The sequence below is a fragment of the Myotis myotis genome, unplaced genomic scaffold (assembly GCF_014108235.1).
Source record: "Myotis myotis isolate mMyoMyo1 unplaced genomic scaffold, mMyoMyo1.p scaffold_m19_p_5, whole genome shotgun sequence".
NCBI lineage: Eukaryota > Metazoa > Chordata > Mammalia > Chiroptera > Vespertilionidae > Myotis > Myotis myotis.
Window position 1 is genome coordinate 81,210,751 of NW_023416357.1, and position 285,878 is coordinate 81,496,628.

The 285,878-nt window shown below is 50.6% G+C and overlaps 3 protein-coding genes across 4 annotated transcripts; 1 reads left to right on the forward strand and 2 right to left on the reverse strand.

The window, feature by feature from the left end:
* Window positions 1-4,141: 4,141 nt before the first annotated feature.
* IFT22 (intraflagellar transport 22) lies at window positions 4,142-10,623 on the reverse strand. Its single transcript, XM_036310854.1, has 5 exons — window positions 10,486-10,623; window positions 6,680-6,756; window positions 6,464-6,553; window positions 5,962-6,164; window positions 4,142-5,069 (listed from the first exon to the last, which is right to left on the reverse strand). Exons 1-5 carry the CDS (start codon window positions 10,522-10,524, stop codon window positions 4,921-4,923), a joined length of 558 nt encoding a protein of 185 aa, XP_036166747.1. The 5' UTR covers window positions 10,525-10,623; the 3' UTR covers window positions 4,142-4,920.
* Window positions 10,624-45,926: 35,303 nt separating this feature from the next.
* On the forward strand, window positions 45,927-213,371 carry COL26A1 (collagen type XXVI alpha 1 chain). 2 transcript variants are annotated; one of them, XM_036310093.1, is made up of 13 exons: window positions 45,927-46,255; window positions 92,254-92,376; window positions 114,472-114,575; window positions 189,428-189,489; window positions 197,355-197,508; window positions 199,702-199,800; window positions 200,367-200,519; window positions 202,392-202,475; window positions 204,268-204,320; window positions 208,283-208,318; window positions 209,545-209,592; window positions 211,136-211,220; window positions 211,905-213,371. In XM_036310093.1, the coding sequence occupies exons 1-13, from the start codon at window positions 46,098-46,100 to the stop codon at window positions 212,063-212,065; spliced, it is 1,320 nt and encodes a 439-aa protein (XP_036165986.1). In that variant the 5' UTR covers window positions 45,927-46,097; the 3' UTR covers window positions 212,066-213,371. The 2 variants fall into 2 exon arrangements, with proteins under 2 accessions (XP_036165986.1, XP_036165987.1); XM_036310094.1 differs by having other exon boundaries at window positions 114,478-114,575.
* Window positions 213,372-248,478: 35,107 nt separating this feature from the next.
* MYL10 (myosin light chain 10) lies at window positions 248,479-256,630 on the reverse strand. The gene is given in 7 exon segments (XM_036310383.1): window positions 248,479-248,676; window positions 248,974-249,022; window positions 251,341-251,419; window positions 254,649-254,736; window positions 255,620-255,709; window positions 256,242-256,334; window positions 256,556-256,630. Coding segments are annotated over 7 exon segments (573 nt in total). The 3' UTR covers window positions 248,479-248,577.
* Between the last annotated feature and the right edge of the window lie 29,248 nt (window positions 256,631-285,878).

Sequence of the window (285,878 nt, forward strand, 5' to 3'; positions counted from 1 at the left end):
TTTGATACTAAAGAACCCAATTGCTTCTGCTTGCTGCAGCCTGCCTAGTCTATGGGGTGGGGTTGGGTCAAGGGAAGAGGGTGGTGAGAGGAACTCAAAGGAGCCTAGAGCCTCTGGAAGTCTGGTGGCTGGTGGCAGCCACTCAGGATGGGGCCCAGCATTGGCTTTGCCAGACTGGCCGTCAGGCTGCTGCCTTGTGGCCTTCCTGAGCCAAGTCAAAGGTGATCATGCTGCTTGAGGCCTGAGGAGATTCTGCATATTCTGGGGACTCCAACACTGTGGCCATGAACAGGAGAGGGGAGGCATACTTTTAAAGGCTATCAAAAAGCCTAGGTAGGAATGAACTGTAGAGAGCAGAAAGATAGATGAGGTGTTGCACACATCAAAGCATTAAACACTTTCCCTTTGAAGTGGGAATACTTGGAAGACACACAATTTCTATTGGCTTTTAACTTAGGTAGGAAGAATGGCCTGTATCATAAATGTAGAAAATTTAAATGATAAAGCAGTTAAGAAGTCATATCAAAAATATGTTATCTATTCTTAACATTCAAAAGCAGAATTTCCTCCCTCTTCATTTATTTAATTTCTCTGGTTTTGGTGTTTAAAATGTGAAACCATTCATTTCCTGCTCAAGGAGAGAGTACATTTGTTGAGAAAGCATCAGCCAAGGCCAGAATATGTAATTCTCATTAATCAAGTAAGGGAGGCTGAAGTCAAGATTGAGAAGAGCCATAGTTCGAGTTATTTTCTTTCTTTTTAAAATAATTTTTAAATTATTCTGCTGAATATTTTATTTTTTTAATTATTTATTTTTATTTCAGAGAGGGAGAGAAAGAAACATCAATGATGAGAGAGACTCACTGATCGGCTGCCTCCTGTGTGCGGCCCCCCTCCCCCCCCCCCCCCCCCGACTGGGGACTGAGCCTGCAACCTGGGCATGTGCCCTTGACCAGAGTCGAACCTGGGACCCTTCAGTCCATTGGCCTCAGTGGATAGAGCCAAACCGGCTAGGGCCAGAATAATTTTCTTAAGGTACAAATGCAATTACCCTTTCAATAGGTGTCAGGGATACTGTTTTTGTATTAACTCGTGTATGTGTCCTCAGTTACTACAAAGCTCTATTCTTTGTCATAACAATTTAGCTTACTCTACTGACATGAGATATCCTGCTGACATAACCTACCTGCTGACATAACTGTCTCTGGTGTTCCCCAGAAAGCATAACAATCTCTAGGAGCCTTCCTGAACAATTTTGAGATATGAGCATTCAAGCTGCAATGTAAGTGAGTAAGTCATGCTTGGCTTAACTACAGGTAGAATTCCAGAATACTACTTGGCCATTTGATTGGTTCCAAGAAATATGATGCTCATCCTATTGGCAATATACTTGGCAAACCACTTTCTCCTTCGAAAATGGTTATTTGCCTTGCTGTTGTTGCTGTGGTTGTGTTGCTTTACTAGGTTTAGTCTCAGAGGGTGACACTCAGCCATATCCACTTGTGGACTCTGCCCAGATGGTGGAAAGAACAGGGGTCCAGTCCTGTCCCCAATTCACTGGATCATCTTGGACTAGTTGTCATGTTCTTCCCCTAACCTGCTGCTCCTTCTCCACCAATGCCTCAGTGAATGGCATCTGTTGTAGGCTGAATCATGGCCCCAAAAGATATCTGGTCCTAATCCCTGGAACCTGTAAATGTTACTCTTCTTGGAAAAAGCATCTTTATAGATGCGATTAGGACCTGGGTTATCTGAGTGGACCCTAACTGCAATTACAAACGTCCTTATAAGGGAGTGAAAGAGGGAGATTTGAGTCAGATACACAGAGAAGGCAATGTGAAGAGGGAGATTAGAAGAGTCTGGCCTTGAAAATTGTAATGATGCTGCCACAAACCAAGGAGTGACAGCAGCTGCCTCTATACTTGTCCTCCTTTCAGTCCAGCCCTCGTGCTGCCATCAGAGGGGTTTTTCTAAAACAGATCTGACCACATGGATCTGTAGTGAAAATCTTTCAATGGCATCCTTTTTTAAAGAAAGAATAGTTTATTGATTTTTAGAGAGGAAGGGAGAGGGAGAGAGAGAAACATCGATATGAGAGCACAACATTGATCAGCTGCCTCCTGCACACCCCCTACCAGGGATTAAGCCTGCAACCAGGCATGTGCCCTTGACCTGGAATATACCCAGCAACCTCCTGGTGCACAGGACGACGTCCAACCAACTGAGCCCCACTGACCAGGGCTCAATGGCATTTTACGATACCTGTACGATGAAACCCTGACTCCTGAGAGGCCCTCCAACATCGCCTCCCTGAATTCTCCTGACACTCCCCTCCCCTGCACACTCATACCCATTCACCTCCATTTCCCTCACCCACACTCTCACTCACTAACCCCCCACACATAATCTCACTGCTCCACACATTCACTTGAGTCATGTTAAACTGAATTTTCTACATAACTAGGCTATTTTATACATCTGTGGTCTTCATATGCATTGTTACATCTGTAATACAAAGAAAGAAATCCTATCTCAACCATATGCTAACACATGCGTGGCAAAAATCATTATTCAGTTAGAAAATAGTTCTGTAAGCCCGGCCAGTGTGGCTCAGTCATCGAGCGTCTACCTATGAACCAGGAGGTCATGGTTCAACTCCCATTCAGGACACGTGACAGGCTTGTGAGCTCAATCCCCAGTAGGGGGCATGCAGGAGGCAGCCGATCAATGATTCTCTCTCATTATTGGTTTCTCTCTCTCTCTCCCTCTCCTTTCCTCTCTGAAATCAATAAAAAATATATCATAAAAAAATAGTTCTGTGAAATCATAAATCAAAACTAGGATGCCAAGGCCAGCAATCTTATTTTATCCTTCCCTTGAAAGGACTGACGGTTGAAATCACCTCCCTAAAATTCCACGTTTAAACATATGTATATCCCAAATAATGTTTTTCAATACCATTAAAAATGTCCATCAATAAAAATATATGTCAACATAAGTGGTTATTTAAACTATCTAATATAACATGCCAATATAAGTGGTTATGTGAATTATGCAAATCCCCATGATAAAAGTGAAAAAAGCAAGTTATAGAAAAATTATAATTTGCCACTGTGTCCATTGATAAAACAATTTTTTGTAAGCACACAGACTGCTTCTGACAGAATATGGAAGATAAGGGTGGGGGCTTTTGGAGAAGGGGAACAGAGGGGGAGGGAAGACAGGGAGACTTCTTCATTGAATGTCGTCTTGTAACTTGTGCATGTGTGGCCTATTAAAATAGAAAACAGCCCTCGCCAGTTTGTTCAGTGGTTGGAGCGTCCACCCTCAAACTGAAGGGTCGCGGTTTCCATTCTGGTCAAGAGCACATACTTTGGTTGCAGGCTGGATCCCTGCCCTGGTCGGTCGGGCATCGGGGAACGTGCAGGAGGCAACCAATCGACGTGTCTTTCTCACGTTGATGTTTCTCTCTCTCTTACCCGCTCTTCCACTCTCTCTAAAATAAATAAATAAATAAATAAATAAATAAATAAATAAATAAATAAATAAATAAATAAAAGTGTGAGGATTAACAACAAAGTCGAAAACAGCCTTCGGCAGTATGGCTCAGTTGGTTGAGCGTCATCCCGTGCACCAAAAGGCCACTGGTTCAATTCCCGGTCAGGGCATATGCCCAGGTCATGGGTTCCATTCCCTGTTGGGTATGTGCTGGAGGCAACCGATTGATGTTGATGTTTCTCTCTTTTTTAAAAATGTTTTTTATTGATTTCAGAGAAGAAGGGAGAGGGAGGGAGAGACAGATAGAAACACCAATGATGAGAGAGAATCATTGATCAGCTGTCTTCTGCACACCCCACACTGGGGATCGAACCTGCAACCTGGGCATGTGCCCTGACCGGGAATGGAACCGTGACCTCCTGGTTCATAGGCTGATGCTCAACCACTGAGCCATGCTAGCTGGATGATGTTTCTCTCTCATATTGATGTTTTTCTCTCTCCCTTCCTCTCTAAAAATCAATAAAAACATTCTAAAAAAAATAACACATTTTTCTCAATTCAAAGATTTATAAGGGTTGTACCTGGCCATTAACAGCAATGAAAGCTGTTGGGTTAATTTTTCTATTGAGCTCTGGGATAATCATTATAGATCAGATAAAAATAATTTATTTTTCTTTTTAAGCTTGTATTTACAGTAAGCTGAGCATGGAGAATGAATTGGACAGGTCAGCAATGCCAAGAGATAAAATGATCCTGCCATACATATACAAAGAAAGCTGGGATGGGTGGAGGACACAGATGGCTCTCAGAAATGTGCACGGCCAGCCCCAGCGGGAATGAGGCCAACTCAGCCTGGGGACTACTGGTTCCATGGGGAGAGCCCATGCTACAAGCCTTACCAAGTCTTGCACTTGGTGAGAGATGGCCAGTAGGGTGGCCATTGACATCTTGACAGAGGTCAGGGAGGGAACCCAAGGAGCTGCCCTTAGTACAGCTGCCCCACCCCAACAAGGGCACAAGCACTGTGCAGACACTCTAATACCACGTTAGGGAGAACGTAGAGGAAGTGGATTGTAATCTTGAATAAATTAAATATTTATTAGAGACTGAACTAACCTGAAAACCTTTAAATCGCAAGAGATGGAGATACAGTGGATTCTTATTATATTCTATAAAGTCACCACGAACACTGGAATAGTAAATACGAAAGCATTGCTCCTGGGGAAATAGAGGGTTAGGTTAAGACAGAGAACAGATGGAATGATCCAGCTCCTTGGGTGACTGGTACTTTCGGGCAGGTGAGGAACGTTTCGTATAGAGCCGCAGGGAGAAGAAAGTGTCAGTGGCCCGCTAAGATTTCAGATCTGCAGGGGAAAGAAGCTGGCCTCGCTCGGGGTGTGGAAGAGTCCACGTGAAGGCTAGTTAGGTGATAATTGACATCTCCTCCCGGTCTCTGCTCTCAGACACTGAGTTGATGATGCTTTTCAAATACTTTATGAATTCCATCCGGATCTCTTCAGGCTCATCCTCAAGGTTCGAGTGCACCAGCTTCAGCTTGTTCAAGGGCGGTGCTTGAAAAGGAAAATAAGGTAATTAGGCACGAACTTCTGCTGAGGGCCATTTCTTGTTCCAAATGATCTGAGTCTTACAGAAGCCAACTGTTTGACTTTCTAAAGTCCAAAAATGAAGTGTCTTGCTTGACCTAATTTAACACAAGAAGGCTTCACCACTCTGCCACCTGACAATAGGACGACAACACTACAAGCCACTGCCAGGCCTCTTTGTTCTGATACCAGAAAGGAAGACATTGCTGAATACTGTCAGTCACCTCCTATGATCACACTGTCACTTCTGTAATGGTAGGAGTCACATGCAAATTGGAGTTTTTCTTGAGAAAAGGCAAGTCAGGAAAAAGTGACAGGTGAGTGTCTACAGCCAGGTGTTTCCCCTCTTGTTATCTACCTGCTTTTATTTATTTAAAAAAAATATTTTTATTGATTTCAGAGAGGAAGGGAGAGGGAGAGAGAGAGACTGGAAAACATCAATGATGAGAGAGAATCATTGATTGGCTGCCTCATGCACGCCCCACACTGGGGATCGAGTCCACAACCCAGGCATGTGCCCTGACTGGGAATCGAACCGTGACCTCCTGGTTCATAGGCTGATGCTCAACCACTGAGCTATGCCAGCTGGGCTCTACCTGCTTTTAAAGTGTCTATATCCTGGCCTGGTTGGTATGGCAGATCTTCCAATCTGGTAATTCTGATTTACATGGTGAGAAAAACAAATGCCTAGGACAGCGGTCGCCAACCTTTTGGAACTCACGGACCACCGCTGGTTGGCAACTGCTGGCCTAGGTGCTCACTAACAGCACATCGCTGCTGCTTTCAAAGACACAGAGCAATATACAAACGCCCAGAACACTGAAGACAAAAGCAGAAAGGAGAATTGCAGTCTTCTTACATAAAGACAGGTTTCCTTTATCACTTCCAGAACCTGGTTTGTGGTGTGCAATTAACAGACACTGAGTATCCTGTAAGAACTGCTGCTGAACAAAACAGGAATACCACATCTCGATTTCCTTCAGGTGGCTTGGGATGTCAGCATTGAAGATGATCACCACTCCGTGAGAGTCCTTCATCAGGGCTGGCCAGCAAGACTCGAACCTGCAAGGCAGCAAAGGATTACAGTGAATGTTAGGTAGTTCTGGTTTCTAAGAATGGATTTTAAAAATAATATCAATTACTATTGGTAATTGATGGATGACTTCCTTACTACTGATAATTGGTAGATGACTTCTCATTGTATTAAAACCTAATCACTAAAGTTTTAAGAGCAATGCATGTCACCAAACAAGTTTCCCAAGCCCCTAATACAGGCTAGGAAGTGTGCTAGGCCAAGGGGCCTGGCTAGCAGATGATTTTTGAATCATTTCATGAAGCAAACCCTCTTAAAGGAGACGTACTTTGGATCGCCGCCACAATCCCATAGCTCAAATTCGCACGCGGTGCCTTTGTTGTTGCTGGTAACGTGTGGGTTCTCAAACTCCAGGATCCTATAAGCAGAAACAGCAGCAGCGTCTCTACTTCGGAAATATTATACTTTTGGAATGCCACCAGCACCCCACGTAGAGGGAGGGTGGGACAGGGTCTCTCTGGGACACAGATTCTTCAGGGCTCACCTCACTCCTTGAGTTGGGTTGTATTCAGTGATGTCAGAAGATTCTGTCAGGAAGTTGGCCAAAACGGTTTTTCCACTCTGTGAAAAAGAAGATAATAAAAAAAATCTTTTCTGAAGATCGAAAAGTCAACTATAAATGAGCCCTCCAATAGCGGGCTTGGAACCAGGTGAAATGGCGTGTAGGCCACAGCCACTCTGGGATCGCCAGGGCAGAGGGCTCTCGCTAACTTGCTATGCGTGGTGGGCACAGTGCTCTGGGACCCAGGGAGCAGGGGATTCCAGTACTGTCTCCGCCACTGGGTGACTTTACCCACATGGATTTCCCCAGCTGGTTCTCAGTGAGCTTTTCTAAGAACAGAAACAAAATCATTAATGTGAACTTTTCCTCACTTGCTCCTCCCCACATCTTCAAGAAAAACCACAGTCTGCCAGGGCTCATTACGGAGCCACAAAGGCCAAGAAAGGGGAAGGGGGCTCCTCAAGGTCACTGAGAAGTTCCAAGTCAGAGCTGGGCCACACTCTCATACAGGACTGTTTCTAGTTCTAGATAATACATTCTTATCTAAAAAGGAAAAAAAAAAGTACTAACAGCCCTCCTAGCCCCTCCTCCCATCTCATACCTTCATAACAATGATGATGTTTTTCAGATCTTTTCTATACATTTACATCATTCATTTAACAAACACTGTATATTCCTGAATATAAAATAATTTTTTTCTCCACCCAAACTATTCCTTAGAAGAAGGGGAATCTCTTACATTTCAGTCCTTATAAAAATTTCTCAAATTATGCTCTGCACTTCAATTACTTTATTTTGAACACCAACTGCTTGATTAGAATGGTCTCAATCGATGTCAGTTTGGGAGGCTTGTAGACGTCATTGAATAAAATCAGGGAAAAAAAATAAATGAAAAGGAGGGGAGGGGCTTAACATTGCTTTAGTCATTTTCCCTGAGGATATGGCTTCACAAATTATCAGTTAACAATAACACAGTAATTGGATATCATGAATATTTATCTACAGCAGTGGTTCCCAACCTTTTTTTGGCCATGCCCCACCTAAGCATCTCTAAAATTCTGATGCCCCTGCTGTGACGTATAGCTCTTATTATTCAAAAAGTGAGCACCTGTTCATGTGGAGGAAGCCTAAAAGGCCATTAACTTGGTCTAAACAAGCTTCCAAAGAACATGGCAGCCATGAAAGAGAAAAATAAAAGAAAGGACAGTTGAAGTACTGAGGAAGAAATCACTAAGAAACTGTTAAAAAAATAATAATATGAAGGGATATGAAAAAATAGCAAAGTTTCAAAACATATAATAGAGAACCGAAATGCATAAATATGTCACAATATATATTTATATACTGTATATGAGGCCCTTAGAACCATAAGAAATGCAAAAAATTCACTGTTAATAACTCATTCTCAAATTGCCCCCCTTAAATATCAAAATGCCCCCGCTGCGGGGTGTGTGCCCCACTTTGGGAACCACTGATCTACAGGATGAATGAATAAAGCTAATGGCCTGATGTTATAGGAACAGTTCTTCGAGCTGGAATACACTTCCAGGAACACAGGTTCATACAGATTCAAAAAGTGCTATGTCCTAACCTGCTTAGGTGGTGTGCTTTGTTAAGTGATCCAAAAAGTGGCTCTAGTCATAAAGACGACTTGGGTGTCAAAGATGCAGGTAAGGGGCTTGAAGAAAACTGCCATGAAATGCAAGAATGGAATAAAACAGTATTTCTAAATTAACATATAGCTTAATGTACCTTTAAATGTGTATATAGTTACACTGATACATTAAACATCATTAAAGTATATTTGTATATTTCATCTATGCTCTTAAAGTTTATATATAAAGTTTATAGTTGGCTGAACCAATTTCTTAAGGGGGTGGGTTCTTATGGGAAAATGAAGAAATTGCCTGTTAGGTCCATAAGGTGTTTTTAAGTGTCTACCTTGTTTCAGGAGCTGTTGATAAATTAGAAAAAGATCAGCCCTGGCCAGTATGGCTCAGTTGGTTGAAGCATCGTTCTGAACACCAGAAGGTGGTAGGTTTGATTCCTGGTTATGGCACAAACCGAGATTGTGGTTTGATCCCTGGTCAGGGTGCATTCGGGAGGCAATCAATTGATGTTTCTCTCTCATATCAATGTTTCTCTCTCATATCGATGTCTTTCTCTCATATCGATGTTTCTCTTTCTCTCTCTTTACAAAAAGCTGAGGTAGTGATAAGTACTAGGATAAAAATAATAAAGCAGGGTGATATGATAGAGACTTTGAATTGGATGGTCGCGGAAAGCCTACATGAAGTTTAAATTGAGGTTTGAATGACAATGAGTCAACTGAGACTTCCTAGCAGGGAAAATAGCCAGTTCAGAGGCACCAGGGCAGATGCAGCATGTTAAAGGAACAGGAAGTTAGAAAGTTTGAAGAGTAGCGAGGGAAAGAGAGATGTATATGCAGACATATATTCCGTTGTGGAAGCTGGGTGATGGAGTTCATAGTTCTTTCTCCCTTGTATATATTTGAGAATTTCCATTAAAAATATATCTGTGCTTGTTTTGCTTTTCATAATTCTCTGCATACTGTTATTACTTGTCTATTTCACTTAATAATTTATGTCCTGGAGAGTTCTCCATGTCAGTACACACAGACTTGCCTTGTTTTGTTTAACTGCTGCAGACTTCCAGAGTAAGAATGTACCTTCGTTTATTTAGACATTCTTTTACTGATGGCACCTAGGATGTTTCCAGCTTTTCAGTATTGAACATGACTCATGGGGAACATGGACAAGAATCCAGCTACTGTAGATTCTGAGAAATGTAAATGCAGCTCTAAAAGGCACATTTTAAATTTTAATAATTTTATCACCAAAAAAGCTGTTATCAATTTATAGCTCCATCAACAGAATCCTCGAGTACTCATTTCCCTGCAAGCATCTGAGTCCTGGGTGTTATCAATCTTCTAAACTTTTCTCATCCAATCTGATGGGTAAATGAATGTCATCTTTTTGTTTTAACTTGTGTTCTTGTGACTGTGAAGTTGGGCATCTTCTCACACCTATTAGTCAGTTGTATTTCTTGTGTGCAGAGCTTTTGCTCAGTTTTCTATTGAGTTCTCTTTTCTTTACTGATATTTAAACTTTCCTTGTGAACTATCTATCAATCCTTTCTTTGGATTTATTTTGCAAATACTTTCCCTAACCTTTAGCTTCTCTGTCATTTCTTTTAAGGCTTCTTCATTTTTGTGTTGTACATAAGAAGACATTCCCTTATCTGAAGATTTAAAACGTATCTATTCATCTACTACAGTGTTTTCCAAGTGTCCTTCCTGAGCCAACCGCATCAATAAAATGCAAATTCCCATTCATTTACTACTTCCACAGTGTTTTTTTACACGTTTAGCTTTAGTCCATCTGAATTTTATTTTTGTGTATGGTGTGAAGTACACACATAGATTTAATCTCCACCATCACCATCATCCGTATATTAATAGCTAATTGTTCCAAGACCAGGTAATCGCCCAATCGTTCCTCCTCCTAGTTTCCTCGTCCCACAGTCATATTCATTAGGGACAACCTCGAATGCAAAGTGAGATCTAGGTTCTGGTTCCATAACGCCACTCACTAGCTTGGGCCTTCAGGCCTCAATGAAACAGGGTCAGTGTCTGGAGACGCAGAGTTCCTGGTGAGGCCAGCGACGCACACACACCAGGTGGGCGCGGTGGGACCCGGTCCCACTTCTTGGGGGGGCGCTACCGGCGTACCCCCGCCTCCGCTCGCCGCCCCCGGCCCCGGCCTCACCTCGCAGGGCCCCACGAAAAGGATCTTGGCCTTCAGCATCCCGGCCCGCCGACAGCAGGCCCACCGGAGCCCACTCCAGCGCTGTCTGAGACCGCACTGATGTCAGACCGGAGCGGAAGTCGCCGCGCTGATTGGCTGTCTTCGTTTCCATGGAGACGGGAGCGGCCCGCGGGGGCCGACGGGAGTGGGCGGGTTCCGGGCGCCGGGGTCTGGGCGCTGGAAAGCTCCGGGTCGGATGCGGTGTCCCGGGCAGCGGGGCGTGGGCTTCAGGCTGAAAGTCGGCGCACGAGGCACAGGGAGAGGGAGGAGGGAAACAAAAGCCCGGAGCCAGACGCTCTTTTGAGCGGGGAGAACCGTAGAGCTCGCGAGTCTGGCCTCTGTCTCTGTATTTGCGGATCCTCGATCTTGTATTCCTCGCTGTAACTCCGACCGCTCAGGCAAGGCGGAGCTGGGCAGGAACAGGCCCTCTGACGCCGGTATCACTCGGGCGTGAAAGTGGCCGCACTGAGAACGGATTTAAGAAATCCCCGGCACAGTCTGGAAGAGGTCAAGGAAACGAGCTTCTGGTTTCTGTAAAGGGGTCATCGCTCAGCCTCATTTGGGGGATCCGGAAGAAACCATGAGGCTAACGGCCTGGCGTGTTCATTGTCAGCGCCGGTGTCTGGACGCATCGCTCCTAAAGCTAGTCATTAGGTCCGTTTTAGATGACAGACCCAGTCCAGAACTTCGGGTGAGGCCATGAAAGTAAGCGTCTGTGTGCCAAGAGTGCCGATAGGAGATATGCTAATCCAAAAAAAGTGCTGACGTGATAAAAAGAAACGAACACCAAAAACAACTAAAATAAACCCAATCTTTACTTTTGGTAGGATAGACAGTCTCTGTATTACAAAGAGCTGCTGAGTGAACTGTAAGGAAGAGTCTGCTTCAGTATCAAGATGCCATGAACGGATTGATTGGTTCAATCAATAACTTGAATGCCTACTTTATAGCAGGCACTCTTCCAGGTACTAGGAGTGTTTCTGTACCTCTTGAACCTACCATTCCAGTAGAGTAGATGGATATTACGTAAACAAGTAAATTAATAACATTCTCTCAGGTAGAGACAATTTTAGATAGTGGTAAGTGTTATGAATAAAAATAAACCACTGAAGAGTTAGAGTGTGAAAGCCAATTTTGGATGGAATGGTTAAGGCAAGATTTTTAAAAAAAACACATTTAACTTTAAAAAATATATATTGTATTGATTTTTTTACAGGGAGGGGAGGAAGGGAGGAGAATAGAGAGCCAGAAACATCGATGAGAGAGAAACATGCATCAGCTGCCTCCTGCACACCCCTCACTGGGCAACCAAGGTACATGCCCTTGACCAGAATGGAACCTGGGACCCTTCAGTCGACAGGCTGACACTCTATCCACTGAGCCAAACCAAGTAGGGCTAAGGCAAGATCTTGGTGCAGAGGTGACATTAAAGCAGAACACTGAATGAAGAGAGGGCTCAGACAAATGATGTGAGAGATCTGAAGGAATAGCTTTTCAAGCAGAACAGGGAAGGCAAAAATACTGAGGTGGAAATGAACTTGGCATCTTCCAAAGTCAGCCCAGAGGGCCCATGCGGTGGTGCAGGAAGAATAAGGGAGAGTGCGGTAGGGGATGCTGTTGGAGAGATCATGTAAGACTTTGGGAATTTGTTCTAAGGTGATGGGAAGCCTGTGCCAGGATTGTATTTGGCCGTGTGTAACAAACGTCAACACAGTGCTTTAACCAAGTGATGGATTCACTTTTTCTCAATTAACAAGGAATCAAAGATGGGCATACAAGAACTGATGCAGCTGCTCATGGAACAAGATCCCGTCTCCCTGTCCTGACACCTCTGGCACGGATGCTCTACCTTTGTTTGTTGGTTTGCTTATTTGTTTTTTAGGCAAGAACAAAAGAGAACAAATGTCAAAGGATGTGTGGCACAAGAGTCTTCCCTTTTCTCAGGAAAACAGCAGCTTAGAGTCCCCATCCAGTGATTTCACCTTATGTCTCATTGGTTAGAACTAAATCACATGGCTTCCCTAAGTGCAAGGGAATCTGGGGGGTGGGAGGGTGGGGTAGGGAAGCACATTGATTTTCTTAACAATGAGGGCAGAGGTGGTAAGGGGAAAGCTGACACTGGCTAGGAAACTGGCTAGCCCAAAAATCATTATGGAGGGTTCCTGAGCAGGGAATTGACATGATCTGATTTATGTTTTAAGTATCTTCCATCATTAAAACGTTTGCTCTTTTTTTCACTATGGGCAGTTCACACAAGCCAAAAATATTAAACAGTTGGTTTTAGTGTGGTGTATAAATTTGCTGTATATCAAACTAACTTTTACATGCTTTCAACCTAAACCTCAAATCACATAATTAATAATTTTCCTGTTTTATTTATGAACTAATTGTGATTCTTTTATTAATAAAAGCTAATGGAAAAGAATCCTTTATTAATCTAATGACTAGACCTACATTTAATTTTCCTGAAGTATATGAGCATTTCCTGTAGTACCAGAGTATTAAAAGATATGAAATATTTTATTGATAAAACTATCCATTAAAAGGAATACTTTTTAGGATGTTGTCATTTTGGTGTGAATCATGTAACTGTTGATAATATACACTGTTTGTTATACAATTAGTGTTTCAAGAGATTTACTTAATTGCCTTTTTGCCCACGTACATTATGTAATCTATTTGCCGTTGTTTTAAAAAAGTGACATTAGCCAAAACCGGTTTGGCTCAGTGGATGGAGCGTTGGCCTGTGGACTGAAGGGTCCCAGGTTCGATTCCGGTCAAGGGCATGTACCTGGGTTGCGGGCACATCCCCAGTGGGAGATGTGCTGGAGGCAGCTGATCGATGTTTCTCTCTCATCGATGTTTCTAGCTCTCTATCTCTCTCCCTTCCTTTCTGTAAAAAATCAATAAAATATATTTAAAAAAAATAAAAAAGTGACATTAAAAGAATAATTTATGTAGAGAAACATTAGTGGATGTTCTTGTCTCCCCACCTGTACTTATGGGTGTTAGTTCAACTGCTTTGCTAGTTACAAAGCCATGTTATCAGAGTAAAAGTGTACTTGTAAACTGTATGGCAACTAAAAATTAGGAATAAAACAATTTTATTATTTTAAAAAAGTGATCACAGGCTGCTGTGTGGAGCAAAGGGGGCAACAGTGGACATATAGGTACCAATTAGGAAGGTATTCATGTAGCTTAAGAGAGGGATGATGGTGGCAACAGTGGAGGCTGGACTGGGGACACAGTTTGAAGGCAGAGCCAGCAGGAGTTGCTGATGGGTTAGATGTTAGGTGTAAAGGAAAGAGAAGTTAAGAATGACTTCCAGGGCATTCACTTACATGGTTGTGTGAATGAGAGTATGCCGTTGCTTCCCATTACCAGACTTGGGAAGCCTAGGGGAGGAGCAGTGTTAGGGGGCAGGAGATTAAGAGTTCTGTGTTTATTATGTCAGTTTTGAAATGCCTGTTAGTTGTTGAGGGACAAATGGAGCATGAGATTCTGTATCTTATGGGAGAGGTCAAGACTACAGATATAAATCTGGAAGAGATATCAATCAGCATATGGAGTGCCGTTAAGGCCATGGACTAGGTAGAAACAAGTAGGGAGTAAGTGTAAGCAGAGAAGATAAGTGTAGACAGAGAGTGCCCTGACTGCTTTTGCTTAAGGGGCACTCTGCTATTTAGATGATAATCCAGCCCAGAAGACAAAAAAAAAAAAAAAAAAAAAAAATCCAGAGAAGTGAGAGGAAAAGTAGGAGCAATGCATCATGCAAGTCAAGCGAGGACAGTGTCACAAGAGAGGGAGTGATCCCTGGATACCAAGTGAGGTCAGGTAAAGTGACAACTGAGAACCAATCATTGAATGTGGTAAGATGGACATTATTAATCACTTTTTAAAAAGTTTTCACTTAATATCTTTAAACATATGTTCACACATAGATGCCGTCTTATAATAATGGCTAAATATGATCATGTATTTGCTTTCTTTTGGTGCAATCTTTTTCCTTTTTCCTTTGGCTTCTTTACTTCATCCATGACCTCTCCCCTTCCCTTTTTTTTAACTTGAAGTTTTTGTTCCAGTGAAGAGACAGATAATGAGTAAACCCCCAACAGGAAATTCATGCTAACAATCTTGGATGCATCCTTCAATATTTTTCTTTTTTAAAAAATATTTATTGTTGAAAGTATTACATATGCCCCCTTTTTTCTCCCATTGACCCTTTCCAGCCTGCCCCTGCCCACTCCCCTCTCTCACCCCAGGACTTCACCACTCTATTGTCTGTATAACATTTTTCTTCATACCTCTTATAGATCCCCATTCTACATAGCTCTATATACAAACAGACCTGTAACAGTTGCCAAAACGTGACTCTTCTGATTTTGGCTGAGGCTTTAAAGGCTCACAAAACATGGTAAGTGCCTTCCAGATTCTAGTCCATTTCTATAGGACTTAGCACATCACCTGGAACTTATCAAAGAGCCATGAATTTGAAGAGGGAGAGGGAGACTTTATTTGGAGAGTATGCCGTTTGCTCACCTTGGGTCAAGTGAGAGATGAGGCTTCAGAGAACCTTCGGCCCCTGGAATTTGGGCAGCATGAGGATAGGCTTGAGAAGCCATAGGGAGATCTGGTCTAAAGCAAGAGGGTAGGGAAAGAAAGAGGGTGCACTGGGAGTCACTAAGGACACAAAAGATTTTCCAAGAGACCTGAGGTGGGAGTGGGTGGACTTTGAGCCATTTTGGATTTTGCCTGTGAGAACCCCCTGGAGGAGGTGAACTTCCCAGAGAAGGTGGATTACTGGATACCAAAGCTTAGGGAGGTCATTGCAAGCCTTTATCGGGGGCAGTGCATTATAAGGAAGCAGTAGTCAGAGCCTGTGTCATGAAGGTTCCAGGAACCCTTAAAACTTCCCTAATGATATACAAATCAGCGTGGGGCATCTGCTATGGCCAGAGGACACCAGTGCTGGATTATATCTGCAGCTGTTAAATAAAACCTACTCTCTCTCCTACCTCACCCCAATCTCAACTGTGGAATAGCCTGAAGTAGCCTGGAATGAGACTTGGGGGAGCAGGAGTAGACAAGACTAGCAAAGAGGAAAGAAGATGGCCATGTGCCATGTGCCTTTCTCCTTCAGTCCTACCAGCCTGAAGATTGCCTGGGGCTGAAGGTAGGGATGGGGTAGAGGGTGGTGGTGGCTTTAACTTTGAATAAAACACAGAGTTTTGATTACTACAGTGGACAGGACATACTATATAATTAAAGGGTAATATGCAAATCGACCAAACGGCTGAACGACCGGTTGGTCAGTCGCTATGATGCGCACTGACCACCAGGGGGCAGACACTCAACACAGGAGCTACCCCCTGGTGGTCAGTGCGCTCCTGCAGGGGGAGCGCTGGGCTGACAGCTGGTGAGTGCAGCAGCAGCAGCGCTAAGGATGTGCGACTGACGGCTTAGGCCTGCTCCCCGCAGGCGCCTTGACTGGGACCAGGGTTAGAACCTGTGACCCAGGTACACTCTTGACCTGAATCGAACCTGAGACCTTTTGGTGAGTGGGCAAGGTTGGGAATTAATTTGACTAAACTAACAAAACCTGTAACAGTGGCAATAAGGTTTGGAGCTTAATAGTCTAGGGATGGTAAAGCAGCTCAAAAATAGCCTCAGGCAGCAGGGAGTGGAAAATGGCTCTTTCCACCTTTTATTCTCTGCTATCATTAGCTTTAATATTTGTTCTCATGTTTGTTACCTCTTAGTCAAAAGGTAGCTGCTGTGCCTCCAGACATTATGCCTGCAATTAAGGGAAGAAAAAGGGGGAAGAACAAACACTTTACTAGTTGAGTCTGTCCTTTAAAAAAAAAATCAACATTATCCTATATAATAAAGAGCTAATATGCAAATGGTCTTCACACCCTTGCGCCCTCGTGCCCTTGCGCCGGGGCCGGGGGACCTGAGGCTGCACCCCCCCTACCCTGGCACTGGGCTGGGGGATCTGAGGCTACTCTGGGGGACCTAAGGCCGTGCCCCCCGCCCCACCCGGCGGGACTTGATGGGGGACCTGAGGCTGTGCCCCTTGCCCTGAGTGGCTTGATGGGGATGGGGCCGGCCGGGTCTGGGTCTCTTGCGATTTTGAGGCACACGTGGGTGGGCGGGGACTTGACTCTGGGTTCCGTGGTGGGCCCCAGACTCTGACATGAGGGAGATTTTCATATATATTTTACTAATTTTCTTTCATCTCTGACACTTCTATTATAGAGAAAGGGCAAATAACAATATTAAAATATTTCCTTTAAATAATTCCCTTTTAATGTGCACAAATTCTGTGCACAGGGCCACTAGTTAAGTTATAAATGTCTATGCCCTAACCGGTTTGGCTCAGTGGATAGAGCGTTGGCCTGGGAACTGAAGGGTCACAGGTTCGATTCTGGCCAAGGGCATGTACCTTAGTTGCGGTCACATCCCCAGTAGGAGGTGTGCAGGAGGCAGCTGATCGATGTTTCTCTCTCATCGATGTTTCTAACTCTCTATCCCTTCTCCCTTCCTCTCTGTAAAAAATCAATAAAATATATTTTAAAAAAAGTTATAAATGACTAAATTTAAACATAAACATATATCATAGTATACCTATTTTAACTGTTCTTTGAATTTTGAAAATGTATAGACTCATATCATTACTATTTTACTCAAGATACAGAATATTTCCATGACCCAATCAGTTCTCTCACATTTCTTTCCACTCAACTTCCTCCTAACCCTGCCCTTAGGAAATCTCTTATACATTTTGTCACTATAGGTTAGTTTTGCCTGATCTAGGATTTCATATAAGTGGAATCAGACAATACATACTTTTTTGTATCTGGCTCCTTTCACTCAGTATAATATTTTTGATATTTATCCATGTTGTGTGTATCAATAGTTCATTCCTTTTTATTGCTGAGTAGTATTCCACATATAAATATACCATCGTTTGTTGATCCATTCTCTTGTTGGTTGACATTTGGGTTGGGCTATTTCTAGTTTGGGGCTATTATAAACACAGCTGCTAGAAATAAAGCTTTGTGTGGACATAAGTTTTCATTTCTGTTGGGTAAGTAGATACTTAGGAATGACATTGTGGGGCCATATTATTTCTCTCTCTCCTGGTTCCTGCTTTCCTATTTTATTCACTTGGTTATGCAGTTGACCCTTGAGCAACATGGGTTTGAATTGGGTCCACTTATATGCGTTCCCCCCACCCTCCCACCCCCAATAAATACATGTGCTATTTTCAATCAGCAGTTGGGAGTTTGAGGATGTGGAGGGTTCCAAAATCAGCAGTACTGTGTGCATTGATAATACTTGAAAGCTCTGTGTAAATCGGCTACTGCCTATCTATCCAGTCTATTTCCCATCCATATCTACTGTGGATTCTTCCCCCATCTCCTCCTTGTCTCTCTAGGCGTCCGTGCTGTTTCTCAGGCTGTTCTCCAACTCTTCTGGGCCCTTTGGATGTAGGGGACCTGAGCATCCATGATTTTTAGCATTGGCAGGGGGTCCTAGAACTAATCCCCTGCGGATGCCAAGGGTAGATAGGTTTTGGGAAAATCAAAAGTTATATGTAGATTTTCAACCAAGTAGGAGTGGGCACTTCTAACCCCTGCATTGTTTAGGGGTCAACTGTAATCTGTTGTTTATTTTGATGCTTAAATTATCCTTGATTTGGCCATTGGGGGAAACTTTTAAGTTGGTTTTTGTGTCTTTTTGAAATCTCTCTGTCCTTCTGTGAGCTCTTTCTTACTTTCTGGCACTATTAAATGTTCCCAGGTGGTTATTTTATTAATATTACTTCATAACTATCAAATATTATACACATTCCTTTGTATGTATTTAAAAAATTAAAAGTTTCAAAAGTCCAGGGAACTCAAAAAAGTTGTTCCTTTTCACATCTGGAAAAATTTGAGGGAATTTTGTCTCCACCCTCTTTTTGACATGAAGCATCTACTTAGATTTCTGGCTGGGCCTTTGGGAGAACCCATGCTGGTTGCTTGGGTGGTCACTGGGTTCCGAGATGGACCTGCACAGTACCTGCCCCAGAGAGCTTCCCCTCTAGATGGAAGACCAACCTATAAAGTGCTTTTCACCTTGTCAAGTGCCTTCCCATAAAAAATCTTACTTTAATTTACACTGGGAGCGATTACTAAAAGGCAAGCGATGTGTACAAGCTCTAAACGGATGTCAGGGAGGAGGCAGGAACCATGGCTTTACAAACAGCTTCAGTTCTTTCTTTGTGAAACGATGCCACATCTCTGTGCCCAGAAATGGCTTTGCCCCAGATGTGAGATCCAGAGCCCGGCTTCCTCGGGCCCTGTGTGTACTTTATCGCAATGGGAGGTGCTACATCCTTAACAACCCGTGACTTCTGGAAGGGTCTGATTCATGTTTGTGTCCACTGGACCTAGTTCAAAGCCTGGTGTAGGATAGGTGCTCAATAAATGCCAGTTCCTTCTCTCTTTCCCCCAGCACATACACACAGACACACATGCATGTTCATTTGCTCTGTAAATATTTAAGTTAATGAATGTTCCCTTAGACTTGCCATGGGCCTTTCGTTTTTGTTTCCAGGTGAGAGAAATAAAAAATGTGAACTGGTTTACATTTCTTGGATAAAAAAACCACGATATAAATTTGGGGTTATTATTATTGTAGATTATTGAAATACTTTGCTTTATGACTTTAATTTTAATTAGGAGAGGCTGACTTCAGACAGCTTAGTACCCAGGCTTCGGTCCTGAAGGGAGCAATATGACATTGGCAGGGGCCAGGACTGGGTGACCTAAGAGTAATTTTTCTCCTGATTGTGTGACTCCATGCAATAAAATCTCTCACTTAAAAAAACTTAAAAGAAATATGTTTGACATATTTCAAATCCTTTCTATAAATTGTTGAAAAGATTTAATATAACCGCCAGTCATAAAATCTTTAATTTGAGTTGACCTTCCATGGTCTCAATTCTTACACATGCAGTTTTTATTACTAAAGAATCAATGATGGATTTCCTATTATTCAAGGGAATAAAAATGCCCTTCAATCACCTCCTCATACAACGCAGAGATTTGAACACACTTAGTTCAACACTCAAAAAGAGGAATGACCACAAAATGATTTGCAACCTGGAAATATTTTGTCCTCTATTAGTATATCCTTTATTTAAAACAGGAAAGAAAGAAAAAAGCTTTAGCCAGGGATGAAGTCAGCAAGTTTGGTTTAGGGCAAAATCAATAAAGTAAAATTATTTTTCATCAATTTCCATTAGAAAGCCTGAGCTATGCTCTCAATATAACAAAATATTTCCCAGTGGATTGAAGATAAAACTTTTGGCAAAAAACAATGAAACAGGGATGTGGCTAACGAGGACCTTTTGTCTTCGTTTGGCAGTGTCCTGCACGCAGGCTTTGGGGAGACGGTTGTGCAGCAGGAGGAGTGCTGCTGATTTTGGAGTAAGGCAGAATTTAAAATTAGCTGAGTGATCTTTAAAAAGCTACTTAAACTCTTGTGCTCAGTGGAAGCCAGCATCGAAGATGGCCCCAATGACTTTGACCTCTTGGTATGGATGCGTTTGTGTCGTTCCCTCTCACACTGAGTAGGGCTGACCCGTGCAACCAATAGAAAATTGAGTGACATGTGACTTCGGAGGCTGGGTCATAAAAAGACATTTAGCTTCTGCCCTCCACTCTTTTTGATCAGGTACTCTGGGGCAAGCCAGCTGCCATGTCTTGAGTACTCAAGCAGTCCTGTAGAGAGCTCCATGTGGTGAGAAACAGGTCTCCTGCTTACCAACTGGCATCAACCTGGGAGACATGTGAGTGAGCCATACTGGGGGCCGTCCTCCAGCTCCAGTCGAGCATTCAGATGAATGCAGCCCCTGCCAACAACTTGACTACACCCTCAAGAGAGATCCTGAGCCAGAACCACCCAACTAAGCGACTCCAAATTCCTGACCCATAGAAACTGTAAGAGATAATAAATGTTTATCGTTGCTTTAAGTTGCTAAGTCTTAGGGAAATTTGTTATGTAGCAATAGATAATCAACACAAAGCCTTAGTTTCCCACCTACTGAAAGGGGGGCTTCTAAACAATCCTATAGGGTTGTTAGGAGGACTGAATAAGATGAGACACACAAGCAATTTAGCCCAATTTCCAGCACATTAGGGGTTGATATCTGGTCGCTATCATCACTTATAACACTCTCAGGCCTTTATAATGCTTTTGTGATGCTTCTGACTTACTCTCTCTACAGCCCAATCACAAGAGTTTTCCTATCACACTGATTGTACCTTTGTGAATTAGCCTTTGTTGTCTTCCTTTGCCTTTCTCCTTTCTCTCTCTCTCTCTCTCTCTCTCTCTCTCTCTCTCTCTCTCTCTCTCTCTTTCTCTCCCTTAATCCCTCCCTCCTTCTTCCCTCCCTTCCTTTCTTTTTCCTTCCTTCCTTCCTCCTTTCCTTCCTCTCTCCCTCCCCCTCCCATTTCTTTTGAAAGAAGAATTTATGTCATATGTTTAATCTATCATAAATAAATTAATGCCTCTGACAAACACATGATATATTTCTGCTAAAAAAAAATCTTATATATACCTATTTTACTCTTGCTAAAGTTAGCTAGTTTCCTGCTTCTTCAACTTAGTTTGCTCCAAATTCTGTGTATTTGCTTGAAACGAAGGACACTGTATATTAAACAGACAGCTGCAAGCTCCAAGTGCGCTCATTAAGAAGTCTTTTACACGCCGTCTACCCTGCGTTTATGTTCAAGGGCATATCAGATCCTGTAGGCATGGGAAACGGTGGCTGACAACACCTAGGCCTGACTGTGATATGCTTGTGGATTTCTTGGAACTTCTGCATTATGGAGTCTGCATCATGGAGTGTCTTTATACATCCATGGAAAAGAGTTACTTTTCTAATGCAATTTCTAATTTGGTGCATTACCTTTTCTTGGGCCAGGCTTTTTTTTTTTTTTTTTTTTAAATATATTTTATTGATTTTTTGCAGAAAGGAAGGGAGAGAGATAGAGAGTTAGAAACATCGATGAGAGAGAAACAGCGATCAAGCTGCCTCCTGCACATCTCCTACAGGGGATGTGCCGCAACCCAGGTACATGCCCTTGACCGGAATCGAACCCGGGACCTTTCAGTCCGCAGGCCGACGCTCTATCCACCGAGCCAAACCAGTTTAGGCTTGGGCCAGGCTTTAATCTGAAATTTAACCAAGATGATTCCAGAGCCTTTTTTTCTGAATAAATACCACCCTTATATAAAGCTGTTTTAAAGTGTAGGCTTTATGGTATTTTCAGGTATGGTAAATCCACCAGATCAGGAGATGACTGTCATTGAAAAGATAGTTTGTTACTCACAGTTCCCAGAAGGAGGTGCACATCACCCCCTGAGGTGGGGGTGACAGGGTGGGTGGCGTGCAGGGGGAGGGGGCACATGGGGAAGCACCAGAGTTGGTCACAAGGCAGAGGGATCAATGGAAAAATGTGGGCAAGAGACTTTATTGTGGTTTCCTCAGGAAGAAATGGGGAAGGGAGAGTAAGTTTAGGATTGGCTGGTTTGAGTAATTGCAGTGGGTTCAGGTCCTGGAGTGATTAGGACAAGGGGAGAGAGGTCCCGAGGTTGAGACAGATGAAGGAGATGATTGGGATTGGGACTCAAGACCTGTTTATTTGCATATGAATGGTGTGCACAGCAGGCTATGAGTTTATTGTCTCTTGGAATAATCCTTGAAGGACAGTCTCTCCAGAGTTAGCAGGGCCCCAGATATCAAAGCAGCAGAAACACGGTTAATATAAAAGCCCATCACTTGATATTAGTTAACATATTAGAACATGTACCTTTTGACTTTTAAGAAATGTGATTATTTTTATAGACTTTGTTTTGGGATTATTATTATTATGGATTGCAGGTTGTGTTGTTGTTTTAATGCCATGCATTTAAGCCTTTTGCTAATAAACTGTACTTGGAGGCATAATTATTGTGCAATGAAGTGCGGGAAAACTCAGCTCCTCTTTCGGAGCTGCCTGGCACCCTGCACGGGAAGGGGAGCTATGAACAGCTGTTTCCTCGTGGGGGCGCCTCTGCTCCAGGCCAGGCGCAGAAAGTAGAAAAATGTCCTGGCAGAATAATGCAGGCGTCACTGCCTCCCCAGGACAGGAGGAACAGTTTTTCCTCCTGTGACACCAGATTGCACTGTGTCCTGAAATAATTATTTACTGATTGATTGATTTTTTAAAATATATTTTTATTAAGTTCAGAGAGGAAGGGAGAGGGAGAGAGAGATAGAAATATCATTGATGAGGGAGAATCATTGATTGGCTGCCTCCTGCACGCCCCCCACTGGGGATTGAGCAGGGCAAGTGCCCTTGACTGGAATCGAACCTGGGACCCTTTAGGCTGCAGGCCAACCCTCTAGCCACTGAGCCAAACCAGCTTGGGCCTGAAATAATTATTATTTGACTTAGAGACGTGTGCTTGCTTGTGAATAATCAGGGAGGGAATCAGCTGCAGCCCTGGCTGGTAGGGAAACTGGAGGAGACCCCCCTTAGCCTTCCTCAGCTTCCCCCTCAGGCCAGCCAGGGCCTCAGTAGCCTGTGGACAAAGTCTACGGCTCTGGTGACTGCAACACCCATGAGGGGAGAAAAGGGCAAGGTCTCCTCTCCCTGTGGGGAGGATGGGAGATTCCATGGCAGGGGGGATCCCTGGACCCTTGGAAGGCTGGATGATGGAGGGGAATGGAGGAGAGAAAACCCAGAAGACCTTAGGACAAGTAAGATACCCTGATAGCTGCTCAATACCTTTATTCCAAAAACTCAAGTGTTTTTTATTTTATTTTTTTAAAATATATTTTTTATTTTTTTTAAAATATATTTTTTATTGATTTCAGAAAGGAAGGGAGAGGGAGAGAGATAGAAACATCAATGATGAGAGAGAATCATTGATCAGCTTCCTCCTGCACGCCCCTTACTGGGGACCGAGCCCACAACCTGGGTCATGTGCCCTTGACCAGAATCGAACCTGGGACCCTTCAGTCTGCAGGCCGACGCTCTAGCTACTGAGCCAAACCAGCTAGGGCTTTTTTTTATTCTTTCTTTTTTAATAGTTATATCTGTTTGGATATCAGTGTTACTCATTCTGTTTACTGATATCCAAACAGGAATTTTTTTTTTTTTAAATATATTTTATTGAGTTTTTACAGAGAGGAAAGGAGAGAGATAGAGAGTTAGAAACATCGATGAGAGAGAAACATCGACCAGCTGCCTCCTGCACACTCCCCACTGGGGATGTGTCCGCAACCCAGGTACATGCCCTTGACCGGAATCGAACCTGGGACCTTTCAGTCCGCAGGCTGACGCTCTATCCACTGAGCCAAACCGGTTTCGGCCCAGCTAGGGCTTTTTTATTTTTAAAATAGATTTTTATTGATTTCAGAGAGGGAGGAAGAGGAAGAGAGAGATAGAAACATCAATGATGAGAGAAAATCATTAATTGGCTGCCTCCTGGACGCCCCACACTGGGGATCGAGCCTGCAACCTGGGCATGTGCCCTGACCGGGAATTAAACTTCGACCTCCTGGTTCAAAGGTCGATGCTCAACCACTGAGCCACACCATATAGGCATATTTGTGTGTGTTTTAAAAACAGATAACAGATTCAAGTGGTTCAAAATAAGAATGTTAGAAAAAGATTAATCTGGAAGAAGTCTTTCTCCCACTCTATTCCCATCCACCACATTTCCTACCACCTCCCCCAGATAGATTATCGCTTTTATTAGTTTTTTATGTCTTGCATTGTTTCCTCATATAAGCAAATATTAATATATGATGTTACTTTTCTCGTTATTGCACAAAAGGCATTATAGTCTATATATACTGGGGATCTTTCCATATTCATACAGGGAGAGCTTTTATCTCTCTTTTTTTTTTTTTTACTGCTGCATAGTATTTCACAATGTGGATGTACCATACTTTAATAAGATCCATTTTGATGTGCGCTTGGTGGTTTCCAGCATGATACTGTTGCAAACCATGCTGCAATTAAGACTGTACATATCTCATTTCTGGTGTGTGCTGGTGTACAGGTAGCATAAATTCCCAGGAATGGGGTTGCTGGGAAAAAGGGTATATGCACTTTTGACTTGAATAAATAGAACTAAGTTGCCCTCTCTCAAGGCTGTGTCATTTTGTACTTTCACAAGCAATGGATGAAAGCCCCTGTTTCTCTACAGTGTCATCAGCAGACTGTAGTACAGAATTAACTTTCAAAGTCTCCAAACTAATGATGCTTATGACTTGGGGCAGGGATATTTATGTTAAAGATACCAGCTAACTTCTATAATGTGTTTCTTCTCTTACTTACCATCTGGTAATTCATATGCAACCAGCCCAGTGAGTACAGGTATGCAGACACAGACTGGTGACCAGTTGGCCGCAAAAGAAAAGTATCCTGGGAGGGGAGAAATAGACTTGATCATGGATGGGGTTGGACTAAATGTCCTAGGATGTTCTTTCCACCCTAATTGTCTGGTTTGATAATATGTCTCATCTATTAATCTCATTTTCTTCTTCCCTCCTGATAAAACTTACACTTTAGAGTCATGTTCTAAAGCATCTAGCAATTGTTTTTCACTAACGGCAGACTTTGAGGTCCAAGTATTTGGCAACATTTCATGGACCAGTCTGTGACTGTGTATGTTTCCTTTTCCTTGTGTGACAGCCACACTGAAGGGAGACATGTTTGGGTGTGGAGTAGAGCTGGGTGATCTTGGCAGCCCTTGTAGGAGACTTGTTTTGGGAAACAATTCCTTTCTCACCCAAAGCAGCCCAGTGATCTGAGCAGACCCATTCATTGGCTTTAATCTTGTCTGAAGTCCCCTCGGAATCAACCCCAAAACAAACACAGGGTGTTTCCTCCATCACTTCCCTTCAAAACACTTTGCTACCATTATCTAATCAATCTTACAGCAGGTTGTGGAAAGGAAGAGGGTTTTCCTCATGTCACGGTGTCTGCAAGTCAGGACAGCACAAGGCAATGTGACAAAGAGCAGGAGGCGGATTTCCTGTGGCTTTCCTCCTGTTGATTGCCTGTGGGAGAGCCCTCCTCTAGTGTGGCCCCCACCTTCTCTCTGGATATTTTGGTGGACATTTGTGACTGGTAATCTAAGAGCTGAAGGCCCTTGTCCATAGCCATTGGCAACTCAGGCTTTTTGAACTCTGTCTAAATACTAGCAATGTGCCTTGGCTAAGTGTAAATCTTGTTTGAGCCTCTGTAAAATAGGAATAGTAAGCTGTATGCAATGGGATTACTGGAAAGATAAAATGAGAAAATGGACATGAAGATGCTTGACACATTAATTTGTTCAGGTAAAACCAACCAACCAGCCAACCAACAGACTAACCAACCAAATACACCAAACATCATTATCATCTTCATCACCATCAATAACAACAAATCAATAACATCAATAACAACAAAATTTTATGGCTCTGCGGTTGAGTGTTGACCCATGAAATGGGAGGTCATGGTTGGATTCCATGTCAGGGCACATGCCCAAGTTGCAGGCTCGATCCCCAGTAGGGTGCGTGCAGGAGGCAGCCGACCAATGATTCTCATCATTGATGTTTCTATCTCCCTCTCCCTTCCTTTCTAAACTCAATAAAAACATATTTTTTAAAAATGGTTAGATCCAATCAGTTCAGTGGCATCTGAAAACCATCACAATAAATCAGACTGGAGCATTGCTGTCGCTGGCTGTCGTTGGGTGGGTAGCTGTGCAAGGCAGTGATGTAACTGCAGCTAGACCATCTGAGTTCAAAGCTGGGCTCCATAACTTCCCAGGTGGGTGACCTTGAGCTAGTTGCTTTGTGCCTTAGTTATCTTGCCTGTAAAGTGGCCATAATAATAGCACCTGCTTTGTAGTACTGTTGTGAGAGTAAATGTGCTAGCTCATCCAAGGAACTCAGCTCAGTTCCTAACACCTGGGCAGGACTCCATCCCTGTCAGATTTTATAACTGTGCAAACCTGGCCCTACTTCAGTGTAGTTCTGTTTCATAGGCCTGTCATTCTACATAGGCATGAAAAGTTGCAAAGACAGGCATTGCAGACATTACAAATTAGAAGCCAGGAAGTGGCTTGATAGTGTTGTGTAGTGCCATCAAAGGTAAAACCGCCTAGCTAAATACCTGCCCTGCAAAGAGCAAGTGTGTTCGTATAGGGTTAGCATGTCAGGAGAAGATTCCTCTCTATGCCCCTCACAAGCTTTTGGTCCATGGTCCCACTCTAGTGTGAAGGCTGGACAGGACACTGGGCTGCAGACTGGCAGAGCCAATTATAAACCAAAGGCGTGCTTGCGTTTACTTTGATGGCAGGAGAACCCTATCCACAGAATGGATAGACGTGAGGCCCCTTGGGAAATGGGACATTGAGGATCAACATCACATCCATTCTGTCATTAGTTGTCAGCCAGTTATAAGGAAAGGCTGGAGAGGTTTGGCAAGTTCTTTTTGAAAAGAGATCTCTTTGGCCCTAACTGGTTTGGCTCAGTGGATAGAGCGTCGATCTGCAGACTGAAAGGTCCCAGGTTCGATTCCGGTCAAGGGCATGTACCTTGGTTGTGGGCACATCCCCAGTAGAAGGTGTGCAGGAGGCAGCTGGTCGATGTTTCTCTCTCATCGATGTTTCTAACTCTATCTCTCTCCCTTCCTCTCTGTAAAAAAATCATTAAAATATATTTTAAAAAAAAAGAAAAAAAAAAAGAGATCTCTCAGAAACCAAGATGGCGGCATAGGTTAACGCCGGAGATCGCTGCCTCAAACAACCACTTCAGAGATATAACTAAAGGACAGAACGGACATCACCCAGAACCACGGGAAGGCTGGCTGAGTGGAAATTCTACAGCTAGGAGGAAAGAGAATATCATACCCAGACTCAGAGGAGGCGCAGTGCTGAAGTGAAATACTCAGATCCCCGGGGACCGGCCCCGCCCAAGCCCTGCACAGAACCATTTGCCGGATAGCCTCAGGCAAACGCTAGATTAGCACCGCCCTAGAGATCCAGCACAGAAGCCCTCCCACTACAGACACAGCAGACTCTCATAGCCAGTTAGCCTGGAGGTCAAATCACCCCGGTATTGCCGACATCAATCAAGGCTTAAAGGCAACAAGACTGCGGACAAAGACCACTAGGGGGTGCACCAAGAAAGCATAAAAAATGCGGAGACAAAGAAACAGGACAAAACTGTCAATGGAGGATATTGAGTTCAGAACCACACTTTTAAGGTCTCTTAAGAACTGTCTAGAAGCTGCCGATAAACTTAGTAAGGCCCTCGAAAAGACTGGTGAGACCGCCGATAAATGTAGTGAGATCCTCAAGAAATCTAATGAGACCCTCGATGTTGTGATAAAGAACCAACTAGAAATTAAGCATACACTGACTGAAATAAAGAATATTATACAGACTCCCGACAGCAGACCAGAGGAGCGCAAGAATCAAGTCAAAGATTCGAAATGCGAAGAAGCAAAAAACACCCAACTGGAAAAGCAAAATGAAAAAAGAATCCGAAAATATGAAGATAGTGTAAGGAGCCTCTGGGACAGCTTCAAGCGCACCAACATCAGAATTATAGGGGTGCCAGAGGATGAGAGAGAGCAAGATATTGAAAACCTATTTAAAGAAATAATGGCAGAAAACTTCCCCCACCTGGTGAAAGAAATAGACCTACAGGTCCAGGAAGCGCAAAGAACCCCAAACAAAAGGAATCCAAAGAGGACCACACCAAGACACATCATAATTAAAATGCCAAGAGCAAAAGACAAAGAGAGAATCTTAAAAGCAGCAAGAGAAAGAAACCCAGTTACCTACAAGGGAATACCCATACGACTGTCAGCTGATTTCTCAACAGAAACTTTGCAGGCCAGAAGGGAATGGCAAGAAATATTCAAAGTGATGAATACCAAGAACCTACAACCAAGATTACTTTATCCAGCAAAGCTATCATTCAGAACGGAAGGTCAGATAAAGAGCTTCACAGATAAGGAAAAGCTAAAGGAGTTCATCACCACCAAACCAGTATTATATGAAATGCTGAAAGGTATACTTTAAGAAGAGGAAGAAGAAAAAAAAAAGGTAAAGATACAAATTATGAACAACAAATATGCATCTATCAACAAGTGAATCTAAGAATCAAGTGAATAAATAATCTGGTGATCATAATAGAATCAGGGACATAGAAAGGGAATGGACTGACTATTCTTGGGGGGGAAAGGGGTGTGGGAGATTCGGGAAGAGACTGGACAAAAATCGTGCACCTATGGAAGAGGACAGTGGGTGGGGAGTGAGGGCGGAGGGTGGGGCAGGAGCTGGGAGGAGGGGAGTTATGGGGGGAAAAAAAAGAGGAACAAATGTAATAATCTGAACAATAAAGATTTAATTAAAAAAAAAAAAAAGAGATCTCTTTGACCTAACTGAAGTCTCTCAAAATGGTGAAGAGGATTAGTCAAATTATTTGTGACAAAGACCATGAAAATAAGAGAATTTAATTTGAAAATTAGGAGCATGTGAAAACTAAAAGGCACAGTTCTGGCCAGATGACTTGAGGCGATTCTTAGCATTCATATGGGATATGTTATGAAGTCAAGGAGAGGCTGGAAAGCTGGAGACAGGAATGTTTTGGCCACTAAGCTGTAGTGGATGGAGAACGTGCGGCAGTACAGGAGAGTGGGGAGAACCATGTGCATTCATGGTGATGAAATCAGCTAACATTTGTTGAGTCCTTACTTGGTGCTACATCCAACTTGAAGCACTTCGCACATATTAACTCATTAAAAATGCTCAGGCACTATTATTACCTTCTGTATGAGACAGAAGGTAGAACCAAGACACAGAGACGAAGCTGTTTGAGGCCATCCAGGATTTGAATGAAGATTGCCAGGTGTGAAGCCAGGACCCAAATCCCCGGCACTGCTCTGGACTACTACTTAGTGCTGCCATCATCGTTATGTCACTTGGTGGCCTGGCAGTGAGTTTTAGCAACAAAGCAAGCTGGTGATCAGCTCAGAGGGAAGCCTCTAAACCAGCCGTGGGCAAACTACGGCCCGTGGGCCGGATCCAGCCCGTTTGAAATGAATAAAACTAAAAAAAAAAAAGACCGTACCCTTTTATGTAATGATGTTTACTTTGAATTTATATTAGTTCACACAAACACTCCATCCATGCTTTTGTTCCGGCCCTCCGGTCCAGTTTAAGAACCCATTGTGGCCCTCGAGTCAAAAAGTTTGCCCACCCCTGCTCTAAACCCCTTAATGGGGAAAGGTGCACACAGACTTCCTTCTCCTCCTTCCCTTCCTTCCTCTTCCTCTTCCCCCCTCCTCCTCCCTCCTCCCTCCTCCCTCCTCCCCTCTTCCCCCCATTCCCTCTTTCTCTTCCTCCTCCTCCTTTTCTCCTCCTCCTCCTCTTGCTCCTCCTTCTCCTTCTCCTCAGATATGTTTTTACTGATGAGAGAGAGAGAGAGAGAGAGAGAGAGAGAGAGAGAGAGAGAGAGAGAGAGACGTGAGAGAGAAATATCGATTGGTTGCCTCCTGTATGTGCAACCTAAGTGTGTGCTCCGACCAGGAATCCAACCTGCAATCTTGGTGTACAGAATGACATCTCAATCAACTGAGCCACCCGGCCAGGGTCCTTTCTTCTTCTTAATACAGACAATTTAAAATATATTTCCATAACCAGTTTTAATAATTCTCATCCATTTTCAGCCTCATTTTATCACTATCATCACTTTTTTATTCTGGAGTATTTTAAAGCAAGTCCCAGACATCATGTCATTTCACCAGTACATACATGTGTTTAACAGATAGGAGCTTTTTAAAAAGCATAACTACCATGTCATTATTACACCTAATAAAATGAGCAACAATTCCTTAATATCATCCAATATTCAGCCCATATTCAAATTTCCCTGATTGTCTTTAAGACGTTTTTACAATTGATTTGTTCAAACTAGGATCCAAACAAAGGCCATACATTGTATCTGGCTGTTATACTTTTAAAATCTCTCTCACTTTTTAAAATTGTCTTTTAATTTTGTAATAATTTTACATTTATAGAAAAGTTATGAAGCTAATACAGAGTCCCCATATACCCATCATCCAGTTTTCCCTGATGCTAACATCTTACACAACAATGGTGCATTTGTCAAAAGTAAGAATTAATATTGGTACACTACTATTAACTAAATTTCAGAGTTTATTTGTATTTCATCAGTTTTTCCACCAATGTCCTTTTTCTGTTCCAGGATCCAATCCAATGCGTGTGGTAAGTCTCTTTTAATTTGTAACAGTTCACCTTCTTTTTTCCCCTTCACGCCATTGATGTTTGGAGAAACCAGGTCAGCAGGCTGGAGAATGTCGTGCATTTGGGCTTGGCTGACTGCTTCCTTCTGGTGTTGTCGAACTTGTCTCACTCTCCTGTGTTTCCTACACATTCATGGTAGCTGTCGAGGCTTCATTGGACTGAGGTTCCAGTTCTTTTTTAGACACGAATTCTTCGTGAATGGCCCCATTACCTCAAATTGTGAGCACATCACGTCTGGAGGTCTCAGCTGCAGTGATTTTTGGACCTCACGTTATATATTTGTTCTGTCCATGATTGCACTTTTTCAAAACTCAGATTTTTTCCCCCTCTTTGGGTTAGTATTCTTTTGCAATAGATAGATTTTTGTTGCTGTTGTTAATCCTCACCTGAGGATATTTTTTCCATTGATTTTTAGACAGAGTGGAAGAGACGGGGCGCGACAGAGAGAAACATCAATGTGAAAGAGACACTTCAATTGATTGCCTCCTGCATGTGCCCGACTGGGGCAGGAGATCAAGTCTGAAACAGAGGAACGAGCCCTTGACCAGAATTGGACCTTCAGTGCATCTCCAAGTGATCATTCAATCTGCAGGCCAATGCTCCAACCACTGAGCAAAACTGGCTAAGGCAGACAGCTTTTTTTTTTTTTAGATGTCTCTTGAAGATGTTTACTAATCAACTCTCACTCATGGCAAAGTATGGATGCTAGTTATTCTACCCTTAAAATAAACAGACTCAAAGGTTCTCATCATTATCAATGATAAGAAGTTTGCAAAACAGGAACCTAATTGGAGTACCTTGGTCCTGTTCTTCAGAGAGACACTGCTGGGGGTTGAGCTGTGCTTGGAATGAGGGAGGTGAAATGGACTTTGCAGCTTTGCTCAGCTCATCTCCTGAAAGGCATGGCAGAGTGGAGAGCCAGCTTGGGGTGAAACAACAGCCATGGGACATGGGTCAGGACTCTGCCGCAAGAGCCAGGAATTGGCTGATGTTGGCAAATTCAGGGCCATCGGGATCAGCTATGCAGAATGTGTGCTGCATACATCCAGGGTGAATCACTCCCATACATTGCAAAGTGAAGGGCAGCCCCTACAGCTGTGCTGTCTACAACCCACACAAACAAGTGGCCGCCCTGGGAAGTTACAGGGCGCTCTGTGGCTCCCCAGTTTTATCTCCTATGAACTGGATGTACCAGTCAGGGTCTTGGCAGGAAACAGAATGGACCCCCACCTGATTCAAATGAAGAGGCTTCTATGAAGGGTGGGCAGCGTTAAGGGAGCAAATAAGGGATGGAGAAACACTGGAACTAATGCTGTTGGGGCCCACTGAGAGCTGGAGCATGGAAGGGGCCTCTGGCAGCAGCTGGAGCCGTGGAAGGACATGGTTATTACCAGAGACTCGGGTCCTAAACCAGGAGAGAGCAGGAAAGGAATTCATTTGGAGATGCATTGAAAGTGAGGCCTCTAGGACATCCAAGGAGATTTTGGGGGGAGATCACCAAAGGGATAAAGCTGGAGCTCAGGGACAAATCCATGCTGGCGGTGGAGACTACGAAGTCATGGAGCAGATCATGAGGGGCCCAGGAGGGAACCCAGACAGACTACTCCCCACTCAGCCTGCCCTGTGCTCCTTCCCATCTCCCTCACTCTCCGATGCCCCGCCCACAACATATATAGGATCATCGATTTATCCATTCATTTGACAAATATTTACTGAGGACCTAGGACATGCCAAGTACTTAATTGTAAGAATTTTTTTTATTTTTATTGCAGCAGTAGAATCATTTGAAAGAAAGGCCCTAACTAAACCAATAGATTAGCCCTGCCTGCACGGCTCAGTGGTTGAGCGTCGACCTGTTTCCCCATCCCCACACTCAGTTCATGGCACTCCTAGAAGTGGGCAGCATTTGTAGTGACTAAGATCCCGGACTCTGCAGTCAGACTGCCTGGATCCAAATCTCAGCTCTGCCATGACCTCTCTGTGCCTTAGTTTTCTCATCTGTAAAATGGAGCTAATAGTGGCACCCACCTCATGAGATTGTTGGGAAGAATAGCAGAACATATAGTTAAGGTGCTTGGGACAGTATCTGCATTCAATAAGCTGGGGCTGTGTGTGCCACCCATTATCACCATTATCGTCCCTCTGTCTCCAGGGTGGGGACCCAGATACCCACTCCCCACTCCTTGGTCCCACTAATCCAGCACTTCCCAGTGGAATATAATGTAAGCTTTAGATGAGATTCTGAATTTCCTAATAGCCACATTAAAAACATTTAAGAGAATTAAGGAAAATGGATGTTAATTTTATTTAGCCCAATATATAAAAATATAATTGTTTCAACACAAAACCAATATACACATTATTCATGAGCTACTATTTTTCTTTTTAAAAAAATACTTTTATTGACTTCAGAGAGGAAAGGAGAGGGCGAGAGAGATAGAAACATCAATGATGAGAGAGAAACATTGATCGGCTGCTTCCTGCACGACCCCTACTGGGAATCGAGCCCGCAACCTGGGCATGTGCCCTGACAGGGAATCGAACTGTAACCTCCTGGTTCATAGGTTGAGGCTCAACCACTGAGCCACACTGACTGGGCTTAGATATATTTTTTTTGAAATTTGGAACTATGTCTTCAAAACCTGGAGTGCATGCTACACATATATAACACATTTCTCTTTGGACCAGCTGCATCTCGAGAGCTCGATGGCCCCGAGTGCTGGTGGTGGCTCCCATACGGGATGGTGCGGGTCCAAATGGTCAGCAAGCTTTGTGGATTCTCGCTAATCTGCTCCCTCATCACCGTGTCTACTCATCTTTCAGTTTTGCTCTTAACACTTCTCTGTGAGAGCCTCTGAACTGGTTTTCTCAGGCCTGAATCGACCTTCTGCTCCGGTTTGTTTCCCTTTTGTGCCCAGAGAATGTTCCCAAAATGCAAACCTGATCATTTCTTGCCCTGCTGCAACCTCTTCAGGGGTGCTCCTCCCCCTGTGAACGGGCCACCTTTGGCCTATTAAGCCCTAATGATGTGTCCCTGCCAGTCCAGCCAGATAGCCTCATTTCGTGTTCTCCCCCAGATCCTGTCTGCTCGGCCGCCTTCGGTGCCATTCCCTACTCGGGCTGCTCCCCCTTCCGACACTCCCCTAATTTTCTCACTGGTGAAGTGCTACTCATCCCTAGGACTTAGGTTACATGGGTATCTTCTGAGACACCTGTAACCCCCAGAGGATGACCTAGCCGTTACTTCCCTCCTGCCACTTCCTAAACACCTCACGCATATTTCTGTTTCAGCAGGCGAGGCACTGCTTATTTCTGTGGGTTCACTTGTCTATCTTCCCAACCCCTTACGACAGGAACTGTGCCTCTTGCCTCTGGGTCCTGGGCACCGAGCTAGGCACACTCTCATCGCATCCCATGCCCGCAAGTCTGGCTTGCTCTGGGATTTATGTGTTTGAAAGGAAGCGGTGAGAGAGAGTTTTAGAAAGGTAGTTTGGGGCCAGGTGGTGAAGGGCTTTGGTTGTCAGGCCAAGGAGAGTTCAGATATATTCTGGAGACAGCAGGGAGCCATGTAATTGTCTAAGCTGGGGTCCTGTTGGAGCTGGGACAAAGGGTGAGGTCAAGAGGGCATTTTGGCCTGAGTGTCAGGCTCAAGGTGAGGTTAAATCCAAACCCTTGGCACCCTCTGCCAAGGCCTAAAGGGGAATGACAAGCTCAGCATTCAGAACCACCTTTCCTGAAAGCTACTTAGGGATGGTTTGGAGAGAGGAAGTGAGGAAGAGGCCTAACACACCTTGAGCTTCTATAGGCCAGGCCCTTTTCTCACTTTAAATGTAGGAATGGATGTAGGGATGAATTTTTCTAGTGACTCTAGGGGAGAACGTTCTTTCCACTGTACAGAGAGAAGGAAACTGAAGGTTTCTTAACTGAGGTTAAGAGAATTGCCCAAAGCACCCTATAGTAAGCATCTAAGCTGGGATCCTGTTGGACCTGAATGCTTGTTGGAGAGCCTGGAGGCTGCAGAGGAAAACCAGGGAGAGCCTTGGGCAGGACCAAGCTGGTGCTGCACCCGGAGCAGGACATCCGCACTAAAGTTGCTCGCTGGACTCTAAGGCTGCTTCCCCATGGCCAGATCCCTCAGGGTGGCCCTGTGAGAGCGCACACACCAGCCTGAAGGTGCCTTTGAGTGGCATCAGACAGTGGCACAGGCTTTGAAACAAAATGGGTTACTTACTTTGCCCCCCTCATCCCATAAGATCTTAATTAAATTGACAGGGTCTTCTGGTTACAACCAATGCCTTAGCTTTAATAATACCTTGATTTAAAAATCCTTGAAATAATTTTTGGCTCCTTTAGCATAAAAAGTTTCCCCCCAAAGCCTTTAATTCTGCAGTCCTCTATTTTTCCAATCAAAGGAAACTCCACAGGACTTTCATGGCCTTAATTAATGACTCTCTAATCAGAGTTCCACTCTGACTATTTATCTCCCCCTCTCTCATTTTTTTGCTGGTTTCTCAATGAAGGGCTTATCTAGCACTTGTTTCAACTTCAAACAGACACTTCATAATAGTAAATTGCAATAAGGTCTTATCAAGTGGAACACCTTCCATTCTCTTTCTTCTGGGCTTCAGTATCAAAGCCGCCCCTCAGGGAATATGGCTGCCTTCCTGTCTGGTTTTCAGCAAAACATGCCTCTGAGGAGCACAGGGAGGCAATTTAGATTATGTACAACAAAGACCTCCATGGTAAGTCCTTATAAGACAACTAGAGGCCTAATGCACAAAATTCGTGTGTGTGTGTGGGGGTCCCTCAGCCCAGCCTGTGCCCTCTCGCAGTCTGGGAGCCCTGGCTCCTTACCGCCTGCCTGCTCGCTGCTCCTTACCACTCGGCTGGCTGCTCCTTCGCACTGCCACCACCGCTGCACTCGCCAGCGTGAGCCCGGCTTCTGGATGAGAGGCCCTCCCCCTGTGGGAGCACACTGACCACCAGGGGACAGCTTCTGCGTTGAGCGTATGCCCCCTGGTGGTCAGTGTGCATCATAGCGATTGGTCATTCCCCCATTCAGTCGATTTGTATATTAGGCTTTTATTATATAGGATGGTGGGCTGATATTTACAAGGCCATCTGGAGATTTCTGGTTTGAAGGATGACACCTGACAATTCTACCTTAAGTGCTAAAGTTTAATAATTATGGGTAGAGATGTGAGCAGGGCAGGCACCAGCCCCTGTTGAAATGAATGGTAGGTTCATTTTTTGGACTGGTCATGTACAAGGCTCACCTGACATTTTCTTTTTTAAAATATATTTTATTGATTTTTTACAGAGAGAATGGGAGAGGGGTAGAGAGTTAGAAACATTGATGAGCTGCCTTCTGCACACCCCCTACTGGGGATGTGCCTGCAACCAAGATACATGCCCTTGAGCAGAATCGAACCTGGGACACTTCAGTCCGCAGGCCAATGCTTTATCCACTGAGCCAGACCGATTAGGGCCTGACATTTTCATTTGCTGTTCTCTTTTTGTCTTCATCACATACCCAGAAATAAAAAACACAATGTGTTTGTTACTCAGGGTCCAAAACTTTAATGGATGTGTTCCAGATGCCAGCCCTTGGAGAGCAGTTTGGGACTGGCTCTCCTCTTCCCTGGAGCTTGGGAGAATGAACCGAATTATTCACTGATTTACTCAGATTTCCAGCTAATATTTACTAAGCTTTGATTGAGGTGATCTTTATGTCCGGGGAGACAGAGATGAGTGGGAAATTACCTGTGGTCTCGGTGTGTGCAATGTGCAATGGGGGAGATGGCAAACGTGTTAAGCATGGCAAGGGGAAGTGGGTCCACACAGAAGATCTCTGGGAGTGCAGAGTGGGCACCCGTCCTGTGGGAGGGGCTGGTGAAGAGCTGGATCTTGTAGAAGGCTCACCAGGGGGACCCAGAATGAGGGTGGAAGAGTGTAGAGTCTCTTTTATTTTTTTTAAAAAAATATATTTTTATTGATTTCAGAGAGGAAAGGAGAGGAAGAGGGAGAGAGAGACAGAAAATCAATGATGAGAATCATTTCCTGGCTGCCTCCTACACTCTTCCTACTGGGGATTGAGCCACAGCCTGGGCATGTGCCCTGACCAGGAATCGAACTGTGACATCCTGGTTCATAGGTCAACACCCAAACACTGAGCCACGCTGGCTGGGCTGTGGAGTCTCTTTTATATAAGGGCACTGATCCCATTCACAAGGCTCCACCTTCATGACCTAGGCACCTTCCAAAGGCCATACCCCCTAATGTCATCACATTAGGGATTAGGATTTCAACAGGTGAGTTTTGGAGTGGGAGGGGACAGAAACATTCAGTCTCTAGCAAAGGGCATTCTAACAGAGGGAGCAGTCTGTGCGGTCATGGCGATGAGAAAGATCTCGGCCCATTGAGGGATTCCATTGCTCTGTGGCTAGAGCCTGGGAAGGGATGTAGGATAGGGGAAGGCTGACAGAGGCATTTGTGTTTGGGGGTTGGGGTGGGGGGAAATAGGCAGGAAAGACAGGCAGAGGACTTAAGTGCCAAGTCAAGGAGGTGAGGGTGGGCAGCCAGCAGAAGTCTGTTTCCAAGAGTGAAGGGGATCACACTGTGTCTGGGGGGAACTTTCTGGCAGCCACACAGAAGAAAGGGCAGAGGGAGGGGACACAGGAGGCCAGGGCACCTCTTGGGGAGTTAATATAAAGGCCCATAGAGGGCCTGACAAAGGCCAGGAACAGGCACCATGGCAGCAGTGTGAGAGCTGCAGGGGTGGAAGTGTGCAGGGAAAGGACCTAAGAGTATTCTAGAATATGCCCTAACCAGTTTGGCTCAGTGGATAGAGCATCAGCCTATGGACTGAAAGGTCCCAGGTTCGATTTCGGTCAGGGGCATGTACCTTGGTTGCAGGCACATCCCCAGTGGGGAGTGTGCAGGAGGCAGCTGCTCGATGTTTCTCTCTCAGGGGTCCTCAAACTGCGGCCCGCCGCCTGCCAGGTGTTTTTGCCGCGCCGCTGTGTGCATAGGAATTTGTTCATGGTTTTTTTTTAAACTATAGTCCGGCCCTCTAACGGTCTGAGGGACAGTGAACTGGCCCCCTGTTTAAAAAGTTTGAGGACCCCTGTCTCTCTCATCGATGTTTCTAGCTCTCTATCCCTCTCCCTTCCTCTCTGTAAAAAAATCAATAAAATATATTTTTAAAAAAATAGGATAGACCAGACTTTAGGCCCCATCAGCTATGGGGCAGGGGGGCTGGATTTCATTCTGAGTGGTGGGTGCATGGTGGAGAAACCCAGGTGGGGTGGGGGTTGGCCCATAGGGCTGTAGATGCCCTGCTCATCTCTGCAGAGGGGCAAGAGGATGCTGATATCCAGCCTGGGCTCTGTGTCCACCCAAAAAAATAGGGGCACCTTTCCCTAATTTGCACAAGCGTGGGAGGCAGTGACCCTAGAATGGAATTCAGCAGTCTGAAGGCCTCCAGGAGATGAAGATGTAGATGTTTGAGGGGTGGTCCATGGCAGCAGCCTAGGGCATTAGAGGAGGGGGGCATTCAGGGTGACAGGACCCAGCCGCGGCAGCAGCACTATCCTGATGGTGATCACCAGGGTCCAGGGCTGGCCCTGTCATGCCCGGCTTTTGCACACACCTTTGATTTTGGCCCCTGAGTCTGTAACCCTCATTCTACTCAGCTCTCTGACTTCGGACCTTGACTCCCTGATGCCACCTCTAGCCTGAGCCTGCCCGCAACTCCATGGGTTTTTGCATGAACCCTGGCCTTCCAGATAGAGCTGGAGGTGGGGATGACATAGAGTCACAGGTGGAGGGAGAAAGAAGGTGCCAGGGAACAGACTGCATCACCTGGACAGCTCCTTTGGGAGATGGCCTCTCTCCAGCTCTCATTTGTGCCTGCAGGTGCCATCCCAGCCATTCTGCTTCCCAGCCCTTTCAACACAGCACAGAATCCTGCCTTTGCCCCTTTGCCATGCGCCTACTCAAAGTACCACCAGACTTTCAGCCTCCACTCGCTCCTTTGGATCATCAGGGACAATGCCTATTTATTTATTTATTTATTTATTTATTTATTTATTTAAATCCTCACCCGAGGATATTTTTCTGTTGATTTTTAGAGAGAGTGGAAGAGAGAGGGAAAGACAGAGAAATATCGATGTGAGAGAAACACACTGATTCATTGCCTCGTGCACGTGCCCTGACCAGGGCCTGTAGGTGCCATTGATCAGAATCGAACCCGGGACCCTTCAAGTCACAGGCTGACGGTCTATCCACTGACCAAAACCGGCTAGGGATGCACCCTTCCTAAGGATCCTGTAAGTCCAACTGAGAGTGAAAATGAGGTCTAACCTGACTAGGCGCCCACAGGGCTTAGCATAGAGCCTCACCTGTGCAGTTTGGTTTGTCATGGATGAGGGCTGCTCAGTGAGAATGAAGCACAGGGCTGGGCAAGTGACCTAGGTCATGCAAAAATGCAGATGGATAAGCATCAAAAAGTCGACCTTGCCCTCATGAAGTCATTTTCTAACAGCTTCTGCAGGGCAAAGGGCCACTTTGCACCAAGCCACCAAACCACGCATATGTTCCTAGAATATTAGAAAAGACTAATTGATGCTTCAGTGACAACTTGACATCTCAAAACGAAGGCTGTCCACTGCTAGCTAGAGGGTGGAGCGGGTGGGGGAGTTGTCTTCTGAACTCAAGTATCCAAGCTGACAAGGGTCCAACCTAGGGAAGGTTTGCTGTGACAGGAACAAAAGGGGGTTGGAGAACCCACACTCCCTCTTTTCTCTTTGGCTCAGAAGCGGCACAGGTTCTTTCTGCTCATAGTCCATGGGCCAGAGCTAGTCCCATGGCTCTGCCCAGCAGCAAGGGAGGCTTCTGAGGGAGAGCTTCTCTGTGCCCAGAGTGGACAGAAGATTCAGATGGTGGTCAGCACCAGCAGAGTCTCCGATACTTATTCATGCCTATTTGGGGAAAATTTTACGTTGCTTAGACCCCTCTCTTGCCTCTAGGGCAGTGGTTCTCAACCTTCTGGCCCTTTAAATACAGTTCCTCATATTGTGACCCAACCATAAAATTATTTTCGTTGCTACTTCATAACTGTCATGTTGCTTCTGTTATGAATTGTCATGTAAATATCTGATATGCAGGATGTTCTTAGGCGACCCCTGTGAAAGGGTCGTCCGACCGCCAAAGGGGTCGCGACCCACAGGTTGAGAACCGCTGCTCTCGAACCGCAGTCTCAGGGCCACCAGTCGTGCTTTCTGCTTAATTACAATGTTTTTACCGGTTCTTACCCCTGTGGTGACGGGGAACTTGACCCTTGCTGCCACCCCACCATGCAGCTAAGTCCAACCTGACTATTACAAAGTTCTTCCTTATGTTCAGTTGACACCTTTCATCCGTTGACCCCCAATTCATCCTTGGGGCTTAATTCTTAATTCTTCTTTCCTGCATGGCTTGGGAAATGTGGATCACTTCCCCCTAATCGTTCCTTCTCTAAGTTCAACATCTCTCTTGTACCACAGCCCCTACCTGCCCTGGCTGCTCTCCTCTTCACTCACTGTTGGTTTATTTTACCATCAGCTCTAAAAGTAGGAGCTCCAAGTGCTGAATTGCAGAACTTGGCAGTAGAGAGGGTGTGAAGAGCTGGGTGGGGGAACCCTTGGGCAGATCCCCCACCACAAACACTCAACTTGGGACACTTTTAGGTGGGATGTCATGATATAGATCAGGGGTGGGCAAACTTTTTGACTCGAGGGCCACAATGGGTTCTTAAACTGGACCGGAGGGCCGGAACAAAAGCATGGATGGAGTGTTTGTGTGAACTAATATAAATTCAAAGTAAACATCATTATATAAAAGGGTACGGTCTTTTTTTTTTTTTTTTTAGTTTTATTCATTTTAAACGGGCCGGACCCAGCCCGCGGGCCGTAGTTTGCCCACGGCTGATAGAGATTCATTGTTTGAACTCCCTACCGCCTTCACGCCTGTGCCAGGATAAAGCTTGTAAGGTCAGCATTCCCCGGGGTGTTGCCCCTTTTTTGCTCTAAAGTTTTGGTCCCCTGCAATGGACTGAATATCGGTGTATCCCCCACCCCAAATGCATAGAGACCCTAACCCAGTGGTTCTCAACCTTGGCTGCACATTAGAATCACCTGGGAATCTTTTAAAAATCCTGATTTCTGGGCCTCATCCTCCGGAAATTCTGTTTCTTTGTTACTAATGTTGTGGCCCCACCCCATAACAAAGAAACAGAATTTCTGGAGGATGAGGCCCAGAAATCAGGATTTTTAAAAGATTCCCAGGTGATTCTAATGTGCAGCCAAGGTTGAGAACCACTGTCCTAACCCTTAAAGTAATGCATTAAGAGGTCAGGCCTTTGGGAAGTAATTAGGTCATGAGGGTGGAGTCCTCATAAATGTGATTAGTGCCCTTATAAAGAGACTCCAGTGAGCTCCCTCACCCCTTCCACCATGTGAGGACACAATGAAAACACAGCTGCTGTCCATGAACTGGGAAGCAGGCTGATAATCTGCCGGCGCCTTGATCTCGGACTTCCAGTCTCCAGAACTGTGAGAAATAAACTTCTGTTGTTTGTTATTCCCCAATCTATGGTGTTCTGTCATTGCAGCCTGAATAGACTAAGATATCCCCTTTCGTCACTTATCACCAAGTACTCTCATTAAGCTCCCAGGGAGGCATTTGGTTAGCTGTGGCTCCATTGCCAGCAAACTTTTTATCACCACATTTGAGGTGGGCTTTCAGCATTGGCAATTGGGCACACTCCATATTTTTTTTAGGTTTTGCTTTCAATACTTTAATACAACAACTTCTGTTTAAGATCACGGGCTATTCTTGTGGTAGCCATCTGTATTGCTGTCTTCTGAATGCCTATTTCACTGCCAAAGTTTGGGCAAAAGGTAGGCTTAGACTTGTAGGGATGCTGAGCAAAGAAGCGTTCCCTTTTCTAGGGCCTGGGTGGAATTTTGGGGGTGTCCCGGTAAAGAGGAAAATTCAGGGTCAGCATCTCCAAAATATCCATGTTTTGCCCACATATTACACTGGCCAAGCACAGAGTTTGGAGCAAAACAAAGCCCTTCTCTTGTGACTGTCCTGCTACCTTGAGTCAACTCCAGCCCATTTCTGTGCAGTCCTGGGATCGGAACAGCTGGGAACATGGGCTGCTAGAGAATCAGTATGAAAGCCACTCCGTTCCTACACTGCCTCCCTGAACTTCTGGGAGAACTTCAGAATCCACGTCCGACAGGGCAATCGGGAGAGGCAGATTTCTGTTTTAGATTAACAGGAAGATTTATCATGCCAGAAGGTCAATATTTACCTTGGCTCCAGCTTGATGAGTATTTACTTCTTTGTTCAGTGGCTCTCTCTGCTGACTTCAGCAGAAGCGAAGTTCTGCTTTTTGTCTGCTGAAGAGGATGCTGACTGATATTTTCTTATTGGAAAAGCCTGGATACATAGCTGCAGAGGAGCCCACTCCTCTGGTGGTGGTTGGGGGTAGGTTTGTCTTCTTCCACCAAGAAATCTGATCCCTCTTTGTATAAACAACTCTAGTTTTAAGATGCTTTTGAACTTACAGAAGGCAGAACAAAGGGCCCCAGAAAAATCACTTTTCCTCTCATCTCCTTGTCTGAAAAACCCAGATTATGAGAACACCTGCTTGAAGTAAGTAAGGGTCCAGTTGAAACACACCTGACCCTTAATTTATCCAGTTTGCATTTTATCCAGTTTGCATTTTATCCAGATTCCGGGGGTTATGTGATCACCCAAGGTTACCAAGGAATTGGAAAAGAAGGCACCAGCTCTACAACAGGCTTCCCATCTCCAAGACTTTAATTCTTTCTCGGGCTCTTGGGAACAATGGCTTCTGCCTCTACTAAGATTTTAGGGCGTGCGGGGGTGGGGGGGGGCACAGTTTGAAATATAGAGACAAATACTTGTGTAGAGTGCTGATGGGAGGCCCACCGGGGAGAGCAATATTTGAAAATGGGACAGACCCTCCCAGGGCACGCTGTGCTGGATTTTCAGGGTTGCTCAAACTTTCCCACGCCTGCTGCCCACCACGAGTGTGTCTTATATTGAAGAATAAGGTACATTGCACATTCTACTCAATAACATTTCAGTACACTATTCATTTTAAGATAAAGTTTTGTTTAAAATTTTTGACCATGGAGTAAGTAAGATGCCTCAGGTTATCCCAGGGCTCCAAGTCTTCGGAGAAAGCTCTGAGCACTTCCAGGTATGAACCTACTGGCTGGCCCCACTTTGGGGGTTTGAGAAGGGTGTGCTCTTTAATTTTATCCCTCACCACATACTAATAATTAAAGTACATTCCAAGTACTTTATGTGAATAACTCATTGAATTCTTTTTTTTTTTTTAAATATATTTTATTGATTTTTTACAGAGAGGAAGGGAGAGAGATAGAGAGTTAGAAACATCGATGAGAGAGAAACATCGATCAGCCGCCTCCTGCACATCTCCTACTGGGGATGTGCCTGCAACCCAGGTACATGCCCTTGACCGGAATCGAACCTAGGACCTTTCAGTCCGCAGGCCGACGCTCTATCCACTGAGCCAAACCGGTTTTGGCAACTCATTGAATTCTTTTAGCAAATCTATACATTAGGTGCTGTTATTATTATCATGATTTCACAGACGAGGATGCTCTGAGAGGTTAAATAACTTGTCCCAAGGTCACACAGCTGGTACTTGTTAGAGTTGGACTCTACTAACTGGTGTTCTGGGGTCGGGGGGAGTTTACAGTGTGATGTCACAAAATCTCCATTTTTCTTGGCTCCCATGGCCCCACTGGGGGTGCTGCAGCTGAAAATCTTGCCTACAGGAGTGACCACTTAATAAGGTTGGGTATATCCACTGTTGCCTTGGAGACTGGAGAGCAGGATGAAGGGAAAAGTGAATTGCAGGAGGCCCTAACTGGAAAGGTCTTCAGAGACAAGCCAATCCATTCTTCATTGTTTACTTGAGGTCACTCAGCAAGTTAGTGGGGGAGTCAGGAGCTGACTGGGGCTTCTTGGGTGATATCACATTTCTTGATTTTATGCATCTTTGTGCTTTTATCTCTCACCCATCTAAATGAAACCTCCTCTGGTTTGCAGACCATTTGTCCTTACTGCCTGCAGTCTGTGAAGGAGAAAAGGCCATTTTAATGCCCTCTGAAGAACAGTATAAGCACCTGAGGTTGAGAACCATGTTATTGCTTCTTTAACAGCCTTCACTGCACCCGACACAATGTTGGACACAGAAATTTCCTGGTACATGTTCATGGAAATGAACGTAGGGTCTTAGTATGAAGAGGAGGACCAAACTTGGACAATTACCTCAGTCCTGAAGTTTCTGGGATGTATTCATTCTTTTCCTAGAGCTTTTTGTCCTAAAAGAATCCTGTGATATATGGGGTAGTGTTCTCCCTTCTCCTCTGTGGTCCCTCTAGCTTGGGTGCAGCCCCTGGCACTGGAAAAATGAGTTTAAGATAAAAACGAAATTCTTGTTCCCTTACTGTAATGCTCACAGCATGAAGCCAATTCACAGCAACATGGAATTTTCTGGTCTTTAAGATCTCATTATGCAAGTAAAGGAGGGGAAGGAGGGAGACAGAATGCTTACAAATTCCTGGGGTAGGGGGATGACCTCATCATTTATTGTGTGTTGGCCAACTGCCCAAGGAGCACAGTTCAGATTCCTTCTGGGGGAGGCACTGAGAATCCCCTGATAACCCAAATTCTCCAAATCTTTTAGGCCTTGAGAGAGTCACGGAGAGCAAGAAGGAGGAAACGGTCCTAAGCCCAAGTTGTGTTTCTCATTAGGGGGTTGTCCACTCTGAGGTGGACTTTACCCATCCTGATTCCTAGATGGAGACTTGGGACGTCAGAAGTGTGGAAGTTCAATTTCAAAGGCCCCAGTAGGATGTGAGGGGACTGAGTGGAGAAGGATGGGTAGTCTGGGGAGAGGGTGAAGTGGCCTGCCTACAATATCCTGAGGTATGTACTCCAGGGATGCATTTGGGACATGTACATACGGGTACATATTGGGACATGCAAACCAGAGAGCAAAAGCCACTGGAGTGCTGCAGCCCATTAAGCACTTCATACCGGCTGGCTTTTCCCAGTCCTACAGGCATTTTAAGGACCAGATGCTCCACTGTTAGAGGGGCAGGGCCTCTATCAGGCCCTAGGATGCTTTTGGGAGAATTAGAAAAAGATTCCCAACTTGGGAAATGAGGCATAGGATGGATTTCAGGTTGCACCTGTCTCTTGGGCAAGGTCAAGTGCTATGCGGACCCTGCAGCCCAGAAAAAAAAACCGTGGGGCTCACGGCTCATGTATGAACTGGGCTTCAGCCTTTTCATCTGTAAAAGGTGAGACTGTATTACACCTTCCCAGATCCTTTCCAGATCGATGCCTCGTGCATCTGTGATCCCAGGGACAAATTGTCACCCAGACTGAAAGCTGCTCTTTCCCAGCTACTTCTCACCTTGCAGAGAGAGAGATGTGGGGGTGAAAGGGGAGGGGGAGTGTGTGTGTGTGTGTGTGTGTGTGGGGGGGGGGAACACTGGGTGTGCGATTGTTTGGTCCAAAGAGCCCTGGACAAGGAGCGTGTATTTTTCTGGCTTAGTTTTTGAGCCTCAGTTTTCACCTCTGAAAAATGGAGCGAACCTAATAGGAGAGCAATGTTGTGGGGACTTAAACAACTTTGCCAGGTGAAATCGCCAGGCAAGGAGTGGGTGCTTCACAAAATGTTTGCGGATCCGAAGAGGGTTTGGTTGGTTGGGAAGGTTCTAAAGAGTGTGTGTGCCCGGACCTAGGCGCAAGGTCTGGTTTTCAGGACGCACGGCTTCGGGGACCCCCAGCGGAGTTAGACCTTCAGCTCTGCGGCGACTGCCGCCTCCTCGGCCCCGGCCCGCCGAGGGTTAACGAGAAAGCCCCACGCCCCCTTTGACGGCGTAGAGCCCACCTCGCAGAATTTGAAAAGGCGGCCCTGGAGAGGCGTGGGCGCCCCCCGGACACTTTCAGCTCGGACCCGGGCTCGCCGGCTCGCTCGCTCTTCTCCGGGCGCGGGCGGCAGGTCTGGTCCCGCCGCGGGTGCGCTCCCCACGGTTCCCGCGCCGGGGGCTCCGGGTCCCCGCAGGCAGCCGCGCAAGATGAAGCTGGCTCTCTTTCTGCCCTGGGCGTGCTGCTGCCTCTGCGGGTCGGCGCTGGCCACCGGCTTCCTCTACCCCTTCCCGGCCGCAGCCCTGCAGCAGCACGGCTACCCCGAGCCGGGCGCCGGCTCCCCGGGCAGCGGCTACGGGGGCCGCCGGTGAGTGGCGAGGCCGGCGGGGCCTGGGGGCACGGGCCGTAGGAGGCTGGGAGTTCGGGGCGGTGGAGCACAGGGGGCTGGGGACTTCGGGGTGTCGGGGGCTGGGGACAAGGACGGTGGGGCGGCGGTGCCTGGGGGCTGAGGACGCGGGGTGGTCAGTGCCTGGGGCTGAGGACAGGAGGGGGGGCTGCAGGCGCGGGGCCCGCCCTCTCCTCCTTGCTCTCCCAGCCTTCTCGCCTGTGGCTGGCGGCTGCGAGCGGAGGTGGCGGAAACCCGCGGCGGGGCGAGGCGGGGGCCGGGCGGGCTGCGGTTGGGTGGCTGGGTCCCCGGACGCCCGCCGGCTCACGTGGCGCCGCCGCGCTCACCTGCACGGCCGCGGCTTTGTGTTGGGCAACACGTTCCCGGGTTGCCAATGCCGTGCGTCCGGGTCCCCGCCCTCCTGCCGGCTGCCCGGGGACGCCGGAGGGTCATTGTGTCCGGTCCTTGGGCGGGGTCCGTGGAGGAACCTCGGCCGCGGCTCCTCAGCCACCTGGAGACTCTACCCTGCTCCGCTGGGATGGATCCGCGGCGGGTCCAAGGAGCCGGTCACAGCCCGCGGCGCCCGGACCGCGGCGGCCTCCTCCTCCGCCGGCAGGTGGCGCCCCGGCCACTCCAGCGAAGCTTGGGGCAGCGTCTCCTCTCACCGCGATCGAATTCCCCAAGAAAACGCGGCAGCACGCAAGGAAAAGCTGCCAAAACGCCTCCTTCGCGCAAGTCACTCGAAATTAGCTTTTCCCCATTGAAGAATCATTACGATTCACCCGGCTGTAGCTCTCTAGAACACACAACCTGCATTCGTACCATCCATCTCTTTGAAGCTAAAACCACTCCAGCGTGAACTATTAGATGATTACCTTTCCTTTAACGGAGGAAATTGAGGCCAAGAGAGAGGTCCCATTGGCGACTCAGGACGGACCTCCTATATGCTTCCTCCAAATTCGTGCTTTCTGGCTCCCTCCTGCTTTGTTGCTATGGAGGAAGGCAAGAGACAGACCCCAAATCTTTTTCTGCTTGTACTAGTATTTACCAAACCTGGGAGGGCGACCAAGTTGAATTCTGGCAGTGCCTTATAGGAAGGAGACAGGGATATTTTGTGCTGGGAAGAACATACACTTAATGGCTGGATAAGGCGAGACTCAGAAAAGCTTATAAAAACGCTTCTGGAAAACTTTGCACGAAATTTTATTTCCCCTGTTCTGTTTGGAAATACTTACCCAAAGCTTCTATTCTCCAAACGCCCTCAGTAGTGTGGCCTCTGCACAATTCCATATGAGAATAGTCTGAAAAATAAGCTTTTCAAGTTGCAGAATGATAGGTATAGCATGATCTCATTTATGAAAAAAAACCCAAAACACTCTGATTTCTGTCTAGGTATATAAGTGCCTGGACAAAATACGTTTGTAAGAAACCATTTTCCATGGTTACCTATGTGGAGAGACCTGGAACTGGGGGTGGGAGGGGAGAGAGTAAAAGAAAACTTCCATTTTCCCCCTCTGCCTGTGTCTTGTTTGCATGTGTTGCAAGGAGCGGATATTCATGCATTACTTTTGTAATTAAAAAATGTGGGAAGGACCCTCCCCACCCCCCCAGCTCCTGCAGCTTGGAATATGCACTCTGAAAGGAGCTGAAGTGATGTCCATGAAGGCAGTGAATGACTGAAGATGGGGGTTCTGGTGTTTGGTGGGCTGGGACTTGGGGACCTTTGCAGAAACTTGGAAGGGATTGCTTTAGCAGAGACCCAAAAGGCCCTAGCCAGTTTGGCTCAGTGGAGTGAGCATCAGCCCAAGGACTAAAGAGTCATGGGTTCGATTCCAGTCAAGGGCACATCAGTATGTTTCTCTCTTTCTCTGTCTCTCCCCCTCCTTTCTACTCTCTCTAAAAATCAATGGAAAAATATCCTCGAGTGAGAATTAAAAAAAAAAAAAAGAATGAGAGAAACCCAAACAAATGTGGCAGTCTTCCAGAACTCTCTCCGTCAGATTGGGAGCAGGGAGAAAGCATAATTAGGTTCAGGGAGGATCTGGATGAATTTGTAGAAAGTAGGATACTAGGAGGTGTTAAGGAGGCTTGGGGCAGGTTCCAGATGCTTGAGATTGAGGCTTCAGAGCATGACTGAGCCCTTCCACACGAAGCCCAGTGGGCATTGCAGGCTTGAGCCACCAGTCACAGGTGGTCCATGCCCTTGAAATTCAAGAGCCCCAGAGGCAGACAGCTTGGGGACAGTGTTTGGCCTGGTGCCCTTCACAGCTCTGGCTTTGTACGTGTGTTTACAGTGGCTTGGTCTCAGTTGACAGGCAAAGCAACAGAGCTGTTTTTGACAGATAGCCTTCCTTTTATTTCATGATATTGTTCCTGTTGGTATCTGATTTTTGTACATTATCTCTCTCTCTCTCTCTCTCTCTCTCTCTCTCTCTCTCTCTCTCTCTCTCTCTCTGAATGTGCCTACCCTCCTGGCCAGGAGTCTGGGTCTGAAATGTGTTGGGAGCATCTTGCCTTTGCTCTGTTCATCTCCATCAGAAGCCCTTTGTTTAAGCTATTTTGGCAAAGAGGACCCCAGTTCCTCAGAGGACTGTTTCCAGTAGAATCTTGCAGAGCTGGCCCTGGCTGGTGTGGCTCAGTTGGTTGAATGTTGTCCTGTGCACCAGAAGGTTGCCAGTTTGATTCCCAGTCAGGGCGCATGCTCAGGTTGGGCTCTATCCCCTGTGGGGTGTGTGTGCAGGAGGCAGCCCATCGATATTCCACTCACATCAATGTTTCTCTTTCTCGCTCTCTAAAATGCAATAATAATAATAAAAAAAATCTTGCAGAGCTGTTCAGATGCCAAATAAAAGCTGAAGGGAAATACAACATTAATTGCCCGGAGGCCTGCACTAAGGACTGAGTCCCCCCAACTCCCTGCCCCAGTGCCCCAGTTCTTCCATTCTACCCTAGTAAAGACAATACACTTGTGACACTCTTTAAAGTATTCAAGTCTCACTCCTCCCCTCCCCCCTCCTACAGTTGTTTATTAAGGGTCTTGTCTGCTGTCTCCTCATCTCTATGTCTAACCTGAAAGGAGCCAAAACAGCAGCAGGCGATCAGGGCTCAGGACACAAGGAGTAAGACCAAAGCAGGGCCTGTATCCCTTTCGTGGAGCACATCTCCCAGCTGGAGGAGGGAGAAGTTTTAATTTGGATAAGAGAGAAAGTTTTAATATTACTTCTTAGAGAGTGCTCTTCTAACTAAGAGCTGTGGGACCTGCCAGATTTCAGCAGAGGAGGGAATGAATATGTCCAGAGAGAAGGTCTGTGGGCCAGGGGACAGAGGACAGTTTCTTTTTGCTTAGAGCTGGGTCTAGAAGGAGGCAGGGGATTGGGTGGTTGCTTCCCCTTGGCCCTGAAAAAGGCACTCATTCCACAGACCACTTACTCCTATACAGGGCCTAAGGCCCGAGGACAGATGGAAGTTACATACTGTAGGGCTAAATAGGCTGTGAATCAAGCGAATGATGGTTAAAGAAGTAGGTTCAGTAAGTTCCGTCCTCCAGAATATACCTTCACAATGGCCTGGAAGGCAGATGCAAATGAGGAAATCTTACTCCCTTAGAATTCTGCTCTGGAAGATGTCTGCAGAGGGAGGGCTGCCCTGGCCCATCTTCAGCCCTGGATTCCTCTCACACTGTGAGGGTGATGCACAGACGTACAGACTCCTTAACCTGCATGTCCAACTTCAGTCCCTACCCCTTAGACTAGAAGTGGGCATACGGTCTGTGGGGCCTGCCCTTGAAGGATGGCCTGGGAAAAATGGCCCTGGCTTTGGGTTTGGGAGCCCGAGCCCCCAGAGCTGGGTCTAGAGGAGGCAGGGGATTGGGTGGTTGCTTCCTTTTGGCCCCACAGACTCATCATTTCACAGGAGGAGCACAGCGAGAGCAGGCAAGAGCAGGGTCCTCCCAAGTGTAGGACCCAGGCAGAGCCGCTCTGTGGGCCTAAGGGCCACTGCTTCTCTTACCGCAGTGGGGTGGGTGCTTCTGGCTCTGCCCCTAATTAATAATGTGAACTGGCATGTGTTCCTTAACCTCCTTGAGCCCCAGTCTGTCTGATGAGTACCCCATGGATTCGGGGTATGAGGCTTGCTGGGAGGGCATGTGCACAAGGTGTGGAGAACAGAAAGGGGTACACAGATGCTGGGTTTGCAAAATGCAGATCTGGCCTCATTCCTTTTGGCCCTCACTCTTTAGCCTTCCTCACTGTGATCAGAAGAGTCCAAGCTGTTTAGCCACAAGTGCAGGCCCTTCTCCAGCTCACACAGCCACCTTTTGGCCCCCTTTGCTGCAGGCCACCCCTCCTCCTCCAGCCTGGCTCGCTGCAGGTCATCCAGGTGTGCTCTCGCTCCAAGTCACACCTTCCATGATGCTGATATAAATGAATAAGTAGCAATTTCTCTGAACCCTCACCAGGCGAGTGTTAGTTTCATCCTGTCCTTTATCTGCATGAACCTGCCATTCTCACCACACCTTTTGAGGCTGCCTACTCCTTCACTACCACTCCCCATCCCGCCATTATTTTGGACACCCAAAAGTTCAGGTGTGTGGCTCACCAATGCCCAGTGACCGCTGGACTGGATAGTCCTTTGTTGTGGGGTTGTCCTGTGCATTGCATAATGTTCAGCAGCAGCTAAATGCTGTAGCTCACCCCCACCTCCCAGCTGTGAAAACCAGAATGTCTCCAGACACTGTCAGGTGTCCCCTGAAGGACAAAATCACACCCATTAAGAAACATTGTTCTCTCTGAAGTCAAGCATTTTGATTTGGGGACACTTAAAGATATTTTATTTAAATTGTTTTCAATTGATATTTTCAAGCTTACACACAAGTAGAGAGTAAATAAACCCTTGCCCTAGCCGGTCTGGCTTGGTGGATAGAGCCTCGGCCTGTGGACTGAAGGGTCCCTGGTTCGATTCCAGTCAGGGACATGTGTCTGGGTTGCTGGCTTGATCTTCAAGGGGCGTGCAGGAGTCAGCCGATTAATGATTCTCCCTCATCACTGGTGTTTCCATCTCTCTTCCTCTCCCTTCCTCTCTGAAATCAATAAAAATATATTAAAATAAAATAAAATAAATCCTCATGGACCCTCACTGGGATTTGCCAACCATTACATTTTGCCACTTATTTTACCCCATCGCAAATACTTGTTGCCTGTGTGTGTGTGTGTGTAGTATTTTAAAGCACATTCCAGACTTTATGTTCATTTCACGGGTAATACTCATATACACCTGATCCCTTATCACCATGCCATTACCACATCTAACAAACTCACAGTCATCCCTTACTACTACTACCACCACCATTCCTACTATTCCTTTTTATTCCTTATTATTGGCTCTAAAATTCAATGCACGTTCATATTTCTTCAATTGTCAAAAAACACGCCATGTTTCTTTATTGTTAGTTTGTTCATATCTGGATCTAAATAAAGTCCACTTACTCGTTGTTGTATCTCCTAATGTAGAAGTGTCCTCACTCGTTAAAAAGAATGCCTTTTCCCCGTAACATTGACTTGTTGAAGAGGCCAGTTGTCCTATAGAAGGCCCATGTTCTAGATTTGTCTGATTGCTTCCAGGTGGTGTAATTTGATATTCTACTCCCTGTATCTCTTTTATAATGAAGATTAGATGTAAAGGTTTGATTAGATTTAATATCTCTTTTTTTGGGGGGCGGGGGCGGGAGCAAGAATGCTTCATACCTACATACAATTTATTACACAATCAAAATGTGCTATGAACTGAATGTGCTCCCCCCAAATTCATGTATTGAAGCCTAACCCCAGTGTGATGGCATTGGTGGTAGGGGCTTTGGAAGGCGATTAGGTCTAGATGAGGTCATGAGGATGGGCCCCCATGATGGAATTAGCGTCTTCATATGAAGAGGAAGAAAGACCAGAGGGTCCCACCCCCTCTCTTTTTTTCTCTCTGCCCCGTGAAGACACAGAAAGAAGGCAGTTGTCTCCAAGCCAGGAAAAGGGCCCTCACGAGGAACGGAATCTACCAGGACCTTGACCTTGGACTTCCCAGCCTCCAGATCTGAGAAATAAATGTCTGTGCTTAAGCCACCCAGCCTACCATATTTTGTTGTGGCAGCCCGAGGTGACTAATACAGGAGGACATGATGTCTTTTTCTGGAAAGCTGGGTGTTAAATATTCACCAGAGCACTGCTGTCTAGGTTTCCTTCTCCATCTCTCTCTTTTCCTTGCAATTTATTGCTTGAAGAACTACGCCTGATGGGGTTTTCCTTGTTCAGGAGTTTGTTGATTATATCCTCATGGTGCCTGTTAACCTGTTCTTCTCTCCTCCGTTATTTCCAGAAAACGAGAAATTGGATAGAGAGGCTTGATTGGATTTTGGTCTCTTCCCTTGCTCCTCCTCTTCCTTCTCATCTTCCTCTGATTATTATTGTTATTATTATTATTTTGTCAAAATTACCTACCTGTTTGGTTGTATAGTATTATTCAATCAAGAATCATCTCAGGAATCCCACAATGTCTGGTCATCAGAGCGTTCCCTCTTGCCATGCGTTGATGATCTTTGCCTACATCATTATTTCAGTAAGGGCTGCAAAATGGTCCTATTTTAATTCTGACATTTCTTTTTTCATTTAGTTACTGGAATACTTGTATAAATAATTTTATGATTATTTACTATTTGTAGGTAGCCATGTTTTGAATTAGTTCTTGGCTTATCTTTTCATTGTTTCTTTTTGCACATGTAAGGGTGTGCGTGCATAGATGTGTGAGTGTGTATGTGCCTCCTCCCTGTCCTATACAGAGGTGGCGTATTAGTTATGCTGTCCTGCCCTGGGCTCTTTCTTTTTGCTTTACAATGTGCTATGGAGATTGCTCTATATCAGGGCATTTCTACCTTCTGCACCCGTATTTTTTTCTCAGTTTAAAATACTGTGGCTAAAATACACGTAACAAAATTTGCCATCTTACTCATCTTTAAGTGTACAGTTAAGTGGTATTAAACACATTCATAGTGTTGTGCAACCGTCAGCACCTTCCACTCCACAACTTCTCATGTCTCCAGCATTCATTTGCCAGCTCCGCAGTTCTGGGGGCTGTGAATGACTAGTTTATTCAGCTCGCCCCCTACTGAGAGACGGTGTGTTGTTTTAGCCGTTTGTGTCACATACAGTGCCACATTGTATGCTATTGTGCATTATTCATTTCATATTTTTTCAAGTGAATCCGTAGGATACATTTTTTTTAAAAAGTGGGTGGAAAGGTAAATGCGTACATAATTCTGTTAGCGTCAAATCACCCCCTAGAGGAGTTCTACCATTTTACATCCCCATCGGCAGGTTTTCCTAGGAGCTACGTTTTTTTTTGTTTTTTTTTTTTTTTATTTTATTTTTTTATTGCTTAAAGTATTACAAAGGGTATTACATATGTGTCCATTTTATCCCCCCGCCCTAGACAGTCCCCTAGCCTCCCCTATCCCCCAATGTCTTATGTCCACTGGTTATGCTTATATGCATGCATACAAGTCCTTTAGTTGATCTCTTACCCCCCTACCTCCTGCCCCGCAACCCTCCCCGGCCTTCCTGCTGCAGTTTGACAATCTGTTTGAGGCAGCTCTGCCTCTGTATCTATTATTGTTCAAAAGTTTATAATGGTCTCTATTATCCATGAATGAGTGAGATCATGTGGTATTTTTCCTTCATTGACTGGCTTATTTCACTTAGCATAATGCTCTCCAGTTCCATCCATGACGTTGCAAATGGTAAGAGTTCCTTCCTTTTTAGAGCAGCATAGTATTCCATCGTGTAGATGTACCACAGTTTTCTAATCCATTCATCTACTGATGGGCACTTAGGCTGTTTCCAAATCTTAGCTATGGTGAATTGTGCTGCTATGAACATAGGGGTGCATATATCCTTTCTGATTGGTGTTTCTGGTTTCTTGGGATATATTCCTAGAAGTGGGATCACAGGGTCAAATGGGAGTTCCATTTTCAGTTTTTTAAGGAAACTCCATACTGTCTTCCATAGTGGCTGCACCAGTCTGCATTCCCACCAGCAGTGCACAAGTGTTCCTTTTTCTCCACATCCTCTCCAGCACTTGTCGTTTGTTGATTTGTTGATGATAGCCAGTCTGACAGGTGTGAGATGGTACCTCATTGTTGTTTTGATTTGCATCTCTCGGATGATTAGTGACTTTGAGCATGTTTTCATATGTCTCTTGGCTTTCTGAATGTCCTCTTTTGAAAGGTGTCTATTTAGGTCCTTTGCCCATTTTTTGATTGGATTGTTTATCTTCCTTTTGTTAAGTTGTATGAGTTCCCTATAAATTTTGGAGATTAGGCCCTTATCAGATATGACATTGGCAAATATGTTTTCCCACACAGTGGGTTTTCTCGTTGTTTTGTTGATGGTTTCTTTTGCTGTGCAGAAGCTTTTTATTTTGATGTAGTCCCATTTGTTCATTTTCTCTTTCGTTTCAAGTGTCCTAAGAGCTGTATCAGTGAAGAAATTGCTTCGGCATATGTCTGAGATTTTGTTGCCTTTGGATTCTTCTAGAATTTTTATGGTTTCCTGTCGTACATTTAAGTCCTTTATCCATTTTGAGTTTATTTTTGTGTATGGTGTAAGTTGGTGGTCTAGTTTCATTTTCTTGCATATATCTGTCCAATTTTCCCAACACCATTTATTGAAGAGACTATCTTGGCTCCATTGTATGTTCTTGCCTCCTTTGTCAAATATTAATTGAGCATATTGGTTCGGGCCGATTTCTGGGCTCTCTATTCTATTCCATTGATCTATATGCCTATTCTTGTGCCAGTACCAGGCAGTTTTGAGAACAGTGGCTTTGTAATACATCTTGATATCTGGTATTGAGATCCCACCGACTTTGGTCTTTTTCAGGATTGCTGCAGCTATTCGGGGTCTTTTTTTATTCCAGATGAATTTTTGGAGAGTTCGTTCTAGATCTCTGAAGTATGCCGTTGGTATTTTAATGGGAAGTGCGTTGAATTTATAGATTGCTTTGGGTAGTATGGACATTTTAATGATGTTGATTCTACCAATCCATGAACACGGTATGTTCTTCCATCTGTTTATGTCTTCCTCTATATCTTTTTTCAACGTCCTGTAGTTTTCTGAGTAGAGGTCTTTTACCTCTTTAGTTAAGTTTATTCCTAGGTAGCTTAGTTTTTTTGGTTCGATGGTTATATTTTTATTGATTTCAGAGAGGAAGAGAAAGGGAGAGAGAGATAGAAACATCAATGATGAGAGAGAATCATTGTTCGGCCTCCTCCTGCACATCCTCTACTGGGGATCGAGCCCGCAACCCAGGCATGTGCCCCTGACCGGAATCAAACCTGGGACCCTTGAGTCTATAGGCTGACGCTCTATACACTGAGCCAAACTGGCTAGGGCCCTAGGAGCTACATTTTGAAGAAGCCATTTAGCGATGCTGGGTCAAAATGGCCTTTCGGGGATGAGCATAGTCTTCCTTGGCCTATGCCTTGCAAGCTTGGGCCACTCCTAACATTTGCAGAGCCCGGGGCTGGGGTACAGATGAAGGACCACATCCTGTATTTCTAAATATTTAAAAGTCATAAATCAAGCTTATAAACTGTAAAATAGATTCTGTCATTGACCTTGACAGACATGCCCTCCTAATGACCCGGGGGTCCAGTCTCACAGTTGGAACTCCTGGCTTCCTTGACGTTTGTGCGGACTCAGTGACTCAGGGAGAGTCACCCTTCACTTTCCTTCCTGTCTCACCTTGCCCCTGGCTCGCACACATCGGGGACACTCAGGCCCCAGTTCAGGCTCCTCCCCTAACCCTAACAGCTGTCACTTGGCCTTACCTTACGCTCAGCTGTTGGGGGAGGGAATTCCAGGCCCCTGGGGACCTACACTTGGTCTCCAAGGGGACTGTGGGCTCTGGGGGGTTATGTCCCCTTGGCCCCACAGTCTCTGTGCCATGTGGGGAGGGGTGTGGCTGGAGGGGGGCCAGATGGGGTCTTTGAAAGCACAGCACCGAGAGTGGGGCTCCTCTTGCCCAGGTTTAAGGCAGTTCTGTGTAAATGTCACCTCTAGGGAGGTGTGGAGGGTCTCAGCATGGAGTGAGGACATGTGTACCTCACATCCTCCGAAGCTGGATGAGCTTTTCCCTGATGTCCTTAGTCATAGAGGCTTCAGTCCCCTGTGTGGCTGGTGGGAAGGGTTGCACATGTGAGGGCGTGCCCACTCGCACACCTTGGAGTTGCAGGGAGGGGTGCAAGGGTGCTTGTGAGGGTCTGCACTTGCTTTACTAGTGTCCCTGTGCCCAAGGGAGCACACGTGAAGCAGGACACAGATGACAGGTCAAGAGACAGAGGCGTCAGAAACAAGGGAAAAAGCTATGTAGTTTAGTACTTTAAAAAATATATATATTTTATTGATTTCAGAGAGGAAGGGAGAGTTAGAGAGACATCAATGATGAGAGAGAACCTTCGATCGGTTGCCTCCCACACCCCGCACACTGGGGATGGAGCCTGCAACCTGGGCATGTGCCCCTGACCGGAATCGAACCCGGGACCCTTCAGTCTGCAGGCCAGTGCTCTGTGCACTGAGCCAAATCAGCCAGGACTAGTTCAGTACTTTTAATGGCACTTTTCCCCAGCTTTTCAAACGAGAGGCCTGCATTTGTGCTCCACAAACTTCTTTGCCGGTCTTGCTCCCAGGCTTTGGGAGCAGCATCCCCTAAACAGCAGAGTGCTGACCTGACGGATCCCCGGGGAGATAAAAGAATGGGAGGTGCAGGCCTATCCATGACGCAGGAAGTCCAGGGCCCAGAGGTGTGTTTTAATGGCCTCCTAGGTGCTGTTTGGTGCAGCCGGGTTGAGGAAGCACCGCCTGGAGGACGGAGCAGCTTGGGATTCTTTCATCATGACCCACAGTAAGAAATACCTTTTATATGGTGACTGAGCACGCCTGCCGCGCATGCAGGCGTCCACATCTGAAACAGGTTTCACGAAATAATGCTTACTGTTACCATATGTGAGACTCTCTTCTTTATTGTATTCTATCTAGTTCATAAAAAAGTGCTTGCCAAGACTCAGAAAATTGATTCCACAGCCCTTCTGGGTTAAGACCTGCCGTGGGAGACCCCACTCCCTGGGGCAGCGCAGGGGTCTCTTCACCTCCCGCGCTTTCCAGTTCCCTCGCTGGGCCCTCCCGACTCTGTCTGACTCTGCACTCTCTTTCTTGTTGTGTCAGTGGAGCTAAGGTGCTCGGTGGGTCCCTTCCCCACCCCGAATGCCTCTCCCATACCTGGCTCCACCCTCCCCTGTGCAGCCTTCTTTCAGGAAGTCTTTGGACCCCTGCTCTGTCCACCTCCGTGAGCAGCTCCCTGTGCCTCTTGTGCCTGTGGTTGTTTGTGGTGTGGGCACTGAGAACTCACTTCCCCCTTCCCGCCCCCGCGGGTGGACCCATTTCTTCTACCTGTTGATGCCCAGCATGGCCCTGACCAGCCCACCTGGGGCATGAATGCATGAGCCTCACTGCCCACCACCCACGCCGGCCTCTTGGGAACATGCGCTTATCCAGGCCAGGCATCTAACCAGCCACCCACGCTTCACCTGACCCACAGTCGGCAGGCTGGAGCTGGGGACTCAAACGGGAGGGCAGGGCCACTGCCCTGCGGCCTGCTGTCTACGTGGCACTGGGGGTAGCGAGAGGACTGATAATTCAGACCCAGCCTCTGCCCTGATTAGCTCAGAGACTGGTTGGGGAAGGCAGACTTGTGAACAAGTGTGGAATTTGATGTGACATAGATGTGTATGAAGTGGGGCGGGTAAGCAATTACTTGTCCAGGACAGTTAGGGTATGTGTGAGTTCGGATGTCTTTGCCATCAGTTTTCTCCACTGTAAAATGGGGATGATCATAGTATCATCTGCAGTATCAACTTCATAAAGTTGTCCTAGGGCTTAAATGAATTAACCAAGTGCTTAGGAAAACATGTAGTCAACACTATTAGGGCTAGGGATGTGTAGAGTGCTAATGTGCCTTGCAAAGACTGGGAAGATAGGAGGTTTCACAACATGGAAGGTCACGGATGGTGTTCCAGACTCCATACTTTGGGAAGCGCTGGCCTAGTGGACTAGGCTATATGCCAAGGACTCCCACAGGAGGCATGTTTTAAGTAGGTCTTGTAGGATGAGCAGGGTGTTCTCAACAGTGACTGGGGAGTGCATTTTGGACAGACAGAATACCATAAGGGCTGGGAGGTATGACAGTGCCTGACATGTGGTTAGTGCAGTTGAGTTCAGAATGACTGGACCATGGCCCTGGCCAGGTAGCTCAGTTACAGCCTTGTCCTGATATGCCAAGGTTGTGGGTTCCATCTCCGGTCAGGGCACATACAAGAATCAACTAATGAATGCATAAATAAGTGGAACAACAAATCGAAGGTTCTAAAAAAAAAAAAAAATAATACTGGACCATGGGCTGCAGGCAGGCAGGGTGGGGGCAGGGCAGACTAGACTTGGGAGCCTGCAGGCAAAGCCCCTTTTCTGCCGCGCTAAGGAGCTTGGGCTTTATATTGAGTCAGGATTATAGTGGGCCAGTGCCAGCTTTGCTGGTCGGGGAGAGATGGGGCAAAGAAGAAGAGGCAGAGGGGGGAAGCGCGCTAACAGTGTCGGGAGACTTGAGGTGGGGCAGAGCAGTGGGGGTGGAGCAGCGGGGAGATGAGTGCTCAGTCTGTGCAGCTGGCAGCACCTGGCCCCGGTGGATGGGCAGGGCCAGGTTGCAGACTGGAAGCTTCTGTCCCTTCCCAGTGCTCGGGGGATGCTGGGGGCCAGCTGCTTTGCTCCTTGGAACACTGTAAAGACTGCAGTGTTTCTCAGCTTTGAAAAGGCAGAACAGCACGGTGTTCACGCACCCTGTGTTTTTGTAAAATGCTTGTTTTTCCCTTCATGGGTTTTGTAGCCTAATTTTATTTTTTCTTGTCCATAATTATTACTATAATGTAGCCTAATTTTAATATCTAGCCCCTGGCTTGCACATATCAGGTACTCTACCGCTGCGTATTGAATGAATGAATGAACAAATGCCTTGATCTCTCTCCTCTGGGAAACTGAGGTCATGGCCTCTGCTCCCATTCAGGTCTGTTGCTCTGAGGGGTCCTGGAGAGCGGTCCTTGTCTGTGCTTTGTCCCCAACAGGACAGCTCTGGGAGCCACGGTAAGAGGAGCCAGGGAGGCCACCAGCATTAGGGGTTTCTGTTTTTTCTTTTGAAGTAGGAAAGAGGGGAGTTTTCCTGAAAATCACACGGACTGGCCTTTTCATAAGGCCCCGCGGTTTTCTGAATCTCCTCTCCCTTCATCTCTCTCTCCTCTCCCCCACCCCAGCTTGTCTGTTATTTTAAAATCCATTCCCAGAGAAACAATTCCTATGGCAATAAGAACACCACTCCAGGCTTCTCTTGGCTTGCACTGGTCCGACACTTCATTGCCGCTTCGAGAGTGTGTGAGCTGGATCCCGACCAACTCTGCCTGGGGCAGGGGAATAGAGTAACAATAACTAACTGTTAGAGGATTTTCGGGGATCCTGCAGCCGATCCTATGGAAGTAGGCACTCGGCACACTGTTCTCTCCGAGGAGTCCGGGGTCCCAGCCTTTCTTGTCTGGTCTTCCTTTTCTTGCCTCCCAGCAGCCAGGGTCGATGTTTCTCTTTGGTGGCCTGTACGAGACCACCTTGAAAAGAGCTGGACCCCATCCAGGTTAATTCTGTAACACTCAGAGAGAGAGGTGTGGGCTCCCACCACCCGCGCCTCGCTGTCTGCCCCACCCCCACTGCCTCCAGGGTGATCTGCAAAGGTCAGAGCTGGCCAGGCTGCTGCTGACCTTTGCCAGCTCCTGCTTCCCAGGACAGAGGACATCCGACAGACATCCGGAGCTTGTTCGTCAGGTGTTAATGGGACTTATGAGAAGAAGGTTGTGAACCAGGTTCAAGAGTTTCCTTCATAAAGAGGGAGGGTGTGAAGAGCAGCTCTGGAACCAGGCTCCCTGGGTCTGGGTCCCTGCTCTGGTGGCCCTGACCGAGTCACCTGACCTCTCTGTGCCTCAGTGTCCCCATCTATAAAATGGGGTGATCAATGGGGTATTTACTTCATCAGGTCATTCTGGGGCTTAAACAAGTTACTGTTAATGAAGTGCTTAGAACAATACATAGTAAACACTGTGCAGCCTCATAAAATGAAAAAAGCTTTCCCAGAATGGGCAGTGTGCTGACGGGCCTTGCAAAGCTTGGGAAATGGGGCATTTCACAGCCATCTAAGGCCACCAGGTCCTTTTCCCGGGGTGTTTCATGAAAGTGGTGTTCTACGATGCGCTCTGGGAAGCTCTGGCTTAGTGGGTCAAGGTTAAACACCTCAGCAACTACAGGGCCTTTGCCCTGCAGGAGCTGGTCCAAAGCTCTCGCTCTCTCACCAGGGTCATTTCCAACCTCGCCCTGTAGTTGCCCACCTGGTGCTTTGGGGAAGCCAGAGAAATACAGAATCCGGGTTCCTGTTGATTTTTCAGAATCCCTGCTCAGGTTTTCAAGACTTCGAGTGAAGGGTGGGGGCAGTCCTATCTCCCAGTGGAACCACAGCCACTGGGGAGTGAGCACAAAGGTTCGCCCCAGAATTTGACTGGGGAGCAGGTTAGAGGGTCTGGAGGCCCTGAGATGCCCATAGAGCGGTCAGGGGCTGAGGAGTTCTGAGGAGTTTCCTGTCCTAGGCGGGTATGACAGCCAAGGGAACCCCAAGTACTTCTTCTGGCGTGCCTCCTGCAGCCAGCCTGTCAAGCCGGACTTCCCTTCATTGATTCGGTGCCTCACAGGTAACATGAAACTAATAGGATTGGGCTGAGATTAAATGAGGAAATGGGTTAAATATGCAGACTAATTATTACTCAGCCGTTTCTGCTCACTGGATGAAGGCCCTGCTTTATAGCTCCCTCACCCCACTTTTACCTTTCTGAACAAGATGGGGAGTGAGGTGCCAAACCCTTGTGGAAGGGTGTGTGTGTGGGGGTGTGTAAGTTGTTTGCACCCACTGCTAGTGACTAGCTTTGGTTTACAGCCCAAACAGTTGATGTCTTTGTCTGGTCCCATCCCTTCCTTGTTCTGGAAGGGCAGGGACTGCGTGGTATTAGCTGAGAAGCCCCCTAGCTCCCAGCAGAGGGTCTTGCTTGGAGCCATTATGAAAGGATCAGGCTTCCCTCTTCCCCAGGGTGTAGCCTCTGGAATCCCAGGGCCTGCCGCTGCCAATTCGGCCACCCTGCTGGCCCTTGGAGGCGCCAGGGCCTGCCTGCCACACACCCAGTCGCACTTGGAAAGCCTTTGAGAGAAGGTGGCAGTTTCTTTCCGATTTGGCTCCCTCTGTCTGTGCCCGGCCAGTTGCCTCTGGCATCTGACATTTTTGTCATTCCTGCTCCCTTGGAAGGCTTATCTAGGAAATCGGCACTTCCCTCTTCCTGCCTCTTTGTGATTGATTTGGCCACACGGCTGATTCTATGCGGATTCTCTGGCTCTCAGAGGTCTCAGCCTGCCCAGGCACCCCCCACCCCCCCATTTCTGGGGTGATGAAATTCTGGGCCTCTAAAGGGTTTGCCAGGCTTTTCCTTTCTTTTGTCCCACAGATGATGGTAATAATTAGCTCAGTCCCTGAAACTTCGTGCAAGAGCTCTGAACATGAAGATGAACAGGTGGGAGCGCCTCCTACCTCAGGGGCCTGGAGGGAGTTCTATCTCCTTGTCTCTCTGGGTTCTCTGCTCACCACCAAGGTTGTCTCTTAACCTCAAGCTGCTTCCTGCCTTGACCAGTCTTTGTTTTCTCTCGGGCTAGCTAACTTCTTTTTTTTTTTTTAAATTTTTTAAAATATATTTTATTGATTTTTTACAGAGAGGAAGGGAGAGGGATAGAGAGTTAGAAACATCGATGAGAGAGAAACATCGATCAGCTGCCTCCTGCACACCTGCTACTGTGGATGTGCCCGCAACCAAGGTACATGCCCTTGACCGGAATCGAACCCAGGACCCTTCAGTCTCCAGGCCGACACTCTATCCACTGAGCCAAACCGGCTAGGGCTCAGGCTAGCTAACTTCTGCTCAAAGCTCAGAGATCAGCTTAAACATCACACATGCAGGGAAACTTTTGCTGTCCCCTAAGGTAAGGTTAAGCCTCTTTGTTAAATGCCCTCAGAGCTTGCTCTCTGACTTAGAAGCTCATGATAACTGCAAGTCAATCCTATAATTAATTGATTAATAATTAGTTATCTACCCCAAGGCTGTAAGTTCTCTGAGGGCAGGGAGCCCACCTGTCTTATTTGGTGCTGTATCTCGAGGCTATTGCAGAGTGCCTGGATAACAGAGAGTATCTGGGAAAGGAATAACCCCTTTGTAAGCTGTATTAGTTTCGTATTGCTGCTGTAACAAATGTCCATACACTTTGTGACTTAAAACAACACAAATTGATTATCTTATAGTTCTCCAGGTCACACGTCCAAAATGGGTCTCACTGGGCCAAAAGGCGTTCAAAGGACTGATCCTTCTGGAGGTTCCAGGGGAGAATCCGTTTCCTTGCTTTTTCCAGCTTTTAGAAGCTGCTAGCATTCCTTGACTTATAGCTCCTTCCTCTATCTTCAAAAGGCACCCTCCAACCTCTCTTTCCAGCATTTCCTCTCTCTCTGACTCTGATCCTTCTGCCCACCATTTTATAAGGACCGTTGTGATTAGGTTGGGCCCAGGCAGACAATCCAGGATCATTTCCTCACTTCAGGATCCTTATTTGAACTTTAAAAAACACACCATTACTTAATCAAAGCTTCAAAATTCCTTTTCTCGTGCAAGAAAACATATTCACAGGTTCCAGGGAGTCTAGAAAGTGGATGGTGGTTTGGTCCCATTCATATTCATCTTTTCTTCTCTCTTCTCTTCCTCCGTGTCCACCCTGAAAAGGGGCAGACGTTGTGTGGGTCCAGGACATGGTTAAAGATGATGATATCTTCGCCTCACTTCTTGGTTTATAGATGAGACATTTTTTGGCATTAGAGGACCTTGGATTCACCTCCACCTCCTTTACCTCCCCCTCCCAGTTATTAAATCAAGAGCCTAATAATGGACTATGGTTTTTAGACCCTTTGTAAGGCCAGCCATTGTGAGCTGAGGCTAAGTTATTTGTGCCTGTGCCAAGCCAGCTCAGCCAGGTTCGGGGAGCCTGAGAGGGGGCAGTGAAGGATTGAGAAAAGACAGACAAGAGAGAAAAGCTGGGTCTGGGTGGGACGCTGTCCTCTCTGATGGAGAGCTAGCGACAGCGCCACAGCCTGTAAGCCAAGTCTTTATTTTATAGCCGGATTCCAGGAGGCAAAGTAAGGGTGTGGTCAAGATATTTACAGCATATTCGCGGGTTTCGAATCTACTCAATTACATGCATCTAATCAAGCTTTGTTTACTTGATGTACCTCCTGCAGTCTATATCACTCAGCCACGTGGGACCACAGGTTCAGACCATAGGTTCAAGCTTACAACTACAGTGGGGCCTTGACTTACGAGTTTAATTCGTTCCGTGACGAAGCTCGTAACTCAAATTACTCGTATGTCAAATCAAAAAGTCAACGAGTGAGACACGTGATGCTGGGCTGATGTGGTGTTCACTGTGACGTTCGCTGCACCAACTAGCGGTGGGGTATCTGAAGCTGGCTCGTAACCCGAATTTTAGCTCGCAACTCAAAGCAAAAAATCGGCCAAGAGAGGGCTCATATCTGGAAAAACTCATTAGTTGGGACACTTGTAAGTCAAGGCCCCACTGTATAGCCTTTGGCTACAATTGTTCTGGGAGGGCTTTGCCCTCTAAGCTAGGACTTGCACGTGGCTTTGCCATGAGAGAACTGTGCCCTCTCATTAGTCCGAGTCCTGAACCTGTCCAAACGCTGTAGGCACTCTACCATTATCACCCATGTGTCCCTTTCTCCTCCCACCATCAGCAATAACTTATTTCTCCTGAAAACAGCTCTGGACTAGACCATGAGCTGTCAGTTTCTGTTTGGTCTTTCTCTTTCTCCCCAGCATCTGTCTGAGGGGAGTCTGAATGCTGAGCTAAGGGTAGGGAGTGTGTGCTCCTTCGTCTCTCGCTCAGCTTTTCCTGTGCTGGGAAATGCAGTTGAAATGAAAACCAAGGGCCATCTTGACTAGCAGAGCCAAACACAGGAACCTGTGTCCCTCCACACTGGTGTCTCAGGTGGGTGGTGTCCCTATCCAAACCACAGATGGCCCAAAGCATTCCCGAGAGTGAGAACAGTGCTTCAGACTGGCATGACGTGCTCTATAGACTGATGCTAGTTGTATTTTAGTCCAGGTGTTAGCTGTCCATGAGGGGCTGACCATGTGAGCTGACTCTGGTCCTTCTGTGCCTGTTGGTGTGCATGTGGAGAAATCATAGGGACAGCTAGGATTGAGTCACGGTTGTGTTCTAAAGAATATAGAAAGACAAAATCATGAGTGCTTGGAATCTTGGGACACACCAGCAGGGAAGCTTCTGGGAGTCATGGATTGTCCTACTTGGTCATTTCTATCTGCCAATATAGAACCAGAATTAGATTCATGCTGGGTGGGCATCTGCCAGCTGTGTGTAGGTGGGTGGGTAAGTTTAAAAAGGCTCAGCCAAGTTAGGGTGTGGTGGGTGGGCCTGATAGCACAGATCTCATATGCAGAACATTGGAGTCAGGCAAATTTACATCAGAAACTTGGCTCCCCCTCTAGCTGTGGGCAAGTTACTGTTAACATGCATCTGTTTACACATCTGTAAGATGGGACTAATCAAAGCAAGTTCCCGTAGGAGCATTAGTGAGCCGTTTGAATCAATGCTGTGTGTTGCACTTGGAATTCAGTGTGAACAGTGGCCCCTGGTTTGGTCGTGCTGCATTCTGAATTGTGCGGCACCTGGCCGAGTGTCTGCCACTTCCCCCTGGTCCTGTCATGTCTTGCTTTATTCTTGTTTCATGCTCTTGTTCTGCAGCTAGGCTGCATGCCCCATTCTAGATGGCTTTGTCTGCCACGCAGGTATCCCAGGGCCGAACATAGATTGTGGGCTAAAACAATCCCTGCATTACAACAGGACCAACTGGGACACCAGTGTGTTTCCTTTCCAGTCTGAGAAGTCCAAGTCGCTCAGGAGCTCAGGAGCCTGGAGATGCATTTGAATCTGGAACAAACTAGGGAGTGAATAGGGCGCCCAGTGGACCCTGATGTGGTGGTGTGAGGGCCCAGGCAATTGCATGAGCAAGGGGTTTGGCAGGAAAGCCCAGCTTTCTGCCTGGTCATTGGCAGGGAGGTGGTAATGCTGGAAGTCGTCTGCTTGTTGGCCTGGAGCAGCTGCAAGCGGGGACAGCTGTCTCAGCTTTGGACATAGGATCTGCCCTGAGATTAATAACAGAGCCCATGGGGAACAGAGAGGGGCTTGGGTTACTGCACCAGGAAATTCGCCTGCCCTGCTGACAGTGGGTGGGTAGCCTGTAGGATGGATGGCTCCAGGGCCTGGGGGTGCCTGGGCAAGGCAGCTCACCACAGATGGAGCCAAATTCACCCCTTTAGGATGCAAGCCGACCCTCCCAAGAGCTGCTTTCTTTCCGCTGGACCTGAAATCAGCAGGAGCTGATCTCCAAGAGTTGGGAATGGAAACCAAATGTTGGTGTCAGGTAGAGAAAGCTGATGGAAGCCCGTGCCCAGCAGGCCTAGGAGCAGTGGGGGCTCAGGCTCCATGGCCAGCCCAGATGTTTAGGTGAAAGGGGCCTGACGCATTTTCTTAAAACAAAAGAAGGTTTCTTTAAAAAAAAAAAAAATTTAATTATAGATCATTTGGGACATATGGAAAAGTTAAGAGAAAGAATCGTTTATAATTTCATTTTGTAAGTTTTAAATTTTTTATTCTTTTTATTGTGTTAAAGTACACATAATGTAAAATTTACCATCTTAACCACTTTTAAGTGTACATTTCAGTGTATTAAATACATTCACATTGTTGTGCAACCATCACCACCATCCATCTCCAGACTCTTTTCATCTTTCAAAACAGAAAACTTTACCAGTATACCCATTAGAACTAATACCCCCTCCTCCTCCCATCCCCTGGCAACCACATTCTACTCTATGTCTCTCTAAATTTGACTACTCTAGGTACTTCATATAAGAGGAATCATATAATATTTTTTTCTTCAATTGTTAAGGCTGAATAATATTCCATTGTATGGATAGATCACATTTTGTTTATCCATTCATCTTTGTACCTTCTGGCTATTATGAATAATGCTGGCTATGAACATGGATGTACAAATATCTCTTTGAGTCCCTGCTTTCAATTCTTTTGGGTATATAGACCCAGAAATGGAATTGCTAGATCATTGGGTAATTCTATTTTTAAGTTTTTGAGGAACCACCATACTGTTTTTCATAGCGGCTGCACCATTTTACATTCCCATGAACAGTACATAAGCATTCCAGTTTCTCTACATCTTTGGCAACACTTATTTTCTGATTTTTCTTGGATAGTAGCCATCCTAATGGGTGTGAAGTGGTATCTCATTGTGGTTTTGATTTGTATTTTTCCAATGATTCTTAATGTTAAGCATTTTTTCATGTGTTTATGGGCCATTTGTATATCATCTTTGGAGAAATGTCTATTTAAGTCCTTTGCCCATTTTTCAAACAATTGATTTTTAGACAGAGAGAGGAAGGGAAAGGGAGAGAGAGAAACATCCATGTGAGCAAAACATTGATCAGCTACTTTCTGTACTCCCCCCCCCCCCCCCGCCCGGGCCAGAAAGCTGGGCATGTTCCCTGACCAGGAATCAAACTGGCCACCTTTACTAGTAGGTGCGTGGGACAATGTCCAAACAACTGAACCACAACGGCCAGGGCTCCTTTGCCCATTTTAAAATCAGATTTTGTTGTTGTTATTTTAAAAAAAATATATTTTTATTTATTTCAGAGAGGAAGGGAGAGGGAGAGAGAGATAGAAACATAAATGATGAGTGCGAATCATTGATTGGCTACCTTCTGCATGCCCTCCACTAGGGATTGAGCCTGCAACCCAGGCACGTGCCCTTAACTGGAATCGAACCTGGGACCCTTTAGTCCGCATGCCGACGCTCTATCCACTGAGCCAAACCAGCTAGGGCTTGTTGTTGTTATTGAGTTGTAAGTATTTGTTATATATTCTAGATTTTAACCCTTTATTAAATATACGGTTTGCAAATCTTTTCTCCCATTGTGTGGGTTGTCTTTTCACTCGGTTGTGTCTTTTGCTGCACCGAACTTTTAAGTTTGGATGCAGTCCAGTTTATCTATGTTTTCTTTTGTTGCCTGTGCTTTTGGCGTCATATCCAAGAAATCGTTTCGAATCCAATGTCATGAAGCTTTAAAAAATATGATTTTAGAGAGGGAAGGAAAGAGAGAGAAAGAGAGAGAGAGAGAGAGAGAGAGAGAGAGAGAGAGAGAGAGAGAGAGAGAGAGAGAAGAGAGATTGTTCCACTTATTTATGCAGTCGTTGGTTGATTCTTATATGTGCCCTGACTGGAGATGGAACCTACAGCCTTGGTGTATTGGGACAACGCTCTAACTAACTGAGCTGCCCGGCCCGGGCAGGAGGCATTTGCCCTATGTTTTCTTCCATGGTTTGCCGTAAGAGTTTTATTCTTTAGAACATATGTGTAGGTCTGTGATCCATTTAGAGTTAATTTTTGTATATGGTGTAAGGTAAGGGCTCAATTTTATCCTTTGACATATGGCGATCCAATTTTTTCAACACCATTTGTTGAAAAGAATATTCTTTTCCTGTAATTCCATTTTTGAGAGTCATATTTCCTTTTGGTCCTTGTGCTGTGCTTATCTATCGATCTATAATTTTTCAGAGTTGAGATCACATGGGATAGATTAAGGAGGAAGGTCAGTAGACAGTATTTAGTTTCGGAGTCCTGCCTTTTAACACATTTTCCCCAGAAACCTCAATGAAGTGGTCGTCATTCATTCTCTAGATATTCCAGGTGCCCACAGTTTAGGAGGGACTGTCAGTTGTTGAGTGTGCAGAAATGATTCAGAGGGGGTCACTGAACAATTATCACAGGAGGAGCCACAGAGATCTGATAGAGGGATATGGAATAGAGGTAGGAGCGGTGTGGTACCCAGGAAAGCTGGGGAGGCTTCCCAAAGCGGGTGATATTTGAGGTGGCACTTGAAGAAGAGACAGAGGAGGGGAAGGCTGACAACAGGGCGTGTGCAAAGGCTCAACAAGGAGGGGGGAGAGAGTCCTGTGTGGCTTGGACCAGGGTGCTGAAAACCAGAGACGGGCAGCAAGGATGGAGGTGTGAGCCACTTGATAGAAGGCCTGACCTGCCAGGTGGAGAAGCTGTGGTTCACCCTGGAGACCACAAGGAGCCTCTGGAGGCCTGGAAGGAGGGGAGGGACATGGGCCACCAGATGTGATGCACGGTCACAGGTGCAGACAACTGAGGACAAACGCAAGGGACAAATAAGTAAATGAACGAGGGAGTGCTGGACCCACTCTTCTTCAGAAACGGGGGCTCACCGTCCCCCACAGCAGGTCTGTAATTTCCAGGGGTCTTGGAGTGAGGTCCTTGTCTGTGGTTTGTTCCACCAGATCAGCTTTCCAGAAGCCACTTTAAAGAAGCCACGGAGGCCACCAGCTTTAGGGGTCTTTGCTTCTTGCTTTGAAGTGGGAGTGGGTGGAGAAAAGGAAGTTTTCCAGAAAATTCCTTGAGACAGCCTCAATGTAAATATCTGGGAAGGTCTCAGACTGGGAAGCACTTCTCCGAGGCTGGGGAGCTGAGGGCCTGCTGCAGGGGGCTGTGCTGCCCGCCAGACTATGCGGGGAGGGGCCTTGCGGGTGGGCCTCCCGCAGACGCAGACCCCGAGCTCTGCGTCCCTCTCTCCTCCCCATGTGGCTTCAGGGCTCTGTCAGGAGAGCACCCCCCCTCCTCAGGCCTCCTCTTTGGCCTGTGCCCTCTGCCCCCACCCTGCCCCTCAGGACCGATCTATTAATGAAAGCCTTCTGTGGGGAGGTCACGCAGCCTGGCTGTGGTAACAGAGGCCTCACGGGGGACTGGGCAGAGGAAGGAGAGAGGGGGAGGGGGTGGGGAGGGGCAGGGCCCCAGCCCTCAGAGCAGGAGCAGATGGTGAAGAAAAACATGGGCTTGTTTGTCTCTCTGGGGGTCCAGTGCTAGTACAGGATGGAAGTTTCTTTGGTCTCTGCAGTTTGCTTACACACAAGCACATATGGAAGTGTGTGCGGGTGTGGACAGCCCCCTTTGTGCTGGAAGTGCTGAGGCCTGAATGGGGTTCTGGTTATTGTTTGCCTTCCCCAGGGCCTGACTTGGGGGTGTGAATTCAGCCAGGGCCGTGCTGTGACCCACCCCGGCCCTGCATATGCTGGGTGTGTCAGTGAAGGGTCCTGGACAGTGATAGGGGGCTGGTGATGGCGGGACCCAGGAGATTTCAGGAGGAAAGAAGATGCTTCACCTTCCTTGTCAGTCCTTGCAGGTCTCCATCATGCTCTGTGGGAGGAGTGATCTCTGCATCTGGACCCAATTTTAGAGCATTTTACGTCCTGCAGGTTCCAGGTTGGGGCTAAACACTGACCTTTGGAGTTTCAGGCTGACCACGTGTGCTTGGGTTTGTTCCTCATTTTAGGGGCAGGTCTTGGTCCGCCCCCCCCCCCCCCCCCAATACACACAAGAAAAAGGCTGGGAGACCAAAAGGGCCTTGTGGGAGGTGATGTCGCTGGGGTGTGGCTGAGCCAGGACTGGAATTTGGTTTTCTGGCTTCATATCCTGCGTCACCTGCGTCCTTCAGCTTAAGATCTGTATTTGGATGGATGGAGTGGCAGGGTGTAATGGCACGCCGTGCACTGATAGGACGTGTGAGGTATATACGTACATGTACTCCTCTCAGTTACCGAGAGGAGGGCGCATGCCCAGCCGCACAGGACCACCCGGGAGGCACCAGGTTTAGTGGGGAGTTGGAGTGGGGGGTGGAAAAATAGCTTTTGTTGTGGCTTTGGGAGGAAGGAACAGGTGAGGGAGGGGAAGCAGGTTGGGATGGGCTAGTCTGCATCGTTTCAGTGGGCTCTGGGGTTGGAAGGCTGTCCCCAGTTGTCTGGTACCTGGTCCTGGGTCGTTAGGGCAGGGGGTAGTTCTCAGTGGGAGAGCTCCATCAAGAAGGCGGTTGGGGTGTGGACTCTGGCTGGATTGGTTGGTTTGTATTTGAAGAGCGTGCCCTGGGGGCAGGACTGGAGAGGGGGACCCAGTGAGGGAGCAGGAGGGCAAGGCAGGGTGACTCAGGTTGTCCGGAACACGGCGTGTTTGACATGTACATGTAGGGCAGGTGTTAGAGCGTCAGGTTTATAGAAACCAGAAACATAGCTATTACACAGGGTCCTGTGTGTGCCCATCTCTGAGTGTTGCCAGCTTAGAAGCAAGCGAAGATGCAGCTGTTGGGGGTTGGAGGAGCTGGTGAGGCAGGGGCACAGGTTATCGCTATGCAGTTAATTATTTAATTATTTGCTTAATATCTGTGTTCTCTGTTGGACTGTGAGTGTTCTGAGCAGCTTTGTCATGCTCACTCCCGTGCATGTTACATCCTAGATCCGTGGTCGGCAAACTGTGGCTCGCGAGCCACATGCAGCTCTTTGGCCCCTTGAGTGTGGCTCTTCCTAAGCCTTAGGGGTACCCTATTTAAGTTAATAATAATGTACCTACCTATATGGTTTAAGTTTAAAAAAATTGGCTCTCAAAAGAAATTTCAGTTGTTGTACTGTTGATATTTGGCTCTGTTGACTAATAAGTTTTCCGAACACTGTCCTAGATGCCTAACTACAATGGCAAACACTTAAATTGGTGGTTACTACAGTGGGGCCTTGACTTACGAGTGTCCCGACTAACGAGTTTTTTGAGATACGAGCCATCTCTCGGCCGATTTTTTGCTTTGAGTTGCGAGCTAAAATTCGGGTTACGAGCCAGCTTCAGATATCCCACTGCTAGTTGGTGCAGCGAACGCCACAACATCAGCCCAGCATCAAGTGTCTCACTCGTTCACTTTTTGATTTGACATACGAGTAATTTGAGTTACGAGCTCCGTCACCGAACGAATTAAACTCGTAAGTCAAGGCCCCACTGTATGTGCCAAGTGGTGTACTAAGTGTGTTAGGTACATTATTAACTCATTTATTCCTCACAAATGAGCCCATGGGTTAGGTGCTATTATTATCCCAAATTTATAGGGAAGCTGAGGCACAGGGAGGGTGAACAGTTTGTCCCCGGTCACACAGCTAATAGGCGCGGAGCCAGGATTTGAACCCAGGCTGTCCACATCTGTGCCCTTAATCATTGTGCTACCCTACCTCTTGGTGCTTGAGAGTGGAGGTTGAGTGATAAAGGACACACAGATGAGGAGGATGTGGTTCGTCCAGTTGGGGGAGCGCACCCATGTCTGCGCCCATACTGGGTTGTGGGGGTGCACTCTCGGAGTCAAGCTGAGCAGTGTGGGAGCACTGAGGCAGGTGGAGGGATTGGGGAGGAGAGCGGGTCTGAGAGGCACGAGGATATGAGCAGCTGGGGAAGGAAGTCATTAGGCGGAGGGGTGAGAGGTTGCTGTGGGTTTCAGGCAGAACTGAGACGGAGGTGGTGGGGGCGGAGACAGGAGGGGTTCTCCAGGTTGGTGGGAACAGCAGGAGCAGAGGTGCCCTGTGGGCGGGCAGTGGGGCTGGCGCTTTTAAGCCATGTGCACCCATTTCCTGTGTCCCACCCCTAGGTACCTCTTTGCACAGTTCCTTTTTGCATCAGTTGTTTTGAACCACATGCCTTTTGTATTAACTAGGGACCGCATTTCCAAAAACCGGGCTTGTGGTGACCTGGGAGCTCTGACAGGGTGATGAAGGTTTTGACCCAGTTCCCATTTGTCTGAACTGCGCTTCCCTCCCTAGGCCCACCTCCTGGCTGTGTGGGACCCCAAAGATACCCACGTCCTAATCCCCTGAGCCTGCGACTCTGTTACCTTATGTGATAAAGTCACTTTGCAGATGTTATTAAATAAAGGGTCTTTAGAAGAGGGAGGCAGGAGGGTCAGCACGAATAGATGAGACGATGGAAGCAAGAGGTTGGAGTGATGCGAGGAAGGGGCCTCCAGCCAAGGAATGCAGGCGGCTCCTTCAAGAAGTTGGGAAAGACAAGGAATCGGATCTCCCCTAGAGCCTTCGGAGGAAACTGGTCCTGCCAGCACCGTGACTTTGGCCCGGCGAGACTGATTTTGGACTTCTGACCCCCAGCACTGTAAGATAATAAATACCTGTCATTTCACCCCACTAAGTTGGAGTTACAGCAGCAATAGCTGTTGCTGGAACTTTCTGCCATAGTAAAGCAGGTTTCTGTCCATCAGCAGATGACTGGATGAAGACAATGTGGTAGCTACATGCAAGGAATGCTATTCAAGGAATATTATTCAGCCTTGAAAAAGGACATCCTGCCATGTGCGACAACATGGATGACCTGGAGGACGGAACACCAGGTAGAACTAGCCAGACATAGAAGGACAAATACTATATGATTCCACTTAGGTGAGGAATCTAAAATAGCCCAACTCCTAGGGCAGAGAGTGGAGTGGTGGTTGTCAGGGGCCGGGGGCCGGGGAACCGGGAGGTGCTAGTCAGAGGGTAGAGAGTCTTAGTTAGGCAAGACGAGTCAGCCCTAGAGATCTGCTGTACAGCAAGAGCCTGTGGCTCATCCTGGACACTTAAACGTTTGCTAAGAGATCTTACGTTAAGTGTTCTTATCACAAAAATTAATAACAACAAGTAGAGCGCAGGAGACGTTCGGAAGTGCTGTGCATGTTGGCAGCAAAGATTGTGGTGATGGCTCCACAGATGTAGACTTACCTCCAAACTCGCCCCGTTGTATCCATTACATACGTGCCGCTCTTTGTATGTCAAACCTCCCTCCACAAAGTGGCTGAGGGGGGAAAGCAGGTTTCCAGGCCTCACTGTCACATGGTTCCAAGTGTCCTGTTGTGAGGTCTCCTCTGGAGGGGGGAAAGCCTTATCCTGAGGAATTCTAACCGAAAGCAGCCGTCCCACCGCAGGGCTGATTAAAAGAAACCTTCCTAGCAGGAAAACTGCAAGTCATTAGTTTTCAGCGTTTTCATGTGTGACAATTGGGTGGCCTGGTTCAGAGCATTCTGCAGCCTGCGATGGATTTAATGTTCTGTTTTGATCCCACGGCGAAACCATAAACAAATAGAAGCCCATTGGCGGGGCCCCCTCCCTGGCAGCAGTGCCCCTTGGGGCCTTTCAAGGTTCAGGAAGCCTGTCCTCGGAGTTGCCCTCTGGGAACCGCCTGTCTGCAGGGGTGCCTGGGAGGAATGCTCCTTAGTCGGCGAGGCTGGAGGGAAAGGCTCTACAGAAACAAACCAGGAACTTGAAACGGGTCTCTCCACTGGATGCCAGGGGAGAGTTGTAATTCCTCTTCTGTGATTTTGTGCCTTCCTTGTGGCCAGACGAGAGGGGAAAGGTGAGGGCGGCCCAGCTAGAGGGACGCCTGCCTTCCATCACAGCAGGATGAAGGGGGTGAGGAATTGCAATCGATCAGGGCAGCTGGGGTTCTCTGGAGGCTGCAGCCTCCTGGCGGGGCCCCAGCCCTGAGGTCGCGGAGAAAGGAGCTGCTGGAGAAAACTTCCGGAACTTAGCTCTGTTCACATCCTGCCCTTGCTTTTTTAAAAACTGCTCTGATGGTTCCCCAGGTGTCAGGACGAGGCCGGGACCGCGAGGTGTGGCATTCAAGACCTTTTGTGGCCTGGCTCCTCCCAGCCCACTTTCTGTCCTCAGCCTCCCTTCCAGCCCCACAGAGCTGCTCCTCTGGCAGTTCCAGAGCTTCCAGGTGTCTGTGGAGGCCCATTCTCCTTATGAACGTTCCTCAGCCCCGACCTGGAGTCAGGCTGATGCTGGTTGTGGGGCGCACAGAGCTGAGCAGGACCTGGTGCTTTCCATCCCTGCCCTCAGCCAGCGGCGGGCCTGGAGGAAGCAGATTTCACAGATGCTGAGAGGGGCCTGTGAGGCCTGGACCAACCCGGCGGGAGTGAGAGGGGTAGGCAATGGCCAGGTGGGTGCTGAGGAGACGGCATGAAGCTGTGATGGGGACCAGGGGTCTAGTCCTGTCACCTGCCTCATTTCGGTGAGTTTTGGTGTCATCTGTGTCCTCCCCGCAGATTGCAGGCCTCCTTTTCAGCATTGTCAGCCAGTGACCATGTCAGGATCTGGCGTCTAGAAAGGGCTTAATAAATGTTAATTGAGCAAATGGCTTAGAATTGCCCCATCCAGGTGTGTGTGTTTTTTACCCCCTCTTCGCCCCCCAAAGCATCAGTTAAATACAGTGAAAGGCACAAACTTAACCAAACAGCTTGACGAGTTCCCCTGTGTGTGCACTCACATACCCACCCTTCAGATCTAGAGCGAGCCCAGGTGGTACACCCACAGGTGACCACTGTTCTGATTTCTCCTCCGCAGAGTAGCTCTGCCTGCTCTTGTAAACAGACTCGCTCAGGATAGACTGTTTTGTCTTCTTTCATCAACATTATGTCTGTGAGATTCACTTATGTTGCTGCAGGGGTCAAGTTTGTTCTTTTCTACTGTGTGAATTCAATACTTTGCTTATTCATTCTCCTTTTAATGGACATTTGGGTTGTGTCCTGGTATCCAGTTTATAGTCTATCCTATCTAATAAAAGAGAAACATGGTAATTGGCGTACGACCGCTACCCTTCCCATTGGCTAATCAGGGCGATATGCAAATTAACTGCCAGCCAAGATGGCGGCCGGCAGCCAGGCAGCTTAAACTGAACATGAGGCTTGCTTGCTTCAGTGATGGAGGACTGCAACGTTCCTCGCCTGCCTTGCCGGCCTCTGAGCTTGCACTTTAAAAAACATTGTAACAAATATAGAAGCTAAACAAAACCCCAGAAACCAGCTTTCAGCCAGCTGGGATCTCAGAGCTGGAGTTGATACAGAGTTTCGATGATAGAACCTAACCAAACCAGATACCTACTTTCAGCAGCTGAGGACTCAGAGCTGGAGCCAAGCCTCAGAGCTAAAGCTGGCCCAGAATAAAAAAAGAAAAGAAAAAAAGGAGCAGTTGGGAGCTTCAGTCTCAGCCTGAAAACAGCCCTCAGCCCCTCACCCAGACTGGCCAGGCACCCCAGTGGGGACCCCCACCCTGAAGGGTGTGTGACCAGCTGCAAACAGCCATCATCCCTTCATCCAGGCTGGCCAGGCACCCCAGTGGGGACCCCCACCCTGATCCAGGACACCCTTCAGGGCAAACCAGCCAGCCCCCACCCATGCACCAGGCCTCTATTCTATATAGTAAAAGGGTAATATGCCTCCCAGCACCAGGATCAGCAGAGCTGAGAGGCCTCCCGGCACTGGGATCAGCGTGACAGGGGGCAGTGCCCAAACCCCCTGATCGCCCTGTGGCTCTGTGTGTGACAGGGGGCGGGGCCACAACCTCCCTATCGGCCCTGCTCTGTTCGTGACGGGAAGGCACCCCAACCTCCTGATCGGCCCTGCTCTGTGCCTGATAGGGGGGAGCTCCCCATCCTCCTGATCGCCCTGTGGCTCTGTGTGTGACAGGGTGCAGCACCCCAACCCCCCCACCCCACGGGCCCTGCTCTGTGTGTGACGGGGTAGAGCCATAACCTCCCCATCGGCCCTGCCCTTAGTGTGAGAGTGGCGGCACCCCAACCCCCTGATCGGCCCTGCTCTGTGGGTGACAGGGGGCGGTGCGCCAACTCCCCTATCGGCCCTACTCTGTGAGTGACAGGGGGGAGCTCCTAAACCCCCTGATGGGCCCTGCTCTGTGCGTGACAGGGGGGAGCTCCCCAACCCCCTGATGGGCCCTGCTCTGTGCGTGACAGGGGGGAGCTCCCCAAGACCCTGATCAACCCTGCTCTGTGCATGACAGGGGGTGGCGCCGCAACCTCCCCATCAACCCTGCCTTGAGTGTGACAGGGGGCGGTGCCCCAGCCCCCCAATCGGCCCTACCCTGAGCGTGACTGAGGGTGGCATCACAACCTCCCAATCCGCCCTGCTCTGTGCATGACGGGGGGGGGGGGCGGCGCCCCAACTCCCCAATCAGCCCTGCTCTGAGCCCGACCAGGGGCTGCAGCTAGGGATTGGGCCTGCCCTCTGCCACCTGGGAGCAGGCCTAAGCCAGCAGGTCGTTATCTCCTGAGGGGTCCCAGACTGCGAGAGGGCACAGGCTGGGCTGAGGGACCCCCCCCCCCTCAGTGCACAAATTTTTGTGCACCGGGCCTCTAGTTGGTGAATAAGAGCTAGAGAACCTCAGTCTGAACCTGCCATTTTCAAATGAGATTGAGGCTCAGAGATTAAGGGTCACTTCAGAGTCACAGGTAGAGACAGTGTGAGACCCCCATTTCCTGACTCATAGGCCAGTGGTTTCCCCCCACAAGGGCAGAAATACAGACTCCAGAGCTTCCTCAGCAGCCAAACACAGCTGGTGCCTCTTTACTGGGCTTGGGGGTGCGGGGGGGGGGGGGGATAAATCCACACAGAGCCTGACGCCTGACCATTGAGGGCCCTGGGAAGTCAGTCACAGAGGCCTGGGCAGTCTCCATGGTGTCCGAGTTCTCACCTTCTGACCAACAATGACAGCAATAATCAGCGATAGCAGCTGCCTTTCTCCCTGCAGTTACTGTGAGCCAGACCCAGTGCAGGGCCTTATCTGCATTCTTTATCTTCTTATTCCTGCTTCCTTTCCATGGTGCCAGGGAAGTGGGTTCCCACTTTCCTCCCTAATTGTCGTCACTCCCCAAAGCAGGGGTAGAGTCCTCGGAGGGACCCTGCGGGGGGAGGGGGTGTGGACTTTGCTGATGTGAGGTCCTTATCATTAGATCATCATTGGGTGATGACCTATTGTCTGGCTGGGGCGGATTGGGGCAGATGTGAGAGGAGGGCGGTTCGTCCTGGGGAAGGTGGGCAAGGGCTGCTCTTCCAGGGGTGGAGCGTGCCCCTGGGTGTGGGCAGGGCCCAGTATGCTCAGTGGGGGCCGGAATTGGAATCTTCTCGATTAGAGATGACAGTGTGTGTGTAGAGCTAACAGAACACAATGGACATTCAGCTGGGTCATCCACCCAGTGCCTACTGACAGTCCTGGGAGGGGATGAATGAGTGAACGAGTGTGCCATTCACTAGCTGCCATTGCCACTGCGCTAGCACCCCAAAGGGTTTAATCATCTAATTCCCACAACAACCCGTTTGGTCTTGTTATCCTAATTTTGTATTTGGGGAGTGAGGCATAGAGAGGTTCAATCCCCAGTCCAAGGTGCCTCAGGTTATATCTGCTTTACAGGTGAGGAGAGCGGAGCGAGGAGGGCGAGGGAGGGACCTCTGGTCCTTGTCCCGCTCCTGTTCACTGTAACTGGCGACTGAGGGTGCCCTTGGGGTGACGCATGGTCACATACAGCCGGGAGCTGGACAGGCCCTCCCTGTGTGCCTGGCCAGTCACAGCCATAGTTCTTCCTCGTGCGCACCCGTGGATTGCACTGTGCAGCATTTCTTCTCTCACATGTTAGATATAATCTCTAAATGCGGGCAAGTAGTTGTATAAAGAATCCTATTTATGATGGACTTTCATTCTAATCTTCAAGATGCTTTCCTATGCAGAGTCCAGGTAGAGCCCGTGGTAAAATACATTAGAATTTGAATGTAAGCATCCTAAACTTGCTTCTTCCAGTACACAGATTATGTACATTCAGTTCTTCCACTGAACTCACTCATTCACAGACATTTTGCTTATCACCCACCTGATGCCAGGCACTGCTGCAGAGACACAAGCCAAGTGGGTTTCTGCTATCAGAGACCAGGGAGATAGACGGTGGTATGAGCCCACAGATGCCCTGGAGTGGGGGGTGCCATGCCTATAGTTGGGTGAGCCGAGTTTCGGGAACCAAAAGGAAAGGGTCAATCTTGTCTAAAGGGACAGCAAAGGTTTGAGAGAGGAAGGGCCAGGTGGGGAGAGTGGGAAGGGGCATTCGTGGAAGAGACTACGGGGGCCCAGAGGCCCAGTTGGGGGAGGAGGACAGCTCAGCCTGGGTAGGGGACGGCAGGGCCCACATTCGGGGGGGGGGGGGGGGCTCGGAGAGGGGCCACCGAAGGGCCGACAGGGCTCAATTATGGAGACCCTGGGGATGGCAGCTGGGATGGACTTTGTACTGTCCAGACCTCATTCCAAACCATCTCTGCACCTTCTTTCTTCATTCATTTGTTCATTCAACACATATTCGCCCTGTGCTACATTCAGGCCAAGGCCAGGGAGACAGGAGCCCAGTGGGTCTGCCTGCAGCCATAGTTCTAAGCAGCAGTTAGACCAGGTGGGTGGACAACAGCGCACATCTGCACAGGACGCTCCCTGCAGAGGCGGCTTGGCTTTGCTGGGAATTCTCACCGAACCCTGTCTTGGCGATGACCTTGCAGACCTTACCTGGAGAGGTTGTAGGGCTAAGGCTTTCCCTGACACCTCCAGCCCTGCGGGCCGTAGATACCTAGCCCTGATCATGGCATGAGGAGGCCGTTCCCTCAGCCAGACTGGTTTCCCAACTGTCTGACTTCTGGGCGAGAGGCAGCACTGCTCTGGCCCTTCTGCTGTATTGCTGCCCGTCCCGTGTTCCTGCACCATCTGCTGCGGGGGAGGCGGAGGCCCAGAGAAGGATGGGCCTGGTGGGAGGTCACAGAGCCATTCCCACCGTGGGACTTCCCACCAGAGCTCTGGGAGCTCTTGTTAGGAAGAGCCCTGGGACCACGGGTTTATCTCAGGGAAAATGCAGGTTCCATGGTGTCTGACCCTTTTCTCCACCTGCTCGGGGCTTAATGAGCTGCCAACAATTAGTCCTGGTAGCCAGGTGACCCTAAGAGGCAGGAAGGAAAGGAGGTGGTGATCCCAAAGGAAAGGCTTTGTAAACAGCACGATTGAATTCAGAATACAGTGTTCATTCCCCGAATCAGAGTTGCTTCAAGTTGCCTGCCCTCCTGAGAGGAACGGAGGAATTCCTCAGAGAAGCAGACAGCTGTGGGTTACGGGGTGCCACCACCATTCTTCTGGAGATGCATGCAGGTCCAAAAGGTGCCTGCTCACAGGGACCGGCCAGGATACAGTTGTGCGTGATCCTCTGGTGGGTATCGAATGCCAGGCTCCACAGCCAGTCCCTTTCAGCAGGCACATTCCTCAGATTCTTATCAGCTTTCCCCCTCAAGTGAGCACTGGGAACCAGCCATCCCGCTGATCGCAGGAGGATGGGAGGAAATTAGAAACAGAGGCGGCTTGGCTTTCCTCCCGACTCTGCCACCGGCTTGCTGTGCCACCTTGGCCCTTCCCTTCTCGGGCCTTGTTTTCTCACCTGGAAAGAGGGGGTTGGAGCAGCTAAAAGCCTTCATAATTCTCCATCCAAGTCCATTGTGTGATGCTTTCTAGAAAATATGCCTGAACAGAATTCTGTGTGCTTCACAGAACGGGCAGCTCTTCCAGCACACCCGCGGCAGCTCAGGAGAGGCGGCAGCTCAGGAGTGGTGGCCTTTCCCTGTGTCCCTCTCCTAAGCGGAAGAGTTCCACCCGCTGAAATGCTGCAGCTGAGACTCTTAGAGCCTGGCATTCTGAGCTCCAACGGGCTGAGCCCTCAGTGAGTTTGTGCCTCTCTGCCCAGCAGTCCACTGTGTCGCCTTTGCTATACCTAATTGTAATAATAACCATGACAGTAACTACCACTGGTGTTCTTTCACCAGTGACACACTGCTTACCCATTCATTGTAAGATCAGCACAAATAAATGTTTTTATCATTCCCAGTTTGTATGTTATTATTCCCATTTTATAGATGCGGCATCCGAGGCTCAGGCGTGGTAAAGCCCATTGGGTTAGGCCAGTGGTCGGCAAACTGGGGCTCGCGAGCCACTTGCGGCTCTTTGGCCCCTTGAGTGTGGCTCTTCCACAAAATACCGACTTCTGCGCATGGGCCACGAAGTTTCAATCGCACTGTACGTGCGCGCCCGCACGTGATATTTTGTGGTATTTTATGGAAGAGCCACACTCAAGGGGCCAAAGAGCGGCATGTGGCTCGCGAGCCACAGTTTGCCGACCACGGGGTTAGGCAGAGCAAAACTGGGCCCGGAGGCTGGCTCTCTTGCCCACCACGTTCTGTGCCTCACACAGTGGCCACACCGTGAGTCCTTGCATGAGGCAGGGGCTCGCTGACCCACAGTAGACGATGACTGACGCTACCTTGGCCCACATCATCCAGAGCCAGCAGGTTGGCGGGCGGCCGGCACTGGGCGTCACAAGGCGCGTGCTACGATGAAGCTTATGGAAGTGAAACACCTGTATCCCGAGGAGCCTAAAAACCCAAACTAATTGGCTGGTCAGGCCGGAGCAGTTTGCCTCTCACTGACCCAGGCACAGGCGATGAGACTGTCCATGAAGATGGTCGAGTGGAGAAAGCATTGCAGATGCCTTGTGGGTAAAGAGCACAGGCTCCTTTTGCTTTAAGAGAAGAGATTGAGCTAGTTCAGGGCTGGGATTATATTTCCATTATGAAGTACAGTCATTTATAGTTTAATAGTCACCCCCACGATCTGTCTAGAGCTTTGCAGTCCACAGATTATATTCGTAAAGTTGTTACTGCTCTTGAGACTTCTGGCAGCCCTTGGAAGTTGGGCTATTAGTTTGTAGATGAGGAAACTGAGGTTCTGAAGTTGAGACTTGTCCAGAGCTGTGCAGGCGATAAGTGGTACAAGTAGGACACAAGCTAGGCCTCCTGGCTTCACATTCTTATACCATGATTGTACTGTTTGCAGCAGGTTATTTTGATTAGAACACTTTCAGATGTGAGTTGTAACAACCCTACTGATGTGGGCTTAAACAACAACGTCATTTAATATCTATACTAATAAAAGAGTAATATGCTAATTAGACCAGACATCTTCTGGACATCTTCCGGACGTCCTTCTGGACAAAGTCACTGTGGCCAGGGCCAAGGCAGAGGTGGTTAGGGGCAATCAGGCTGGCAGGGGAGGGCAGTTAGGGGGCGATTAGGCTGGCGGGGGCGGGGCGGGAGGAGCAGTTAGGGGGCAATCAGGCCAACGGGAGGGAGCAGTTAGGGGATAATCAGGGTGGCAGGGGGGAGCAGTTAGGGGGCGATCAGGCCAGCAGGCAGAGATGGTTAGGGGTGATCAGGCTGGCAGGGGAATGGTTAGGGGCATCAGGCCAGCAGGCAGAGGTGGTTAAGGGCGATCAGGCAGGCAGGCAGGTGAGCAGTTAGGACCAAGTGACCGGATTGTGAAAGGGATGCGGGATCAGGCCTAAACCGGCAGTTGGACATCCCCCGAGGAGTTCCGGATTGGAGAGGGTGCAGGCCAGGCTGAAGGACCCCCTCCCACCCCCATGCATGAATTTCGTGCACCAGGCCTCTAGTTACTCATATTAAGAAATGGGTGGCTCCAGGGTTAGCTAATTTGACAGCATCAAATGCTCAAAGACCCTGCTTTTCACTCTGCCTTCTCCAGGCTGTCTCCTCTCATGGCTCTAACATGGTTGCCACAGCTCCAGGCATCACACCCTCACACAACTGTGCACAGAAATAAGAATGAGCTTCTTTTCTTGCAACTTCCCCTCCCCCATAGGGGATAATGTTTTCCAGAAGCTTCTCAGCTGACTTTCTCTTAGAACTGAGCGAACATGCCAAAAACTCGATCAATGCGATGATGATTTTGCTCACTTTTCTTGAATTTACTGATGCCCAGTGTCTGAAAACTAGGGTTTTGTTAGCCAGGGAGGAGGAGGAAGAGATAACTTGGGGACACATGTGTCATATACCAAAGTTAACTTTGCCCCTGCTTCTCTCATAGTCTGTTCTAAAGGACATAGCGTGCCTACTGCAGGGGGTCCTAGGCCCTCTGTTTGGTGCTATGTGAATTCCCTCACAGCCAACTTGACCACGGATGAGCATGTGACCCAAAGGAACTAGGCCTGGTGGGGCCTGGGGTGGATGGAGGAGCTGGGCCGATCAGAGTGTCTCTGTGTCTCAGGAAATAGAACTGGGAGAGAATGAGGTCACTCAAAGTGTGGTCTGTAAGGAAATAAGAAACTCGCACCAGCATGTTAACCAACCTCATGACTGAGCACACATTTTTCCTTTTGGGGGAAGTTACTTAGTCTGTCTGGCTTCTTCCGTAACACGGGCATGATGCTAGTTCTTACTTATAGGTTTTTATAAGGATTACAGGAGGGAGCTGTGTCAGAGGCTGGTCACAGTGCCTGGCACATCACCAGTGCTCCGTAAACATTAGTTACTCTTATTTCTGCTTTAGTTTCTGACTTCCATCAGGTGGATAGGGTCACTTTCCTGTTATATGGGCATAGCCCTGGGCCTGTTCCCACAGGATCCGGGGCAGTGTTGGTGTTGAGAGATGGTCTATTTGAGAAGGACCGTGAAGGATACACCTGCTAGGTCCTGTCCTGATCTTAGACACTCAGAAAGCTCTGGTTTCTACAGCGGTCACTCTGGCCAAATGCATCATGGTCCACAGTGGACACTGTAGACTGTTTTCAGGTCCAGAACAACTGTAAGGCTCCTTATTAGGCAAAAGTGCTGGTTGGTTCCAGTTCTGGTACTGGGTTCTGTGGAGCCAGTGTTTCTCAGCACCCGGTCTCCCCAGGAACGCTGATCCCATGGAAGGCATTTGGCACCATCCTCTCACAGCTTGTCGGCTCTGGCACACCTACTAATGGAAGTAGCTGTGGATCGAAATGCTCAAAACCACACCGTCTGTTTGGCCAAATCATATACTCCCATAGCTGCCCCCATGCGAATGGGAAATTCAATCTGTAAATGGCTGATGTTCCATGCAGGGTTCTTCTTTTTTTCTTTGTAATCCTCACTCGAGGATATGTTTCTCATTGATTTTGAGAGAGAGAGGAAGGGGAGAAGGGAAAGAGAGAGAGAGAGAGAGAAACATTGATATGAGAGAGAAACATCAATTGGTTGCCTCCTGTATGCGTCCTGACTGGGGATAGGACCTGCAACCTAGGTATGTGCCCTGACTGGGAATTGAACTTGCACCCTTTTGGTGCACAAGATGACACTCAACCAACTGAGCCACGTGGCCAGGGCCATGCAGGATTCTTTCCGGCCTCCCCTCAGGTGGGAGGCCTCAGGAGTTCCCGCTACGAGAGGTGCTGGAGGAGAAGTGCCGAGGATAATGAAGTGGAGGAGGCCCAGAGGCTGCCTGTGGCACAGCTGTGCTCACTGGGGGCATCGGCCCTCCATCTCCCGCGGACACGAATCCATACCTCGTTCTCCCCAGGGACCTCAGTGCTGGACCCTGGAGTCTATGTTGTCACCCTCCTGTTTTTACAGAAAGTTTGGGTCAGTTCTGTGGGGCTTTCAGATCAGCCCCCTTCCCTCTAAAATTCAGTGACCTTAAGTTTATTTAAATTCCTCTCCGGTATTGCCTCCAAATGGACAGTCCAGTAAAAAGGATTGTGAAGAAAAGCAGGCAAGTCCATCTGCTTATGCAAACACACCTACCAGTTCTTGTGCCCTAAAAACGGAGAAGGATTTAGTGTAACATACACTCAGTTATTTCTACATAAACAAAACTGTAACTTTGAATAGTGGTTTAGGTCCGTGGTCGGCAAACTGCGGCTCACGAGCTACATGCGGCGTTTTGGCCCCTTGAGTGCGGCTCTTTGTAAGCCTTAGGAGTACCCTAATTAAGTTAATAACAATGTGCCTACCTATATAGTTTAAGTTTAAAAAATTTGGCTCTCAAAAGAAATTTCAATCGTTGTACTGTTGGTATTTGGCTCTGTTGGCTAATGAGTTTGCCAACCACTGGTTTAGGTGGATGAGAGATGGAGAGAAACACCAGCCATCGAGACACACACGGTTGGGAGATTCGGACCCAGTTTGCCCAAATTGGAGACAGATGATGGAGAGAACCATCTGGGGGGCTGCGGCCATGAGTGCTTCATGGACTGTGCCCATTTATCCCAGCGGGGCTCAGCCCCCAGCCTATGTCCACCTCCCCCCCTCAGCCACCAGAGGGTCCTCTGGAACCCCATTGACCAGGTTCCCCTCTAGTGAAGAAAACCTTCCATCTTTTCTTTTCCAATAGGGTCTCCTAGCTCCTCACAGATCCATTGTGTATTCTTTTCTTTTTCCACTTTTTCAATTATGGTTGATGTTCAATATTATATTATTTCAGGTGTACAGCATAGGGACCAGACATTTGTATAACTTACACAGTGTCCCCCGATAAATCTCGTTCCTATCTGGCACCATGCATAGCTATTACAATTATTGTTGACTGTATTCCCTGTGCTGGTACTTTACGTCACTATGACTGTTTTGTAACCAGCAATTTGTACTTCTTCATCCCTTTGTGCATCTTCATCTTCCCACTACAACCATTGTGGTAGCTCAATGCACCTGTGGCCGGATCTCCTGGGAGCAGTCTCCTCCTTAGCTTCCAAAGGTTCTGACCTGCCTCTGGGCCCCTGGGACCACATGGGCAAGTCTCGTCTGGTTCCCCTGCATCTGGGGTGGAGAACTGGACTCCCAGAGCTGCCCTCTCCCACCACAGCCCCCAGCTTATTCCTGCTCAGTCTAACTGAAGGACCCATTGCCAATAGTCCTCACCTGCTGGAAATGGCAGATACGCATCCGAGGGCTCGGGGCCTTTCCCTCCACCTCCACAAACCTTGGGCTTCTGACCTGTCCTCTGCCCAGGGATACTCACCGCTCTGCAGGTCAGCCCTTCCTCTCTCACCTGCTCAGGGGACAGCGGCCACAGCCCTCTTGTTCCAGGGCACTGGATGTTAGCTTGTCTTTTTTCCTGTCAGGGCTCATGGCAGACACGAGATTGAGTCTCCAGGAAGCAGGGTCTGAGACAGTTCCAACATGGAAGATGTGCATTTGGGACGGTTCTTAGGAGTGATGCCTGTGGAAGGAAGGGGCCAGAGCAGGTGGGTGTAGAAGGAGCAGTTGAGCTGTGATGCAGGCCCAGTGACAGCTACCAATGACCTCCGGGGAGCTCTGCAGCTGGAATGGTCCTTCAGAGTCGTCCTGACAAGCAGGCACTGGCTGGGGTCTGCCCTGGGAAGCACCGGGCCATGGGCGAGGCAGCTCTGGGCAGCTGAGGCAGCACTGGCAAGGGACGCTGCGGATGGATGCCTGCTGACAGTGCTCTGGCAGCTGGGGCTGAAGGCCCTTCATTGAAGGGGATCTGGGTGGCACAACCCAGTGTCCACCACACGTGGCAGGCCAGTGTGGGGAGGGCGGGGAGCAGGGGTTTTCTCGACATGATTCTATTAAGACAGCCTAGATTGCCTTTGTGTTTTGGGGCTTGTCCGCTGGGTTTTGGGGATGCAGTGCCGGACTCCACATTCGCCTGGTCATGTTTCATCCAGTTAGATTTGGCTCCTTGCTCAGGGCTGGGGAGACCTACCTTGGATCCTGACTCTCTCCCAAGACCTAGGCCCCTGTGTCTGCCAGCTCCTGGTCTTCCACAGTTCCTTCAGGAAGGCAGCCTCCATCGCGGGCTGCTGCTTGGGCCTCTCTTGGTGGCATGGCTGCGAGTGGAGACCCAAGCACTCTGGGCCGGACTTCAAGTCAATATGGCAATATGGCCGAGTGGCTAAGGGGCCAGCCTTGGACATCTCACAAACCCTTTCCCGTGCCTCAGTTTCTTATCTGTAAAAGTGGAATAATGACAATCCTTACTGTCCAGGGTTGTGTGAAGATGAATGAAGGTCTGACTTGGAGATAAGACCCTATCTCCAAATATATTCTGAAGTACTTGGGGTTAGGGCTTTAACACATGGCTTTGGGGGCATACAACAACAGTATGTGAAACTGCGTTGCCAACCATAAGGCAGGTCTTGGGGTGCTGGATCTGACCGACTCCCCGAAGGAGAGTGTCTCTGTATGAACAGGAGTCGGGCTGGCTTTTGTGCCAGAGCTGTATGCTCTCCTCGAAAGGGGCTGTTAGCTGGGTCATCTGCCTACGTCTCTGGGGATCAGCCAAGGACCCATGGGATCTGCTTCATGGGTGTGACCTCAGTCATATGAGGCCCGCGTTATCGTCCATCAGTTTAGTCATTCGTCACAAACATAGGTTCTCCCAGAGATTCTTCAGCTTAGCTAGCAGGCAGATTCCCTGGAACTGACCTCTCTGGGGGTCAGGTAGGAGAGGGCCAGGTACTTAGAATGAGGGCCAGGTGGAGAGGGGCCTGAAACTGGACACCTCCAACATTGAGGTATGTGGCTGCAGCCACGGGTGCAGAATATGCTAGGACCCCAGGCCTGCACAGCAGAACCTCAAAAGCAGTTTTTTGGTGAGTGAGTGTGGGCGGGAGAAGGTCCTCCTGGAACATAGGGCCTGGGGTCAGATCAACACACCTTAAGGAGGTCTGCCCTGGGCCTGCTGTCCTCAGGAGCCCGGCTGTAGTCTTCTGGTATGAGAAGGGCTAGGGCAGAAGTATGCACCGGGCCTGGGGAGCATGAGGTGAGTGTACTTTCCTGGCCAGGGGGTCAGAGAGGGCTCTCAGGAGGGGTTGGAACCTGAATGGAGACTGGTAGGATAAGAATTGGCCGAATGAGAGAAGGTGGGATGGCATGCCTGAGAGGACAGTGTGACAGTGTAAATGACAAGATGGAGTGTGGTGGGAGGTGGAACCTGGGAGGTGGGTGGGAACTGTGGGGGATTGGGAGCTAAGCAAGTTTCAGGAAGGGAGGTAACAGGGCAGGGTTGTGTTTGCGGGAGCGCCCTCTGGTGGCAGGTAGAGGGAGACCAACAGTGCTGAGGCTGAGGGTAAAAGGTGAGCATGACTGACTGACTCAGGACCATGGGAAGAGGGTAGGGAAGGGTGCAGGAGGCAGACTTGTCTGACATGGGGGCTGATTGGCTGGCCATGGGGAGTGAGGGAGGAAGAAGGTGGAGTTCGGGGTTAGGGGACCTGGGGCTTAATGGTGCTGGTCACCAAGATGGAGCGAAGTAGGGTTGGATAGTGGTGGGCTCAGTACTGATCAGAGTGAAATGGTGTAACTTGAGGTGTCCCATGGGTTATGATGAAGTGTGACCCCTGTCCAGCAAGTGGAGCACATATGAGAGGAAGCATTGAGGTGACTCCCCGGGGTGGGACAGGGAATGGGGCAGATTGGAGAGGGAGGGCACTGTCAAACCCTGGGGCCTGGTTTAGGCTCAGAGCACAGGGTCCTAGAAGGGAAGCGTAAGATCAGGTCCCAAAGCAAAGCTCAGATAGGGAAACAGGGCTCAGGGCCTTTGTGCTGAGCCAGGCCTCTGGGGAGGGGGGCTGCTGCAGGGGCGTCTCCCTGGGTGGCAGGCAGCATCGGAAACAGGTTGGGTGGTTATGTTCAGAGGTGAGTATGGGCCAGGGATGTCCTCCTGAAAGCCTCTCCGTTCCATTGTGACATAATTTCCTGAAGCCACTTAGCACTTGTTTTCTCAAAGGACCCTAAATTAAGGATTTCACGGCTCAGCCAAGCCACGGAGCCAAACACTTAGTGAAAGCTGCTGTGGGAGCCCGTGAGCCTGGAGAGCAGGGCCAAGTCAGTCGCTCCTCCCATCTGGGAGTGGGCCTCCTCTCATAAGGGAGGGACCTGGCAGGGAGCAGATCTGTCTCCAAGACTGGGAGTGGGTTTCCCCTCCTGGACCCTCCATGAGAGCTCAGCTGTAGGTGAGGGGAGATGACAAAGAGATGTTGCTGAAATGATACCCAAAGATGAGGCTGCTGAGGGGGGCACCCTCACAGCCTAGGCAGCCAAGGACCAGCTCTGTCACTCTCAAATTCTGTGCTGCTGGACCATCCTTCCAGGAGGGTCATAAAAGGGATGGACATCTCCTGTCAAGCTGGCCTCTGGGTGGAGTGAACTGTAGCCTGTACAACCCTGTCACCTACCACTGACGGGTGTGGGGTGGCCATGGACGGTGGCATGTTGTCACCCCCCAAACGGAAGACATACACACAATGCTCAGGCTACGGGGGTCCTAAGTGGCAGCCAGATTTCCCAGAGCCTCAGGTGTCTGCAGATGAACAGGGTTTTGAATTCCATCCGAAAGCCCCAGAGCCTTCTTTCCTTGTCTCTGCCTGCCTTCTTGGTTGTTTTTGGCCAGGTTTTGAGTTGGGAAGCCATTTACAGCCCATTAAAAGATCAAATGTCTGGAGATGATGAATCGTGGCATTTGAAAATGTTTTAGAATTCACAGCTCATTTCTCTATACAAAGCCCTGACCCAGTGTGATTCAGAGATGGCTGGACAGTCTGTTCCAGACCGCTGGGGGCAGGTCTTGGGGGTGGAGTGCTGTCCTTGGATTGGACCATGGTTCATCCTGAAGAGACTCACACTGAGACGGGGCTGATGTTCCCTGGAAGAAATGAAGGAAGGGCCCCGGCCTGTGATGTCTCATTCATGTTCCAGACCCAGTTTCCCTGAGTAACAGGCAGAGGCAGGAGTCTAGGTTTGTAGGTGCTGGTCCCCTGGGCAGGTAGGCTGGGTCCCCTTCCCAGCTCAGGCTCGGGTTTCAGCTGTGGACAATGAGGTTTAATCTCCCAGTTCAGAGACCGAAATAGTTAAGGAGCTCGTTAACTCAAATTACTCTGTCAACTCAATGCAAAAAATCGGCCGAGAGACAGCTGGTATCTCAAAACACTCATTAGTCAGTCCGGACACTCGTAAGTCAAGGCCCCACTGTACTTCTTTTCCCAGCTGCAAAACAGGAAAGACAAGCCTTAGGCTCTTATAAACATGGTGGGTTTCAGGAGCCAGCTAATCAATACTTTTCAGTTTGTAGTGAGGCATGGTTTACATACCACTACCCTGGACGTGCTTGTCGAGAACTCACAACACCTTGAAAGGTAGCATTTTTCATTGAACTGAGGCTCAGGGAGGGCTTATCAACTTTGCTCAAGTCACACAGAAGGTTGGTGGTGGAACCAGGTTTTGAATGAAGTCTCCTGGTGCCTTTGGGGAGAGGGGCTGACTTTTGTCTACTTTCTCATTTTCTTCTCTTGTATTTTTGACTGTGCCAATATTGGTAGTATATATTTTCATAGAAAGTTGTCAAGATTTTGCTGTAAGATCATACATAATATCCTATATAATAAAAGCATAATATGCAAATCGACCGAATGGCTGAACAGCGGAATGACCATCTGGACTACCATCCGGATGACCATCTGGGACCATGCTATGACACCCACTGGTGCCAGGCCAGCCAAGGCGGGTGCAATGTGATTGGTTGGGGGCCGGCCATCGACCCATGATTGCCCCGCAGAGGGAGGCCCAGGCCACTGGCCGGCAGGGCAATCAATCGGGGGGCTCCAAGATTGCCCCAAAGAGGGAGGCCCAAGCCACTGACCAGTGGGCTGCGGTGGGTGGGGCCTCCCTCTGCGAGGGAATACTGGGTCCAGGTGCCAGCAGCCGGGGGAAGGAAGGCCTATTCTTGCATGAATTTGGTGTATTGGGCCTCTAGTTTACTTATAATTTCTAATCTCTTTTTGGAATGTTTTTTTCTTGTTCTTAATGTGTATGCCCTTTGTTTTTCATTAAGAATTGCCTATTTGAATTTTTTTAAAACTTGTTTTTGGTTTTGTTGATTCACTTTTTAAAGTAATCTATTTCATTAATTTCTGTTTGCATCTTTCTTAGTACCTTTCTTTTCCTTTCTACTTACACTGCCTTCTAATTGCTGTATTTTCTGTAGCTACTTAATCAGCTTTTTGTTGGGCTAATAGAATTTTCTGTTTTACTTTTTTGTGTGGTTGGTCAGTTTTGTGCCCTCTTTCTTGCCTTGCTAGTATTTATCGTCAAATTCAAGAATATGTTTAATTGTATACTTCTCTACTACACTGAAAGTTGCACAGCTTCTATATCCTTTCCTTTACACAAGACAAAAATGTCAGCAACTTTTGCTTCCTTCTGCCTCCTCTCTGCCATCTTCCATATTGCAATCATCTTGGATTTTAGATCTAGGCTGTTATTAAGTCTTATTATTGTTTCTTTGTTCATAATTGCTTCTCACATTTCATATGTTCATCTTATGCCCTTTATTTTATTTTGCTGCAATACATCCTTTAGTAATTCTTTCAGAAAAGGTGACTGGTAACTTTCTGATTTCTTGTGCACCTAACTATGTCTTTTTCTCATTGTTTCCTTTGCAGGAGAGTTTGCCTGGGTATAGAATTCTGGTTTTAAGTATTTCCTCAAGGAGCTTTGAAGTACTTGTGTCGCTATATTCTTGATCCCAATGTTGCTGATAAGAAATCTAATTTCAATTGATTGTAGGTAATCTGTTTTTCTTTTTATAGCATTTAGTAGTTTCTTTTCGTCCGGAGTGTCCTGAAATCCCACCACAATCTGTTTGTTTTTGTTCATCTTGCTTAGCATTCAGTGGGTCCTTTCACATTAAGACCACAAGTCTCTACTTATTCTCAGAAATTTTCTGTATTATTTCTTCAGCTATATACTTCCCTTTGTTCCCTCTGACCTCCCTTGTAGAGCTGCCTTCTAGGTCCCTCACCTCTGCCCCCACATTTTCTATCTTTTTTTCCCTTTGCAGTGCATCCTCGGAAAGTTCATGGCTTAAATTTCCAGCTCATCAGCTTACTCTTTACCTGTATCCATTCTGTTTCTCAAATTGTTGAGCCTTTTATTTTCATAGCCATACATTTCATTTCCAAGATGTCTATTTCTTTATTTCATCATGTTTTTTATGAGTGAAAAATTCTCTTGTCTCTTTGAGGACATTATGCTTTAAAAATTATTTCCATTTATTTGCTTTATTAATTGCTTTCCCCCCTGAGGTGTGATTTATTCTATGCTGAGTTGGTGCCTTTTTTTTCATGGTGTTAGCTTTTTTCCTCAAATAATTTGAAATTCCTGGTATTTGGGGTTTTCCATTAGTTGTCTCTGTTTCTTTGTTTCCTGCTCCGTTGCCTTTTGGAGGGTTGGTGGCATAAGTGAAGGATGGAGAGCGTGCAAGGATTCATTGATCTTGCGAGGGTCCCGGTTTCTCCAGGAGGTCATCAGCTTTTTAGGCATTCTGACCACACCTGTCTCAAACAGGTGAGTCCCATACCTGATTCTTGATACCAGCAGGGATGGGGATCTGGGTCCTGTCTGTCTGGCTCCTTCCGCTGTGGCCCTCTGACAAGAACCTCAGACCCCTGGGGGTCATTTCCCTGCGCAGAGTCCTTCAGTGGCTCCCCGCTGGCTTCATGCTAAGACCCACGTCTGTTCTGGTAGGTGCCATGCCTTTCTTTCTCGAGACTCCTCCCCTCCCTACAGCCTCGGGGCATGTCTGATTGCACTAGGTCCTTGTGAGACAGCTGCATCTCATGGTCTCTCACCTGGTGCCTCTGCTCACACTGCTCCCGCCTCTACTGATGCCGCTCTCATTCATCGTCCCCACGTGTCTGGTCAGCTGACTCGTATCGTTCAGAACTCAGGTTTCTTAAACTTGGGCTGGGTGCCCTGCTTTGTTCCCAGAACTCCCTTCCTCATGATGTGGCTGTACCTATGACCCGTGTTCCTGCAGGTTGTAATCATCTCCTCGTCTGTTTCCCGGGCGGGCAGGCAGGGGTACAGCTTTTTTCACTGATTCCACATGGAGTGTTGGATGACTCTGAGGATGCCAGGGTTTGGTAGCCAAAAGGGGTGGTATTCTTCCTTCCTCTTAGACCTGAACAGAGGGTCTCCATCTCAGTGTGCCTGTACCCAAGAGGACGAGCCCCCCAGGCTTGTGGAGGGGACTTTTGACCAGAAGCTGGCACCTCAGGAACAGTCAGTGCTGACGTGACTGTTGTTCTCCCCACAGGCACTGGTGCCATCACACGGTAACACGGACGGTGTCCTGCCAGGTGCAGAACGGCTCGGAGACAGTGGTCCAGCGCGTGTACCAGAGCTGCCGGTGGCCCGGGCCCTGTGCCAACCTTGTGAGGTAAAGGCCGCAGGGCTGGCTGGCTGGCACTGCCCTTCTTTTCTGTTCTCTTGGATGAATCCAACCCCAGCACAGCTGTGAGGGAGGCGGGTTGACACTCAGAAACAGGAGTCAGGCATGCATTTATGCAGCAACTTCTGTGCATGGGGGCTGGGGGGAGGTATGTGCGTGCAAAGATGAAAGGGATTTGCTCCCCACCCTGGCATAACCTCACACTCCAGTGGGTGTTTGATTAGCAGAAACTCCCAATGGTCAATGAGGGGGTGGGGATGGAAGGGGCGGGAGAGGGCCAGGAGAGGCTGAAGACAGAACCAGCTGCTGAGGGCCTCCAGACTAGAATATGGGTCTGTGATGCCCTTGAAAGTCCAGCCTGGCTCCAGCCCGTCTCTCTCATGAGCCCCACTGTGGACTGTAGCTTTCAGTGGCTCTCAACATTCACAGGGAGAGATTTTTTTTTTTAACTATTGTGTTTTAAAAAATATATTCTATTGATTTCAGAGAGGAAGGGAGAAGGAGAGAGAGAGAAACAGCAATGATGAGAGAGAATCATTGATCGGCTGCCTCTTGCACACCCCCGACTGGGGATCAAGCCTGCAACCCAGGCATGTGCCGTGACTGGGATTCAAACTGTGACCTCCTGGTTCATAGGTCGATGCTTAACCACTGAGGAACACCAGCTGGCTCTTGCTCTACTTTGACCATCACTGCAATCTCTAGGTCATGGGTATATCCTAGGTTTCTTTTCTTGTTTAAAATAGAAATATAATTGACATACAACATTATTTAAGTTTGAGGTGTACCACCAATGGGTTCAATACATTTCTGTACTGCAACACGATGGCTACAGTAGCGTCAGCTAACACCTTTGTCACCTAATGATCTAGACTTCTTGTCATGACAACATAAGAAAGAGAGGAAAGATGACTCGCTTTCATGAGGGCTGGTGCAAATTTGTCGGGATCCCTGTGGTATGTTTTAGTTTAGCTTGTGCACAGGCGTCCACCAAATGCATCATCTGAGGTGAAGATATGGTTGTGTTTGAATGGGTATTAGTCAACATCTCACTGGGCAAGAAAAAGGCAGTTCTCATCATCACATAATAAAGAAACTCTAGCTCCTCCTCGCTCCCTGTGTGCTCTCCTGTTTCCCTTTTCATTTCCGACTATCGAGGAAGGAGTTTTCCTCTTGGCCTGGGAACAGTTCCCTGCCCCCTCTTGCTGTGGTTTGTTCATATCTGCTCTGTGCATGTCACGTCTCCTTGCTGTCCTTACTGTTTTGCTAGCCTGCTATAGGGGTTGGGGCGTGTAGTGAGGTGGGCTTTGGAGTTGTAAAAAACCCCCCAATAAGTGGAGCCACTTTAAAATGGAACCGGAGCTGCCATGCCAGAGGAACTGCCTTGCACATCTGTGTCGCAAGCTTTGGGATGTTAAAACAGCGCAAACTCTGGGCCTGAGCAATCTTGTGCCCCGCCCCTTGGCGCCCCCCCCCCCCCCCACACAAACACACACAACTGTTAGCAAAAATAACAAGAAAGCAGCTATTATGACTACTGGATTGATGACCACTGGACTAAAAATTAAAAACATTGTTTAGAATTAACATCACTGTGTTATGTTATCTGCACCCAAAGAAGTGTCTCTTTTTTAAAAAAATGATGTAAAGGGCACTTTTTTCTTTCTTCTTCTGGCCATGTTTGGAAATAGAGCTTAAGCTCCATCCCAATTCCCTCATGTGGCCGTGACAAGGTGACCAGAAGGGAGGACATGGGGCCACAGCCTAGCTGTCAGAAAGGAGTGGCAGAGCCTGGATGGAGAAGGGCTGGGAGGGTTTCAGGGAGGAAGAAAAATGGCTGTGGAAGCCAAGTCAGAGTGGGCATGAGAGTGGCCCTGACCCCAGGGTGGGGGCAGCTTTTGGGCGTGAGCCTGTGGAGGCAGCCCTTGGAAGGAGGTGCCCTCTGGCTTGTCCTGGTTTAACCTGGCTGAGTGGGTGGGGAAGGGCTAGGCAGTGGGTGGGGATAGGAAGTGAGAGTGGAGGGGCTCTGGGTGACGTGTGATTGGATGCTGCGTGGGGAAGGGCTGCCCTCTGACCCATGTGCCTGTGTTATCTGGAGCCCGGGGCCTGCCTGGGTCTGTGGCCAAGGCAGGAGTGCTGCCCTCATCCCTGGCTGTTTGCTGCCCTCCTGCCTTCTCCTCAGTTTGGGTGTCTGAGTCTGGGCTGGACTCTAACCCATCCCTCTCCCCCAGTCTACTCGCTCACCATAACTGCACCAAGGAAGTGGCCTGGCACAGAGTCGAGCTTAATAAATGGTTGTTAATGGGCTGACCCGATCACCTGGACTCGGGGGTCCCCTCCGTGGAGTTGTGGGGATGTCAGGATGTCCTTCTGGCACACAGGGCTGTGCCACATGCCCGCCATTCAGAATGGGTGATAGCTGTGTCACACCTCTTCCTCCTAAAATGAGTTTAGCTTTGCCTGGGAAAACCCCCACCCAGAGGGCCCCTCCCAGCGTGTCTGGAATTTCTTGTTTGTTTGTTCAGTCTCTCACCATTCATTCGTTCGTTCGTTCGTTCGTTCGCTCATTCATTCATTCATTCATGTTTCCTTGGAAGCTTGGCTGCATGACAGGTCCTGGCTTAATGAGGGTGCAGCACTGTCTGTCTGTCTGTCTGTCTGTCCTTGAGGCGATAGCACATTCTTTAGGGACAAGTAAAGGATGACAGTTAAGTGGTGGCTGGGCCCTATCTGGTTTGGCTCAGTGGATAGAGCTCCGGCCTTGGACTGAAGGGCCTCAGTTTGATTCAGGTCAAGGGCACGTACCTCGGTTGCAGGCTCAATCCAGCCCCCCAATCGGGGCACATGCACGAGGCAACCAATCTCACATCCATGTTTCTCTCTCTCTCTCTCTCCCCCTCCCTTCCACTCTCTCTAAAATAATTAATGGAACAAATATCCTCGGGTGAGGATGAACAACAAAACGAAAACGATGTTGGCTGGGGTCTAGGGTGAGCCAGTCTGCTGTGGGAGGGTCCCTTCGTCCTGATGGCTGCTCAGGGAAGGCTGTTGTGAGGAGGTGACATCTGAGCTGAGGCAGGGCCTCACAGTAAAGGGAGGGAACAGCTGGAGATCCAGGACAGAGGTGGCCACGGAGAGAGAGGCCCCGGGGCTCAGACCCCTGCGTGGGGCTGGGTGATGATGGATGGTGGGGATATGTGAACTGGGAGGGCCCACTGTGCCTGTCACACAGGCCCGCTGCACTCAGATGAGGAGTTGGGGCTTGGCTGGTCTTCCTTTGGCTTCTGCAGTGCCTAGACCCAGAGCCTCCAGTTCAATAGAATGATCTCTCTACCCCTCCTGCTGGCTGTCTCTCTTCTCCCCAGGATGAGAACACCTTGGGCAGTGAGGGCCCAAAGCAGTGTGTAGAGGGCACCAAGGAAGGTGTGAGGGCCCCACCACCCTTCATACGTGTGCCTGGAAAGATCCTGCTAGCTTAGGGATCTTAGCTCTGGATTTTCTGAGGGGAGCAGGATCACTACACTTGGCCACCTGTGGAGCCGTGAAAGATGGAATGTACTTGGGCATGACCAGGAGCCTGCCTGCCTCTCCCCCACGCCGGGCCACAGAGCCGAGTTCTTAAGTCATACGGCCCTTCCACCCAGCAAAGGGGAGCCCCTGTTCTGGGCCCTGCCCTTTAGGGAGACCATTTTGGCCCTCCTCCAGCCATGCCCATCCTGACGGGGCAAGGAGTCCATGAGGCCAGGGGGATGTGCCCATTTCGACCCTGTGGCCTCTTCGAGACCTGGGTACCTGGGTACCTGGCTGAACAGCCCTGAGTGGCATCCGGGCCTGCACTGGCCTCTCCCCTGAATCTGGGGACTGTGCCTGTGGTGGGCACACCCCGAGCCCCAAGGGGCAGGTGAGGGGTGGCTGTTTGCAAGAATGGGGTGAGTGGATGGAGCTGGGACATGAGGGCTGACTCCACACACAGTGTGTGTGTTGATCTAGGGGTAGGAAGAGGAGGAGTGGGGGTTGGGTTCTCATTTGTTTTGATGGTAAAAATGATTATTGGACCCATCTCCTGAAGCTACTGGGGGTTCAATGCCTGTGCTACGGCGTTTCTAGGCCAGTGTCTGGCTTGTGATAAGCCCTGTAGTTGGCTGTGACTCTCTGAGAAGAGATTCAAATATCAAGTGAGAAGCAGTGGCTGGTGAGAGAACACCAGAGCTAGTTTGCCGGCTGAGCGCTTGGGGCACCGGCCTCAGTGTCCTCCTGCTGCCCGCCCCCACTCAGTGCGAAGTCTGGGCGAGGGCAGGAAGAAGGAGTTTCTGCATTTCTGCACAGTTAGATTTGGGGGTCAGAGTGGCCAAAATCCTTGGTGGGGCCTCTCTTTGCAGAGGGCTATGAAGTCATCTCATTACATTCTGATGACATTTTTATGACAAAGTGTGCAGGTGGGCGAAGGGAGGGTGTGGCTGTGAAAACGTGAGTGTAACAGGATCTGGGCAGAGTGAAGCCTATTTGGAATGCATGCGGGGACTGGCATGTGCGCCAGACCCCTCCCTGTGCCCTCACCTGCTCCCCCTGCTTTCCTTGCTTGATTCATTCACTCAACATTCCACAAAGATTTATTGAGAGTATACTATGCTCTGGGGGCGGGGTGAACAGGATAGAGAATTAGACCAAATCCTCTCATGGAATTTACATTCACCCAAATATGAAAACAAGAAGACATATCCCCTCCTAACGAGGACAGGAAATTACAGGAAGGTGGTGTGACTGAGCATGAAGTGGGGGCTGCTTTAGAGGAGGCAGGAGAGAGACTCTGAAGAGATGACATTGATGCTGAGCAGTGAGTGATGAGAAAGAACCTCCGTGTGAAGACAGTTAGTGCAAAGGCCCTGGAGCAGAGAGAAGGTCCGTGTCCAGGAGCAGAACAGGAGAGGAGGAGAGTATAGGCCAGTGATGGCGAACCTTTGGAGCTCGGCGTGTCAGCATTTTGAAAAACCCTAACTTAACTCTGGTGCCGTGTCACATATAGAAAATTTTTAAAAAATATATTTTATTGATTTTTTACAGAGAGGAAGGGAGAGGGATAGAGAGTTAGAAACATCACTGAGAGAGAAACATCGATCAGCTGCCTCCTGCACACCCCCTACTGGGGATGTGCCCACAAGCAAGGTACATGCCCTTGACCGGAATCGAACCTGGGACCCTTCAGTCTTCAGGCCGACGCTCCCACTGAGCCAAACCGGTGAGGGCTAGAAATTTTTTGATATTTGCAACCATAGTAAAACAAAGACTTGTGTTTTTGATATTTATTTTATATATTTAAATGCCATTTAACAAAGAAAAATCAACCAAAAAAATGAGTTCGTGTGTCCCTTCTGACACGCGTGTCATAGGTTCGCCATCACTGGTATAGGCAGAGCTTAAGTTTGACTTTTATTGAAAGCATATTGGGAAGCCATTGAGGGTGTTAAGTAGAGATGAGGAATGACCTGATCAGGGTGTTTGTGTTTAAATTAAACATTTTGAGATCATGGTAAACTCACATGTAGCTGTAAGAAATAACACAGGGAGATCCCGCGTCCTTTTTACCCTGTTCCTCTCAATGGCAACATCTTGCAAAACTATAGTACAGCCCCGTAACCGGGATCGACACTGATGCAGTCGAGATTTAGAGCATTTCCTTCCCCACATGTTGCCCCTTTATAGCCTCACCTACTTCCTCTGACCTCCCCGCTCCTTACCTCTGACAACCACTAATCTGCTCTCCACTTCTATAATGTTGCCATTTCAACAATGGAATCAGACAGTATATAACCTTTGGAATCACTCATCATAGTTTTCTGAAGACTCACCCAGGCTGCTGGGTGTATCAGTAGTTACTCCTGCCCTGGCCAGGAGGGTTAGACTTTGATTCCTGGTCAGGGCACATACCTAGGGTGTGGTTTTGATCTCTGGTCTGGACACATGCGGGACGCAACAGATCAATGTTTCTCTCTCACATTGATGTTTCTCTCTCTTTCTCTTTCCCTTCCTCTCTTTCTACTCGTAAAATCAATAAACAACAACAACGTCTTCTCAGGTGAGGATTAAAAAATGTCTGTTAAAAAAAAAGTCTGTTCCTGCATTTAAAAAAAGGTTATTCCTTTTTATTGCTGAGTAGCATTCCCCAGCATGGATGTGCCACCGTTAGTTTAATCATTCACCTGTCGAAAGACATCTGGGTTGTTTCCAGGTTGGGGCTCTTGTGAATAAAGCTGCGATAAACGTGCAGGGTTTTGTGTAAACATGTTTTCGTTTCTCTGGGTAAATGTCCAGGAGTGCAGTTGTTGGGTCATATGGTAGTTGCATGTTTAGTTTATTAAGAAACCGCCAAACTGTTTCCAGAGTGGCTGTACCCTTTTACATTCCCACCAGCAAAATCTGAGTGATCCGGTTTCTCTGTATCCCTGCCAGCCTTTGGTGTTGTCATTGTATTTGACTTTAGCCATTCTGCGCAGTCTATTTCATTGTGGTTTTAATTTGTGTTTCCCTAATGGCTAATAATGTTGAACATCTTTTCATGTGTTTATTTGCCAACTGTATATCTTCTTGATGAAATGTCTCTTCATGTCTTTTTCCCATTAAATGGGCCATCTTTTGTGCACTTAATTGGATTATTTGTGATTTTTACTGTTGAGTTTTGAGATTTCTTTATATATTCTAATATTAGCTCATTATTAGTTATTGGTTAGCAAATATTTTCTCCCACTCTGTGGCTTGCCTTTTCATCCTCTTGAGAGTCTTATGCAGAGAATACACACACACACACACACACACACACACACACACACACAAACACACATATATACACACACACACATTAATATGCATGTATTGTGCATTTTGTGTTTTCAATGTTTTGGTATTATTCATTCATGGCATGGAGGGAGGGGTGCAGGTGCGAGGTTGAGTAAAAAAGTCCGGAGTACCAGGAAGCTCTGAGGCCAGGGCCATAGTGTATTTCGTGGATTCTAAGATGCCATTGGTAGGAAGAAGTGCATTATCTTATAATTACTGAGAATGCTGCTAAGTAAACTATAGCACATCATCAACTGTAATATGAATCCCAATGTCAGAGATGTTAAATGTAATCATATGATCCTGGAACAGTCCTGGTACCCTAATCTAGAGGTGGGCTAAGGAGGAGAGTCCAGCTAAGGGGGTGAGAGGAGCAGCCAGAGCAGGAGGAGGTGAGTTTCCTGGGAGATGAGTTTTGGGAGGGAGGAAGGGGGAGGGGGAGTCTCCTAATACTTCTGGGAGTCTGGTGGGATGAAGGACAAGGAGTTACCATTGGATTTAGGAATGTGAAGTCACTGGGCACCCTGGCAAGTGCAGTTTTGGGGAGTGGAGGGGATGGAGGCTGAGATGGCATGGGTGGAGGAGAAAAATGAAAGGTGAGGAACTAGAGCCTGGGAGACTAGAAAACTCTTTAAAGAAGTTGCTGTGGAGGAAGCATGAAATGAAATGGGGCTCAGAAGCTATGGACAGCATGAGGTCAGTGGAGGTTTTTCTTTAATTTTTTAAAAATTTTTATTGATTTCAAAGAGGAAGGAAGAGGGAGAGATAGAAACATCCATGGTGAGAGAGAATCATGGATTGGCTGCCTCCTGCAAGTCCCCCAATGGGGATCGAGCCCACAATCCAGGAATGTGCCCTTGACCAGAATCGAACCTGGGACCCTTCAGTTCGCAGGCCGACGCTCTATCCCAGGGGTGGGCAAACTTTTTGACTCGAGGGCCACAATGGGTTCTTAAACTGGACCAGAGGGCCGGGACAAAAGCATGGATGGAGTGTTTGTGTGAACTAATATAAATTCAACGTAAACATCATTACATAAAAGGGTACGGTCTTTTTTTTTTTTTTAGTTTTATTCATTTCAAACGGGCCAGATTCGGCCCGCGGGCCATAGTTTGTCCACGGCTGCTCTATCCACTGAGCCAAACCAGCCAGGGCTGAGGCTGACTTTTTCACCAACCCCTGAGTGCCTGGAAACAGGACCATAAGCTCTCATCCCGTTACTCCCAGGGCCCAGTGAAGGGTCTGGTACATTAAGGTGCTTAACAATGCTCACTAAAGGAATGCGTCCATCTGTTTGATAAATGACAAAATTGTAATGCAGCTGTATCCCGTGTGGATTTTCCCAGTCTGTGATTTTTTTTTAATACTGGATTTTTGGAGAGAGAGAGTTAGAGGGAGAGAGAGAGACCGTGTCAAGTCAGCAGGTGGTGTGGAGAGAGGGTGAGGGGCTCTGTGGGGCCTGGCCTGGCCTCAGGTTTCTCAGCTCATATGCTTGGTCTGTTCAGTTGTTTTTTCGGTCCTTAGTGAGCACCCACGTGCCAAAAGCACTAGTGAGCAAAAGAACACGACCCTCCCTCCCAGAGCCTGTGGAGGGGGCATGTCAATCAAGGGCTCACAGACATGGGGAGGGGGTGGCCCTGTGAGACCAAGTCCCGGTCTCCCCGAGGGAAACATCAGAGCAGAGATCTGGGTGATGAGGAATGTCACCGGGAGGGGAGAGCCTGGGCCTGCGGAGTTCCCTGTGAGGGGCCCTCAGGCCCAACTGGGGGCCGAAGGAGGGCAGCGGGAACAAGCATGCTCCCCTCTGTGTGCCTTAGTTTCCCTTTCTGGGAAATGGGGGTAAACCCTGCCTTGCTCTATGCCTCGCTCGCTGCAGGGGGATGTCATACTGACGTGCCCTTCTGTCCTCCTGCCCTCCTGCCCTTTTGCCCTCCTGAGCCTGGTTCTGCTGTGGGAGGGGGTGGGCCAGGTCGCAGGGCCTGAGGGATTCAGAAGGACCAGCCCCAGGGCCTCCGGGGTTAAGTTTTCCTTACCGCTTCCCTGCCCTCGTCTGTCTCCAGGCTCTTTGATGGCGATAGAGGCAACCTTTTCCAGATGTGCTGAGCGGAGGGTTTTGCTGGAACTCTCCGGGGCTTCCTCTGCCTCCTTCAATCCCTTCCGCCAGCCGGCCCCCCGCCAGCCGGCCTCCCTCCTCCGGCTGGGTTGCCTGCCGCCTGCAAGGCCACATGAAGTCCTGGACTTTGAACTTTTCAAAAAACACGGCCTTCTTCCCTGCGCCTCCTCCCTGAGCCGGCCTGTGTGCGGGTCCAGAAGCTCCCAGGCTACCCACCCAGCAGTGAAAGTTTGCCTGGCTGTGGCCCCTCTCGGGCCTGGCCCCTCAAGTGGTCCCTGGTCCTGGTCCTAGTGGGAGGGGGACCCGAGCAGAACACACTCCCCACGGGGCTGCTGCGATTCCCGCCGGGCTTTTCGGAATGACTCGCATGGATCCCGAGGCGGCCAGGGGCTGGAGACCCCCGCCTCCTGCTCAGAACTGCGGTGGGACAGCCCCTTCCCCTCCCGCTGGCCCTCTGCTATTAATCAAGAGATTAATAATCTGCTGCCTCCCTCTCAGAAACCCCCACCCCCATTTCCTGTTGAGTCTCCAGCCTGTCTCGGTACCTCCCAGTCTGGTCCTCCTCGCGGTGGTCCCTGGTGAGGAAGTGGGGCCAGGGCAGGAGCACAGGCCTGCGAGTTGCAGTGCCCGAGCCGGGAGGGGGCACCTGCTCCGCCAGAGGTCTCTGGGCTGGCAGAGTCGTTCCCTGCCCTGGCGCCTCCCTGCCCACCGAGGCGCCTCCGGCTGCTTTGGGACGTTGCCTTTGGAGGCCAAAGAGCATGGCCTCTGCTTGCAGATGCCCATGATGGGCATCTCACCCCTCCTGGGATCCTTTGCTTCAAATGTCCTCTCATGTCTCGGTGAGCCCAGGGGCGCCTTCGGGGACACACAGGGACACCTGCACCCTTTCTGGGGCAGTCACTGAGCAGCTGTAGGACTTGTGCTGGGCCCCTTGTAAGACCTCATGGCCTCAGCCCCCCTAGCTCCCCAGAGGGTCTTGGGGGCCTGCAGAGGGCAAGGCCCTCCTCCAACCGCTCAGGGTTGGCAGTGGCGGGGGGGGGGGGGGGGCAGCTTCTGAGCATTGTTGAGTAGGGATGAGCCTGGTTTCATCAGACCTCTGCCTCTTTATAACCTGGAGCCTGACCCCGAGCTCCTCCTTGGCCTCAGTTTCCCCTGCAGAGTGAGCCATTCATCCCTGCCCTGCCCCCCTTTCTCAACCAGCAGCTGCCTGCCTCACCTCCCTGATTCCCTCTCTCCCTTCCCATCTGGCTGCAAGGTAGCCACAGGGGAGGGGTGTGTGTGTGTTTCTTGAAAGCAGACCTGCTCACGGCACTCCTCTGACCACGGTCCCCGGTTGGCCTCACCGTGGCGGGAGGTGCGGAATCACAGGGGGTCCACAAGGCGCTCTGCTGCAGGGTGGACAGTCTTCTTTATTAACCTACATAAAACAAGAGCAGAATTAAGCTGTGCTGATTTTCAGTATATGCACAGACAGTAAACAATACATGCACATACACATATATACAGGTACTGTGGGCTCAACAATAGTTGACTGACCTGGAGCATGCTCTGAAAGCTTGGAGAGCATTGGCCAGCACGGTGTTCACAGACCTAGTCCATAGCTTGGCCTGCGTTCGAGGTCTTCACAGGCTAGCCTTCGTGAGCTGCCTTGTCTGTGCTCTGGCTGTCCAAGCACTCTGCCCCAAATGCACCAAATTTTACCCCAGTGTCCTGGTTCTCCTGGTGCTGTCTGCCTCCTCGCCCCGAGGTCCCCTGAGTGTATCCCTGAGGTGGGAAGCTTTTCCTGGCCCCTCCTGGTAGAAGTGACCATGCCCTGCCCCCCATTCCTGTAGCCTTCCATGGATGGTCCCCAGCTAGACACCCTGCGTTCCTCCAGGGAGCCACCATGTCTTGGTTAGCATTGCGGTTCCCAGCCTGGGACTCCATCTGGCACACACTATTTATTGATTTTTTTTTCCACTCATTCCACCAATCTTTATTGAGTGCATATGATGTGCCCCACCCTGAGCTAGGGCTGGGGTGCAGCCAGCAGCTTAGTGGAGGAGATAGACATCAGACAAATGATTGCCTGATGAGTATATAATTAAAAGGGTGATGAGTGTTTGGAAGAGAAGTCAGGTTTCTATGACAGTGTAAATTGAGGGGATCCAGCCTGCAGGGGTGGGTGGAACTGAGAGAGGGCTGGTCCAGGAGGGCCTCTCTGAGAAGGTGGCACTTCTGGTGAGCCCTAGGGGCTGTGTTGGAGCTAATGGGTGTCTCGGGCAGAGTGAACAACAGATGACAAGCCCTGATATGGGAAGGAACTCTGTTGGGGTTCTAAGTGGGGTTGGAGAGGGGTGAATGGGGAAGCAGCCAAGGTGGACAGCGGCCAGATCTTAGGCCCATGTGGTCATACTACAGCATTCGGTTTTGTCCTAAGATTGAAGATAAACTAGGCAGGGCAATGGAGGAAATGTGTGCTTTGGAAACACCACTGCAGCATCTCGGTGGCGTCCGGAATACTGGAGGTGGGAGTGGACGCTGGGCACCAGTTAGGGGCCATTGCCACTGTCTAGGAAGGAGGTTATGGAGGCTGGACAGGGCAGGTGGGAGAAGAGCAGTGGGCTGGTGGGATCATCGTGGAGGAAGGACTCCCTGCCCTCAGTGATGGGAGTGGCCAGAGTGTGGTAGGGTCAAGATTTCTGTGGCTATTCGTTGAGTGAATAACAACCCTCAGGAGGACCTATGCCCTTGAATTTGCCAAATGACAGTGAGGAAGCCCCAGGACCCGCCAAGCAGAGGAAGCAAATCCAGAGAAGTCAGAAGTCCCTAGAACTGGCCTGTCTTGGGGGAAGAAAAACAGGGCTGGGGAGGTGGGAGACACCAGATGGAGATTCCAAATTGTATTGGAGACTCTCAGGTTGTTGCATCCCAGCTCAGACTTTACAGGGGCTCAGAGAAGGGGACTCACTCACAGATGGGCAGAGACGCACTGGAATCAACTAGAAACAAAGCAGCGGGAACGCCTGTGTTTGTCCGCCTGCCTGCGTCGCTCCTCTCGAGCCTCGAGCTGGCCGTTGTTAATTAGCTTGATCGTGGTAATCATTTCACAGTATATGTGATTACACAGCCTGGTGTCTCCCTGTCTGTGTCCCCATCTCAGCTGGGCCACAGAAACCAGAGAAGCCTCATCGGACCTCTCAGACTTGTCCAGGGAGCAGCGGATGGAGAGACAGGGGTCTGGGCATGTGCAGTCGACGGTGAGGAGTGGGTCGTGGTTGGCTCCTCTACTTCCTGATGGTGTAGTCTGAGTTGGGGCTTGGCTGCTCACCAGCGGCACAGCTTAGGGAAGGGCTCAGTGTCCTCGTCTGTGAGTGTGACAGGAATACTCTCACAGTGTTCTGTAACTGCCTTACATTCCCCTTGCTTTTCTGAGCTGATTTTGTCATTTGTAAAGGGGGGCATATCTAGCACTTTTTGTGGACCCGTGAGGGGCTGCCCCTCCTTCAGCCTGTTTCCACATTGCGTGGCCTTGGATGCCTGTTGGCCAGACAGCTCCAGGAGAACTGCTCTGTCACAGGAGTCAGACCCTCGGTCAGTCAGTGGATACATAGCGTTGCCCAACTACTGTGTGGCAGAGATACGGGCATCAATGAATAGTCACGTGTGGGAATACAGTTTGCAGCCTGAAGTAAATGCTAGGGAAGCAGGGCACAGGGAGCCAGATGGAAACGTGAAGCTGGTTGGAGCCATCAGGAGGGCTTCCTGGAGGAGAGGGCCTTAGAGGTGAGGGTGGAGGGGACTGGGCCTTAATTGGGAGAAAGAGAGGGAGAGGGAGCGAGAGATATTGAGAGAGAGAGATCGAGAGGGAGATGCACAGGTCTTTGAGGATAGCTGGAGAATCTGAGCAAGGGGCACATGGCGCACTGGGAGGTCTGGTGAAGGCCTGGCCACCACCCGGCATGGACACATAGCACCACGAAATCAGGAGGAACGGGATGGTAGGGAATCTCCCTTTGGGGGAGAATTCAAGCCTCGGGGCGATCTTGCTTCTCTCTCCAATATCCGGAGCTCATTAAATTCTTGGTGGTGGTGGTGGTGGGGGGCGCTTTTGGTTCTATGTGGCCCCCACCCAGGACCTGGTCCTTGGCCCTCCATGTTGCTGCCAAGGAGCGAGGCTGACACCACCACGTAGCTGGTGAGATGAAGCCCTGTGCAGGGTGCGGCCTCTTTGTGGACAAGCTGGGTTCTTCTCAGTGTCCTCAGCTGTGGAGGGCCTCGAGGCCATTACAGGCTAAATGCAGTCTGTAGACCCTGGGATTATGGCTGTTTGTCTTACTGTGGAGGTGGTCTTGGGGGCTGGTCTGATCTGAGAGGGATGCTCCCTGGGTGAGGGCTGGGGGACCACTCTGCCCTTGAATCAGCCCTGATCTCCTGCCTCACATAGGCCCTCAAGACGCTGTGTATGTGTGTGTGTGTGTATACTTTTGTTTATTTATTTATATTTGACTGACAAAAATTGTGCATATTTAAGGTATACAACGTGATGTTTTTATATACACACATTGTGAAATGATTAGCAAATCAAGCTAATTAACATATCTATCACCTCCCATAGTTACCATTTTTTTGTGTGTGGTGAGACCACTTGGCATCTGCTCTCTTAGCAAATTTCAAGTATATGATACATTATTAATCACAGTGGCCATGCTGTGCATTAAGTTTTCAGAACGTACTGCTCTTATAACTGAAAGTTTGATCAATATCCCCTCCCCTCAACCCCCCATTCTCCCAACTCCTAGCTTCTGGTAACCATAAGCTCTGCTTTTTGTGTGTGTTCCATATATGAGATCATGACGTATTTCTCTTTCTGTGTCTGGTTTATTTCACTTCGTATACAGCCCTCCAGATTTATCCACGTTGTCACAAATGGCAGGATTTCCTTCTTTTTATGGCTGAATAATATTCCTTTGTGTATATGTGTAGATAAATCACATTTTCCCCCATTTTAAATGAAATTTTAAAATTTAAATTTATTAGGGTCATATTTTCTTTATCCATTTGTCTGTTGATGGACATTTAGGTTTTTTTCCATGTCTTGACTACTGTGAATAATATTGCAAGGAACGCCGATTTGGTTTCCTTTGGATGTATACCTAGAGTGGGATTGCTGGATCATATAATAATTATATTTTTAACCTTTTAAGGAACCCACCATGTTATTTCCCATAGTGGCTGCACCAATTTACAATTTCACCAGCAGTGATCTTCTTTACTCAGTCCACCAATTCAAACACTGATCTCTTCTGGAAAGACCGTCACAGACACAACCCAAGTGATGTTTTACCAGTTGTCTTGTCATCCCTTAACTCAGTCAAGTTGACACATAAAACTAACCATCACAGCCCTGGCAGGGTGGCTCAGTTGGTTGGAGTGTTGTCCTGATGTACCAGGGTTTTGGGTTTGATCCCCAGTCCGGGCACATGCACGAGTTGACCAATGAATTCATGGGTGGGTGGAACAAATCAATAAATTTAAAGTAGTAGAAAAAAGCCCTAACCATCACAACAGGTAACATTTATTAGCATTTGCATCTCCTAGAAATGGTGTTAATCACTTAATGTAAACATGTATTAGTTTCCTTGGGCTGCTGTAACAAAATGCTATAAAATGGGTGGCCTAAGCATCAGACATTTATTTTTCACAGTTCTTGAGTCAGGGAAGTCCAAGATCAAGGTGCTGGCAGGTTCGGTTCCTGGTGAGGGCCCTCTTTCTGGCTTACAGACAGCTGCCTTCTGTGTCTGCTCATGGAGGAGAGAGAGAGAGCTCTGATCTCTCTTCTTCTTGTTATAAGGACATCAATCCCATCACAGGGGCCCACCCTCATGACCTCATCTAAACCTAATTCCTCCCAAAGGCCCCGCCTCTAAATACTAACACTTTGAGGGTTAGGGTTTCAACATATGAATTTGGGGTGGGGGTGGGGGAGCCACAAACATTCAGCCCATAACAGTATCATCTGTTTTTTATTTAGCATTTACATTTCATTCCTTTTTGAATGATTTAAAAGGCACAAAATTCAAAACCATAAGCATTATAGAGTATAGAGTAAGAACTAAGGCCTCCACCCATCCTGGAGGTGATCCCCCTTATCAGTTTCTTGAGCATTTTTCAAGAGATAAAGAATTCCAACTATATCCCTTATAAATATAGATATAAAAATTCAAAAAGAAATATTCAAAAATAGAATTTAGTGAGATATAAAAAGTATAATCCATCATGACCAAATGGGAATTACCCCAGGAATGCTTTGTTGGTTTAACATTTGAACATTAATTAATGTGATTCATCAAAATAACAGAATAAAGTACAAGAATGATATGATCATGTCAATAGATATAGAAAAATCATTTGATAAAATTCAGCACCCATTCACGACAGAAAAAAATTCCCTCAGCAAACTAGGTGTAGAAGGGAATGTCCTCAATCTAATAAAGATAACAAAACAGCTAATGTCATACTTAATTGCTGAAATATTGTACACATTCCCCTTGAGCATGGGAACAAGCATAGGATCACTTATCACTTCTATCTAATATTATACTGTAGGTAATAACACAAGGAGAAGATATAAAAGGCAAACAAATCAGAAACAAAGAGAATATAAAGAACTCTTTATTCACAGATGACATTACTGTGTACATAGAAAATCCAAAAGAATAGGCAAATATAGTACTAGAACTAATAAATGAACTTATTAAGGTCACTGGATACAAGTGTTCCCCCCCTTCCAAATTCATATGCTGAAATCTTAACCCCAACATAATGATATTTGGAGGTAGGGCCTTTGAGAGGTGATTAGGTCATGTGGGTGGAGCCCTCATGAAAGGAATTAGTGTTCTTATAAAGGAGACTCCACAGAGTTCCCTTGCCCCTCCTTACCTGTGAAGACACAGTGAGAATATAGTTGTTACGAATCAGGGGGTAAGCCCTCACTAGACATGGAATCTGCCAGCACTTTGATCTTGGGCTTCAGCTTCCAGAACTAAGAGAAATAAATTTGTGTTATCTATGAGCCACCCAGGCTAAAGCATATTATAGCACCTGGAATGGACTAAGATACAAGGCTAATACAAATAAATGAATAACTACATACTAGCAGAAGCAAGTGGAAAGTGAAATGTAAAAAATCTCATGCACAGTAAAACAAAAAAGCATTAAATAATGTTATGGGGTGAATGTTTGTATCCTCCCAAATTCATATGTTGAAGCTCCCAATGTGAATGTATTTGGAAATGGGGTCCCTAAGGAAGTAATTAAGGTTTAAATGAGATAATTTAGGGTGGGGCCCTGATCCAATACGATTAGTGCCCTTATAAGAAGAAATACCAGAATTCCCCCCCCCCGCCCCCCCACTGCCCCTTCCCAACACACACACACTGAGGAAAGGCCATGTAAGCACACAGTGAGAAAGTGTCTGCTAGCCAGGAAAGAGTCCTCACCAAAAGCTGAATTGGCTGGAATCTTGATCTTGAACTTCCCAGCTTCCAGAATATTGAGAAAATAAATTTTTGTTGTTTAAGCCATTCAGTTTAGGATACTTTATGATGGCAGCCTGAGCAGACTAAGACAAATACCTAGGAGTAAATTTAATGAAAGATGTGCACCCTGCTGAGAAAAATTAAAGAAGATATAAATAAATGTAAAGTTCTGCCATAGGTAGGAAGACTTGATATTATTAACATGTCAGTTCTCTAGAAATTGATCTGTAGAGTCCATGTAATCTTTATCAAAATCATGGTGGGATTTTTTTGGGCAGAAATTGATAAGCAAATTTTAAAAAATTACGGGAATGCAAAGGACCTAGATATCTATGACAATTTTGAAAGATAACAAAATTGGAAGATTACATTACTAGATTTTGAGACTTACTATAAAGCTACATTTATTAAGACAGCATGGTTTTGGTGCAAAGATAGAAAAACAGATCAATAGAACAGAATAGAGAGTCCGGAAACACAGTTAAATAATTATTTGGTTGTCAACAAAGCTAAAATAATTCAACAGGGGAAAAGAATGGTGCTAGGGCAATTGGACAGCCAAATGGGAAACAAGGAACCTTGACTCCTACCCAACAAATAATAAAATTTTAAAAATTGATAAAATAAAAAAGTTATTGTCATAAATACATCTTTAAGAAAATGAAAAGGCAAGCCACAGATTGGGAGAAAACATTTGTAATACATACATCTGTCAAAGGTGGGGCAAAAGTGGGTTTACAGTTATTCATATGGAAAATAATACAATAATTAATAAATAATAATACAAGAATAAACTGTGTTTTGTGTACTCACAACTGTAATCCTACTTTTGCCCCACTCTGTATATATCGTACAAGTCAATAAGAAAAAGAAACAAAACCCAAAGTGAAAGTGGGCAAAATTCTCAAACAGGCACTTCACATAAGATAAGCAAATGATGAACATGAAAAGGGGTTACTTTATTTAGTCATCAGGAATTGCAAATTAAAACCATAATGAAGGAGTACACACTAAAACGAAAATAAAATGACTGACAACATCAAATGTTAACAAAACTATGGAGCAACTGCGACTCATACACTGCTGATAGGTGCGTGGATTGGTTACTCCAAACAGGTCATGGAAACCTGTTTGTACCATCTACTAAAGTTAACATATATCCATCCTATATTTCATTAATTCTATTCCTAGGTATGTAATCTGGAGAAATAAAAACATCTGTTTACAAAGACTATATGAGAACGCTCATAGCGTCTTTGTCCATTATAGCTCAAGACTAGAAACAACCCAAATACCCATCAACAGGAGTATGGACAAATTATGGTATATTTATATAATGTAATATTGTCCTATATAATAAAAGGGTAATATGCGAATTGACCGGTCGCTATGACGCACACTGACCACCAGGGGGCAGACACTCAATGCAGGAGCTGCCCCCTAGTGGTCAGTGCGCTTCCACAGGGGGAGCTCTGCTCAGCCACAAGCCAGGCTGACGGCTGAGAGCTCAGGGGTGTTGGCAGGAGCCTCTCCCGCCTCAGCAGCATTAAGGATGTCTGACTGACAACAGGTGGACGTCCCTTAAGGGGTCCTGGACTGCAAGAGGGCACAGGCTGGGCTGAGGGACCCCCCGAGTGCATGAATTTTCATGCACTGGGCCTCTAGTTTAGCAATAAAAAGGAATAAAATACTGGTATACTTAACATGGATGAAACTCATACATAATGGATGAATGAAAGAAGGCAGACACAAATGAGTGCGTGGCTGTAAGGTTCCATTTATATGAGATTTTAGAACAGGCAAAAACTAATCTCTGGTGAGAGAAGTCCAAAGAGTGGTTTTGTGTGGGGGCTGGGTAATCAACATGAAGGGACATAAGGGGACTTTTGAGTTATAAGAATGTTGGTGTATCCATATATTAAAGTTCATTCAGCTAAACACTGGATTTATCTATTTTACTGTATGTAAATTATATTTTAATAACACAAGGAAAAATTCCATTATAATATGAGGCGTGAACTCAGTGCTTTCCTTCATAGCACTTACCACAGTGCATGCTCATATACTTGCGTATGATACATGATTAGTGCCACAGCCCTGACAGAGCGGAGCCCGGGCCTGCCTTCTTCATCCTTGCATTCCCAGTGCCTGGCACACAGCAGGCTCTTGGTATGTATCTGTGAGTGCACGGATGAGGGTTGGGTTAAAACCAGGCTCTGTACACGGTGTTGCAGGAGGGCTGAGGAGGGAGCCTGTCAACGCTGGCCAGGGAGGGGGTGCTTCACAGAGGAGGAGGGGACATTTGAGTTACATCCTGAAAGCTCCTGGGGATTTTTCTCAGGCAGAGTAAAGGCGGAAGAGCATTCACATGCAAAGGCCTGTGGACAGAAAGTGCAGCTTGTTGTGTGCTGGTGGTAGGAGCCTTGGCTGTGGTGATAGGAAGAGGGATGGTAGAAAAGTAGGCAGGGCCTTATTTACTGACCTAAAGAGTTGTTCTTCAGTCTATGGGAGCCATTTTAAGGGAGGGCAGTCACAAAACTTGATCTGCATTTTTAGAAAGATCTGGGTTTGCAAACTGGACCCCAGCAGAAGGGCTGGGAGTTCCTCATGGATGCAAAAGGATGAAGCTCCTTAGCTTCTTGCGCAGATCTAGGAAGAGGCCATCAACACTTGAGCCCGCCCTGAGCCTTCAGGTAAGACTGGAGGGGTCAGCCATGCTGAGCCCTGGCCCTCTGGGCTGGTGAAGCAGCGCCACCTACTGGTGAGCCCTGCTCCTGGACTTCACAGACCACCTGGTGGGACAGGCCAGAGCATGGCCTCAAAATGAGGGACAGAAAGATGAGCTCTCCCTTTGGTTCAGGGGCCCCAGATCAGTACCTTGTGCAGATGTAGGAAGGAGCGGACACACACTAATGTTACTAGGCTCTGCCAACTCTGCCTGCATTTGGGTTCTAGTTCCACCACCTGGGGAAAGTTATTTAACTTCTCTGCCTCAGTTTTCTCATCTGTAAAGTAGGAAAAGTAATCGAATCCATCTTTTAGGGTTGTTGTGAACAATACCTGGTACATGGTGGGCACTCAATCAAAGCTCTTGTTATATCTACAAATATTAGTATTTTTATCATCATCATCTTTCAAGGTATGGACTGCAGAACGCCTGGTGCATTTTGGAGGGCTCACAGGCTGGATGCCAAGGGGCAGCCTATGACACGGCCGTAGGGGAGCTGTGTGAGCTGGAGAAGGGCCTGCACACGTGGCTACGGTCAGACTCTCCTGACACAGTGGGGACTGCCGAAGGGTGTGGGCTGGGAGCGATGAGGTCAGGTCTGTGTTTTGCAAACCTAGCATCTGTGTACCCTTTCTGCTGTCAATGCCTCACACATATGCCCTCCCAGGGACCCCTACACACCACATTCTGATCTCCATGGGGTCCTCATCATTCAGACCAGGAAACGGGCTCAGGGAGGTTGAGGAACGTGTGCAAGTCCACGTTGTACACAAGGGGCAGAGCCCGAAGCCCAGGACTCCATCTATCCCAGGGTGCTGAGGGTCTGGGAGGGATCCTTTCATGGCACCAGCTGCATTGGGCAGGACATAAGCAATAAGCGGCTTGGCCCTTTCCTGCCCTACATGTCTGCCCCAAGTGGATTCTGAAGCTTTTCTGGTCTCTCTCAGCCAAAGCAATAATGTTATTCTAGGAATTAATTGAAAAAGTGGCATCTTAATTTTTTTTTGCTGCATAATTCATTTTGTACCTTCTTCCCCCCACCTTTTTACTGAGAAATAATTGATATCAGCACTGTATAAATGTAAGGTGCACAGCCTGATAGTTTGATGAACATATATTATGAAATGATTACCACAATAAAACTGGCATCTTTTACCTAAATGAAAGCTTCTCCCCCTCGCAGCTGGGCCTGCTTCAGGCTGGGAGGTCTGCAGCAGGAAGGGGTGTGAGAGTGTGAAAGCGTGTGTGTGTGTGTGTGTGTGTGTGTGTGTGTGTGTGCGCGCGCATGTGAGTGTATGCATATGACTGAACGTGTGAGTATGTGAGGTGTGAGTGAGCGTGTAAGTGAATGGGTGTATAAGGATGAAAATGTGTTTATAATGCGGACATTGTATTTATACTCCTTGGACCCAGGCTCATTAACCCACCTATGTCCTACCAGGCCACCTGCTTTAAGATGTGGTGACACTGTTTCTCTGCCACTCCCTCTCCCCACTGGCCTATTCCAGTTGTTTCCTGGGCATGAGTGCGGGGGAGGGGGAGAGGGAGGCAGGGAGCACCTAGAGTCTAAAGGCCTGGATTTACTCTCCAGGTCCCAGCGGTGGGCACCTCTCTGTGCAGACTTCTGGCTCCTCATCCAAGGCTCCTGCCCCTGGCTGCACGCAGCCACACCCTCTTTAGCTCTCCAGGGGGAAGCTGGTTTGCTGGAATGTTTATGAAACATGAGTGAAGATTTTTTTAAAAAAGATACATTAGTGTAACAGGATTTTTCAGATTTGGTGCAGTATTTCTGAAATTTAAGACGTGACTCGTGTGTTTTTCCTGTCATTGCATCTTGGAATGTCACGCCTGCTGCTACCAATTAATTCATAATTTTCCCATTCACCGATTGAGTTGCTCGGTGTCAGCAAATTCAGATTTTGTGAAGTCATGGAGTTATGCCTTCAAGAGGGAGTTGTGCCAACTCGATCAGGCAGCACAGTTGTAAGGATGCATGTAGAGTGACTAACAAGGCTGAATTGACCCCCCGCCCCTCCCCCCCTTGTGAAATTTGGCCAAATAAGTTATATTCACTATTCTTGGAGTTTCACAAAATCCCAAAATAAATTTGATACAAAATAAGTATCAAACTTACTTGTAAGAAAAAAATTGAAACTATAGGACTTTGAAATTTTATTCTGGAGGCCATAGCCATTTGTGGAGCATTGTATTGCTGCGGGAGCCCCACTACTGGATCGCAGGTTTTCATACCCTAGACTGTGGTTTTCTTGAAGGTGGGGACTCAGTTTTATCCATCTGTGACCACAGTACAGCAGGTAGTTGGCACTAAAAAAAGCATTCATTAGATGAACCAACAAAAGGAAGTAACGATTGGGGAAAAGGTTGGAGTCCAGTGACTTGCGGGTGGTTGGAAGTCGCACAGGTTCTAATGGTATTTTTCTTTTCCTTATTCATTATTTTGGTCATTTCCTTACCTCGAACTGCCATAACAGAGTGCCGTGGGCTGGGTGGCTTCAACTACAGACCTTTATTTTCTCAGGCGGCTGTCTGCTGTGTCCCCGCATGGCCTCTGCTCAGTGTGTGTGGGGGTAAGGGCTTCAACATGTGAGTTCTGGGGACACAGTTCCGTCCACAGCAGCCAGTGTGCAGGACAGTTTCCCACTATAGGTGGCCACACCTGGAGGCTTTCAGGAAGGCAGAACTGAAACACACTTGGCACAGAGAGGGATAGTCACTTCCCCACAGTCACACAGCTAGAAGCACAGAGCTGGGGCCACAGGGTCCACTGGCTGGGCAGCTCCCAGAGTCCTGGGCTGGGCTGGCTCTGCAGGAGTTGGGTCTGGGGGTGGGCAGTGGGTGCTCACACTGTCCTGACGCTGCCCTTGTGTTAGTTACAGGACTCTGATCAGACCCACATACAGAGTGTCCTACCGAACAGTGACAGCGCTGGAGTGGAAGTGCTGCCCTGGCTTTACTGGGAGCAACTGTGACGAGGGTGAGTGTGCTGGGACACGGGGGCAGGGGACTGGGCACTGGCCGGGCTGGGCTTCCAAGTCCTGTATGCTTCTCCCGCTGCCCTCCTCCTCTGAGCAGATTTCTGTTCCTTCACACTTTTTCCTTCCTTTTCCCAGCACTTTAGAACCAAATGCTCTGCACTGGTCAGACGGGGGTGAGGCTGCCCCCTGCCCATGGCACTGAGGTGGGGTCCCTGTGTGTGCTGGTGGCGGGGGGAGGGAGGAATGGAGGAGACCCAGGGGAAGGGATTTGACTCACAGCCTATTTCTTTCATTCTGGCTCTGACTCACCCAGCAACCAGGGCAGGCAGAGCTGGAAGTTTGGGCTCTGAGCAAATGCAGGTGAGGGCCCACAGCCTTGAAGCCAGGTCTGTTCTAGATGATGGCAGGTGGACCTGGTGGGTGGCAGCAAAGGGAGGGCCTCGCCCGCCGCCCCTGCCCCTCTGCCTGGCTGGTGCCCAGAGGGAGGAGGAGGATGGGGTTTGGAACCTGGCCTTCCTTCCCCAGGTGGGCTCAGCCTGGCTCTGGAGCCCAGTGGGGCCAGACACGCACTCAGGTAAACAAGGACACTCTGATTAAACAGGTAATCCCCAGGGCTCAGAGATAACCTCCCAAGAGCCAAGTGCAAAAACAAGACCTCTTTAGGTAAGGGTATGTCTCGGTAAAGGGTAATCCTTGCAGACTGAGTGGACAAAGCACAGAGGATGTGGGATGAGGCGTGCCTTTTTCTGGGAGCCTCAGGACCCAGGGGCCACCTTCCCAGCTGGCCTGTGCGGCTGAAGATTCCTGGGAGTGCGAGGGCCTGAGCTGAATTGGGGACTGGCTCCTGAAAGCCTTTGGAAAGATTTCACATCCCCGAAAATGAAACAATGACGACAGAAGGCGAAATGGAGATGGTGACTGTGATTTTGAGCACATTCCTGAGATGGCTGTGGGGGGTCCTGGGGCAGTTATTTCCATTCGTTCCCATGGCTGCCTCTCTGGGGAGCCTGCAGGCCAGAGGTGCTCTCCTCAGTGGGCTTTGCTTTGGTTCAGAAGTGGTTCCCCAGGAGAAGTGTGCTTTTCTCTCGCTGTGTCTGGCCTTCCTTCCAAGCACTCAGGTCTGTCTGCTCATACGACTCTGGATTTGTGACTGCATAGGGGCAGCTGGCCTCTCTCTGGGCCTGCTTCCTCCCTTCTCTGTCTCTCCAGGTCTTCCTTCCTATCAGCCTCCTCCCCTCCCGCCCTGGATGCTCCAGGAGTGCAGGCCAAAGGCTTGGAGATACTTTCTTTCATAGATATGCTCATATACAGTCAATCCCTGGCATTTGCAGATTCTGTATTGGTGAACTGGCCTACAGGCTAAAGTTTATTTGCAACCCCCAAATCAACACTAGCAGCATTTTTGTGGTCATTTGCAGATATGCACAGAGAGGCAAAAATTTTGAGTTGCTCAACTTGCATGCTCCCAGCTGAGGTTGAAGACGGTGAAATTCTGCCTTCTTGTTTCATCTCCCATACTGCACACAGGTGTCCTTTTCACGGTCTGTTTAATGCCACGTTTTTCACATTTTTATGCTTTTTTGGGGAGATCCTGTTGTTTAAAATTTTTCCAGGTACAATAGATAGTTTTCTATAGTATCATTTTCAGTGGCTGAACTAAAAATGGTATTTGGGTACACTCTTTATTAAACCCTAGTATAAGGTATTTAAGTAGTTTCTAATTTTACGTTATTAATAACATTGCTGTAAACATATTTTTAATCAAGTAAAATTTACATATACTGAAATGCACCAGTCCTAAGTGTACAATTTGATGAGTTTTGATAAATACATAAGCATTCTATCACTTCCCAGAAAGTTTCCGCCTCTAAGCAACCACTGTTCTAATTTCTATCATCATAGATCAGGTTTACCTATTCTTAAACTTCATTTAAGTGAAATCATGTGCTATGATTCCCTTTTATGTATGGTTTCTCTCAACATAATTTTTGAGATGTGTTTATGTTGTTATATGCGTATCAGGTTGTTCGTTTTTGTTACTGGGTATTATTCCATTGTATAAATAACCATAATTTTATTCATTCTCCTGGGGATAACCCTAACCCTAACCCTAGTTTTTGGCTTTATGATTAAAGCTTCTGTGACTGCAAAGAGGTGTCCTTTTCACCTGGACCAAATTTTCTTTGTGGGGAAGTTTTCGATAACAAATTTGTTATCAAATAAATTTGATAACAGATTTTATAAATATAGGTCTAAGTTTTGTCCCCATGGATATTTTTCCTACGTAATTCTATTCTCTCTCATATTCTGTCCACCACATGTGCCTCAGCCTCCCTGAACTCTGCTTTCTCTTCAGCTCAGGGCGAGTGCTGTGTTCTCCTTAGTCCCCGCTCCATGCACTCAGGTCTGGAGGTGCCTCCAGGAACCACCTTGTTGGTTCTTCTTCTCTCAGGAATCATTGTTTCACAGTGTTCAACGTCTGTGAACATTTGTTCTGTAAATTTTGTCCAATTTCTGAATTGTTTATGGTGAGAGGGTAAGTAAAGCATGAGTTGGTATGATTGGAAACAGAAATTGAATATTTTCCTTTATTGGATTTTTAGTTATACCTTTCTGTATTACTTCTTAGTTATTCTTCTAAAGATTATAGTCTGTTTTCTTATCATAGTAAATAGAGTAAATATGGGGATATTCCATATAAATTAGATATAATAATTCTATAAATTAGAAGAAACCATCTATAATAATAAAAAGGTAATATGCTAATTAGACTGGACAGCTAAACGACCTTCTGGACGTCCTTTGGGATGAAGCCACCATGGCAGGGGCCGAGGCAGAGGTGGTTAGGGACCATCAGGCAGGCAGAGTGGTTAGGGGCTATCAGGCAGGCAGGCAGGTGAGTGGTTAGAATCCAGCGGTCCCAGATTGCGAGGGGGATGTCCTGGATTGTGAGAGGGTGCAGGCCTTGCTGAGGGATTTCCTCACCACATGAATTTTGTGCACCAGGCCTCTAGTTAATAATACAATTCCATTTATCCACCACCACCATTCTTTGTGCTATTGTTGTCATATGTTTGAAATCAAAATGTGTTATAAAATTCAGAATTCAATATTATAATTTGTGCATTAACCAGACAGATAATCTTTTTAAAAAGTGAAAGGAGAAAAAAATAGTGTTTTATTTATCTCATAGTTACCATTTTTAGTGATCTTTAATTTCTTTTTAAAGCTCTGAGCTTCCACCTGGTATCCTTTCTCCTCAACCCCAAGAAGTTATTTCAGCATTTCTTTTTAAAATATTTTTATTGATTTCAGAGGGGAAGGGAGAGGGAGAGAGAAACATCAATGATGAGAGAGAATCATTGATCAGCTGCCTCCTGCATGCCCCCTAGTGAGGATCGAGCCTGTTCTGCCCTTGACCGGAATTGAACCCGGGACCTTTCAGTCCGCAGGCCGACACTACACCCACTGAGCCAGGGCTCGGGCTTCAGCTAGGGCTATTTCAGCATTTCTTGTAGTGCAGATCCACATGCAGTAAATTCTCTCAACTAAAACTTTTTTTTTTTTTTTTTTAGTAACCACTTTGCCTTAATTTTAATTAGTTAATGAATTAAATTGTGGTAAAACACACAGACCTAAAATTGACCATTTTAACCATTTTAAAGTGTATAAATCAGTGGTATTCACAATGTTTTGCAACCATCCCCACTATCTAGTTCCAGAACTTATTTTTATCACTTCAAAGGGAAACTCTATACCCATTAAGCAGTCATTCCTCATTCTCCCTTCCCTTAGCCCTTGGCAACCACAAATCTGCCTTCTGTCTCTATTGATTTGCCTATCCTGGATATTTCATATAAATAGAACCATAACACTATGTGGCCTTTTGTGTCTGGCTTCTTTTACTTAGCATAATGTTTTAAAGCTTCATCCAAGTTGTGGCATATATCTGAATAATGAATGAAATTCCATTATATGGATATACCACACTTTGTTTTTTCATTTACCCATTGATGGACACTTGGGTTTTTTCCATATTTCAGCTATTGTGAATAGTGCTGTTATAAACATTCATGTACAAGTTTTTGTTTGAACACCTGTTTTCGATTCTTTTTGATGTATACTTAGGTTTGGGGTTTCTGCATCATATGGTAATTCTATGTTTAACTTGCTGAGGAACTGTAAAACTGTTTTCATAGTGGCTATACCATTTTACAGTGTATAAGAGTTCCATTTTCTCCAATCATCATCTCCAAAACTTTATTTTCCATTAAGTTTTGAATAATATTTTCATTGAGTTCATAATTCTGGATTGATAATTTTTTTCTTTCAGTACTTGAAACAAATTGGTTGATCCATTGTCACTTGGCATTTATTGTTTCTGGTGAAAAGTCTGCTGTACCCATATTGTTGTTTCCCCTCTCTGAATGTGTTTCTTCGCCCACTCTGGTTATTTTCAAGTTGTTTTGTTTTGTTTTTGTGTTTTTGTTTTTTAAATCATTGTCTTTCAGCAGTTTGACTGTTATGTTACCAGGTGGGATTTTCATAATCCTGCTTGGGGTCCTTTGAGCAGTTGGACCCATAAGTCAATATATTGTTTTGTATTTGTTTTTACCAAATTAAAAAATTTTTGTTCATTGTTTTTTCAAATAGTTTTCTGTCCTATTCTCTTCTCTCAAGATTCCATTTGCCCACATGTTAGACTGCTTGATATTGTCATTGAGGTTCTATTTTATTACACCTCTGCTGTTCAGATTGGATAATTTCTATTGATCTGTCTTCAAAGTTCATTGACTTTCTTCTGATACCTGTGATCTTCTATCAAGGCCATTCAGTGCAATTTTCGTTTCAGTTATTGTACTTTTCAGTTCTAAAATTTCCATTTGATTTTTTGTTTATGTTTCCATAAGGTTTTCCCACCTGTTAAATCATTATGACCATGATTTATTTAATATCCTAGAATTTATATATAGCAGCAGCTTTTAAGTCCTTATCTTCTATCACCAACATTTGGGTCATCTTAGGGTTTCTATGTACTGACACTTTTCTCTTGACTTGGGTCATAATTACTTCTTTTCTTTCCTTCTTTCCTTCCTTCCTTCCTTCCTGTGTTAATAACTTTTGGTTATATACTGAACAATTTGATATGTTGTAGAGGTTTTGGTTTCCTTGAAGAGCATTAATTTTTGTTCTAGCAGGCAGTTAATGTACTGTAAATTTATTAAGGCTTGTTTTTAATACTTTATTGGGGCGCGTATGTAAACCCCTTAGACCTAGGAATAGTTTTTATTCTAAGGCATAGACTGTCTGTGGTTTCAGAGTCAAGGCCCTAGGTGTTAACTATACCTGCTAACTTGGAGAGACTTAAGCTCTAAACCATCTTCCTTCTGTTGGGTAGCAGCTTATGTCTTTGCTCAGCTTTAGTAGCCTTCCCACTATTGTTTTCTACTGAGCTCATTGGACTCTCGCTTACACATGTACATTTCAGGAGTCAGCCCTTGATTTCAGGGGAGTTTGTATATAGAGTTTGGGGCTCTCTGCTCTGTGTGCCTACTCCCTTATTAGACTTCTTTCCTCAATTTCCAGGTCCCCATGGCAGCCTTAAATCTAAACAACTGCAGCTTTTGACTTGAGTTCTGACCACTCCGCACTGTCTGACCTGAGGTGTACCCTCAGGGGAAAAGCCATATAATGTAGAATTCACTCAGTGCTATTCCCTTTTTGCAAGTATTGACTTCAGTTTATGCTGGGTTTTTGTTGGTTTCTAGTGTCTTCAAATAGCTGTTTATAATTTTTATCTAGAGTTTAGAATTTTTATCTAAAGAAGCTACTCCATCATTACTGGAACTGGAACTTTGTGAATGGTTGTTTAAAAATTTAATCTAGAGTTTAGAATTTTTATCTAAAGTAAAGTTAGTGTGATACAAGCTACTCCATCATTATTGGAGCTGGAACGTTGTGACACCTTTTTACTAAAATCTCTCCCCACCCCTTTATTAATTTCCTTAGGATAAATCGCTGCAGAATTATTAAGTCAAGGCTTTTGAATCATATTGCCAGTTTAGTCCCGAGAAAGGTTGCTGGCATGGACAGACTGAGAGGTTCTGGAGGGCAGAGAGTGCTGTCATCATCTGTTTCCCTTTGTGGCGCCCCAAAGAGTGTGTGGCACTTAGTTAGGGTTCTAAGTTCCTAGTTAGAGTTCAAGGCTGTTGACTCACTCTGCCTATGGAACATGATTTCCACCAGTGCTGATCAAAGGAATCGGCATTAAGCATGGTATACAGTACTATTACTTCACCACTGGATTTTATTTAAAAAGTAGTTCCTTAAGCCACATTCTACCAGTAGATGTCTCTCCAGTTAGTTCCATCATCATCTTCATCAACATCATAGCATCATGCCATTATTTCTTACCTTTGAAATGGCACTTTATACTTCAGAAAGGGCTTTCAGTCACATAGCTCTATATTACCATGGTATAGATGCTGTTACAGGCTGAACGCGTGTTCCCCCCTGTCATTCATATGTTGAAACCTGTTCCCCACAAAGTGATGATGTTAAGAGGAGAAACCTTTAGAAGGTGAGTAGTTCATGAGGGTGGAGACTTTATAAATGGGATTAGTGCCTCAATAAAAGAGAGCACCCTCCCCTCCTCTACCAGGTGAGGACACATGAAGACGACAGATGCCTATGAACTAGGAACTTGGCCAAGGTCAGCCAGGTGAGAAGTGGCCTGTGCAGAATTAGAACCTAAGTCTTTGCTCCCGATTGAATGCTTTTTACTCTAAGCGACCTGGGACCTGTGATGTCTTGAGAAATCTGATCCAAGTTGTCCTAGCATAAGGGAAAGGCAACTGGACTCTGGGCTGGCCCCTTCCTGCAGTAAGATGGCCTGCTCCATAGTGTATTAGAAGCCAGACCTAATGTTGCCTTGGTGTTGTGGAGAAGATCTGCCACAAAATCAGCAGGAGATGAAAAGTTTAAGTAGGGGATTTTTTCTTTCTTTCTTTTTTTCAGTTGGAGTCCTGGCCAAGACAGGAAATGAACCCTCTGGGCCCCCATATAGGCAAGGACAGGTCCAGGGCGAGGTGGCTTAGCTAGTGCATCCAAGCCTTGAGCTGATTGATTTAAGTCCAAGATGATGTTGACATTTCACCCCTGGCTCGAGCTTTGTGTATGAGTGTGTTTGTGTTTTGAATGGCTGAGGGTTCAAAGCCAGAAGGAGTTCTCCTGGGAGGAGGCTGCAGCCTCCTGGCTAATCTGCAGAGCTCAGCATTTTAGGGAAATGATTCTCAGTGAATCTCATGATATTTCCGAGACTTGCCTACTTAGGCTATCATTAAAGCGAGTAGTGCCGTTTATTCAAAGTAACTGAGTGCCTGGGAGATTCCAGTCACTGTGCTAGATGCTTGGGTCGCATTGATGAAAAGGAGACCCTAGGAGCTCCCAGCTGGTGTGTGTGTGTGTGTGTGTGTGTGTGTGTGTGTGTGTGTGTGTGTAGGGGCAGAGGAATGAGCAAATAACCCTAATGCTATGAAATAAGGGTGTTACTAAAGGTATGTTTGAGGTGCTGTGGGACCCGCAGAGGTAGGGACTCTGGGGGTCTTCCTTCATCAATGCCTGGCCTCTGGATCCAGCTTAGCTCATTTTCTCAGGACTCCACTCCACCGGGCATCCCCTCTCTTCTGTAGTTTCCACATTTCTAACCCACTGGTTCCTTCCCATCAGCACATACACATCAAGCATCACTCATTTTTAAGAAGATAATGTTATTGATTTTGCGTTGCCTTTAAGCCATGGCCCTCACTTGGGTTTCTTTTCTCAGACAAGTTTCTTGAAAGAACTGCCTGCCTTCCCCGACTCAACTTCCTTACTTCCCTGGTCTCCTCCAACCTGTGAGGCTGGACCTCTGCCCCATTTACCATGCATAGCTTCTCACGGACTGACCTCCGTGCAGGTTATAGCCTTGTCGTGTGTATTTCCATTTCCCCAGCCACTGGCAAAGAGCTGGAATGTGGCGTGCTTCTTAAATGAATGAATGAATGTATGAGGTTCGGCTGGCGGATGTATGACTATCTTCATTTTATAGTTGAGTCACTGAGGCATAAATGAATACTGATATTACTATGTGAGGCCCTGCAGAGTCAATGGGGGAGGTGGAGGCCAAGCGACAGGACGAGGAAGATGCCGTTGTTGCTACTGCTGTCTGTCTGGCTGAGCTGAAGCGGACTTCATAGGGCCTGACCACTCGGTCATTTTAAACATCTGCCTCCCTCCTGGCATCCATGGCAAACTTTGGGCCCTAGACTGCTGGGGAGGACGCGCTGAGGGCCTTTCCATTTGGCATCTGCTCTTGTTCTCAGCTTCCACAGACAGCATGGCCTTGCTGATGAGATTGTGGGCCCTTTGATACTTCATCCCAGCCTGGAGTGGTTCCAGCTGTTGGAATGGGTTTTGTTGTCAGACAAGCATCTTTCGGCACCTCCCGTCATGCTGTGTGGGGCTGTAAATATCCACAGATGTCACCTGCCTTTTCTTTTTCTGGTCAGAGCTTTCATGGGGGCCGGTCCCTGTCGCAGGCACACAGCTCGGCTGCTGGGCTGTCTGCACATCCAGAGGGCTCTCAGCACTCCCCATGGTGGCTTCGTCTCCCACAGGCATTTTACAGGGGGCAACAGGGGCCAGAGTGATGCCACGGGACATGATGGCTAAGCTCATGAATGTATGAGACTCTTCTGGGTCTGGATGAGAACACCCAGGGGAAACCTGGTCATTTCCCCATTGGCCACAGGGACCCTGCGTCTCCAGGGCAGAGACCCCAGGTGTAAGACAAGGTTCTCCTGTCACTCACTCCAGCATGCTGAACACGGGGCAGGAGATGAGATGGAGGAAAAGGCAGGCAGAGCCTGGGGAAGTCAGTCTCTCTTGCTCTAGTCAACCACTTCTTTGAGAGGTGAGTGGAAGCTAGCCCGGAGACAGGGAGCCAGACCATATGAGCCCTGGAATGTTGCAATTGCTGTGGGGGGGGTAAGATGTGTGTGTATGTGTGTGTGTGTGGGGTAAGATGTGTGTGTGGGAGTGGGGAGGGTGGGGGCTATGGATGGGAAAGAAGGAAGAGCCAGGCAAAGGGCAGCAAATGTGCATTCCACCTGTCTGAGTGGCTGGGGTCCCTGGATTTAGCTTCTGATGCTCTGGGGATAACATGTTTGTTCTCCAAGTGGCCAGTTAAATTCCAGGAGGAGGCTTCTCTTCAGAACACTCAGGAGGCAAATAGAGGACTTTAGAACATGGCCTGGATGTTGAGTGGAGAAGTAGAGGGTTACATTAGGAAAATAGGAGAAAACATAAAGAAAGAGGTAGTTATACTATTCAGCAGACCAGGGAGTTGGTTTTCTTCCTCCTCCTCCTCCCCATTTTGATCCTCTCTGGGGTTAAGGCCACACCCTGGGGCTCAAGGTCCCACTCTTTGGCTTTGAATGCTCAACCCATCGCACTATTGCAGGGAAGCATTTCCAGAACCCTGGCCCCTGAGTCTGGGGTCCTAGGCAGTGAGCACATCTCACCCACATTGTGGCCAGAAAAGGGGAAGGGCCTTGACCAGTGTCTTCAGCCATAAGCTCATCTGTCTATGCTGTCCCAATTTGGGCAGATCCACTGCCGGCACTCCACTGCAGCCCCATCCTTGGGGTCTATGCGGTTGACTGTTTGGGGCTTGCCTGTGTTTAGCAGAAACCTTGGCCTATTGTGATGGGTGGGCCCCATCCAGGAAGCACGTGTAACTTACAACTCCATCTTCTAGGTATTTTTGCTTTTCCTCCTGGGGCCCCAACAGCAGCATCAGCAACAGCTCCCTGTACTCATGCTCAACCACTAAGCCACACTGGCCGGGCTTCCCACCTCTTTGAGTACAAGGATAGGCCAAAATTGACAAGCAGAAGTGAGCTTATTCGATAATTTTTCTGTTAAAGACGGTTGCTATCCTGACCCTAAACTCAGTCTTTTCCAGAAAAGGGGAGGAGGTGGCTGGGGGTCCATCTTTCCCAAAGGCTGTCTTCTTACAATTAATCCCAGTGTCAGGCAGAGAAGGCCCAGCTCTCAGGACTTGGGCTTGAGAACTTCCAGTGGAAAGCAGGTGAGAAGAGGGGTGGTGGGGCTGACATCTCCTGGAACTGCAGAACCAGCTGCCCTTGCAAAGCACTACGTGCCAGAGCTGGGTGAATCTGGGCTCCAGATTCTGAGGGATGTTGGCCTTGAGCAGGAGGGCGATGGGCCTGGAGCAGGAGGGCGGTTTGTGCAGTGCCTTTGTGCAGTGCCTCATGGAAGGAGGTGGAGGGGATGCTGGAACCCTGCAGGGATGTCACCAAGTTCACTCTCCCCACCTCTGAAGGCTGTGTCTATGGGCGCCGAGGAGGCACCATGCAGCCCCACCAGGTTCTGTCTTGTGAGGGGTGGAGGAGCCGTCCTCCCTTAAGGAAGAATGGAGAGCCAACCTCTGGCTGCCCTAGTTCCCATGGGAAAGCTTGACCCAATTTATTTTTATGCGATGACAGCACCGTTTGTATTCACATGTCCTCAGTGACAGGCTCTCTTCCAATCCACTTGTCTTAGCATTGGCTGTTATAACGGAATCCCATAGACTGAGTGGCTTTAAAAAAACCCAGACATTTACTTTTCACAGTTCTGGAAGCTGCCAAGTTGAAGATCAAGATACGGGCAGATTCAGTTTTTGGGAGCGCTCTCTTCCTGATTACCTTCTCACCGTGTCCTCACATGGTGGGGGTGGGAGAGGGGGAGAGCACTTTCTGGTGTCTCTTCTTATAAGGACACTTATTCCAGCATGGGGTCCCCCTCGTGACCTCATCTAAATCTAATCGCCCCCAAAGACTCCATCTCCAAATACCAGGGGGTTAGGGTTTCCTTGTGAATTTTGGAGAAATGCACACTATTCAGTCCATTGCTCCCCTTCCCCCCGAATCTCGAACAGCTGGAGGTGGGAGGGGGACTCCTGGCTAGCTGGCTTCTCCTTTGCTCCTGTGGCCTGTCTTTGGTGTTCCACATTATACCAAGGGAACCTTGCAGTCTGAAGCCTCTGCCCACCTAGGTTTACTGGGGGCCTGGCCCCTGGTTGCAGCCACTGTCTGCCGCCCTGAGCTCCCTCTGACTCCCATGGTCTAACCAGTGGTCGGCAAACTGCGGCTCGCGAGCCACATGCGGCTCTTTGGCCCCTTGAGTGTGGCTCTTCCACAAAATACCGACTTCTGCGCATGGGCCACGAAGTTTCAACCGCACTGTACGTGCGCGCCCGCACGTGGTATTTTGTGGAAGAGCCACACTCAAGGGGCCAAAGAGCCGCACATGGCTCGCGAGCCGCAGTTTGCCGACCACGGCTCTAAGCAATCACTCTGGTGAGAGTCTGGGTTTCAGCAGCCCCTGTGATCCTGCCTCACACCTCAAACTCAAATCTACCCTTCACATAACCATTGGGGACATTGTGAGGGGCAGATTGGACCTTGCTGCTACCCTGCTGAAACCCCCATCACTCCCCTTCCTCCACAGGAAGACGTCCAGCTCCTTAGGCCTGTGTCTCTGCCTGGCGTCAGCTCTACATCGCCTCCTCTCACGCTTTAAGCAGAACTGAGCAGCTTCTAATAATCTAAACAAACACATCAGGCTGCTTCCCGCGTCTGTGCCTTTGCACTGGCTGTTCCCAGGCCACCAATGCTCTTCCCCATGTTGCCTGACTGTGGAGCCTCTCTGCCATCCCTTACACCCTGTGTGGCGGCCTCTTCCTCTGTTAGCCTTCCCCATCCCGTCACTACCGAGAGAGGCGTGAGCGCCCTCTGTGCTGCCTCCGCACGCCGCGCACGCACTCACGGCAGGTGGCACACTGGGTGATGGCTATGGAACTCCTCCTTAGGCCCCCTCCCCCCACTAACTTGTGAGCTCCCGGATGACAGGCCGTGAACCTGACTCCTCTGTGTCTTGTGCCCGGCAGAGGGCCCAGCACGTAGCAGGTGCTCAGTGAATGTTCATTAAAACACTAAAGTTTGGCTTTGGGGGTTCTGTGCAGGGAGAGAGCTCCTGCTTAGGACACCGGGCCTGGGCTCTGAGGATTCTGTTTTAACACAGCTGTGCAGGCATCCACCGCGGACACGGAGCCAGGCCCTTGCTCCGTGTCCTCGTCTGTAAAATGGGGGCAGATGAGACTCAGCCTGGTCTAAGGGGCCTTGGCCCAGGCCTTCTCCAGGGGATGGGGTTCCGGGGCCAGAACTATCCTGGACCAAACAGCTGACACCGAGCCTGGGCCTTTTCTTTCTCCCAACTTAAAAAAAAATTGTGGTAAAAAACAACAACACAGAAAACACCACACACCCCATAAAATTTACCATCTTATCCATTTTAAGTGTACAGTGCAGGAGTGTTAAGTATGCTCACTCTGTTGTGCAACCTTTTTTTTTTTATCTCGAAAACCTGAAATGCTATACCCAATAGACAACATTTCTCCATTTCCCACGCCTGCCATTTCACTTTCTGTTTCTGTGAATTTGACTACGTTAGAAACCTCATGTAAGTGGGATCATGTAATGTTTGTCTTCCTGTGACTGGCTTATTTCACTTAGCACTCAGGTTCATCTATGTTTTACCATACGAGAGAACTCCCTTCCTTTTTAAGACTGAATAATATTCCATTGCATGTATATGCCACAGTTTCTTTATCCATCCGTCTGTGGACATTTGGGTTGACTTCATCTCTTGACTATTGTGAACAGTGCTATTATGAACATGGGTGTGCAAATATTTCTTCAAGATTCTGCTTTCAATTATTTTGAATGTATACTTAGAAGTGGGATTGCTGGCTCATGTGGTAGTTCTATTTTTACATTTTTGAGGACTGCCATACTGTTTTCCACAGCAGCTGCACCAATTTACATTTCCACCAACAGTGCACAAGGATTCCAATTTCTCCACGTCTTTGTCAATACTTGCTATTCTCTTTCTTGATACAAGCCATCCTAATGGGTGTGAAGTGATATCTCATTGTGGTTTTGATTTGCATTTCCCTAATGATTAGTGATATTGAGCATCTTTTCATAAGCTCATTGGCCATATCATTTTTTTTTTTTTTTGCCATATCATCTTTAAAGAAATGTCTGTTTGCCCTGGCCTGTGTTGCTTAATTTTTAGAGCAGTGGTTCTCAACCTTCTGGCCCTTTAAATACAGTTCCTCTTGTTGTGACCCAACCATAAAATTATTTTCGTTGCTACTTCATAACTGTAATGTTGCTACTGTTATGAATCGTAATGTAAATATCTGATATGCAGGATGGTCTTAGGCGACCCCTGTGAAAGGGTCGTTGGACCGCCAAAGAGGTCGTGACCCACAGGTTCAGAACCGCTGTTTTAGAGTTTCGGCTCATGCACTGAGGGCTACAGGTTCAATGCCCAGTCAAGGGCACATATCTGGGGTGCAGATATACTCTGTTGATTGTGTCCTTTGATTCACAGAAGCTTTTAAGCTTGATGTAATTCCACTTGTCTATTTTTGTGTGTATGTGCTTTTGGTGTCATGTCCAAAAAATCATAGCCAGACTCAATGTCATGAAGTTTTTTCCTATGTTTTATTCTAAGAGTTTTAAAGTTTTGGTTCTTACGTTTAGGTCCTTAATCCATTTTGAGTTGCCTTTTGTATGTGATGTTAGGTAAGGGTTCAACTTCCTTCTTTTACATGTGGATATCCAGTTTTCACAACATCATTTGTTGAAAAAAATTGTCATTCCCCGCTCCTCAATCTTTTTAATGAAAAATTTCAAACATACAGAGAAGTTAAAAGAACTATACAGTGAACACCCCACCCCACAGCCACTATCTAGATTTTACCATTTACCATTTTACTATATTTGTTTTGTGAGCTATCTATCAATCTCTCAATCCCTTTCTCCATCTTATTTTTGGTGCATTTCAAAGTAAACTGCAGACATCAGCCCACCTCTTCCTAGGACTCCTACACACATTTGTACCCAGCAGGTATTCAATGCTGGGGGTCCTGGGCTTTCATGGGCATGAGCCATGTAGCCTCAGGACCACCCTGTGAGGAAGACATAGGCCAATGTTTTCATCCCTGAGTCCTCTCCATCCAGCCAGTACTCAAACAGTGGGTGTGAGATGAATGAGGATAAAGTGACCCTGCTGGGAGGGGGGGGGGGCGGTGACAGCTGTGACCTGAGCCCCATTTACTCACGGAACCCTAAACCCTGCACTCTCCACTCTACCACACGGCCTCTCTGCTTCTTCCTGCCAATAATTTACCCACTCACAGCACACCTGAGTGGGAAATCCACCCCGCCTTGCGACCTCCCTGCCACTCTGATTTGGAGATTTCCAGACACCACCCTGCACTGTCCAAATTAAGTCTGGAATCAGAGCTGTTAGCTTTTCTTCCCTAGAGGGAATCACTTATGTGCCTGGCTCGGTCTGCCCCTGGAAGGATGTATACACCCCACGGCCATCCTCACATTGCTGGGAGCTAAAAAGCTGAGGAGAGTGAAAGCTTAGCTGCCGGGCTGTGCCGAGAGCCCTCGGGAGAGTCCTGCCCTCCAGGCTCGGGCTCCTGGGTTCGACCCAGGAGGAAAGATGGCCTGAAGAGAGAGGAGAATCATTGCATATCCTTGAGTCAGCCTCTGGCTGTCCTCAGCTAGGGTGGCCCTTGATAACTTAGGTACTTACGTTCCAGACGGCGCTGAGGTGTGGTGGAAGGACAGGGGTTCATTTGGGTTAGTAATTATAGGATCAAATTCATACTTGTTTCCTCACCCAAAAAACACAGGTAGTCCTTGACCTACCTCACCTTTGGGGATTGTTTGGGAGAGTTCATGAAGTTCTATATGAGGAAAGCTCTGCAGAGTAAACCTGGAGGCAGATGTTATTTACTGTTATCCGTGACTCCAGTTCTTACTAAAAGAAATAAAGAGCATAGAGTCTTTTAATAGTGGAGCTTAATTAAATGATGTTAATCAAGTTGTAATGGGCAGTTGAAATCAATTTGTAATGCTTTTGTCTTTTGAGACCATTTGGACTTTACCAGACACTTGTTTTCAGGTAAGGAGCTGGCAGTGGCCACCTAAATTGGCCACCTAATACTGATTTCCCTTTTCTCACTGTGGGGTTGGAGTCTTAGTGGCTGTGAGGAGGCTGGAAGGCGCCTCATGGTCCCTGGCTTGCTGGTCTACCTGGGGAGCAGGTTAAACCCGGAGACCTCCAGGCGCTTCCAGACCTCTGGAATAAGAACCTCTGGGGTGGATCTAGGTAGGGTCTCTCGTGCAGGTGGGTCCCAGTCATGGGTCTGAGAAACACTACCTTAGCCCAGCCCTGTGGGCCAAGCTGGCCTCTCTGGGGCCCCTGATATTAGCTCTGAAGAGAAAGCCCTCAGGCATTTTGCTGCCTTAATTCAAAGAGAGAAAAAGCCACCCTACTTTCTGCCCAGGTATTAGTCAGTGTTCTCCCGAGGAGCAGAACCAATACGATACGTAGAGATATAGAAAGAGATTTATTGAGTTTTGGGCTCACACAATTTTGGAGGCTGAGAAGTCCCACCATCTGTGTATGCAGCTGGAGGCCAGGAAGCCAGTGGGGTAGTTCCATCCGAACCGGAACATCCAAGAACCAGGGGGGAACATTGGTACCCGAGGGCAGGAGAAGATGGATGTCTCAGCTCCATCAGGGAGCAAATTCAACCTTCCTCCACTTTCTTGTTTCATTCGGGCCCTCACAGGATTGAATGATGCTACCTGCATTGGGAAGGTGACCCTTACTCAGTCCACCAATCCAAATGCTGATCTCTTCCAGAAACACCCTCTCAGACACACCCAGAAATAATGTCTTACCAGCTGTCTGGGCAGCCCTTAGCCCAGCCAAGCTGACACGTAAAATTAACCATCACAGCCTCTGAGGAAGGGCCCCCACTCCTACTCACTGTGGCCCAAGAAGGCCAAGTCCGTCCATGGGGCCAAAGACATGTGAATCAAGAAAGTGGGGAGGCCAGAGAGCTGTCCCAGGCAGAGTTCCCAGGGACACAGCCTCTGGGAAGGGGATTGGGCAGGAAATTTATTGGAGGGTGCTCTCAGGATCAACACCTGCCATGGGAAGGGAAGCAGGATGGACGGAGCAGCCTCAGCCTGCCCTAGGGGAGCTCTGACTTGGAAAGGCCCTTGAGAACTGCCTTGAGCTGGGGGTCCATGTGGTTGGGCCTTTATACTTTCAAGTTGACCGGTGATTGGATGTGGACATCTGTCTTCTGCTGAGGCAACTCCTGAAGGGGCTGAGCAAGATGAGCTGTCAGCCTACAACCTTGACCTTTAGCTTTCACACTATAAAGCAGGCCACACCCTGCAACTTCACAGGGTGCGGTGAAGACACGCAGCACCCTCCCCATTGCCATCCGGTGGGCCAAGGAGAAGAGAAGGATCAGGACACGAGAGTGAGAGTTTCAGCTAAAGCACAGAGACAGTTTATTCTTGCAATTCAAAGCAAAATAGCAAAAAAGTCAGGAAGGGCCTCTTGGAAAAGTCTGAGAGCTAGGGCCCCCACCCTGCCCCGTGCTCCCTTCCCCATGAGTTAGGAGAGAATGGACTTCATGTTCCCACCACCTCCTGTAGCGCTGCCCACTTGGTGTCCTGTCTGCCTCCCACGTGGAAATTTGGAAGCTGGGCTGGCAGCAGCTGGGATGGAAGGTCAGGGCCCAGAGGTCTGGAAGGAGGCCTGCACCTGGGTTGGGAGGGCAAAGGGGCTGGGGGGCTCCTGTGGACCAGAGATGATTGCAGCAGAGCACGTCAGAGCAGGGTGCTCCCAGATCCTTCTCTCCTCTGCACTGGGAGCTTCTCTCGGATCAGATGTTTCTACCTGCAGAGAGCTGAGCCTGCAGCACGAACGCAATGCCTCTTCTGAGGTGGGGCAGTGTTTCAGAGGGGCTTCAGCCCAAGGAACCTCTTGTCCATGAATTCTGCCACTTTTCGAGCCCCATCTCCAGGGCAGGTGGCGGAGGGATAGCTGAGTTCCTGCCCCGGCCTTCGACTGCCAGGGTGACGCCTCAAAGCTGACAGTGGGATTTAGGCAGGGGCTGGATGGCCTGGGGCGTCGGCCGTGGTCCCGGGGTTCTCCCCTGGAGAGAGGCTGCTGCTTTCGTCTCATCTGTGTCCCATAGCCTGGCCTCGTGTCTGCATCACATGGTGCCTCTGCCTCTCTCCTGCTGCACGGACTCCGTTTCCCCAATCCTTCCCCAGACCAGACAGCCCACCATGGCCTCCGTCCTTGTCACTGCCCGGTTCTCCTGCCCCTGAGGTGCGTGGTGGATGAACTGTGCCTTCCCAACTCCATTTAAACATTTCCCCCCAATGACACGTGACTGGCCAAGGCCAGCTTGAGGTCCATGGGAGCCCAGAACATTCTCTCTGCACCATTTTAACAGAGTCATGGCCCCTGGGCCCTGACTGGGAGGAGGTTCAGGGAAGTTCTAGCTCTCTGTTGGGCCAGCATTGCCCCTCTTGCAGCCCTGTGCAGGGCATCCCGGGGTGTGTAAGGCATCAACCCTTCCTATGTAACCAGAAACCCATGGGCAGAGTGTGAGGGTTTATAAACAGCACAGACAGTCCCGAGGGCCCACACAGGACCACGTGGAGCGGGAGAATGCGCCAGGCCAGCCGGCTCAGGGCCAGAGTGCCTTGCAGCGCCACGGGGATAGTGGCTTCCCCGAGCTCAGAGGAAAGAAAGGGCGGACCACCTCCTCATTCCTGTTGTCATGGGACTGGCTGACTGCTTTGCTCCTGGTAGCTGAGTTTCTCACGGGGATCTGCGCTTGGCTGCTGTATCCCTTACACTCCCGGCACAGTCTGTTCCTGCTGGGGGATTCTGTGTCCCTTACCCACCTGGGGAGTGGAAAGACCCTGGCTTCAACCCAGACCAAGGGCTGGAATCCTGGCTCCACACACTCGCTCGGTGGGCTAGTTACTTCCTCTCTCTGAACCTCAGTTTCCTCATCTATAAAGTGGGCACAATGATGCCTGTCTTGCAGAATTGTTCATTCTATTGTATATCAACTGAGGTGATGTGGCACCGACTGTGGCATATAGTAGGCCCATAATACACACTTCTTTTACTATTATTATTCTCTCAATTTGCCCAGTACCAGGCACAATGGTATTAGAAATACATTTTGGTATCTTCCCCTTCAGAATACAGGTGCTTAGAACTGAAATGGATCTGAAAATCTTTGTTATGTCTCTGTGTGTGTGTGTGTGTGTGTGTGTGTGTGTGAGAGAGAGAGAGAGAGAGAGAGAGAGAGAGAGAGAGAGAGAGAGAGAGAGAAGACAGAGAGTTTCACTCTTTGCTTTCTGTTAATGTGACCAGGGTCTGAGTACAGCATGACTTTAGGTCCACAGATTCTCTGGGCACCAGTGACGCTAAGTAGTCTGACAGGTGGAGGTATTAGGAGGCCCTGGTCCTGCTGCCCGTGCTGGGAGCCCTGGGCTGAGTGGCAGGTGAGTGGCCTCACCTGTGGATGTACTATTAGGGTCTGGGGTCCACCCAAATTTTCCTTCGAGGCAGCAGATGCTGGGAAGGGAACTTGGGAGGCAGCAGGTGGTGTGGACAGAGCTTGGGGTTAGAGGCCAGAAGTCATGAATGTTTCTGGCCACCTGACCTTTGCAAGTCACCTGCTGCCAGTTTCTTCTCTGGAAATGCATTCCTAGAAGTCATTGTGCTGGGGAGGGGGTACCTTTGAGGTCTGCAAGCCTGGGCTTCATGGCTCAGTGCTCCCCTCGGTGGGGCTCCCCGCTGCCACAGAGCAAGGCCCTTGTAACTATGACGCTGAGCTCTGGTTATTGTAAACTTCCCGCAGAACGCAGAGGGAGGCATACCTTACCATGATGTCATGTCTAGACACCCAGGTCAGGTATAAATTATGGAGACAAAGTAACATGTTCAGTGGTTAAACTGTAAAACTTTAACGAGAGCATTCTGTGACTTGAACATGTGCTGGGGAAGACTGTTCTGGGAGGGAGGAGGAGAGGGCCTCACTTCCCTTTTCACTTCCTCTCTGGCCATCTGTAGGCGCAGGCCTGCCTGTGAGGCGAGGCCCTTAGGACTCTGCGGAGACTCTGGTCCCAGATGGTGGCTTCCTCCGAAGCAGCAAGTGTGCAGCTCTGTTTTCTGTCGATCTGGTTGCTGGAGGTCAGCCCTGCTGAGCTGGGTGGATGTCCTGCAAGTCACAGCCTTGCAGGGCCTCAGTTTCCTTATCTATAAAATGGGGGCGGGGGAAAGAATCTCCCGGCACAAACGTTTCCATCTCCTGATCCTCTGTGACCTGGCAGCGAGAATCAGTAGACACGCATGTTGAGCAGAAGGAATGCCTTTCTGAGTTTAAGACCTACCTCCTGGGGCCCTGGTGATGAGAAATTTGGCAAGACAGAGGAATGACTCTGTAGGCTGTAAAGTGCTGCGCAGACATGAGGGGGCCTGTCCTGGAAATCTGGGGTCTCCTCTGAAAAGGGCCGAAAACTATGCTGGTAGCCATTTAGGGGATATCTTTGTGGGAAAGGTGGACGCTCTTGTGTGGGTGTTGTTTTTTCCTGACACCAGATTTTTTGCTCCAACATCAGTTCTCAAATCCTTTGACACCACGTGGGTCTTCAACACTTCAGTTCAGTTCTGACACTAACTACCCAGAGTCAGTGCAGACCCCACAAGTTTAGGGCTCAGTCCCACAAGACTGCTCCCCGCTGCCGCCTGCCCTCCCGCCGCCTTCAGACACCAGCTGCCAACGAGCCCTTCAGGCGACTGCACTTCTGTCACCCTGCTGACTACAAATTCATGGGTTCCCACAACAGTTCCCTTCGAGTTTGATAGTTCTTCAGAATTTCTCCCAGAACTCGGGGGACATGTTCTGAGAACTGTGCTGGTAGGCGATGTTGTCATTATGCGAACATCCCGGAGTGCACTTACACCCATCTAGGTGGTGCAGCCTACCACACACCTCTGTGGTATAGCCTATTGCTCCTACAAGCCTGTACATAATGTGACTGTGCAGACCACAAAAGGTTAAATCAAGCACAAGAGAAAATGATGCAGTCAAGAGATGAGGAAAACACAGATGAATGAGGCTCTGCCTGCGCAAGGCATGCTGCTTTACAGCAGACTTTTTTTAATAAGTAGAAAGAATATACTCTAAAATAATGATAAAAAGCATAGTATGGTAAATATATAACATTAGAGGCCCGGTGCATGAATTTGTACATGGGTGGGGTCCCTCGGCCTGGCCAGTGATCAAGACCTATGGGGGGGGGGGACCGGCTGGGGCGGGGGGAGGGACTCTGGGAGGTTGGCTGGCCAGTGGGAGCGGGTGGGGGCTGCGGGAGGTTGACTGTGGGAGCGCACTGACTACCAGGGGCAGCTCCTGCGTTGAGCGTTTGCCCCCTGGTGGTCATTGCGCATCATAGCCACTAGTCAACCGGTTGTCCCAGTCATTCCAGTCATTCAGCCGTAATGGTCGCTTAGGATTTTATATATATAGATAGTCATTTATTGTCATTATTGAATATTATGTACTGTCCATAATACACTGTGCTATACTTTTATAGGACTAGCAACACAGTATATGCTGTGCACTGCGATGTTATGATGGCTATGATGTCACTTGGTGATAGGAATTTTCCGGTTCCATAGTAATATTATGGGACCACTGTCATATATGTGGCTCACTGCTGACCACAACATCATTATGCAGTGCACGACTGTACTTATGATTAGAGTTTTATTACAAAGGATACAACTCAGGAGCAGCCAAATGGGACAGACGCAGAGGGCAAGGTGTGGGGCGGGAGGGCAGAGCTCCTGTGCCCGCCAGACACAACACCACCTCCCAGCCCTTGCTGTGTCCACCAACCAGGAAGCTCTCAAGTCCCGTTGTTTAGGGTTTTTATATGGGGTTCCGTTAAATAGCCATTATTGATTAAATCATTTGGCCATTGGTGACTGAACTCAAATTCCATTCCTCTTCCCGCCACTAGGAGGTGGAGGTTGCGGGGGTGAGGCTGAACTCTAATCCAGTGGTTCTCAACCTTCCTAATGCCGCGGCCCTTTAATACAGTTCCTCATGTTGTGGTGACCCCCAACCATAAAATTATTTTTGTTGCTACTTCATAACTGTAATGTTGCTACTGTAAACAATATGTAATTATATATGTGTTTTCCGATGGTCTTAGGCAACCCCTGTGAAAGGGTCGTTTGACCCCCAAAGGGGTCGCGACCCACAGGTTGAGAACCGCTGCTCTAATCACTCATTTGGTTCCTCTGGCGCCTAGCCCCCACCTGAAGCTACCGAGGGGTCCACCTAGAGTCACCTCATTAGCATAAACTCAGGTACATTGGAAAGGGGCTTGCTATGAATAACAAAAGATGCTCTTATCATTTAGGAGATTCTAAAGGTTCTAGAAGCTCTGTGCCAGGAGCTGGGAACAAAAACCAAATATATATGTTTTATGTCACAGACACAAAGGCCTTTGGAGCTGAGGTTGCTGCTGAGTATGCTGAAGACTCCCTCCCTCCTTGGGGCCTTAGGTTTGAGGCCTTGGCGTCTGGCAATGACAGCCCATGTCGCCAGCAGCCATGGGGCATAACATAGGGGCCTGTTCCCAGACATTATGTACCTCACAGCGCGAGGGCTCTGGTCCAGGCGCACACATGGCCGAGGACAGCAGAGCATGTCAGCAGGGTGGCTGTGCTACGTGATGTCCATGCCTTTGCTGTGTAGGTGGGCCCCTTCAATCCTGATGGCATCGGTGCCGAGGACATCGACCTCTGCCATCCTAGTGCATATGGACCCGGGTCGTGGGGAGCCCAGCACAGGAAAACGCGCCCCCCGCCCCCAGGAGACTGCAGAGCAGCTGGGATGAGGACAGCCCTTCTCTCAGCCAACGGTTTCAAATCACATTTATGAAATGCCCACATGCTCTTAGAAATCCATAAACACTGGGGTCTGTGGTGCAAACCCTCACTTCTTCCAGCCGAGGTGCTGCAGGGACCCAGGGCCCTCAGGCTCTGTGCAGGAAGTGCATTTGGCCCTGAGTCCCCAGTTCCCACAAGAACCTCCTACATGGTCTTTGTGGCCAAACGTTGCTTGGAGTTTCCCTCAGGAGGGGCTGTATTTCCCGACGCGGGTTGGAATGTTCCAGAATCCCCACGCCTCACCCTCCTGTGAACAGTTATTTATTGCCCGGGCCTCTCATTCAGGGCTTCTCTCACACGCTGGGTTTTCTGTTCCTCTCAGTTGCCTACGTGTTTTCTTCCTAACTCGTCCGTGAGCTGCCAGAGGTTTGGCTCTTTCTCTGAGGCTTTTCGGTCTGTGGGGACCCTCCCTGCCCGGAGGAGGAAAGAAAGGGATTTGGGGCCTCAAGACTTGGAGTCAAATCTGGCCCCGCCCGCTCCTAGCTATGAAGTTTGGGACAAGCAAAGGATTTCCCTGAGCCTCACTTTGCCCATCAGTTAAATGGGAAAATGAAGGCTTCCCCTGCAGGGATGTTAGGAAGCTTATAGGCTTCTGCCAAGTGCCCCGCTCAGTGCCCAGCACCTGGCGAGCCCTCAGGAATGGGCCCGGGGGCTGGCACACAGCTGCAGAGCACCGAGTCTACAGCATCGCTTCCCTTTACCTTCCCAGCGATGCTCAGAGCCGCAGGGCCACCGTGCTCTCCTTTTACAGGTGAAAGGGGTGGGGTGAAGTGGTTAAGGGATTAGATCAGTGGTCGGCAAACTGCGGCTCGTGAGCCACATGCGGCTCTTTGGCCCCTTGAGTGTGGCTCTTCCACAAAATACCACGTGCGGGTGCACATGTATAGTGCGATTGAAACTTCGTGGCCCATGTGCAGAAGTCGGTATTGTGTGGAAGAGCCACACTCAAGGGGCCAAAGAGCCGCATGTGACTCTCGAGCCGCAGTTTGCCGACCACTGGATTAGATGAAGGCCGCATGGATAGTAAATGACGGATCCTGGGCCTGAAGCCAGGTCTTGCCCTTGCATTGCACTGCACTGCACTCACTAAGGAGGAGTAAGTGAATATGAGATTAAAAAGTACGGGGTTGTGCTGTTCCTGCACTGGGACTTGGGGCTGTGGGACAAGGCCTGGGCACGGTGAAGGGAAACACGTGGTCAGTTGGTTGGTCTGGGACTAAGTCTTCAGAGGCCTCATTCCGAGATCAAGAGTACGTGGGTATCAGGGTCTGTCAGTCACAGGGTGGACCCATGGAGCAGGGTGTGTTTTCATGCAGGGTACGCACTGCGAGCATTCGTGTTGTGCTTAGGATGTGTGCCTGCCCTTGGTGTGCAGAGTGTGGGGTGACTGTGCATATTTTCTGTGTATGCCTAACGTTAGTGTGAGTGCATGCATGTGTGAGGGATGCGTGTACTGCCTATGCCTGGTGTGTGTGTGTATGTGTGTGAGCATGGAGGGAGGTGTATGTTAGTGTGTGGTTTGTAAGGAATTGTGTGCCAGTACGGTCTATGGCATATGTGTGCTATGTGTGTAGTGAGTGAATTATGTGTGTAATGTTTGTTCATGTGTGTGCATTCGTGAGCAGTGTGTGAGGTGTATATATGTGTAGGATGTGCAGATGCGTAATGAGTATGTAGTAAGCCTGCAGTGATGTTCTCTTGGACTGGTTAGATTCCCCTGAGAAAGGTGTGCCTGGAGCTGCTTGGCCACCTGCATTCTCGAAGCTGAGTTGGGAGGGGGGCTGGCCGAGAGTGTCTGGACAGTCAGGACGTGAACTTGCACTTAGCCCACTGGTCTTCAGGCTGGCTCTCTCATGCTCAGGCCTTCCTGGCATCCTTCAGTCGTGAGGTCCTTTTTGTTTTTCTACAGATAGTAAGTCTCCAGTTTTCTGCCTGAGTGGGGAGGAGAACCTACAGACTTCCTTCTTCTTCTTTTTTTTTAATATATATTTTATTGATTTTTCACAGAGAGGAAGGGAGAGGGACAGAGAGCTAGAAACATCAGTGAGAGAGAAACATCGACCAGCTGCCTCCCGCACACCCCCTACTGGGGATGTGCCCACAACCAAGGTACATGCCCTTGACCGGAATCGAACCTGGGACCCTTCAGTCCACAGGCCGACGCTCTATCCACTGAGCCAAACCGGTTAGGGCCAGACTTCCTTCTTCTTAGGGAACTTGAACCTGTCCTGTTTTTAGCACCCCCATGTATCTTCACTCTCCTAAGTACCTGAGACGCTGTCATTTTGGAGAGGGGTGTCCACCATGTCAGTGAGCTTTGCTCAGCTCCCCCTCTGCTGACTTAGGACTAATTCTTGGGTCAGCAGAGCCAGCTGCCATTTGCCCATTTGTTTGGCAGTTTCCACACTCTGCTGCTGTTGAGTCTCTCCTATTTTCTTTATCCTTGTCCATTTATATCTTTTAAAAATGTTTTTATTGATGAGAGAGAGAGAGAGAGAGAGAGAGAGAGAGAGAGAGAGAGAGAGAGAGAGAATACATCAATGTGAGAAACATTAATCTGTTGCCTCTCGTACTCACCTTGACCAGAGATTGAACCTGAAACCTGGGTATGTTCTGTGACCGGGAATTGAACTGGTGACCTATTGGTGCACAGGACGATGCTAAACCAACTGAGCCACACTGGCCAGGGCCATTTATATCTTTTTTAAAAACAGCTCTTTTTGTCACTTTAGTTCCTGGGGTACGGGGTGGTTTCAGAACAGTGTGATGGTGAATGTGTATCTGTCATCTGTTGAAAACAGTGAGCCAGGTAACATAGTATGTCTCTTTGTGGAGGTAGGTCACAGCATAGGGCAATATGGCTCAGCAACCCACAGTACCTCTTGCCATCTTAATGGTAAAATTAAAATTTAGATATGAAATATTTCAAACTAACTAAAACATGAAACACCTCATATTTATGTATCTACCACTGAGAATAAATAGTCATTAGCATTATGTCATTTGCAGCACAACAGTTTTCCTTTTTAACTTTTTATTTTAAAATAATTCAGAACAGTGTATTCTAAAGACATAAAATGTTACAGATATGGCTACGGTCAGGTGCAGCTAAAGCCCCACCCTCCATCTCTTTTCTCTTTTCCTTTCCCCCATATAACACTATGTCATATGTCATAGTGTATGTCATCCTCAGGTAAATTTCCGTACCATTATTATATACTAGAGGCCCAACACGTGAAATTCGTTCAAGAGTAGGCCTTCACTTCCCCTGGCTGTCAGCACCGGCTTCCCTCTGGCACCCGGGACCCAGGCTTCCCTCACAGCCCCGGCTTCGTCCAGAAGGTTGTCCAGAAGGATGTCTGGTCTAATTAGCATATTACCCTCTTATTATTATAAATATTTATATCTATAAATAATATATGACTTACATGTTTTAAAATTTTCATAGATGATGTTCTGCTGATTTCATCCCTTTGCAGTTTGCTTTTTCACTTAAGATATTTGTGAGATCTATTCATATTGACTTTTTATCTTCTAGTTCATCTATTTTAATTGCAAAATTAGATGCAAACAGTACTACAGATAATACTATACCCTTGGATCCTTGTGCATATGAGCAAAGACTTGCTCAGACGGAAATGTTTATCTTTAACCTTTCTAGATAGTGTCAAATTGCTCTCCAAACTAATTGTTCCAATGTCTACTCTACCAGCAGTGTTTGAAAGTTCCCCATCACTCCATATCTTAGCCAGTATTTGGTGTTACCAGACATGATTTATTTGAACTCTGATGAATGAGAAATTATATATGATTTTAAAGATTTGCATTCTCCTAATACATCTGAGTTTCAGCTTTCAGTTTTTGTTTATCCAAAATTATTGTAGTCAGCCATTACTCTTGAATGATACTTTAGTTAGGCATAAAATTCTCAGTTGACAATTATTTTTCCTCTGCGCTTTAGAGATACACCCTTATCTTTTGGCCTCATTTGTTGCTATTGAGAGGTCTACTGAAGTTGCCTTTTGAGATAATTCAACTTTTTTCTTTGGTTGATTGTAAGATTTTATCTCTCTTTAGTGTTATGTACATTCACTGTGATTTGTCTAGCCATGAGTCAGTTTACTTATTTGTTTGGGATTCATTGCAATCCTTGAATTCGTGATCTGTGAGGATTCATATATTTTTAAATCAATTTCAGAAAACTCCAGTCTATTATCTATTCAAATTTTGCCTCTTTACCATTTTCTTTGCTTTTGGGACTCCTTTAGACAGCTAGAATCCTCACCCTATCCTCTACAACTCTTAACCACTCATTCTTTCTATTTCTTTGTTTCACTCTTGCATATTGGGTAATTTCCTCATATCTTTCATTTTATTAATCTTATCATCAGCTGTGTTCAATATTTCTTTTTACCTATCTATGTAATTTTTAATTTTTACAAATTATTTAGTTCTTTTAAATTTCTGTCCTATTTTCAACTCTTTCTTTTAGCTCTCTAATATTTTTAAACATTCTTATTATATACTAGTGGCCCAGTGCATGAAATTCATGCACATTAAAAGGGGATTAATTAGGAACTCCAGTGGCACAATTGGTTAGCACGTGGTACTTATAAAAGGGGATTAATTAGAGGAAATATTTTAATATTGCTGTTTGCCCTTTCTCTATAATAGAAGTGTGAGAGATGAAAGAAAATTAGTAAAATGTATATGAAAATCTTCCTCCTGTCAGAGTCTGAGGTGCACCACAGGACCCAGAGTCAAGTCCCCACCCACCCACATGTGCCTTGAAATCGCACCAGACCCAGACCCGGCCAGCCCCAACCCCATTGTGCTAGATCCAGACTCGGCCGGTCCCACCCTTGTCAAGCCCCGCCAGGCAGGGTCGCAGCCTCAGGTCCCCTGGCCTGGCGCCAGGCAGGGGGAGTAGCTTGAGATCCCCCGTCAAGCCCCCCAGGTGGGGAGTGTGGCCTGAGGTCCCCCGATCTGGTGCCAGGGCGGGGGGCACGGCCTGAGGTCCCCCAACCTGTGCCAGGGCAGGAGGTGCACCTTGACATCCCCCATCAAGCCCTGCCAGGTGAGGGACATGGCCTGAGATTCCCCATCAAGCCCCGCCGGGAGGGGGATGCAGCCTCAGGTCCCCCGTCAAACCCTGCTGGGTAGGGGGGCACGGCCTGAGGTCCCTCGGCCCAGCACCGGGGTGGGTGGCATACCTTGAGTTCCCCCATCAATCTCTGCTGGGTGGGGGGGCGCAGCCTGAGGTTCCCTGTCAAGCCCTGGGTAGGGGGTGCGGCCTCAGGTCCCCCGGCCTGGCACCGGGGCTGGGGGAGAAGCCTGAGGTCCCCTGTCAATCCCTGCCAGGTGGAGGGTACGGCCTCAGGTTCCCCGGCCTGGCACCGGGGCTGGGGGTGGCCTCAGGTTCCCTGGTCTGGCACCAGGGCGGGGGGAGCAGCCTGAGGTCCCCTGTCAAGCCCCACGGGGGTGGGGGGTGTTGAGGAGGGTGCAGCCTCAGGTCCCTGCTGATTGCTCATTAAGGCTCATTATGGGAACTCGGCCTCTGCTGTGGGCATAGCCATCTTGTGTTACAGATACCACCCTCCTCCCCTGTGGGCGCTGCCATCTTTGTGGCGGAGTGACGGTCAATATGCATATTCCCTCTTTATTATATAGGATATTTCCTATTTTCTTTCATAGTGGAATTATATTTTCCCATGTTGTTAGGATTTTATCTTCGGATTGTCTTGTTTGCTCATGGTGTCTCAGTTTTGGTAGCTTGTTTCTTTATTTGTTTTGTAATTTTTTTTATGGTGTGCTCATCATTGTCACAGCTTGTTTTCCTCTGAGAATTCCTTGTAGCCTGGATTGTGGAACCATTCTTCCACAGCGTTTTACAAGACATTCAGGGTATTGCCAGGCAGGAATAGATTTTTATGTTAATTTCTTGGTTTGTGGGTTTCTGGGTAAATTCCTGTGATTAATTCAAACCCCAGATCCACACAAGGCACAGGCCTGAGGTTTGGATGTATCCAGGGAGATTTTTTGTTTAAACTCGGAGGAAAAGGGAGAAGTTTCATTACCTCTTCCCTATGACCGGCAGACAGTCCTCTAGCAAACCTTTCATGGAGGCTGCTGCCCTTCTTCACTTTTGGACCCTCAAGGCAAATGGGTGTGAAAATTCCCGCCCCAGACCGAGGTCAGTTACAGCATCTGCTCATATGGTAGCAACTCTATTTTTAGTCTCCTCCTTATTCTTGTAAGCACCTCATTCTTTCTTGGGAGCTCAGCTATGCATTTAAAATCATTTCTATTATATTTTATCCAGCATTTCTAAGTGTTTGTAGCAAAAGATTTTTCTGATTTTCTTATACACCTCTTTGTTAGAGCCAGACATCTGTACTTAACCTCCTTGATCAAATTAATTTCTTCATTTATAAAGTGGGAATAATGGCCCAAGCCAGTTTGGCTCAGTGGATAGAGCATCAGCCTGGGGACTGAAGGGTCCTGGGTTTGATTCTCATCAAGGGCACATACCCAGATTGCGGGCTCAATCCCCACTAGGGGGCATGCAGGAGGCAGCCAATCAATGATACTCTCTCATTGATATTTCTATCTCTCTCTCCCTCTCCCCTTCTCTCTGAAATCAACAAAAATATATTTTAAAAAATAAAGTGGGAATAATGTTGCCTTCTATAGTGTTATCAGGATTAGTAAGGATTTATGTAAACAATCTAGCCTCATGGTAGGTGCTTGATAAATGCTAACAGTAATGATTATAATTACATTGATATCATATGTGTGTTTTTCTTTATTGATGCAGTCATGCACTGCTTAATGTGGGGAGACATTCTGAAAACTGTCATTAGGCAATCTGGTCCTTGTATGAACATCATAGAGTACACTTACACTTAGATGGAATATATTACTACACACCTAGACTATATGGTATAGTCCAGTGGTCGGCAAACTCATTAGTCAACAGAGCCAAATATCAACAGTACAACGATTGAAATTTCTTTTGAGAGCCACATTTTTTAAACTTAAACTATATAGGTAGGTACATTGTTATTAACTTAATTAGGGTACTCCTAAGTTGGCCTTTGCTAAAAACGTCCTCAATCTGATTGAGGTACATTCACTGAGGTCGACCCCTTCCAACTCTCCCATCCACACTTGTCTTGTATACTTGTTTCGTCTCTCTCCTTTCGTTCATCCTCTCTATATGTCCAAACCATCTCAACATACCTTTCACAATCCTCAACACTACATTTTCTTTCACTCCACAACGTTCCCTAAAATTAACTTAATAAACTTTACTTAAAGTTTTAAGTCTTAGTTAAACAATAGGTACGTTGAATAAAACTTGATATCATACTTAATAACGATATTATTTATTGATAAAATTAAATTCCTTACAATTTACCTTACAATATCCATAAAATTAAATCATGACACTAATGCCACTTCTTCAAAATAGACTCGCCCAGGCTGGAAACCAACTTCTGCGCATGGGCCACGAAGTTTCAATCGCACTGTACATGCGCACCCGCACGTGGTATTTTGTGGAAGAGCCACACTCAAGGGGCCAAAGAGCCACATGTGACTCGCGAGCCGCGGTTTGCCGACCACTGGTATAACCTATTGCTCCTACAAGCCTGTACAGTGTGTTAAAGCACTAGAGAAAATGAAGCAATCGAGACAAGGTAAATATGAGATATATGAGTCTGCTGTCAGTGTAACATGGCATAGTATTTTACAGAAAACTTTTATTTTTGGTAAGTAGAAAGAGTACACTCTAAAATAATGATAAAAAGTATAGTATGGTAAATACATAAACCAGTAACATAGTCATTTATTATCATTATCAAGTATTGTGTACTCTATATAATTGGATGTGCTATACTTTTTATGGCTGACAGCACAGTAGGTTTGTTTACGCCAGCATCTCCGCAGACATTGAGTAATGTGGTGCACTAGGATGTTATGATGGCTACGACTTCCCTAGGGGACAGGAATTTTTCAGCTCCATTAGGATCTTGTGGGATGACCATCTCATATGCGTCCCATTGTTGCCTGAACTATTGTTATGCAGCATTTGACTGTATTTTTGTGTGGCCTAGATGAAGGCCTTTGAAAATAAAATAGCTATTGTCTCTCGTTGCAAGTTGTAATCTCTAACTGTGCCAAATCTATCCTGGTGAGGAGGTGCGGAGAAGGCAATGAAACTAAAAGCAGTGTTCACATGTTATTCTAGTTATGTTAATATTAAGATATCATATCATCCCTATACGAACCCCGTGATGTAGGATGTTGTAACAGTCAGGATGGACCAGGTTACACTTTGGTAACAAACAGCCCAACATTTCAGGGGGTTAACCCAACAAGAGTTACGTGGCCAGTCAGGTCAGCGGAGGGGCCAGCATCACAGAGCTCCTGAGGGCCCTGGGATAACAGAAGTGCCACCGTCTTGCAGCTGTACTCTCTGAAACGGGGGAGACTGGAATGTTGTGCTTGGACTTGTCATGCCTCGACCTCATAACTTATTGGCCCAAACTAGTCATGTCGTCCTGGTCAACTTTAAGGGGTCGAGGAGATATAGGGAAGGACGTGGTATTTTGAGTGACTACATCTGTCCCTGCCACAGGAAGAATAAAAAGAAGTGGACTTTCTCAAACACCTAAGTGTTGAGCACTGTGCATCCTCTCTCAGCACGTGGCAGCGCTGCAAGGTGGCTTTGCATGTGAGGAGACAGAAGCTCTGAGGGCTGAAGGAACTCATGTGAGATGACACAACTGATCAGTGACAGAGCTAGAATGTGGCTTCTACCTTCTGCCTCCATGTCATGTATTTCTGCTGAGGGAGAGGAAGAGCCAGAGGGAGAGGGACACGCAGAAACGCAGGGAGATGAGAGGTGCCCGGAGGTTAGCTCTGGATGTGTTGGCGTCAAGAGGTGATGCCGTTTCTCCATGGAGCCTGGGAGTGGGGTCCCAGTCAGCCTTCAGCTCACCTGTGTGAGGTGTTCACCACACAGCCTTGGAGCCCTGCCATGGCAGACACATATGTCGTTGGAGGCACATCCTTATGGGGACCCATGCCATGCGATAGTGTGAGCTTGGATCCTTTGTGCCATCGGCTGTGGTGCTGCAGGGGCCACCAAGGCTCCCCTGAGCCATCCACTTGGAGAGCTCATGGTCCTCATGGTCACTTCCTTCTCTGTGCTGCTCTGTAGCTCGCCCCGACCTCTGATCCCTAACCCCTGGCTGCCTTTGTTTAGATGGCTGCTTTGGGCAAGATGCTGAGGTCTTCGTCCCATTCTTCACAGTGTCTGGACAGGGCCTGGCCCTGAAGAGCCTCAGGAAAGGTTCTTTGGTGGGACAGAACTGACTCCGGCACCCCTGGGAGCAGGTCGATACACACCTGTAGGTGGGTGGGCTGTGGAGGGGTGGACGAAGGAGGCTTGTAGTGGGGTCCAGGCCTGGCTGCAGCATCGTGTGACTTTGAGATGGCCATCGCCTCCGCCTCAGCCTCCAACTCTCCTCCCAGATGGTGGTTTGGGGGAACACAGTCATCAGCGGGTCTGAGATTCTCTGGGATTCTAGGCTCTGTCTTTACCTTTGGGCATGGCTGAACCTTGGGAAATGGATGGTCAGGGAGAAAACAGAAGAATTCTTGGGGCCACGTCCCCTCCAGAGCCTAAGGCTCTCTGTGCCTGACTCCATGAGGACTCTTCAAGCTGAGTCTTGGGGTTTGCAGGCCAGGCTCAGGGACCCTCAGGCCAGGCACAGGCTGCTCTGCGGGGGCTGGCTGGAGATGGCCCCCACCAGCTGGCCGCTGCCGCTGCCCCTGCCCCTGGCAGCTGCAGGGAACAGGACCGGGTTGCGTTGGTGGAATTCCTGTCTGCAAAGGCCACGCAGTTGTTTTAGATTAGCATACAAATCGACATTAGTGTAGTACATCTGTTGTTAATCCTCCGCCCGGTGGAAGGGGGATGCCAACACGTCGTTTATTAGGCACGTCGATCCCATAATGTCCTTTTTTGCTGCCTTTGTCTTCTATCGAGTCCATAATGGGTTCCAGGATGTCTTTTATTTTGCTACAGACCACGTTTCCTCCTGCCTAACAGATCAGAACGTAATGGATTCCAGGATGTAATTTATGCTATTTTGGAATCAGACTCTGTGCTATTAATTCTGAAGCCTTTGGGCAATCTCCAGGGAGGCTGGAGCCCTACGTTTGCCCCCGTGGTCATCAGACAGGCACCAGGAACCCAAGCACAGTCCAGGGCCAGAGGGGGAGGAAGGGAGCCCGAGCCACAGCTCCCAATTAAGGGAATTCCAATCAGGGTGGGAAGGGGGTGGGGGGTTTTGGAGCCTGGGTAGGGGCTACAGACAAAGGAATCTGAGAGGATGCGGGGCTCGGGGAAGGGGTACAGGTGTTCCGACAACCCAGCAGTGAACAAACCTGCGGGGCTGGTCCCAGGCACTGGACCATGGTTGTCGAGCTCCTGGAGGAGAGAGTCTGGACTCTGGACATCCAGAGGGGACGGAGCCACCAGGCCTGGACCCGAGGCTCACTGCTGACCTGGGAGGGCCACTGCCCCTCACCAAGGCTGATATTCTCTCCCCAGAGCCATCCCCGAGCTGAGAGAGATAGCTGAAGTGTTGTGGACGTGTGCAAGTTCTTACACAGTGTATAAATCTGGAGAAATCTGCAGATTTTGTTCCTGAGGGCAGAATGGTGTTCAATGCACGGCCTAGCGTGCCCCTAGCCAGGGCGGGTCCCTTACACTGTTTGTTGAGCAGGTGAGCAGGGCCGTAGCCAGCCCGCGGGTGCCTTGGTGTGAATCAGAGAAAGGCACCCAGGCCTCTGGGAGCTGGGTCCCTGGGAGTTGCTTCCATCAGACCTGAGGGTGGGGGAGACACTAGGGCCTCTTTTGTGCCTTGGATCACAGACCGGGCACACACACCTCAGGCTCTGAGTCCACGGGTGCATTGCCTCGACCGATCTCAGGGGCCTCCTGCCCCAGGGCACTCAATATTGGGAAGGCTGAGGAGGAGGCTTGAGCTTCTGGGTGGTTCCACGCTGCTTATGTTCCATCAGGCTGCGGCCACCTACTGCCGTACTGCTCGAAGCATCCTCCTCCCTGGTGAGGCAGCCCCTTTCTCACCAGACAGCCTGGGATACGTCCTGAACCCCCAAAGGGCTCCCCAGCCATCCTGCGCCTTCTGCCTGCTGCCAGGCCTTGCGAGCTGGGAGCTGACTTAGCCCCTGGGGGGTTACTTCCGTGTCCCCTCAACCTTTCCCCTTATGATGTGGTATTCGGTGCTTTCGTCCCATCAGCCTGGACACCTTCTCTGAAAGGAGAGGCTCAGGACCAGCAGCACCAGGGGACGGGGGCGGGGTGGGGGGGCGTTTGAGGGCTGTGAGGAGGACGGAGCCCAGGCCTCCCCCCCATCTGTGATGGCATGCTCAAGTGCAGACCTAGGGCCTTCAGTCACTTCAGCCACCACTCTGTCCCCAAGGCCTCAGGTCTGCACTTGAGCCGTTTGGTTGGCCACCCTCTGTGCGAGGGAAGTCCATCCCTGAGGCTGGGTCTGGCAGTAAAGACCACTTCCTGGGCATCCGAGCCCTTTAACAACACTGATCTTTGAGACCACAAAACGAACCCCCAGTGTCACTATTGCAGTATGGTGCTATTGCAATATCTTGTACATCGCAGACTTTTACAAAAATTGTGGTAAAGTGCACAGAAGATAAAATGTACCACTTGAACTAGTTTAAGCACACAGTGCAGTGGTATTAAGTGCATCCACATTGTTGTGCAACCATTATCACCGTCCATCTCCAGATCTTTTTCGTCATCCTAATTAAATTGCAGACTTTAAATGGGGGCGGGGTGTTGGTTTACTGTGTATCTTGTGCAGCACAGGGTCATCTCCACCTTCATGGTCTCTGAGTTTTTTACTAGTACTGCTCTGTAAACGGTACAAAACTAGGGATAAGGCAAATGACTCTTGCCCACATTGTGTCAATGAGTGGAGCCCAGGGGAATGCAGTGGTGATGGCCCCCGGATGGGCCTGTGTGCATTCACTTGTAAGTCACTGCAGCATTCCTCATTTGCTACATGTCCTTGTGGTTCTGAGTTTTCTGTTGAACTGCTTGTAGCATCTCGCTGTTTTGTTCCCTCTTTAATTAGGGTATTAAATAAAATCCGTGACACATGTTTATTTGATGTTTGTCCGAGAGCCATGGTTTTTCTTTTGGTTAGAATTGGTCTTTTAACAACAATATTTAAGTCCGTGGAGTTGGGGGAACTGTGGTTTAACCCCTGAAGGTCCTCAGGCAAAGTCACATTTTCACATGGGGCCAGAATATGTGGACCCGGGGCTGGGGGTGCCCTGTGCATCCCTCACAGATTCATCCTCATGCCTCACAGAAACCCGTGGGTGTTTATATCTGACAGATGACAAAGTCACACAGAGGCCCCGGGGAGCCAGAGTTTGAGCGGGGGCTGAGGTCTGAGCCTTTACCCAGCTGTGGAAGGGCCAGGCCTGGGGTCTTTTCAGCTGTTAAAGCCCAGCTGGGGCAAGAGGTGCCAGATATATTCCGTCCTTTGTCACCCTGGGAGCAAATGACAGCAATTACAAGGTCAGCCAGCCAGCCAGAGCTGGAAGGGGCCCTGAGACTGTCTCGCCAACTCGCTCATGTTACTGCTGAGGCCCCAAAGCCAAGTTTGGGCCAGCAGGCACTTCCGGTGTGCCAGTGCCCACACTGACTCATCTTGTCGGTCCCCTCTGGTTGGCCCTGGGACATCCCTGTGAGTCGTGGGTGTGGGTGCGAGCGCTGCCTCCTGTTCAGAGATGAACCTATAGAGCCTCAGGAAGGTCATGTGACCAGCCCAAGGTCACACTGCGGCTAGGTGGGCAGCAGCAAAGGGTCCCTGACCTCCTATTGGCATGGGGCGGCGGGGGGTGGGAGGGTGGGGAGGGACGGTGTCAAGAGGCAGAGGGAACCATGTGGTCCCCAGTGGAACAAACATTCCTGGGTGCCTGGAACTACTCAGACAATGAGCTTTTGTTTGGTTCAGAAGAAAGGCAGTTGTTAAAGAAAAAACCAAAACAATAAAAAGCATTTGCAGGGGAAATGTAAATACCGCCTGCTGGGTGGCTGTTCATTTGGTTGGAAAAATGCATCTGTCACTGGGGGAACTGCAGGCTCAGTTTCCTTCGCAGCTGTCTCTGAGCAGGCAGGTCACCTTGGGCCCAAGGCTACACGGGGGTGGGCCCCTTCCAGGGGTCTGTGGATGGCGGGGCTCTCCTTGCAGCTGGCTCCCAGCAATCATAGCATCCCCCACATCTCTCTGTCCATTTGTCCGTCTGCCAGCTCCCCAGGACCATTCTCAAAATAGTACACTTTTATGGGAGGCCTCGTGGGAAAGCAGAGACGTAGACTGAGAGTCTCTAGGTATGTGGACGGAGGCTCATTTTCTTCAATGTAAAATGGGGACAGTCATGCTCTTCCCTGCAGGGTGCAGTCCGCTCTGCACTGAAGCCGCCTTCTACTTGCTCACGAAAGCCTATTCTGTACAGATGGCGAGTTCGGTGACGTTAAGTTAGTAGCTGGATGTTGGCCATGGTGAGAACATTTACGCCAGAGAAATCAGCAAGCACTACAAACGAGGGATTGTCCCCATGGAGAACCGGTTGTTAACCACTGGCCAACACACCAGTGGTGGTTGTGCAGATGTGTAGCAGGTGTTTGGGGATGCTTGTCCCCTCTGAGGTGTCAGGACTGTGTTTTAGTTTCAGCACAGATACTGAATGTAAGAGGGTAGTCATTAAACTCTTGTGGAAGTAACATTTCCTACTCTTTCCTCTTGCCCAGACAGTAGGATCTTCTGGGAAAAGCCTTCTTTGTTTTTTTCTTGATGGAGCTGAAAAATTCCTATTGCCTAGTGCCATCGTGGCCTCCATACAGTTGTAGCACAATGTGTCACTCACATGTCTGTGGAGATGCTGGTGTACACAAACCGATTGTATAAAAGTATAGCACATACTGTGTTGCCAGTGTATAAATGTGTAGCACATACAATTACGTACAGTACAAAATACTTGACAATGACAATCAATGACTATTTACTATATTATGCCTTTTATTATTATTTTAGAGTGTACTTTCCACTCATTAAAAAAAGGTTGCTGTAAGACAGGACACCATGTTACTCTGGCAGCAGCCTCATATATCTCATATTTACCTTGTCTCGATGGATTCATTTTCTCTTGGGCTTGATATAATCTCATGTGATTTTGTACAGTAACATGCTGTACAAGCTTGTAGCCTATACAGCATAGCTTGTAGCTATACCATACAGGGTAGGTGTGTAGTGGCTACACCATCTGGGTGTGTATAAGGGCACTGGATTATGTTCACACAGCCATGAAATTGGCTAATGATTCATTTCTCGGAATGTATCCTATCATTTAATGGTGCATGGCTGTATGTGTGGATTTTTGTCAGTAAATACAGTCGGCACCTGTATTTATTGCAAATTTATGGGTTTTACATGCACAGATTTAACCAACCTCAGATGAAAAACCATATTCTTGCATTCCCAACCACGGCTTTCCAACCACAGATCAAAATACTATTTTTGAACCATGGTTGGTTGAATTCGTGGGTTCAGAGGGCTGAATGTAGTTACGTTTTTGGAGAGTCAAATGCTATATGGGGTTTTTGACTGTGAGGCGGTCAGTCCTAACCCTCACGCTGTTCTAGGGTCAACTCATGGTGCAAATAGGGTGGATAATGATGACGATGATTTGTCACTGTTTCTTGGGCAGCCTCCAGGTACCATGTGTGGTCAGCTGACTGCAGTCTTTGTTGCATTTAATCCTCAAAGGTAGGTGTTGATGTCTCACTTTCATGGGGGAGAAAATGAGACTCGGGGAGGAGTGGTCACTTTGCACAGGGGCATCCAGTGGGTAAATGCCAGAGCTGGGGTGGGACTGGATGTGTCTGAGCCCAAGGCATGTCCTTTACTGCACTAGGGAGTGAGAAGCCAGGACAGACCATGCTGCCCCCACCTTTACCTTGGCTGCCCCCAGAGCATTCCAAGACTTCCCCTGCTCCTCCCCCTCCCCCCAAACTGGCCACTCTTCTTCCCATCTTCCAAGCTTAGGGCGAAGTACTCCCCCCACTCCTCCCCCTCCGTTTGCCCAGCAGGCTCTACTTGTCTACAAAGGCCCAGCTCAGTCACCTCCTCTGTGAAGCCCCCCGGCCCCACCTCCCCTGACTCCTCAGTGGTGGCTTTGCTCTGTGGTCAGATTCCTCGACCAGCATGTCTTCACTTTCAGTGCCACGAACCCCTTTGACTGTCTGTGAAAGCCTGCGGATCCTTTCTTAGCATAATGTTCCAACATGCAGAACATCAACGATCAGGATTACAAATTACCGCCAAATACAGTTATTAACTTAAAAACCAAGTTATATATAGGGTAATGCATGTGCTTCTTTACTAACACAAATAGCAAGGTCTAACAGTGGGCTCGATGACTCCCAGGATTTAAGGTAGTGAGGAACATAAATGATATGTTGAGACAGAGGCAACAGCTGCACTCCGTGAATCCCACGGGGAACAAAGATACTACTCCTTCTGCATTGTTGTTGATGTTGTCGCTAGTGGTTCCCAATGGAAAGAAATGCAAAGTGTCAGTTAGAGGATGGTGAGAATAAAGACATCACTCTATCTCCCACCACAGTGCACAAACTCCTCATGCCTATCCTTGGGCCCTCGCTAACAGCCTCTGCTCCAGAGTCAGGTTCCTTGCTGGCCAGCGTTGGGTTCTGCCTGCATTTCCAGTACTTTGAAGTCATGCCTGGTTTGGGCCATGCCGACAAGCTGACGAGAGCAAGCAGCCAGCTTGTTGTGAATGAGTGAGGTAAGCGAAGGCAGGCGCGGCAGGGGGTCCGGCCGCCGCCCTCCCCCGGCTCTGGTCCCCCAGCTGCTCTGCTTTATGGTGTGAATGTGGCTTGCCCTGGCCCGGCGAGGTGAGAGCAGACACTGCTCGGAGCACTGCAGGTGGAGACTCCCTGCCTGAATCAGTGCTGGTCCCGTGCTGCCCACACTGGCTGTGATTCATCTCATCTCTCCGGGAGAGGGTCTGTGCGCGTCACGCCCAGGCTTCCCCACTGCGTCCAAACCTTCCTCCTGGCAAACGCAGTCTGAAGGAGCTGCTGCGGTTTTAGAAATTAATTGACCCGATACTATTCTGGCCTGGAGAAGAAAGATATCGAGTGTTGTCTTCAAGAGGCATTACGCTATCTGCTGAGAATGTCAGGCTATCAGGGAGCCGCCCGGGAAGAGCCCCGTCAGCCCAGCTGTCACCGCACGCAGCGCTGTAACGTTATCTGTCCAGCACAGCCCGACGTCAGTCAGAACTGGCACTGGGGGCTCTGGCCATTGGGGCTGTGCAGAGCACGTGGCCGCGATTTCCCTTTCTTCCCAGGGGACATCGTCTAGCTCCCTGTGTTTCCCGGGGGCCTCTGACAGTGGCATTTGGTGCAAGGGCACAGGCAGGCACTCGGGCAGCCTGGAGTGCTGTGCCACCACGCCCAGGCACGGTAGGCCTTTCAGAGGCCTTCCACACAACAGGAAAGGGTTACTCCGTGTGGACTGGCTCCTAAGAGCTCCATGTTTCTGATAAACTTGACATTACACTTCCCAAGACCATTTGCCACTGTCTGGAATGGAGCACTCCTACTGGCAAGATCTCAAACCAGCTGACACCTGGACCAGGGGGCTGTGGCCAGGGCCATTGGGCTAATGGCAGGTCACACCCAGCAGGAGTCAACAGGGCTCAGGAACCAAGAGTGGCTTGGGCCTCAGGCCCCCAACATGGGCCTGGAGAAACGTGCACCTGCCAAGGGCCAGAGGCCCCATGGCCTTATCGGAGTGAGACCCAGGGAAAGGGCCCACTGGTACTCCTGCCCCCACGGGGCGGATGTTTGTGGCTCACAGGCCTGCGCACCCAGCAGGTGGGAAACCTTGCGTCATTGTGACTCTTCGTTTCTTTCTTCCTCTGCATCTAGTTTGTTACTACTCGTAAACTCGGTCTATAGCATTTGGGAAGCAAAGTAAGGGGGTGGCCAGTGTATCGCTGGTGGCCCAGGCTCTGTGCTCTCGGTGTTTGGAGCCATGACCTACAGCTCGGGGAGCAGGAGGTTCTTCCTATTTTGTGTTCATCTTATTTTGGCTTACCTGTGCTGACCTCCTCACATGCCAGGCACTGGGCTGAGCCCTTTAAAGGCATTTCACCCTTCCTCATTGAATCCCTGCAGCAAGGATGAGAGACTGGGATCATTTCGTAGCTGAGGAAACTCATCTTGAGGGCCGAGAGAAGTTGAATAGTTTGCCTGAGCTCACCCAGCTTGTAAGTGCCAGTGCTGGGACTTGGCCTACTAGTATAAACTGTAATGGTCTGTGCCCTGAACCACTAAGCTGTGTAGCTGAAATCTCTTCGTCAGATCCTGTGCTAAATGCTGGAGATTCTAAGGGCAGTAAGACCCAGTCTTTATCTCTGTGGAGCTCAGCGAGGGGGACAGACACAGAGACAGATAAACCGGACATGGCCAATATGTGTTGTAATAGAAGAGAACATGGGTTGGGGTGGCCAGCTCCCCCAGGGGCCTTGGAGGGCTTCTCAGAGGAGGTGGACCTGGAAAGGTGAGAGGAATTGGCCAAATAAAATGAGTTGGGAAGGTCCTCTGGGTGTGGAGAACAGCAAATGCAAAGGCATGGAGGCTGGTTCAGGGAGAAGCTCATGGCTCTCTGTATGCCCTGGAGCATAGGCGTTTGGGATAGAGGGTGGCTGGGCACGGTGATGCTGCCTGCCCCGGCCGACTGGAACTTAGTGCTGTTGGCAATGGGGAGCCATTCAAGGTTAGTGAGCGGGGAAGGGAGCAGAGGCCCTTATTTCAGAAAGACACCCCCTTTATTTCAGAAAGACACCCTCCTTATTTCAGAAAGACACCCCCCTGGTATTCCAGGAGGAGGATTCCAGACAGGAGAAGGGATGCAGGGACAGTGGGGGTCACTGCTGTGCTGTTTCCCTCTCTCATCCCTCAGTCCATTTGAGAAGAGCCATGTGGGAGCGGAGACCTGGGCTTCTGGTCTGGGAATTCCCCCCACACTAAGGCCCTTAGTTTGTCTTATAGGAAAACTACACCTTGGTGCTTCTCTGGACATTGGGGGGCTGTCAGAGTTGCATTAGCGCAGTGGTTCTCAACCTTCCTAATGCCATGACCGTTTAATACAGTTCCTCATGTTGTGGTGACCCCCAATTTCATTGTTACAAATTGAACGTAATTAAAGCATAGTGATTAATCACAAAAACAATATGTAATTATATGTGTTTTCCGATGGTCTTAGGCAACCCCTGTGAAAGGGTCGTTTGACCCCCAAAGGGGTCGTGACCCACAGGTTGAGAGCTGCTGCATTCGAGTGATAGAGCGCGGAGATCCAGGTGTGGGCACAGCAGCCTGGGGTTGTGGCATGAGCACTAGGTGAGGGGTTGGGAGCCCTGGGTTCTCCTTGGCTCTGAGCAGCTGGATGAGTCTTGCATCTCATTCCTCTAAGCCCCCTTTCCTTATCTGGAACACACGTGGCGTGCTCGCAATGCTGCACGCCAATGAGTTATTTCGTGATGCTGGTATGAGTTCAGAGAGGGTTCTTGGAAAGAAGAGTGTAATAGTGTGTTTTCCTTGATGTGCTGGTCACCAGCATTGGTGAAATCAGGTGGACGTGTTCCCAAGACAAAGGCTATTGTCTTTTGGAGACACAGACTGAAGTCGGATTCTTTGGAGTTTGCAAACTTGGGGGGCGGTGGGGAGGCAGAGAGACCGGGCTGGCTCAGTGTGCGCGGCACCCCCGAGAATCTGGTCTCCATTGAGTGCTCACAGGCACGGGTGTAAGCCGATCCCCACACAGCAACGGCACATTAATGAAAGTTTTGACAGAGAGATTTCATTTTGGAACTCACATTCCCTGAAGGGTTTGTAATAATTGTGCTTGAAATGGAGCCATTCGGCCTCAATGCTTTCCAGATTGGGGGAGCAGAGGTATGCTCCTTCCCAGGAAGGTTGGGCTGTGGAGGGGGACGCCACGGGAAGTGCCACATGGGGGGAGCCCCCAGCTCTCTGTGTGGACACAGGGCCACTGGTTGACTCTGGGGCCTTATGTCCACAGCTCTGATCTCCACGTCGTCCCAGCCACCCTGGGAGGCGGGCATCAGGACTCTCACTTTAGAGCTGAGCAGTGGTGGTGCCGGGATTTGCTGGGGTCCGAGTCACAGACCGAGTGGGGGCAGACTGAGGCTCCTGACCCCTCTCCAGGCCCCTTCTTCCTTGTTCCAGAAATGGACTGGGGAATGTCTGCTTTCTGGAGCCTCTGTGATCTGTTTTCAGGTGTGTGGGCCCTTTCTCCAACTTGGCTTCTGCCCCAAATGGGGCAACTTAGGGCCTGTGCACTTACTGTTTCTTTCAGCCGGACACTCTCCCATCAGCACGCCCCTCACTCGACCTGTTCCTATATTCTGCTTTCTTTCTCCCCGTGGCACTTATCACCCCCTACATTCCAGTACTACATAATTGACTTAATATTATGCTAATTATCTTCTCCACTGGAATGTAGATCCCTCTGGGGCTTTGTCTACTATGCTTCCTGCTGTATCCTGTGGCTGCAAAAATACTTGAGGAATGAATGAGTGGATGAATGAATGAGCACAATAGGCGTCCTGAAGGGTGACCTTCTGCCACAGATGGCGAAGGGGTTGGTAGAGGGGGCAGTGGAAAGGCCAGCAAGGGAGCCCCACCCAGAGTCAAGGAAGCTTGTTTCACTTGTCAGTTTGGGCCAGTTTTGTCTGAAGTTTGTTCTTCGCTGGAGCCAACACACGGGCTTTGTGTGTCTCTGTCATCCTGCCCCCAGAGATGCAGGGATGGGGCCTAGGCTCCACAGCTCTCCACGCGCCTGCATGTGCTCCCCTTGGCCTGGGAAGAGGCCAGGCCCAATGATCACCCACCCTCTTTGCAGATGATAAAACTGAAGTTAGAGATTAAGGAAGATCTGACTCCAAAGGGATTAGCACTTGGGGGACCATAGAGATCACTTAGTCTGCCCTTCATTATAGCCCCTGACATGACCCCAGGACTCGGGGAAGGATACCCACGGAAGCAGCTCTGGGGAAAGGGGGAAGCCATGGATTCAGGCAGAGAGATGACAGTTCTCAGCGAAAATATGTGGGCAAATCACTTCACCTCTCATTTTAAAAATGGAGACAATCATGCTTTGCTCACAATGTTGTTGGAAGGATAAAGGGACATCTTATTTATGAAACAATACGCTGTGTATGCTGATGAGCCCTACTCCAAATGGAATTTTGATGAGGGTTGTGGGCACCAGAGTGATTGTCATGATGGGAGGTGATCATGGCTCCCACTGGCAGGGAGGGTTCTGCAGACCGTCAGGTCCCCGTAGACGGGAGGCCCCTCCCTGCTTTTCTGGGGATGGTTGGGTTCGTCTGCGTGTCTTCAGCTGTAAGAGACAGGAAGAGCCTAACACACTAGCGGAGTTGCATGACCAAACTGCACAGGGGTGGCTTGGAGCTGGCCTCAAGATGGAAGAGAACCAGGGAGTCCCTCCTCCTGCCCCCACCTCATGCCCTCCTCCCAGATCTTTTTCTCTGTCTCTGATCTTTGGATCTTTCCCTGAAGGTGTCCCCTTCATTCCCTCAGAGGAGTCCTTCCCACCAGCAGGAGGCATGGGCACAAGTGATGTAAACTCACAGCATTATTGCTTGAGACCCAAGAGGAAAGGGAGCTCTTTTTGATGCTCCCAGAAGGAAAAACTCCCAGGGGAGGATTCTGATTGGTCCATCTGGGTCTTGTGCCCACATGGTCTCTTTGCTGAGCCAGAGGGGCGGGGCTATTTAAGAAGATGGCAACTCACACTTACAGAGTCAGGAAGATGAAGGACTGTCCCTGACATAAGGGGGCTGTTACTTGAAGATGGGGGAAAAGGACTGGAAAGCAAGCAATGAATGTGCCCACCTTCCCAAGGGCAGATGCCAACTGGTATGTGAGAAGTGGGACTTGGGGGTGTAGTCAGGAAACATCTTTATTATCGTCTCCCATGCTTTCTTTAAAATTTATTCCAGGGGGGATTTCTACCACCACTCTTGAGTAGGAACTGGGTTCCCCATGACTTTCTGGTCTCTTAATAGGTAATAGAACATTTCACAGTCAGTGTAAGTCACAAACTCAGTCTCAATTCATTAACCAGAAATATCTGATTTCATGTCATAATCAAAACTCTGAACTCAATTTGAAATAAAATCAGGCCCTTTCCCCAATTTGAGCTGCGGTGGGCTGGCTGCTTGGAGTGAGGTGGGCATGCTCATCTTCTTTATCTCATTGCCCCTCCACCCAGTCCACGCCACCCCATCTCTCCAGCGTTGGTGCAAGAGTGTTGGGCCAACGTGAGGCCAGAAGAGTAGAAGAGCTGCTACTTATCCAACACTCATTAATGGCTTCTCCTCTCAGGGCTGCCATGCTTAGAGTTGCCTTTCTCTTTGGAGGGACACCTCCCCATCCCAAACAACTAAACAAATGCTCTTCTTTCTGACAGCTAATGCCTTTTCCAGTGTCCAGGAATCCCAAGGCCACTTCCAACTTCTTCTGCTGAGTTGTGTTCATTGAGATGAGGAGAGCTGATTTGATGCCCTGGCCAGCTCACTGTGCAAGCTCATTCTGCAATTGTTGTTGGCTCAGCTACCAAAGTAACCAGCAGCCAACCTCTTACCTTCTAGATTTCCAGGACAAGGGTCACCTGACAGCTTCAGTGTCCTGTGATTGCAGGACACTCCTATTAAGTTCTGTGAGTGGCCTGACCAGCTACCCCATTGAAACCAGACTTGAGGTGAGAAGTAGACACCTACCCCTGAGTTGTATATCACACCCCATCCTCTCCAAATGAAGCTTCAAAAACCCACTCAACTCTTTTATATTTTGATGAGGGTGAGTTGTCTAACAGGTTCTTGGTCACCTGCTTTGAACTTTCTGCATGATGGTTTGTTTCTAAATTCACTTTGGCATTTGACAGCTTGGAGCTTTGGTAGAAACTTCCCATTGAACATCTTATTCAAAATGGAAACAAACCACAATTATTGAACACTTCCTCTCTTCCAGGCACTGTGCAAGGCACTCTACAAGTGTTCTCTCACGGAGTTCTCCCAATGCCTTGAATTAGACCTTATTATTATATTATTATTATAATATGATATGATATTTTCATATCACTATAATGTGAAATGAAATATATAATAATATACTACTATACTATCCTATATAATAAAAGCCTAATATGCTAAGTGTCTGGTCATCCAGTCATCGATTCAACCAATCAAAGCATAGTATGCTAATGATATGCTAAGGCCACTCAACTGCTCGCTATGACATGTACTGACCACCAAGGGGCAGACAGTCGACTGGTGGACCAGTCGTGATGACGTGCACTGACCACCAGGAGGCAGGTGCTCCGACCGGTAGATTAGCTTTCCACTGGAGTCCAGCCAATCAGGATTGAGTGAGATGGGCTGGACACACCCTGGGGCCCTCCTACGGTCCTGCCCCGGCTGGCCAACCTCCCGCGTCCCTCCCCAGCCCCAACTGTGCATTGGTGGAGTCTCTTGGCCTGGCCTGTGCCCTCTCTCAATCTAGGACCCCTCGGGGGATGTCAGAGAGCTGGCTTTGGTCTGATCCCACAGGCCAGGCCAAGGGACCCCACTGGTGCATGAATTCGTGCACTGGGCCTCTAGTTACATAGTATTATTACTATTGTTGTCCCCATTTACAGATGACAAAACTGATGCTCAGAGACATTGAGTAATTTACCAAAGGCTACAGAGATAGCAAGTAGCCAGTTATAATTAGACACTTGTTTATGCTCCAATATTTTCTTCCATGATCCTAGTGGGATGGTGAGAACAAAGATGTACCTCTTTCCAAAGTTCATTTTGTAGGAAGCGTTCCTGCCTGTGGGCAGCCTCCAGACCCTAGCACAGCCTCAACTGCTGATCTGCACCTTGCTAGAAGTAGCAGGATTATTCTTGGAAACCATTTCATTTCCCTCTTGAGTTCTTGTGGAACTCAGGGCTCCATAGGGTATTGCCACGCTTGAGGCAGGGTGTGTGAAAATGCCCAGTGGAGGTGTCCCTTTCCACTGTCCGACATGCCCAGAGCTTGGATAGCAGGGGCCCAGGAACCACATAGAAATGTGGCCAAACAGGCATGAAACGGGCCCGATGGCCTGGCGGCATCTCTTCCAGGTCATGGTGAGGCCCAAGGAGCCTGTTGCACCTGGCCTTATGCAAAAAGCTGTGATCTGGGGAGGAAGGGGGTCTTTTGACAGCAAACCCCATGATCACAGACTCCCAAGGTGTTCCTTGTGGGTATTAGTCTTTGGTCCCTCTCTGAGTCACACTTGTCTTTAACATCCGTCATGTAAGCTGACCACCTACACACATTGGTCCAGGAGCATCGGCTACAGGATGGAGCCAGGCCCCTGGGGCGGGGCCAACAGCTTCATTAGAACCAGATTCTCACTGCAGGGCTCAGGAATTAAGCCTTATATCCGGAGGTGTTTTATTTTCATTCTTATTACAAAGAAAATTGCCCTGATTATCTAAACGGGGCCATTAAATATCACTTAGGTATCTGCCAACTGAAATAAGCTTGCGGGATTAGGGAGGAAATGGGTTGGTGGCCATGAGAGCTGTTGGCAGAAACCCGCACACCTCCCCATGCCTGCCCTGCTCCAGCTCCCACTGCCACCCTGTGGGTCTGCCCGGGCTCATTGCCTCTATGGTGGAGGTGGGATGAGGCCAGAGGGGGCTTTGGGCTCAAAGGTGACGCCTCTTGGAGACAGCCCATCTCTTCAGGTCCAAAAATCTTGACCCTTTCTTCCAGATTCACTGGGCACCTCTTCCAGGATGCCTCCCTGAGTTTGTCTAGAAGGAAGCCAGGCTCTCTAGGAGCTGCCATGCATTCGGCCCTTGTCTCTCTCTGCTTGTTGTCTCTGCCCCATGCTTGGATCTCCTGCTCAGCCGCATGCTCCATGTGGGCATGGTGGTCACTGGTTCATCCCACAGTGCCCAGCACAGGGCCTTGTCCACAGTAGTGCTCAGACTCTTGGTGTTGTGTATTCATGCAGTGTGTGCATGGGTCAGGTGTGTACATGTGCCTTGTGTGTAAGCATGGGCTGTGTACACAGTGTGAGCGTGCTTGGGATGTGTGTGAGTATGAACTGTGCAAGGGAAAACTATATGTGCAAGCATGGGCTGTGTATGTACATAGTGTGTGTGTGCTTGGTGTGTGTGAACATGGGCTGTGTGTACATGGTTCTGCAATCTTAGTTCAAAGCAACTCTCTAGAAAAATACACAGAGGATATATCACCCCTGCCAAAGCCTTTGAGGTCATTGGCCCAACCCCCTTTTTGTTCTAGTGGACAAACTGAGTTTCAGAGAGGGGATTGAGAATTCCACACCAACTGGCCCCCGACTGAAACTCCTTCAAAGCTGGAAACTGGGCCTTCTAAGGGACTGATGGCTGCCAGGGAGGAGATTGGGCTTGGGTGGGAGTTGAGCTGGAGCCCCCAAATCCCCAGGGACCCAGGAACAGGGCCTTACAGCTACAGCCTGGGGGGCAGCGTGACCAGGAGCCCCTCTCCCTGGTCCAATGTGGGTGGGTGGCTCGGCCCTTGGGGACCTCAGCTCATGTATTCCTGGGGGACCAGCCCTCCCCTTGGCATGCCCACCAAGTTGCTGTCCATCCTCTTCTTGAGTACTTCTAGGGAGGGCACTGCCCCCTCCCAGGTCACCCCAAGATCTCGGCTGGGAGCGTCTCCTCCCAGGGGGCTGGGCCCCTGTGTGGTGTCTGCACACTGGCTGCGTGTGCGCTTCTCACATGTCTTGTGCACACGAATCACCTGGGGCCTGTGAACAGGCAGATCGGGATTGGGTGGGTGTGGGGCCAGGCCTGAAAGCCTGCATGTCTAACAAGCTTCCTGGGGATTTTGAAGCTGCTGGTCTGTGGACCCCACTTGGAGTAGCAATATTTACAGTGATTTGCTCAATATTTACAGTGATTTCCTGGAAGGGGACTGTGTGTAAGACACCAGCTGACCCTTTCTCTCTGCAGTGGGTATGGAACCCCTGCGTCTTTTTCCTGCAGACCCCAACTTCTCTGCTCCCCTGGCCTCACTGTCCCCATGAGCCACCACCCCCTCTGCCTCAAGCTGACCCCTCCTCACACTGGGATTTAGGGATCCAGGCTCTGCGCCCGCCCCCGTCCGAGCTATTTCTGATTCGGGGATTTCCACCGCACTCCTCTTCACACCCAGTCTGTAGGGGCAGCTCCGCTGCTGCTGCTGCTGGGAACTGGCACGCGTGCCAGGGTCTGATTCACAGACATCTGCCCTCTGCTGCCTCGTTGGTCCTTCTCCAGAGGCCAGCAGGACAGAGAGGGTTTTTATGACTTTTTTACTTACTTATTACTATGCCCACATGACGCTCCCGAGTTCAGAGGAGCTAAGTCACTTTTCCACAGTCCCCAGCCACCAAGCGCCGGAGCCTGGGCTCTTGCTTGTCTAGATTCTCTGACTCCAGGGGGGACTTGGTCCACTGTCAGCCTTGCCCACAGTGTGTGAGTGTGTGTGAGTGTGTGTGAGTGTGTGTGAGTGTGTGTGTGTGTGTACTTGTCTTTCCCCTGCCATTCAGAAATGGCCCTGAGACTGGGATGATTGTAGGAAACCACACACTGTAATATTTGCTTTTCATTTTATTTGTGTCGCACCCTGAAGCTTTTTTGGCATCTATATCAAGTGGAACTCCCTGGGAACCAGGCCCCAGAAAGTTCTGGTAAGGTGGGGCAAGGCATCCCATAGAACAAAAGGAAGGTGAACGGAGAGGAAGAGCAGGGTCTGTGATTGGAGCTCACGCCCCAGGCCTGAGCCTCTCCCATGGGCTGTGTGCAGCCAGGCTGACAGCCGCAGGGAGCAGGGAGTCCTGGGTGAAGGTCTTCTAGAGGCCACAGGGTTCACCTCTCTCAAGGAAGCAAATGTGACCTTCAGCCTCCCTCCTGAAAGAGGTCCTTTGTGTGGTGGCTGCTGGCTCCCAGCTCTGGGGAGAGTCCAGTGGAGCCAGGGCACATGGTGCCCCAGCCCTGTGTCGGGCACTGTGACAGGTGCTCTACGTGAACTAGATCCCACCACAGCCCAAGGAAGTGGGTGCTCTCAGGACCCCAGTTCTGCATATGAAGAAACGGAGGTTTGGAGAAGTTAACTTGCCTGAGGTCACACGGCTGAACAGAGATGAGGCTGGGCTTGGACTGAGGTCCTAACCACTGGGCACTCTGCCTCCTGATTCTTCACAGTGTTACGTGTAAGTTGTTCGTCTTTGGGCAAGTTAGCCAACTATAAAACAGGGGTACCCACGAGGAGAGAAAGACAGGATACACGAGAGAGGCATGACTGGCACATCACAGGTGCTCAAGAAACGTTTTTCCTCTGCCTTTTCTGCTCTTTCAACCCCATTGTGGGGCGGGGGGGTGGTTTGCAGAATTGGCTCTTGTCCACACCAGCCTGCCCACGCTGGCCAGGCCTGGACTCCAGGCCCTGCAGGTAGAGGCTGCAGAGTGGGGATAGGGACAGGGATCCTGGGAAGATTCATCCATGCCCCCCAGACATCTAAAGAGCTGTGATGGGTGGGAAAGGGGACCAGGGTCTCGTAGGGAGGACCAGCACCTGGGACCAAGGGACTAAGAGTCTGATCCAGAGGCAGATTCTCAGGGAGGCAGTGGTCTGCTTGTTGGTGGGGGTGTTGAAACAAAGCATCCACATTGGGGTGGACGTGTCATGTTGAAGGCACCCTCTGACTCTGTATTTGCAAGGAGCCCAGTCGGGGCTTGGGCCACTCCACCAGCCCTGCTCCACTGTTCCCACACAGCGAAACCAGAGAGTGTCAGAGATGGAAGTCACCTTTGACATCTAGGCCACACACCATCTCTTATAGATGGGGAGGCCGAGGCCCAGTAGCCCAGGGACAAACAGGCACTTGTGGAAGGTAACACAGAATGTCGTTACAGGCTAGCTAGCCCCTCAGTCTTCCCTCCCTACTTTGTTCTACTTCTGATGACCCTGAGACAGGAGGAACCATACCCCGGACTGTCCCCCAAGCACTGGTCCCCCACCAGCCACAGCCTTTGAATTCTCCCACCTGGCCCTCCCCTCCCCTCTGCCATGCTGGAGAAAGCCTTGGCTTTATAGAGGGGAAGAACATGGGAAAGGCAGACCCATCCAGAGTCTATAGGACAAATATTTGAGAGTCACCAATTACCTGATCCTCAAAGACATGCCTTTAACTTCCTTCCTGCTCGTCTTGATTGCTGAAGCCAGGCGGCCTCCTGGAATCCCGATTGTGACAGGCATATTGCAAGCACATGTTTTCTGTGCGCAGGGCTGTTCACAATAAACCAATGCTGAAAACCACATTAAAATGAGCTGGAGGAGAGGGAATCACTTTGTAACATGCTTTATTTTATTTTATTTTTGACTTGGAAAGAAGCATGTCTTGGCTGCTAATCAAAGAGCTGGTGGGGGCCTCTCAGCAGAAACCAAACCAGTCCCCGGCCAGACCTGCATGCCTGGCACCTCGGACAGCAGCTCCAGCTCGAGGGAGCTGAGAAGGGGCCCCTGGACCATGGGTGGGCCGAATGGACGGTCCAGAAACTGGAGGGCTCCTCAGTACCAGCCTGGGCCCCCCGCCTGTGGACCCTGGATCTTTTTCTTCCCTTTGCCCAGCTGCAGTGCTCCTGGGGCGTCGGAACTCCATGTGCTCTCAGAAACACAAACTCCTTCTCATTAGTAAGTCAGAACTGCAGCCCCCAAGGCGTAGGAGGCAGGGGACAGTCACTCAGGGCCCCACTGTGGTGAGAGGGAAGCACATCCTGGCTTCACCTCCACTTGCTCTGAGGACACAGGAAGATACTGCTCCTGTCCAGGTTTCTTACAACGACTCTGCAAGATGGCTTGGACCACGGTGGGGTTCCCATTAGAGTGCTTAGCATTTTGAATCAATAGCTCATGAGCTGAGTGAGATTCATTCCTTTACTTCCAACCATCCTCTTGACATCCCTTTTAGATTCCCATGGTCCTCTCACCCCCAACATGTCTAAAAGCCAGCTCATCACCACTCCCTAGAACCATTTCTGATTCTCCTTGCTCAGTGATGAGCATCATTCCATCAATTGGCTGTTGAATCCAGAAACCTCAAAGCCCATCTCTTTCCTCTCCTTGCTGCCCCAGCTCCAGGAATCTTCAAGCCCTGTGGATTCTTCTGTCTGTGTACATAACTCTTAAATCCACCCCTCTTCTCTGGCCCCTGACCACCTGTTACCTGGACCGCTCCAGGCGCTTCCAGTCCAGGATGGAAATGAAACATAGTCCTACTCCTTCCTTGTTTGAGACCCTTCTGGATCTAAACCAAACAGCACGGCCACTAAGGTGTAACCGTGTCTGTGCAGATTAGGAAAAAGTGCTCCTTCCTGAAGGCGCTTGCCTGCCATCTGCTGGAAAACAATTGTAATAAACATACAAATCAATGATGCCTGGCAGTGATGGCGCCCCCTAGGGTTGTGCATGCAGTGTTCTGAATCCAAACATCTCTTGGCCGGCGAGATCCTAAGGACCCCTATGTCACGGAGGACCCTTTTATCTGCTCACATCTTACCCTCCAATAATATCGAGCTGTTTGATGGTAGTTAAGAGTGTAGACTTGGCAGACAGAATCCCCACTCTACCACATACCTGCTATACAGTTCCTGAATCTTCGAGTTCAATAAGTTTCTTTATCTGCACAATGCGGATAATAGCAAGAACTTTTCCATTGGGTTGTTGTGAGGTTTCAATGAGTTAATATTTCCAAACTGTTAAAATAGGGCTTGACATATTCCAAATACTATATTAATGTTTTATTATTGCCAAAACCTGTTTGGCTCAGTGGATAGAGCGTCGGCCTGCGGACTGAAAGGTCCCAGGTTCGATTCCGGTCAAGGGCATGTACCTTGGTTGCGGGCACATCTCCAGTGGGAGGTGTGCAGGAGGCAGCTGATCGATGTTTCTCTCTCATCGATGTTTCTAACTCTCTATCCCTCTCCCTTCCTCTCTGTAAAAAATCAATAAAATATATTAAAAAAAAAAAAAAGAACTTTTCCATTGGGTTGTTGTGAGGTTTCAATGAGTTAATATTTCCAAACTGTTAAAATAGGGCTTGACATATTCCAAATACTATATTAATGTTTTATTATTATTGTTTTCTCTCATCTCTGTCTTTTTGCATTCATTCTTTCTGCTGAGAAATCTCTGCACACCGCCCCCCCCCCCCCCCCCCCCCCCCATCTGCCTCTTCTCTGCTTGGCCAACTTCTCATCATACCTCAAGGCTCAGAAAGCCTTACCTGAGCAGGGTCAGGCAGGTCTATTTCCTGCCTCCTCTGGGCTCCGCTAGTTTCTGGGCAGTCCTCAGGCTCAGGTCTAACAAGAGCTTGGATGTCTCTGTGAACTTCTTGCCAGCAGGAATGAGGTGGTATTTGGGTCTGAATTTTCAGGCCTCTGCCTAATGCTGGCCTCAGGGTAGGAACTTTCAAAAGCTTGTCATGAAAATCCCCTCCACTCATTTTGAGCATTTTGCTTTTTAATACTGATCTTAAGCAAGGTAGCCATTATATAAGGGATCTCAGTGCAAAATGGTAAAATAAATTAAGCATTCCTTAGTAAACAACTAACATTAATTGACCACGATAGTGAGTTCCTTTGTGTCTTCTCACAAGACCAACAACAACTCTGTTTATAGTCCCATTTTACAGACTGAGGCCCTGGGGTCTAAGGAACTTGCTCAAGAGCCCTAGGCCCGCACAGGTGGATCTAGGAGTAGAGCCTGGTCTGACTGCGGGGTGGAGTCTGACCCCTAAAGGGAAGAGGTGGGGAAGCATGCTGGTCTGAGGGCTGCTGGCTCTTGCCGTGAGGTATGAGTGAGGACTGGTGTGTGCTGGGGGCTGGAGACACAGGGGCAGAGAAAGGGAAAGGGTCAGTGCAATGCGACCGGTGGTACCTAGGACTTGGCCCTCTGAGCCCTTGTCTTGGCATCCTGGCTGTTCTCTGGGAGCAGTAAGATTGGACCCTGGAAGGCAGGAAGTGAAATGCGCATTGAGCATCACATCCATCGCGCTGTTACACCTGCCCGGGGCTTGCAGGCAGCTGGTGAGAAAGGCGGTGTAAATCGGCTCCAAAGAGAAGCAGTGTCAGTGGGGCAGGACATCTCTACTGAGGTTGGCAGTCACCTTTTTAAAAGGAGACAGAAGCCTGGGACTGAGGGATTTCAAACTGGAAATTTCAGACCCAGACCCTTTCTAACTGGGACATGGCTTTGCCTGTCTTTCCGGAGGTGGGGTCCATGCCACAGAGCAAAGCCCAAGATGTCAGAGTGGACATACCCTTTTATGGCTCAGCTCCAGGAAGGGCTGGTGTGAGCTGTCCATGGGGCAGCTGGAGAAGAATGAAATTGGCTCAGGACCCGAGAAGGAATGGGAGGCCCATCCAGCCTCAGGGAGCCGATCCTGTGGTTTATAGTACATTTGCTGATTATTTATTTCTTAGATAATTTATTGAGGTAAAATTCATGCAACATAAAATTAACCGTTTTTAAATGAACAATTCAATGGCACCCAGTACATTCACAATGTTGAGCAACCACCTCTCTCTGATTGAAAACTATCTCCATCACTTTAGCAGCGGTTCTTAACCTGTGGGTCACGACCCCTTTGGGGGGTCGAACGGCCCTTTCACAGGGGTCGCCTAAGACCATTGGAAAACACATATATAATTACATATTGTTTTGTGATTAATCACTATGCTTTAATTATGTTCAATTTGTAACAATGAAATTGGGGGCCACCACAACATGAGGAACTGTATTAAAGGGTCGCAGCATTAGGAAGATTGAGAACCACTGCTTTAAGGTAGAACCTCATAACCAATTAAGCAGTTTCTCCCCATTCTCTCCTCCCCTCAGCCTCTGGCAGCCACCAACTTACATTCTGTCTCTATGGTTTACCTATTCTGATATGTCATATATAGAACCATACAATATGTGACCTTTTGTGTCTGGCTTCTTTCACTTAGTATGTTTTAAAGGTTCATCCATGGTGTATGTAGCATGCATCAATACGTGGCTCCTTTTTATGGCTGAATAATATTCCACAGTTTGTCTATCCATTCATCTGTTGATGGGCATTTGGGCTGTGGCCTTTTGGCTATTGTGAATAGTGCTGCTGTGGACAGTGAGCATGTGTGTATACGCAGTTGTGTGAATACCTGTTTTCAATTCTTGTGGGTATAGACCTAAATGTAGAATGACTAGGTCATATGGTAATTCTGTATTTACCTTTTTAAATAACCATTAAATGGTTTTCCATTGCAACTGAGCCATTTTTCATTCCTACCAGCAATATACAAGGTCCTAAGTTCTCCATATCCTTACCAACACTTGTAATTTTCTATTAATTTTTTTAAAAAAATTATTAACTCTCCTAGTGGGTGTGAAGTGGTAGCTCATTGTAGGTTTTGATTTATATTTCCTTAATAACTAATGATGTTGAGCATCTTTTCATGTGCTCGTTGGCCATTTGTATATCATCTTAGGGGAACTGTTTATTCAGGTCCTTTGTTCCTTTGTAAATTGGATTGTTTGTCTTTTTGTTGTTGTTTATATATTCTGGACACTAGATGCTTTTCAAATATACAGGGATGGGCAAAAGTAGGTTTACAATTGTGAGTACATGAAACACTGAGATTATTCTTTTATTATTGTTTATTAATTATTGTATTATTTATTTGTATCACAACTGTAAGTCTACTTTTGCCCACCTCTGTATGATTTCCAGATAATTTCTCGCATTCTTCAGGTTGTCTTTTCACTTTCTTGATAATGTGCTCTGCGGCACAAAAGCTTTACATTTTTTTTAAAAAAATATTTTTATTGAGAGTGAGAGAGAGATAGAAACATTAATGATGAGAGAGAATCGGTTGCCTCCTGCACACCCCACACTGGGGACTGAGCCTGCAGCTGGGCTTGTGCCCTGACCAGGAATCGAACCGTGACCTCCTGGTTCATAGGTCGACGCTCAGCCGCAGAGCCACACCAGCTGGTCTAGAGTTTTAAAATTTGATGCAGTCCAATGTATCTATTTTTTCTTTTGTTGCTTGGTGTCATAGCTAAGAAATCATTGCCAAATCCAAGATCATGGAGACTTACCCTGTGTTGTCTTCTACGAGATGTATAGTCTCAGCTCTTAAGTTTAGGTTGTTGATCCATTTTTTAATTAATTATTGTATGTAATGTGAGGTAGGAGTCTACTGTCATTCTTTCACAGGTGGGTATCCAGTGTTCCCAGAACCGTTTGTTGGAGGGATTTTTCTTTCCCCATGGAATGCTTGTGACACCCTTGTTGGAGATTAGTCAGCCACAGATACATGGTTCTGGTTTATTTTTAAAGCCTGGTTCTTCCCCTGCCTCTGCCACTTCTCAGTGTGTGCTGTGGGGAGGACCTCGCTCTCTCCGAGCCTCCATCTCTTTGTTTGTGAAAGGAAACCCTTGGGTGTACTCGCTGCTGAGGCGGTGGCAGCCTCAAAGGCTCTGTGTTCTGAGTTGCAAATGTCTTGGGTGGGCCAGGTCTGAGCTGGCTGTGCTGCTATGGCGCGGGGATTGCCCCTTCCTCGCTCTCACTTCTAGTTGATCCCTCTGGCTTCTGCAGAGAGCGCATTTCCCGTTCCCTTTGGTTTAGCTACTGGAAATCTTCAGGGTCACTGGCAGCTCATTCTCCCCAGATTTCACATTGGAGTTGGGCTTTCAACCTCCTGTTCTGGGGGCCATGCTAGCCTTCCCATTCACCTCTCTGTTTATTTATTCTGCAACTCTGACAGAATTTGCCCAAAGAAGTTGGAAATGAAATCCCTAAATCAGACCCAAGTCTCTGCTGTGTTGCCAGGATTACAGATTTGTTGGGACGTGGAGGGTGTACTGTGAATACTCCTGTCCAGAAGGTATCAGAGAATGTGAGCCCTAACCAATGCCCACCCTTCACCTCCACCATTCTCAACAATGCTTGATAGTCATCTGCTCTGTTCCTTTCTTTTAAGGAAGAAAACTCTCATCTGTATAGAGCACCTGCTAACTCTGGGCGGGACTCCATGGTAGGGTGGGACTGGGATTCCTGCCCGCTCGCTCCTGTAATTCTCACCATAGCCATGTGAGGGCGATAGAATGGCCCACAGGGCCTGTAAGGGTGCTGCCTTACCCTGGGAGGCCCTGGGAAACCCTGGGGGAGTTTCCTTAAGTGTTGATTGGATCTCTGCCCAGCAGCTTTGGGGACAACACTGCGTTCCCATTTACCCTCCTTTTGTGGAGGCCCGGGTAGGAATTTCTCAGACCTTTGCCAGAAGTGCAAGTTCAGTTTTCTCCAGCAACTGATGGTTTCTGTCCTAGACATGTGATTCTTTGCTTCACCTTCCAGAACCCCATTTGTATCTGATGACTGATGACTGTGGCAGTTCTCCCAGTTCCACTTTTTATACCCTCACTTACCTCTGGTTTCATTTGACTTTTCTGCCCTGATATGTTTTCCCCTCCATCTTTTTTTTATAGTTTTATTTTTTAAAATTTTACTTTTCGATTACAGTTGACATTCAATAATTTCCACCGTTCTTGGCCTGTTGCACTGCATGCGTGCGTCAGCATCTCCAGCCATTCCTCCCTCAGTTTTTCATCATTACAATGAGGGATTGAGCTAGGCATCAGGGCAATGGCTTTAATATGTGGGGAGTCATGGATCCCCCACTCTGAGAACTGGACAAAGCTTTGGACAGTTTCTTCTAAAACATGCCCAGGCACAGACACCCAAGGGTTCAGAGACGGAGCACCTGGGGGTTGCCTGATCTCTCATTACAAAGCCAGCACCTAAGGGCTCTCAGCTCCCGTGGTAGAACAAGGAGAGGCCCTGAATCCTTGCTGAGCCCCATTTCACATGGGGTGAGGGTCACTTTTTAAAATCTCAGGCACTTACCTGCCCATCAGAGTGGCCCAGGCCCTTTTCAGCTGATTCTTGGGGGAAAACACACTGAATTCTGATGGAGCAGCAGGCCCTTTGGGACCCTCTCACCCTTCGTCAGTGAGAAGAAACCAAATGTTCTTGGGGAGCAGAGCACTGAGGAGGTGGGCTCCAGACAGCGCTCAGCCCCCTTCTAGCTGACCATGGGCAGATCCGGCATCTCTCTAGTTCGGCCAAGAAATGGGGCTGAACCAGGAAACCCCTGTGGGAGCGTGTTGCACAGGGAGCTTGGGTCTCCCTTTATAGCGAGGGGATGAAAGGCTCCCCGGCCCCTTCTCATGCGTGGAGCTCATGCCTGTTTTCCCTAGCTGGGACTGAGTCACAAAAATTCTTTTATGATCCATTTTCTGGCCCTTGCCCCTGTTTTTTTTGGAACTCTGAAGCAACATCCTAAATTTTCTCTGCCTAATTTTAGTCTCTGGGAACTGCAGCCAGATGATGTCAGACTGAATATTAGATGCTATTGGTCTTCCCAGGCCGGGCTCTGTCACCAGCTCCCTGCAGCTGCCCCGTCCCTCGGGGTCAGGTGTGGGCCTGGGAGATGGCACGGTCATCAGCCAGGAGCCGAGCTGAGGCTGGGAATGCTGGGGACCTTTCTTCTCTGCAGGAAGTGCCCTCGGCATCCATTACCCACCTCAGTGCGAGGCTGGGAAAGCTTTTCTCAAAGGGCCGCTCTCCCTCCGTCAGCAGGCTTTTCCAGAGCGCCCAGTGCGGGCCAAGAACCTACTGGATGTCTGAAGAAATGGGCAAGACCCTCCTCTCTGAACGGGGACCCCATCCATCTCCCTCACTCAGGAGCACCTTCCAATTGCAATTCATTTTAAAGACTATTTTTTTAGAGCAGTTTAGGTTCACAGTAAAATTGAGCAGAAGGAGTAAGATTTCTCTGCCTCCTACCCATTACCAGCTCCCCCCACCCGCTTGGCGCCTTGGTGACAGCTGATGAGCTGCACTGACACAGCACCATCCCCCTGAGCCCACGGCTTACAGAGGGCTTCTTCCTGGTGTTGCACATCCTGTGCTTGGAGCACCTCTGACAACCAGGTCTGAGCTCATCGTTGGGAGGCAGAGCCGCGTTCATGGGCCCTGACACTCGAACAGTTTGAGGGGTTTTTAAGTAAAAAGAACGCACAGGAAGCTCTTGTTTGTCGAATTTTACAAAAAAACATGTGAGCAGATGAACACACTGCCTGAGTTTCTCTTGGGGCCTTGAAGGAGTCCTTGCAAGTGAAGCTTCCCGAAGGGTAAGCTTCATAGCCCAGCCCCCTCTGCTCCTTATTCTCCATAAAGGTGTTCAGCGGCTTCTGTCTCTCTGAGGAGAAACACCAGGCCCCTGGGCTGGCTCGCAGGGCTGGGCATGGGGAGGCCGGCGCTCATGTTCTCGTGACCCCAACCTGGAACGCGCTGAGCTCATTCTGCGCTCAGGGCCTTTACATGTGCTGCCCCTCTACGTGGCCACTTTCCTGCCACTTCACTGCTCGCTCCCACTCTGGGGGCCTCCACCCACAAATCATGTCTGGATTTGAGGCTCCTCTTCTTGTTCCCCAAAGAGCCCATCGCTACCACCACCACCACAGCACATGGGACACTGGAGTAGCTGTCTGGTGTCCCCATGTCTCTTAGAACAGACGTGACACTCCCTGAGGGGAAGGAAGCGTGTTGGACCCACCGGCCATTGTGTGCCAGAGCCCTGACCCACAGCAGGGCACGGCAAGCATCTGCCGCATGAATGGCTGCTGGAAGGATGACCATGGAAAAGGGGGGAGGAGCGTCTGAGCTGCCCCTGTCCTGCCTCGAACCCTCCACTGGCCTTAACACAGTTGCCAGGCCCCACCTGAGTCAGACCTATTGGGCTTGGCATCTCCGCACCTGGTGGGTGTGGTTGGGACACGTTTGGGGGAATTATCCCCTGAGCACTCCTCCACTCCTGGCCTCAGTGTGTGATACTTTCCTCCCCAGCCCCTCATCGCTTTAGTGCCCCCTGGGCCTCCAGCTAGAGGGAGAGGTGTGGGATGTGTACTAGCCATTCCCTCCTCCCCAGCAGCCCCGATGCTCCAGGTTCGTGGTCATGGAGGCCATGACGCTGCCCTGCTGCCTGGCCTTGTGCACCTCCCAGGATGGACCAGACTGATGCCCCTCCCCTTGTAGGCCCCCAGGGGCTCCTGCCACTGAGCTTCTGAATCTCTTCGAGCTTTCTGGAGTCCTGGCTGGGCTCAGGCTGCTGGGCCTTCAACAGCTCATGGAACTGGCCCTAGCTGGTGTGGCCCAGTGGACAGAGCATCAGCCTGCAGACTGAAGGGTCCCGGGATCGATTCTAGTTAAGGGCACATACCTTGGGTGCAAGATCCATCCCTGGCCCTGCTCAGGGCACGTGCGGGAAGCAACCAATCTATGTGTCTCTCTCACATCGATGTTTCTCTCTCTCTGTCTCTCCCCCTCCCTTCAACTCTCTCTAAAAATGAATGGGAATGGGAAAATATCTTCGGGTGAGGATTTTTTAAAAAAAGAACAACTCATGGAGCTGGAGGCAGTCCAGTCCCTCCAGGGCAGATGCTGGAGACGAAAGCCTCTCACCTGGAGATGCTTCCCAAGCCTTCTCCCATCATCAGGCCATAAAGTTGGAGGTGCCATCCCCCCTCGGGCTTGTGGAGGATCTGTACCCTGCACTGAGATGGCTGGTCCGGGCCTGGGGAGGCTGTGTGTGTGGAGGAAGGAGCACTGGACTAGGAGCCAGGCAGGCCAAGTTCAAGTGGGAGCTTAACTTGGGTAATCTTGGCTAATTCTCATCTCCCGAGTGGCTGTTTTTTTAAATCTTCAATCGAGGTCAACAGCTCCCCCTTCTTTTTCACAGAGAACACGAAGGATGCCTTGGTCCCTCCTTGAATTTGCACCTGGCTGGAGTTCTGCAGCCTTTGATCAAGCCCACGGCCCCCTTGCCTTGTCCCAAGGGTGGGGCTACAGAATGCTTAGGAACAGGTGATGCTAAATATGGGCCAAGCCAGCCCCGCCTGGCGTATCAAGGGCGGTGGCTCTTGAAGGCCTCCGGGGCCCGACCTCCTGAATGGACCCGGTCCTTTCATGTCTATTGCTCGGCCATGAGTGAGGTGTGTGGGAGGATGGCACACAGACAGTGGTCTCTTCCTTTCCCCTCACACACAGGCTCACACGACAACCCACACCCCTGCATACAAGACAGATCCAGACCAAACACACTCAGGCTGTCCTGGCTAATGTGGCTCAGTTGGTTGGTCATTGTCCCATGCACGGAGAGGTCGCCGGTTTGATTCCCAGTCAGGGCACATGCCCAGGTTGCAGGCTCGATCCCCGGAAGGGGATGTGCAAGAGGTAGCCAATGAATGTTTCGCTCTCACGTTGATATTTCTCTCTTTTTCCCTCTCTCCTCTCTCTAAAATCAATAGAAACATATGTTTTAAAAAAAGAAAGTTCCTTTGGATTAAAAAAACACATGTACAGGCTCACACAAACACAGCCATTGTGAATACGTGCACATGGGCGTGTGCAGGCCAACAGGAATGTGTCACGTTTACACACACATGCACAAGCATACACACGCCAACAGGCTCACACATAGGCACACATATCATAGGCTTCTGCATCCTCCCTGTTGAGGCTTCTGGCAGCTTCTGCCCAAGGAGGGGATGGTTTGCTGAGGCCAGAGCCAGGGAATATGGGGAGCGGGGGGTGGGGGTGGGGGTGGAGAGATGGGCTGGGAGGCACAGAGGCCACATGAGGGCTTTGAGAGGCAAACTGAGGAGTTTGCACTTTGTACCACAGGTGACGGGGAGCCTGTTGTCCAGAGAATTGGAGACTTTCCTAGGAGATCTGGTCTCAGCCAGATCTGGGGAACCCTGACTGGGCTGAGATGGCTGCAGGATGAGAACTTGCAGAGGCCTGCGGGCTCCGTGCTCTGGCTCAGCTTTGCCTCTATGGCTGGTGGGTGTTCTCGGGCAGATCCTTACCCTCTCTGGTTTGGCCATGTCCTCTAAGTGGGTACCTGTGGCTACAGCCCACTTGGCATATAGAGAATGCTGGGCCTGTCAGATGGGCCCCAGGTGTTGAGAAAGGGGCCTTATGGTTGGGGACAGATCTTGCTGCTCTAGACCATCAGACAACTGGCAGGGCCCTGGGCAGACCCGAGCTGGAGCCTCTGACTCACAGCATCAGTCTGGGGAATCATCAACTAAATTAGGTTTGGAAGCTATCTAATTACCACTTTCCCTTTCCAGTGTTTCTGACTTGTTTTTTATATCCTGACTAGAGGCCCAGTGCATGAATTCATGCACGGGTGGGGTCCCTTGGGGTGGCCTGTGGAGACTGGGCCCCAGCTTGTGCCCCCAGTCTCACAGCCCCGCAGCCCTGCCTGGTACCCCATCTTGGCCTGGTGCTGCCCCCTCACCTGCTCCACCATCTTGCCGCGGTCCCACTCTCGTCGGGACTCATCGGGGCTGGCAGCACCTTCACTGTCATCTGCTGCCAGCGCTGCATCGCCAACACCCTCCATGTTCCACGCCGCCCCTGGTGGTCAGTGCACATCATAGCGAGTGGGCAAACTCCCGGTTGAACGACTGCCCAAGGGGACAATTTGCATATTAGGCTTTTATTATATAGGATGTGCCCCCCTGCCCCCCCAGGAAGCCCTTGGCATGCTGTTACAGTGGGTCTTGAGGGCTGTCTCTCTGCGGACAGGGAGCTGTCGGCTGGGTCTGTTCTCATGTCCTGCTCCCCAGTGGCCAGGACAGTGCTTCCTGGCCAGGGTGTTGGACAGTGTTTGTCAAATGAATGTCTATGAGGTCATTTCCTATCCATTGCTGCATATGTTGTGCAGTGGGAAGTGCCTTACTTTCCTTAGAAAGAATTCTGTGTTCCAGAACTTCCCAGGGTTATTTCCATCTGGGGAAGTACTCCAGGAGCTGACGCTGAAAGTCTGTCCTTTCCTTCACACACAGCCTCACGCCTGCCTCCAGCGGCTGCCGCTGTTCCCTGCACATTCACAGGCCCTCGCTTTCCACAGGCCTCGGGGGCTGCGAGAGGGGCGTCTCACCTCTTGGCTTTTGAGTCGTTTCAGCTTGGAATGACCTATAGGGAAGGCTTAAGAGACCTCCATGTTGCATATGTTATGCACATGTGCACATATGTTGCAAGTGCCTGTGTGTGTGTGTGATCCCAGCATCCCAGTCCTCATGTGCACATAGAGCTTGGGTGTCTGAGCTGGAGAGGTCCTGGGGACATTCACCATTCACACACACACACACACACACACACACACACACACACACACACATTTTGTGAATATATGTATACCTTTATACATACTAGTATATGTATAAGTCTATATGTATGCTATGTCGAGAACAAGAAAAAAACCCCAAATAATCCAATTAAAAATGGGCAGAGGACATAAAGAGACACTTTTCCAAGGAAGACATACACAGTTTAGAAAAATCTATTCATGTAATTCAGCTCAGTTACAGTTTAAAAGATAAAATTCATGATGAAAACTGCAAACCCGGCAGAGAAAGGAAACTCTGGCCACGTAGACATCAGCTACCAATCCCATGGCCAACAGTGCTCCCAGCTGTGTCCCTTTAGTCATTAGTGGATTTCAGAGGTGCCTATCACGACTTCACAAAATACCTGAGATAAAGAAATAAAAGGTAAATAGGTTGGAAAGCTCCTATAATGACAAAAGGCAGTGTTACCAAGACAAAAACACAAGCCACAGACTGGGAGGACATATTTATAACGCCTAAGATTGACAAAGGGTTGGTACCAGAAATACAGAAAGAACTCCTGTAAATCAATATGAAAAAGAACAATTTAACAAGAAAGTTGGCCAAGAACACGAACAGAGTGAGGGCTGGGTATCTCAGTTGGTTAGAGCGACGTCCCGATACGCCAGGACTGTGAGTTCCATCTCCAGTCAGGGCACATACAAGAAGCAACCAATTAATGCAAATAGATCTCTCTCTCTCTCTCTCTCTCTCTCTCTCTCTCTCTCTCTCTCTCTCTCTCCCTCCCACACACACACCTTCCTCTCTCTTTCTAAATAAATTTTTTTTTGAAGAGCACTAACAGGCATTCCACAGGGTAGATGGAAGGGCCGTGAGAAAGGGCTCAGAAACCTATACAAAGCTGTTCAGCCTCATTAGCAATGTGGAAAATGCACATTCAAATCACAATGAGACCGCATCTCACACCCTCCAGACTGACAGACTTTGCAGTTGTGAATGGCTGCCTTTCAGGGCTCTGGGGCTCCTCCTTGCCAGGGCTGGGGAAGTAGTGTTGGAAGAAACTGGATGCCCCCTCCCATTAGGGAGGCTCATTCCTGACTCCCGGTGTCCTCCCTGGCTCTGCTGGGTCGGTGAGCAGTCCCGAAGCGGAAGTGTTTGGGTCCTACCCCAGTCCTCCCCAACCTACCCAGTGCCCACTCCAGGCCCTTGGGTCTGCCGAGACTGCTTCCTTGGAATGTGCTCATGTCAGGGCCCTCCTCCCAGGCAGCCACATGTGCCTCTGGCTGCAGTGCCTGGGTCTGGTCTGCAGAGCTGGGGGGCAGGAAAGAGGGAGAAGGCAACTGGGGGGAACTGGATCAGACTGCCCCTCGCTTAAACTTGGATAGATCTCTCTCCCATGAGAATCTGCACCCCAAGCCCACCCCATCATATTCCTAAAACTCAGAGAGGCGGAAGGGAGGAGATTTGGCTCTCCACTTCTCGCAAGCTCCAGTCCAGCTAGGAGCAGGGAGCAGGCATCAGATGCTGAGGCCCACCTTTGGCTGTCCTTTCACCTCCCTGGCAAGGGCTCTGCTTCTGGCCTGAGCCTCCTCCCATCTCCACTTGGCGAGTCTCTCTAGGTTCTCAGAAGCCTGGGATAGGACACTGGACGCCAGCCCAATTCATGGAGCAGAAGCTTCTCCCGCTGCTCCAGACCAGTGTCTGGGCGCTGGAAAGTGTGGCCAATAGAAGCCCTAATCCAGTAACCACGCTCTGTGCCTGAGCAAAGGGCTTCCTGTCCCTCCGCTCAAACCAGCACACAGACGGTTGCTGCTGACCCAAGAGGAGGCCTGGCATTTCCGGATCCTGGGCCACCTTTCACCTTTCTGGGAGGGATTATCTCTCGCCCTTCCTTAATTGTGGGGATAATGTTATCTTCTTAGGTCCTTGAGGGGAATGGAAGAGTGTTTTGTAAAGGCTGTGCCCTCAGCGGTGTTGTATGGACTCATTCTCACTATGGTGTAAATGACTGAGTGGAAGTAAGGATGTGCCCATCCCAGGAGGGTGAAAAGGCTGCCGGGTGCCCATGCAGAACTGAGTTTTAGCTCTGGTTCAACTGCCTCCTCAGATGTGTGACTGTGGCACTTACCACCCCAGAACTGTTTCCTAATCTGTAAAAAGAAAGGGCTGGATGAGATAGCTCTTAAGAGCCTTCCTGTCTTCACAGTGGTAGGGGAGGTTTGCTTCCTAACAGAGAGCTCAAAGAACAGCTGCCCTTTCTCAGACGTGCACTCCGTGCGAAACCTGCTTTCTCTCTAACCAGTTCAGGGCCCGAGGAGGTGTCCTTGATTATCCCTGTCTTGTGAGCAAAGCAACAGAAGTTTGGAGTTAAGTAACTTCCCCAAGTCACACAGGTTGGGGCGGGGGGAATGGGGGGACGGCAGAGAGGTGACTAGTCTTAAGCTATTAGACAACCACTGTAAATTCTGTGCAAGCGTCGCCCTAGCCTATGTATTGTCCAAATGTGTCTTAAACTATCCCAGGGGTGGGGAGAAGTGTCTCTAAGACAGAATCAGTTTGTGTGCAAGTGATCCTCCAGGCTGGAAATGAGGCAGTTAGCAGAAAGAGCATCCCCGGTGAGGGCCTGTGCCTGTAGAGAGGAGGGGCCCCATGAAGCCATCCGTTAGTTTGCACGGCAACCTCCTCCTGCTGGGAAAGGTGAGGCCCAGATTTGAACCTGAGTCAGGAGTCTCCACCTGACTAATTCTCCTCCCTGGCCTCCTCCAATGGTATCTCAGCCGGTGACCAGATAGGCCTGGGCTCCAGCCAGACCTACTCTGGCGAGGAGGGATGAGGGGCAGCTGAGAGGAGGGTGTGCAGGGAGGGGGAGGCCAGACCCAGAAGTATGTAAGTGCCAGGCACTGCCTCGAGGAGCTGAGCCCAATGTCACAAAGCAGGTAGCTTCTGTGTGGGCATGACACCCCCGAGAGATGTGGGACCGGCCTCTTCACATGCTGCTCCCTGGGGTGTCTGAGAACCAGAGATGGGGGCACCGCGACCTGCCCACCTCTTGCCCACCTTGAGCCCAGGGAGTAGGAGGTGCTTATTGGGGTCTCTGGGCTCCCACCCCCTGCAGTCAGAGCAGCTTCTCTTGGACCTTCACCTTGCCTTTGGAGGAGTGGGGGCCTGGAGAAAAGAAGGGACCTGCCCAGGTTCATGCAGAGAAAGGTGCAGAGCTGCTCCCCAGGCCTCTTTCCTCTTTTCCTGGGACCCCTCCTCTGCCTCTCCATCCAGTCCTACCTCCTGGGCTTGGGCTGTGTCTTTAATTCTTAAAACTCTGCTCCCATTTCTTCTGAAAGCCCCAGTGACCAAAGAGATGCCACCCCCTGCTCGCTCTTTGTGGGCACCTCATCTGTCCCCTCATCTGGGGATAGAATTGCTGGGTCATGGAGTGGCCTTCTCATCAGCCTTATCAGAACCTACCAAACGATTTTTAAGTGGTTGTCACAGACACTCCATTAACACTGTCTGAGAAGCGTTCCAGCGGCTCCTGTTCTCTGTAGGACTTGGTGTGTTAGTCTTTTTAATCGTAGCCAATCTGGTGGGTGTGTGGGAGTATCTCATTGTGATCTAATTAGCATTTCTTTATATGGCTGAGTTGAGCCCCTCTACGTAGGACTGTTGGCCAATTGGATATCTTACTTTGTGATATAAGTATCCCAAGAACCCTCTTCTACTTGGTGATAGGCCTCTTTGTTCTCTGAATGGTATCTTCTGATGAAAAGAAAATCTTAATTCTAATGCAGTCACTTTTTTTTTTCAAAGTTTGCTTTCATGTTAGTGCTTTTTGTGTCCTGTCTGAGAAATCTTTATCCTGAAGTCATGAAGGTAGTCACCTATGTTTTCTTCTAAAAGCTGTATGGCTTTATCTTTCATATTGAGATCGATGACCCATTTCGAATTGACTTTCATGGGTGGTGTGGGTTAGGGCCCAATTTTTCATTTTACTTTTCCGTTTCAATATTCAATTGACCCAGCACCACTTATTGAAGAGCCTACCTTTTCCCTACAGCGCTGCCTTTGTGTCTTTTATACTGTGTGGCTGTGTAAGTGTGGGTCTTTCTTTGAACCAGCAATAGAGTGTCTTAATTACTATGCTCTTATAATATGTCTCAGTTCTGATAATATGAGTCTTCTATATTGTTTTCTATTTGTTCCAGATGGCCTTGGCTATTCTTAGACCTTTGCATTTTCATATACAATATTGGGCCTTCCAAACCATGAACACAGTACATCTTTCCATTTATTTAGATCTTCTTTAATTTCTCTCAGTGATAATTTATGGTTTTCAATAGATTTATTCTTAGACAATGGTGTTTTTGTGAATGGTATTTTAAGATTTCATTTTCTATTTGTCTGTCACTAGTATATAGGAATATGGTTGATTTTTGTGAGCTGTTTTTATATTCCACTGATGGTGCTAAATTAATTTAATAATTCCTCTTTAGATTTTGTTGGGGGAAGCTGCTTTGGGGTGTGGCCCAGCCATGGTGCAAGACCCACTGACTTTGAACTGTGGGCTGGATATGGAGGTAGAGAGGGAAGAAGACAGATTCAGCTAGCCAGGCCGGCAGAGCCCCGAGGGCTAAACTGGGGTACAGAAGCCTTAGACTTTGCCAGTGTCCAGCCATGGTACAGGCACTTGTCTTCCCCTCACATTGGAAGTTGCTGCCCTGGCCAGGAGCTCAGCCTACCATGCCCTTGTGGGAAGGGAAGCCTGGGTTCTGATTCTGCCCTTTAACCGGCAGTCTGTGTGAGCTTGAGTACATTGCTGAACCTCCTCACCCACAAGGAAGGATGGGTAATCCTGTCTCTCACCCACTCAGTACCTGACAAACATTTGGTGAATTGATTTCACTCACTAGTGTTATCCCTTGTCCCCATGGAGTGTTTCTGAACTTTGCCAGAAAGTTCCACAGACCAGGGGCTGCTGATGAGGGTGCCAGACATGGGGTGGAGGTAGCCAACTCCCATTGTATTCCGAGAAGCTTCAATGCTGCTCAGTCAGTCCTTTGGGACTTGTGTTCAGCAACATACTGAAGACACCATGCGAGGCTGCCCCTCTCCCAGAAGGAACTCAAGTTACTCTTCAATAAAAGTCTTGGCAGGAGTTCCTGAATAATCTTGCCTTCTCTGTGATCCCTGATATAGAAAAGGATGGAATTTAATTATTCTGTCCTGTCCACCAGCCCTAAGGCTGGGCCTGGCGGGCAGCCACATCTCTATCCCACCAGCAGGCTCCCCGGTCCCTGATGGGGTTCATTGCTCTGGTATGTGTTGAGGAGCATAGGGGAGGCACAGGGCAGGGCCCCTACCATCGGCCTGAGCTTGCTCTCTTTACCCTTCCTTTTGGGATGTGTGGCTGAGAGAAATCCAATCTGTTTGCGATTACCTGGATAAGCCGTTCTCTAGAAGTTAAATGGACAGGTGGCTTCCCAGGCCGCCCCAACCAGGGCACCTAGCTCAGTCCACCATGGTCTCAAGACCTGGATTCTGATTCTGCCCTTTAATTGACAGTCTGTGTGGCCTTGAGTGTCTTGCTGAACCTCTCTGACTGTCAACCTCTCTACTACCTTAGAGCTGCAGGCTGAACTGGAGATACCAGGACTGGAGAAATCTAGAATTTACCATGCCCTCATTGCCCCAGGGGCCTGGAGAGCCCCGAGGCCTCTAAAAATCTAGCCTGCAGCTGGCTAGCTTCCCCCCAAACATCTCCAAGCCTTATGGCTAATTGGATTCCCACCTGGTACAGAAGCTTAAGTAGGGGACTTCGTGAGGTCTGTTTGGGCAGGTTTCCAGTGCAAGGTCAGACAGAATCCCGTAACGGTGAGGAGTGGTGGGCCCCGTCCTGCATAGGAGAGGCACACAGATGGGCACTGCCCCTCAGCACGGTCACTTATATGTCCAGAGGCCCTTGAGGGTGAGGCCACTGATCCCTGGGTCCTTGTCACAGATAATACTACAGAAGGAACAAAGTAAGAAGTAGGGTTGCTAAAATGTTGTGTTTTTATTTCCTAAATCTGGTAGTGCCATCTTTAAGGCAGCTGGAGCTGAATCACAGAGCCCTCCTGAGTTCGGGAAACGCTGCCCTGGTTGATGAGTCTCGTTAGGACCTATTTGTGGGTAGGGCCTTATATCAGTCAGTTTCCCCAGAGAAACAGAACCAAGAAGGTGTGTGTGTGTGTGTGTGTGTGTGTGTGTGTGTGTGTGTGTGTATCCATATATGTATATCTACCTATCTATCTCTAGAGATGTATGTTAAGGATTTGGCTTATGCAATTGTAGGAGCTGGCAAATCTGAAAGCCTTAGGGCAGCCAGCAGGCTGGAAACTCAGGGGGATCTGCTGATGCAATCTTGAGGCAGAGTTCCTACTTCTCTGGGAAACCTCAGTTTTGCTCTTAAAATCTTCAGCTGGTTAGATGAGGTCTACCCACATTATTTGGGGTAACCTCCTTTACTTAAAGTCAACTGGTTGTAGATGTTAACCACATCTGCAAAATAACTTCACAGCAACACCTAGACCGGTGTTTGACCAAACAACAGCACCAGAGCCTGGCTAGGTTGACACATACAATGAACCTTCTCAGGCCTCCAGCCTCCCTTCAGCCACTGAGTCTCAAGGCTGCTAATCCTAAGGGGCCACAGATATGGGGGGAAACTGGTTCCTCTCACCCCAGACCAGAAATGTGAGCTTCAGGGCCATTCCCCTCATGCACTTTGTGGTGTGTCTTCACATTGATCTCTTCTGAGACCTGTCACATTTCTCAGGGGTGGGCCAGGGAGAGAGTATCAGGCCCATTTTATTGATGAGGAGACCAAGACTTGAAGTCCAGTGATGTTGCAAAGGTGTTGGCTTGGCAGTGGAACCAGACCTTTAGATTCTTCTTCACCTTCAGGACACATGCAAATATCTTCTTATAATGTAGGACAAGCCCAGTGAACTGCGGATGGGCCTCGTGCCTGTGCTCAATGGTTGGGCCCTAGAGAGAAAGAGGACTCCTTGGGTAGGCTCATCTGCCATAAGGCCATGAACTTGGCCAGCTTCCTTTCCTCTCTGGGCCATGGTTTCCTACCTGTGATGATTTTCAAGGTCTTTTCCTGCTCTGTTCAGAAGACTAAGAACTATGAACAAATGACCCTCAAGGGATGCTTGTTTCATTCAGTCCATGAATATTTATTAAGACCCTACTGTGTGCCTGCTAACATGTGAAACCAGAGGTGATTCATGCAGAGGGGAACAGAGGCCATAGTCTCACATGAGCAGGGAGTTGCCCTCAGTGTGGTAGTGGCCCTCAGGGGTGGGATAGCCACGCCAGGAACTGAGAGCTGGGGAAAATGGAAAAGCCAGGGCCTGAGGTGCTGGGAGCCACTGTCAGAAGCTGGGACACAGGGACCAGGGAAGGTTGAAACTATTCCCCCTCAGTTCTCCCAGTCTACATAACAACCCAATTGAGGTAGGGATGGTTGGTCCCATTTTTAGATCCAGAAACTGAGCCAAAAGAATAAAATGTCACCCAGAAATTTTAGACAAACAAGGGCAAAACACCCATAATCCTACCACTGCAACTATTTCTATTTTTCCTCATTCCATTCCTTGACTATTCATCTTTTATATAATTGTAAACAGAATACAGATACAAGTTTGTGTATTGTTTCCATAGCATCACGAGCAGGCTTCATGTTTTTACCCAGTTAAAATTTTAATTATATTATGTATATTGAATATGTTTATTGTTTTATAAAGACAAATAGTCCTTTAAAGCTTACAGTGAGAAAGAGTAGTCCCCTATATACCTCTTTACTCCCAATTTTTATTCCCTTTAGTCAAGCCCTTTGTTTTTTGGTTAATCATCACACGAGGATATTTTTTCCATTGATTTTTAGAGAGACTGTAAAGGAGGGGGAGAGACAGAGAGAGAGAAACATCGATGTGAGAGAGACACATCAATTGGTTGCCTCCCGCACGGGCCAGCCAGGGCCAACATGGAGCCTACAACCAAGGTATGTGCCCTTGACAGGAATCAAACCCAGGACCCTTTAGTCTGCCAGCTGATGCCTATCCACTGAGCCACAACGGCTAGGACAAGCACTTTTTTCTGGTGGGGGGCTTTCCTCTGTAGTGCTAACATTTACACATTGCTATTTCTCTTGGTTTTTCATCTTGGAGAGTTTCTGTTGACTTTCTCCTGTGCAAGGGTCTGGTGTGGTTTTTTTCCCCCATCCCTGATCTAGCTTCCATGTCCTCTACTCCTCCCCAACTCCCAAATAATTGTATCAGAATTTGGGTTAGATCAACAGACAATGAATAGAGTACTATAACAAAGCAAATGCTATTCACAGCCGATTCAGGTTAGTATACCAAGGCACTTCTCTTCACTTTAGACTTTTCATTTTTCTGGAAATTAATAATTCTTATTTGCTTAGTTTTTTATGCCATGTCATAGAGATGTATCACTTGGCATGTCACTAATTCACCCCAGATTTTCCAAAAGAAGCTTAATTCTCTCTTCCTTGTGTTCACACACATCAGGGGCTCTCTCCTTTCTAGAACCGTCTGTGTCCTGATCTAGTGTGGTTGGGTCGTGCTCCAGACTCTTGCACACTGTCATCGTGTGACATTCCTTCATTTCCCTTCTTAGGATATTCCTTTATCTCGCTCCCATGTTGAACTTGTCTTTATTTCCCTGTTTTGGGTCCTTTCTCTAGTTTACTGTTTGTTTTGGTGGAGCACATCCTCAACATCTTCATGAGAAGGAGTGCCTGGAGTATACATATTTAAGGCCTTCCGTGGGTACAAATGCTTTCATTCTCTGCTCAAACCTTGGGGGATAGTTGAGCTGGGTACAGAATCTTAGCCAGAAAATCCTCTTCCCTCAAAAGAACACCTCTGTCTTGAAGACTGGAGAGAGCCTATGGGCATTAGAGAAAGCGCAGATGGTGTGTCCTGGCAGGAAGTGGTTGACCTGGCCTGGATGGAAGTGTGGTAGTCAGAGCAGAAGGCAAAGAGATCCGTGCAGGCTGGCTAAGCCTAGCCAAGATGCGACTTTTTCCTGAGAGCAGTGAGAGCTGTTCAATGTTTCTGACAGAGGGTGAGATGACCAAAGTCTCACTAGTGGAGGAAGCTCTTAATTGACCTCCAGACACCAGAGCAGATGGAGGGAAGCACTAAAAGAATGTTTGGCCAAAGGTTAACCTCTTGGGAAGAGCAGGGCTAACCCTGTGCGTAGTAAGATAGAAGGTGCCAGATGTATTTGTGCTGGAGGTTCCATCTCAGCCTATCTCTTGTCCTATTGAAGAAACTGAGGCCACTCAAGACCTCCTTATCCTGTGGTCTCGTAGGAGCATTCATGATCAATCTACCTGGCCTGCCCTGACCCTGTCCCCACAGCCTTTGGCTCCATTGACCTCCTTGAAGCCCTCTTCTCCTAATAGGGCCTAAGAGTCTTGCCTAGGGGGTAAGTTCTCAGGGGGATTTTAGGGATCTCCTCCAGCTGGGTCATGCTGGGTTGGCTTTCTGGGAACATCCACCCTGTACATGCCCCCTTCATGCAGTCCCATCTCTAAGACCTCTCACAGAGAGAGCTGGGTCTTTGGGGGATAGGACCACTCTTCTCCCTGCTGGAATCTCATGGCCCAAGCCTCACAGTGGACTCACTCTGCCTCCTTAGATTCCTCCACAGTAGCCAACTCCTACCCCAGGGATGAAACCCCTCTCAGGGGTCAGGTCTTGGGAACCCAGCCTCATTCAGGAGGAAGGTCCAGAATTTGGGGTGCAGAGCTATCACCTGCCAAGGGCACATGGCAGGCGGACTGGCAGCCACCATCTTGCTGTAGGTGGGCAGAGCCCAGCAGGGAGAGCCCAAGGGCAAGGGTACAGTGCCAGGAGAATTGAGTCCAGGACCCTGAAGCCCTTGGAGCTGATCCAATGTAAACTCCTTCACAAGTGGGAAAACTGAGGTGCAGAGAGGTGAAATGCAGGCCTCTCAAGCCACACAGCGAATTTGTGGTCTCTATAGTGTTCCCTTTCCTCTGACCACACCCATGAGGAGTTAGTGTCTGTCTGTCTGTCTGTCTGTCTGTCTGTCTCTCTCTCTCTCTCTCTCTCTCTCACACACACACACACACACACACACACACCTGTTTGTCTGGCACATCCACACTTCCAACATATTGGCAAAGATTTCCTGATACCTGTGTCCTAGACACTAGGGACTTGTGTGGTGGCTGGGCGCTTATCGGCCTGAAGCAGGTAGGAACATGGGAATCACAGAATCTCAGAAAGTTAAAGTCTTCATGTGAAGAGGGGAAACCGAGGCCCAGAGCTGGGCAGGCGGGGCCTCAACCAGTCACAGAGCCAGTCATCCCATCAGCGCCGTTTCCACCTCTCCCCCCATGAATAATTGGAGAAAGCTAAGCAAACATAATTTAATTGCCTGTCGATGACAGAATGCCAGGGGAACCATAAACCCCGCCTGGTCTCAGAGCGCCTGCCAGGGCAGGTGGCACGGGGAGGCCAAGCTGACGGACTCGCCCCTGCCCGTTGGCTGGGCCTCCGGGGCCTCTCTGCGGCTGGGGACCTGGACCCCCTGTGCCCACCAACAGCCAAGCAGCTCCTCACTTGCCAAACAGGGCGCCCGGTGCCAGAGCAAACTGGGCCCGAGCCCAGCACACTTTCCAGAAATAGGTTCCTGCGAGAGCCCGAGGCTCCCCTCCCTCTGCTGCCCTTCCCCTCTTCAGGGAGTCCTATTTGTTGCCTCAGATCCTGGAAATACTTTGTTCAAGGTCCATAACCGCTGTAAAATGTTCCATGGGTGGGGCTGGGGCTCTAATTTACAACTTACCCATGCCCAGCCTCCTGCTCTTCCTGCTGCCCCAGGTGGGGTGCACCCTCCCACGTGGAGAGGAGGGGAGCTGGGGCTCACGCATCCTGCTCTCTGGAGTCAGCCTGTTTCCCGTGAGATATGGCTGCTCAGGAGGGCTCCTGGGCCTTGGCTTCGAGGGCAGGCACCCTCCTCCTTACTGCCCTGCCGCTCACCCTGTCAGTCTTAGCACAGTCACCAAGGGGCTCCTGGGCACCCCCCGTGCCTCCAGGTGGATGAGGGGATGGTTGTCTGTGGCGGGCTGATGGATGGGGTGTAGGGTGGGTGGATGGATCATGGGACTCTGTTTTGTTCTCTGTCTTTCCCATTAAAAGCTCCTTTCAAAGGCCCAGGACCTGACATCCTGGGCTGTCTATACTTGAGAAGGAGGCACTAACTCGACTCAGGCTCCTTCCCTGTGGTTTGGCCTTATTGCTGGGGGCCTTTGGGACCCAGCTACTTCATAGGGGGGCTCCCCCCAATGTCAGTGCCTGTGGGCCTTTCTCCTCAGGTGGGTCCCTGTGCCCAGGGGATACTGCCCTTCTCCCACCTGGAGGGTCTGGTCCTCTCCGATGTGAGGAGGCTGGGCCTCGGCCACGGGCTGTGTTCCCTTTACGAGCAGCACTCATCTGCTGAGGGTCTCTTCTGCGTCCCTGTGCTCTGTGGTTTATACCTTTCCCTTTCTTTACCATCCCTTCCCGGGAGAAACTAGAGGGAATCGATATGTACAACCTCCCCCTCCCCCATTCAACCCCCAACCCCCAACCCCCCCCTCTCTCGCTGGTCTTTGTGAAGTCCTGCCCGACCTGAGTCAGACAACTGTATACATTCTTCTAGTTGTTTTAAAGTTTCCGTGTTTATACCTCAGTCTTTAATCTGTTTTATGTATCGAGGTTACTGACAAGGTTTATTGGGGGGAAAAGTTCTGTTCCTAAAACATGCCTATAAACCACTGGCTGGGCCCAGCCCAGGGGAACAGGGAGGGCGATGAGGGTGAACGCCCGAGTAGTAGGCCTTCTGGACCCAGGCAGGGCTGGTGAGCAGGAAGCAGTGGATGTCAGCCCCCCGGGCCCCAAGGCCAGGCACTCCTGGCAAGGACACAGCCTGGACCACCTATTTCCATGGCCCAAGTGTCCCCTGGCCATCACCGCCCACTGCTCTCACAGAGCAACAGAGACATTGGCAAGGTGACTTGCATTCAGTGACAGCGATGGGGACCTTTCCAGGGACAGCCTGGCGTGGGACCCGTGGACCTGCTGGTGGACGTGCAGGCCTCACTGCAGCCCAGGGGCCTCCACACACCCAGTGGGATCTGTTGAGTTACCCAGCTCCTCCCGTGCATGTGTGTCTGTTTAACCAGATGGGTTCCTGTCGGGCCAGGCTTTGAACTGAGCGAGGAATTCAGGTGTCCCCTGACTTCCAGAGCAATAAAAGCTCTTTGGAACAGCTTTGAACCATCTATTTCCTCATTAAAGAGCTCTGGCTCTCTGGGAAGACAGACATAGAAAGATAATTACAGCCCAGGGAGTCGTGTGCCTGGGGGTTAACCATCATGGGTCTCCTAGTGGGCCTTCCGGCTTCAGGCCTCCCACTCCTCCCACTGTACACTTTGCTGCCAGAGTGAACTTGTAGAAATGCAAACTGACCTTGATTTTCCCCTCCTCCAGCAGCTGCCCGTTGGCCTCAGGAGTTCCTCCTGCCAGAACCTCTGAGTTAAGGCCCCGGCTCCAGCGTTGGTGGCCCCGAGGGCTGCTGTGCTCTGGCCAGGCTGCTGGCAGACCCCTCTTCGGTTCCCCTGCAGGCCTCAGCACCTGTTCTTCCCCTGCTGGACCTGGCCTCTCCCTCTTCCTCACCCGGCCAATCACTCTACCAGTATGTCCCTCGGGCCTCACTTTTGATGCCAATGACTCCAGGATGCCCTCCCGGACCTCCAACCCCCACCCCAGACTGGCTTTGGCGACCCCATGATGCTCTCTTGCACGTACTGTTCTTACAGCTCTAGCATAGACCTTACCAGCTGTGCCTTTGACACTGCAGTCCTCAAAGTCGGGGAGCACATTTCATTTGCTGTCCATTCATCAACTCTCAGATATTTCTGGGCCCCTACTTTGTGCCAGGTGCTGAGGCTCATGAGCAAACAAAACAAACACAGACCCCTGCCCTCAGGAAGCTCACAGGCTGGCTCGGTGCTGGCGCAGGCACTTCGCTGGATAAACGGATGGCACTAGGTGCTGTGGTGCCCAGAAAGGAGGCTCGGGGGCCAGGCAGGCTGCACGGAGGAGGGGATGCTTAGGATGATGCCCTGATGGATGGGTAGCAGTTTTCCGGGCATACAATCAAAGAGTTCCCTGCTTCCTTCTCAGAGGCTGTCCTGGTGGCTGGGTGGCTCTCTCCCCAGGATCTACACTCCCCCTTCACCTGGCTCCTCTTCTCTTGCAGAATGCATGAACTGTACCCGGCTCAGCGACATGAGTGAGCGACTGATCACGCTGGAGGCCAAGGTCAGACAGACTGGGGAGCCTGGTCCCGGAGAGCTGGCTGTGGGGAGGGTGCCTCAGGCACCTGCAGGGTGTGGCTCAGGGTGTGGCCCAAGCCTCAGGGAGCCCACCAGGCCTGAGCAGCCTGGTCCCAGGGGTTGGGTGCTACTAGGGCCTAGGCAGCTGTGGGTGGCCTTCTGTAGGCTGGGCCAGCCTCCTGGGGTGGGGGAAGGGAGTGGAAAGAGCAAAAAATCTGAAGGTCCCAGGCAGCAGGCTGGTCTGGGTACAGGCCTCGGGGGCTGAGGGACTGGATGCCTAGAAGTGGACCCTCAAAGGAAGGAGTGGTTGTCCTACCAACCCCGCCCCGAGGGCTGCTTCCCCTAACTCTGGCCCCTCCTCCTGCTGTCTGGCATGGGGCTGGGCACAGAGGAGCTAGCTGATGGAGGAAGAGCTCCCCAGCACTAGCCAGCCCTCGGCCCATCTACATCAGGGGAAGGAGAAGGTCGCCTCAGAGGCAGAAGGACTTGATGAAGAATAAGTATTTATTTGGGAATGGCCCCAGGTGGCCCTGGAGAAGAGGGAGGAAGTAAGCCAGGGAAGGAAGAATGTGCCAGGTGCAGGCGTGTGGCGGGCAGGTTACCTGGGGGGGCCCCTGGGAGGCAGTGCAGAGCTTGCTGCAGAGCAGACCTCAGGGGCCAGGATGCTCCCGTCCCTCACTGGGCGAGGCGTCTCTTGGGTGGTGTTCCCTGTCACTCTGGCCTGCCCCCCAGCTCACTCATGGCCAGAGAAAGCCATTGGCAGGTAAGGCAGGGAGAAGGCGAAGCAGTGGGGGCCACGGGCTATGCCCCAGCGGGGCCATTCTCAGTAGAACCCCAGAGGTCTGAGAGCAGGCGCTGGTGACTGACTAGAGGGGCTGGGCCTAGGGGAGGACAGACCCCTTGGGGCAGCAAAACTGCAGGGGGTGGGACTGCCTGGCCCCAGGGCAGAGCCAGGACTGGGAGGCTGGCTTTACCTGAGCCCGAGGCAGAGCCCCAGCTGGGGCTGGTTCAGCCCGGGAGAGACTGCCTTGACGGAGGAGGTGGTGTGACAATGGCCAGCTACCAGGGAGGCCAGAGCACTGAGGTGGGCAGGAGCCCTGAGCAGAGCCAGCTGTTCCCACCCACCTGGCCCTCACGCAGAGACACATGGACACATATACATACTAGTAGACACATAAAGGTACACATGAACACACGGGCACACATACATAGACACGACGTACAGATGCCACATACAGGCACGTAGACACGTAGACACACATACACATACACACAGCCCTTGCCAGCCCGACATGGCCTTTGGCCCTGCCCCTGCCTTGAAAGCTTGACTGTGAGGGCACCTGCTTCATCAGATGGGGGCTGCAGGTGACTGTCACAGGGGGTCAGACATACGTGGGACCACCCACCAGCTGGGTGACTTTAGCAAGCTCCCGCCTCCTCATCTGCAGAATAGATCAAGCTTCTTGGGGCTGCCAGGGCCTCAGGGGATTTGGTGGTGGGACCCGGCTTTGGAAATGGTTGGATGCTAGGCAGGTGTGAGGGTCGGTGTTATCATCTACTCCACGCCTCTGTTCCCACCATAAGACACAGGTGCACAGGAGACGTCCGTGCAGAGCACAGGACATGAAAGCCCCAGGGCTGGACGGCCTCGTTGTCCCCCACCCCTGCTGTGGGAGGGAGGCTCCTCCGGCTGCCCAGGCTCCTGGGCACAGGCCCGGGTGGGGACCGGTGCCCTCCTGGGGGTCAGTGGCTTTTGGGTGCTGGGGATGGAGGCTTCACAGCGAAGATGCAGCCACGTGGGCCAAGCTGCACGGGGATGGGGAATCCCTGGAGGGGTCACCGTGCTGGGGAAGATAATGGGGTGACTTCTGGCACCCAAGACTAGGAAAGGCAGGGTCCCCGGGCCAGCGGCCTGACGGACATTTTCCAGGCACCTGAAGCCTCCGCGTGGTTTGGCAGAGCATCGCCCGCAGCCTGCCCTGGCCCCAGCCCAGCACCCCGGGTGTTAAAAGTCACAGCTCCGGGGGAGGACTGGCACAGGGCCAGCTGTCCCCACCCACCTGGCCCTCACCCATGCCCTCCTGCCATGAGCAATTCCTTCCCACGTCCGCCCAGTCCTGACACCTCCCTCCATCTCCGCCCCAGCAGCAAAGCCAAGGGCGGCGGGCCGGTGGCCAGGCTTGCTCTCCGGCCTGAGGCATCGTGACCCCCTCAGCAGACTTTGGGGGTGGGGGGTGGGGGGAAACAGCAGGATGTGTTGGAGGAACCAGGGCTAGGGTTCCTGTCCTAGCAATAGCCCTGCCTTGGCACATCCCTCCTCGACTCCGGGCCTCATTCTGCTATCCCGTAAAACAGAAGTTGAAGGAGTCACTTCCCTGCTCCTCACGGGGACATTGAGGCAGGTATATAGTGGGCAGCTCAGGTGGTTCTTGGGTGGGGAGGAGTGAGGGGAGGTAGCTTGGGTCTGGGATGTGCAAAGAGGTGGCTGCACCTATTTCCTTATGGGGAGCCCAGCTCAGCAGCCCACCGCCTCCTGGTCCCAGACAGGGGCTGGAAGACTCCTGTCGCAGCTCACCTTCTCGCTGCCTCTACCTGCCTGCTCCAGGCTCAAGCATCTCCTAGCGAGGTAGGGCCACCAGGAGTTTAGTTGGCCTGGGTCAGAGGGCCTTGGGAGGTAGTGGCCTGGAGGAGGAGAGGGTCACAATTTAGCCAAGTTGTCAGGACAGCCCAGCAGCCCCGGGGCATGTAACAAGGTCAGATGAGCCTGCAGGGGTCAGAGAACATGGCGCTGGGGCCAGCCAGGCCGGAGGCTGGGGTCTGGTGGCTAACGACAGACAGACGGCAGAGCCAGGCGGCCAGACCCCAGATGGGAGTCAAATCAAGCAGCTGACATAGAGAGCAGCAACCCAAAGGCCTGAAAGCAGACTTCTCCCCCGAGGAAGCCTGTTTGGATGTGTCAGGAGAGATGCATTCAGGTTCAAGTACCTATTGGCAGCTATGCCTTGAGGACATGTATTGTTTGCTTAACAAAAAGTCCTGGATTGTTTTGGTGGCTCAAGAACCCAGGCTCTTCACAGCCTCCCCCTTCACCTCTTTAGTGAATTATCTTTTGTCCTCAAGGTCCATGCCTCATGGTGACAAAGTGGCTACTGCAGCTCAAGGCATCACATCCTAACACTGAGTTCAAAAGCAGGAAGTAACCCCCAACAAACTCATTATGTCTCAATGGCCAGCACTGGGCTATATGCCCACCTCCTAATTGCCAGGGAGCTGGAAAAATGAGTACCTGGCCAATCATGATTCTTTCTCTGGGGCCCCACAGGGGGTTCTGGAGCAAGGGAAGAAGGGGCAGTGGGGTCCAGACAACCTTCGGGGTCAGCTCGCTCCATCTTCACTACCTGTAGGTGCTTGAGCTGCCAGAGGACCCCGTCCTAGCAGTTGGTCTGGGACTCCTACCACCCTCCTTTCCTGGGACAGCTGGGATGGCTGTGGGGGGACAGAAGACAGAAGGCCAGCAGGAAAAAGCTTTCGGCCTTCCTCCCTCTCCTCCCCCTCCATTTTCACTCTGACTTCATGGGCCACAAGGAGTGGGAGGGAGCCCAAGGGGACTTCCCTGCGTGAGGGTCATCGAGGCCTCGGAGTTCGGCTGGCGCCTGGTGCCAAGCAGCCAGACCGCGATGGCGTCATTAGGGCCACTGCCCTGGAAGGCCATGGTCTGGTTTTCTTGGGCCGAGTCCCCACGCCCACTGCCGCCTGCTTGGTGAGCTCATGCCCCGCAGGGTGGGATCAGCTTCTCCAGAAGGTTGGCCACGGCCAGGCCAGGAGGGCTTGGCCTCGGGCCAGGGCTGATGCTCCCTTAGCCGTGGGCAGGGCTCCTCTGCCCGGTCTGTGGGCTCCGTGGGCCTGGTGTCTGTGTGGGAGGTGCCCCAGGAGGAAGTGAGCCAGGCCTTTTGTGTGGGGACAAGGCTGCATGTGGCAGGTGCCTCTGGGGAGCCTAGAGCCTGGCCATGAAAGGAGAACACCAGGGCCTGCCCCCAGGAGCCACGGTCCGGCACCCCTCCTTTGGTCCCCCCAAGCTGCCCAGCCCCTACGGCTCCTGCCTACTCCCTGTGCAATAGGTCCATATGGGGGTCCCCCCACCCCGAGATACTGCAGCTGAACCCACCCCACGCTGGTCACCTTCACCCAGTCTTGCCCTCTCCCATGCCCTCGTTTGACTGGTGGCAATCCCACTGCCCCCAGAGCCAGACCAACAATGGGAGAGCCACTCCCACCTTCATCCACGCCGGCCCCCAAGACCCAGGTCCTGCCAGTTCTCACCCCCATCCTCGCGCCCACTGACCAGGGTCTGCTGCCTCCTGCCACCGACAGCCAGCTCTCCCCACTCCCCAGCCCCTCGACTGCCCCAGAGTCCCTGACTGTGACCGTCCAGCCAGCTTCCCAGGGAAAACTCAGCAGTTGAGGCAGAAATCATAACCCCCTCCTCCCCATGGGGTTCCAGGGGTCAGGAGACTGGGTTCCACCCTGAAGCTGCTGTGGCCTGAGCCAGCGGGTCCCCTTTTCCTTGCCTTTGCGAGGCTCCCCTGAGGCCAAGGCTGTGGCCTCGCTGTGGAGAGGCGGACAGAGCACCACATGGGCCCTGCCCTGCTGTCTGCTCGCCGAGTGGCCTTGGGCAAGACGCTTGTGGCCTCTGAACCTCTATTTCCACCCAGCCTGCGAGGTGGCCACGCTGACCCTGCCTGTCTCGTGGGCTCTTGTGAGGATCAGGTAGGGGAGAGGCTCAGCGGAGTCACCAGAGCCTCACAGGGCAGGAGCCCAGCCACCCAGTACAGATGGAAACCTGAGACACTTGGTTCCCAAGGATCCTCGGAGACTGTCACCTGGGCCCAGAAACACTGCAGAACTGGTGGTGCTGGTGGTGGTGGTGGTGGTGGTGGTGGTGGTGGTAGGTGCTCAGTGGTGGTGGGGTGATGGTGGTGGTGGTGGTGGTAGTGGTGGTGGGGTGATGGTGGTGGTGGTGGTGGTAGTGGTCGTGGGTGATGGTGGTGGTGGTGGTGGTGGTGGTAGGTGCTCAGTGGTGGGGGGGGATGGTGGTGGTGGTAGTGGTGGTGGTGGTGGTTGTGGGGGGGGATGGTGGTGGTGGTGGTGGTGGTGGTAGTGGTGGTGGTGGTAGTGGTGGTTGTGGTGGTGGTGGTAGTGGTGGTGGTGGTAGTGGTGGTGGTGGTGGTGGTGGTGGTGGTTGTGGGGGGATGGTGGTGGTGGTGGTGGTGGTGGTGGTGGTGGTAGTGGTGGTGGTGGTGGTGGTGGTTGTGGGGGGGGATGGTGGTGGTGGTGGTGGTGGTGGTGGTAGTGGTGGTGGTGGTGGTGGTGGTGGTGGTAGGTGCTCAGTGGTGGTGGGGTGATGGTGGTGGTGGTGGTGGTAGTGGTGGTGGGGTGATGGTGGTGGTGGTGGTGGTGGTGGTAGGTGCTCAGTGGTGGGGGGGGACGGTGGTGGTGGTAGTGGTGGTAGTGGTGGTGGTAGGTGCTCAGTGGATGGTGGGGTTGGGGGGGGTGGTGGTGGTGGTGTGAGTGGTGGTGGTTGGTGAGGGGGTTGTGGTGGGTGGGGTGGTGGTGGTGTGGGTGGTGTTTGGTGGGTGGTGGGTGGTGGTGGTGGTGGTTGGGGGGGGTTGGTGGTGGTGGTGGTGGTGGTGGTTGGGGGGGGATGGTGGTGGTGGTTGGTGGTGGTAGTGGTGGTGGGGTGGTTGTGGGTGGGGGGGGTGGAGTGGTGGTGGTGGTGGTTGATGGTGGGTAGTGGTGGTGGTGGGGGGCTGGGGTGGTGTGGTTGGGGTGGGGTGGTGGTGGTAGGTGCTCAGAAGGGCCTTTGCCTCATACCTGGGAAACCTCAGCCCAGCCCAGGCCTGAGTCCTGTGAAGGTAGCTTGTAGTCATCCCCATTTTGCTGATGGGAAAACTGAGGCTCACAGAGGTCATGATGCTTGCACAAGGTCACACAGCGGCCACATGGGAAAGCCAGGGTTCCAGCCAGCCTGTATGACTGCAGGACCTGAGCCTCCCTCGTTAGACAGCACTTAACCGGTGCCGGGCTCTGGGGACCAACAGCAGGAGGGCACCTGCTCCAAGTGGTTCTGTCCCCCACTCTGGCTGGCCATTGGCACAAAGGGAGTGTACAGGGATGGGATGGAGGGCCCCTCTGCCCAGAGGGTGAGGCGACTGTAGGGAGGAGGGGCAGCTCACTAGAGTCCATGATCTTCCTCAGGAGGGAAGGGCAGGGCTGGCAGAGGGCCCTGCAGGAGCCAGGGGCCGCAGGAAGGGAGTCAGGTCAGCGGGGTCTCGGGGGTCATTCAGGGTATCTGCCACAGAGCCTAAGGTGAGGCCCAGGAGGGGCAGGGCAGGGTGAGACGGGCACCTGTGCAGGGACAATGGAGGTTTGGAGGGGGACTGGGTAGGGTTCGTTTGGCATGAGGTCTTCATCCCCCTGCTGTGTGGAAGGGAGTGGGGGGCTCTAGGAGGTGAGGGGGGCAGATGGAGGTAGGGAGGCAAGAAGCTGCTGTGGGGCCTGGGCCACAGGCCAGGGGAGACATGTGGCTGACTGCAGGCCAAGGGGCACTGGGGTGGGGCCAGGGAAAGGCCAAATGCACAGGCCCTGACCCTCCTGGAGCTGGGGAGGCAAGTCCCAGGGAGGCCCCCGGACTCGGATGTTGGAGAGGGTTCAGTATGGGACAGAGTGGGGGTTCAGGCCTGGGGTTTGGATACCTTTGGGCAGCAGTGATCATAACAGCAGGCCCCCCAGACAGGCCCCCCTCACCACCCTCTGACCATCCTCAGACCCCCTGAATCACGGGAAAGAGGGATGGGGCTAGTACTTTAGCAGGATTCAGGGGTCTGCCTTCCAAGAGCTGGAGTGAACCTGAGACACCAGACTTCTCCCTCCCCATGGGTCAGATGGACACAAGGGCAGGGACACACCACGGGGTGGGAGCAGGAGGCCAGACTCCACTTAATACAGCAGAGGGGCCCCAGTGCCCTCCCCTCCTACTCCGCCCAGGCCTGCCCAGGTTCTCTGTACCTGCCTTCCGGCCCTGCACTGATCCTGGGCACACAGTGCCCCCTGCTGGCCTCTTCAGAGACAACCGGGCTCTGCTGGAGCCACAGGCCTGGCTCCCAGTTGGAGAGAATTAGGGAGAGAGTTTCCTTGCCCAGGCCCTGGGTCTTGCAGTCTTTGACCCCTGACTCTCTCAAGGGGAGAAGACAGGCTGCTTTCCAGCTGCCCTGAGCGATCACATCCTCCTTTGTTTTCCTGGAGCTCCTACTAAAATTCCTGTACCAAACCAGGCCCTTTTCTTACTTTTTCTCTCTCCCTCTCTCATTTTATTTTTTTCTCTCGTTTTCCTCCCTCCTTCCCACCTTCCATCTATGCATTCGTCCATCCATCCATCCATCCATCCATCCATCCACAAACATTCCCTGACCATGTATTTGTGCCCTGAGCCAGGCAGTGTGGGGGACAAGCACACCCAGTCCCCCCCTTGTGAGGAGCTAGTGAGGTGGAGGTGACCATGGTCATTACTCAGATCCCCAAACCCAGCGATGGCCCCTCTAGAAAATATGTACAGGGACTCTGAAAGTGTCCAGTGGGGACCTGCTTGAGCCTGAGGGTCCAGGAGGGCTCTCCTGAAACGGGAAGGACAGGAGGGCAGGGGTGGGAGAGCATCCGGCCAGGGCAGTGGGGGTCCCACTGAGGAGGGTGACCCCAACCCAGCAGGGGCAGCTGCAGGTCTCGTGGGGCACTCTCCCTGTCCACATGTGTCCCTGGCCTGGCCCAGGCCTGACCCTCTGCCCTTCTCTGGCCCAGGTTCTCCTGCTGGAAGCAGCAGAGCGTCCCTCAAGCCCAGACAATGACCTGCCGGTCCCCCAGAGCACCCCACCGCCCTGGAATGAGGACTTCCTCCCTGACGCTATCCCTCTCGCCCACCCAGGGCCCCGAAGAAGGCCCACAGGCCCAGCCGGTGAGTGCGGCCCACAGGGGAGAGCTGGGGCCGGCTAGAGAGGTCCTGGGCGGGCATGGCTCAGGGAGTCCACAAGTAGGTCCCACACGGGCCTTAGGTCAAACATGCCCACACGGCGTTCTGAAAACTTGAGCTGCCATTTAAACACTGAGGGATTTCACATAAAAATGAGGATTTCTGGCTTCTTTTAGAAAAATGGAGACTTTGGCCATTGGAACTGGCAGTCCATCATGGAGACAACTGGCTAGCACTGTCATGCCTGCCCTTCAGATCTTGCCTAAGCTCTGCAGTTTGCCCCAGTCCCCACCATTCCTTATTGGATACAGTCCAGCTACTGTCCTCATTAGCTGCCCTGATGCTACCTTAGCATCTTCATTTAGGCCCTCAGCCCAGCCTACTCCTTGGTTGGCCTCTGTCTGCATACCCCCCAGGACGGGGAGCTCACTGCCTCCCACCAGCTTCTGGGGACTCCTCGACAAGCTCTGACTAGCGTTGGAGGGCATCTGCTGCCCTGTTATTTTCTCCCTTCCCTCCACATTTGAAAGTCAGGGATAAAAATTTCTTTCTATAGCTTCCATTCATTGGTCAGGATTCTGTCCTCTGAACCTGTGAATAGTAATAATTGTAGTCATAGTCGCCCGGATCATTGAACGCCTGTCTTGTGCCAGGCACTGTGCTGGGCCTTGACCTGAGTGGGTGTTCAGCTGACACCTGCCAGTCTGGCTCAGCTTGGGGGTTTAAGGCGGGTGTCCCCTGACTGGTCAGTGTCCATGCTGTGCCAGTTATTAAACATCTGTACGTCACGCTAGGCTGGACAGATGTCCTTTCTGGTCTTTCCGGTAAGCTCATGAAGCTTGGGGTTACAGAGGAAATTGAGGCTCAGAGAAGTGACCCCTGGGGTTACCAGCGACCCAAGGGTTCTGTCTCCATGATTCTTGTCCCCACTGGAGCCCTTTGAAGGTGATGCTCTCCTTCCCTCTCCACTCTCCCAGTTGAGCCCCCAGCTTTTTAGCACCTCCCAGACTCAGCTCTGAGCACCTGCCCGAGCCCCTCTCTTGCCTCCTCTGCCCTGCTTCATGTGTGTGCCCGTCCTGCAGGAGCAGGAGCAGGGAGGGTGACCCTCAGAGCAGGGAGAGTTGGCATCCAGTAGCCAGTCCTGGGGCTGGGGGAGGAGCAGATATTCTGGACTCTTCTGAGGCACTGAGGCTGTGGGAGGAGGGGTGAGCTCAGGCTGTGGGCGAGGGGAGCCTCTCACTGTGGGTTCCCTGGCCCAGTTCTCTGGCCACTGTTCCCAAGGCCTCACCCCAGAGGGCTGGACCACACCCATGTTCTTTAAATCCTTCTTCTGTGACTGAAAAAGGAGCTGCCCTTCCCCGGGAGGACCCAGGCCTTAACCCCCTGGGGGTGGGAGGGGAAGGCTGGGAGCCACTCTGGGTCTTCTGGCCAGACCTTGCTCCCTCCCAGGGAAAGTGCAGTTCCAAGAAATGGCCACCAGGTGGCGAACAAGCCCTACAAATGGTGACACCTGGATTCCCAGAGAGCAGGTGGAGTCTCCCCAAAGCAGCAGCCCCTCAGGCCCTTCCTCCTGGACCACAGTTATGTGGACTTGGAGATGGCAGGGCCTTAAGATCCAGCGCAGGCCCCTCCATCAGTCCAGCAAGCGTTTCTGAGCGCCCTCTCCAGGCATTCCGGAGGGAGGAGGGGCTGTCCCCAGGCCTCACGGTGGTCCTCTTACCTCTGTCTCCTCTCACCCCGGGGGCCTGGAGCCCGTGGAGGTGGGCAGGCATGTCCTGTGGTGCTTCCTGGATTCTCCGAGGAGGCCTTGGGGGAACTCTTTGCCACAAGCCCATTTCCCAACTCTGAGCAGGGAGACAGAAGGACTCGGAGAGAGGGAACCTGACTCATCTACAGCCTGGCTCTGGGAACCTGAGCGTGGGGCCACGCCTTCTGGGCCCTCGGTTCCCCCACCTGTCAGATGGAAACAAAGCAGCTCTTGGGATCATCGAGGTCATTCAGTGCAGAAAGGGTGTCAACTGTAATGCCCGGCTCCTGGGGCTGAGGTCCCTTTGCCCATTGGGGAAGCCTCAGGTGGACAGGCTCCTGGGGGCAGGGCTGTTCCCACAGCACAGGTGTTCGGCCTGGAGCCGCCCGTTCAGCCCAGTGTTCCCAGGCCTCATCTCATTCTCTCCCCAGGGCCCCCGGGGCAGACAGGACCACCTGGGCCTGCAGGCCCCCCAGGCTCCAAAGGCGACCGGGGCCAGGCAGGAGAGAAGGGCCCGGCAGGGCCTCCTGGTAAGGACCTGGCTTTGTCATTTGTCTCCTGGGGAACGGGGACTGGGTTTCTCCCCTGTCTAAGTAGGCGAGTCATCTCGTACGTCCACCAGCACCCTATTGCTGCCCATCCCCGGCGCTTTAGGGCCTAGTCTCACCCTGGGCTGCAGGAAGGAAGAGAGAGGCTCTGGGGCTGTGGGTGCCAGTGTGGGGGTGGGGCTGCTGGGGTGAGGGTTGTCCTCAGTCATGTGAACTCCTCCTGGGTCCTGCGGGGAGTGACCCCTCATCAGGCTGGTCGCCACCCTGGGTGCTCCTGCCCAGAGCTAGGTCCTAGGAGGAGGCAGAGGGACCAGGCCAGAGCCGTCCCTGCCTCCCTCCCCTGGCACCAGCTGCCCCAGGGCTCCCTGTGCAGGGGGCAGGGAAGGGGGAAGCCATTTCACTTACATCCCAAGACAGCCCTCTAGGGAGACTGGTCTAAAGGCCACTGCTGACCCTTGCGGACCCTGTCCCCATTGGGGCCTGTTTCCTGTCAGATATGTTGGCTGCCAGGTCCAGCCCTCGCCTGACTCCTCTTCTCCCCATTACAGGCCTCTTGGGGCCACCAGGGCCCCGTGGGCTACCTGGAGAGATGGGGCGCCCCGGACCCCCTGGCCCTCCTGGCCCAGCAGGCAGCCCGGGGCTCCCTCCAAATGGCCCCCAAGGCGTCCTCTACTCCCTGCAGCCACCTACGGACAAGGACAGTGAGTTCTGGCCTGAGGGGAGGGGGGCCTGGGCCACCCCGTCTGCTGAGGGATAGCCCTCCCCAGAGGACCCATGAGGGGCCTATCAGTGAGTGGGGCACTGGCTTGGGAGAGGTGGGGGCCCCGGGAGACCCATACTGACCCCCCAACCTCACGTTGGGCCCAGCCTGACATGTCCCTGCCTTGGTGCTCAGCTGGGGTCCTGACTCGGCAAAGATCACCCTGCTCTTTGGCCTGGCCTCAGTTTCTCTGCCAGGATGGCAGCACCACTGAGGTCATCTGCTGCCCCATCTCCTTGTCCCAAGTCCCCTCACTGCAGGTCATCTGACAAGTGTTGACTGAGCACCTATTGTGTGTCGTCACTGGGATACAGCAGAGAGAAAAACACTCCGCCCTCAGGGGCCACAGGCTAGTGCAGGGGGGCACCCCTGAGCCCCGGAAGCACTGCCGTGGGGAAGCCAGCGCTGCAGCCCCGGCCTGGCTGAGGGAGCTGAGGCCCGTGGGAGCGGGAAGGGTTCTATAAGAAGCACAGTGGCAGGACTGACTTAACATGTTGTGGAGAGGGGATGGGTGGCTACGTCCAGGACCCCATGGTGGAGGAGGACCTTTGTCAGCTGCTAGGGAAACCCCACCTCCTGTCCTGCTGGTGCTTCTGTCTCCTCAGGCAGCACAGCCCTCGCCTGAGTGTTAACACCTGGTCCCTCTCTGAGCCTCAGTTTTTCCATCTGTAAAGTGGGGGTGATAATATTTCTCGATGGAATTGCTCTGGGCTTGTAAAACAGAGCCCCCAGGCTTAGCCTGAACCAAGTGAATTGGGGTCCTGGGCTGTGTCCTCAGTGAGTGAGGGGCCTGGCCAGCAGGGCAGGGCCTGGGGAGGGGCCGGCTCTCTCATGGGGCGTCTGGAGCGAATGTTAACTTACTGAACACTCAGCTTTCTCACCCGCATGTGGCTCAGAGATGCCCCTGGGCAGGGAGAGAACAGATAGTGTTTGTGATGCACTTGGGGGTCTCAGGGCTCAGCAGCCCCATACCCCGGGGCCATGAGGAGCCATCTGAGTGCTGCAGGCTGCCCTGGCCTGGGCATGATGCCCTGTGTCAGACCTGACGCTGCCCACCTACCACCTCCAGTGCCCAGAGCCCTCCTGAGACAGGACCCTCCTTCCCCAGCCCTGGGGTCCCTGAGGGAGGGCAGCCTTTGGGGTGTGAGCATTGGGAAGGGTGGGGATGCTCCAGTGGGGACAGCTGGTGGGTCTGAGCACCCACAGGTGCCCGCTTGCTGTGAGGCCTGTGGAAGGACAGTCCGGGCTCCCATGTATGGAGGGAGGGGCAGGGTAGCCCAGACAGTTCCTGGGCCTGGCTGCCCTGTCCTTGCTCTGGGGATGCGCAGGGTGAAGTCGCATGGGGCTCACCCTAGAGGAGACAGGCCATGGGAGACAGGCCACTAGACAGGCCCACCTTGCCCCAGAGCCCTGATGGAGGCAGCTCAGAGGGGTGAGCAGGGCGCTTCTTAGAGGAGCCCGGAGTGAGGGAGCCAGCTGGGCGCATCAGGGCAGGCATGTGGGATGGAACCTGGAAGACAGTGCCAGCCTGGGGCGTTGGGGAGGTGAGTGGGACTGGCCAGAGTTGAAGGGTCTGGATTGTTCAGGAAAGAGTTTGTCTTTATCAGAAGCTCACCGGACTTTCGCGGCCCTTTGACCTGGCCTCCATGTGCTCTTCTGAGCAGTGGGAGCAATTGCATCTGTTTGCCAGGGCTGATTTGAGGCCCCAGTGGGGTCCGGAGTATCCATCCCAGCCCTGGGGGACCTCAGGTCCAGCCTCCCAGCTCTGCCAACTCCACCCTGCCAGGTCACAGGCCGTCTGCTCTTCCCGCAGATGGAGACTCACAGCTGGCTTCTGCTGCCGTGGACACGGTGCTGGCCGGTGTCCCAGGACCCCGGGGTCCCCCCGGCCCTCCAGGTAAGTGCAGAAGGCAGCAGCACTGATGGCCTGGATTGGGTACCCCATCCTGGGCTTGGCCTGGGCCAAGGGGACTTGAAGGAGCCATTAGGGGGCCCATGGCCTTGGCAGGGTGCTGGAGACTGGGTCTGCCCCAACCTACTGTTCGGCAGCTCACTTGTGGGACTGAACAAAGGAACCCCGAGCTCCTGATGGCCACGTAAAGCAGTTCAGAGCTGCCCTCATGTGGATCTGGGTGGTGGATGCGGTGGATGCACTGGATGCACGGAGGCCCAGGCCCAGGGGGAGCATGGGGTCAGCACAGGGCGGCTCAGGTGGGACCGGTACTATGAGAGGCACGAGGACCCGGCCTTTAGGCAGAAACCAGTGGCCCTGCGGGCGGAGATGGCCCTGGGCTCAATGGGCTGAGCCTGGATCTGGCTTGACCCTCACCCTCCATGGACCCTCACTGGACAGGGGCGTTTGGGGCCAGGGCCACTGCAGCCCGGCCCGCCCAGCTGTGTGGATGTCCCCAGGCCCAGAACACCCACTCCCTGTCATTCATTTACTCTCTTACCCATGGAACAAACATTCACTGAGCAAATCCTACCTGCCGGGCAGTGTTCTAGGTCCCTCCTGTCATAAAACAAAGGTTCATAAAACAAAGGCCTGGTGGTATTTACACTCCCGTGGAGGAAGCAAACCTTGCTCATAAGTAAGTGAGTCCACAGATCTGAGAGTGACGACACGGAAAGCAGGGCCGAGGGAGGGCCCGGCCAGGGCAGGCGTTGTTTCAAAGGCGGCATTTGATAAACGCTCAGACCAGGTGAGGGAATGAGCTTGCGAGCACATGGGCCTCAGGTGATGTGCTTTGACTGCAGATGTGTGCCCCACCTGGGTGCACGGTCCTGCAGGCCTCCTCAAGCCTGGGGGCACATTGGAACAGCCCATCGGGGCTCCCTGCAGCCCGGAGGCACAGGCCTGTGCGGGGAGGGACAGAGGCCTCCTGGTCCAAGTGTGCTGGAAGTTCATCATGAACGCCGCTTCCTGTGCTGGGCACATGTGGCCCAGTCTGACCCTCTGGACTCTCTCTGCCCCAGAGGCAGGCAGACATGGGGACTGACAGCAGGCAGGGTGGTGGCCGGTGCATGCCAGAAGTTCTGGAAGAGAGGTGGGGGCGGGTGCTAGGGAGGCTTCCTGGGGGGGGGAGATGCTCAGCCTGAGAGTTGTAGGGAAGACCAGTAGGAAAGAACTTGCAGGGATGTGGAGGGAATGGAGAAGCTCCAGGGGAAGGAGCGGATTGGCAAAGGCACAGGAGCAGAGGGCCTTTCCGGGAGGGTATCTGGGGAATGTGGAGGGGCTGGGCTGAGAGGGACCTCACCGAACAGTTGCTTTCGGGGTGTCCCCATGGAGGGTGGATGGTCAAGAAGCAGTTGTAGTCACCCAGGCAAGAGGATGACCTTGGGGGGTCTGGTCCCAGGTCCCAAAGAGGGGCTGATGTGGGAGAGATTTGCCAGGGGCTGGCTGCAGTGTGGCCCCATGGATGAGGCCCTGGGAGGAGAAGCAGTTTGGGGTGTAGTCTGCATGGAGAGAGCGGGTGGAGGTGGGCTCTCTGCTCTGAGTATGGGCAGGAGAGGCCAGGGGAGTGGGTGTTCCCTGTCCCCCCGCCATTCAGTCACCAAATCTTTGTTTGCTGCCCATGAGGCAGGCCAGGGGAGGGGCTGGAGTGGGGGTGGGAATGTCCCTCTCTAGAGCTGATGGGGGCAAAAGGCTTCTCTGGCCCCAGGTAACTTGTCTATAACTCGGCCAACAGGTCCCCCAGGACCACATGGTCCCCCAGGACCCCCAGGTGCACCTGGATCCCAGGTAAGGCCTCTCCCATTTCTGGCATGTGAAGGGTCAGTGGCTTCCTAGGAAGGGAGGAGCCAGGCTTTTTGCTGCAGGAGTTGCTCTGGAAGGAACCAGTCCACCTGGCCAGTCCCCACCTGGGCCCCGGGGGCACGTAGGCACGAGATTCTGGTTTTAGCAGCAGCAGTGGTCTTCGCTGCTCATTTCTCCTCTGCCAGAGAGGTGTTAGCGTCATTCCCATTTTATTGATGAGCTAGCTGAGCTCAGGGAGGCCAGCATCACAGAATGTCCACCCCAGCCTGTCATCCTGTTCCCAAGAATCACCTGTGTGGGAGGGGGTACCCCAAAGGCTGACTGGGTGCTCCACCCCAGCTTATCCTGCCTCTCAGATGTGACCTCGGGCTAAAAGGCAGCCTCCCTGGGCTCTGGCTTCCTCAGCTGCTGAGCCAGGGAGGGGTTGTCACAGGGAGCAAAGAACTGAAGTACCAGGTGGAAGCACCTTGTAGTACAGGAGCCCAAGGGTCTGGGAGGAAAATCACTCGCTTTGTGCAGCCCCCATCCTGGGCCGAGCTCTGCTGGGGGCCGGGGGGGGGGGGTAGTACTGAGAGGAGGTGCTGAGAGGTGGCTCCCACACTGCGAGGATGTGGATCCTGGCCTTGGCCCTGTGGGCACTGGGTCCTGAGGAGTCCCATGTGTTCATTCATCCCTTTAGTTAAATGACAAATATTCCCCCATCTGATGACACAGCCAGGACCGGGGGCCACAATCCAGGCCCCTAAAGCTTACTTCCTGGACATCAAAGAACCAGTGTGCCCGACTCGGATCAGCTCCCTGTTGTCCCCACAGTGTGTTTTCCCACCAGGAGGACTCAGCGTGGAGGAGAAGGGCTGGCTGGTGCACAGACCCTGAGACATGCCATGTATAGCCTAGGGCAGTGGTCGGCAAACTCATTAGTCAACAGAGCCAAATATCAACAGTACAACGATTAAAATTTCTTTTGAGAGCAAAATTTTTTTAAACGTAAACTATATAGGTAGGTACATTGTTATTAACTTAATTAGGGTACTCCTAAGCTGGCCTTTGCTAAAAACATCCCTCTCTCTCTCTCTCTCTCTCTCTCTCTTTCTCCTGAAACCAAACCAGGGACCCTTCAGTCCACAGGCCAACGCTCTATCCACTGAGCCAAACCAATCTACGCTCTTCGCCTCTCTCTCTCTCTCTCTTTTTTTTTTTAAGGGCATAAGGCAGAGGGCTTTGAATCCGTACCAAAAGGAGGGATAAAGAACTCTACTTGGACGCAGAGCAGTCCAAGTAAGACCCCAGAGGCTTGAAATAGTGTACAAGTTGGGGAATTGTGATGTGTTCCAACCATAAAGTGAAAGAAAGGATGGAAGGAGATGAGGTTGGAGAAAGGGGTCCCAGGCTGTCCTCACATGGAAGTCATTACAAAGCCTCTCTTTCCCACACTCCCTCCTCACTCTCTTTCTCCCTTTCACCAGGTTCACATATTTGCTTTAAAATAACCCCTCAATTGAAAATTGAAAACAATTCAGGCCTTACCAGGATTTTCACCTTTATCCTGAGAACAATAGGAAGCCATTTGGCAGACTTAATTAAATGAGTGGTCAGAGCAGGCTTTCTTTTTCAGTTTATTCTCATTGCTGCATTGAGAATGGTCTGAGGAGGAATGGACAAGAAAGATTTGGACAGAGCAGTCAGGTGGTGATAGGTAAGAGAGATCATGGTGAACGGAAGTGGTGGTAGCAATAAGATAGAAGGAGTATGGGACAGGTGTGGAAAGTATTTCTAAGGTAGGATTGATAGTCTTGCTGATGGGCTGAATGATCTTTTACCCTCTCTGCATCCACCCCCTTGGGCATTTAACTTTGAAGTGTCCTCTGCCTCTGTCTCTGGACTTGACCATGTGCCTGGCTTTGGGCAATAGAATGAAGCAGAAGTGCAAGTATGGTGCTTCTAAGTCTACAACTCGAGAGGCCTTGCTCTTTCTTGTGTTTCTGTCATCTCCGTGAGGACATTCCTGAGGTAGCTACTGGCATGGAACAGATACGTGGCAGAGACTTGAAGTGCCCAGTCAGCCCAGTTGAGACTCGTCTAGATCAGTGGTCGGCAAACTCATTCGTCAACAGAGCCAAATATCAACAGTTCAACGATTGAAATTTCTTTTGAGAGCCAAATTTTTTAAACTTAAACTACATAGGTAGGTACATTGTTATTAACTTAATTAGGGTACTCCTAAGGCTTAGGAAGAGCCACACGCAAGGGGCCAAAGAGCCGCATGTGGCTCAAGAGCCGCAGTTTGCTGACCACGGGCCTAGGGCAGAGCAAGAGTGGATGCGGGACAGACCAGGCTGGCCAGCAGGGCCTGGGGTGGGATGAGGGCTGCAGAGGGGCTGGGACGCCCCCAGGCCCGATCTGTTCCTGCATCAGGAGGGGGGGCCCAGGTAAGCTGAGAGTTTAGGTCCCCCGGAGCGAGGCACCCCAGGGGTTCCCTCCTGGTCCCTCAGGCCCCAACCACAGGCCCTGGAGAGAGGGGTTGGGAGCAGGTGAGAGAATGTCAGTGACTGAGAAGACTGTGGGGGACAGAGAGGTCCGGGGAAGCACAGGAGGAGGCGGGGGAGAGAAGTCTGGCTGAGCTCCCCGAGCCTCGGAGCCCGGCGCAGGGGTGCCCCTCTGGCTGCCTCAGCCACAGCCACAGCCACAGCCTCAGCCTCAGCCACAGCCACGGCCACGGCCACAGCCTCAGCCACAGGTGCGGTCAGGGATGACAGCGCTCCCAACTCTCCCCCATCTGCTCATGCCAACTGCCTTCAGGGATCCCACCATTTAATCCCAGCGGCGGGGAAGTGGAGGCTCAGAGAGGCTCTGTCACTTGCGGGAGTCACACAGCAGGTGGCAGAGCTGGGGTCCCGGCTAGGCCAGGCTCCTTTCCGGCTCTCCGGCTGCCTCCAGCCCTTGCCAGGAATGCAGCGGACCTTTAGGGCAGCCTTATCCTGCCAGTTGGTCTGTGTTCACGGTTTTCCAGGCCCTTGTGAACAGGGCTGCCTCAGGTGGCTCTGCAGGCCATGTCCTTGCGGGGGCCCAGGTCTGCGAGATCCCGAGGAGGGTCAAGGGGACCGCGTCTGAGCTGCTTGTCCAACTCCCCTTGAGAGGGTGTGGCCGGACAGCTGCCTAAGGCAGTGGTTCTCAACCTTCCTAATGCCGCGACCCTTTAATACAGTTCCTCATGTTGTGGTGGCCCCCAATTTCATTGTTACAAATTGAACATAATTAAAGCATAGTGATGGATCACAAAAACAATATGTAATTATATATGTGTTTTCCAATGGTCTTAGGCAACCGCTGTGAAAGGGTCGTTCGACCCCCAAAGGGGTCGCGACCCACAGGTTGAGAATCGCTGGCCTAAGGGGTCTTCATGTCGCTGGCATCTGGACCCCTTACCTCCTTACTGAGGTCCTTCCCTAAGGCTGGAGCCCATGGCCAGGGCCTGGATGCCATAGGGCATAAGGCTTATTTCTGGCTCTCCAGGGCCCCAGTGGACAGCCCTTCCAGGACTCTCTGCCAGGTCCTGTCCAGGCCCCAACAGGGCCAAGGTTAGCCCGGGTACTGACAGTGTCGGAATGGCCACAGCCTCCTGTGCACCACAAGGGGCCAGACTGTGGCTTCACTGCGGGTGGTCGGTCTGAGAGTCTTTCTCCACGTGAGGGGTTGGGAGGGGTGTGCTTTGCCCCATTTTGCAGATGAGCAGACTGAGGGCTCTGCTGAGGTTCGTTTAGGAGCCAGAGAAGGATGGCTTCAGAACCTGGGAGGCCCCCAGGTGTGGCCTTTCCATTTCTTCCATGTCATTCATTGTCCTCCCATCTCATTTTCCAGTTCCAGAGCCCAGTGTAGGGGGTGGGAGGACTGGAGGGTTGGCCAGGGAAGGCGGCAAGGACTCATCTGCCTTATTTGATTTCCTGCAGGGTCTGGCTGGAGAGCGAGGCATGACGGGGCCATCTGTAAGTGTGGGCTGTTTAGATGGGCCACACCTGGAGCGGTGGGCCCTGGTGCCGGCCCAGGGTACCAGGGGCGGGGGTTCTGGGGGGACTCTCCCAGGTGGCCTTACCTGAGCTCCACCCCACAGCCTCCCCAAACATGACCTTATCCAGGGTAGGGCAGAGGACAGAAAGGGGCAACCTGAGTGCAGTCCCAGATGCCCACATTGAGAAGGGAGCCACCTCACTGGGAATGTGAGCAAGGACCAAAATAGCCTGTTAAAGGGGTTGATGAGAGTCCGGAGGTCTCCTCAGGGAGCCCAGGCCCCTGAGTTAATGTGCTGTAGGCCTAGAGCATCCCTTCCCGTCTCTGAATCCCAGAATTTAAGAGGCTTAGGAAGCGGGCTTCTAATTTTCATTCTTGGAAACAAGAATTTATGAGCTTCAACTCTTGCCCCTGGGGGGCGGGGCGGTGGGGGAGCTCCTTTGTGCCCAAGGCCTTATGGGGAGTGGGGTGAAGAGGGAGGAGGGCAGGCAGTGGGGCCCGGGAGGAAGGATGGATCTTTGCTGAGCGCCTACTATGTGCTGGCCACTGGAGGCGCTCTTCACCCATAGTGTAGTTAAGCTTCACAGCAGCCCAGCAATGCTGTGTTTTATTATCCCCATTTGCCAGAACTGGCAGCTCAGAGAGGTTAAGTAACTTTCCCAAGGTCACACAGGAAGGCAAGCATAGGTGTGTTAGCCTCCAAAGCCATGCCTCCTCCCAGGCTTCTGTCTGGTAATATATGACAACACTTTCACAGCACTTCTATGTGTTAGGCTCCAGTCTACACTCATTATCCATCTAATCCTTTTAATAGTCCTATGAGGTAGACACTATTATTACCCCATTGTACAGATGAGAATACGGAGGCACAGAGAGGTAAAGTACCTTGCCCAAGGTCACACAGAAGGAGTATCAGGTAGGTGTTATTATGAAACTGGCCCCATTTTAGAGACAGGAAAACAGAGTCCTAAGAGGCAGGAGACTTGATCCCTGGGAGAGCCAAGACATGAGCTCATGAGGTTCCAAACCTGACCCCCCCTCCCCCCCCGGCCCCAGAAGCAGAATTAAGCCCCTAAAGCCAAGTTCAGACACCTCCCAAGTGAGGCTGTGCCAGGTGACCAGGGCCTTGGCCCTTCGCTGCTCTGCTTGCCCCAGGCCCCCTCCCCAACCCGCACCACCGTTGACTGCATGACTTTCTTCCTAGGGCGAGCCTGGCCGGAAGGGGGAAGAAGAGGAGAAAGCTGCCGCAGAGGTAACTGTGCTATTGGCCCTGGCGAGGTGGGCATTGGAGGCAGGCAGCTGTGGGACCTTCCAGAGGGGCTTGTGGGACTGGAGAAGGGGGAAGGTGCTGGAACCAGAGCAGCCGTGGTGGGCTCAGGAGGCAGTGAGAGGAGGATGTGCATGCTGGGGCATGAGCAGATTCACAGGTCACTTGGGATGCCAGACTGAGAGGATGTGCCACGCCAGCACAGCCATGGGGAGCGGGGTGGGGGTGGGGGGCGGAGGGTGAAGGATTAGAAATGACAGACAAGAGAAGAAAGCTGGGTCTGGGTGGGATGCTGCTCTCTGATGGAGAGACAGTGCCACAGCCTGCAAGCCGAGTCTTTATTTCATAGCCAGATTCCACGAGGCAAAGTAAGGACGTGGTCAAGATGTTTACAACGTTCGAATCTACTCAATTACATGCACCTGATCAAGCTTTGTTTACTTGCTGCACCTCCCGCAGCCCATATCACTCAGCCACGTGGGACCACAGGTTCGGACCATAAGGTCAAGCTTACAACGATAGCCTTGGGCTATAATTGTGCTGGGACTTGCACATGGCTTTGCCACGAGAGGATCGTGCCCTCTCATTAGTCCCAGGCTTGAACCTGTGCAAACGCTGTAGCCGCTCTCCACAGTGGGCACCTATGACTCGCCCTCCCCATTTCATAAGAGTACAACCTGTGGCGGGGACATGGGACTTACCTAGGTCCCTGCCGGGGGTGAGGTGGGGGGAAGGGTGTACTCCTCACCGGCGACACCCCCATCCCAGATACTGTCCAGATACAGCTTCTGGTGGGCTTTGGGTCGCTGGTGGGAAGACCTCTCTCCTGGAACCTAGTAGGCTGCTTTTTGGTTTCCTTTTGTTGTGTTTTAAGCTAAATTCATCTGAATGTCATGACAGCTGTCATGCTATACCAGCTAAAGGTGTCCGTTTTGCTGCTGACTCCAGGCGGGCACTTGTCTCTTCATCATCGCTTTTCAAAGTGGCCTTGACATCAGTAAATCAGCTCATTCACATGTCTTGGAACATGAGGTCCTTGGCCCACGTGTAGGCCAGGCCTCAGAGATGCAGGCTCGCCATCATCCTGCCCTCCTGCCGGGACCCCAGAGCAGTGGCTTTTCTTCCCCTTTGCTTTTGGGGGTGGGCTCTCAGGTGGGCAGTGCCAGGACGGAAATCAGCCAAGCTCCCCCACCTGTGGGCCTGTTCTAGGGGCTCTGTGGGCGTTTTCTGGAAAGAAGGGCACACAGGGGAAGCTGGCAGGCAGCTTGGAGCAGGAAAAGCCCAGACTTGAGGGAACACACCTGGGCATGAAAGCCGCCAGGCCACTTCCAGGCTGTGCGTCCAGGGGACTCTGGTTACCCTCTCTGTGCGTTGGTTCCTTGTCTGTGAACAAGAATTCAAACGCTATCCCCGGCACAGCGTGGATGGTGGCTGTTGTATTGATGGTGACAGGCAGGAATGGGAAGGACTGGGACAACATGTACACTGACGGGAAATGGCCCTGACCCTGGCTGCTTCCTCCCTGCAGGGTGAGGGGGTGCAGCAGCTGCGAGAGGCCTTGAAGATCCTGGCAGAGAGGGTCCTCATCCTCGAGCACATGATAGGGATCCATGGTGAGTGGTGACCAGGGCCCAGGAACGGGTGGGCCCACAGCTGGCCACGGAGCTGGGACTCTCCCTCTGCTCCGACCTCCCACTCCTTGCTGCCCTCGTGACAGCTGCCACTGTCTCTGGTCTCCCTGCTTCCATGTTCCCTTCACTTGGCTGCCAGGTAATTTCCCCCAAACCCCATCCTGACCCTGCCGACCCTCCCCACTCAAGGACCCTGGGCGACTCCCTGCTGCCCATGCCTGACATCTAGATTCATCAAGTCCTAAGTCCCTCCCCAGCATGGCCTGGTGCCCAGTGACACAGAGCCACCATCCAGTCATCCCAGGCCCCCTCCCACCTCCACGCCTTTGCTCAAGCTGGTCCCTCCACCTCCTCAACACCAACTCCCACTTCAGGGCCTGCTCCAAGTTCACTTCTGGGAAGCCGACCTCATCTCTCCTCACAGGGCTCTGTGGAGCCTTGGTTCCCTCTTGGGCTGGCGTTTCCATGTCTCGCCCTGGGGACAGGGTGGTGACTGGAGACTCTTCAGGGTCTGGAGCCCAGCCCTGGTCAGCATTTGTTGAAGAATGAATGAATGAGTGAGTGAATGAGTGAATGCAGGGGTAGAAAGCCCTATCCTCGCTGGGCAGTGTGAAGCGAAGGCGCCTTTGGGTGCTCCCAAGGCCCACCCTCCTGCTCTCCTTCCAGATCCCCTGGCCTCCCCTGAGGGGGGCTCTGGCCAGGATGCCGCCCTGAGAGCCAACCTCAAAATGAAGCGTGGTGGCGCCCCCGCTGATGGCTCCCTCGCTGCCCTGCTTGGCCCCAGCCCCGTGCAGAAGAGCACAAGCCGGGCCAGCAGCGGGAAGTAGGGCCTAACTCTCCAGGACAAGCCCGGCCCCACCAGAGACCCAGCCCTCAAGCCTGCGCCGCCACTGGATCCTGAAGGCACCCCTAATGGGGCTGGGCCTCAGACATGGACAATCACGAGGGACACTGGGGACAGCTGGGACCTCCAGGGATAGGATCCAGAGGGCCCAGCACCCTTGGCAGAGCCCTGCTCTGGTTCCTGCCCTCCCCCACCTCCCACCCTCTGCAGGAGACAGAGCCTGGGTTTGAGAATAATCATAATACTTAGCATTTACTGAGTTCCCATGACGTTTGGGCCGTCCAAGGAGCTCTCCCTACATTGTCTCATTTAACTCTTAGGAGGTAGGCTTATTACCCCCACTTTACAGGGGGACAGAGGCTTGGAGAGGATAAATAACTGCAAAGCCACCAGACCATGGAGGACTGTTGCAGGATTAGAACCCAGGTCTTTCAGTTCCTCTTCCCTCTTCACAGAAAACTCAGACAGGGTGAGCACAGGTCTGTGGGGAGCTGGATAGACAGTGGGAAGAACAGGGCCCTGGATCTCATTCTCCAACTCCAATCCCCTGGCTGGGGGCCAGGGAGACCCCAAATAAATCTACGAGTGTCACAGAGACATGGGGATTGAGAAAGGAGCATTGAGGTGCAAGGGTCCTCAAGCCTAATTGGCATCACCCACTGCTGCCTCCCAATCTCTCTGAGCCCACCCACCCCCACCCACTAAGGCCTCGCACCCCTGAGCGGAGGAAGGAGGATTTAATGGGAACATGCACCCTCCAGGGGCATCACTGGCAACCCTGCCCTCTCCCAGTCTCTCAGGGGACCTATCGGGGTGGCCACTTCCGCATCACATGACAAGTCTAATGCCCTCCTGACGAAGTAGAGAAAGGGGGGCTGTCAGAGTCCCAGGCCTGCAGGGGAGATGTGCTGACCCTCAGGGCCGTGGGCCCAGGCACTCCACACACACCCTCCTCCCTGCTGCTCCAAACAGAGCAGCTCAGACCACAGCCCTCAAAGCCATTCAAGGCCTCGCAGGCCTGGGTCCCCTGTGAGTGGGCCTCCTCGGTGCTCCTCTCGGTGCTCCTCCCTCGCTGGGCTGGGTCCCACTCTCATTCGAGGGCCGCCGACTCAGACCCACTGGTGCTGGCACCACCCCGAGCGCGTTTCCCCTGGTGGCAGGAGCGACCATGCCCAGCGCTCCAGCTCCCCTGGGAGGCTGCGGCCCGCTCCCCACCTGGTAACCTCTTCCCCCTTGAGGCTCTGACTGCCCCTCTGAGGCAGAGCTGTCCCTGGAGCCAACGTGCAGCCTCCCGCAGGCCTGTCTTTGTGGAGGGGGCGGGGGGAGGGGGGTCAGAGGTGGGCGGGAAGTCTGTGACGCTCTGACAATAAAGGTGCTCTTCCCACTGGAGGTCTCATGTTGTGTGGCTGTGGCTACAGGGGGGCCTGGCCCGCCTGGCCACGGTGACCCCCAGGTGCTGCAGAAAGCCATCCTAGAAGGCCCGCATCTAGTGACTGTGTGACTGGGTGTGAGGACAGAGGATCCTGGCCAGTGTGACGTATGGCAGGCTATGGGGCACGGCTACAGTGTTTGGACAGGTTCAAGCCTTGGACTGAGGAGAGGGCACAGTCCTCTCACGGCCACGTGCAAGTCCCAGCTTGGAGGGCAGAGCCTTCCCAGCACAATTATAGCCAACAGCTGTAGCTGTAAGCTCGAACCTGTGGTCCAAACACGTGGCCCCACGTGCCTGAGTGATAGAGCTCAGGTGCATGTAGTTGAGTAGGATTGAAACCCACGAGAACGTTGTAAACATCTTGACCACGCCCTTACTTTGCCTTGTGGCATCTGCTATAAAATAAAGACACGGCTTGTGGCGCGGGCGCTGTCCATCAGAAGAGCAGCTGTCCATCAGAAGAGACCCAGCTTTCATTCTCTTGTCTGTCTTTTCTAAGCCTTTCATTGCCCCCACTCAGGGTCACTGAACCGGGCTGAGCTGGCATGAGTATGCCATGGCCGTGCCAGCTCCCCACAACAGGCAGTGGTCATTGGGTCACATCAATACAGCAGAGGAGGCAGCTGATCTTCAGGGAGCATGATGAGGGAGTGTGGAGGAAAAGGGGTCTTCAGGGACCGGCAGGAGTCAGCTAAACAGGAGAGAGCTCTGCAGCAGGGCAGACAGCTGGGGACAGGCTTGGAGGAGGGAGAAGGGTGGCTCGTTGGTGACTCACTGGGCAAGGTGTACACAGAGCTGCATGCAGGGGTGCAGGAGGAAAGGATGGGTCGGGTAGTGCTTCTCCCAGGCGGCTGGGCCCCTTTCTCTGTAGGTCACAATCTCAGCTCACTGGACAGCCCCCCCACCCCCATCCTGCCCCAATCCTCCCCCCCCCCCCCCCAGGGCTCCCACAAGACCCAACGCCATCTAACAAGCTGAGTCCTCTGGCCCTTAGTGAAGCAGGTTAGGAGGCTCTTCAGCCTCCCAGACCCCTGGGCAGAATGGAGCCCTGAGAGAGACTGTTCTGCTTGCCCAGGACACCAAATGCGCTGCCTTGCTGTCCTCCCAGTAGGACCTCCCAGTTGAGGGGCTTGAGGGCCTTGGTCAAAAACTCAGAAGTGGGCTGGAAGCCCTGACAGTCCAGGTGGGGTTCCTCTTGGGCATTCCAATAGGACCCCACATTTCTGGGGCTGAAACTCAAGAAAACACGGCGTGACTTGTTTCTGGGGACCAGGAAGGAATGGAGGTGTTTCTGGAAGTTAATCAGACACCTAACCCCCTGGGCTCCGCAGCCACCTCCAAGCATCTCCCCTCCCAGAATGCCCTGGGTGAGGTTGGCCCACTCCAGGATGAGCAGGAAGGGCACTTTGGGGACTCATTCTTCTCACCCTGGGTTTGGTGTGTCCCAGAGTCCCACAAGAGGCTCTCCTGCATGGACAGGAACTGCCTGACCCTGGCTGGAGGCATTCCAGGTGCCACCAGGGTATGCCAGCCATCACCCCCTGAATCAAAAAGGCTCCTTCACAGCCCTGTCTCCCCACTAGGCTGTGATCTTAAGGGCAGGGTCACATCTGCCTCCCCAGCACCCAGCTCTGATCACTGCAGTGAGTCACAGGACAGTCCCAGTAGGAGAGACTCCTTCCCAGACTCCCAGAGGCAGTGACTGAGGGGGTGGGCAGGGGCAGGCGGGCATCCAAGAATGGCCTAAGTCAGAACAGAAGCCCCTCCCCACCCCGACTTCCCACACCTGCGATCCCAATGGCCCCCGAGGTTTCTGGAACACCTCTCTTCAGACCTGCTTTATGGATTATAAAAAAGAATTTCACAAGATTTTCAATTACTTGAATTCCAGGGAGATTTACTTCCAATGTTATTAATAAATTCTAATGTCACCTATAACTTTCAATTGCCCATTAATGAACTTGCAATTGATGCATTGTAAAAGGCAAATTAAATACTGTCCAGGCAGAGGCTGGTAAATCTAGTGAGTGGTGCAGCTGGAGGTGACAGCCAAGCTCACACTTCCCAGTCTGCCTGCCCCCACACTGACGGGTGTGTGACATGGGCAAGTGACCACAGGCCTCAGTGTCCTTGCCTGTAAAAAGGGACCACAGAGCCCACTTCCAGAAACGTCCTGGTATCTGGGTCGGGGCTGTTCTTTATTCACAGATAAATGCAGTGAAGGGTCCCACGTGACCGCTGGGATCAGGAGTCCCGGCTCTGGCACTGCGGGCTGAGTGGCTGTACGAGTTTCCTAACGCTGCGGTAACAACTGCCAGAAATGTGTCCTCACCGTTTTGGGGGCTGGAGTCTGAATTCAAGGTGTCGTCAGGGCCAGGCTGCCTCCGAAGGCTCCAGGGAGAGTCGTTCTCGCCTTTTCCAGCTTCTAGTGGCTCCAGGCGTCTCTTGGGCTGTGGCTGCATCCCTCCAACCTCTGCCTCTGTCTTCACAAGGCCTCCCCTCCCCCCTTCCTCCCGTGTCTGTCCTCTGTGTGTCTCTTGCAAGAGCACTTGTCATTGGGTTTCAGACCGTCATGTAATCCAGAATGATCTTGAGATCCTTAGCTTAATCACATCCACAATGACCCTCTTTCCAAATAAGGTCACAGGCAGAGGGTCCAGGGATTAGAACTTGAACATATATTTGGGGTAGGGGGTATCCTTCAGCCTGCAGTGGGCAAGGCACTTAACCTCTCGGGGCTCTCATTTCCACCTTGCCCAACAAAGGTTTGCTTCCCTGAACTAGGAAGAGCAGCTGCCTACTGTTAGGCACTGTCCTGAGCCCGATATGTGTATTAACTCATTTCATCCCCACGCTAACCTGACAAAACAGGTGCTTTAATTGTCTTCATTTTGCAGGTGAGCAAATGAATGAATTCATGCAAAAGGAGGTTAAGGGACTTGCTTAAGGTTGTCCACGTATTAAGTGGTCGGGATTTGAACCCAAGCTATGTAAGCCCGTAGCCTACATCCCATTTTTTTGTAATGGAGCTTTTTTATTGAGCTATAATTTACATCCTGTTATACTCACCCATTTCAATGGTACAATTCAGCAGATTTTATTATATTCAGAGTTGTGCAATCATCACCACAATCCATTTTAGAACATTATCATCATCTCCCAAAGAAACCCTGTATCATTTATTCATACCCCCATTCCTCCCACTTTCTCTACCCCTAGGCAACCAGTAATCTGCTTTCTGTCTCTGCAGACCTACCTATTCTGGACATTTCATACAAATGGATTCATACAATATGTGGCCTTTTACATCTAGCTCCCTTTACTTAGCATAATGATTTCAAGGCTCATCCATGTTGTGATGTATATCAATGCTTCTTCATTGCTCCTTATGGTCCAGCAGGAGCGTGCACCCTTAACCACTATGGTGACTTGTAAGGTTCCTGGCAGATCTGTTGGATCAGCATATTCCAGAAATCTCAGCCAAGTCCTGAGGCTTGATCTGTGAGGATTCTGTAGGATGCTGGGACAACCTCTTACCCTTCTCCCCACAGCACTATCCTCTCTACAAGATTCCTGGCGCAAGAACCCCAGCAAAGCTGGTACCAGTGGGTGACCTAGAATGCCAGCCATAAGGCTTGGTCACTCCTGAAATCGAATTGTTCTGCCCTCAACTGGGCAGAGCTTCCTGGCCTTTCTCTTCTCACATTACAGCTCACAGAGAACAGGATATTTGCGCAGCACTTGGGATACATAACCATGTTGCACTCAGCAGCCATGCCCAGCCTGGTCGCCTACAAGGGCCAGCACCTGAGCCTACCTGGAGCCCATCCGCAGCACAGGATTGGGAAGCACTGATCTCAAGTGGCAGGGCCTACACCAGTGATGGCGAACCCATGACACGCGTGTCAGAGGTGACACGTGAACTCATTTTTTTGGTTGATTTTTCTTTGTTAAATGGCATTTAAATATATAAAATAAATATCAAAAATATAAGTCTTTGTTTTACTATGGTTGCAAATATCAAAAAATTTTTATATGTGACACGGCACCAGAGTTAAGTTAGGGTTTTTCAAAATGCTGACACGCCGAGCTCAAAAGGTTCGCCATCACTGGCCTACACCTAAAGGATGCTCTTGTTGGATGTGAGGGGGGAGGAGGCGTGCTGGTTCTTCACCGATCAGGCCCTCAAACCACTCTCTCTCTCATGGCTGAGCAGAGGGAGGCAGGGCGTGGAGACAGAATCGCTGAGAAAAGGCACCTGGACAGCACTCAGGCAGGCCTTTGCACCTGGGCTCAGGGAGCAGCAGGGCGGCGGTTAGTGGTTAAGATTGGAGACCCTGGGCCAAAGCACTGCCTGCAGACATGCCAAGGGGAAGCCCAAGGGTACCACTCCCAAGCCCCTCCAAGTGCCTCAAGAGATAGGGGCTTATGGCAAGGCTCTAGGGATGTCAGGGGACCCCGAGGACAAGTTGGGAGCAGGGCCAAGCCCCCGGGGAAGAGAGCCCGCTCTGATTCACCCCTGGGCCTCGGCAGCGAGAGGAGGTCGCTGATTAAGCACCGCTCTGGGTGAGTCCATCCTCCCTCTCCCTGCCACCGTTGTTCTGTCCTGGCCTCAGAGCTTCTGCCTGCTGGTGCCGTCTGCATCTTCCTATGGCTTGCTCACTCCCCTTGCAGGAGATGGCTTTGCAGTCACCCAGTGTTCAGAGTGGTAGTTAAACATCTTCACTGCCTCCCGCCGGCGCTCAGGCTCCTGGACTTTCCCCAAAGTAAGAAGGTCTCCTCCTTCTTGGCAGATGAGCACAGGCCTAGGTCCTGTTCCCTGCCCCCGCCCCCCGCCCCTTCCTCCAAGGCTGGACGCAGATACCCTAGAAGAGAGGGGACCTACGGCCAAAACCTTCCAAGAGCAGGAAGCGAGGGCTTCGCTGCCATTCTGAAGGGGAAGGGATGCTTTGGGCCTCAAGCTGGGCTCTTGCTGGACCAACTGAGCAGTCTCTGCTGTGTAGCATTAGAGCTGCATTCTCCAACATGACCGCCCTACCTCTCACCCTCCAGCTGTTAAAGGGCCTTGAGGACGTCCCTCCAGATTCTCGGGGTGTAGCGGGAGCAGAGCAGATCACCGTCCACTCTCTCACCTCGATCCCCATCCCCCCCATGTTCCAACCACCCTGGCAGGCCCAGCTCAGCAGACTGAGCATGAGAGGGCCTTGGCCTTAATTTTCATGCTGCGCCGTGGCTATAAAGGGAGAATATTTTTTTTAAAGACAAACCCAAAAGGTGTATCTTAATTAGGGAAGATGTGAAGTGAGGCCAGACTGAGCCCTGCTGGGCACTAGCCCTCCACTTTGTGAGAACAAATGCTTTTAACGCAGACCTGTTACCATGGTGATTACCAAGCCTCTGCTTACTGAGGTGGCATTGCAAGTCTGTGGGGGAAAGAACAGATTATTCAATAAATGATGCCGGGACATTTGCTTAGGTATTTGAAGGAAATAAAATTCTATTTTTCCTTCACACTATACTCCAATATAACTTTCAGAGGTTTTAAAGTATCCTATATAATAAAGAGCTAATATACTAATTAGACCAGAGGGCGGAACAACCTTCCGGAACGACCAGTGGGCGGGCCGCAAGGCAGCTGGGGCTGCAAGGGCCAAGCCCCTTGCATGAGTTTTGTGCATTGGCCTCTAATTAAAAATAAAAAAGGGAAGTCATAAAAATACTAGAAGAAACTGTACACAAATATTTTATCTTGGGATGAGTAAAGACTTTCTAAACATAAAAGCAGTGGGGCGCTAGCTGACTTGGCTCAGTGGATAGAGCGTTGGCCTGGGAACTTAAGGGTCCTGGGTTTGATTCTGGTCAAAGGCACATGGCTGGGTTGCAGGCTCGATCCCCAGTAGGGGCTGTGCAGGAGGCAGCCCATCAATGATTCTATTGATGTTTTTCTCTCTCCCTCTCCCTTCCTTTCTGAAATCAATAAAAATATATATTTTTTAAAAGCAGTGGAAAAAAATAAGAGAGAATTTAACATAAAAATTTTAATCCATGTTTTAAAGAAGCACTTAATTAAATGTATTTGGGAACTACAAACAAGGCACAAAATATGACAAAAGGTTAACACCTGTAATATATAAAAAGCAATTACAAATCAATGAAAATGAACATTCCAATAGGAAAGTTATCAAAAGGAAATGTACAAAAGGAGAAATAAAAATATGCAATTAACAATTTAAAATATTCAGCTTCACTGGTAATCAAAGAAATGCCCATTAAAACACCAATGAGATATTCCCCCCATCAGATTATCAAAGATTGTTTAAAATTATATTACCCAATCTTGCTGAGTGGACTTAAATTGAACATTCTCACCTGTGAGAGTACAAATATGAGGATACAAATTTGTATAAAAATTCTGGGGGGAAATTGGCTTTATGCCACAAGAACTTTAAAAATGTTCATACTATAAACTTTAAGACATCCTAAAAAGATGGCCAGAATTGAAGCTAAAAAAATGTGAATACAGTAATATCCATTGTTAGTATTTAACAGAGATTTATAATTTACTCAAACACTAGGTCATGGCTAAAGAACTTTTGGTACATTAATATGATGAGATATTGCACAGCCATTAAAATAATACTTTGAATAATATTTAATGGCATGGTACTTTGCCTGTGACGTAATGGTAAGTGGAAAATAGTGTATCCATTAGGGTTCTTAGCTGAGGGCAATCAAAACCCACTCTGCTTATCTGAAAAAAAAAATTCAATGGGAGAATATTGGAGGGCTCTGAGTCAGCAGGAACATGGGAGAGTCAGACTGACAAAACAGTCAACAAGACAACCACCAGTACAGCCCAAATCGGGAACCTTCTGGTGAGGAAAGTGCTCTGCAAGGAGCACTGCGTCCTGAGGCTGCCACAGCTGGCCCTACATGTCTGATTGGTCACGTGGAGGGGAGGCACTGCGTCCTGAGGCTGCCACAGCTGGCCCTACAGTCTGATTGGTCACGTGGAGGGGAGGCACTGCGTCCTGAGGCTGCCACAGCTGGCCCTACACTGTCTGATTGGTCACGTGGAGGGGAGGCACTGCGTCCTGAGGCTGCCACAGCTGGCCCTACACGTCTGATTGGTCACGTGGAGGGGAGGCACTGCGTCCTGAGGGCTGCCACAGCTGGCCCTACACGTCTGATTGGTCACGTGGAGGGAGGCACTGCGTCCTGAGGCTGCCACAGCTGACCTACACGTCGGATTGGTCACGTGGAGGGAGGCACTGCGTCATGAGGCTGCAACAGCTGGCCCTACACGTTGATTGGTCACGTGGAGGGGAGGCACTGCGTCCTGAGGCCTGCACAGCTGGCCCTTACACGTTGATTGGTCACGTGGAGGGGAGGCACTGCGTCCTGAGGCTGCCACAGCTGGCCCTACATGTCTGATTGGTCACGTGGAGGGGAGGCACTGCGTCCTGAGGCTGCCACAGCTGGCCCTACACGTCTGATTGGTCACGTGGAGGGGAGGCACTGCTTCCCGCAGAATCGGAGGGGGGAGTTCAGCACAGTACATGGGGAGCAAGCTCTGAGAAGGATCAAATAAAGACAATCCCGAGAATGGAGCTTTCCAGGGAGCTGCTAGGCCAGATAATGACAGTTTTCTGGGGATGGGGCTTTTGGGGACGCGCCAAACCTGTCCTTCCCTATTGGCTTCAGGCTGCCGGTTCTCACAGCCATCAGACTTGTGAGGCTATTGCTTTTCAAGCTACAGGGAGAGAGAAATGGGAACAAGGCAAGTTAAAACTTCCCAGCGTTCCCTAGCCAGGTTTGCTCGGTGATTACAGTGTCAGCCTGCAGACGGCTGGGTCTCGGGTTCGATTCTGGTCAAGGGCACGCACCTTGATAACAGGCTCAATCCTCACACACGGGAGGCAACCAATCAATGTGTCTCTTTCACATCAATGTCTCTCTCTCTCTCTCTCTCTCTCTCTCTCTCTCTCTCTCTCTCTCTCTCTCTCTCTTTTTCTCTGTGTGTGTGTCTCCCCCACCTCCACTCTCTCTAAAAATCAATGGAAAAAATATCCTCAGGTGAGGATTAACAACAACAACAAAAATTTCACAAACCGTGATGTTCTCACTGTGATTCAGCCATGTTTTTATTTTTTTAAATTAACACTCCTCAGATTATTGCATCTCTCTGATAATTAGTGACATTGAGCATCTTTTCTTATGTCTATTGACCATCTGTATGACCTCTTTGGAGCAGTGTCTATTCAGGTCTTTTGCCCATTAAATTTTTTAAAATATATTGTTATTGATTTCAGAGAGGCAGGGAAAGGGAGAGAGAGCTAGAAACATCAGTGACGAGAGAGTCATTAATCAGCTGCTTCCTGCACGCCCCCTACTGGGGATCAAGCCCACAACCCCAGCATGGGCCCTGATGGGAATGAAACCGTGACCTCCTGATTCATAGGTTGATGCTCAACCACTGAGACACACCTGCTGGGCTTTTGCCCATTTTCAAATTAGATTATTTTTTTTTGGGGGGGGGTGTTGAATTGTATAAGTTCTTTATAAACTTTGGATAATAACCCCTTATCAGAGGTATCACTGGGGAATATGTTCTCCCATTCAATGGGTTGTCTTTTCATTTTGTTGAAGGCTTTCCTTTGCTATGCAAAAACTTTTTAGTTTGATGTAGTCTCATTTGTTTATTTTTTCTTTTGTTTCCATGGCCCTTTTTATTTTTTAAAAATAATTTATTTTCCAATTATAGTTGGCATGCAGCATTATATTTTTATGATTTCTTTGTAATATTTTTTTTTTTGTTGAAAACTGGACACTTGAATCCAGTTTGAATCCAGTTGAATACCAAATTATGTATTCAAGATTCTTCTCCTTCCTGAGAATTTACTGAGTTTTTTTAAAGTTTTTTAAAATTGATTTTAGAGCAAGGGAGAGGAAGAGAGAGAGGGAGAGAGAGAGAAACATCGATGTGAGAGGAACATCAATCGGTGTTCCTGCATGCACACTGACTAGGGATCAAACCTGCAACCTGGGCATGTGCCCTGACCAGGAATTGAACCAGCGACCCTTTGGTGCGCGGGACAACACTCAACCAAATGAGCCACACCAGCCAGGGCAGATTTGCTGTTTTATTATTATTATTACTTAATGTTTTTTCAATTATTTATGGGAGGTCTCTGTGCCAAGGATCATCAGCCTGAGATATAAACATAAGGCCTTCAAAGATCTTTACTGAATCTTTCCCTGGGCATGAATGGTCACTTTCCAATTTTCTCCACATATGTGATTGTTTTTTAATGTCTTCATCTTTAATGGCTGTCTCCCAAAGAAAAACTGAAAAAGGAAGGGAGTGGATGAAGGTGCCAGCTCTTTAAATTCCCTGGAAGTCACTTCAGCTAAAGGGACAGAGGCTTGCAACCATGAGGGGATGTGCAAAGATAGTGGCTGCCTGCCCCTTTGTCTGAAACTCTGTGATCAAAAGCCATAATCAAGGACCAGGGCACACAGATCCTAATCAAGCGGTCCTGGTGGAGGGTGTCCAGGGCAGCAGGAGAAGCACTTCAGTGTTTAGGGTGGCAGCTATTTTCAGACGCATATGGAAGAGAAAGTCATATTAGTGTGTATTAGCAGAATACCAGCTCTTATTTCCAACCGTGACAAAGTTCCGAGCTTACTAAGGTAGCTATGGGTCCGAGACTTGGGCAGGTTAAGTCATCCATAGCCAGTTCTTTCATGTATTCATAAAGCTCCAATATAAAAATCCCTTCTTGGTGGTTCTCTGACTGTCTGGGTCCACTTCTCTGGTAGCCAGCATGTGCCAACCAGGTAAGTAATCATTCTTCGACTCAATAGGGCATCAGCCAGAAATTCGTCTTATTTTGTTTGGTTTGATGGTCAGGTTTTGCCAAAAATTACATTATGATGCTTAGAGTAATAACCATGATGATAACAGAAAAATAACATTTATGGGCGCTTACTGAATGCCAGGCACTGGGGTAAGCACTTGGCATGCAGTGTCTTGTATGCCTACTAATTATTCTCTGGGGAAACCATCATTGTTCCTTCCACCTTCTTGATGAGGAAACTGAGGTTCAGAGAGGGTAAGTAGCTTCTTGGGGTCGCTCAGCAGTTAAGTGGCAGAACTAGTATTCTCACCCTCCCTGGCTGCCTTTTAAGTGTCCCCGTGAGAGCCAGCACCTAGCTCAGTGCCTGGCACAGGGGGTGTAGGCAGGGGCCTATGAGATGGGTTCATCTCTGTATGTTGGCTCAAGAGCAGGGCACAGTTCAGAGCGCCCACTGGCCTGTGTCTGCTTCGCGAACCTGTGCATACAGAAATGAGACCAGCTGGTGCTGTCCCTGGCTGTCTAGGAGAGGCCTTGAACTCCATCCTGGATCAGCCCTTCTCAATGCTGATGAACTGCTATTGATGTTCTTTGGACATAATTTTCAATGAGACAGGATCATTTGGAAAGCCATAAATATACATTCAGATGTATGTGATGGATAATAAACTCGGCTCCAACGAGTCACTTGAGCCCTCATAAATCTTGGCTGCATTTTCTTGGCTGGTGCTTGTAAATCAAGCCCTATCTCCTCCTCCTTTTCCCTTGTCCTGACGGCCCCTACCTGCCATCCATCGTGCTGCCGGTGGAGTGTCTGACAGCCGGCCCCTCAAGCTGCCCTCGTGCCCCGTGCACATCCTGCCACAGTCCTGGGGGGGCCCAGGCATCTGCATCTGCCCCATATTAGGTCTCCTTTGTGCTTTTCTGAATAGCAGCTGCCCCACAGATCATGGTTTACATGAGCCTGATGGAGTTTTAATAGCATGCAATTTTTTTAAAAGCAAGTTTTAGCTGCTTCCTTGCCTCTTCCCTCTCCTGGCCTGTGTCCCTGTGGCTGTTTTCAACATGCGGATAACGCAAGGGGCAGGGAACACTTCTGGGGTCTGGTGTCCGTCACAGGGGGCTGAGTGGCTCTGTAACTAGAGATTGCTGCTAAGGCCCTTTCCCGGGCCCCCGTGTGCTCATCTGCAGGACAGAGACCCGGATCCCTACTTCCCAGGGTTGTATCAGGGTAATAATGCTAATCAACATTAGAGGGAGCCTCAGCCTCAGTTGCTTAACGCACACAGAGGTTTACATTTTGCCCTATAAAGTTTGACGTGGAGGCCTTCCTCCATCTCTTAGCTTATTATCTGGAATGAGTGTCCCTCTAACATTGCTGCAGCAGGAAGAGAGAGACAAAAAGAGCCATTGGCTCCTAACTGCTTCAGCCCGAAGTGGCACAGGTCATCTCCAATCATGTTCTATTGGCCAGAATTAGTCACAAGGCCCAGGCTAACCACAAAGGATGCAGGGAAATAGACAAGGGCGTGGTTAATTAGTGAGCATTTACATTCCTGCCAGGGTGGCTGTGAGTGTTTAGTTAAGTGCAATTCACAAGAGAGGGCAGGATGGGCTCTCGCAGAGCCACGAGCTGTCAGAGATGAATCTAGATGGGGTCGGTGGATGGAAGGTTTACACCCAGCCCTCTTTCAAATGGCCTGTGGTGGTCCCTGCTAGTGGGCAGTGTTCACCATCATGCCCCTCTTGGGGTCTGGTTATAAAGGGCCCAGGTTTCTAATAGGCGCTCAGGCAGTGGGGTTCATCCAAAGCCTCACTGTCTTCCATGAGAGAACGCATGCTCCCTGAGGGTTAAACTGTCTCCCGTTTACACCCCCACCCCCCCACCCTTCCCTTGCGCTGGCACCAGCAGCACCCACGGCCTTTCCCAGACCCCAGCTCCTCCCAGCCTCGGTGGTGGTTTCAGGCTCCCATTACTCAAGAAGACACGAGGAAAGCTCCTACCCACCCCTGGGCCCTGCCTGCAGGAAGCCCTCTGATTTCCTCAGCTCTTGTGAGTCTGGTGAGAGGGTCAGGCGCTTGCAGCCCTGAGTCTAGGAGACTGTGGCTGGAGAGGGAGGAGGCAATCTGGCCTATGAAGGTCTTCCTTGTCTCTGGGCCCACCTGCCCGCTGAACAGCCTCCCACAGCTGGGCCAGGGGGTTTCACGGCTGGATCTTTTCACACATGGTCTGACCCTCTTCTTCAAGCATGAAAGCAGCAGATTGTGGTGAACAGGAAGCAGGAAGTCCAAGAAGCAGGGCCTGGTGTGCCTGGAAGAGTCTAACTGATTTGGTGCCTTCTGCTATCAGGGCAGGAGGTTGGAACCCTCCAGGGCCACCTCTCTGACTGCTGAAAACAGCTGGGCTACATGAACCCGCCAAAACTGCGGGGCAGATGCTCCAAGTCCTGGTTCTTGCCCGGCTGCTGATTTCACACGTAGCCTCAAGCCAATCCTGTATGCCTGGGCCTCAGCTGCTCCTCTGTAAAGTGAGGGTTGTCTTTATCCTACCCGCCCTCTAAGGTTAGCTACAGAGCCCTGGAGAAGAAGTTCAGAGTGGGGCTGGGCATGGGGGTGAAGGGTGGGTGAGCCAGAGGGACCCTCCGTTGGGATCTAAAATCCTGCCTGTGGCCCTGGCTGGTTTTGCTCAGTGGACAGAGCGTCGGCCTGCAGACAGAAGGGTTCTGGGTTTGATTTTGGTCAAGGGCGCATGGCCGGGTTGCTGGCTCGATCCCCAGTAGGGGGCATGCAGGAGGCAGCCGATCGATGATTCTCTCTCATCATTGATGTTTCTATCTCTCTCTTCCTCTCCCTTCCTCTCTGAAATCAATACAAATATATTTAATAAATAAATAAATAAATAAAACCCTGCCTGTGACCAACTCTGGGCCGGGGCAGCAACTCTGGCTCCTCTGGAACTTAGGTGGTGCCCAGAGATCAGCACTGGCCCAGAGGGCTGTCCCTCCTCTCTCCCTCCTACTCCAAGGGTGAAATCTGCTGCTTGTCCCTGGTGGAACTCTCTTTTTCCATCTCTCATCCTCAGAAGCACCCCATAAAATACCAAAAATAAACACTGTGCGTGGCTTTCCTTTGGGGAGGGTTTGTCTTTTATTACTTCTTACCATGACATACCAGCCTTTCATCTTTGTGTGCCTGGTTCAGTGACCCTGGAGGCAGGCCAAAGGCAGTGTGTCCAGGCCTCTTTGGTCAAATGAGGACTCACTTCTTCAAAAGCTGGGGTAAGTACAGAGGGCTGCCTGGGTGAGTCAGCAAATGCTGAACAGATGAGGAGACACTGGGCCTGGGTTTTGAAGGATGAGTAGAAGTTTGTCAGGGGAAGAAGGATGGGAGAGAGCATTCCCAGCAGAGGAAACAGTGTGTGCAAAGGGACAGAGAGAGAACCACTGGTGTGCTCTGGGAGCAAGTGGAAGATCAGTGAGGCTGGATAGTATGGTGCCTGAAGGAGGAGATGGGGGTCCAGAGGGCGAGAGGGCTGCACTGTGGAGGCCTCGAATGCCAGGCTAAGGAGCCCGGTCTTCATCCTGAGGGCTGTGGAGGGCCAAGGAGGAGTGTGAGCGAGGTGGGGACATTCTGGGGCACCTGCCCACCAGGGCCAGCCTTTGTGACAATGCCACTTCTCATGTCGATGGGAGGCTGTGGGTGGCAAGCTGGCCCTTCTCCTCCCCAAACTCAACTTCCGGGCAAAGGAAGTCTTGAAAGAATCTAAAAGGAGACTCCACATAAAATGACTCCTTTAAAAAGTCAACATTCCCGTGATTTTGTGGAAATTAATCAGGAACATATGCGTTCTATTTTTCATAAATTGCAAGGGATCAAAAGGGAAGGAAAAATCTCTTAGGGTAAAGACAATGTGCGTTCCATCACCAGCAGAAACACCCCACACGTCTGGGAGCACGGGGCCTCCTTCCATCCTGCAACCTTGTGCCTCCCAATGGGTGTGGGCCCGGCCAGGTGCAGGGCACAGAGGGGTCTCTGCTGCAGCCCAGACCCTGCAGTGCTCCCGGGTGGGACGTGGTGGAGCGAGTGCGAGGCAATGGCAGTGAGTGTGACCAGTGCAAGCAGGGCTGGAGGAACCCAGGAGAGGCCTCTAGCCCAGCAGCTAGAGGGAACAGGACAAGGGACACTTAGAGGAAAGACCAGAGAGAGCTGGGGACAGAGTAGGACTGTTTTAAACACGCTCCTGAAGAACCAGGATTTCCCCCTGCACCTTCCCACAGCTTCTGAGGGCCAGGGCCTGGGCACAGAAGCTCCATTCAGCCCAGACTCTCTCCTCCAGTGGAACCTATCCTCCACCTCAAACCTCAACGCCCTCTTCTGTAAAATGGGGATAATAAAGAGGCATACTTCCTCCAGGGGAGCTGTGAGGAAGGGCGGGGGGGACCTGCCTGGGCCTCTGTCACCCTGGCCTCACCCTGCTGCCGTCATGGTGGGCTGCACTCAGGGGCGGGACAGGTAGAAAAGCAGTCAGTGCCCTGGGCCCCGGGGATGCATCACATGCCCAAGGCCCAGTGGCTCCAGGGCACAGAAGGGGCCCCAGGCCTCCAAGGTCCCCGCACTCCCGCATCCACCCAGGTGGGCAGGAGTCCTGTTAGACTTCAGCCTCTGCACACCAGATCGGGGCTCTCTCCTCCCTCCCCCTCGCCACCCCCAGCCCCCTGCCTAAGCACCCCCAGACTGAGCTGAGCAGCACCCAGCCCGCCTGGCCCTCCCCAGGTGGGCGCCATGCCAGCCCTGCGGGCGGCGGTGAGATAATCCGGCTAGACGGCCTGCCATCTTGGCACGGCAAGAGGCGCCCCAGGCTGCGGGGAGCTTCAAAAGGAAAATTAATGTCTCTTACTAGCAATTAGAGGAAATTATTTAGATAGAAATCTTGTTTTATATCTCCTCATCCTTGTTTTTCAATCCCCAGCCTTTGATTTCTTTCTTCTTGGGGGATTCTCAGAAAGACACTGAAAGCCTGGCCTCGCACTGGGGCCTAATGAGCGCCCAGCGCACCTGGCGCGGGGGCCTCGGCGTGGAGGCAGCTTTTGAGGCGCTGAGCCTCCCAAACCCAGCCCTGGGGTCTGCAGGGCGGCGAGGGGCCCCTTGGTGGATAAGGCCGTGCTCCGGGGGTGGGAAGTCGTGGGTGGGCCTCTGCCTGGCTGGCTTTTTCACTGCCCTAGGCGGTGGCACTGATGCCCAGGCCTGGCTGAGGTCAGTGCGTCTGAGGGTGGCACAGGGCCAAGTGGGCAGGGGTGGGGGTGGCGAGAGACAGCCTGGGTGAGGGCCAACCCTCTTCCTCTCTCAGCATGGAGATCCTCTTATCCGCCATTGCCTCAGAAGAGGCCCTGACTCCACAGCCTGGAGCTCCAGGTTCTGCAGATCTAACCTCACCTCCTCCCTGACCTGGCCCCGCCCCCTCCACCGCTCATCACGCATTTCAGCTGCCCAGGGCCTCGGCCTCGTCCCAGAGGGGAGCTGAGCTGCTGTGACCGGGGGTCTTACACAGCCTTGGCCCCAAATCAATAGCCTTGTCTTTACCTGATCACCCCCTGCATCTCCATGCCAGCCCTGCCTCACCTTCTCAGAAATGCTGACTCAGCGTAGTCCTTCCAGGATGTTTGGGGTCCCCAGCACTTAGCCCAGGCCTCTGCCCCAATCCCATCCAACTACTCATGGACTTGCTCCTCTAGAAGCTCCTTGAAGCCAGGGGGCAGCTCTGCTTCTCACACCTCAATCACTTTCTCCCTGTGTGATGGAGCAAATGGCTTCACCAGTTTTTTACTCAGTGTTCAATTCTGTAGATGGGAGTAATAGTTCCAGCCCTGTCTTCAAAACAGAGTTGTGAGGATAAAACAAAATAAAGAAGTTGATAATGCTTTGCAATTATATTAAAAGGCCATGTACTATCCCTCCCTCCCTTCCTTTTTCTACCTACTATCTACTTAACCATCCACTCACTCATCTAATTAACCACCCATCCATCTATTTATTCATCCACCCATCCATTCATCCCATCATCCATTCAGCAACTAACTCACCCATTTGCCCATCCAATTATCCATCCATCCATCCCAGCATCTATAATCCATCCATCCATCCATCCATCCATCCAGCATCTATAATCCATCCATCCATCCATCCATCCCAGCATCTATAATCCATCCATCCATCCATCCCAGCATCTATAATCCATCCATCCATCCTCTCCAGTTGTTTAAAAAGCACTCACTGAGGCCTCCCATGTGCCAGGCCCGTGTTGAGCTCTGGAGGACAGAGAGGGAGCAGAAGCAGGACCTGCCTCCAGGACCCCCTCCCAGGGAGAGGTCATCAGTAGCAGCGGAGAAGCATAGTCAGGAGCTGAAGCGTAGGCTGAGCCCCAGAGCACTGCTGCTCTTACCCCCACTACGCACCTGCTCCTTTAAGCTCAGCTTGCTTTGAACCAGAGGAGACCAGGAACATTTACCAGGAGCCCAGTTAGGAGGGTACCTGGAGGGCTGGAGGGCACAGAGGTGGCAGTGGCGGTGGTGGTGAAGAGACAGAAAAACCCAGGCACAGAGAGGTTAAGGAATTTGACTACTTGACTAGGAAGCTTCTGAAATGGACATTGGCTTAGAGCCACATTCTTAACCTCTTTCTTATACTGACTGGTCACCAGCCTGCATTATGGCCCTCCAGTCCAGTGCCCAGAAAGCCTCCATCAGTGGCTGTCTAGCATCTGCTTACACACTTTCTCTGACAAGGAGCTCACTGCCTTCCTGGGCAGCAAAGCCCCTCTGTAAACAGCTCTGACTGCTGTTTCTCAGATGAAAGTCCATGTTGACCTTCGTTCTGTTCTCTGGAACCTGTGTGTTCCTGCTGCCCCAGAATGTCCCTGCAGAAACTTGGAGAAAGCAGTGGTGTCCTTGAGCCTTCTCTTCCCCGGCCTGGATTCCCCAGACCCTCTCACCTCTCAGCTGTCAGTCTGGCACAGAGAGCCAAGCGCAGCACCGAGACCACAAGGGAAGGGAAGCAGCCCAGGAGACCAGAAGGTTAGTACTTGTGGCATTAATGTGGGGTTTTAGCCTCACTCTCCTGACCTTGTTCTATTACTTCAAAACACTAACACTTATCAGACCCCAAATTCTTCTGTATTCACTCCATCTTATTGCAGTGTCTTCATTGCTATAAAATGCCTTGAATCTCTCTGTGGGAGGGAGTAGAGATGAATAAAGCAACTAGTCAACCGCCCTGAGTTTCAGGCAACGGCCACATGTGGGTCCTTTGTCCATGAGCACTAGCCCATTCTCCCATCATACACACCATGGGTGTCCATGGTCACCCACCCACTCTACCCTGCTCCATGGAGTGGTGGGATGGAACCTGCTGATGCCAGATCTGAGAACCTGTTGTCAATATTGTAGTAAATTTTAAGGAAATTGCAGAGCTCTCTCCCCTGAGTCCAGGGAGTGATGCAGGGTGAGCCCCTGCTGGGGTGGGGCCTTGAGCTTGGAGCACTGAGTTCTTGTCTCAGCTAGACTCACGATGCTGGGGTGACCTTGGACAAGTCACTTCTCACCATTTAAGTCATTCTGCCCACCCCCCCATACCTCTCTTAGCCCCAGACACCAGCACTCCCTGACGTCTGGGCGTCATCATGGGGTGTCCCATGGACACTGCAACTTACATTCCCCAGGTGGAGCTCTCTGAGACTATTTCTCATCTGTAAAACTGAAGCAACAACAATTTCTACTTCACAAGAGATTATGAGATACGACAATATCATACTTTCAATGAGCCCATTGTAGGTGCACAATAAAGTTTAGCCGCTAACTGGCTAGTGATATGTCCTCACTATCTGGCCGGCTGTGCTACTCATATGTGTAGTCAATGAACAGTTAAGCATCCAGCAATCACTTGAAGTCCACACCAGTTCATCAATCTACCTATTGACCTTGCCAGGTGGTGTGAATTAAAGATGGCCACAGATTATTTGTCATTCCTTCAAGGGATCTATTTCCTCTCCCCCTCAAGTCTAGGCTAGCCTTGTGACTGCTTAATCCATAGAATGCCATGGAAGGGACACAGTGCTGGTTTTAGTCCTACCCTTTAAGAACACCAGCAGGCAGCTTCTGCTCTCTCTGTCTCTCTCTCTCTCTCTCTCTCTCAGGATCCAGCCATTATGCACCAAAACATGTGGAGAAGCGGCATTCAGGCCCTCAGGTTGAGAACCCCAGCTAAGGACTCAGCCAACACCCAACACCAGAGCTATCTGGGATGCTCCAGCCCAGTTGAGGCCCCAGATGGCTGCAGCCCCAACGAATATCACATGAAGCAGAAGAACCTCACAGCTGAGCACAGTCACCTCATAGGATCACGAGATTTAATAAGGTGGTTATTGCTTTAAGCCACTAAGTTTGCGGGCAGTGTGTTGCAGCAATGGGCAACTATAACAAGTGGTGTACCCACTTACTAGATGCATACGGATTTCTAAATATTTATTTACTCCTTTTTAAAAGATCGACCTTACTACATTATAGAACAGTAGTTAGGAAATTACAGGAAACAGCCAGCTGCCTTTTTTTTTTTTTTTTTTTTTTTTTTTTTTTTTTTGTGCAGCATGCAAAGTAAGATTGATTTTTACATTTTCAAATGAATGAAAAAATTAAAAGGACATTATTTGGTGACTGAGGCATGAAAGTTACATGAAATTCAAATTTTGGTCTCCATAAATAAAGTGGGGTTGGAGCACAGGCAGGCTCATTCATCTGCATCAGGCCCAGGGCTGCTTCTGCACAAGTGCAGACTTGTGTGGCTGTGGCAGAGACTGTATGGCTGCAGAGCCTAAAAGGTTTACTGTCTGGCCCTTTACAGGAACCCCTGCTGTAGAACAATAAATATGTATCATTTTGAACTTAAAATACTGCATAAAAGAATTTGTACGTGTTTCTGAGCATTTACTTACCTAGTCCACTAAGTTAAAAAACACATTGCACACCAAAACTGTGGTTTCGCCGACTTATTTATTTGTTTGCTTGGTATTTAAAAGACTGAAAGTTTTAAGAAGTGTAAAGATGTCAAACAGTGTGCAAATATTTAACAAATTGTGGGAAGAATGTTAAGAAAGCATTGGAAGAGAGATCAGAATGAAACTCTGATCATGGGCAGGGACTGAGGATTTTGAAGAAAGAGAATAAGGACCAGAAAGTGGGGCCCGCTGGACAGGGATGCTCCCTAAGGCCCACGCAGCATCCCTACAGCCTGCCTCCTTCTGTCCCCCGCGCCCCGCTGTCCCCACTGTGCTGCCCTGGCCAGTGCTCCGGGCCTCAGGCCTCTTGCTGGGGGGTTACAACCGCTGTTTCCCCCCTGGTCCCCTGCCTGCGTCTCTGTCTCTCACCAGCGCCCCACAGGCCTGTGAGTTGCCAGCCCCATTCTAGACAGATCTCTGCACATGCCGTGCTCCCGCTCCTCCTTTTGCCCCCTTTTCCTGCCTAGAGGTCCAGGCAGAGCTGGCAGCGCCGCCCACCCATGGGCCAGCAGTCACGCCTTTCTCTGTGCTCATCCCTCTAAGATCCCACTTGTCGTGCCATATTGTTCAGACTCACTGGCCTGTCATCTGCTGCCCGGCCGGAAGCACCTCTGGAGCAGTGACCGGGCTCCAGGGGAAGTCTCGGAGCCCAGCTGCTGAAAGCAGGAGCCCTGAAGCCCTTCCTGAATGTTTGGGGATCAGAAACCGCAAGGATGCTGAGTGGGCCAGACGGTGCAGGCCTCCGTGATGCGACCCCCCTCCGCACGGCACACCTGCTAGGACCAGGAGTGCGGAGAGGTCAGGTCCTCTGACTGGTGGTCGCTGCAGGGCCAAGCCTGAGCGGCCCGGGTTCTTGCCACCCTCGCCTGGCCTCTGGCGGAGCTTCTTGCCTGGCAGGAGCAGCCGACAGAGCACCCTCCGCTAAGCCAGGCAGTGACAGCCAGGCTCTGGAGAACAAGAGGCCCATTCAGGGCGCAGGGCTGGGAGGACCCTGCTTTCAGGTGCATGATCTCAGCTCGTGGAAACCCAGTGGGCCTGCCAAAGGGCCTCATAAAGCCTTCGCTGACCCAGTGTGGAGGACACGAATCACGGGCCCCCGGCTTCCCAGGCCTGGCCAACACTCCGCTTCATGGACAGACATTCAAATCCAGAAAGGGGTGCAGATGGTTGGGACCGCAGAGTATACAGGCAGCCAGCAGGGTGTCCACCCTCGACAGCAAGCCCAGGCCCCGCTGGGGCTCAGACCCCACTAAATGCCCTGTGTACCTGGTGGGGCCAGGGCGGCCCAGCCCCCTCAGTTCCTGCTCTTCGGGACACAGCAGCCACTTTGCTCTGGTCACTTGGCTTTGGTAAAGCTGACTGGTGACATCAGGGAGACACACACCACCCAGACCAGTGGGCCCAGCTGGGGGTTGGAGCTAAGGGACTTCGGGTCTGGGTCTTGTAGCCGATGGCTACCAGCTGCCTGTGGGGAAACCACCAGCCAGGGCGAGCGATGGGTTCCATCTTGATGCAGTCTGCCAGAAATGCTTGGCCTGCAGCTAATGGGAGGCCCTACTTTTCTGTGAGCTCACAGGGCATGGCCCGGGGGCCAAAGCTGGACAGTGGAACGTAGGTGGTCAGAGAGCACTACCCTCTGCCCTCCTGGCGTGCCTTCTTGGCTCCACTGCGAAGACAGGGCAGCAGCCTCTGGCTTCTCCAAGTATTCACAGGGCATGCGTCCAGGACAGGGCGCACACACCTCTCACTGTGCCCATCCTGTGTCCAGCAGCGGCCTCTGGCATCACGCTTTGGACGACAGCCTGGCCTTTCCATCCATTCCCCTAGGGAAGGCCCTGCCACCACGCCCACAGTGCCCAAGCCCTGGAAGGCAGCTTCCAGTGCCCTCAGTACCACCACCCAGATCTGGCTGGAGGCCCAAGGCCCTGCTACCTGACCCACAGGGCCTGCCTCCCGACCACCCGCAGACTTGGCTGGCTGCTGCCTCCTGAAGCTCCTCCTGCTCTGGCAAACCCCGCTCACCGGTGCCCAGCCTTCTCCCTCCTTTCTCCAGGCCCCGCAGGACTCTGGTAGCCCATGGGCTGTTTATGCACGCACCCACTGCTCTCTGGACACAGCTATTCAGAAATGGAGCTCGAGAGTGAGTCAGCCCGGACTTCCAGTGCCCAGCACAGGACTGGCCAAAGGAGGTGCCCAGCGGTGGTCAGCAACGTTACTGAGGCATTCAGGAAGCCTCTGGTCAGTGGAAGCCAGTCTGACCACACCCTCGGAGCAGAAAGATGGCAGACTTTGAGGGCAGCTAGCCCTGGGCATCCTTGGCCACTGGACGAGTATCTCAGTTTCTCTGAGCTTCAGTTTCTTCATCTGCAGAATGGGGACGTTAGCACCCGTCTTTTTCATGTTAGCCATCCTGGTGGGTGTGTGACTTATTGAAGTTTTCATTTGCATTTGCGTTTATGAGGAATGAGGTTGAGCATCTTTTCAGGTCTTTACTGGCCATTTGGATATCCTCTTTGGTCACCTACCTGAGTTTTGTGTTTGTTTGGTGTGTGTGTGTGTGTGTGTGTGTGTGTGTGTGTTGTTGTTGCTGTTATCTTTCCATGACTGGTATGTAGGATATATTGCCAGTCTCACGGGTCTTCAGAAAGGTTTCAGAGAGATCAACCACATGAAGCCCAAAGCACAGGGCCCAACATGCAGCTGCTCAAAAATTACCAGTTCCCTCTCTAGCTCCAGGCATCTTCCATCACTTGCCTCTCCGTCCCTACTTCGTCTAAATGCTCCTTCCTGTCCCCGTGTCTACCTCAGGGCCCAGGCCCACTCCCAGGCTGCAGCAGCCCCAACCTTGCGCACTCTTTGGGGATCCATGTGTCTAGTCCTCGGGGAGTAGACTAGAGCAGGGGCTGGAGCCCCTGGTAGGCAATGGGGAGCACACTGGGCCCAGAGCTCTCAGCCTTGGTTTCTGGGCTTCGCTTTGTCGCTTCCTGCCTACGTGTGATCTCTGGGCTTCAGCTTTCCCTCTCTGGCCTCAGCTTCCTCGTCTGTAAAATAGACTCGCCTACCTGCCTGGTCCACCTCCCAGAAGGTGGCAGGGCTGAGCCTCAGAGTGGAGGCCCAAGTGCTATGGAGACTGGCAAGGGCTATCCACACCTCCCCACAGGTGGCCCGGTCCCCTCCCCCCAGCACTCAAACCCCCCCCACAGGCAGGTCCAGGAGTGCCTCCCTGGATGGTGGCCCAGTGAAGGCCCTTAGCCTCCCCAAAGGCTCCTCTGGGCCCAACTGGATCTGTGGTCCCTTTCGAAACTCTCCCAATCTGGACAGTGGGTTTCTGGGGTGCCCACTTCCCATTCCACTTCATTTGGATGGACTCAAGCTGGCTCAGGCCTCCAGCTTTTACAGCCGACTCCTGTCTGCTGGCAAAGACTTGGCGACGCTTGGGGGTGGGGCAGGAAGGAGGAGAAGAATCAGTAATTACAGAGCTGAAGTGGGCATTTCTGGGAGGGGCACTGCACTGAAAGGGAGGCCCACATGGCAAGGGGGCAGGCTGGATCGGGAGGGCTGTCCTGGATCCTGAGCCTTGTGGCCCCATCCATGGCCCTTCCGTCCCCCACCATGGCCATTGGGCAGCTTGCTGCTCCCACTGGGGTGGTGGGGGTCGAATGTCACAGACAAGTGCTCCCCAAAAGAGGTGCGTGGAGCCCTAGAACCCTTGTCCTTGGCGGATCCAACACCTGATGGGCTTGCTGAGGGGGGAGGAAAAGGTTGGGGTTTTCGACCTGGAAGTGGCTACAGATATAAGGCAATCCTTTGCAGACCAGGGGACAAGTGGTCTCAGAGGCGAGCGCACAACAGATGGTGGCAGGCTTTCCTCCCACCCCCATCATTGTCCTGGGAGGTCCCCCGGTTCCCCAGTAGGTGGCTGGGGGCTCACAAGGAAAGGGACTCCTCCCAACAAATTTGGAGGAACCGGCTCCGACGGAGGCCCCTCCACAGCTGCTCCTCCTTCCCCTCTTTCCTCTGAACATTCAGCTCCCATCCCCAGTTGCCAGCCTCCTGGTGCCCGAAGGACGCAGGACTGTGGCAGTGTGAGGGTTGCTTCAGGTACCATCCCCGGGTCCATGGGACCAGAGGGCCCACCTGCCCAGAGCAAGAACAGTGCTGGTCGGTGAGAACAACCAGGAGCTCACTGCTGCCGGGTGCTGTGTTTCCCTTCTGTGCTTCGTCTCTGACCCTTGCACCCAGCCCCTGATGAGAACACTGAGGTACCAGGCGTGGCATGGCTTGCCCAGGTCCCACAGCTAGAGTGTAGTGGAGGCAGGACTTGAACCCAGAACAACGGCAAATCCTGCGCTGGAGTCACCATACTACACCACCTTGAGCCAAGGGTTTCAGCTGAATTGCCAGGAGTAACTCTTACCTGCACTCCTGACAGACAGCTATACCAGCTGGGCCTTAGCCTGGTGGTAACAAGTAAGGGCTGAGGAGCCATGCTGCTTGAGGTCAGATCTCAGTTGTGACACTTACTGGCTGTGCAGCCTAGGGCCAGTGTCTTACCCTCTCTGGCCTCAGTTTCCCCATCTATTAAATGGGGATCCATGGGCTCTACAACCGTGGTTGCTGGGAGACACGTGTGAATGTGTGTAAGCACAGTGGGTACTCTACTGTTACCTTTTTCAGGAAACTGGAACTAACGAGCTTGCTTTGTCATTCATCCCCAACTTGAGGTTAGCCTGGACTCACAATTCAGACTTGTCTGCCCCAAAACTTTGCTTTTAACCTGTGCCCTTGGCTGCCCAAAAAATGCCCAGCCCAGGCAGCCTTAGGGAAGCCAGAGCTGAGCACAGCTGCTCAGCTGTCAGTAGGTGGCGCTGTGGGGCCACAAAGGCCATCCTTGCAACCGTTTGTGCTCACACACCGGCACAGACTCCGTGCCCTCACCTGGGCCAGGCCCTACACAGGAACTGCCCTGGGAGGGAGGTACCACTCACCCTGTTTCTGAGGAGGAATACAAGGGTCCAGAGAGGTTAAGCCACAGGCCCAAAGTCACACAGCTGTAAGGGGTTGGGACTCCACACCATGTGCCCCCATTGAGATCCCCAGACCTGCCCTCATGCCACCCATCTTATCCTCACAGCCCCCAAGCGGCCACAGTTCCTCTCTGGGGCTTGATGGGAACCAGGCACCTCCCCCCCGCCCCCAGCCCCCACAATGACTGGACATTCCAAGGAAGCCGCCAGCTTTGAAGTCAGAGCTAAGCCCCAGATTAGGGTGGCTCCAGGCTGTCCTGCCCTTCCCAGGCCCTTCATCAGGCCCGCAGCCATGGCCCCAGCCCCAGCCCCAGCCCCAGCCCAGTGTGCTGGTGGCACAGAGAGGTCTGGAGCCCGGAGAGGTAAGGGCCTGCTCAGCAAGACACACCCCCTGTCCTAGATGCCTTCTCCCTGCTGAGGAGCCCCAAGTCCCTCACAGACCTGAAATCCCACCTCACAGCCCCCAACAGCCCCCAAGAGGCCGGATGTTAAAGTGCCCCCTCACTCTGCCCAGCCCACCCACCTGCATGCCCTCGCGGCCATCACCCCTACCACAGACCTTGGACAGGAACGTGATCCTGAGCACATGCAGGAGCATGGGCTGAACGGACAGAGGGAGGGAACCGGGAAGCAGCTGGGCAAGAGATCTCCCTATGGCAGTGGTTCTCAACCTTCTGGCCCTTTAAATACAGTTTCTCATGTGGTGACCCAATCATAAAATTATTTTCGTTGCTACTTCATAACTGTCATGTTGCTACTGTTATGAATCGTCATGTAAATATCTGATGTGCAGGATGGTCTTAGGCGACCCCTGTGAAAGGGTCGTTCGACCGCCAAAGGGTCGCGACCCACAGGTTGAGAACCGCTGCCCTATGGCTTAGGCTTCCACGGAGCACTGTGCACCTCAGATACCCCAGGGGGTCTTTCCGGCTCAGCCTGCTGTGGGCTCAGATTCTGGTTGGACCACATTGAAGCTGCACCTCGATCTTTCTGCGGTGAGGAGTGACTCTGGGTCTAAAAGCCAGCCTGTCCCACCTCTGCCACACGGTCACCAGCCCTAGCTTGCATTCCTCCAGTCATGGCAGTTCGCTCCCTACTGAGGCGCCCTTTTGCACAATGGCTCGGGCTGGCAGCAGGTTCATCCTCAGAGCAGTCCACAGGCTGGGCCCTGTCTCAACCAGATACCTGCCTGGCTCTGCCTTCTGGGACACCTGAGGAGCCAGTCCCTCCTTCTGCCTCCAGACAGGGATTTGACCCTAGGGCAGGGGTGGGCAACCTTTTTGTGAGTGCGTGCCAAAACCAGCAAAATCTCTGACTCAAAATTCTTCTGCGTGCCAACCCTAATTTTTTGAGAACATGTTATGCCTACTTGATATCTCTCAAGGTGTACGTATGTGAAGAACCTTGAAGAAATAATAAAATTCATTCGAGCGACAAAAACACAGATGATGATGAAAAATACATTTATTTTTTAATGTATACATGTACACTGATAGTCCGACAGAAAACTTTATGACTCCGTTTGATATTATCAGTGGGACTTTGCTGCTGCATCACTGATGACAGAGATTTTACATCAGGTTTATATTTCGTGACCTTCAGAGATATGCATGAGCTACTATTTTCATCTGTCAGGCTACTCCTATGACGAGACTTAACAAAATTCATCACTGAGAACAAAGATTCACAAGCATATGTGGATGAAAACATGGAGAGTAACGCTGTTGCAAAGTTTTTTAAACAGAAAAAATTTTCTGGAATGGCATTCCAAGTCCTCAATAGTTCATTTTCAACACTTCTCTCTGGTACTCCTGTCTCTAATCGCTTTTCCCCCCAATGTTTTCCAAGTCAACTCTAAGGTCAATAAATTTCTGCTTCCAAATTGAGCTACTCTGAAATTCAATCAACTGCATTTCAAAGTCAGCCATGTCTATGGTCTTTAAGAGAACTTGTTATGTAAAATTATTTATCTAAGATGCACCTACACCGAATTTATCTGAAAAATAAAAAAAAAGTAGATATTAAGAAAAAATTTGTAAGTGGAAGATTATAAGAGAGGGTTTTGCGTGCCAGCAAAAGTTACTGGCGTGCCATGTTTGGCACGCATGCCAGGGGTTGCCCACCCCTGCCCTAGGGTATCCTCACCCTGTTTGCATAGGCCCACAGGACGCTGTCCCCAGCCTCCCCAGACCCATTCTGGTTCTCCCCCTTGGGCTGGCACCTATCTGTCTTTGTTCCCCAGAAGTGGGGGGTCCAGTCCTCCTGGGGTGAGCAGGACCATCCCTCCTTGGTCCTGGCTGAGGCTGCTCCAAGATTCCCCTGCTAAGGGACCTCAGCTTCTGCTTAGTGGGGCCTGCTGACCCCAAGCGGAGGCTGGGGTCACAGCACTGATGGCTTCTGCCTGTGCCAAGCAAATTTGGCCGGATGGTCCCAACTGAACCAAGAAGGACACTTTGAAATCTTGTCTGCTCCCCCCTCATCACATAGGCACCATGCAGGCCTGAGAACTCTGTGCCATACCAGCGGGGAGAGACGGGGGCAGAGGGGCAAGTGGTGTGGGGGCAGAGGGCGCCGCCCTGAGTGCCAGATGCCACATCCACGGGACTGAGCTGGCTCCTGGACCACCCACGCAGTTCAGCTTCAAGATAATCAACTACAAGCTTATGTGCGTGCCCAGCAACCAACACTCATGTGCCTGGGAGCCTATCTCTCTCCAACTAGCAGCCACACTCCCTTGGTTCCAGATGGAGCTTCTTCATTCAAAGAGATTTGAACTCAAGACTGAAAGCTAATGCTTTCAGCACAGGGGTTCTAGAACCATATTCCAGAGAACTCTGGAACAGTTGCTTTCAGAATAGTCTCTCACAGCCTCTTCTCTACAATTCAGCTCTTCCCAAACCTCAGTAATTCCCATCCCACATTCATGATTTTTGCCCCTAAATATTGTTTACATTAATCATTTTCCTTAAATCAACTCATGTACATTCATTTAATTTAAAGAAAGCTTTTCTAAAAACCTCACTACCCAACATGAAAAGCTAGTCTCCCTGCCATCAACAGAGGGTGACCATAAAAATACAGAGAATGAAGCAAAGCCGTGCTGTCAGTTCTAGCTGGCTGCTATGGCCGAGGGGCAGCTCTCGGCCCGTGGTCTGCTCCCTGCTTGTTAAGAAGGGCAATGGTTGGGCCACGCTCGCCAGCACCAAACCGAGCCTCTCCCTTTGATGTGATCCAGGATAGACTTTCCTGGAAGAAAACTCCCTTCCTCCTTCTCTTACCTGGAGGCCTGTCATCATCCCAGCCATTCCTCAATTGATCACCTCCTCCAGGAAGCCTTCCAAACTGAATTGGGCATCTCCTCTGTGCTTCCTCAGTTCCATAGGCCTTTCCGGACTTTGTACGTATCACCTTGATTATTAAATTGCATCCGGGATCATATCACTCTCAATGAAATAGAAGTTCCTTACTCCTAGGACAAAACTTTACCATGGCCCACACAGGTGGCCCACTCCCTCCCCACCTGCACCTGGCCCATCGTCCACCTCGCTACCATCTGGAGTCCTTCTAGCATCATGCTGTTATCACGGGTCATGGTGTCTGCCTTCCCCTGGATGTAGGCTCAGTGGGGGTCCGGATGATGGATGGTATCTGTCCGTCCACCATTGGATCCCTTAGCCTGGCTTGCATGAAGGAAGGAGCCAGGCTGTGAGGGCAGTCTATCATTATCTTCATTTTCCAAATAGGGAAACTGAGTCACAGCACGGTTAGTGACTTGCTCAAGGTCACCCGCCTAGAAGTGGTGAAGCCAGTTGCAAACTCAGTCCCCCGGCTCCGGAGCCGGCACAGGTCCTCACCCTTCTCACTGTCTCCCTTGCAGAACTTCTCTTCCTTTGTCAAGTGAGACTTGAGGGCTTTGCATGTAAGACAGACAGGAAGAGATGACAAACACACACAGACATTTGGGGGCCCCTGGAGGCCCAGACTAGCCCTCAGCCACACTGAAATCTTGGCCCAGCCCAAGGCTAAGCTTGCAGCAGGAATGGTCTAGAATTTCCCACCAGACTGTGGCTACGGGGGTCCCTTCGGAACCTCGTGGCATGTGTTCACCACCCCTGAGGCCTGAAATTCCACCAGGATGTTTCATTGCTCTGAGGTTTCATGCCCCTGCTGAGGACCCCATCAACAACCCCCCACTGTCGGCCACTTCCTGGCTGTGAAAAAAAAAAAAGGTGCGCTCACCGCCAGGGTTGCCACAGAGACGTAGAGTGATGATGAAGCCATGCCAAGCAGGGTCTCCCCAGCAGCCACGAGGTCCTGGAGGGGCCCTGCCCTCCTCAGGCAGCAGAGGCTCCCCAGGAGATTCCCGCCCAGCCGGCTCCAAGCCCCTGGGGTCTGTCCTGGAAAGACCTTCAAAGGACTTGGCCGTTCTTGAGCAAGTGCCAGGAGGGAATCTGCTCTCAGAGTCAATTTAGCCAGCCACACGGGTGGAAGGAATTTGCTGTTTCTCTAACAGCCACCCCCTCATGATTTACACGGGGGCCACTATCCGAGGCCCCGGCTGACGATCGCAGTGGAAAATGAAATGCCAAGACCCAGGCGTCTCACTGGACTAATTACCCTCAATGAGACCCAGCTGGCTGAGGGAGCCAGTGGGGCCAGGGTAGGGCCGGTCCCTGGGGATGCCAAGGCCTGCCATGGCCGTGCCTGCGGGTGCCTATCACCTACCAGGCCCCGGTTGGAGCCACCGAGAACCCCAGGAGAGCCAGTCTGGCAGCTCCTGAGACAGGTCACCTTCAGTGCAGTACAGCCAGGTAGGCCCAGGGAGGGCAGATCCCCAAGAGCCAGAGGGTCCCTTTTGCTCCTGGGGAGACAAAGGCCCAGACAGACGGGACAGGCCCCATGGAGCCCGGGGGATGGCTTTGCACTGGTTGAAGGCCCTAGCCTAGCCTCACCCTCTGGTTCATCGTGTTTTATTAGAGGCTGAGAGCATACGGTGGCTTCCAGAGGCCTCTGCAAGTCAGGGCCAGCTCTCTGGGCTGCCTGGAGTTGGTTAAATGTTTCCCAAGAGTCTGCTAGGTCAGGCCCGTGCAGGGTGCTGGGGGCACACCGCTGGACAAAATCCAACCTGATCCCAGGCTTACAGCCTTGTGGGGAAGACAAACACCGCTACATCTCCCCAGCTACAAGCATGTGCCGCGGAAGTGCACAGAAGGGGATTTGGCCTATTCCAGGCATCAGGGCCGAAGGATATGATGCACAGCTGAGAGCAGAAAGCTGAGTAGGGAGTAAATGGGCAAGGAAGGGAGTGGTGTCAGGTGGGATAGTGTTCCAAGCAGCAGGAATAGTATATGCAAAGGCCCTGTGGCAGAAGGAAATGTAGGAAACTCACGGAACTGAATGAAGCTATACAGCTGGAGCCCAGAGCCAAGAGGACAGTAGTACAAAGGGAGGTTAAGGGAGGCCATGGGAGTTCTTGTCCCTTTAAACAGGTGATTCCAGATATGACTCAGGAGAGATGAGGTGTCCATCAACATGTGTGCTCCTCTCAATTTCTCTCTGGCTTTTGTGAGCCTCAGCCCCCACCCCTGGAAAGGGCAGCTTTATAGACCACCCCCAGCTGCCTGAACCAGAGGAGGACCTGGGGGAACCCCACCTGGGGATCTTATGGAGCCAATCCAGTAATCCCTCAAGAACAAGGTATAGAATCATGGAGACTGAAGGCAGATGGTGGTGGGTGCAGGTGAGGGGCAGCCAAGGCCCTCAGTGACCTCTGGTGGAGGAAGAGGGATCATGAGTCACCAGCAGCCTCACAAGGGCCCACCACGCCCCACCCCCTTTTCCCTAGGCCACTGGAGCCGATCACAGTGGCTCCCCTACAGAGGAGGGCCCTGAAACAGAGGGCGTATAAGTAGATGGATGTTAAAGGATGGAGGAATGAATGAGCAAAAGAATGGCCCCAGTCTTCTCTCCTGAGCCGCACAGATCCCCTCTGGCCTTCCCCACTGGTCGTCCTGTGTCCTCGTGGAGCAAGGCCCTGCAGGCAGGCAGACTGAGGTGTCACGGAGCAGGGCAGCAGGAAGCTGCCAGGCAGGCGAGCCCGTGCCCGTGGCACTCACTCCTTCCAGCTTGGCTCTGGCCTGGTTCCTTGGGACACAAACAGGTCTGATGAGTTTCTGGGCAGCTGAGTCCTTGATTTCCAGGAAAGCCAAACTCTTACAGAACAGCGGGAGCGAGGCCTGGCAGAAGGAGGCCTCTCTCAGAACTCTTGCCTTCCTATCCTCCGGCCTCTCCCCTCTGTGCTCACAGAGCGTTTCCCTTGCATCCTGAGCAGAGGAGCTCCAGGCTGATGGGGGAGGGGGCACCGCTTTTCCCACCTTCCCTAGGGGGAACAGGAACTTAGGAGGGTGAGGGACAGGAACAGGACCTCAAATTCAGTCCCTGCCCCACACCCCTCTGCTCTGGGTGGCAGTGTCAGGGAGCACTTACAAATGCAGACTCAGAGCCAGGCTACCTGGTTCCACACCCAGCTCTGCCATTGAACTTGGGCAAGCTCTGGGCCTCAGTTTCCCCTTCTGGACTCACAAGGATAAGATGAATCTTAGCACACACAGGCCTTAGGAAAATTTTCTCTCTCTCTCTCTCTCTCTCTCTCTCTCTCTCTCTCTCTCTCTCTCTCTCTCTCTCCCCCATTTCTTTCTATCGGGATATATAACATAAATATACTAAAGGATATTAATTGCATGAATCTTAATGGTATAGAGTGATCATCTTTCATATATGTTTACACCTGAGTATCCACCACTCAGATCAACACACAGAGCATTCCCAGCTCCTATAAAGTTCTCTCGTGGCCCTTCCCTCCCGCCTCCCGACCCCAGAAGTAACCACCTTTCAGCCTTCTAACGTCATAAATTAGTTTGCCTGGTTCTGAATTTCACATAAATGGAATCAGGAAGTATGTACTTTTAGACATGGAGATCAGTGAACTAGAAACGAGAGTCCAGAAACCAACCCATACATCTCTGAGCAATTGATTTTTGTCAAGGATGCCAAGACCACTCAACAGGGAAATAGTCTTATCAATAAATGGTGCTGGAAGAACTGAATAAAGAATAAAGTTGGACCCCTACCCCATACCATAAACAAAAAAATAATTCAAGATGGCTCAAAGTCCTAAATTTGAAAACTATAAAACTCTTAGAAGAAAGAACATGTGAAAAAGAAAACTATCAAAGGAGTGAAAAGGCAGTTGGGCTGGTGTGCCTCAGTGGCTGAGCATCGACCTATAAACCAGGAGGTCACAGTTCGATTCCCGGTCAGGGCACATGCCCGGGTTCAGTCCCCGGTTGGGCACATGCAGGATGCAGCAGATCAATGGTTCTCGCTCATCGTTGGTGTTTCTATCTCTCTCTCCATCTCCTTTCCTCTCTGAAATAAATAAAAATATTTTTTTAAGTGAAAAGGCAACCCACAAAATGGGAGAAAATGTTTGCAAATCACATATCTAAAAAGTCTAGTCTCTAGAAAATATATAGACCTCTTACAACTCAACAGCAAAAGAGAGAACCCAATTTAAAAATGGGCATAGAATCTGAATAAACACTTCTCCAAAGCTATCCAAATGGTCACTAAGAAGGTGATAAAGTGCTCAGCATCATTAATCATTGGGGAGGTTCAAGTCATAAGCAACATGAGGCACCACTTCACACCCACAGGGGTGGCTATAGTTTTTTAAAAGGAAAGAAAGATAACAAGGGTTGGTGAGGATGTGAGGAGAGCAGGGCCCGTGAACATTGCCAACGGGAATGTAAAATGATGCAATCTCTTTCCAAGTGCCTTGAAAGCCAGTTTAGCAATTTCTGGGAAAGTTACGTTACTATATGACCCAGCAATTTCATTCCTAGGTATATGCCCAAGAGAATTGAAAACATGTTCACACAAAAACTTGTACATGAATGTTCACAGCCCTCTTATTCATGATACCCAAAAAGTGAAAACATCCCAAATGTCCATCAAGGTGAATGGACAAACATAATGTAGTACGGCCAGACAAAGGAATATTATTCAGGTGTAAAACAGAATAAAGCACTGCCCTGCCTGGGTTGCTAAGTGGTTAGAGTGTTGGCCTGCACACCGAAGGGTCATGAGTTCAATTCCCCATCTCAAGGGCACATACCTGGGCTGCAGGTTCGATCCTGGGCCCCGGTGAGGGCACATGCTGGAGGCAACCAATTGATTTGTCTGCCTCACTCTCTTCTCCCCATTTCTCTCTTCCACTCCCTCTCTCTCTGAAAAAAAAATCAATGGGAAAGAAAATATCCTTGGGTAAGGATTAACCAAAAAACAAAACAAAACAGAAAAAAAAAGAATAAAGTACTACAACACAGATGAACCATGAAAACATTATGCTAGACACAAAAAGCCCTATATTATATGATCCCATTTATATGAAATCTCTAGAATAGGCAAATCCATAGAAAAAGAAAGATTGATGGTTGCCAGGAACTGAGTACAGGAAGGATGGGGAGTGACGGTTAATGGATTTCTTCTCCAGTTGATGAAAATGTTCAAAGATCTCATAGCCAGAATATACTTTTAAAAAATCTTACACATTAATACTGGAAAGATAAAAACCGAAACAAACCAACCAACCAACCAAGTAGATGACAGCTGGGTACAAGTTCCTCAGCTGATAGTGGTCATGGTTCACAACCCTGTGAATGTACTCAATTCACTGAATGCCACTGAATGATCTCTATATATAAAAGGCTAAGGGACCGGCAGCCCTTCTAACTGGCCAACCGGCTGGTAGGTATGACTTGCACTGACCACCAGGGGGCAGACACTTAACGCAGGAGCTGCCGAGCTGAGGTGACTTGGCAGCAGCGGTTCTGGGGTGACGCACCCCGGAATCAGAGAGGAGGGAGCCTGATTCCTTGTGGCGCCCCATGATTCCACCTTTGGCTGTGGGTTATGTTGTTGCTGGGGCACTGTAGGTCCTGAATCTGGTTTACTGCACACTTGCATTTGCGCTCCACACCCTGTATGACAGCAACTTTGCAGAGTGTCCTCTCGCACTCCGGGACCCCTCGGAGCTGGTTTTGGCCCGATCCCCACAGGCCAGGCCAAGGGATCCCACCTGCCAGAGGGACCCCACTCACTCCACCGATGCCCTTCGAGCTGCGCCACCACCCCAGGTGCAGCCAGCTGGGAGGGACAGCGGGAGGTTGGCTCCAAGGCGTGTCTGGTTCTTCTCGCCCAGTCCCGCCCTGCCCTGCCAGCCACCTTCTAATTAATTTCCTTTCAATGTGCACAAACCGTGCACCTGGCCACTAGTATACTATTAAATGGTGATTTTATGGTATGCTTATTAAAACATTTTATTTTTAAAAGTTTTATTAAAGCATGCTCTTATAAAACTTTTAAACAAATAAACTGAGTTCTCTGTGTGTCTTTTTCTATGTGATGTAATATGAGAGCATGTTGCGGTGTGGACCAGTAGTTGGCACTTACTGCTGTACAGCGTCAATGCAGGAACATATTATCATTTATTTATCAATTTTCCTCTTGGTGGACATTTGTCTTGTTTCCAGTTTGGGACTCTTATAAATCTGTAAACTCTTATACATGTCTTTTGAAGGATGTATGATGGACATTTCTGTGGTCTATCCCTAGGTTTGGGACCGCTGGCTCAGGATATGCATGCACTTTAACTTTAGTAGGTACTGCCAAAGCGTGTTCCAAAATGGCTGGCCCATTTTACACCCCTGCTACCAAAATTGGAGAGCTCTGTTCGTTCCACATCCTCATCATCACTTGGTATTGGCAGTCGTTTTACTTTTAGCCATGGCGGGTGTGCACCTAATGGAAGTTTTTATTTGCATTTTTCTTACGAGAAATGAGGTTAAACATATTTCCAGGCCGTTTGGGTATCCTTTTCTGTCGCTGTGAGGGCCTTGACCAGAGTATGCCGGAGGTTAAAGGCCCATTCGCCACACGCATGCGTGAAGGCACTGACACTGCAGTATTACTATGTTAAAGGCCCCTTTGCCCTATGCACGCACGAGAGCAATGACTCAGCAGCAGCACTATACATACCGCACAAGCGCACCCTTATATAACCTGCTTATGTTAAGGTGGCACAGGCGTCACTAATTGGCACGAGACCTCTTTTGTCTGAGCCTGTATATAAGCTGCCACTGACCAGCCAGTAGTTGGCTGCTTTGTTTGTCCCACCTACCTACCGATCCTCCTGTGTTCTGCCCATTTCCTGCACCCAGACGGGTCAAGTCCCTGGCTGAGGAACTTGCTCCCAACAGTCATCTACCTGTTTTTGTTTGATTGTTTGTTTTGGTTGTTATCTTTCCAGGATTAACGTGTAAGATTTTTTAAGTATATTCTGGCTGTCAGATCTTTGTCAAAATCTATTGTTGCCAATATCTTCTCCAGCCCAGCGCCTTGCCTTTTCATGTTCTTCGTGTTGTCTTTTGCTGAACAGAAGTTTTAAATTTTTATGAAGTCCAATTTACGCACTTTTATTTTATGGTCGGTGCTATGTGCGTCCTGTTTCAGCACCCTTGGCCTACTCCTTAAACATTCCTGAATCAACCCCTCCTTTCCACCTACTTTGCCTCTGTTCAGTTCCTAGCTTCCAGGTCTTCCCTGGACTTGCTTCCCTTGTCCCCACCCTGATTGTTGTCCTCACTGCCTGATCTTCCTGCCCAGGGACAGGCTGGCTCATCACTGTGTCCCTGGGGCTGGCACGCACTAGATGCTCAATAAAAGCTTCATAAATGAAGGCAGTGTCCTGTGGCCCAGCTGGGGATCATTAAAACTGTCAATTAGTTCTAAACACTAGCTCATCAGGAACATTTGAGCAAAGCCAGGGAAGTAAAAAGTTTTGGAAAAACCAACACCATAGGAATGTTTAGCTTTCTCCCCAGCAGGAGCATTAATCACAAAAACTCAGACCTTGTTAGCATTATTTATTCCTGCTTTGCACCCACCCACAAAGCAAGGAGAGCCTTTCCTCCCTCATGCTGGTCATAGGAGCTCCCATCGGGTGCCCCGACCCCCAGTGTTTGCTCCTCCTCACTACAGCCTCTGACTATCGGGGAGGTCCACGATCGCCTTCTAGTCTTTCTCTTCGCCATGCGTGATGACATAGCATAGGTTCCTGTAGTCCAGGTTGCCACACACATCTGGCGGGAAAGCTGCAAACATCTGCTTGATCTGGGGAAGGAGCAGGGAGTCGGTGTGGACCAGGGCCAAATAAGGGCCAGAGCAAGGGGTCGCCCAAGAGTGTCAGAGTGCAGATGGAGGCATGGCAGTGGAGGGCACGGAGGCCAGGGTCCCACAGCCTCCCCTCACCCCCATCCTTCTTGTTCTCATCAAAGGAGTCAAGGGAGACATCACTAAGAGTGATGTGAGTGGGGTGGGGTGGGGGTGACTGCTGAGAAGGGCTGGGCTGTGCTTTCCAGGAAGCTTCTTAGCAGTGCTCAACAGCACCCTCAAAACGCCAGAGCTCACCTCCTCCTCACTGAACCGGTCTGCCTGGGTCATGAGCTTCTCTTTGATGCTGCTCAAGGAAGAGAAAGGGCCATGTTCAGGGGCAGGGCCACCCTGTGAGTGGACACATAGATCACAGGGTTGATGAGGGCAGGTGGGCTTGGGGGAGGAGTCCTGGTCCAGGGGTACACCAGTGAAGGTAGGGAAGGGGATAGGGCTGGCGCTACAGCCCCCAGATAGCCACGTGGGCTCAGACGCCACTTCACCTGAGCCTCATTTTCTTCCTTTGTAACACGGACTCTCCTCCCAGCATCAAGTGGGAACCAAATGAAATGACCTTGGGACTCTGACATGACCTTGGGGGCCACTCAGATGGTCCACTGTGCACTAATAATCAACCTCAAGGTTACTGAGGGTGGCCTCTTTGCCTTGGTTCTAGATGTCCTGCTTCCCCAGTTTGCGATGGCTGCTGCCGCGTGTGCAGTGTTCTACAGTGGACAGGTGCTCACACTCAGCCCAGGGACAGGGAGACCTATCCAGGTGCATGTCCTCATGGGCCTGCCCAGGGTTCATCTGCTCCTCATGGCCTTGGGAAATGAGTGTCATTAACTCCATGTACAGAGAAGGAAACTGAGGTTTGGGAAGTGTAAGGATGTGTAGTGGCAGGGTGGGGCCTGGCCCCCTGGGTGGTCCAGAGCAGCTGCCCACAGGAGCCAGAGCGGCCTGGGCCCAGAGGAGTAGCCAGAGATGAGACATGCAAGGTGAGTCTGAGGCTGCGCAGGAGGGACTGATGCCCTAGGAGCTGGGGGGAGGGGGCCAGAGGGCTCTCGGGGAGAGCAGGGAGCAGGGATGGCCCTGGGGAGCTGAGCTGGGCCCTGAGCACCAGAGGCCTGTGTCGCCAGCAATGGCAGGCCCCTCTAAGGACCACGCACACTTTCCATTATTCATGTTACTGCAGGACAGTCACAGTTTCCAACTCCCCAGGCTGGGGACTTTTCACAGACTCGGTTTCAACCAGAGCCTCCTTGTGGCCTGACTGGTGGGCAGCCACATCTTCCAGGCCCCCTATCACTGGGGGGTGCCTTTGGTTCCCAAATTGGGTCCCCAGAGGGTTCCTCCCAGCCCTGGCCTTGCCCTGGTGGAGGCGAAGGTGAATGGCAGAAATGCCCCAGTGACTCCCCCAGCTCCTCAAGATGGACCCTCAGGGAGGGGTGGAGAGGGCTGCAGCCCGGAGAGATCCTAATCACCCCCCCTACCCCTGGGGAGTGAGTGACTCACAACAGTTGGGAGTGTGGGATGGTGAGAATGTGTGAGACAAAGGAGACTGTCCCCACTTTCCCTCTGCCCCCTGCCCTCTCCCACCCCTTCTCCACTAAGAGATGATTCTAATAGGCAGCAAAACCAGTCTCACAGCCAATGCCTGAAGCGTCATAGTAATTGGCCCGAAAGCCTGTGCCTGGGGGAACCTTGCCTGCCCGGGACCAGCCAGAGACCCAGCAAGGCCGTGGAGGCGCTGAAGGGAAGGCCCAGGGACAGCTCAGAGGTCAGTTCAGTGTCCCAGCCCCTGGACAGGTGGCCACTGCCCTGCCTGCCACCCTTGGCCCTCGGCCCTGAGCTTTCACTGGGCTGAGGCTCCCAGGCATAGCAGATGTCAGTGCCCACACCTCTGTAATGCCAGCCCATAGCCACCTTACTCTCTGTGTTCCCAGCTGAGCCGGCCCCTTCCCATGGGCCCGCCTCCATCCTGATCCACTCAGGCCCTGAATCCCATTGGCTTTGGCCTCTGGTGTTTTACTTACCCATCCACTCCTATCCACCTCAACAGCCCAGGCCTTCATGGTGGCTGTAACCTTCTCCTCTCCTCCTCCAGGCTGGCCTCCATGTTGCTCCTGCCTAACTCTTTCTCAAGCTCCCAGGGCAGACCCAGGGTCCAAGGCCCGGTGAGTGAGCTACCCCATACAGGTCCTGCCTGCCTCTCTGTGCTCAGTCTCCCCCACCCCACACCCACTCACACCCTTCAGCCGCAGCCCACTCCTTCTCAGTAACCTTGCACACACCAAGCCCTGGCACTTCGCTCGCTGTGCCTGCATCTAGAATACTCCCTGCTTCAGCTCAAGCACCTTTAGTCATCCTTCAAGACCTGCCTCTCCCCCCACCTCGCCCCCGCCACCGGGAAGCCCTCCCTGATGACTTCAGACTCCCTACACACTTCCACACAGAAATGGGGGCACTGAGGCCCAGAGAGGGGAGGGACATCGATGGCTGAGCTGGGCTGAGTTCTGGGCAGAGAGGAGACGGGGCTGCCACCCACCCGGACTCCACACCAGTTCCTTTACAGCGGAAGTTTCAGAGAGGGAAAGACCAACAGGGAGGGCTGAGGGGACTTACAAATCCGCCTTGATGAAACCTTTCCCTTCAGTGTCGAACACCTTGAAGGCGTGGAGAATGGTCTCCTCTGGGTCCGTGCCTAGAAGCAGCACACATAGGCAAGGAGAGCGCCCACATGAAGAGAACAGGCAGCGTTCGGATGGGGGCTGGGGGTGGGCAGGCCCCAGGGCCCCTACCGAGGGCAAGGGCTTGGGGAGCTTCCTCCCAGCTTCCACTCCACTGTGGAAGCGAGGAAAGGGAGGTTTCAGGGAAACCAGGAATAGTGGTCATAGCCAAGGGCTCTGAGTGGTCACAATCTGCACAGCTGTGCATGACCCTGACTAAGCACTTGCTACTTGCCGAACCTGCTGAGCGGCCCGATTTTACAGACAAGAAAATGAGGCTCAGCGAGGGTACATGACGTGGCCGAGTTCTCACAGTTGAGGCTGCCGTGTGATTAGTGAGGTGGGAGGGCAGCTCTGGCGCTTTCTCATTATCCGAGATTCGCACGACAGGCTGTGGGTAGGGAAGAAAAAGCGCTGCACTTGGGGGCCAAAGGCGGGACTCGGGCAGTGGCATTGGAGGCGTCTGTAAGCTTGTTCCGGACGGAGAGGGGGCAGGTGGGCCAACAGGCTGTGGGGCGGGGCGGTAGGGAGGAGCATTCCTGGTTTTATCACTTGCATAGCATGGGCTTTAGGAAAAGAAGTCATTTGAAGAATTAGCTCTATTCCCACAAGGAGATTGAATATCCAGCCCCCTGGTTGTACAGATGGGGAAACTGAGGCCCAGGAAAGGAGGGTCTCACAGGCTGTGTGAACGACAGCAGGGGACCTGGTGACCATATGTCGTGCTCCTTCCCCTCTGTCACACTGCCCTCCCACTCACCTTCTCCCCCAAGGATGTCCCCTTCCTTCTTTAAGGCTTGGCTGTGTCATTGGTGAAATGGAGAAAAACGTGGTGTTTGCTGCCCACCTCCCAGGGTCAGTTATGACAACGTACGGTAAAGATCTGGACTAACATTATTTCCTCAAGTCCACAAACACATCTGAGCACTCTGAGCCAAGCTCCGCCCTGCAGCTTCACTGTTTGCTCCCATGGAACCCCAGAACACCCCACATGGTAGGTACTGATGTCCTCAGTTTGTCAAAAGGAAGCTGAGGCTCGGAGAGTCTCTGTTACTTTCCTGAGATCCCCACTCCTAAGGGGAGGAAGGATTTAAAGCCAACTCTTTGGACCTCCAGAGCCCCCTGCTCATTCCACCCCTCTGTGCTGCTGCCCATCAGACTGGGTCAGGTCAGCTGTGTCTCCCTCATCAGGCTGGGAGCTCAGGACAGGGTGTGTCTGGGTCATTAGGCATCTCTGAGGCTGGCCCAGGGTGACCAAGCCTGGCACAGTGCTGGCCTCGCACTCTCTTCTGCAGACTTTGAACCTCATCAAAGGGTGCAGAGTGGCTACACCTTCCCCTCGCTGTTGGGAATCTCATGACAACATGTCCTTGTCCTAATTAGAGGGCCGAGACAGTGCCTGCCTCAGCCCGGCTCCTGTCTCCACTGCCGGCTGAGCATGCAGGCTCAGCCCGTTTGCATGACATGTTCAGCTGAAGCCCCAGTCCTGGCGTCCCTGCGAAAATGAGAAAAAGCTGCAAGCCGGCGACCCTGCCTGGCCTGGGGCAGAGCTCTTAGCTCAGTCATAGACCAACACACCTCCCTTTAAAGTCACCGGGTCACTGGCTAGAGTCCCACATGCCTTTCTCTGGGAGTGTCACCCCCGCCCCAGGTCCCTGGGCTTCTGAGCTCTTCCTGAATGTGGTCATGGGCCCAGGAATAACCCTACTGGCTGCCTGGAGGGGGCCCGATGGCACTCCTGCGTGAGCTGGACAGATCCAGGCCCACAGCCTCCTCTCTCTCCTGCCCTCAGTCTCTTGTCTCTCACACAGGAGGGTGAGGCTGTCCGGTCATAGGTCAATTGCTGGCCTCCTTCTAGTCCAGAATCAGCCAGGACATTGTGTGTGGGGCTATCGTACTTGCCAGTAGGTCACAACCCATGAAAGTATTATGATTTTTTTTTACCAAATAAAAGCTGTGCAGTTAGGTAGGATCGCCCCTGTAGTGGGTTGAATCATGCCCCCCCCCCCCCAAAAAAAAAGATATACCCATGTCCTTATCCCCGGGACTGGGAAATGTCATCTTAGTTGGAAAAGGGGCTTTTGCAGATGTCAAGAACGGATCTTGAGGTGGGGAGATGATCCTGGATTACCCAGGTGGGCCCTAGATCTTATGACAAGTGTCCTGTTAAGAGTGAGGCAAGGGAGGCTTAGAGAAAAGGAGGCAGTGGACCACGGAGGCAGAGATGGGAGCGATGCAGCCACAGAAACTGGGAAAGGCAACAAGCAAGTTATCCCCTGGAGCCGCTGAGGGAGCAGAACCGCCAGATTTCATAGCCCAGGCTTCAGAGCCGAGAGAGCACATTGCCGGTTTTTGAGCCGTCAAGTCTGCGGTCACTTGTTACAGCAGCCCCGGGAAATCAACACAACGCTCATTTTACAGACAGAAAACTCAGGAGCAAGAGTAGACAAGCCTTGGTCATCCTGGGGGCCTGTGGGGGGCTAGGTATTGAACCCAGATCTAGCCGAGACAGGGAGGCATCAGGCAGGGGCACCCTCAGGGTGGGGTGGCTACAAGGCCCACCTCCCAGGGCAGCCGCAGCTCAGGCTGGCCCTTCCCTCTGACCATGGACCCTCAAGCCCAGGGGTTGGCACTAAGGGGCAGAGGGCAGAGAGGCTGGACTCCCACCCCACCATGCGCCCCATGCCTGACATGGCAATGGTTAGAGCCAGGAATCGGGGTCAGGTTCCAGCCCGACCTCTTTGATGCTGGGACACCTGGGGCAGTTGTAACGCCCTCTCTGGGCCCAAGTCTTCTCACTTATGAAGGAGCCCCCTCCATCCTTTCCCTGGGGAAGGAACTGTGGTCAGCCGCTATGACTTCCCACCCGACCTCCACTGTCCAGCGGGCAGTGAGGCAGAGCAAGCAAGATGAGCACAGGGGTAGGGAGGTGGCGGAGGCATCCTGATGGGGAGCAACGAGCTTTTACACAATTTGTCCCTCCGGGCCCCTCATGGCTCTGCAAGGAGGGGTTATCACAGTGACCACCGCTCTGTGGTGTAGAGGCGGAAACGGAGGCCGGGCTGGGAAGGGATGCGTTCCTGGGGGTGACACCATGCTCCCAGCTGTGGTGTGCGTCAGTAGGGTGCACATCTGCACACAGGGCCCAGCCTGCCCACACCCACTCACCCCTCCCTGCCCAGGGCCCCCTGGAGCCTCACTCACCCTTCAGCTTCTCCCCAAACATGGTCAGGAAGACCGTGAAGTTGATGGGCCCAGGGGCCTCCTTCACCATGGCCTCCAGCTCCTCGTTCTTCACGTTGATGCGGCCTGGGGAGGAGAGGGAGACGCCTAGGAGCACAGTGAGGGTGAGAGCGGACCCCGTGGCAGGCAGCCCAGGAGAAGAGAGTCCTGCAGGCTCTCAGCTCTACCATCCACCCGCCCCGACTCCCTAAGGCCCCAACTCCCTAAGGCCCCGCCCACCTGCTGGGGGACTTTGGGAGGGGACCACATTCAGCCACAGTCAGCACTGGTCAGCCCCCAGCCTCACTGCACTCGGCCACCACCTCGGCCTCCTTGGGAAATAGAGCAAGTTATTTGTTTGCCATCCCCATTTTACAGATGAGGAAACTGAGGCTCAAAGAATCTGAAGCTGAGGTGCATAGGGGCTGGAAGACCTGGGCCTCAGGCTCATTTGTCCCTGGAGGTGGCAACTGGGTGGCAGGAGGTTGGGACTCTGGGATTCCTCTTCGTTCCAGGGGAAAACCAGATCTCCAGGAGCTCAAAGCTCAGTCCAGACCTGACTTGGTTCTGCCCTCTTCCCCAACCTCAGCCCCCACCCACCCAGTCCCTGAGGCCCTCTTCAGGTCCTCCCTGGGCCTGAGAGGGTGCAAAAGCCTCCCTGGGAGCCAAAGCCCAGAGCCCTGGAGACCTGCACACATCTCCAGCCTCTCCCCCACCTGAGCCGTCTCTTGACCCCTCACCTCACCCCCGCCTCCCACCGCTGACCTTTGCACAAGTCGTTCCTGCACATGAAATGCCCTCCCCCTTCCCTGGCAGGTCCTTCTCTAACAGCCAGGAATCCTTCCTGACCTTCCCTGCACCCCCAATGACACATGAGCCCCTCACACCGCCTGCCCCCGGCCGCTCACTCTTTGTGGAAGGCCTGCTCTGCCCCAAGCCCCCAGCCCCCACACTGCTGGTCACCCACCCAGGGCAGCAAAGGTGTCCCTCAGGTCCTCCTTGTCAATGAAGCCATCCCGGTTCTGGTCCATGATGGTGAAGGCCTGGCAGAAACACGGGCACTGAAAAGTCACCCTCCCACTCACCCAAGCCCAGCTTCCCTCCCCTGAAAAGAAACACCTCCCCCAAGGGGCTGTCCTGCAAACTGCTGCCCCAGCAACCTCAGTGCAGGCCCCTCTGGCCACCCCGTTACCCAGCTCAGCATGACACCAGAGTGACAGTGATGGCTAACCCATGCTGAGCTCCTGCTGTGCGCCAGCATGCTGCTGGGCTGCATGCCCAGCCCTCATTGCATGTTCACAGCAACCCCCGTTTACAGAGAGGAAATCTGAGGCTCAGAGAGAGGAAGGACTTGCCCGAGGTCAAACAGCAAGCAAAGGCTCAGATAGAGAGGGCCGTGCTGCCCGGGGACAGCAGTCACATCTGCAGGCTGTGAGGCGCACCATGGTGGACACTAAGAATAGTGACGTCATCACGCCTCAGGGACGGAGGGCGGATCCCACACCTTACTGGCTCCCCAAGAGCTTTCTATGGATTACACAGATCCTTCGAGCAGCCCCAGGGACACTGACCAACCTCTTTAAACTCCTGGATCTGGGACTGATCAAACATGGAGAAGACATTGGAGCTGGCTCCGCCTTCTGTTCTTTTCCGGGCTCTCCTCGGTGCCTGCGAGGTAGCGGGTGAGGCCTTGCAGAAGCCCCTTCCTCGGGAGGTCAGCCACTCACCACCTCCCAACCCTCGTGCCCCTTCTCCCACAGCCCAGCCCAAAGCAGACAGGCAGGCAAAGCTCCTCATGGAGCCTTGCAGATAAGCGGGGTGGTTTCCCAGCCACGGCAAGAAGCCCACAGGAGCACCCACCCCACCGGGCCAGACAGCTGCTTCCTGACCTGGGCCCCCGGGCTCCGGAAGGCTGGTGGTCTGCGCCCAGCCTGTGAAGCAGAGAAGGGCATCTTTTCTAGCATCAGACCCCAGACGGGGCCCACCTCCTCTCCTGCCACCTCCCCAGTGTTCTCAGGATAACATTTGGACTCCTCAGCCCTGTGAGATCTGTCCTTTGTCCCTCTCCCCGAGTTTCCACCTCCATTTACCTGGGTCCTCGACTCTGTCCCAAACCCGCTTAGAGCTTTCTTCTCTCCAAACATTTCCTCCTGCCATTCCCATTACCTGGAGTACCTTCCCTGCCTTCCATCTGGCAGCATCCTCATCCTCTAGGCTCAACTCCTCTGCCACCTCTGAGAAGCCCTCCCCGACCCCCAAGCCAATTTAGAGCTCCCCCGATTCTTCCCTTCCTACCAGTCTAGGGCAGCCACATCCCGTATCACAGACCACACTGTCCTGCCATATCACTGTCTGCTCATCTCTGAGGTCCCGTGCCCCACCCAGGCTCAGAGTGGAGATCGGTTTGGAAATAGCTCCCCAAAGCTCAGGGGTGAGCTCCCCAGCAGGTAGAGCAGGCGACCACCCACATGGAATAACTCCAGGGCTTCTTTCAGGGTGCCATGGTGCCCGGAGTCCGCTACTGAGCACTCACTGAACGCTCTCAGTCCTCAAGAACCCCCGAGGAGGCGACCTTGCCCTCCGCAGCCATCACTAGGGCCCCCATGTTCAAGGAGTCCCCGAACTGGCTCAGAGGTGGAACAGACACAGGCTTCCCGCTCCCACCTCACCACCCCCACTCTTGCCTCCAACTCAGCCTGCACCACCCTCCTGCCAAGTTCGTCTACCCATCCCAGAGCATGGGCTTCCCGTCCCCCCACCCCCACCCCCAGTGCCTGTGTGGTCTCCCCTCCTCCAGCTCGCTCCTGTCCCACCACCCAACTTCCCCGCCCCTGCACTCGCCCCCACTTCCCTCCGGCGCCTGGGCTCAATTCAGGAGCAGCAGCTCGGCTGACTTATAATTAGCTTTTACTGGGTGCTTTGTCTCCACTAATCCTTTGAAAGGGGGGCTGGCAGGGCAGCCAGGACGTTATGATGCCGTAAAACCTCTGTAATATTTATAAATCCCTTCAGACATCATAAAGAAAAGAACCTCCCTGCAGAGTTCATCTCACATAATTACATATGCATTTCCCTCTGATTAATAAAAAGGATCACTTCCGTCTGTGGGATACTCTGCCCTTTCTCTCCTCAGACCTGCTCTTGGCCTGGGCGCATCCATCCCTGCCTCCCCCAGCCTTCCATGGCCATCTTGTGAAACATTGCCCTGCTGTGTGCCAAGCCCTGTTCTGGAACCGCCAAAAGGAGGACCACATAGGGGGAAACTGAGGCTCGGGGCCTTCTGACCTCCCAGCCTGGACCCTTTGCAACCCAGCTGACTTTGGAATTCCCTTTTATAATGTGCCCCTAAAATCACCTGAAAAGACCACCTCAGGGCAGAAGGGCGTAGCCCAGATCTGAGTTCTAATCCTGCCTGTGGTATTCACAGCCTCTGTGATGTTAAGAAAATCAGTTAAGGCTCTAAGGCTCAGTTTCCCCATGTGTGCCTAGCTCCAGGCATCAGAACATTTATTAGGTGCTTGCTGATCTCCAGCCAGGCCCTGTGCCCCAACTCAGGGACCCAGAACTGAATCGGGCCCCATGCTTGTCCCCAAGGAGCCCACAGTCCAGGTACTGAGAACACAGAGAAGCCCCTCAGCCACTGGGACACTCGGGGCAAACCTCCCAGAGCAGGTGGCTTCTGAGCTGGGGCTTGACGGTCAGTCAGAGTTCTCAGGCCTAGAGGGACTGATGAGGGTGGGTGAGACAAAAACAGTGGTTGAAAGAACAGTGCCCTTGGGAGCCCCCAGGGAGACCCAAGAGTGGCACACAGGGTCATGGAAGGACAGCAGGGCAGGCCTCGCAGGGGCTGAAGGACCCTGGAAGCAAGGCCAGCAGGCTCCAGAGGACCCAGGCTGTCCTGGAATCCCAACCCGACCCCCAAGGAGTCATGTCCTCTCAGCAGGAGCAGAGCTGTGAAAAGTCTAAGCCCGGCCCACCCTGTCTCCCTCCACCTTCCTCTCCCTCGTCCTCCTCTTCACCTCAGCAGCCCCTACCCAATCCAGGGAAGCAGACCCAAATCAGGACCCACATGGATGCACTGGCCACCCATCAAGGGCAGCCCAGGGTGCGCAAGACGCAGGCATGACATCAAGGGTGAAGAAAAGGTCAAGACTAGGGTCATCAGCTCAAGGGCAAGGACATCAATGAGAGGAGTCAGGTCAAGGTCAGGGTGAGTTCAGGGAATGAGGTAAAGGTCAGAATCACAAATGAAGTCAAGGTCACAGGATGAGGTCAGGGTCAGGAAGCAGGGCAGCCCTAGCCTACCATGGTCTGGCGTGCTCCCTCGCGCTGCAGCAGGCCTGGGGCAGCTCAGGGATGGCTCTTTAAATAGTGTTCCAGGTCCGGACAACAGTTTGAAGGTGACAAAAGACAGGACGGAGGCCTCCCTGCCAGACACCTGTCTGGGACAATCAGAGTGGGTGGGATTGTGGGATCCAGAGACAGCCCAAGCCACAAAGCTCTCCACTAGCGCTGGGCCAACAGGATCTTTGTAGCTAAGGGCCCAGGGCCCAGGGCCCAGGAAGGGGCTCTTGGCTAAAGACACAGTAAGTTGAGGCCTGGAACCAGCTGGGAAGATGTGGCTTTGGGCCATGCAAGGTCAGGAGAGCTCTCAAGGCAGGGCCAGCCGCACCAGCTGGGGAAATTCATAGCAGCATGGCCCGACCGCTTCAGCTGTGCAACTCTGGGCAGGACACCATCCTCCAGAAGGCTCAGTCCTCTCATATGAAAAGTGCATAGCACATGGCACCCCTGGGTCAGTTCTTGGAGAGGGTTTCTGCACCCGCCCGGCCCTGTGGTTGAGTGCCACCATCACCCACCGCAGCCCTCCTCAGGGAGTTGAAAAGAGACAAAAGAAAAATGGAGGTGACTCTGACAAGGGAGAATGGAAAAATCAGCTCTCCGTCCCACTCTGGCCACAAACACAGATCGGGACACGGTCCATCCTCACTAGGCTTGGCCCCGCCCAAGAGTTCAAGCACATGTGCCAAGCTGAGCCTGCACCTGCCTCTGGTGGGCCCCCCGTGTGTCCAGTGCCGCCCCATCTGCCCAGCCAAGTTGGCCCCCGATCTGTCTGATCGGTTGCCAGGGCCGGCAGTGCTGGGCTCAGGCAGTGAGCCCACTGTCCCCAGGCACAGGACAGCTTAACTGTCCCCGGAGCTGGCCTCAGGCCACCATGCCCTGGTAAGGCTCATCTCCCCCTGGGGCAGGGAATGTGATGGTGGTTAGAAGAAGAGTAGCTAACATTTATTAAACACAGAAAGTCAGGCTGTGTTCTAAAACGTGTTTTCACATTCAGTCCTTACCTCATTTTCCAGACGAGGAACTGAGGCACGCACAGGTGAGTCACCCGCCCAAGGCCCCGTTTTCTAGTGGCTCCAGAAAGAAGCTTCGGAAGGTGCTGCCCCTCCCAGTGCTCCCCTCCCAGAGCCATCCCAGACTGGCTGGCTGTGGTCAACCCCTGTGACCTCCCTGAGACTGGTGACGGGGCCCTCCGCCCTGAGCTGGGGCCAGGCCTTGCCGTGCCCTGTCAGGGACCAACCACAGGCTCCACAGCAGGCCGGGGTGAAGGGGACTGACTCTGGGGGCAGGAGCCTGAATTCCAGCCCCAGCCCCTCCTGGACCCTCTTCGGGGATGGGCTGTGTGAGCAGGACAGGTGCCTGCCTGTTCTGGGCCTACGTGGAGGGGCAGGTGGCCACCCTGGGGAGCAGAGATTTCCTGCCCTGTCCAGGAGCTTGGCCCAGGTCCTCCTGGCTCTGGGCTTGCTGAGCAGGAGAGATGATGCCATCCGGAGCTATCCCTCCTGCTTCCTGGTGGCCCGAGGCCTCCTCACACAGGGACTGGGTGCCCCTGAGCTCCTGCCTCCGGGGATCACGGCCCAGGACCATGGAGGGGCTCTGGAGGGCCAGCCAGTCTGCGGGAAGCCGGGGGGTGGGAGGTGGGGGGGCGGAGGATGAGGAAGGTGGGGCTAACTCACAAAAGTTCACAAGCTCTTGGCAAATTAGTCCTGACAGTTTCCTGCCCTGGCCTCCTTCTCCTTCACGTTACGAAAGCAGGAAGAGCTGGGCAGAAGTCTGGTGGAACTTGCAGAACCCCCGGGAGAGAGGGTTGGGAAACATTTGTCCCTGGGGCACAGGGGAGGGGTGGGGGGGGGGTGCATACCACAACCCTGAGAAGGGGAAGCTCTGGGTTCTGCTCTCACTGTGGGACCTTCACTCAGCAACACCAACACACAGACCCTCAGTTTCTGCTTCTGAGAAATGGTGCCAGCAACCCAGCAACCTGGCCCCGCGCTGTGGGGAGGAGGTGGGCACTGAAGGTGCGGGTAGGGATGTGGAGGGCAGACCCCCCACGTGGAGGATAGTCCTTGATGAAACCTCACTGCCACAGTCCCTCGTCAGCCGGGTGGGTGGTGGTGAGTCTGTTGCCATCACTGGGTCACATTATTTGGCTCAACTGACTCCTGTGCCGATCTGACTACTGTAACCACCGATTCTTGGGGTCAGAGAGACCCCTGAGGGGCCTGTGCTCCCGGCCAGGAGCTGCTGCGAGCAAGTAGCCTCGGAATTGGAATTCTAGCTTGGCTCCAGTGAGTCAGAGGAGTGCTTAGCCCCTTGTGAAGAGCACCCCACTTTCCAGACAGAGGGCAGCCCGAGGTGCCAGGGGTGACCAAGCCGGGAAGGGAACTTGAAAGGGACCAACTGCCTTAAGATGCAGCCACCTCCCTGCCAGGGGACTGCTATCACTCAGAGCACTTGAGAACAAGCTGGGGCAGGTGACCTTACCTGTCAGCCCTCGCTCCTAATCTCTTGCCACGTACTCCTCCTGGTCAGCAGCCTGTCCCCTGCCCTCTCAGGCCTACAGCCCTCAGTCCCTGCCCCAGCCAGCAACCACCTTGACCTCCACTGTTTACAAATACCTCCCTCCACCTCCCTCCTCAAAGCCGATGCCCACATTGCAGGCTCCCTTCTCTCCCTGCTCCCACTGGAATCTTTGTCTCTCTCTGGCCTCCACAGCAGCATGAGGACTGCCTGCCCGTCTGCTGGCCTGGGCCTCACACCATTGCCCCACCCGGGGGCCTCCAACCGCGTGGCCTCTAGGAGCACAGGGAGGATCCATCGGTCCTCGGAGTCCAGCCCTGCTAGATCCCAAGGGTCCTTTACAGCCTCCCCATCAATTGGCCCTCGCTTGCATACCCCCTTGGATGGAGAGCTCACGATTTTCCAAGCAAAATGCTCGTTGATTATCCACTGTGGCCCTACACTAGGTGTTCTGGGGGACTAAGAACTCATCCTTGACAGTTCCTGAGTGTGGGCCATGTTAGTAACCCAGTCAGACAATGTGTGCTTTTACTCATCCATTCATCCATTATTTATTGGGTGCTGGGCACTGCAGGCCGGTGGTGAGCAATAAAATGGTGTGGCCCTGAGTGAGGGGACCCCCGGGGAAGTGCCTCCACTCGTTCAGGAAGGGCGTTATGGGCTGGGGTTCAACAGACTCGGCCTTGGAGGATGAGGAGCACACAACGGGAGTTGCCATTGCTCTGGGAGAAGAGCAGGTGAATGTGTGAAATACCCCGGGCACCCACAGAGCTGCTCAGATATGTGGGCACGTAGGGTGAAGGTCCGGGGTCAGGTGGGAGAGGGGTGCAGGGGGAACAGGGCTGCTGGGAAGTGGCATCTCAACCATTGAGAGGTGATCTCCAAGGCCCAGGCAGGGCCCGCCAAGAGTTCTAACCTGGCTTCCAGGCGCCTCTTTTCCTGATTGAGACTGCCTGCTGGGCAGATGCCTCCTCCAGCCATCAAACCCGCAGCTATTTTTACAGCAGGATGCGTGGCCACAGGCCCCTTGAACAGGGCGCGTCTCCATGCCTCTGCAGATCGAGGGAGCGCATTTGAGGGAGCGCATTCGCCAGCCCTCTTGGCCGCAGCTATAAAACAGGCAGGATGCATTCCGGGAGACATTCTTCTTAGCTTTAAAGGCTTCCGCGTCTTTTCTAAATGGCTCCAAATTAGAGGAAGGCTCCAGACAGGGGCGGGCCTGGGGAAGGAGTTTGGGGAAAGACAGACCTCCCCTAATTGTCCTCAAAATCTTAGTCGTCCCATCTGGTAATTAGAGAGTTGACAGAAGGGAACGGCAATTTCCTTTGGGGTAGCAAGGAGAAAAAGGCTAATTGGCTCTAAGTCCGGGTGCTGCCTGAAATATTCCCTACAGGGTGTGGGCTGCTCTGGTCCTGGTCACTTGGGAGTGGGGGTGCCTCACCCACGGACAGGGGGTGCTATGCCAATAGCGCCTGTGGATGTCTCTGGGCTCAATGCCAAATTTACTGGTCTAGATCAGTGATGGCGAACCTATGACACGCGTGTCAGAGGTGACATGCGAACTCATTGTTTTGGTTGATTTTTCTTTGTTAAATGGCATTTAAATATACAAAATAAATATCAAAAATATAAGTCTTTGTTTTACTATGGTTGCAGATATCAAAAAATTTCTATATGTGACACGGAACCAGAGTTAAGTTAGGGTTTTTCAAAATGCTGACACGCCGAGCTCAAAAGGTTCGCCATCACTGGTCTAGATTCTGAGTGGGGAATGTCGGCCTCAGGGAGCATGCATCTCTCTGGTAATACGGCTCTGCCTCCCAGGGCTTATTTGGGGAGCCCCCCCGGCGGGGAGGGGGGAGGACCTTCCCCTTAGCCCAATCTCTGATCTCATTAATGAGGAAGCGACAGATAGGTGGGAGATGGTGAGAAACAGGTATCAGAACCCCGACCTCCTGAGCCCTGGCTTGACTCCCCACTCCTGACCACTAAGGAAGGTCTTTCCCACATAATCATATCACCTTCCTCAGACCTGAGAGAGTGCAGAGATGGACAGGGTGGTCTGATGACCAGGCACAGCCAGGAGGATCCACGAGTCCAGGGGTGGAGGTGGGGGGCTCATGGTGCAGCATCAGTCCCTAGAGAGTGATGGCGACTTGTCTTCCCAGCCACAGCAGCCACAAGGCAGGTCGGGCCTAATACCAACTTGTGCTGAGGAGTTGCAAGGACTAATAGCAGCACAGGAGCAACCTAGGGATTGTAGTTCACAGTCAGCTCAACTCAGACATGTGTTGTAAAAGTGAATGTATTCTTGGGTTGCATTAACAGAGATCGAGGTCCTCAATCCAGGGAGGTGATAGTGCTACCTTCCACGGACCTACATGAATAACCGAAATCTTATGCTCGGTTCTGGTACTGTGCTTTAGGAGGAGGACCTTTTGGAGGATAGCAACATTTAGTCACATGAATTATGGCTGAGGGGCTGAGGGCTCTCAGCTGGAGAGGAGCAACCTTGGTGGGGGAGTGTAACTGTGGCAGCTGTGTCCGTTCATCAAATGGGCTAGGGCCTGTATTACCCACCCAACCGGGAGCAGCACTCAGCTCTGCAGCTTCCATCTTCCTTCCTCATGGTGTTTGCAGCCAGGCTCATAGCCCTCTCCAAGCTCAGCCCCTTGAGAAGAACGTTCCCTTTGTCACCCCATTTAAATGCCACTGTTTGGGTTATTAGCTATTGCTACATAAAGAATCGCAAAGCACGGTGCTGTTCTCACAGATCCTGTGGGTCAGAAATCCTGCGGGTCAGGAAGGGTGTAGCTAGAACAGCTTATCTCTACTCCACAGAGACCTCTGCGACCTCAGGGAGAAGTCTCTAAGGCAGGGGTGCTGGAGGGCAAATGCTAGAATCATCTGAAGGCTTGACCACTCCTGCATTAGGTGTCTGGGCTGGGAAGACTCAAAGTCAAGGACTGCTGACCAGAGTGCTCACAGTGGCCTCTCTCTGGGACTTGAGCTTCCTCATAGCATGGCAGCTTCGTGGTAGTGAGACTTCTAATGCGGTGGCTTAGAGCCCTATCACAAATGTCCCAGCAAATAAGGTGGAAGCTTCATGGTTTCTTGTGACCTAAGCACAGAAGTCATGTAGTGACACTCCTACCTTACCCCTTAGTCAAAGCAGTCACCAACGCCTGCCTGCCCAATAGCAGGGAGAAGTGATATAGACCCCACCTCTCAAAGGATTGGCAGACACATTACAACGGCCACTCCCACCCGCCCTGGCTCTGGGGGCTCAGGAAGTGGCCTAAGGTCACAGACCTGGCAGGTAGAGGAGCCAGATTTCAGACCTAGGCCTGAGGGACTCTGCCCAGCAGCTGAGTACCTGAGCCCAGGCAGCCACGGCACTCACCTGGGAGGAGACATCCGGCAGGTGGCCACTCTCTCCAGGGAGGGGAAGGCCTGAGTTGGAAAGGGGCCAGAGCAGGGACGGCGGTCAGGCCTCTTTTTCCTGCTGAGAGAACCTCAAGGGTAGACTCCACCTTCGTCCTGTGCCAGCCCCTTCACTCAGCCTGGACCCGGGCATTGCCCTCTGCATCTCAGCATCCACATCTGCCTCCGCAAGCCCCTGAATGTTGCCTCCTATCATCTCACTCTCCTTGACATCTGGGGAAACTGAGGCTCAGAATGGTTAAGGAGTGCTGGGCCAGCAGTTTCGCCACCTTCCAGCTGGCTCCAGCCCCTTACTCTTCCTGCCATATATGACCCCTGCCTCCATGAGTGGGGCGACGAGAGGGGCACGAAGGGCTCAGGTACATGCATCCTCCCAAGCCCCGCTGGGCATTTCTGGGGGGACTCGGAGCAGAAGAGAACCCTAGGGTGGGGAGAATCTAAGAGGTCAGCCTGGAGGAGGAGAGAGGGGACAAGTGGAGCCATGGTGGACGGTGGGGCCAGCCCCCCTGGTTCACAAAGTATGTCCTTTTCTTTCTCCCAAGAGTCAGGCAGGCCTTATCCCATTGGACAGCGGGGGAACTGAGGCCTGGAGTGAGGACGGCTGGTTCAAAGTGCCACCGTAAGACTTACTAGTACATCTTGCCCTCGAAAGGAAACCTGAACCAAACTGGGGTGGTGGGGACAGTCCAGATGGGCCCTCCCCCTGCCGGGCATCCTGCAGCCGACAGTGGGTCAGGCTCGGGCTTGGGGCCTCCCGGGGCCTGGAGGCTGCCACGCAGGCCCAATGTGCTGTGCTAATGTGTGCTTTTGGCTGCTTGGAGCCTCCTCACACCCTCTTCTGTGAGCAAGGCCATCGGCAACAGAGGAGACTATAATTATGTCAAGCCACGCCCTGCTGTCCTAGCTTAGCAATTAGCCAGGTTGCCCAGCATCCAGAAGCTTCCACCCAGCCCTGGCTCAGGGTGGGGTCAATGAGAAGCTAGGACAGGGGGTGGATCACTTTTTAAATTCCCCATATATCTCCCCCCTCTACCCGCTGTAGACAGGGCCCCCTTCCCTAGCTGATCACCCATCACCCCAGCAGGACCTCAACTGCCCTCCAAGAGAGATCACATGCACCCCTCAAGGCAGGGCACCCCCAGGGAAGGAAACGATGGGGACCTCATTCCTCCCAGTGCTCAGTGTGTGGAGTGACCTGTAGGGGACCAGCAGTACATCCACAGTCTGCTTTCCAGGGCTCTGGAGGCCGTGGAAAGACTAGGAGTGAATTTGGAATCAGATAGACCAGTGGTTCTCAACCTTCTGGCTCTTTAAATACAGTTCCTCATGTTGTGACCCAACCATAAAATTATTTTCATTGCTACTTCATAACTGTAATGTTGCTACTGTTATGAATCATAATGTAAATATCTGATATGCAGGATGGTCTTAGGTGACCCCTGTGAAAGGTCGTTCGACCGCCAAAGTGGTGGCGACCCACAGGTTGAGAACCGCTGAGATAGACCTTCGAGACCTGATGGGCTTGCCTGCAGGTGCGCATCACTTAATTTCCCCACGGTCTTCGTTTCTTCCCCTGTACCATGGAGTCGGTCATATATCCTCCCAAGCTTGTCATGAGGGTTAGAGCACTGTGCCTGGAACATGCTTGGTGCTTATACATTGTGACTGAAAACTCTAGGTTGTAGTCATTGGTAGAGGACGTGGCTGCCAATGACAAGATCCCCCCATCCCCAATTTCAAGACCACATAGCCCAACCCTCCTTGGGCCCAGCCTATGTGTGGGCTGTTAGGTCACTGAACTCCCAGAAGGTGAATTCCCAGGGAACGCTTCACCCCAAACGGGCCTGCACCCCAGCCCCAAGCATGGCAGCCATCACAGACACGCCATCATTAACGTCTCTGGGCTGTGTTTTCAGTTGATCCCGCCCACAAACGGCGACTCACCCGCTCAGGCCAGGGCCGCATCTGCCTCTGCTCAAGAATCAGATGAGCTTTGGACTTGCTCAGTTGTGGGGAAACTGTTCACTGATACCTCTGGTAAGACCAAGGAAGTGGTAGCCTCGTACTGGGGAGGTTGTTGGGCTGGGAAATGTGGGTCAGGGTGTGTGTGTGTGTGTGTGTGTGTGTGTGTGTGTGTGTGTGTGTGTGTGTGTTGCAATGCTCACTTCCTATAGTGGGGAATCCATAGATCACATGGACACTGAGAAGCCCCCTGGTAGCAATGCAAGTATGTTACTTAGTGCTATGAACAGACTACTGATATAATCATTTAGAATTGAGGTGGGGGAGAGAAATGGGGGCAGGAGGAGGGACAAGCCTTGTGTAATGATGCAACTCTTACTATAGACTCTAATGGAGGTATATGCTTAAGTTTGATTTATTAAAAAAAGAAATATGTACTATTGAGTCGACCTCCATCTCCACTTTCTTGGGGCTCGCAGAGGGGAATGGTGGGGGAGCAGGGCTGCCTTTGGCCTGGAACAGCCTAGGTGTGGGGAAAGGCAGCAGGCCTGCCTCACTGGGGTCTGTCCACCCACGTGCGTGAACACCAAAGGCTGGACCCTTAGCCCACCTGGACCAAAGGGGATGATCTTCAGGGTGGGAGCCATTCCCAGGACTTCCAAACCCTTCAAGCCATGAGCCCCATAGAGGAAAGAAACCCTGCTTCATTCCTCACTCACACATCAGTTCTCACAGTTCCTGGGTGGATGGAGCCCTCAGTACCAGGCAAGCCCCTGAATAAATTCCCCCAGAAAGGCCTGCACTTACCTCACCTCCCCCCACTTCTCAGCCCGCCTGGGGTGAAGCCTTAGGGAATTGGGGCCTCCTAGTTCCCTGCAGTGGGGCCCCCAGTCCAGCAAGAAGCCAGGTTCTTTATGCTTTATTCTCTCCCCCTCTCTCCCTGCCACTTTTAAGGGCTGTGAGGTGTTTTGTTTGTAAAGAGCCCCAACTGGGGGGAGATATGGCTGGAGAGGAGGCTGAGGAGGTTGTCAGAACCTTTTTCTGCGGGGCTACCGGCCCTTTATCTCTTGCCTGTCTCCTGACTTTGCTTGGACACTGCACTTCCCGCTTGGCCTTTGTCTGGACAGTCTCTCTTGATCTAGAACCCCATGTGTCCAGTGATTCTGAATGTTGCCTCTGCTGCAGGAGACCAGGGCTCCTTGGACATGGCCCACAGCGACCTCGTGCTTCAGTCTTGAATCCCACTCCCCCGGAGCTGGTCACTGAGGCAGGGCCACCAGGCCCAGCGCCAGGGCGTGCCACGCGCACACACTGCAATGACCTAGAGCCTATCCTACAATGGAAGTGGTTGCCTCTGCAGCCGAGCAGGGCACACAACCTGAATGGCTGTACATGGCAACTCTTCTCCAAGGCACAGATTCTCAACTCCTTCCCGCAACCAAATAAAATGCATGTGCTGGGGGCACAGGACCAGCCACCCAGCTGACTTCTCCCCTGGGACTGTAATCCCAGAGGATGGCATTCTCCTTTCTCCTCCCCTCTCTCCTGAGTGGGTGAAATCTCAGAGTTTTGAGTATAATTCTGGGCCCACTCTGGCAGAAAAACAGATACATTGGAGGAGAGACTTCAGGAACTTGGGAGATGGTGAGGTCGCAGACCCACACTCTCCAGGTCTGGCCGGGGCCTTTAACAGATGGCCCAGCAGAACTTCTTGGGCCTCCAGTTTACAGAATCAGATTAAAGATGAACTTTAGTTAATGGGACACCCTCATCATTGCCCATGGTTGGCCTTTTCATTTTCTGCGTTTAATTGATTGATTGACTGATACAATGAACACCGATGAAACTACCATCCAACCTAATAACGAGAACATTATCAATAAGTTACATTCCATCCACCTCCAAGCCAGTAACAACCATCCTGAATTTTGTGTTTAGCATCGTCTTGCTTATTTAGTTTGCTACATATTCATGTATTCTTGAATATTGTTTAGCTTTGCTTATTTTTACACTTTAACATAAAGAGGCAGTCCTCTGGAACGTGCTTTTTTCACTCAACATTATATTATGAAAGTATGGGAAACTGAATGACTAGCTCCAACCTTTCACACCTCCCAAATCAGCACCCGCACCATGGCCTTGTCATGTGTAGACTAGTTCCCTGTCCCAAGACTTTGAGCTTGGCCATGTAGTGTTATAAGTCCTAAAAATGCAAGCACTGACTTGACATCTTTGAGCAGAGCAGTGCTGGACAATCCATAGACCTTCAGCTGAGGCAGGGCCACCAGCCAAGCTCAGTCCAGATCAGCCAATATCAACCAAGCCCCAGCCAGGCTGAAGATCCATGAGAACGAATGATTGTTGCTTTTACCATTGGAAACTTGGGGTGATTTTTTATGCAGCATTATTGTGGCAATAGCTAGTCATTACAGCAAAATGCATTTATGTTGTTATATGAAACTCTATGCGGTTTATTCTCAATCATGTGACTATAGCATGGTTAATGTGTCCAGTTTTCTATTGATGGGCACCCTTTCGCTGTCATAGACATTCTTGTAAATATCTGCTGGTACATGTGGGGAAGAGTTTCTCTTGGGAATATAGCTAAACGTAGAAATGCGCATAACCAACTTTACAAGATAATGTCAAAAAGTTTTTCAGTGTGGCTGTGTCAATTTTCACTTTCACCAGCTGTGCACAAGACCCCTGTTGAGCCCATCCTCTTCAACCAGACTTATAAATTCTTGCCAATTCAATGGTTCTAATCAGTATCTAATAGTGCATGGGTGGAATTGTGTTCCCCCCCCAAAAAGGTATGTTGGAGTCCTAACCCCAGATTGTGAACTTAACGTGCAGATAGGGTCTTTACAGAGGTAAATTCAAATTAAAATGAGGCCATTAGGGTGGGTTCTAATCTGATATGACTGGCATCCTTATAAAATGGGGAAATTTGGCACAGAGGCATGCATAGAGGGAAGGCAGTGTGAAGACACAGGGGGTCAAATATCTGGTGACAGATTTGTTTGGGTGGTAAACACACAATGCAATATTCAGATGATGTATCACAGAACTATATACTTGAAACCTATATAAATATTAGGGGCCCAGTACATGAATTCATGCACCTTGTAAGGAACTGTGGGCCATGAGGCTGCAGTGGGCACAGGGGAGGGTCTCAGCCCATCCTCCACACCCCTGCCTGGCCCCTCCCACAGCATCCCCTGGTCCGCTGCCTGCTGGCGGACCTGCTCCTGCCACTGCCGCTCCCACACACTAACACCATGGAGCAACTGGGGCTGATGCCAGCAGCGGGTGTGAGCAGGGCCGGTGCCAGCAGCGGGTGTGAGCAGCAGCTGCTGCCCCAATTGCCCCTCAGGAGCAGGGGGAGGTGGAGAAGCCCTCAGGGGTGATTGGGGCTGGAAGCTGCCACCCACACCCACTGACAGCACCAAGCAATCGGGACTGGTGCTGGGCGCCAGCAGTGGGTGTGAGCACCAGGCGGGACTGTGGCATGCGGGAGCAAAGAATTTTCAGTAACCACCAGAGGCTCACCACGATAACAGTGACCAGTGCCCCGCCTTGGTCTGGTGCCCCCACTCACCTGCTCCACCATCCCGCCACAGCTGGTGCCTGCCATGTTCTGCACTCTGCTGCCTGCTGCCAATGCCCGCCATGTTCCACGCACACCTCCTGGTGGTCAGCACACATCCTGGCGAATGGTTGTCTGGTTGTTCTGCCGTTTGGTCTATTTGCACATTAGGGTTTTATAGAGAGAGAGCTATTAACCAATGTCACCCCAATACGTTTAACAAAAAAAGACATGAAGAATGTAATCTACAAGCCAAGGGCCATCTAAGGCTATCCTAGGAGCTAGGAGAGAAGCCTGTGATAGATCCTCCTTCACAGCCCTCAGAAGGAAGCAACCTGCCCACTGGCCTTGGACTTGTAGTCTGCAGAACGAACTGTGAGACAATACGTTTCCATTGTTGAAGCCGCCCCATTTTTGTACTTTGTTACAGAAGCCCCTGGAAACTAATTCACAGTCATCTTGACTGATTACTTGGTGATGTTAAACATGTCCTCTTATGTTTATTGGTCTTATTTTTTCTTCTTGTATGAAATGCCCATCTGGTCTTTTGACTATTTTTCTATTGGATTGTTTTCTTATTGATTTACAGGACTTTCTTCTTTATTCGTGATACCAAGCCTTTGTTGGCATTTTCTCCCAGGTAATAGCTTATCTTTTTACTTCTTTAAGTCTGTCTTTTGGTGAGTAGAAGTACTATGTTTTAATGTAACCAAATTTCTTCATCTTTTCTTTGAGGTTTGGAGTTTCCTGTGCCGCCTTCTTTTTTTTTCTTTTCTGGTGCCTTCTTTATTAATGGCAAATGTCAGGGAGGGAGAAATTTTCCTCTAAGAATTTTTATAAGCATTTATTTGAGCCAAACTGACAACATATGCCAGGGAGAAAGATCTCTGGAGAATAACAGTTTTGTAGCTTCTTTTATGCATTTGAAATTAAGGAGGGAAGTAAGGAAGATAACATGAAGGTGGGAGAAAGCAAAGCCAAGACTGGATTACAGGTTGGGATTATGAACTCTCATCCTATCTAATAAAAGAGAAACATGGTAATTAGCCGTACCTCCGTTACCCTTCCCATTGGCTAATCAGGGCGATATGCAAATTAACTGCCAGCCAAGATGGCGGCCGGCAGCCAGGCAGCTTGAAGCGAACATGAGGCTTGCTTGCTTCAGTGAGGGAGGACTCCAACATTCTCCGCCTGCCGCTGCCGGCCTCTGAGCTTGCAGTTTGAAACATTGTTACAAATATAGAAGCTAAAAAAACCCCCAGAAACCTGCTTTTGGCCAGCTGGGATCTCAGAGCTGGAGTTGACACAGTGTTTCAATTATAGAACCCAAACAAACCAGATACCTGCTTTCAGCAGCGGAGGCCTAAGAGCTGGAGCCAAGCCTCAGAGCTAAAGCTGGCCCAGAATAAAAAAGAAAAAGAAAAAGAGGAGCAGTTGGGAGCTTCAGTCACCCACCAGCCTGAAAACAGCCCTCAGCCCCTCACCCAGACTGGCCAGGCACCCCAGTGGGGACCCCCACCCTGAAGGGTGTGTGACCAGCTGCAAACAGCCATCATCCCCTCATCCAGGCTGGCCAGGCACCCCAGTGGGGACACCCACCCTGATCCAGGACACCCTTCAGGGCAAACCAGCTGGCCCCCACCCATGCACCAGGCCTCTATCCTATATAGTAAAAGGGTAATATGCCTCCCAGCACCGGAATCAGCAGAGCAGCGAGGCCTCCCGGCACCAGGATCAGCATGACAGGGGGCAGTGCCCAAACCCCCTGATCTCCCTGCGGCTCTGTGTGTGACAGGGGGTGGGGCCGCAACCTCCCTATCGGCCCTGCTCTGTTCGTGACAGGGGAAGGCGCCCCAAACCCCTGATCAGCCCTGCTCTGTGCCTGATAGGGGGGAGCTCCCCAAGCCCCTGATCGCCCTGCGGCTCTGTGTGTGACAGGGTGTGGCGCCCCAACCTCCCCCCACTCCCCCCACGGGCCCTGCTCTGTGTGTGATGGGGTAGAGCCATAACCTCCCCATTGGCCCTGCCCTGAGTGTGACAGGGTGCGGGGCCCCAACCCCCTGATCCGCCCTGCTCTGTGTGTGACAGGGGGTGGTGCCCCAACTCCCCTATCGGCCCTACTTTGTGAGTGACAGGGGGGAGCTCCTCAACCCCCTGATCGGCCCTGCTCTGTGAGTGACAGGGGGGAGCTCCCCAACCCCCTGATGGGCCCTGCTCTGTGCGTGACAGGGGGGAGCTCCCCAACCCCCTGATGGGCCCTGCTCTGTGCGTGACAGGGTATGGAGCCCCAACCCCCCTGATGGGCCCTGCTTTGTGTGTGACAGGGGGCAGCGCCCCAACCCCCTGATGGGCCCTGCTCTGTGCATGACAGGTGGTGGCGCCACAACCTCCCCATACACCCTGCCTTGAGTGTGACAGGGGGCGGTGCCCCAACCCCCTAACTGGCCCTACCCTGAGTGTGACTGAGGGTGGCATCGCAACCTCCCAATCCGCCCTGCTCTGTGCATGACAGGGGGCGGCGCCCCAACTCCCCAATCGGCCCTGCTCTGAGCCCGACCAGGGGCTGCACCTAGAGATTGGGCCTGCCCTCTGCCACCTGGGAGTGGGCCTAAGCCAGCAGGTAGTTATCTCCCGAGGGGTCCCAGACTGCGAGAGGGCACAGGCCGGGCTGAGGGACCCCCCCCCCCCCGAGCACAAATTTTTGTGCACCGGGCCTCTAGTATATATATAAAAGCCTAAGCGACTGTTATGACACAACAACCAGAACAACCAGAACGACCAGTCGCTATGATGAGCACTGACCACAGGGGGCAGATGCTCAACGCAGGAGCTTCCCCCAGCCCGACTGCTGATGGGGTCTGCTGGCCAACCTCCTGGTCCTTCCCCTGACCAGCAGGCCCCGATCATCTGATTGGGGCTGGGCTCCCGAGCTGAGATGGGGAACTGGGGGTGGGTGGCAGTGGAGGCAGCCCCTTTCCCAAGGGGGCCAAGGGCCTGCTCCCTCCTTGGTGCCGGCGGTCAACCTCCCAGATCCCTCCCCCTGTCCCTCCCCCCAGCTGGCAAGCCCCAATCGCCTGATTGGGGCTGGGCCCAGGCTGGGACAGGGATCCAGGAATGGGTAGCAGCAGATGCAGGTGGTGAGGGAAGGAGCGGGGGGGGGGGGGGGGGGGGGGGAGGGGAGGGGGCAGAGAACCTTATCGGCCCTGTTCACCCGCCAGGCCTAGGGACCCCACCCATGCACAAATTTCATGCACCAGGCCTCTAGGTTCTTCTGGTTGGTCTAAGAATAAAATTGACATGTCACAGATTAGCTGGAGAAAGTCCAATTTTATTTCATATGTATGAGGGTTCCACAAGAATATGGGGGAGGGGGCCAAGGACAAATTGGTAATTGGGGTTTAAATGCCATCTTGAGCTCAGGAGAAGTGGGTAGTTGTTTGAGACTTCAAAGAGGAGGAAGGCAATTTACATGGAGATTGGAAACCAAACGTTTGGTAAACAGATGTTTGCTGGGTCACGCAGAGACAATAGGATACAATGCACTCTGGTCTCTCGCCCTGCCCAGTCTCCCCTACTACACCTGTTTCTAATTCTTCGTAAATATCTCTGGTGATAGCTCTATTCCAGGAACAGGCCCTTTATCTAATTGTTTTTTAACAACTAAGGGGAAAGTAATAAAAACTTTTGGATTCTTCTGTTTCTTAAAAATAATCAGCCTAAATGTATCCTCATGCCAAAGAGACACATTTCAGTGTGGCAAGTTTTGCTCCTCCATGCAAACCACGCTGACAACAACTGGGCACTAAATGTTCTATTACAGGGACAGGTTAAATTATGTCAAGTTCACACAGTGGAATACTATACTGCAGTTAAAAATCATACTTCAGGTGAATATCATGATATAAAAATATATGTGCATAGTAAGTAAAAATAGCAAGTGAGAAAATCTTACACACAACTCTATTTTTGTATATATGTGTCAGATGACCTAAAACCTCCCCACATTTCATTAGACCCAGACTTGCAATTTAAAAAAATCAAATCATTCAAGCTGGGTCCATCCCTGCAGGGAAAAGAACCCGTTACTGCTAGAGAAGGTTCCATTGTGATCAAGCTAGGCTCCCACTGGCATATCTACTGTTATGAAAGGAGCAAGGCCAAGGCCATACTGCCAAGGGAAGTATATTCACCTTGGTTTGAAATTGGCCAGTGTTCTTCTAAGAAAGAAATCATGAAAACAGTGCTCACTTTGGTGAGATGTGTGTAGCTCTTGTCCTTATGAGGATGGTCCCATAGCTCTCGCTGGAGGGTCTTGACCTGGGCCTGGTCTTCATCCCAAGATCCCAGAATGGGGGGGGGGAGGGAGTAGGGGGAAAGCTGGGGAGGGGGGGGGAATTTCTCCATCAGAGAAGTTTAGGAGCAACAATCTATTGGAAGGAAGGACCTTGTGATCCACATTGAAGTTACATTTGTAAAACAAATGCCCTGATTTATTTATCTTGTCTATTTCAGGCGACTGGGGGTGGGGGAGGCACCAATATTGTCAGATAAATGGGGGAGCTGAAGACCCCCGTAAGCCATCACTGGGCCATGTCTGGTCTAGAGCCCAAGGGATGAAGGGACGGAGATTTCTTTCTCTGGACAGGAAGGGAGGAGTATCCAAGACTGAGAAGCAGGCTCAGTTTGCATCAGACAGAGGGACTGAAGTGGGGTTACAAGGAGGGAAGGGGAACTGAAGAGAGGAGGGGAGCAGGGCCCTTCCCCCATGGAGGACACTTCTCTGCTAATGATGAACTGCATGGGGTTTCTTGTTTCTGCCCTCCACACTGTTCTGCCTACCAGAGTCCCAGACCTTGGGGGGGAAGTCTCTGACCTGCATGTCCACACCTCACCTTCTACCCACCTGGGGGACAATGATAGCTAATTTTATGTGTTTACTTGGTTAGGCCACGGTGCCCAGATATTTGATGAAACATTATTCCGGATGTTTCTGTGAACGTGTGTTTTGGATGAGATTAACATTGAAATCAGTATACTTTGAGTAAAGCAGATTGCCCTCCATAGGTGGGTGGGTCTCATCCAATCAGCTGTGGGCCTTCATAAAACAAACACCGCCCTCCTGAGCAAGAAAGGGGTTCCCAGCCATGGCCTTCGGAGTCAGACTGCAGCTCTTCCCCGGTCCCAGCTGCTGGCCAGCAGACTTTGAAATTGCACCTCCACCAACACATGAGCCAATTCATCAAAATAAATATCTCCTCCTTTCTTGCTGTCTCCTTCCCTTTCTCTCCCCACCCCATCCCCCCCTTCCCCATCCCTCTTACCTGCTCCTCTCACCCTGTCCAAAACAGGGACTGAAAAATGAGCTAGGCATGTCTTGCAGGAGTAACCGTTTCAGGAATTGGGTGAGAGCCGGGCTGGCTTGGGGCAGAGGGGCAAATCGGATTCCACTCCACCTAGGATTCCACCGCAGCCATGAGAATAAATGTTGAACCCAGCACCTGGTCATTGCTCAGTAAATATGGTCAGAAGAGTGGCAAGTGAATGGAGGTTGTGAAGGGGTTCCCAGCCCTCAGGGAAAAACAGGACTCACCTCCCAAAGACAGAGATAAGAGAAGGTCCGTCTCCCTTTCCCTGCCTACTTCAGAGGCTCGCGCGGAGCGGGGCACATTGGGGCTCTCAGTGAAGCCTCCCCAGGTCAGTCTCCCCTCCCATCCGGCCCTGGGGCACAGGGGTGCAGCAGACACCCTGCACTGACCTCAGAGTACTCACACTGTGGGGAGCCTGCAAGGCACCCCAATGAGCCAGGGGCACGTTTGAAGTGCCGGCTCCTTCTAAGGATTCGGTTTAACAAGCTGGGTGCCGCAGGCACCTTGATGAAAGACGCTAAATAAAGACATGAGATAATTACCAATTAAAGCCATTTTCTTAGAAATAGGAAGGTCCCATTTGCCAAGAGTAGAAAGTGGGGGCAGGAACGGCTGGGAGAGTCATTCTGGGTGGGCCCAGAAGCCAGTGTGAGTCAGAGCATGGGGTCAAGTGGGGCCAGAGCTCCCCCACCCCACCCTCAAGGGTGAGAAGTCAGCAGAGATACAGGGCCCTGGGTGGCAAGGAGGGGCCCCTCCCCACTGCCCTGCCCCGTGCCTGGCAGTAATGAAGGGACCACTGGACAAGCATAGATGGTGGGGCCACTGGAACTCAGGGCCTCCCTGACATCCTCTGCAGGATGCAGTTTTGATGAAGAGACAAACAAGGGGAAGCTGGACCCATGGCTCCCTTTTCATTAATTTTACAAACATCTTTCTAGCATCTCCCGTGTGACCCTGGGTGCTTGGGGTGCGGCAGTGGACAAGAGACAACATGCCCGCCCTCCCGAAGCTAATCTTCTAGCAGCCAAGCCTCCTGGCGCTTACGATGGACCAGACACTGTGTCCAGTGCTTTGCCAGGCCTGGCCCATTTTACTTTCACCCCAAGCCTAGAAAGTGGTCTGTTAGGGTTTCTATTTATAGAAGAGGCTCAGTGACTTCCATCACCCAACTACTGAGAAACTTCAGGCTCTGAACTAGTAACCACTGCACCTGCCCTGCCTGGCCCAAGCCCTGTGGCTTCTGCTCTGCCTGCAGCTTGGAGGTTGGCCAATGAGGCTCTCAGAGGCCTCTCCACTGTCCACCCCCCAATGAGCAGCCTCACCTTGCGGACTTCCAGCCTCTAGATGGTCCCCAGATCACCCCCCCCACCCAGGCCTCTCTCCTGGTGGCCCCCTCAAAGCCAAATTGGGGAGTTAGGCTCTCCCTCCACATGCCCATGCTGACCGTATCCCCATCGCTAAGAACCATTCATTCAACCTTCCAAGTCAATGAGCTAAGACCAGCTCCGACTCCTGCTCCCCACTCTCCACATTCCACCAGCACAGACGGCAGAGGCTCCACATCTCTGGTGGCCCCATTGGAACCTGGAGCCCAGAGCAATCCAAAAAGAGACTCATCCTTTTACCACCCACCCTGGTACCTGGTTACCACTAGTTGATGGCTAATTCCTGCTCCCCTGCCCAGTAGGAAAGTTCCTTATAAACTATAAAACTATTCTAAACTTAAAAGTTTGTTTTGAAAAGGAGAAAAAGGAGTACACATTGTATAATTCCACTTATATAAAATTCTAGACACTGAAACACTTCAGAGGTTGCCTGGGACTTAGGTGAAGGGGCAGGGCAGGAAGAAGGGATAGCGAAAAGGCCGGAGGAAGATTTGGGGGTGATGGATGTGTTCATTACCTAGGATCTAGAATCTAAATATGCATGTATACACCTGTCAACTTATCAAATTGTGTGCTTTAAATGTGTGCACTTTGTTATATATCAAGTATATCTCAATAAAACTGGTGTTTTGTTTATTTTTTAAATATGTGGGTGTTGTTTTTTTTTAATTTCAGAGAGGAAGGGAGGGGGAGAGAGAGATAGAAACATCAATGCTGAGAAAGAAATCATTGATCAGCTGCCTCCTGCACGCCCCAAACTGGAGATGGAGTCCACAACCGTGCATGTGCCCTGACCTCCTGGTTCATGGGTCAATGCTCAACCACTGAACCATGCCAGTCACGCCCTAAAACTGGTTTTTGTTTTGTTTTAAAGCATCCTTGAGGGAGGGAAGCATGGTCTCCCCTGGGGTCAGGGTCCCCTAAGGGCTGGGCTAGGGAGTCTTCTTCAGATACTTGGCTTCCCTCTCTAACATTCCCCTGCTGGCTTTTCTGCTTTAGGTAAATTGTGTGCGGCTTCCGAGAGCTGCAGGGAGAACAGCAGAAGGAAGTGTGTGGCAGGGGACCCATCATCCCAGTCCCTCAGCCTGGGAGCTTTCCCAGGACGTGAGACCCGACAAGTTGTCCTCCGCCCCAGCTCAGGCTGCACCGGCCCCTGTCCTGCAGGCAGTTCCCTGCGTCAGCCAGCCTCCAGCCACCGCCCTCTCTGAGCCCCGGAGGAGTCGGGGCGCCACTTCCCAGTGTTTCCGCAGCCTTGTTTACAGTTGTTGAACTATTTTCGTCAAATTAATTAAATACATGCTAAATTCTCTCCAATTTGTTGTGCGATAAATTAAAGACGCTAAGATTGTGAAATGCACAACAAAACCTGTCTATTCTGATAAAAGCCCGCCGACAGCCCTGAGCCAAGCATCAGACAGTCCGGAATCTGCCTCCACACACGCTTCCTCACAGCAGGCTTCTGCCACCAGGCCCCCCAGAGTCAGGGGCCCCAGTGAGCCCTCACGTCCCCCCAAAACGGTGACTTGCGGCTCAGAGGGAGGAGACAGGCCTGGTGTCACCAGAGAGGAGGCTACACAGAGACCAGGGCTGCAGAAGGCTGCCTGCTCACTCATTGGCAGAGGGGCACAGAGCTCAGAAAGGCCACTGCCCCCCAGTGGGACAGGGTAGGACACGGGAAAAGCCCGAGAGAGCCAGAGGAGGTGGTTTGTTCTAAATGGGGTCAGTGGGAGGGTGTGGCCAAGGGATCAAGCGAGCAGAGTTGACACTGAAGCTGAAGTGAGTTCAGGGTGGAGGGTGGGGGCACAGAGAAGGGGATTCGAGGTGACCTGTCTAGGACACGGCTTTCCCTCCCATTTCCCACAGGACCATCTCATGAGACACTGATTCGGCGGAAGGGGCATTTGGTGTGGCTGACACAGGGCCTGGGACAAGGAAATGATGGGGACTTGACTGTGAAAGGTGGCGAGTGTCAGGCCCTGCGGGGGGCCCTGAGCCCTAGATAGTGGCTGGGTCCTGTGCATATTGGGAGCCCCTGAGAGGGTTGGGCAGAGAAACATGAAGCAAACACCAGCCACAGACACAGAGCCGGACCAGAGCCAGAAAACCAGAGAGGACTCTGACACAATAGTGTGGGCAAGAGGGGATAGAGGCCTGCATGGGGGAGCTCTGCGGGGAGGGTGTCAATGAGACTAAAGGGGTGAGACAAGAGTGGGGAGCAGTGAACGCTGAGCTGAGGAGGGAGGGCGGGATCCAGACGGGCCTCTCTCTTGCTCTGATGTGGGTACAGGGTGGGTATCATCCTGGCTCAGCCAGGCGACAGAACCGCAGTGAGTGTTACAGCGTAGGGAGGGGCTGGGAAGTAAAAGCCCAAAGAGCACCTGCCTGGGACCAGGGGAAAGTCCCAGCCAGCCCCGCCCCCTCCCCCCTCTCCCCACCCCAGTCCACCCAAAGCAGGGGAGCCAGTGGACACCACAGAGCAGGGGGAGGCCAGGCCCGGTGATGGACGCCCAGGGAAGGCTGTAGTGCAGCCGTGGGCAAACTATGGCCCTCGGGCCGGATCCGGCCCATTTGAAATGAATAAAACTAAAAAAAAAAAAGACCGTACCCTTTTATGTAATGATGTTTACTTTGAATTTATATTATTTCACACAAACACTCCATCCATGCTTTTGTTCCGGCCCTCTGGTCCAGTTTAAGAACCCATTGTGGCCCTCGAGTCAAAAAGTTTGCCCACCCCTGCTGTAGTGACTTCCCAGCCTCCCCTCTGGGAAATCAGAGCCCAGTATTTGGTGGGAGGCCTGGTCACACTGTAGGGCCAGCAGTCTGGAGGGAGAGCTAGCCATGGATCGGGAGGGAGACAAGCAGAGGAAAGGGCGAGAAGCGGCTGGGACCTCCGCATCTGTCTCTCCCATCTGTAGCCCTGATGGCCCTCAGGACACAAGTTTCTCTCTGGGCCTGCGCCACAGCGGAAGGGGATTCTAGAAAACAGCTCCCAGCAAGGTCAACTTGATCCAGCAAGACCAGCACAGGGGAAAGACAGATACTTGCTGAGACTGGGCACCTGGGACGGGAGCCTGCACGGCTGTCTGTTGCTCACTGCTCAGGGGCACCTGGCTAAGGCATCAGTGGGTTCTGAATCCTTGGCCCTGGCATGAGGCTGCGTCTACCTGGAGGAGTTGTCTACGCCTAATTGACATGAGAACCCTTTGAGCTGGGCAGAGTGGGGGAAAGAGGGTGTGTTCCACTGCGATGGCAGGTGCTGGGGATCTGTGGGGTTGAGCTTCTCCTAACACAAGGTCCTGGTTGATAGGCTGACTAATCAATCACAGGTTCAGGGCATGTGGTGATGGTCCTCAAGTCCCCAGAGAGCAGAGCTGGGCCCAAGGGAGGAGGGCACAGGGGGGCAGAGGCTGGCTGACTCTCAGGGAGAGTTTTGCTCTCCAGTGGTTCTCAACCTTCTGGCCCTTTAAATACAGTTCCTCATGTTGTGACCCAACCATAAAATTATTTTCATTGCTACCTTATAACTGTAATGTTGCTACTGTTATGAATCGTCATGTAAATATCTGATATGCAGGATGGAATTAGGCAACCGCTGTGAAAGGGCCGTTCGACTGCCAAAGGGGTCGCGACCCACAGGTTGAGAACCGCTGCTTTAGGCAAAGCTGTTTCAGGCAGAACAAGCTGCCTTGGAGGTGGTGAGCGGCCGTCACTGGGAATACTCGGAGGGTTTGTTCCAGGAGATGTCTGTCATAAAGCATCCGGCTCGGTTCAGCTCCTCCCCTTCTGGGCTGAGTCAAACCTGAGAAAGCCCTCTGAGGCACTCGGGGCGGGGGACTCCCACCCTCTCCTGCCCCTTTCCTGCTCAATTCTTTCCGAAGCCAGCTTGGGTATCTAGAAGATTAATTTCATGTTTGTGCAAAGCAGGGGATTAGGAGGGGAGGAGACTGGAGTTCTCTGTTAGGTTATTAAGAAAACATCGTCTTAAAAAAGACTCTGGCAAAATCGCTCTGGATACAAGTTACAGCTGAATGCGCCGCTTACCACTGACAACCCAGGGCTTTTAGTGGGTAATTTGCTTTGATTCTCTGCAGTCTCCGAACCCAAATCCTTGGACTCTGGGACGTTAAAAGAAAAGGCAGAGTATGGCGGTGCTGCCTCCACCTCTCAGGGCAGGGAGGGCGGGCTGTCCTACCACCACCCCGCCTGCCGGGGCCCAGGCTACAGACCTCCAACAGAATTCTGCCATGGGGATCGCTGGCTCCTCTGTCCTCTGCTGCTTCCTGCATGACTCTCAGCGCTCCTAGGAGAGCCCGGGAGAGACTGAGGCCCAGAGAGGGCACAGGCTCACCCCGGCACACACAGCAGGTTGCTGACTTCCAGTGGGTGCTCCTTCTCTGAGCTGCCACTTGCACTTGGAGATCAAGGCAGAGGGAGCCACTCAACCACAGCAGGACTTTCCAAATGCCTCGGGAAGCGCACACCACTCAGAGTCCTACCCATTTTTTTTTTTTTCGGTTTGTTTTGGGAAAAGCGTCATTGAGACATAATTCACATGCCGCACAAGTCACCCATTTGAAGCGCACAATTCAAGGGCTTGTAGTGTAGTCAGGGTTGTGCAGCGATCTCCACAAACAATTTTAGAACATTTCCATCATCCCCCAAAGAATTCAATAACTAAACAAAAAAGAACTCTAGGAAATTAAAAATATCTTTGCTAGAATTTTTAAAATGTAATAAAACATTTATTGATTAAAGTTGAGGACTCTCTCCCAGAAAGTAGGAAGAAAAAAAAAAACAGAGAGAGAGAGAGAGGGAGAGAGAGAGAGAGAGAGAGAGAGAGAGAGAGAGAGAGAGAGAGAGAGAAGGAGATAAAAGAGCAGATGAAACAGGTCAGTCAGGAAATCCAATGCCGATCCTTGGGAGTTCCAGAAAGAGAGAACGGAGAACACAAACGGGAATACATTATCCAGACACACAGAAGACAAGTTCCCAGAACACAAAGGCCCCGAGGCTTCAGGTTGGAGCTGGCTGAGCATCTGAGCATCGTGAGCAAAAGTAAAGAAAAGGCACCTAGAAGCATCCCAGTGAAGACCTCCAAAGGCCAACAGGTGGTAAACACACAGTCAAAGCGTCTCTGCTGGGCAGAGGTGGAAGCAAGTCGCCTGCAAAGGAACCGGGAACCAGCTGGTCACAGAACTCTCGCCCACAGCACCATCTACCAGAGGCAATGGGGCAGCGCCTTCCACCACCTGAGGGGAAATTATGTTAACCTTGAATTCTAGACCAGATCAAGCGAGCAATCCAACCAGAGGGCCAGATGATTTCTTAGATATCCAAAGTCTGAGCCAGTTTATCACCTGTCCACTCTACACCCCCCACCCCCCACCAGAGGGAGAAAGGAAGAAATGGACTTTAGGCAACAGTGGTTCCAGCCCAGGGGAGTAATGAAGGGAAGTACTAGGATCCTGTCTTTATCAAAGAAGAGGATGGGCAATTGGCAAGCACCAGTTAGAAGGGGCCCAAGAGAAATGCGACCCCATATAGTTGATGTTCCCTGACCTAGAACAACTTAAGATGCAGCAAAAGAAAGCTAAAGAACAGCACTGAGAACGTTCCAGAGAAAGAAAAGCTGACTCCAAAGAAAAGACAGAGGGAACTCCTCTGACTATTTACATAATCACAACAACGGAAGCGTTGGGTTTATTTTCAACTTTCAGGATCAGGGCTATAGACAAAGCAGAGGAGACTTCACTAAGGTTTAAAAATGCAAGTATTTTCAACCACCACAATGGAAATGACAGGTGTAGGCAGGGGAGAGTGAGGAAGAGAGTTGACATAAGTGGGAGAGGCATCCATAGCCTTATCTTGTGTGGCAGATTGTCAATGATTGATGAAACAATGAAAGTTCTGAAGATAAAGAATAGAGTAATAAAAATGGGACTAACTCTGTTGGAAGGGCAGTGGGGATAGATGAGTTAAATCTTCAGATCTCACACAGAGCAAGAAGTCTTCAGATATCTAAAATTGATAAATCAAGAAATACCAAGGTGGTAGACATATGTCATCCTTATTGGTCACTGAGCATCCGAGCCCCTCTCCATTGTTCGGGGACACACACACACACACACACACACACACACACACACACACACACACAGAGCCATAGGAGGAGAAAACGCCAATACTCTTTCCCAGCCTCCCATGCAGCCAGGGTCAGGTTCATGCCCCAGCTCAGTCAATCAGATGCTCTTGCTCAGACGGTGCTACAAAAGCCGGGAGCTGGAGCAGCAGACACTGCACAGATTCCATTCTGATGAGACTAGAGGCTGCTTGGAGCAGCCACCCTGAGCTTCTAGAAGTGGCAGGGACCACAGAGCAGTGCCCAGCATTGGGGTGCTGGAACCGTAGGCTACAGTGTCTCTGGGCCCTACAGGGGTCTTCACCAGGTCAATACCAGGTGTGAATTGGGGTATCCTTCTTATGGGGTCCCCCTACCTCCTGGGTATTCAGCTGCCCATTGATTTTGTGACTCTCCGGATATACTTCTAATGAATGCCCTTCCTACTGAAATTACCCAGAGTTGGCTTCTGTTGCTTACAATTCAAAGTGCTGACAGATACAAGTGATACGACTACATTCTTAGAGATAGGAATGTAACCTCCAGGAAGAAGGGAGAGCAAAATCGTTACAAGGGGTGTTGCTAAAGAAGGGGACGTGGGCGGGAAGGAGTGGGCAGGACTCGACTGCTTTTCCTTGTATAAGCCCCTCCGTGTGATCATTTTAAAAAAAAATCATGTGTCTTTTTAAAAATTTCATTTAAAAAAATATTTTTATTGATTTCAGAGAGGAAGGGAGAAGGAGAGAGAGATAGAAACATCAATGATGAGAGAGAATCATTGATCGGCTGCCTCCTGCACGACCCCTACTGCGGATCCAGCCTGCAACCCAGGCATGTGCCCTAACCAGGAATCAGACTGTGACCTCCTGGCTCATAGGTCAAAGCTCAATCACTGAGCCACACTGGCCAGGCTAAATTCACGTGCCTTTATGACTTTGATTAAAATCTAATTTTTTTGTTAATTTCAGGGCTCAAGTTCAAGTTAATGACATGGCTGAGGTGTGACCGTTGGGGGAAGGGGCTGAGTGGTGTGGAGAGGAACTCACTGGCCAGGCATGGACGGCCCAAAGACACGGAGGCCACCACAGTGCCAGCATGTGAGGAAGCCTGTGAATGGGGGGCTGACATCGTCACAAATGAGGGCTCCAGGGGTAGATGAATTGAGCTCCCATGGATCTTTAGAGGAGTGTTTGCTGCCCAGCCAAGCTGGCACCTTGCAGCCCTGGGAGACCAGGGTCTGTACTTGGTCTATTGCCCCAAGCTCCCTACAGGCCCCCAGGCTCATCTCCCTGCCCTCCCACTGGTCCCTCTGCCTCATATCCAGGCCCACTCACATTCTGACCAAAGCCTGTAAGAAACATTCCCAGGGCCTCATAAAGTCCCACACAGGATGGAGGGGATTTAGTTTTCAGACAAGTCGGCAATGATGTGGGGAAAGAACAGGAATGAAAGAAGTTTTCTCAGAAAGAGGAGGCTTTGGCGGTGGCGGGGAGGGCAACCATCTGCAGAATATCCAAGGAAGAGAAGGTAGACAGACTATGATCTGGGACCCCAGATTGTTGAACCATCAGCAACGGGTAGATGCTATAGGCTCTTAGAGTTGGGTTCAAATCAGGAAGCACACTTGAAGGAGTGAGTTCCCTGACAGGGAAGGTATGTGAGCAGAAGCTGCACCTCTGCCCACCTGGGGTGGGTTTGGCAGAATTTGTGCATGGGACGATATTCTCCTCCAACTCTGAAACTAAGTAAAGGAGATTACGCAGAACAAGAGAAGGGAGGGTGGAACAAAACAGGGCCCAAGGCAAGAAAGGAGACGCCACAATAGCAGCTGCAGAAACAGCAGCTCAAGATGGAAACATGCCCTTATTTGTGGGGAACTTGTTTCAGCAAATGAGAGACAGTGATGATGCTCAGGCTGTCTCCTGAAATGAAAACCATCTGGAAAAAAATACCAAATTGAACAGGACCAATTCCTCCCCTTCCCTCCCCCCCACCCCACACACACACTTAATGAACTAAGCCAAATTTTGTTGCCCATCCTGATTTATCTGTTTAGAAAGAAGCTCTTTATTCCCATGAGTCAGGCCACCTATCTGTCCAGATGAGGGCTCAAAACCACAGAGAAGTCACCCCTCTGAGGCTTTTTGATAAAACGATGTTTATTGTGAAATATATCAGCTATACCCAGAATGGATTAAATGTATCGATACATTTTATATAATAAACATTAACTTAACACCCAAATATTCACCTGAAGAACTAGAACCTTAGAATCCTTCTGTGTGTCCCTGGGAGTAACCACTGTTCCACATTTCAGGTTAATTTTTCCCTTGCTTTTCCTTTAAACCATCCACATATATATCCCTAAGTGATATATTGTTTCATTTTGATTGTCTGTGACTTTAAAGATAACTGGACTCATAGTGCATACATCTTTCTGTGGCTTTTTTTTTTCACTAAACATATCCACTTGATCAAGTTTGT

What these genes read in the sequence shown, in the direction of transcription:
- COL26A1 (XM_036310093.1), top strand. Translation starts at nt 46,098, where the DNA reads ATGAAGCTGGCTCTCTTTCTGCCCTGGGCGTGCTGCTGCCTCTGCGGG. An exon ending in GAGGCATGACGGGGCCATCT is followed by an intron (nt 208,319 to 209,544) that starts GTAAGTGTGGGC and finishes CTTTCTTCCTAG; the next exon opens with GGCGAGCCTGGCCGGAAGGG. An exon ending in AGGAGAAAGCTGCCGCAGAG is followed by an intron (nt 209,593 to 211,135) that starts GTAACTGTGCTA and finishes TCCTCCCTGCAG; the next exon opens with GGTGAGGGGGTGCAGCAGCT.
- IFT22 (XM_036310854.1), bottom strand. Translation starts at nt 10,524, where the DNA reads ATGCTGAAGGCCAAGATCCTTTTCGTGGGGCCCTGCGAG. An exon ending in AACCCAACTCAAGGAGTGAG is followed by an intron (nt 6,554 to 6,679) that starts GTGAGCCCTGAA and finishes TTCTGCTTATAG; the next exon opens with GATCCTGGAGTTTGAGAACC. An exon ending in TAAAGGAAACCTGTCTTTAT is followed by an intron (nt 5,070 to 5,961) that starts GTAAGAAGACTG and finishes TTCCTTTTCAAG; the next exon opens with CACCGCCCTTGAACAAGCTG.